Source organism: Engystomops pustulosus, chromosome 3 (assembly GCF_040894005.1).
Source record: "Engystomops pustulosus chromosome 3, aEngPut4.maternal, whole genome shotgun sequence".
Classification (NCBI taxonomy): domain Eukaryota; kingdom Metazoa; phylum Chordata; class Amphibia; order Anura; family Leptodactylidae; genus Engystomops; species Engystomops pustulosus.
Genome location: NC_092413.1, coordinates 29349349 through 29619550, shown reverse-complemented (window position 1 = coordinate 29619550; position 270202 = coordinate 29349349). Strand labels below are relative to the sequence as shown.

Below are 270202 nucleotides of genomic sequence, written 5' to 3'. Positions count from 1 at the left end.
CACAGGAACGGACTGGCACATGTATCAGGAACACAAGAACAGACTGGCACACGGATCCGTGACATGGATCGCTGGAGTGCACATGACACGCGGGGACCGTAGCATCGCGGAGAAGACAGACGAGGAGCCACACCGAACATCGGGGAGCTGTGCTGAGCATCAGGAGCGCCAGAAGGTGAGTATGTAAGCACATTTTTTGTGCTAAAAAACTCGGCTTATACACAAGTATATACGGTATTTATTATTACTATTAAGGAGTTTTTATGCTTGGTTCATCTTTTAAGCCATACTGGAAGTTCTATGCAAATCATTGAACCACAGGACTTCTTTATCCCAATGATTTCTATGGGACTTTCAGGATGGCTTTTAGGATGAGCAGATCTTGGATGTCCTTAGTAGTATAAACATAGCAAAATAGGGGAAAATATACCTTTAAAAAATGATAAGGTCTGGTTAAAGTAGAGCATAGATACTACAGTGATCAGCTTCAGGGTGTATCCTGATTGACGTAACTTCCATGGCCATGACCATTTTCCCGTCCCTTCCAGGACCTTAACATTGTCTTCATGAATACAGTCTTAAGGTTTCGGTAGTGAGATTGGTCATGGTCAGTTTAGAACACATGACCCTCCAGCTCCACCTGTTTTATGGACAGAAACGGCAGCTGATGAGGTAAAAGACATTTCTGAACCAGCTGCTTCACATAACATTTTAAGAAAGACGTGCAGAACTATTATTGTATATTGGTAAATTGCCTCATATCCTATTCCCAACACTATACAGAAAATTTTAAGTGGTCATCCCCTTTAAGACAGAAGACATCATGTCCAATCATTTACCAAATCCAAGTAGTCCTAAACCTGCAGATTTCTGTACACATCTTTGTTTTTTTATTGCAAAATAAACATTTGTGCACAGATGTAGCTGCTGGTCATGTAGATCATGTTGCCCGTAGGATGCCAAAGTTGGCCTATAAACTGGTCGCATAAATGCTGGACTGGTAAAACTGGCATCTGAGCAGACCAAGGATGTCTTGCAGTCTGGCACGTGCTACTCCTGCCTACGAACCCATGTTGTCCAACCTGAGTTTTGGATTGTCTTGTTATCCAGGCATGTACTCCTCAAGACCCAACCTTGGATTACTCCGGAGAACTCTCTGCCTGACATCTCTTAAAAATCTGATGTAAATACTTTTGTGTAAAAACTACAAAAGTGCTTAAGGAATGATACCTTTATTGGCTAACCAGAAAAATTATATTTGGTGCGAGCTTTCAGGGCACACAGGCCCCTTCTTCAGGCATGGATACAAATGAAGCACTGAGAGAAAAACACAATATTTGAGGGATGTTACAACAAAATAATAATACATATGGTGAGACTCAATTAAGATAAGCTGGGGCAATAAAACTAGAGGTTATGTTACACAGAGAAGGGTGATGGGCAGGGGGTGGGGGGCTAGGATGGCAGGGGTCTGGAGTTAGTCTCTTGTGGGGATTGAAGCGAGTCCATGTAATGAGCCATAAACCCAGGTGCAATATTGAGGCCTTGTGTCAGTGACTGGAAGGCAGGGCAGCCATCAGGAAATTCGGGGCCCCATACAGCAAAAGTGTCTGGGCCCCAACACACCCCAAAACCGAACAAGCCTCCTGCCCCCCGCAGTGACCTTTCACAAACAGGGTTTGAGGCCTGTTGCTACGACAAGGCACACTCTTCTGGTAGATTGCCAATAGGAGTCATACTTTTGGTCAAGTATATTTATTATAGTGCAAATATGGCATCAAAAACTAAAGCATGGTGAACAGTAAACATATAAAAGTGTTTAACAGACAACATATAACAAATATAACATTATAAAGTGCAATTGCTAGGGCCGCCACTATCTTTTAATGTTTTAATAAAGAATTGTGTTAATTACCAGTGGGGGTGCTCCAGTGCACCTAAGGGCTCTTTACGTCACCCTGCCACCAGTCCTGAGGTAATCTGAAGTCCTGGTACCTGTGCCTGCTCAGCAACCTCTGTGAATCACTGCATAAGGGTCAGGACTTCATATTTCCTCAGAACCAATGGGAAGGAAAAGAAGGAGCGTTCATTGCATGCCCCAAGGAAACCTAAAGTCCCTGCACCTGCACACTGATTCACAGAGGCTGCTGAGCAGGCACAGGTATCGGGATTTCGGATCACCGCAGGACTGGCCGCTGGGTGACATAAGGAGCCCTTAGGTGCACTGGAGCACTCCCACTGCTCCTAAGCTGGTAATTAACATAATTCTTTATAAAAGCATTAAAGGATAACCATAGAGGCCATTTTGATGGAACTTACAGTGCTGAAGTCAGGGTCATCAGGTGCATAGCATGATACCTTCAGGTACTATGCTGTGCACCTGGTGCTCGATTCCCTTTAAACAAGGGATATATATAAAGACAAAATACTCATGTACCACACTATAAAAATAACTTTATTAGATGCATGCATCTATAAGTGTGTAGTCACAAGAATGCCAATAAATAAGCATCAGCATTCAATGGATAAAGTAAATGCAACAATGTTTATAAATATATGTAAACTTCACCATAGGTGTAAACAAAAAATTAAACCAACTCAAATCACTTTGAGCCTCTATTGCAACAAACAGTTGGTCCCAGCAGCTCCAAAAAAGTGTACAGTTGGTGCAACATGGTCCTTGTGCTGACTGCATCACAAGGACTGCACTTCTCACATCATAACCCATATATGATGCAGGGAGCTCTGAGCACTTGGAGCTGCAGTGAACTGTAATGACATCGTTTGTCTTTACAGTGCACTGCCACTCCAAGCACTGTGGAATTCCTTGCATTATAACTGGCTTAGGGTGCAGTCCTTGTGACGCGGTCAGCAAGGACCATGTTCTACAAACTATACTCTGGCCTGAAGCCACATCAGCTAGATCTTGGCAAAGTAACCGCAAATTCAGATTCACGGAGCAATCAGTCTTCTTACTTTCAGATTTGCAAAATCTTTTATCAAATTCCGCTACCTGTTCAGAAAATGCTGAAAACTTTACTAACAATTAACATCCCTACAGACAGCTCCCTGACACTGTGTGACTGACTACAGGATCTGGGAGTCATTAGTGGCATCTAGTACCTTATAGATGACAATCTCTTCCATCAGGAGGACTTTATTCCGGGATCTCCAATCCATGACGTATCACAGGTGAATTCATGGCCGGATATCTTCAGCTCCGTGCAGCATCTCCACCCGGCGTCCCTAAAAATACCACAGTCACTTACAGTATGAAGTCTCCTGGAAAACAACACTGCGCTCCTAAATAACCCTCACAACACAAGTGACCGCACGCTACCCCACATAGAACACATCCCCTCATTATTGATATGCTGCCCCCCCCCACAATGATTTATTTGATATGCTGCCCCCCACAAGGAATGAAATGATATGCTGCCCCCCCACAATGAATAAAATGATATGCCGCCCCCTCCCCCACAAGGAATGAAATGATATGCCGCCCCCCACAATAAATTAAATGATATGCCGCCCCCCACAATGAATTAATTGATATGCCGTCCCCCCCCACAATGGATTAAATGATATGCTGCCCCCCCACAATGGAATAAATGATATGCTGCCCCCCCACAATGGAATAAATATGCTGCCCCCCACAATGAATTAAATGATATGCCGCCCCCCCCCCCACAATGGATTAAATAATATGCTGCCCCCCCCCCCCACAATGGATTAAATAATATGCTGCCCCCCCCACAATGGATTAAATGATATGCTGCCCCCCACAATGAATTAAATGATATGCTGCCCCCCCCACAATGAATTAAATGATATGCTGCCCCCCCCCACAATGAATTAAATGATATGCTGCCCCCCCCCCCCACAATGGATTAAATGATATGCTGGAATAAATATGCTGCCCCCCACAATGAATTAAATGATATGCCGCCCCCCCCCACAATGGATTAAATAATATGCTGCCCCCCCCCCCCACAATGGATTAAATAATATGCTGCCCCCCACAATGGATTAAATGATGTGCTGCCCCCCCACAATGGAATAAATGATATGCCGCCCCCCCCCCACAATGGATTAAATAATATGCTGCCCCCCCCCACAATGGATTAAATAATATGCTGCCCCCCCCCACAATGGATTAAATGATATGCTGCCCCCCACAATGAATTAAATGATATGCTGCCCCCCCCACAATGAATTAAATGATATGCTGCCCCCCACAATGAATTAAATGATATGCTGCCCCCCCCACAATGAATTAAATGATATGCTGCCCCCCACAATGAATTAAATGATATGCTGCCCCCCCCACAATGAATTAAATGATATGCTGCCCCCCCCCACAATGGATTAAATGATATGCTGCCCCCCCACAATGAATTAAATGATATGCTGCCCCCCCCACAATGGATTAAATGATATGCTGCCCCCCCCCACAATGGATTAAATGATATGCTGCCCCCCCCCACAATGAATTAAATGATATGCTGCCCCCCCACAATGGAATAAATGATATGCTGCCCCCCCCACAATGGAATAAATGATATGCTGCCCCCCCCCCCCACAATAGAATAAATGATATGCTGCCCCCCCCCAATGGAATAAATGATGTGCTGCCCCCCCACAAGGAATTAAATGATGTGCTGCCCCTCCACACTGAATTATTTAATATGCTGCCTCCTCCCCCACCATGAATTATATAATGTTCTGCCCCCATATTTTAATAAGCCCCCACCATGTTTTTACTGCTATTTGATTTAAAAAAAAAAAAAACTCGTACTCACCTCAGGCTCCCACATCTTCTTTCTTCAGCCCGCGGCCAGGCAGGAAAGGGTGCGCGGCCGCGTGATGACGTCATCGCGCGGCCGCGCATCCTAATTCATGGAGCGATGTGGCCGGAAGACAACCCCGGCGCACATCGCTCCAGTAATAGTGCTCGAGCGGCCGTTTCCGGCCGCATCGAGCACTATACAGTGACGGGCAGGAGCTTCCGGTCCGGACGGACGGAGGTCCCTGCCCGTCTACCGTGGAGAGTGTCGGGGCCTGCCGGCGCCCCAGCAGGAGCATGAATATCGGCGCTATTGGAGCGCCAGGCCGGGGGCCCCCAACCAATAAATCCGGATCCGGGGGCCCGGCGCTAGCGCTCCAATAGCGCCAATGATGATCCGGCTCTGCTCATGGCAGATGCGGCCCTGCGGGCCCCCCCCTAGTGTCTTAGAGTCCGGGCCCCATAGGGCAGTACCAGTTGTACTGCCCTATCGGCGGCCCTGCTGGAAGGTCATCATCAGTTTGAACTCCCAGGTTTTCCTTTCTCTGCTGTCCTTAAAGTCACCTTTCAGTATTAGGACTTTTAAATCCTCCACGCTGTGGCCTGGTCCAGAAAAGTGTTTTCCCACAGGTGTGTCCATCCCCTCACTTATGGTGTGTCTGTGAGAATTCATCCTGCTCTGAAGTTTTTGTTGGGTCTCCCCAATGTATATATTATTTGTGTGACACCTCATGCACAGTATCATGTACACAACATTGGAGGATCTACAGGAGAATGTGCCTGGGATTTTATACTCCTGTTGTGTGTTAGGGATGTGGACTGTGCTTGATGGTAGAACATGGGCACAAGTCTTGCATCTTTTGTTATGGCAGGGAAAAGTGCCCGTCTGTGTTGGTGGTGAGAGGGCACTTCTTACCAGGAGATTCCTCATGTTTGGTGGCTGTTTGTAAGCAAGGAGGGGTAGGTCCGGGAATATGTCCTTTAGCCTTCTTCATTCCTTATGAAGAATGGCTTGGAGATCTTCTGCAATTTTCTTTAAAATCTTCATTTGTGGGTTGTACATGACCACCAGGGGCACTCTGCACTTGTCCTCTTTCTGTTGGTATTCCAGCAGGCTGCTCCTTGGAATCCTTCTAGCTCTGTGGATCTGTCTATCTATAACCAGGGGGTGATACCCCTGTTGTAAGAATGTTCTTCTTAGTGATAGAAGGTGTTGTTCTCTATTCTCACTCTCTGAGCAGATCAGGATGTATCTCAGAGCTTGGCTGCAGACAATAGATTTCTTGATATGTTTTGGATGAAAACTGTTCCACTTTAGGTACGCTGGACGACCTGTAGGTTTTTGATAAATTGTAGTTTGTATGCTGTTGTCCTTAATGTATATGGTTGTATCCAGGAAATGTACCTTAGATTTTGAGTAGCCTGACATCTCTTGATCTTCTTGAGTCAGCTGTCTCCCATGCAGGAACTACTTTGAGAGGTAGCAAGTACATGGACCCAGGGTCTGCGCTCCAGGTTTCAGTAGGACCTTGGGTAACAGAGCCTCAGTAGGCCCCTTTGCAATGAACTCACGTGGCAGCATTAAAAATTCAGAAGCTAAAACAGTCTCCTGTTCCCTAAAATATTCCCCAGTTTACCAAACAGCCACTTCATGGTTATTTTATATAAACCCCACTTATCCCCATGGCTTCCTTATGTAGAGCCTTATGTGGGCCCCCCAGCAGCTCTGGGCTCTTGCACTTGCCTGGGTATGCCCTGTGCTGGGTGGTACCATTGGAACTAAGGGTCACACTTTCGTCTGATTATCCGATGTATTCGGGATTTGCACCGCTGTGACAGATATTTAACTGGGGATTGTGTCGCACATGATCGGATTTTGGCGCAGCTGTGCTGTGCTGCCGGATGATCCGACGGATTCGGACTGAGTGCGGGATTTAACTTTCAAATTGTTTCGCAAGACAATGCACTTACATGCACCAGGGGAAGAAGGTGAACTCCGGCGGACCTGAGTGGGGATCGACACATGCAGGATATCGGGCGCACAATCGTACTGAATCCCGGCAGAATGCATGATCGCTGGAGAATCCACTTTCGGGGAACTTGCTGGATCGGGTAAGTAAATGTGTCCCATTGTAGTGAACCATTAACTGTGCACTTACAAGACAATGGGGCAGATTTACTTACCCGGTCCATTCACTGTCCAGCCGCGGAGGATTCTGCGGTCTCTGCGGAGGATTCGGGTTCTGCCGGGATTCACTAAGGTAGTTCCTCCGACGTCCACCAGGTGTCGCTGCTGCGCTGAAGTTCATCGGAATGCACTGAAGTTCACCAAGCCAGGCCGGGTGCAGGTAAGCGCATGTCAAGCAACACTTTTTTTTTTTTTTAAATGCGGCGGTTTTTCTGAATCCGCCGGGTTTTCGTACGCCCCCCCCCCCCAATTTCCTTCGCGTGCATGTCGACACCGATGCGCCACAATCCGATCGCGTGTGCCAAAATCCCAGGGCAAGTCAGTGAAAATCGGTCCAAATCGGAAATTTTCGGATAACCCGTCGGAAAAATGCGATTCGGGCCCTTAGTAAATGACCCCCAAAGGTTTTTGCTAAAGACATTACTGATGTAGCCCCACATGAAGGTCTATACTACTACTACTACTTCTAAGTTTGTGTAATCAACTGCAATCCGGGCTGCTGCTTTGAAATACACTTGTGAAACTGCTGATGTCAGACTTATTTCAGTTTTTCTTATTTCGTATCCACTAAAACCATTTATGAAGAAGCTTCCTTTTTTACCTACATTGAGTTGCACAAGTATTCATGCCCATGAACTTTTCCTCATTTCTTAACATTACAGCCACACATTGAATCCTATTCTAGTGATATTTTATGTGATAGAGCAACACAAAGTATAAATTATTTGTGAGATGTAATGAAAATTATGAAAATTAGAAAAAAATTAAAACTGTGGTGTGCATATACACTCACCAGCCACTTTATTAGGTACACCTGTCCAACTGCTCGTTAACACTTAATTTCTAATCAGCCAATCACATGGCGGCAACTCAGTGCATTTAGGCATGTAGACATGGTCAAGACAATCTCCTGCAGTTCAAACCGAGCATCAGTATGGGGAACAAAGGTGATTTGAGGCCTTTGAACGTGGCATGGTTGTTGGTGCCAGAAGGGCTGGTTTGAGTATTTCAGTAACTGCTGATCTACTGGGATTTTCACGCACAACCATCTCTAGGGTTTACAGAGAATGGTCCGAAAAAGAAAAAACATCCAGTGAGCGGAAGTTCTGTGGGCGGAAATGCCTTGTTGATGCCAGAGGTCAGAGGAGAATTAGCAGACTGGTTCGAGCTGATAGAAAGGCAACAGTGACTCAAATCGCCACCCGTTACAACCAAGGTAGGCAGAAGAGCATCTCTGAACGCACAGTACATCGAACTTTGAGGCAGATGGGCTACAGCAGCAGAAGACCACACCGGGTGCCACTGAGCAATGGGCTGAATACTTATTACCAGGTGATACTTCAGGTTTTTTTATTTAATAAATTTCAGGTTTTTTTCTGTCAAGATGGGGGCAGACATTTGACGTACTATTACTGCATGGCGGGAGGTGCGTTCCCGCAAAATGCAGTAATAGTACGTCAAGCTTCTGGCGCAGGCTCCTGAACGGAGCCGGCGCCAGAAGCTGCGGGTGTCGGCTATATATTATAGCCGACACCTGCCTCTAACACCCGCGATCGGAGATTTCTCCGATCGCGGGTGTTTAACCCCTAACACGCCGCGGTCACATTGAATCCTATTCTAGTGATATTTTATGTGATAGAGCAACACAAAGTATAAATTATTTGTGAGATGTAATGAAAATTATGAAAATTAGAAAAAAATTAAAACTGTGGTGTGCATATACACTCACCAGCCACTTTATTAGGTACACCTTAATTTCTAATCAGCCAATCACATGGCGGCAACTCAGTGCATTTAGGCATGTAGACATGGTCAAGACAATCTCCTGCAGTTCAAACCGAGCATCAGTATGGGGAACAAAGGTGATTTGAGGCCTTTGAACGTGGCATGGTTGTTGGTGCCAGAAGGGCTGGTTTGAGTATTTCAGTAACTGCTGATCTACTGGGATTTTCACGCACAACCATCTCTAGGGTTTACAGAGAATGGTCCGAAAAAGAAAAAACATCCAGTGAGCGGAAGTTCTGTGGGCGGAAATGCCTTGTTGATGCCAGAGGTCAGAGGAGAATTAGCAGACTGGTTCGAGCTGATAGAAAGGCAACAGTGACTCAAATCGCCACCCGTTACAACCAAGGTAGGCAGAAGAGCATCTCTGAACGCACAGTACATCGAACTTTGAGGCAGATGGGCTACAGCAGCAGAAGACCACACCGGGTGCCACTGAGCAATGGGCTGAATACTTATTACCAGGTGATACTTCAGGTTTTTTTATTTAATAAATTTCAGGTTTTTTTCTGTCAAGATGGGGGCAGACATTTGACGTACTATTACTGCATGGCGGGAGGTGCGTTCCCGCAAAATGCAGTAATAGTACGTCAAGCTTCTGGCGCAGGCTCCTGAACGGAGCCGGCGCCAGAAGCTGCGGGTGTCGGCTATATATTATAGCCGACACCTGCCTCTAACACCCGCGATCGGAGATTTCTCCGATCGCGGGTGTTTAACCCCTAACACGCCGCGGTCACATTGAATCCTATTCTAGTGATATTTTATGTGATAGAGCAACACAAAGTATAAATTATTTGTGAGATGTAATGAAAATTATGAAAATTAGAAAAAAATTAAAACTGTGGTGTGCATATACACTCACCAGCCACTTTATTAGGTACACCTGTCCAACTGCTCGTTAACACTTAATTTCTAATCAGCCAATCACATGGCGGCAACTCAGTGCATTTAGGCATGTAGACATGGTCAAGACAATCTCCTGCAGTTCAAACCGAGCATCAGTATGGGGAACAAAGGTGATTTGAGGCCTTTGAACGTGGCATGGTTGTTGGTGCCAGAAGGGCTGGTTTGAGTATTTCAGTAACTGCTGATCTACTGGGATTTTCACGCACAACCATCTCTAGGGTTTACAGAGAATGGTCCGAAAAAGAAAAAACATCCAGTGAGCGGAAGTTCTGTGGGCGGAAATGCCTTGTTGATGCCAGAGGTCAGAGGAGAATTAGCAGACTGGTTCGAGCTGATAGAAAGGCAACAGTGACTCAAATCGCCACCCGTTACAACCAAGGTAGGCAGAAGAGCATCTCTGAACGCACAGTACATCGAACTTTGAGGCAGATGGGCTACAGCAGCAGAAGACCACACCGGGTGCCACTGAGCAATGGGCTGAATACTTATTACCAGGTGATACTTCAGGTTTTTTTATTTAATAAATTTCAGGTTTTTTTCTGTCAAGATGGGGGCAGACATTTGACGTACTATTACTGCATGGCGGGAGGTGCGTTCCCGCAAAATGCAGTAATAGTACGTCAAGCTTCTGGCGCAGGCTCCTGAACGGAGCCGGCGCCAGAAGCTGCGGGTGTCGGCTATATATTATAGCCGACACCTGCCTCTAACACCCGCGATCGGAGATTTCTCCGATCGCGGGTGTTTAACCCCTAACACGCCGCGGTCACATTGAATCCTATTCTAGTGATATTTTATGTGATAGAGCAACACAAAGTATAAATTATTTGTGAGATGTAATGAAAATTATGAAAATTAGAAAAAAATTAAAACTGTGGTGTGCATATACACTCACCAGCCACTTTATTAGGTACACCTGTCCAACTGCTCGTTAACACTTAATTTCTAATCAGCCAATCACATGGCGGCAACTCAGTGCATTTAGGCATGTAGACATGGTCAAGACAATCTCCTGCAGTTCAAACCGAGCATCAGTATGGGGAACAAAGGTGATTTGAGGCCTTTGAACGTGGCATGGTTGTTGGTGCCAGAAGGGCTGGTTTGAGTATTTCAGTAACTGCTGATCTACTGGGATTTTCACGCACAACCATCTCTAGGGTTTACAGAGAATGGTCCGAAAAAGAAAAAACATCCAGTGAGCGGAAGTTCTGTGGGCGGAAATGCCTTGTTGATGCCAGAGGTCAGAGGAGAATTAGCAGACTGGTTCGAGCTGATAGAAAGGCAACAGTGACTCAAATCGCCACCCGTTACAACCAAGGTAGGCAGAAGAGCATCTCTGAACGCACAGTACATCGAACTTTGAGGCAGATGGGCTACAGCAGCAGAAGACCACACCGGGTGCCACTGAGCAATGGGCTGAATACTTATTACCAGGTGATACTTCAGGTTTTTTTATTTAATAAATTTCAGGTTTTTTTCTGTCAAGATGGGGGCAGACATTTGACGTACTATTACTGCATGGCGGGAGGTGCGTTCCCGCAAAATGCAGTAATAGTACGTCAAGCTTCTGGCGCAGGCTCCTGAACGGAGCCGGCGCCAGAAGCTGCGGGTGTCGGCTATATATTATAGCCGACACCTGCCTCTAACACCCGCGATCGGAGATTTCTCCGATCGCGGGTGTTTAACCCCTAACACGCCGCGGTCACATTGAATCCTATTCTAGTGATATTTTATGTGATAGAGCAACACAAAGTATAAATTATTTGTGAGATGTAATGAAAATTATGAAAATTAGAAAAAAATTAAAACTGTGGTGTGCATATACACTCACCAGCCACTTTATTAGGTACACCTGTCCAACTGCTCGTTAACACTTAATTTCTAATCAGCCAATCACATGGCGGCAACTCAGTGCATTTAGGCATGTAGACATGGTCAAGACAATCTCCTGCAGTTCAAACCGAGCATCAGTATGGGGAACAAAGGTGATTTGAGGCCTTTGAACGTGGCATGGTTGTTGGTGCCAGAAGGGCTGGTTTGAGTATTTCAGTAACTGCTGATCTACTGGGATTTTCACGCACAACCATCTCTAGGGTTTACAGAGAATGGTCCGAAAAAGAAAAAACATCCAGTGAGCGGAAGTTCTGTGGGCGGAAATGCCTTGTTGATGCCAGAGGTCAGAGGAGAATTAGCAGACTGGTTCGAGCTGATAGAAAGGCAACAGTGACTCAAATCGCCACCCGTTACAACCAAGGTAGGCAGAAGAGCATCTCTGAACGCACAGTACATCGAACTTTGAGGCAGATGGGCTACAGCAGCAGAAGACCACACCGGGTGCCACTGAGCAATGGGCTGAATACTTATTACCAGGTGATACTTCAGGTTTTTTTATTTAATAAATTTCAGGTTTTTTTCTGTCAAGATGGGGGCAGACATTTGACGTACTATTACTGCATGGCGGGAGGTGCGTTCCCGCAAAATGCAGTAATAGTACGTCAAGCTTCTGGCGCAGGCTCCTGAACGGAGCCGGCGCCAGAAGCTGCGGGTGTCGGCTATATATTATAGCCGACACCTGCCTCTAACACCCGCGATCGGAGATTTCTCCGATCGCGGGTGTTTAACCCCTAACACGCCGCGGTCACATTGAATCCTATCCTTCTGGCAGGACCCGGCTGTGACACACTGAGCATGCGCAGTATTACACTGTATTAGGTGAAGAATAGCTTGAACAAGTGATCAGGGGATCACTTGTTCAAGCTAACCTGTAAAAGTAAAGAAAAAAAGTAAAAAACACTAATAACACACTTTTTGAATATAAATAATTAATTAAATAAAGTTAAAGTCCCCTAAACAGAAACATTCCCTATACACATCTAATAAAGTGAAAAAACTGAAAATCACCAAAATACCCCACATATTTGGTATCGCCGCGTATTGGACCCGTACGGTGAACGTCGTAAAAACTAAACGCAAAAAACTTGCCAAAAATGTAAATTTTCATAAAATCCCTTCACAAAAATATTCCAACAAGTGATCAAAAAAAAGTTATGTGCACCAAAATGGTACCACTGAAAAGAACAACTCAACTCGTAAAAAATAAGCTCTAAACTAGCACTGTCAACCAAAAAATATTAAAGTTATATCTCCGAAAAATGGCGATGCAAAAACAAATGAGATTTTCTTTATATTCGTTTTTTTCCTGTAAAATATAAAAAACTATACAAATGAGGTATCACCGTAATCGTAGTGATCTAGAGAATAAAAATATTATAGTATTTTTAGTGTATGGTGTACGACCCCCAAAATATACAAAAAAAAGGACCCAAAATTGACAAATATATGTCCAAATTGCCAAAAAAATAAAGATTGTATAGCCATTATAAAGTGACAATGCATAATCTGCTCTGAATGGCGCAGCTCCCCTCCATGCCCTGGCGTGTGCCCATACAGCAGGTTACCACCACATATGGGGTATGGTTATACACGGGAGGGATTGGGTATCAAATTTTGTGGAGCATTTTGGTATTTTATCCACTGAGAATTTGTACATTTTATGAAAAACACATTAATTTAGTAAAAAAAATAATAAATTTCAAAATTGCATCTGATTTTGTTTTAGCCCCTGTAAACCAATTAAAGGGTTAACAAACTTCATAAAAGTTGTTTTACGTACGTTGAGGGGTGTAGTTTCTATAATGGGGTAATTTATGGGGTTTTACTTTTATTTAGGCCTCTCAAAGTGACTTCAAACCTGAGAGGATCCCTCAATAGCAGGATTTAGCTTTTTTTATGAAAATGTGAAAAATTGCACCTAACGTTCAAAGCCCCATAACAGCTTACAAAAATGAGAGTATGTATAAAAAAACATGGAGGCATAAAGTAGACATTTGGTGAATGTTAGTTATTACATTTTCTGGTGTTATGACTCATGTGTGGAAAAAGTAGAACATTTTGAATTGCAAAAATTGAGAATTTTTCCACATTTTCACCAAATATCTGATTTTCTCATAAATAAATTCAAAACATACCACCAAAATTCTGTAACTAACATGAAGTACAATGTGTCACGAGAAAACAATTTCAAAATCACTTGGATATGTTAAAGCGTTCCAAAGCTATAACCACTTATAGTGACACAGGGCAGATTTGAAAAAATGGGCCGTGTCAGGAAGGTGAAAAGTGGCTTCAGCGTTAAGGGGTTAATAAAAAAAAAGAACTTTTTTGATTTTACCAATTGGCTGCAATGAAACAAAGTGAACAATTTAAAGGGGTCTGAATACTTTCTGTATCTACTGTAAGTAAAAATGTACAGGAACCTGAATGGTACAAAACAGATTCATCATAGACGTCATGGTCTTAGAGATAACAGGAGCCATGATGGCGGCGTGTACCTTATTATTTGCTTAATAGATTATGCTGCTGACAATTATATATTCCTGAGGTGATGATTCACTTTCACTACGTGTGCATATTCACCGTGGCGGTAGAGGGGTGTTACAACATCACCATGAATCACTTTTATTTGGACTTAATACTTGTTTCAACATGAATGAGTCTTGTGTCTGTGCCAGGTATAGATAGGCACCTTCCTGTACATACTGCACACACTTTATATGGCCGCTGTTGAAAGACAAAAGTTTACCCATTTCCTTAATCTTTTAAAACAATTGTGATGTTGTACTTACTTTCAGCTCTGCTTTTCGCTAAACTCATCCCTGGTAGTGATACAGAATGCTCACCCAGACCTTTCCCAGAGTTTTTTGAAAGTGTAAGTAACCCTTTTATATTGAAATGAATAGATGATGATTAAACTTTGTAATATAAAACATTACATATCAAGTATTTGTCCCTTTTTTCTGATTCTTTCTCCTACTATGAGCAGTGTATCTGAAAGTCTTCTAAGGTCCGCCCACTTCAGACAGATAAGGAGGCTAATGACTAACTCTTTTTTCATACCTAGAGCATATTTCCCTTGATGATTTAGCTCCCTTAGGACATTAGGTAATCCAGGGAATGTCCGTAAAGAGATAAGTCATTATCAAACTGCTTAAATAAGGAGGAAGCAATCAGAGGGAAAAGAAGGAACTCAGGAACAGATTTCTTCAATAAATTATTTTACAGAGTTTATTACTATGATCCGCACAATTCATTTCTGCAATTCTGTTGAAAGTTTAGTTATGCTTTACAGGGGTTGGCCACTTGACCTCATGTTTTTTGCAATGTGTGTGTCAGTGTGATGGGGCTTCATATTAGGCAACTTACCAATACTAGAGATGAGCGAACACTAAAATGCTCGGGTACTCGTTATTCGAGACAAACTTTTCCCGATGCTCGAGTGCTCGTCTCGAATAACGAGCCCCATTGAAGTCAATGGGAGACTCGAGCATTTTTCAAGGGGACCAAGGCTCTGCACAGGGAAGCTTGGCCAAACACCTGGGAACCTCAGAAAAGGATGGAAACACCACGGAAATGGACAGGAAACAGCAGGGGCAGCATGCATGGATGCCTCTGAGGCTGCTTAATCGCACCATTATGCCAAAATTATGGGCAACAGCATGGCCATGACAGAGTGACCGAATGAAGCTAGATAGCATCTAAAACATCCAATAATTGACCCTGACACTATAGGGGACGGCATGCAGAGGCAGCGGCAGCAGGCTAGAGAGTGGCATGGCGACATACCCTAAATGGACTCAGGCTTCAAACCAATGGGTGGCAGAGAGGAACCAAAGGAGGTGAGCAAGAAGCGCTGAAATTATTTCCTCTGTGAACAAAAGGTTGACGGTATATTTAGTCGATAACACAGCATGGTGGCGACATAGTGACCAAGTTCCATAACGTATCTGGTGAAACACCCGAAAAATGAGCCTGACACAGCTCGTTTGATAAGGGGACGACATTTGGAGGCAGCCATGGAGAGGACTTCCATGATTAAGAGCGACAGTATGGGGCATCCATATTGCGCTTCTATGATTGCAACTGCAGGTCTCCAGCATGGCGGCGACAGACGCGCCGAGTTCCACTATGTATGTGGTGAAACACCTGAAAATTCTGCCTGACACAGCTCGTTTGATAAGGGGACCATGTATGGAGGCAGTGAACTAGTAGTAGATTAAAGGTGCTGCAGTTAAAACTATGTTAGTTGGATCTTGGGATGGAGCTGGCGCTCCGCTGCCAGGCGAGCTTTCGCCAATCCAAGCCCCTGTCTCTAGGCTACTCCCCAAACAGCACTTCTAAGAACCTTTTGTATAAGATCAAGTGTAGTAGTGTTCTTATAAGTTTGGGTTATGGCGGGTCAGGGGTATGTAAACAGATGCGCAAGAAGCGCTGAAATAATATCGGTTAATCATAAAAGTTTGCCAGTATATTTTGTGGATTACACAGCAGGGTGGCGACAAAGTTAACAACTTTCATGTGGAATCCATGAAAACAACCCAAATTTCTGCCTGACACACCTCGTTTGATAAGGGGACGATGTATGGAGGCAGCTATATGGACGACTTTTGGAGGTAGCAATGGAGACAACGTGTGGAGGCTGCTATGGAGACAATTTAATTTGGATAGTGCCTGTATGTGGCAGTCCAAAAAAGTTTTCAAACCAGAGGAGCAGGTAGGTGGCCCTCCAGAAAAATGGAATAGATTGAGTGCCTGTATGTGGCAGTCCAAAAAAGTTTTCAAACCAGAGGAGCAGGTAGGTGGCCCTCCAGAAAAATTTAATAGATTGAGTGCCTGTATGTGGCAGTCCCAAAAATTGTTTAAAACAGAGGACCGGGTAGGTGGCCCTCCAGAAAAATTAAATGCATAGAGTACTATAGCTAGAGCCAGTGGGCCCTGTCAAAAAATAGCCAGTTTCCTCTGCTTTAGTGTACAAAGAGGAGGAGAAGGAGGAAAATGAGGAGGAGGAGTGCATAAATTATTAAGGTTGAGCTTCCTTCACCTGGTGGAGATTGGAAATTATGAGAAATCCAGGCTTTATTCATCTTAATAAGCGTCAGCCTGTCAGCGCTGTCAGTCGACAGGCGTATACGCTTATCGGTGATGATGCCACCAGCTGCACTGAAAACCCGCTCGGACAACACGCTAGCGGCAGGGCAGGCAAGAACCTCCAAGGCGTACAGCGCCAGTTCATGCCACATGTCCAGCTTTGAAACCCAGTAGTTGTAGGGAGCTGTGTGATCATTTAGGACGATGGTATGGTCAGCTACGTACTCCCTCACCATCTTTCTGTAAAGATCAGCCCTACTCTGCCGAGACTGGGGACAGGTGACAGTGTCTTGCTGGGGTGACATAAAGCTGGCAAAAGCCTTGTAAAGCGTACCCTTGCCAGTGCTGGACAAGCTGCCTGCTCGCCTACTCTCCCTCGCTACTTGTCCCGCAGAACTACGCACTCTGCCGCTAGCGCTGTCAGAAGGGAAATACTGTTTCAGCTTGTGCACCAGGGCCTGCTGGTATTTATGCATTCTCACACTCCTTTCCTCTCCAGGGATGAGAGTGGAAAGATTTTGCTTGTACCGTGGGTCCAGGAGAGTGAATACCCAGTAATCGGTGCTGGAATAAATTCTTTGAACGCGAGGGTCACGGGATAGGCAGCCTAGCATGAAATCTGCCATATGTGCCAGAGTCCCAACGCGCAAGAATTCACTCCCCTCACTGGCCTGACTGTCCATTTCCTCCTCCTCCAACTCCTCTTCTTCTGCCCATACACGCTGAACAGTGAAGGACTGAACAATGGTCCCCTCTTCTGTCTCGCCAACATTCTCCTCCTCTTCCTCCTCCACCTCCTCCGATATGCGCTGAGAAACAGACCTGAGGGTGCTTTGGCTATCAACAAGGGAATCTTCTTCCCCCGTCTCTTGTGACGAGCGCAAAGCTTCCGACTTCATGCTGATCAGAGAGTTTTTCAACAGGCCAAGCAGCAGGATGGTGAGGCTGATGATGGCGGCATCGCCACTGACCATCTGTGTTGACTCCTCGAAGTTACTCAGCACCTGACAGATATCAGACATCCACGTCCAGTCCTCATTGTAGACTTGAGGAAGCTGACTGACCTGACTACCAGTTCTGGTGCAAGTTGACATCTGGCAGTCTACAATCGCTCTGCGCTGCTGGTAAACTCTGGATAACATGGTTAATGTTGAATTCCACCTCGTGGGCACGTCGCACAACAGTCGTGCGCTGCCCTGAGAGTGGCAGCATCTGTGCTGGACTTCCTTAAATGCGCACAGATGCGGCGCACCTTCGTGAGCAAATCAGACAGATTGGGGTATGTCTTGAGGAAACGCTGAACTATCAGATTTAACACATGGGCCAGGTATGGCACATGTGTCAGTCTGCCGAGTTGCAGAGCCGCCACCAGGTTACGGCCGTTGTCACACACAACCATGCCTGGCTTCAGGTTCAGTGGTGCCAGCCACAGATCAGTCTGCGCCGTGATGCCCTGTAATAGTTCTTGGGCGGTGTGCCTTTTATCGCCTAGGCTCAGCAGTTTGAGCACCGCCTGCTGTCGCTTAGCGACGGCACTGCTGCTGTGCCTAGAGCTAGCGACTGATGGCGCCATGCCCACGGATGGTAGTTCGGAGGAGGAGGTGGAGGAGGGGTGGGAGGAGGAGGAGGCATAGTAGGCCTGAAAGACCTGGACCGAGGTAGGCCCCGCAATCCTCGGCGTCGGCAGTATATGACCAGCCGCAGGGTCAGACTCGGTCCCAGCCTCCACCAAGTTAACCCAATGTGCCGTCAGCGATATATAGTGGCCCTGCCCGGCAGCACTCGTCCACGTGTCCGTGGTCAGGTGGACCTTGTCAGAAACGGCGTTGGTCAGGGCACGGATGATGTTGTCTGACACATGCTGGTGCAGGGCTGGGACGGCACATCGGGAAAAGTAGTGGCGGCTGGGGACCGAATACCGAGGGGCGGCCGCCGCCATGAGGTTGCGAAAGGCCTCGGTCTCTACCAGCCTATAGGGCAGCATCTCCAGGCTAAGCAATCTGGAGATGTGGACATTGAGGGCTTGGGCGTGCGGGTGGGTTGCACTATATTTCCTATTCCGCTCCAGCGTCTGGGGTATGGAGAGCTGAACGCTGGTGGATGCTGTGGAGGATCGTGGAGGCGACAATGGGGTTTTTGGGCCAGGGTCCTGGGCAGGGGGCTGACTATCAGCTGACACAGGGGAAGGAGCAGTGGTGTGCACTTGGCGCTGATGCACCAGCTCTGGCCCTGCCTCTCCGTCTGGCCCCACCACTGCCTCTTCCAACCTGTTCTGGTCGAGGACTCTCCTCCGTCTCAGAAGCACTGTGTTCACCCGGCCTCTAAACCCAGCTTGGGTTTGTCACCTCATCATCCTCCGATCCCTCAGTCTGCTCCCCCCTCGGACTTCCTGCCCTGACAACAACTTCACCACTGTCTGACAACCGTGTCTCCTCATCGCCGGACACCTCTTTACACACTTCTTCCACTACGTCAAGAAGGTCATCATCACCCACAGACTGCGACTGGTGGAAAACCTGGGCATCGGAAAATTGCTCAGCAGCAACCGGACAAGTGGTTTGTGACTGTGGGAAGGGTCCAGAAAACAGTTCCTCAGAGTATGCCGGTTCAAATGCCAAATTTTCCTGGGAGGGGGCAGACTGGGGGGGAGGAGGCTGAGGTGCAGGAGCTGGAGGAGTGCCGATTTCGGTGACATGGGTGGACTGCGTGGAAGACTGACTGGTGGACAAATTGCTCGAAGCATTGTCGGCAATCCACGACATCACCTGTTCGCACTGTTCTGGCCTCAACAGTGCTCTACCGCGAGTCCCAGTAACTTCAGACATGAACCTAGGGAGTGTAGCTCTGCGGTGTTCCCCTGCTCCCTCATCAGCAGGTGGTGTCTCACCCCGCCCAGGACCACGGCCTCTGACCCCTGCAGTAGTTGGACGCCCACGTCCCGCCCTCGTCCTCTACCCCTAGCCCTCGGGTTAAACATTTTGAAAATGAAAGTTATAACTTTAATTTTTTTTTTACTTTTTGTTTGTGTTTTTTTTTTTGTGTTTTTTTTGTGTTTTTTAGTTTTTAAAACCAAACGATGCTATCCTATTGCTATGGCTATTTTCTAGCCAAGTATGAAAGCACACTACTATGCCAGATGAGATGACGCTGAGTTATGAAAAAATAAACGTAAAATAAAAAGAAACTGGCAGACTGTGCCTAATTGAAATCAAACTCCTAATAAATTGTCCCACTTTGGTGTTTGAGGTGGATGTGTGTGTCACTAAGAGCTAAACACAACGGTAGCAAGTCCCCCTGCAAATTCCTCACAATATGGTACTAGCTGCAAATAAAAAAAAAAAAAAGTATAACGTTATTGTAGCCCTAAGAAGGGCTGTTGGGTTCTTGGAGAATCACTCCTGCCTAACACTATTCTAATAGAACAGCCTAACGCTTTCCCTGACCAGCAGCAGCTCTCTCCCTAGCGGCATCCAGACACAGAATGATCCGAGCAGCGCGGGCAGCGGCTAGTCTATTCCAGGGTCACCTGATCTGGCCAGCCAACCACTGCTATCGACGTGTAAGGGTACCACGTCATGCTGGGTGGAGTGCAGAGTCTCCTGGCTTGTGATTGGCTCTGTTTCTGGCCGCCAAAAAGCAAAACGGCGGGAGATGCCATTTTCTCGAGCGGGCGAAGTATTCGTCCGAGCAACAAGCAGTTTCGAGTACGCTAAGCATCAAGCTCGGACGAGTATGTTCGCTCATCTCTAACCAATACACATCTATTAAAAGTTCTGCACCGTTTTATTGATAGTCTCCTGTCTTTTACCTCATCAGCCAGACATTCCTGACCATAAAAATGTGATCTCTATCTGTCCATAAAAAAAATCAGGGAAATTGTTCATGGACAGAGATCACATGGCCCTCCATCTGCGGTCATTTTATGGTCAGGAATGTCTGGCTTAATAGATGTATATGGGTAAATTACCTAATATCAACCCCTTTAAGGTATTGTTCCTCATGGAAATAAAGTTCTTAGGCTACTTACTACTGTAAAATGTGTACATACTATATGCTACTATTTACCCCTGTTTGACCTCTGTCTGTTTTACCCAATTTTGCACTTTACAGTTTTTCTTACTATCGTCATAAATGTTTGCCACCTATTCATACTTATTTCCAGTCTACCATTATATTCAAAGACTGTGTGCCCCAACCTGAGTCTGTCCACTAACAATGACACTGAATGTAATGTCTCATACAGAGACCCAAGGCTGTCTTGTTTTACCTGATCTATTACAATGTGCAAAGTACTGTAGTATGGCAGTATATGGTAGGATTAATCAGACAACCTAGGGTTAAAGTAGCCTAAGGGGTCTGAAAAATAGTAAAAAAAAAAAAAAAAAATGTAAGTAAAAATAAACAAGTTAAATCAGAAACATGTAAGTTATCACCTAGTCCCAAAATGTCCAGTCTATCAAAATATAATAAAAAATATAAAAAATGAAACAAAAAGATTAAGTAGTCTTCAAAATGGTAGCAATGAAAATGTAATCTCGCAAAAAATGACACCTTACACGTTCAGTACACTGAAGTATGAAAAAGTTAATGTCAGAAGATGGCAAAACTATTTTTTTTTTTGGTTAACATTGGGGCACATTTACTTACCCGGTCCCTCGGAGTTCCGGAAAGTGCATTGTACGACAACAATGCACTGTGCCGTGATTCACTAACATCGTGCGCCCAATTTCCTGCATTTGTCGCTTCCCTGCTCAGGTCCGACGGAGTTCACCTTCTTCTTCCTGGTGCATGTAAGTGCATTGGACGTGACACAATTTGATTATTTAATCCCGCATTCAGTCTAAATTAGTTGGTTCGTCCCAAGGCCTGCCCCTTGATTTCTCTTGCATGAAAGCCGGCGCCGCTGCGCTAAAATCTGATCGAGTCGAGAAGTCCGACGGAAATGCGGTCCGCGGACCCTTAGTAAATAAGCCCCATTGTTTACATTTTTTAAAAAAATGTATTAAAACACATTAAAACCGGTATAAATTTTGTATCCCTGTGATCGTATCGAACCAAAGAATAAAGTAGAGGTGTTATTTGAGGAGCACAATGAAAGTCGTAAAAACCAAGCCCACGAAAAAATGGTGCTAGTGCGTTTTTTCACAGCATTTAGCATTTTTTCCTGCTTTCCAGTACAAGTCATGGAATAATAAATACCTTCACGTCCAATCTGTTACACAGAAATAAGCCCTCATACAGCTCTGAAAAAGTTAGAGAAGGTGGGGAGCAAAAAATGAACGAAAAAAGGCTGCGCCCTTCCGGGTTTAAAGTGACTGAAATATTATGGAATGCATTTGGCCTGGCTAAAATGATTGGGTTTTAGGACACATTTATAACTTGGGTAGTTAAATCTTATAGGATTTTTATACTTCTACTATAAATGAGATATAAAGTTTTGACCCTAAACCGCACTTAATGAAGGGTTCCTCATACAGTGTTGTTAAGTCAGACAAGGTCCATTAAAAGTGATGGAAAGTGAAATTAAAAGTGGAATTTGGAACACGAAAATTCCATCAGAGTTCCATATGACTGTTTGTACTCTGTAATGTAATATTATATTTGTATGTATCCTCTATGATTTGTAAAGCGCTACAGACTATGATGGCGCTATATAAATAAAGATTATTATTACATCAGGAAACCATAAATTAGCCTTCCATTCAACAGTTAGAGTTGCGCAGTGGAATTTGGAACACGAAAAAATCCATCAGAGTTCCATATGACTGTACTCTGTAATGTAATATTATATTTGTATATGCCGTCTATGATTTGTAAAGCGCTACGGAATATGATGGTGCTATATGGATAAAGATTATTATTATATCAGGAAACCATAAATTAGCCTTCCATTCAACAGGAATTGTGCAGTTGGAAGAGTTGTGCAGTGGAATTGTGCAGTTGGAAGAGTTGTGCAGTTGGAAGAGTTGTGCAGTGGAATTGTGCAGTTGGAAGAGTTGTGCAGTGGAATTGTGCAGTTGGAAGAGTTGTGCAGTGGAATTGTGCAGTTGGAAGAGTTGTGCAGTGGAATTGTGCAGTTGGAAGAGTTGTGCAGTTGGAAGAGTTGTGCAGTGGAATTGTGCAGTTGGAAGAGTTGTGCAGTGGAATTGTGCAGTTGGAAGAGTTGTGCAGTGGAATTGTGCAGTTGGAAGAGTTGTGCAGTGGAATTGCTGTGGGGTTTAGGTGTTTTTTTTTCTTACCAAATAAAAATACATAAGACACAGATTTTTCAGTTGGAAAATTTGTGGCAGAACCTGCTTTTTTTATTGGCCGTCATAGTGGATATGCATATAATAGACCCCTTTCCCATAAAGAGGCCTATGGACAATTGGACAGGTTTTGTAATGTAGATGTCTTATACAATGCCAGTTGCATGGCCAAACATGGTGTGAATAGAGCCTTAAAGGATACCTTATCCACTTCTATTGTGGAAAAGCATTGGATAAGGGGATTTTCTTGCTAGACAGGTACTTTATATGTTCATGTAAACAGTCCCGGGCGCATCTAAACAGGTTTTACACGAATGTGATTCACTCCAAGCCCCAAAACATCACTACAGGTGATTAGAGGGGGTCATCCTGCAAGCTCATCAGTATAATAAAAGGTGGTCGTGTTTGACCCTACTCATCTTACTTCTTCCTACAGACCTTTAACCTCTTTACAACCGACCAACATATGCGCCATCCGGTCGTGAAGGACTATATGGTGAGGGAGCCCTCTCCATACCCAATGGGTATCTGCAGTATTACAAAACCTGACCGCGGCACCAGTGAGACACATGGGCGCTGCCATATTTAAACGAACCCACATCCCGCAAACAATTACACCGCGCCCAACTCTGTACACTGAAGAATAAAAAAAGTTACCGGTGTCAGAATATGGCAATGCAAAGCGTTTTTTTTTATGTGAGGTTTTTCCAAAATTTTATAGCTAAGAAAGATGTAAAAAAAAAAGCTCATTAGAATTTAGCACAGCTGTGTTTTTTTTCTTTGCCAATTCCATCACATTTGGATGTTTTTTTTCAGCTTCCCAGTACATTGGGGCTCATTGGGGCAGATTTACTTACCCGGTCCGTTCGCGATCCAGCGGCGCGTTCTCTGCACTGGATTCGGGGCCGGCCGAGATTCATCAAAGCAGTTCCTCCGCCGTCCACCAGGTGGCGCTGCTGCGCTGAAGTCCGCTGGAATGCCTCGAAATACACCGGCCTATCCAGGATGAAGGTGAGTGAAATTTTCGCGACACAATTTTTTTTTTAAATGCGGCGGTTTTTCCGAATACGTCGGGTTTTCGTTCGGCCACGCCCCCCGATTTCTGTCGCGCGCATGCCGGCGCCGATGCGCCACAATTCGATCGCGTGCGCCAAAAACCCGGGGCAATTCAGGTACAATCGGCGCAAATCGGAAATATTCGGGTAACACGTCGAGAAAACGCGAATCTGGCCTTTAGTAAATGACCCCCATTTACTTACCCGGCCGCCGGAGTTCACAGAAAGTGCATTGTCCGACGATGATGCACTCTACCACGATTCACTAAGATCGTGCTCCCCAATATCCTGCATGTGTCGCTTCCCCACTCAGGGAGTTCACCTTCTTCTTCCTGGTGCATGCTAGGGCTTGGGCTTGTGACACAATTTGAAAGTTAAATCCTGCGCTCAGTCCGAATCAGTCAGATCGTCCCCAATTCGTGTTGCATGGAAGCCAGCGCAACTACGCCACAATCCAATCATGTGCGCCACAATCCCAGCGCAAACCCCTGTTAAATACCTGTACAAGCCGTGCAATCCAAGAAACTGTTGGAAAGTCGAACCAAAGTGCGATCCCCGACCCTTAGTAAATGTATAGAAAAGTAAATGCTGCCAGTAGACGGTACAATTTCTCTCACATATAATAAGCCATCATATATAGCTTTGTAAAAATAAAAAAAGATATGGCTTGTAGAAGAAATGGAAAGAGACACAGAAAAGCAAAAACACGAAATATAATTGTCTGGAAGGAGATAGTAAGAAAAGGGGCAGAATGGGTTAAAAAATAAAAGCAGATTAAACACGGCTTTCAATGTGTGATAGGAACATTACTTGCAAACTCATTAAAAATCTTTAGTATGTTATTATCAAATTTCTACACAAAAATCTAAGCAAAGCAAAATCTCATTCCGTTTTTTTCGCTATATAAAAACATCCCCAAGGTCGGATCATCATCTGCTGTAGGAATCATTATTTTTGCAGCACTTGAATGGGCATTATACAGTATACAGGAGGTCCTGACTTAAGGACACCCGACTTACAGACGGACCCCTCTGCCCACTGTGACCTCTGGTGAATCTCTGGATGCTTTACTTTAGTCCCAGACTGCAATGATCAGCTGTCAGGTGACTGTAATGAAGCTTTATTGATAATCCTTGGCTCCATTATAGCAAAAAAATGTAAAACTCCAATAGTCACTGGGGCAAAAATATTTTTTATCTGGAGCTACAAAATATACAGTTTCGATTTACATACAAATTCAACTTAAGAACAAACCTATGGACCCCATCTTGTATGTAACCCGGGGACTGCCTGTATATGAATATAAATCAGTGAGGATCCCGTGTACTTTACATAAGACGCATACAATGGATCAGTGGTCTGTTTTTGAGACCCTTGTATGGTCAGTGTGTAACCCGTTGCTGAGCCATATCTCCTCATACAGCACCCGTTTTCATAGATCCGCAAAAAAATGGGAGGCTGGTGTATGATGTCATTAAGTTGTCCCAACTCCTTGAAGTGTCACATGATTCTGTTTCCTATAACCTGATCTACAAATACGGACCGCACACGGTTGACACCCATTTGGCATCCGTATTTTCCAGATCCCCATAGACTTATATGAAAGGGCCGAGATGAAACGCAGGAATAGGACCTGTCCGGAATTTTCTACAGCTTTCACACGGATCCGTAAAAACAGGTTAATGTGTATGGGCCCAGGGAAATGAATATGTCATTGTACGTTCACATATAACAAATAACCTTAGGCCTGATGCACACAGCCGTATGGGGGCCTGTGATACGGCTGTACAATTTGTGCCCATATAACGGCCCCCATAGAGGTCAGATGGCACCAAGCCCGGCAGCCGAGACAAAATATAGCACATTTCTTCCTATGGAGAGGGGAAGGGTGAGGACCACTCACTACCCCTCCCTTCTCCAGACGGCCGTGTGGTATGCCCGAGATCCAGACCCGGGAAATACACTCCTGTCTGCATGAGGGTTTAGGGCCAGTTCACATCTGCATTTTGGTTTCCATTTAATAAGAAAAAATCAGATTGAAATTTAAACAGATGTCTGGATGTACATTATATACACATTAATAGCAAAATATCCGCTTATTTAAAAATGCTTTCCATTAGTGTCAGTTAGATTCCATATTTCATTATTATATAGCCATCCGCTTTTTTTTCCCCTACTTATAAATTAACGGAAAGTCTAATGGAATTTGTAAAAACAGATACTAACGGACGGCATGCATGTAGCCTGGCACAGAGGACATGAGCAGTCCATGTAGCCTGGCACAGAGGACATGAGCAGTCCATGTAGCCTGGCACAGAGGACATGTGCAGTGCATGTAGCCTGGCACAGAAAACATGTGCAGTGCATGTAGCCTGGCACAGAGAACATGTGCAGTGCATGTAGCCTGGCACAGATGACATGTGCAGTGCATGTAGCCTGGCACAGATGACATGTGCACTGCATGTAGCCTGGCACAGATGACATGTGCACTGCATGTAGCCTGGCACAGATGACATGTGCAGTGCATGTAGCCTGGCACAGATGACATGTGCAGTGCTTGTAGCCTGGCACAGATGACATGTGCACTGAATGTAGCCTGGCACAGATGACATGTGCACTGCATGTAGCCTGGCACAGATGACATGTGCAGTGCATGTAGCCTGGCACAGATGACATGTGCAGTGCATGTAGCCTGGCACAGATGACATGTGCTCTGCATGTAGCCTGGCATAGATGACATGTGCAATGCATGTAGCCTGGCACAGATGACATGTGCAGTGCATGTAGCCTGGCACAGAGGACATGTGCACTGCATGTAGCCTGGCACAGAGGACATGTGCACTGCATGTAGCCTGGCACAGAGGACATGTGCAGTGCATGTAGCCTGGCACAGAAAACATGTGCAGTGCATGTAGCCTGGCACAGAGAACATGTGCAGTGCATGTAGCCTGGCACAGATGACATGTGCACTGCATGTAGCCTGGCACAGATGACATGTGCACTGCATGTAGCCTGGCACAGATGACATGTGCAGTGCATGTAGCCTGGCACAGATGACATGTGCAGTGCTTGTAGCCTGGCACAGATGACATGTGCACTGAATGTAGCCTGGCACAGATGACATGTGCACTGCATGTAGCCTGGCACAGATGACATGTGCAGTGCATGTAGCCTGGCACAGATGACATGTGCAGTGCATGTAGCCTGGCACAGATGACATGTGCTCTGCATGTAGCCTGGCATAGATGACATGTGCAATGCATGTAGCCTGGCACAGATGACATGTGCAGTGCATGTAGCCTGGCACAGAGGACATGTGCACTGCATGTAGCCTGGCACAGAGGACATGTGCACTGCATGTAGCCTGGCACAGAGGACATGTGCACTGCATGTAGCCTGGCACAGAGGACATGTGCACTGCATGTAGCCTGGCACAGATGGCATGTGCACTGCATGTAGCCTGGCACAGAGGACATGTGCACTGCATGTAGCCTGGCACAGATGACATGTGCACTGCATGTAGCCTGGCACAGATGACATGTGCAGTGCATGTAGCCTGGCACAGAAGACATGTGCATTGCATGTAGCCTGGCATAGAGGACACGTGCACTGCATGTAGCCTGCCACAGATGACATGTGCAGTGCTTGTAGCCTGGCACAGATGACATGTGCACTGAATGTAGCCTGGCACAGATGACATGTGCACTGCATGTAGCCTTGCACAGATGACATGTGCAGTGCACGTAGCCTGGCACAGATGACATGTGCACTGCATGTAGCCTGGCACAGATGACATGTGCACTGCATGTAGCCTGGCACAGATGACATGTGCACTGCATGTAGCCTGGCACAGATGACATGTGCACTGCATGTAGCCTGGCACAGAGGACATGTGCACTGCATGTAGCCTGGCACAGATGACATGTGCACTGCATGTAGCCTGGCACAGATGACATGTGCAGTGCATGTAGCCTGGCACAGATGACATGTGCACTGCATGTAGCCTGGCACAGATGACATGTGCACTGCATGTAGCCTGGCACAGATGACATGTGCACTGCCTGTAGCCTGGCACAGAGGACATGTGCAGTGCATGTAGCCTGGCATAGATGACGTGTGCAGTGCATGTAGCCTGCCACAGATGACGTGTGCACTGCATGTAGCCTGGCACAGATGACGTGTGCACTGCATGTAGCCTGGCACAGATGACATGTGCACTGCATGTAGCCTGGCACAGATGACATGTGCACTGCATGTAGCCTGGCACAGATGACATGTGCACTGCATGTAGCCTGGCACAGATGACATGTGCACTGCATGTAGCCTGGCACAGATGACATGTGCAGTGCTTGTAGCCTGGCACAGATGACATGTGCACTGAATGTAGCCTGGCACAGATGACATGTGCACTGCATGTAGCCTGGCACAGATGACATGTGCAGTGCATGTAGCCTGGCACAGATGACATGTGCAGTGCATGTAGCCTGGCACAGATGACATGTGCAGTGCATGTAGCCTGGCAAAGATGACATGTGCACTGCATGTAGCCTGGCACAGATGACATGTGCAGTGCATGTAGCCTGGCACAGAGGACATGTGCACTGCATGTAGCCTGGCACAGAGGACATGTGCACTGCATGTAGCCTGGCACAGAGGACATGTGCAGTGCATGTAGCCTGGCACAGAGGACATGTGCACTGCATGTAGCCTGGCACAGATGGCATGTGCACTGCATGTAGCCTGGCACAGAGGACATGTGCACTGCATGTAGCCTGGCACAGATGACATGTGCACTGCATGTAGCCTGGCACAGATGACATGTGCAGTGCATGTAGCCTGGCACAGAAGACATGTGCAGTGCATGTAGCCTGGCACAGATGACATGTGCACTGCATGTAGCCTGGCATAGAGGACACGTGCACTGCATGTAGCCTGCCACAGATGACATGTGCAGTGCTTGTAGCCTGGCATAGATGACATGTACACTACATGTAGCCTGGCACTGCATGTAGCCTGGTACAGATGGCATGTGCACTGCATGTAGCCTGGCACAGATGATATGTGTACTGAATGTAGCCTGGCACAGATGGCATGTGCACTGCATGTAGCTTGGTACAGATGACATGTGCAGTGCATGTAGCCTGGCACAGATGACATGTGCAGTGCATGTAGCCTGGCACAGATGACATGTGCAGTGCACGTAGCCTGGCACAGATGACATGTGCAGTGCACGTAGCCTGGCACAGAAGACATGTGCAGTGCATGTAGCCTGGCACAGATGACATGTGCACTGCATGTAGCCTGGCATAGAGGACACGTGCACTGCATGTAGCCTGCCACAGATGACATGTGCAGTGCTTGTAGCCTGGCATAGATGACATGTACACTACATGTAGCCTGGCACTGCATGTAGCCTGGTACAGATGGCATGTGCACTGCATGTAGCCTGGCACAGATGACATGTGTACTGAATGTAGCCTGGCACAGATGGCATGTGCACTGCATGTAGCTTGGTACAGATGACATGTGCAGTGCATGTAGCCTGGCACAGATGACATGTGCAGTGCATGTAGCCTGGCACAGATGACATGTGCAGTGCACGTAGCCTGGCACAGATGACATGTGCAGTGCACATAGCCTGGCACAGATGACATGTGCACTGCATGTAGCCTGGCACAGATGACATGTGCACTGCATGTAGCCTGGCACAGATGACATGTGCAGTGCTTGTAGCCTGGCACAGATGACATGTGCAGTGCATGTAGCCTGGCACAGATGACATGTGCAGTGCATGTAGCCTGGCACAGATGACATGTGCAGTGCACGTAGCCTGGCACAGATGACATGTGCACTGCATGTAGCCTGGCACAGATGACATGTGCACTGCATGTAGCCTGGCACAGATGACATGTGCACTGCATGTAGCCTGGCACAGATGACATGTGCACTGCATGTAGCCTGGCACAGATGACATGTGCACTGCATGTAGCCTGGCACAGATGACATGTGCACTGCATGTAGCCTGGCACAGATGACATGTGCACTGCATGTAGCCTGGCACAGATGACATGTGCACTGCATGTAGCCTGGCACAGAGGACATGTGCAGTGCATGTAGCCTGGCATAGATGACATGTGCACTGCATGTAGCCTGGCACAGATGACATGTGCACTGCATGTAGCCTGGCACAGATGACATGTGCACTGCATGTAGCCTGGCACAGATGACATGTGCACTGCATGTAGTCTGGCACAGATGACATGTGCACTGCATGTAGCCTGGCACAGATGACATGTGCACTGCCTGTAGCCTGGCACAGATGACATGTGCACTGCATGTAGCCTGGCACAGATGACATGTGCACTGCATGTAGCCTGGCACAGATGACATGTGCACTGCATGTAGCCTGGCACAGATGACATGTGCACTGCATGTAGCCTGGCACAGATGACATGTGCACTGCATGTAGCCTGGCACAGATGACATGTGCAGTGCATGTAGCCTGGCACAGAAGACATGTGCAGTGCATGTAGCCTGGCACAGATGACATGTGCACTGCATGTAGCCTGGCACAGATGACATGTGCACTGCATGTAGCCTGGCACAGATGACATGTGCAGTGCATGTAGCCTGGCACAGAAGACATGTGCAGTGCATGTAGCCTGGCACAGATGACATGTGCACTGCATGTAGCCTGGCACAGATGACATGTGCACTGCATGTAGCCTGGCACAGATGACATGTGCACTGCATGTAGCCTGGCACAGAGGACATGTGCAGTGCATGTAGCCTGGCACAGAGGACATGTGCAGTGCATGTAGCCTGGCACAGATGATGTACAGTGCATGTAGCACAGATGACATGTAGCCTGGCACAGATGACATGTGCACTGCATGTAGCCTGGCACAGATGACATGTGCACTGCATGTAGCCTGGCACAGATGACATGTGCAGTGCATGTAGCCTGGCATAGATAAAATGTGCACTGCATGTAGCCTGGCATAGATGACATGTGCAGTTCATGTAGCCTGGCATAGATGACATGTGCACTTTATGTAGCCTGGCACAGATGACATGTGCAGTGCATGTAGCCTGGCACAGAGGACATGTGCAGTGCATGTAGCCTGGCACAGAGGACATGTGCAGTGCATGTAGCCTGGCACAGAGGACATGTGCAGTGCATGTAGCCTGGCACAGAGGACATGTGCAGTGCATGTAGCCTGGCACAGAGGACATGTGCAGTGCATGTAGCCTGGCACAGAGGACATGTGCAGTGCATGTAGCCTGGCATAGATGACATGTGCAGTGCATGTAGCCTGGCACAGATGACATGTGCAGTGCATGTAGCCTGGCATAGATGACATGTGCAGTGCATGTAGCCTGGCACAGAGGACATGTGCAGTGCATGTAGCCTGGCATAGATGACATGTGCAGTGCATGTAGCCTGGCACAGAGGACATGTGCAGTGCATGTAGCCTGGCACAGATGATGTACAGTGCATGTAGCACAGATGACATGTAGCCTGGCACAGATGACATGGAGCCCCCCATACCCTGCACACAGCTGGTTGTGCCCCTCCTCCTCTTCCCGTGACTGGTCCGGCTTATCCCTGGACCTGCCCGGCAGCTGCCACGTTTCAGTGGTGACGTCAGCCCAATCATGCAGATCCGCTAGGGGGAGCCGGAGCTTCCTCCAGGAACCAGGACAAGGAGCGGGGAGGGGCCCGGCGGACAGCAGAGGGAGGAGGTCGGGGGGCGAGCCCGAGCTGTGCGCACGCGCGGCCTGCCGCGCGGGCTCCTGGGAGATGCAGTTCAATCCCCGCCCATCGCCCCGGCTAATGACTAGAGTGTGCGTGCGCCGCGGGACTGCATTTCCCGGCAGGCAGCGCGGGGCCGGCCTTTCAGTCAGCAGTGCGAAGCCTTCCTGAGTTGGAGGATTCACTATTTCCTGGTTTCGGCTGGCAGCCATTTTGGGGTTACAGAGAGAGCTCGGGCTTGCGGTGTCTCTGCTGTGGTTTTTTTTTTCTTCTGGGGGGTTCATCCCGGGACGCTGGGGGGATTCTTGTCCGCGTGAAGAGGTTTTTTTTTACCCTCTAGTCTTTTTGTAGACGTTTCGGTTTCTTTGCGGTTTTTTTTCCTCCTGTGGCGCCTTCCGCTCTAGGACCCGGTTGTGCTTTGGCAGGCGGCGGGTCTCCGGTGCGAGTGTTTGTGCAGAAGCGGCGGGGAGCTCAGTGACATGTCCAGCATGAATCCCGAGTAGTAAGTATGTGCAGGGCTGGCATCAGGTGGGCATCACCCCCCGGTGCCCTCACTGCTGTCTGCTCTGTCATGGCTGCGGCCTAACACCCTGCACCCCTCACCTCCCCCTGAGATCTATGACCCCAGGGGGTCGGGGGAGGCCCTCACCCTCCTCACATACTGCACAGCTCCCACACCTCAGTACCCGACATATACACCTCATAGTAATATACAGCACAAGCCTGTTATACTCCATGTGATGTGTATACACTGGCGCCACACCTGTCTGCAGGCCGTGACTAGAACAGCAGCTAGACTACACTGAAATGGGAAGCCATAGCTGATACGTCCTGTAAGCCGGGGGTGCTGTGTTTAGAAAAAGTAGATTTTTTTCCTTGTGTATTATTTGTCTTTTTAACTTGATATGTCTTACACCCCCCCCCCCCCCTCCCTTACAGAATTGTATGTGGGGCCCTGGGTGGAGGGGATAGGAATTTGTGAATTTATCACATTTTTATATATGTAGGAGTTACATTATGATTGCATGAGGAGGGGGCAGGGAATGGTCAAGATCATTGAAAGCAGGAGACGGCCTCTCCCCTGCCTAAGGTGGCTGATAACAGGGAACAAAGGAGTGTATTCAGCTCCATCACCCGGTGAACCTTTATCCCATAGACATACTCCATATTTGATGGATGGGCACATGATTGTCTATGGGATACAGGGTCAATGGTGGTTGGACTCTGGGCACAGTTGTTGGCATCTCCTCAAGCCAATTGTAGGCCTGTATCTTCATTTAAATGGGGGGACAGAACACCTCCATTTCTATGATACTGGGGGATTTGGTGATCAAATACTTATCCTCCTAAATCATTGCTATTCTAGGGAATCCTCTGTGCTCCATGATTGACTTTTTTTCTATCTTTTCTTTTACCTCATATACAGGAAAAGTCAAACACCCCCAATTTATTATGGGCATCTGGGTTTCTCTCATCTGCTTTTTGGCTGGTTAGACTGTCACATGTTCTCCCTCTAGTCGGTGTATGGGACAGAGGGATAGAAGGGTGCTGCGCTCAGATCTTTAGACGACCCCTTTAAGACAGGATCTGGGTGCGTTGCATCCTGAAATTGATTCCCATTGCCCAACATTTGTCAAAATCTTTATTTCTATAGCGCCTTTCCCGCACGTTTATTCATTTATTTATAATTACAAAGCAATAACATGAAACTATGGGAATAAGAGCTCACAAGAGCTTGCAATCTATTATAATATAGTGTTTATGTAGTCCGTCATCTGGTCATTTCTCTGACCTCTGCCCGGTCAGCTCGGGGAGAATATGGGGGGGGGGGGGTGTTGGGTTTAAAGAAACTTTTGACGTAAAGTTGATGTAAAATGCTTGTAGTTAATAGCGTTCATGTTGATACATCCTCCCCGGCCGCCTCCACTGCCCTGATTCTGGTTTCCAGGTTAAATATGGTAATAACCATCTGGAGAGGACCTGGTAGATTGTTACCATGTAACGGCAGTGCCACTGTGACCTGAGCGCGTCACCGTGGACTCTGCCCTTAATGGTTCCGGTTAACAGAAAGTAAGAATAATAGGGAAACAGAAAGCTGGGCCTAGAGGTGTACAGGATGTGGCCTGTCCCTGGGAGAAGGATGGGGCACCCGCTATTGGGAGATCTCCGGCAGAGTAACCTCTGTGGCTGCCGCCGGCCTCGGCTTTAGCAGCGAGTCATATGTGTGTCACATGGTTCTTGCAAAACACTTATTACATGTTCTGCAGATTTAGCAATCCTCTGCCAAGAGCCGCCGTTAACACTTCCTGTCCAGATCAAGTGATTGTTCAGGATGACTACGGCTTACGTCCTTGCTTTAATTTTATGCTTTTTTTTTTTTTTTTTTCTTTTCTCCCCCTCTCCCTTAATGACCCTCCGGCACTTTGTACCACTCAGCAGATTCCCTTTCTATAGAGCAAGGGTTAGTTCAGTTACTAATACATCCAACCATTCATGTAACTACTATAGGCCTCTGGCTGTGGGTATACACTGCAGTGTGATTTATGTGAAGAATTATTTAGCATATTATAAAATCATTACTAGTGATCACGTGCAATCACCTCAAATATTACTAGGATGTGAGGGTATTTCAGGAAATATTGCTGATTGTAAGCTCCTATGGGCAGTACTGCCTTTTGTTCTACTTCATTCCTGCTACATTTGTAGCAGCTTTTGTTATATTGATATGTTTACATGTTATGTTGTGTTACCCGGCTTTGTGCTGCTTTACAGAGCAATTGGATCAATAGATAGCGGTAATTATCTATGTAACCAATCTACAGGCAGTCACCGACTTAGACGACCCCTAGTTACAGACGACCTCTCTGGCCACTGTGACCTCTGGTGAAGTCTTTATTCCCAGACTGCAATGATCAGCTGTAAGGTGTATGTCATGACGTTTTATTGATGATCCTTGTTCCCATGACAGCACAAAATTTTGAAAATCCAATTGTTACAGGGACTAAAACATATTTTTTTCTCTGGAATTATAATTTTATAATATAGCAGTTCTGACTTGCATACAAATTCAACTTATGTACAAACCTAAAGAACCTATCTGTATGTACCCTGGGGACGGTCTGTATATCTAATCTATCCAACCGTATCGCTCTATGACCAATATTTTAGCTATGTGTTTTAATTTTTGCATTCCTATGAAGTACAATTAAGCTTGTGGGCTTCCTGTTTTCTGGACAGTGATACACTTTGTTCCTACATGTTATCTATGTCCCATAGAGGTCAGTATTTTCTTGCTGATAATCTATAATCTAGACAGGACAGAGGTAGCAAATGTACATAGCCATATTATTCTATTGTACGATCAGGAACACTTGCATCGATTGTGTTTACAAAAATCCACAACAAATACTCGATTTTGTAGATCTGCAGGTCAATCTCAGGTCTTGTCTTTTAGGGGGGTTTTGGCAGGGCCATGGACACTTGGTAGTATAGCATAGAGGCCCGGCCTGGAGAACAAATTTTGTAATTGTTGGGTTCTTAAGAAAATGTAGAAAGTTGCATTAATTATATACATTATTTCTCTTATTTGATATTGATTATACTGCACTAATTTATGTAAGAAACGTTCCCACTCCAGGGTCCCAGCCTTTTTTAGAAGATTGTGTTAGTAACTGGCCAGGTCCGAAAGTCCAAATTTCCTGAGAAGATCTCATTGGCCCTTGCATCCAGCAAAGTACTACAACTTCTGCCTTTTGATTATTCCCCCTCTGATCAGTCCAGGGAGCAAACTCCAGCATCCCTGAGCATGCAACTGTGCCAAGATCCCAATGCTCAAGGCCCAACACGTATAGGGCTTGCCCTGTAGAGTGCAATTCCCTGTCCGGAAATTCTAACGGATAGGACTGACGTGAATCTTGGACCCCTCTACTGTAACACGAGGGGGTTTGGTAGCATCATGTGAGCATCCTGTAAGACAGACCTTGTGTGTTTATGTACAATATCCCCTTCTTTTTTCAGTTTAGTGTATGTATTGCATAATGTAGCTTTTATACATAATATTAGGAGAGGAAACGTTACTGTGGATTCCTTGTTTGTGTTGTCAGAAAACTCAGAATTCATAAACCTTAGTAGACAGATGCAGATGGCAGAACAATTATACCAGTGCGCTGGTAGCTTTAGAGGATTGGACTGCTTGGCTATGTGGCATTGTCACAGTGTTTGCTTACAACACGTTATTAGTTTGAGGGGGGCTACATTGTCCCCTTCTTCTGCTGTAGTATGACAGCGTCTTCCTTCAGTGCTCTCTACTTTGGCTTGTGTTCGTCGGATGACCTTTCTCCAAAATGTCATCTCCGGGATACTCTGCTGTGGTCGCCATTCTGCAAACATAACTATTGGCATGTTTTTATTTGCCTGTAGATTAAATATCCAGGGTTTCGCTCGGGGGAGTTTTGCTCAGCGGCAGGAGGCTTTACGTTGTTCCAGGATACTGCGGCGGAGCACAAGAGGAGAATCCTTCATCAGGATCTGAGCCTCCGCTGCAGTCGGCCGTCACGCTTTGCTTCAGAGTAGGGTTGGGTCACCTCTTGCTGACGTTTTGGACCTGTCATTGTTCCACGTCCTATAGTCTGCCCTTTATTTTGTTCCTGTAGGCGTTTTTTTTTTTTTACTGTGAAAATTCTTGCGTTATCGGGCATGTACACAAGGTAAACATCAATGACTCTCGCCTGTTGCTGTAGAGGCAAATGACACATCCAGGCCCGGCCTCATGTAAAATCGGATACATTATATTGTGGATTCAGCAACTGTGTCATATAGACTTTTATTACTCCTCTCCACAGTTTTAAAGTTTTCATCCGCTCTTGGTACTTGACTGTCCTGACTCCTATGCTGAATGGTCTTAAGGGACATTTTTAAGAAATTTTGCTATGGTTTAGTGCTCTCTTGCAGCCGAGCAGATAAAGTGCATTGGGTTAGCATACAAACAAGCTCATTGTTGGAGGCAGAAGGTGCCGGGTGGTAAGTGATCCTGCCTTTGAATAATTTCTAATAGAAATGTACAGGGGCAGCCTGGCCTGTTGCCTAGCACTGCTCCTCTCCGCCGCTAATACTCGCTCCTTGTCTTCCAGCCTTAGTACTTAGTATTTAGGGGCAAGATTCCCAGGTTCATTGGACCTGAAATGTTATTGACAAGGAAAGGCGGTGACAGCTTTTACATGATTTTCCAGGAGTTATACAATGGTGTGAATCAGCAGCTGCTGTCCTCTCTATGACCTGCAGCCTTATGTTAGGGGCACACACATCTGTATATCACATCGGGGCATATTTGGGACTACTGATGTAATATAATTGCATACATGTATTATTTTAGGATGTATTGACTTGTGTCTAGCTTGGTTCCCCTTATGCTGTCTGTGCTGAACTTGCTTGTACCCTAAATTGTGAGGAAGGAGTAAGCCGCCTGCAGTCACATCTATCGCTTTATCAGCGGGAGAGTAAAATGACTGAATTCTGCTGCTTCAACCTCAACATTTGTCAGGAAGCTCCCATACGTTTAATATTGTCTGGGTCTAATGTTTGGTTTACACTCTTCTAGATACCATTTTGGCACAGTATTTTCTCCGGCAAGGGCATGAGGACATGAGTTGAGCTAGATTGATCTAAATAGATGTTGTGTCTATAACAAACTCAAGAATGGATGTATCCACTATATGAATTGGACAAATGACTAAAGGAGGGGGGTCATACACCCCTGTCAGTTCATGGCACGGTCTATACAGCTGCATTAAGAAGTATAGGTCTTATTAAGGAATAGCTAAGTGACTGCTTACACAGGCTTTGTACATATTCCGTGTGATCTGTGATGCTGACCTGGATGTGGGAAGGATCAGATAATAATGAGGGTATAGGGGGTTTTTATATTCAGCCCCACGCTTGCTATTTATCGACGTCCCATGGTTGTGGTATAAGCTGAATCCAGGCCGGGCTTATTCTGCTAATGGATTTCCAGGGGAACGGAGGAGAATTTCCCAGCTGCTGCCCTCTTCTATTATTGGATCAAGATGATTGATTCTTATAATAGTTATCTTCAGGAACTGCAATTCCTCTTATATAAATTGTGTATGTTAATATGCTGAATAAGGAGGACACTAGTCGAAGAGTCATCCTTTCCTTTACGTTGACCCTTTACATCCTGGATGTGTTAAGGACCCCATGTGCACTTTCGGGGGATTTATATATTCATTCTGCTCATATACAACGTCCAGTAAAAGCAAATTGAGCTTTTAGGACATTGCAAATGGGGCACATGGAAATAGGGGCCCGCTCTTGTGTTGTGGCAGTACAGTAGTATGGCAGGAGGCAGCCACACAGTATATGCATACTACTCACTGTGACTTCCTGAAAGGCAGAAGTGAAGCACGTGGTTTATACAACCATCCTGTGTCCACAACCAGAGGCTTAGTATGGTCGTAGCCTAAAGCAGTGTCGCTTGTGGTAAGACTCCAACACGTCAGGCATTTTTATAAAGGCTTGTATTGGATACTTTCAGTGCAAACAACTTTATTTCACGACAAGTGTGCAAATATCAAAGGCCTGGTGATCAAACCCCTCCCCAGGCCGGTTGTTCAAGCAGAACAGGTTGGAGTTTAATGTAGGAGGTTTCTCCGCGGCCGACTTTTCCAGTCTCTCCTGATGTATGTTTGTTCTTGTCTAATAGTAGGATCAGGGGAACTGATAACCTGCTGCTTCTAACCTGCAGCCATGTTAATGTATTTAGTACCTGTTATTAGGAAAGGCAGGCAGTGCTTGGTGATAGTTGAACAAATGTATAGACATTGAATGAAATGGTGCTCGTGCGAACACTACCCTATCATGCATAGCATATTCACTGGTTGTCTGGATTGGGATTGCATTTACAAATACAGGTAGTCCCCCGGGTTACATACAAGATAGGGTCTGTAGGTTTGTTCTTAAGTTGCATTTGTTTGTAAGTCGGAACTGTATATTTTATCATTGTAATCCCAGCCAGAACTTTTTTGGTCTCTGTGAAAACTGTTATGGCTGTGTATTGTAGCCTAAGGCTAAAGTACATTAAATTACCTACATCCAGAGGGCCGTTTGTAACTAGGGGTCTTATGTAAGTTGAGTGTTCTTAAGGACTGCCTGTATATAGATAGATTTAGACCCATATCAATCTATCCTCCTAGTCTCACTGTTTCCAAGTATTGAGCCATTTATGGTTATTAATGGTGGTTTTGGCATGTATTCAATGTTTCCACTTATAGGGGAATTTCAAGTTTTTTCCTTTTCCCTATAATTGATCAATCACTTATTGGTGAGGTTCTGATACAACTTTGAGTAACTTTTTTAAGCTCTTTGATCCCCTTTTCCCATTGGTGGAGTGGTGTGTTTTATACCCTGCAGTACCAGGCATAGCCACTATTCAGTGTACAGCACAGACCGTGGTGACCATTGAAGAGACTAAGACCAGTTTCACACCTGCGTTCGGACTTCTGATATCTTCGGTCATTAAACAGAAGACGTTAAAATGTCTGTCATTTTCAATGGAGATTTTATTACCTCCATCAATGTCCATTTCTGCCTTTTGAGCTGAAAACTTGACCGGAGCTGCTGCGCTACTTTTTTTTTCTGCCTCGAGTAGCGGAAACTGTTAAAATTTAATCAAAATCAAGATCCTGTACACTTGTTATAATCATTTAAGTGTCATAGGATAATGGCGGAGGTCCTAATGCAGGTGTAAACTGGGCTTAAAGGACACCTGTCATCAGGTCTCTGTCACTTGTCCTGTCACCTCTACCTGTTGGAGCAGCTCACAAGGATCCCATCCCAGCCTTTATCTAGTTATTTCATACATTATTCATTGTAAAATCATCTATTTTTTATCATGTAAATGAGGCTGGTCACATGGTCAGAGGCAGTGATGTCACTCCTGTTACCCCTCCCCTCTCCTCCCCCTGCTCATGTCTGTGTGTAATGTATAGTAAAGTATTGCTGGTATCTGTGCTGCATCTGCTGACATGCTGCATCCTCCTAATATACAGGTGAGAGACACAGACATCAGCTACACATGAATCTGACATGTTCTGCTGTAACATGGCTGCCTGGAGCTGCTGTATCTCTCCTATACATACACACACATGCACACACAGGCTGCAGGGGGCGTGGCCGCCAGCACCAGGAAGCACATCATTATACAGCCTCACATCATTATACAGGCTGTCAGTCAAGCACTGGGGGTGTGGCTGTGCCTCCCACTCATGAATAGAGTGGACAGCTTGAATATGCTAATGCTTCATTGGACATTTCACAGGTCATTTGCATACAGCTTTAGGACCTCATTGCTTAGGGTTACAGACATGTAGAGGGACAATGAAGGGATAGAGGCAATGCTCTCTAATGGCAGTGTATGAAAATCTATTTAGTTTAGGGGGGTTATTTTGCATGACGGGTTCTCTTTAAGAAGTCATCCTTGGTCACAGTAAGCCGTAGTTTTATAGACCCTCCGTAGTGGCCTACCCGCATCCCCTTGTGTTTCTAGGCAGCAGCCCCCATTTGGTTGTGTTTTGCCTCTCCGGCCGTGTTTGCTGGATGATTAATTGATAAGTCTGGAGGACTCCCTAATAAATAATTCTGGAGGAAGCAAAGTTCATGACAGATGGGAAGATTGTGTTGCATTATGCAGCGTACGATCGCTGATCTGTTGTTGGTTGTGCGTCCAGCTGGGTGTGGAAATCAGCGGAAATTTCCTCGCAGCGAGGTAAACGGCTACACTAAAACAGTTCAGCGAGGGGGAGCGTGAATTATTTAGGACCAAGAAGGTAGCGGAAGAAAAGGCAGAAGCTCCCTTCTCCCCCCCTTCCTTTGTGTCGCTGGCAGGTCTTCAATATCTCGTTGCCTTGTAGAAGGTTTGGCTATTGTCCATCTGTCCTGATGTTGTCGGCATCGAGCTGTTTTCCATCTGAAGACCTTTTCCTGTAACGTTGTAACCTGGTATTGGTCTTATAAGTGCAGGTGACGTCACTCATCTCATAGGCTGAGGTGTAAGCCATGTCTTTCGATACTCTTTCACATTGATGGAGATTTACACCTGAATTTGTCACTTTGTCACTGCGCTAAATGTGGAGTATTTTGAGACTGTACAGTCTGAATCTGACTATAAAATCACATAGTAAGGTCCCTGTTCCTCCTCGTGACCTGCTGTTGGTATAGCCAGGCCTCGGTAATACTATGGAGGTTGGGAAGATGTAGTCACAGGATACCATAGAACTAGAGTAAGGGTTGGCTGTCAGATTTAGTGGTGTTTGCAGGTTGTGCTGACAGATATGTCTATGCTGATTTTTATCACTGTGTCTTGAGACGTAGAGGTAGAATTTGTCATGTTTTACACTACAAATGGTTGTCCCTGTGTTAGAATTAGCAGTTCATATATATTCATTTTATTTTTTTTTTATTTATAGACCTCCATTGATTGATTGTTAGATAAACCTGATGCGTCTCTGGCAGATTATAATACAGGACATTAGTCCCATAGGGTGTACGGACTCCTAGTATCATAGATGGGTCTGTGGTCCAACCTTATGGTCATACAATCTGTATATTACAGGCTGGACATGGCCAAACGAAATATGCCTTAGTCCCCAAATAACTGATTTGATGTACCCTTGCCCTTTTTATTTAAGCTGGCTGTGTGCTATTCCTCCCAAACCTCTTACACAGGAACATTGGGCCTATTATGCTTAAGTTCTTAATTGGAAAGAACAGTCCCTGTCAGACTTTACTAGTGAAAGTTTCCTAACTCAGTCTTTTTACCCTCAACATCCTTTGTTGCCTCTGTCCATCTGACTCAGATGGAGAATTGATATCTGAATTCTTTAGGGTTTGTGTGAATTTTTGTTTTTATCGTAAATCTACCAACAAAATTGAGCATGATCTGAGCACCGTGACTGTGGTAATCTTATTTATCCATGGCCTCCTTTCTTCTAAAATCAACTTTTAAAATTATGCTAATGAGCCGGAAGGTTTGGAGGGTGTTATTTGAGGCCTCCGTCTTCACAGGCTGTTATGCTCTTTCTCTCCCCCTGCCCCCTCAGTACTTTCCTCCTCTTTCTGACTGTTGTAATCTCACACAGTGAGGGAAGTGTAACAGTCCGTGAAGCTACAGCACAGAGGGACTCTGGTAATGAGGGGGGGGGGGAGCCTAATGGCCTGTGAATACAGAACCCTTCTGGATCATTAGCATAATTTTAATAGTTGATTTTAGAAGAAAGGAAGAAACCGATAACAAATATAAGAACATTACCTCTGTCTTTGTTCTTGGATCTATGATTTTATGTATCACTATTTTCATTTTTGATTTTAATGTTAGATTTGCTCTTAGTTTAAAAGATTAAAGGGGTGGTCCGACATATAACTTGCCTCTTTCTCTCTCATCTCAGACAAACCCTTTAATTCTTCTAAAAGGTTCCACTCAAGACTTATACAAACCCAAATCCCTTGCCCTATGGCAGGTCCAATTGCCCATGACACACATGGCTGGTAGTTTGGATCAGTAGTCCAAGGTTTCAGATTGGGCGCAGTAAAAGGCCAAAAATCTAGTGTAAAAGTTTCCCTAAGTGAAGGCTCTCACCGAGGGGGGCCCCCTAACCATTGTGCCCTGTGTTTGCATCTATGAGGCCAGATGTTTAGTAGCTGTGTGATTTCACTGTTCACCTTCTATGTCTATACTGTGTATTACATGTAAATGTTTAGCTATGTGAGCGATGCCGCCTGTGTGCAGCTCCCCGCACCCGACTGCTGAGGAATGTCAGGAATATACTGATGCAATGTCATATTTCACACTGAACTTTTGTTGTACCTGTTTTTCTCCAGTGCTGTACAACTTTACTCTTCCCTACCCATAAAACAGATGTTTCTGATCACTCGTCCCCTCCTGTTACAGTACATAGAAATCTGGTGGTGTTGGAATCGCTTATTATGTCTGTTCTGATTGCAATAAAAACATCATCTTTATTGTATTCATTCTAATGAAACAGAACCAAATCCGCAATGCCAGGGTATGTTGTTTGTAAAATCCCCTTCAAGCATTGCAGAAAATATCCACAGATTAGAAAGTTTGGCAGATCTTGTAGAGGATTTCGCCCCTGTCCTTACAAAGAGCCTTTACTTCCTGGGTGAGGTTGTAGGAGGTCAGGTGTATTAAAGGGACACTATTGCTAGATTTCAGATTTTACCCCATCAAGCATTACTCTGCTAATGTCCTCTATTCAATTCCCTCTTTTATGTCAAAGTTTATCAATATCTGCAGGTGAGCAGAGAAGTGCCTGAGATGAGTCAATTTAGAGTCTACAGGTGGAGTGTCACTATAGACGGCTCTCTTAGATCCTCTAGTACCTAGAAACCTGTTTCTTTATCATATTAAAGATAAGGATCTCCTCTTTCAGATCACATCCGGCTTGTGGTTCTGGGATGTACAGAACTGGATACAGTATACAATTAAAGACCTAGTTGGAAATGTAAATTTCAGATAAAGATCTGGTTCCCACCTGTGTCTCTGCCTGTATCTACGGTTCTGTAATGACAGGTCCAGGATCCTGGTACAGTTGGAAAGATGAGATTCTTCTCTTTAAGACCCCATATGATATGTGTTTTGTAGGTACTATAAAACCCACAGATCTGTGCTTCTTATATTAATTCTTCCTGCAGCCTCTAAACTTCACTCGTCTCAAGTAAAATACGGCTCTGCTCATTTTCACTTTACTTTGGAGGATATTTTTTTTGTATAGGTTAACAGGTAAGATGACAAATTAGAGGGAATTCTAGAAAGGACATTTTCATCCCCTACCTGAGGAGGCTGATAGTTTAATGGGGTGAAATCTGCTACCGGGTTCTGTTTAAGGTCTCGTACAAATTGCGTTGGATAGTACCATGATTTAAAAATGGATCCTGAGGTTCGTTGATCAGTATCTGGTTAGTAGTGCTCCCCCCACACCTTACAGTAGGTAGTGGGGTCGTAGTGTCAGAATACATGTATATAGGACTACTAGGTGTCTTGTGCTGATACATAATGGCCGCTTCTCCTCGGGAACATCTGTGACTGTCATAGGAAGAAGCACTTGTGTTGTGGAGAGGCTTTGTGTGTGCTCCCTCCCGGAGACTGCGGCCTCCTGTGTCCTATCCCATTATTCCAGGGAGCTCCCAGCTGTCAGGACATGGACATTGTTACATTGTTGTGGGTTTGGGGGTTCCAATACCTTGTATACATTGCTTGTTTCATTTGAAGCTTTGATAGTTTGTATATCTTAAAAAAATCTTTTTTGTTTTTTAATCTGCGTTTTTTCAGCAGTTTTTTTTCTTTCCCATCGCGTATATGTAGGGATAGTAGCTTCACTGTTTCTGGAATGATTGAAGTGTAGTTTGAGGTAGTGTCTCTATATTCTACCCCTTCCTGTTTGGCTTTGGCAGAGTAGGGGGATGGGGTCTCGGTTTCCCATTGCCATAGCAACGTCGAGTGCAAAATCTAAACAATCTGCGAGGATAATAAGCCGGTGTGCCCTTTCCCTTAGTGCCCAGATGTAATTGTACGGCGTGAGGGACGGGCACTCTACTCCTGTGCCCCCGGCACAAATCAAGTCATTGCCGTCAGGAAAATGAATGTTATGTAAAGGCAGTCATCGTGTTTATGCTGCGAGGGGAAATATGGCTGATAACACAGAACAGTAGCTGCACAGTAAATATAGATGAAGTCCAATCAGGATTGTAGTGGTATAAATAAAGAACATTGTGTGTTTGCTCTGGTCCGTGACTACAGTATACTGTGCAGTGTAACTTCTTCTTTTGAAAAGGCCCTATTCCTAAAAGACCATTCCCTATTGCATATAACAAGGCCATCAGGGGGGCTGGGGGGTGGGGGCCGACACTTGGACAGATCATGTGATTGTGACGTAGAGAATGTGACAGACTTTTATAATGTGTGTTTTTTGTTTTTCCTTGTTTTGCAGTGACTATTTATTCAAATTGCTTCTCATTGGAGACTCTGGTGTGGGGAAATCTTGCCTGCTGCTTAGGTTTGCAGTAAGTACAATTCTTTCTTTATATTCAGGCACTTCTTGTTTATGAATGGGAGCTCAGTTCATGGGGAAAATTCCTTTAAATTTGAAATGCATTTTACGTTTGCATTGGTACGATAAAGACCGTGATCCCTCAAGGGGCTCTCCGCGAAATCTGGATAATCGGTGAACTCGGCAGGCTCGGAGATGTCACTGGGACTAAGAGGCCACAAATTGGCTGCATCGGTCACGTGACCGCTGGCAGTGGTGTTGGTGAGCTGGTGGCGGAACTAAAATTGGATTTCAGAGCCATAAGTAAACAAAACTCTTTCAAATGGTTTTCTGGAGAATGTTAATGACCTTTCAGGGCGTTTTTTAGCTTTTATATACTGTCATCAACATGAAATTGTTGAGAGGCTGAGGGACTCCAATGTCAGAATCCAAACTGAGAAAAGAGCCAATAGAACAGCTCCATCTGCTACTGCAGCTCTACTTATTCTTTTAAAAATGTCATCGGTATTGAGAAACTAGAAAACCCCCTGAAGGCCCCTTTTCCATTGGGTGATCTTTGGGATTCTCCAGATAACAGCCCTTATTTGAAAGGAAATCTGTTAATAGATTATAGATCCAGGCACAGTGACTGAAGTAACCATATATTTATCCATAGCTTCCTTCTTTCTAAAATCAACTTTTAAAATTATGCTAATTAGTCAGCAAGACTCTGGAGGGCATTACCAGAGCCCCTCTGTGCAGTAGCCACTCCCTCTTCCTGCTTTATTCTAAAGGTAACATAACACCAATGCTTCTCAGTTTAACCAAATATAGGAAGATTAGGTCTTTTTGAGGCAAGTTTTTTTTTTTTTTTTCACTGAACCCATTTTGGCTTATGGACACATACAGGCTGGTTTTCTTTTTTACTGATGTCTTCCTGATCCATTCTTTTTAATAGGTTTTTTCACTGAGTCAGTTTAGAACAGGTTCTTTTTGAGTTCAATGACAACAACTAATCAGTGGGGGAAAAAAAAATCTGAAGTGTCAAAAAGCCCATTGAAAATGGTTCAGTAAGACATCCGTAAAAGAGAAAAACAATCTGTATGTGCCCATAAGCCACAATGGGTTCAGTGAAAAAAAAAGTGCCCATGTGAAGCCACCCGAAGTGTCCCTTCCTTTTAAAAATGGGAACTGCCTCTTTTTTGCTGTAAGTCCTGCACAAGTGGATCCTTTTTCCATTTTGACAGTCCATATGTAATCCAATGCTGAGCAGTGCGTCATCCATATGTTGCCCGGCCACTGAAGGCCGACATGATTGTGGATAATTTGTTATGCAACACAAATACAGATGGCACAAAGTGATACAAGTGTGGAAAAGACAGCAATACTATTAATAGAGTGAAAGGTTCCCATTGTTCATCTTTTCCTTCCCATTCATAGACATAGCTGTACATGGAGCCGCATGTAAAATTCATTTCATTTAGTACTATGTACAGCTCCCTGTATGGAAGAGGAGGCCCCTTTCGTCTCTCACCAGGAGACCCATTTTTAGCACCCCTAAGTCCCCACATAGCATAGTACATACATTGCCAGAGTTTTTGTATATAAAAAAAAAAAAAAAAAAAAGGGTTTTACAGAAAAAATATATATGTGATGTTACCTTACAATGCCTGTGCTCTGGGACGAGCTGTCATACATTCTTTTACTGCAGCATTTATACAGTCCCTTTCAGTTTAAGAATCAGCCTCTCATCTTTTTCTATGACTTCTTTAGATGCAATTATTGAAATTATAAAGAGGTCGCCGAACGTTAACAATTGCCAAAAGGCTTATGAAATAGTAACTTTGGCCTTTCTCTATAGTCGTGTTTGATTCAAGACTTTTTAAGCTAAGATCAAAGTAAGTAGCGGAAACCTGAGTAACCTAGGCTGACATACTGTGACCCTAAGATACGGAGGAAAGTCCATGGCAGTCCTTGGGTTCTCAAGTACTCATAAAGGTCCTGTGTTATTATACTTCTGGCTCCTTTGAATTATTTGAAGGGTTTGACCACAATTGATTACATATCCCTATTGTTGGTAAATGACCTAATACCCTGCACCCTATACTTAAACCTTACAAAAAACCATGAGGTAAAACAGCCAACCCCTTTAATAGCTGCTTTGCAGAATGTAATTACTACTGACCCAATATTAATGACCTATTCAAGGAATATATCCATCTAAATAAGCAGCTGGTGGAGAAAGAGGTGCTGATAGGGGAAGCTGGCTAGGAAACATGGGACCAGGACTTGTAGAGGTGACATTGAGCTGGGTTTTGACCTGTGACCCGGACTATAGTGATTACACCGGTTTTAGTGATTGGTGAAGACTTGATGGCGATTATCACATCACTAAGTTCCTGCAAAGTCTGAAACTAGTTCTGGGGTTGGGAGAGTTCCCCTTAATCCATAATCATTATCCATGTTTGTAGCTCATTCTTATAACATTCATCTCTACCTGTTTCCATACTCATTAGAGCGTCCTCGCTCCCTGTGTATTTCCATACTCCAGTTTTATCTGGGACACTGGGAAGGAAGCGCAGGTCTATTTATCCTATAAAACGAGGGGAATAAGGTTACAGCCGAGTAGACGGGAGCCAGGATCAGATTATATTCCAGGTAGATCAGGTACCAGAACACCGATACATAATTTATCAGGCCAAAAGAAAAAGAACCTTAAAATGCAGCAATTTTCAGTAGGGAATGTACATACATTTTTTTTGTTGATCAGAGTTGCTGTAAAGCTCGGTACACATTATAACACTGCTTTTATTATATTGAAGCTCAAGCTGCTTCCCCCTTTTACTACACAGATACAGCAATTCCCATTAAGTTTTATAGGGCATCTGTGAGATCTGGAAACCCGCAGGACTGTTTCTGTCACTGCCCATAGATTTCATTGGAGTCCTTCCTTCTGTGTTTACCAGGGGGATATGTTTAGGAGGGATGGCACATGGGCAAGCGAGTGAGGGGGTTTATGGGGCTTCCTGAAGCGGTCACATGGGTCCTAGTATGTGTGGCATCCGTTTCATAGGCCTGTGATGTCATTTCGATTGCATCTGAATGGGGCTGAGCTGTAATACCAAACACGGCCTCTGTACAATGTAGAGCACTGTGCATGGTGGACTGGGACACAGCTCTCATCCAATTTTGAAAAATAAAAATTGTGGGATGCTGGGTGTCTATCCGATTGTAATCGCCTATTCTAAGAAAAGGTAATTGATTAAAAAAAATACCCCTTTAAGGTCACGGAGTCCCTATAAAGATCAGGTTATTCAGCTGATTTTTTTTTTTTTCTCCATTGCAATAATCATTAACTACTACAAAAGAGCCGGTTTACAAAATGCGTATGTTTTGGTTTTGCGTGTCCATTGCGTTTTGAAGCAAGTGACAAACGCAACAAATACACAGCCTGAGGTCGGCCTCAGATTACAGCTGTGGTCTCTGGTTTCTCAACCTTGGATATGACCGCACCCCAAGGCTGAGTTGAGAACAGACATTGCACTGCAAATAATTTCTATCTGTAGTTGGTGCCTCCACCTGTGTTATACAGAGATGGATGCAGATAATCCTCCATGTTTTCCAGATTGCGTCGCTTTTGCATTCAGGAATGGGAGCAAATGCACAATTGACTCGATACTGACATCACATGACAAGTTAATGCGTTAATGATTGTTATGCTAATGATCTCTTTCTTGTTCCCCGCAGGATGACACATACACGGAAAGTTACATCAGTACAATCGGTGTGGATTTTAAAATCAGGACTATAGAATTAGATGGAAAAACGATTAAACTTCAAATAGTAAGTAATTGACGGAGCTAAGCCGCGGGAAACGCCGCTGATTACCGCATTGTTACCATCCCGGGCGGACAATATTGTATCAGTAATAAGCCGGAAATGTGAAGGCATCATAACTTAGAAAGTCTTAGATCAGACATAATGTACAGGAGAATGTAGGGATTTCTACATGTTCGTAGAAGCAATGAGTATATAATGCAACAGAATTATTTCAGATTTCTGCTATGCAAAATCCATTCCTGGCATCCATTGTCTGCAGAAATTTCCATCGTGTGAAGAGAAAATTTCAGACCATTGTAGCTGGAACTGCATGCTGGGGGATATTTTTAAGAGTGAGTTTCCAGGAATTTGGAAAACCCCCATGGGGACAGATGATAAGAGTTGCACATTTACCCAAATCAGAGGGTAGTCACTGGACTTGCACCATCCAATGAGTGGCCTCATTGGACAAGGTGACCAGACAAAGTGAAATCCCCTGGAAACAAACTCTCACCATAGTGTAAGGAAGCCCCTCAGTGGATGAAGGGGGTAGCGTGACCCCCTTGGAGCTACCTGCTGGGCGCAGACCCATAAACAGAAGTACCAGAGTATTTCGGAGGGGGGGATAAATATGCTTATCCGTGCAGAAAACTTGCTGAATTTGCGCCCCAAGTGTTGTGGCTAGAGCTGAGCTTGACTGATGGATGGGTTCGGCTGCCTTAGCTGGAAATATTGCCAGATTGGAGACTGAACTTGCAGCTAGCCATGGCTTGGTGGTGGTGTAACCATGGATAGTAGCTAGGGACGTCAATTTACCGGGTTATTTGGCCCATGTCAGGCAGCAGAACCCGAACCGGACTGTCGGGTCCAATCATCTCTAGCTGTAGCTTGTACACTGTCCTATAATGAACCTGAATTCCTCTGTTCAGACCCATTTAAAGATTTGAGTTAAGCAGAAGTCACCACCTCCCAGTTCCCCCAGACACATGTATCCCTGGCCGAGCTGCTACCCCCACCTGACAGCAGATCATCTCCAGTGCGAACAAATAATTGGGCGTTTTCTCACCCTGCCACGCGCAGTCTGTCCACTAGGTGGCGATGTTGCAACATTATATACTTGATGTATTTTACTGAAGTTTTGTTTTTGAGTTTTCATTCCTTTCAACTTTCATTCCTGAACTTTCCTTCAACTTTGAAGTTTTACTTTTACAATTACAGCTGCTATAGCGAGGGTTACACTGAAAGCCGCTTATACATCCTGTAGTGATGTAGATCTGTCCTAACAACTGCTTGATTGTTTCTATGTATTAAATGTCTTTCTTTGCCCCATCCCCCCTCTTCTCCCCCCCAAACAGTGGGATACAGCCGGCCAGGAAAGGTTCCGAACCATCACATCCAGTTACTACAGAGGAGCGCACGGTATCATTGTGGTGTACGATGTTACAGACCAGGTAAGGAGATTGTAGTACATCTTTCTAAACACTAAATAGTTAAATGGGGCAGCATGGTGGTTTAGTGGTTAGCATTACAGCCTTGTAGCGATGGGGACCTGGGTTCAAGTCCCAGGGTCAACATCTGCAAAGAGTTTATATGTTCTCTCCGTGTTTGCGTGGGTTTCCTCCCATACTCCAAAACATACTGGTAGGTTGATTAAATTGTGAGCCCCATTAGGGACAGGAACAGATTTGGCAAGTTCTGTGCAGCGCTGCATAATCTGTGTGCGCTATATAAAATTATTATTTATTATTATTATTTAGGGTGCTTCCACTTGTACTGAAATCTAACTTTTTCTACCGTGGTTAAGTTAGAAGCTGACGCCAGGCCTCCTATTGCTCTGTAATGCCACTAGAGGGCACTGTTGTGTATATCCAGTCTATCCATTACATAAAGCTACAATGGAGACCTGCAGCTTTGCCTGTGAGAATAGAAAATGCATCTAATAATTTTTTTCTTCCTCTTAGGAATCCTTCAACAATGTAAAGCAGTGGCTTCAGGAGATAGACCGTTATGCCAGTGAAAATGTTAACAAGTTGTTGGTAGGGAACAAATGTGACCTGACTACAAAGAAAGTAGTCGACTACACAACAGCAAAGGTGGGTAATGGATTCTATGGCGGCTCGTTGTAAACTTACTTGTTCCAGTTCAGCATGTGAATGATGAGGTTTCTTTCTATCATGTACGCTGTGGCTGGGGCTGCCTGCTTTTGGTCAAGGTTTTCTAACCTTACTGACAGTAAATTATGAAGACGGCCCCCAGGGAAAGCGATTGATGGGACTGTTAGCTATAAGCAGAATGGATTCCTGCGTGTGTTATATATTGATCTGTGTGCACCCGTACCCTATACTGTGCACTATAAGATTTGCTTTATGCACTTGGAGTCAATATATGGTTACATTTACTGTGGGGAAAATTCCCACACACCATAGCTTTGGTGTTTAACCGAGACTGACAGTAGGTTATATATGCTTAATACTGTGTCCTGACTTAAGTTTTAGAACAGTCTCCATTGTTTAGTGGTTAGTCTGTAGTTTTCAACATTAATTGTAATCCACAACTCGCAGTACTGTGTCATAGAAAGAGCTGTGATTTTACGACCCACTAATATCTGTAAGCCAAAAAAAGTAATGTAAAATACTGGCCACATGAAAGTGGCTGAAAGATTTTACACTACAGATGGGCTGTGGTTGGTTGTAGGAGCAGCATTTTTTTTTAATCCAGGCAGTCCCCACACACATAAAGTTGAAGGTCCCTGAACACGCTCTACAGTGAGATACTCTGCAGCCTTCGCTTCTGTTCTTAGTGATGGCTGTGGGGGGTCACTAGCATTGTGGTTTTTGGGGAACAGGCTTGAGAGCATTTTCAGGAGCATTGTCTGCTGTACTAAAATTCTAAAATTGCTACGATATCAGTGACATTAGCCCTGATCGTGCCACGTAAAATGTACTTGCTTTGGCTATGTTTCACTGGACTGGACTCCATGCATCATAGTGATGTGATACAAGGTGCAACTTCCCTACATATCGTATAACACTGATAGATGGAATCCCATCCCCAGCAGTGTGGGTGGATGTTTTCCCATTGACTGTCCATGGTTAGGTGCACACGACTAGGCAATAAGGGTGTGTGCTAGCCGTATGTTCTGCTACTAGCACACGTCCTCATTTGCTTGGATAGGCTCACACACGGATGCAGGCAAAGTCATATGGTTGTTAATTTCCATTATGAACTATAGATACTTTCAATATCTCATACATGTTGTTGTTTTCTTTTCTTCCCCTTATAGGAATTTGCAGACTCCCTGGGAATTCCATTCTTGGAAACGAGTGCAAAGAACGCGACAAACGTAGAGCAGGCCTTCATGACAATGGCTGCCGAGATCAAAAAGCGAATGGGCCCTGGAGCCACAGCCGGCGGTCCAGACAAGCCCAACGTCAAACTCAACTCCAGCACTCCAGTCAAGCAGTCCGGCGGAGGTTGCTGCTAAAAATGGCCTGCACCCCCTTATCTCTCTCGACCACCCTGTTCCCTCCTCACAGCAGTGAAATCTCAATCTGAACCTAAGTGACAAAATGAAAAAAAAATAAATAAATTGCCTGAATTGTACTGTATGTAGCCGCACTACAACAGAATCTTACCGTCTCCCCAAAGGTCAGCGATTGTAAACGCTCAATACTGACTTGTTTATTTTTTCTTTTTTATGCCCTCGACTCAAGACAGCGAACTTCATTTTCAGAACTTTTTAAAACCTCCCTGTCCCCCTCTCCCGTGTGTATGCGTAACCAATGTTGCTTTACTAATGGCAGGCTGTCCCCTTCACCCCACCCCTGTGATTAAGCGATCTATTCACCACCTCTCCCTCCGTTATATTATTATTTTTTGTTTGGTTTTTAGTTCAATTTTTCCCCTGCGTCCCCATCGGGCCTGTTTAGGAGTCGGGTTTAGTCTTCTGAAGATGAAGTTCAGCCAAATTTGTATCAAACAGCACAACAAAAGGTGTCTGTCGGTTTCCACCCATCAATAAAGTTTAGTGAGATGTTATATGTAAGCTAGTTTTTTTTTTTTTTTTTTTCGAAGTAGAGCTGTAAATGGAAAAGATTGCACACTATGATCAGCCCCCAGAACTCCCCTCTTCCCCACCCCAAGGAGCCTGCAGCACATCGCGCTGCCTGCCCCCCTTTCCAAGCGCGACCTAGTATCTTCATCTTATAATTTGTGGCTGCAGAACATTGTGATTTGTTGCACAAAACTAAAAAAAAAAAAAATGTAACGAGAACCGAAGGAAAAAAAAGTTTAATAAATATTGTACTTATTGGAAGTAATATCAAACTGTACGGTGATAAGTATTGTCTTAATTTTTGTCTTTAGTCATCGGGGGAATATGAAGGTATTTTTGTTTTGGCCAAAACTTTGCCCAGCATGTATTGGAAAGTTTAAATAAGGGGGGGGGGGGGGGGTAGGTAACTCGTATATGAGACTAACAAGTTGCTTAACTAACACAATGATTTTGCAACCACTATTATTGCTTCAAATGTTCTATATGGTAATATAAGAAAATAAAGTAGGTGAATTTAGTCCATTTTGTACCAGAGGGAGAAGTGTTAGTGAATGTGCAGTGTTTGCCCCTGTTTTTCTCTTCATTCAGGCATATACAGTCTCCTCCTCCCGGTTTTTTTAAAAATAAATTTTAGATTCTGCAGAGGCGTACAGCAGTGCAAGTGTGACGGTGATGTGGTTTTTTTTTTTCCTTTGCCATTCGGTCTATGCTGTTTTTTGTTTTTTTCATTGAAAGTGTACCCCTTTTATCTACTTCTATATAAATCTATATAACCGCACGACGACGGCCATTTATTTATAAGAATAATCACCTCCGCGCGGCGAGGACACTTTACTGTACGTCCAAGTCCTGTCCTAAGCTTCATCTGTAAAGGATACGTTGTAGACCATAGCGAGCTCGCAGGATATGTAGACGGGGGAGAAGGAGAACTCGTAACTTGACAGTGGTTTTAACTATTGGATAATCAGTCCTGTCTTCTGTATATAGGAGTCTGGTATCTAAATCTGCTAACTTATGCTACCTATACAGGTTGGAAATCCATGTGTTTTGTCTTACTGAAAAATAAAACATGTTAACACTGAACGTGTAGTCGGACGTGGTCATGGCGTACAGGGTCATGGATGTGCCGCCGAAAAACCTTCCATGGGGTGTAATTTGAACAGGTTTTCCTAGAAGGGGTAAGGGAGGATAAACAAAAGACTATGTAGTTTGTGGTAATACTACAAGGTGGCATGGATGAGTGGGGGGCTCATAGACCGCCAGAAGGGGAAGCGTGACATGTAGCGGAGGTGAAGCTATATTCACCCTTTATGTGACTGCCCTATACTTATAATCAGCAGTCCCATAGAGGTGAATGAAGCAGCACTTCTTTTTCCTTTGGATCAGGATTAATGCTTGTTCTTTCTGGTGCCTGTGACCTTGCCCTGATGAGGAATAAAGGAGATTTATTATGCGTTTCTGAGGTAAAAACTGTTGTAGTTGCAAATGGTAACCAATCAGAGCTCAGCTTTCATTTTATAAATAGCTGTGGGAAAGTGAAAGCTTTGCTCTGATTGGTTGACATTGGCAACCAAAACTGTTTTACCTCTGACACTTATGATAAATTTCTGCCGGTGTACATCCCCCTTATCCGATGTGTCTGGGTACAATTGGCAACTAGTACAGTTTTACCTCAGACACTCCGGATAAGGGGGGTGTACACATGCGCAGATATCAGGAGTGTCTGAGGTAAAACTGCACTAGTTGCTCATGGTAACCAGACACTTTTGATAAATCTCCCCCATTTGTGTACAACCCCCTTAACATATATTTTACAGCTTAACGTTAGAGGGACACTAAGGGTGGGGCTAAAAGGTCATACTATGCATAGTGTATGGGCAGAAGGGGCGTTGTATGACTTGTGCCCCTCACCTAGGCATGATATGGTAACAGGAGTGTCCCTTTTACATAGTGACAACATTAATCTCTCCTGACATGGCTGGTTCAGTGAGTATAGTATTCCCAGGAGGAATAAGAGGGATCAGATAATGTAAGCTGCCTGGCAGGAGAGAGGACAGATCCTTACTAAGGGGGGTTGGAAAGAACAATATGGACTCTACTAATTGTCTGATCTATAAGAACCGACATCTACCACCAGGATTAGACTGTATTGCAAAAGAGCCTGAGGGACTCCAAGCTACTTCAACAACTATGGAGCCCCTCAGGCTTATTTGCATACAGTCCCTCATCCAGATGCCCTTTACTAGAATATTATGTATTACACTGTGTGAACCTTGTGGACTGAACTTGTTTGCAAATATTGTTTTATTTTATTTTTTTTTTTTCAACCAAATCTATACATTCCTTTTCCATCTAGTATGTTGTCGCCAATAAAAAAAACAAAAAGACACTAGGTATTCAAGTGTGCAACTTTTTATGGCTGCTATAAAAACAGACGAATCACATACAATAAGGTAGTTTAGGAAAAAAAAACAATCCATAGAAACATGGAACAATAGAAAATAACATTCTGTGTTCAGGCCTCTGGTGGAATATCCAGCATATGAATAAGTAGTATATGGAGGAGATGGACACATAGGTGACTACTTCAAGGCAGAAGTAGCCGATCATTCATGTAGATTCTAGATGTAGGCTGCACATTTTCCAAAGCTGTAGTTAATGACTCTGGTGTGAATATGGTTCTACAGTAACAACATTGCCCAGAGCTTGGATCTCACTGTATACTCTGAACAGGTAAAACATTGACTTTGTTAGGGGATGATGATATGGATTGGTGTAGAGACCCCCTCTTGCTCTGAGCACGGCTTGTGACATCTTCACGCTGGACGGGTCTCCTCTTCACTTGTCGGAGATATTGCACTTTAAGTCCACTAAAGTGTTGTCTCTAAAAGGAGTACAAAAAAATTTAGAAATGTTAGTCGCCACTAGGGGGAAGCAAACTGTATACTGCTGATGTATGGAAGTTTATCAGGGCATACTGGGGGTGTGGGTGGGAAGAGGGGCGCATCGCTTCTTTGATGGGAAGGCTTTGTTGAGGAAACTATGGTGTCGTTATGTAAAGCCAGAACCCTATACTTTAACAATGTCACATGATAAATGCTTTTTTTTTTTTCTCTATCCTATTAAAACCGAGGAACAAAGGACCCCACTGCTGGTCTGAAAAGTGGTGTTGGTGGAACATCCCTCTAATTCATTAATGATGATACATTACAGAATGTGCTGACCATATTGTTATATATGGAGACTGTAGTGGTGTTACTATCCCTGTATAAGATGCTGAGAGGAGCAGACCCCCTGATTACATAGGTGGGTGTCCCATTCCCTTTAGTGTATGTACACCGCTATCTGCAGCCACAGGATCCATAGGGATGATATTATACCTGAATCTGATTTCAGTACTGAGCCGCCTACTACTACCCCTATTATCAACCATACAAAGCTGATCCCTATTAGAAATTGTTAGTCTAAAACTTTTCTTTGGTGTGCAGTTTTCTTGAAGTTAGGAAACTTTTACATAACTTTTCAGAGATGAGTCCAGGACGTGATATATGATTGTGTATACAACCAATGGGTTGTGATTGTGTCTTAGGGGCAAGACATTTATGGGTTTGTTACTAAACTTGGGTCATTTTACCCCAAAGTTAAATGATGTAATCTTTTGTTGTAGTCTATGGGGAACAATTTCCACTTCATCTCTCCTGTATCCTGATATTGTATCCTGGGGGGGGAGGACCATGAGGATATCCCCTCTAGGACTGCACGGACCTTTCCTAGTTCATTATAAGCTTGAGAAAGCACTTTATAAATATTGTATCATATCCCAAATTACTGGCGCATTTTGCATGAGTCTCCAGGGTTTTTGAGTATTTTGCCCGCACTTAATAGTAATGACAGGAAATGTCCCCATGGGGGCGTTGCATTGAACTTGCCACTATGTTGACCCTCCATGCTGTCTACCATAACTGTGCGTCCTGCTTCACTATCTGTAGCCTGTAAGTGTTTGAGTAGGGACTCTCCATGAAAATGAATGTGCTTGTAAAATCTTATCTATTGTTCCGTGTATTGTTCCATCTCTGTGTACAAGCTGTCATACAATAAAAGATCGAAACTGGGAAATCTCCAGGTTCCATATAATACAACGAGACTCCAATTTATTTTCTATACATGATGTGGCCGAAGCTATGATTTTACATAGGTTTTCCATTAAAAAAGGGGGTGGGGGGGGGGGGCTTGCAATAAATACCCCAATATGCAGAATTACAATATCATTCAGGGCACAGGCCAAATGTTGGTTGTGTTATATACCTCCTGTATAACCCACTGGCAAATTTAGATTTAGAAGAGGACAGAACCAGAACATTAACCCCCTTGCATGTCATGGTTGCTATAGACCGTGACATCTAAGGGGTTATGATTGAAGAAGTGGGTTCTCTCTGGTCCCAGACCTTGCAGAGTGGGGGGTATTGCAAGAGTCATCAAGACATCAGACTTCCAATTCACCTTGTAGGTTGCAAAAAGGAACATTGTTTTTGGACTCATGGTAGCCGTTGTTTCAGCACCAAATCATAGAGCAGATCCTAATTCCTCTATGAACTTGTGGGTCGGGTCTAATTTTATTGGTGGCAATCTATCGCTCTCAAGTGTTCCAATTCAGAACATCACGTGGTGCCATTAAAAATACAAGTCACCCAGCAAAAAAAAAACAAAAAAAAAAAAAAAACAAGCCCCCATGCAGCCATGGTGTTGGCAGAATAAAGTAAGGGGACCTGGAAGTAAAGTTAAAGATGAAACATGAGTCTTGTAATGCTCTGGCCGTTCCCTCCGTTTTGGACAATTTATCCTGGAAAACCCATTTAAAGCTCCGGGCCGCACCCTATTCGGATTCTTCATCACCAGGTCTGTTTGGACCATACGTTGGCCCTATTTTTTTGGACTGTTGAGACCAGGACTTCCAGGATCTCAGTCATCTAGGATATCTAGGCCTGAACCTGGAACGGCCAATTCCCCCTTACTGTTGTGGTACCAGTATTAAAGGGATTTCCCAGGCTATGCGGTTAAATCTAAGGCTGGAGTGACACTTACCTGGCTCGTATCCCCCCCCCCCCCCCATCTATTTCATTGAGCTGCTTAAGTTGTACCTAGTGACTAACTATTAACTAGAATGAGCTGGTACCGATCCAATCACCCGCCCCCTTCCTCTGTAGCACAGACTGCTCGCGGGAGGGTCTATTACAGATCCTGGGAGCCTTAGGAGAGATCTCCACCCCCCGATAAGGTCACAAAGAGCATTGATCACATCCTATATGAGACATGTGACATTGGCTAGCTGGGGGTAGATCTCCTTGGATATGACCTGCATAGATGCACCTACGACCCCCAACATGTCTAGGAGTGACAATGCGGCTCTGTTCACACTACTCATTAGCTGCACTTATGTGACAGTAGGTCACAGAGCTGACACTCCTTCCCTGAGCATCTACCAGGAGAGATCACGTTACTATGTTTTCCTCGGCGCGTGTCAGACCACATTCCTCCTCTGCTTCTGCCGTCCTCTTTCTTACCTAACTTGACTCCATCTCCAGGGAAACCCGTTGTTTTAGGTTACCGTTCCTGGCCAAGCTCTCCTCAGTGATGGTATCCATAGCTTCAAGGACAGAGGCGTACAGACGCTCCGCATGTCTCTCCAGCTCTCCGGACTGCTTGGAGATTAGTGTCAGCGTGTCCTTCAAAACTGAAGAAAAGGTCACAAAAAAGGTCACTGTGTGGAAATAAATGTATTGGTGTATGGCTTTTCTGGAGACATTATGCTGTGAGGGAATTATACTGCCAACTCCAAGGCGGAAGATTATATTCAACGCACTGAACCTGCAGACGCTCCCTATACTCACCAATGCATTAACATAGCTGCAGACAGTGTACTGTATTGTCCCACGAGATCTGCGTAACCTTTGTTTCTTTTTAGTAGTCACAGGATTGTGAAAAATACATTTATGTTCCAGGATTGTAGCCGGACTCGGCAATAGAGAGTGAGACCCCTTCCCCGTACTGCTGCACAGCTCCTCCCATTCTGCTTTAGCAGCTTCTTTTTAAATTGTACAACAGTTACTCAGAAGAGAGGGATCTCACACTCCAGTGCTACAAGTCCAGCTACAATCCTGGAATAAAAATTGTAATTATTGGTATTTAAATAAAATGCAATCACTTATATGACAATCATAAGTGCTGCAGTATTCCATTCTGCCCATAGTGGTGTGTTCCCAGCAGTCAGACCAAGCATTTACACCCTTGTGATCACAGTTTTATGTATACATTCATTTTAACATATACATACATGTTACAAAGTGCAAACAACACAACTTTAGTGAAACTAAAATTGATCTTATTTAAAGTCATTATCACATCACATATTTAGGATTATATTATCATGAGGTCTAAGGAACTGCCCAAGGAGCTCAAGAGACAGAATTGTGGAAAGGCACAGATCTGGCCAAGGTTACAAAAGGATTTCTGCAGCACTCAAGGTTCCTAACAGCACAGTGTTCTCTTTAATCCTTAGATTATTGATCATAAGCACACAACTAAAATAACAAAGTGGTGGCTCCAGAACTCTGTGACCATTCCTGACTGGCCCAGCCAGAGCCCAGACCTAAACCCAACCAAGCATCTCCGGAGAGACCTGAAAATGGCTTCCAGCAACATTCACCATCCAACCTGTACACTAGCTCCAGAGCCGCTTCTACTCAACACTGAGCAAAGGGGCTGAATACTTACCACCACGTGATACGTCAGTCATGATGGGGGCAGGGTGTAACATGAATGAGCAAAAAGAAAAACTTTTTTGATCTTATCAATTGGCAGCAATGAAAATTGTATAGGGGGTCTGAATATTTTCCGTACCTGCTGTATGGTGGGAAATAGCGCACTCCTATATTTATGTGTGTAAGTGGAGAGATGAATATTTACTGCTATGATCAGACAAAGTTTTCCTATTTTGAACATCCGTCCCCCTACTGTTACCTTGTAATCCTACGCCAGACCCTGAACAAGCAGGGCACAGTATAGCTTGTCACAATGTCACATTGATACATGCCAGGCCATGGGAGCCCAGGACTGATGATAAAGACACACAAATCATTCTGACAATGGCTCCATGTGGCAACTCACCGGAGGAATTGACGGACAAACATCTCACCAGCGACTCTCCGTCCTTCATGACGGTGTTGGCAAGGACTTGCTGCTCCGCAACATCTTTCTTTAGTTTCTAGTACAAGAAGAAAGCGGATACTGATTGGGATTGATCGAGGAGCTAAAATCTAAGACCTATGTAACATATACTTATATATACAAAAACATATTCCAAGCACAATGTAGCAGCACCTCAGCGAGTAAATTACTACAGTGTCCTTAATGGCTAGCCCCAGTAAACTAGCAGCCCCCCTCAGGTAGGGGATGAAACTTCCTTTATAGAATTCCCTGTTATGTGAAATCTCAAAAAATATCATCCACATCCATAAAAAAAATTAACAGAGAAGAGTTATATTTTACCGGAGATGAGTCAAGTTTTCAACTTCTTAAGTTCTATAGCGACAAGAATATAGAAACATGCTGGTGTCATATTAAAGATAATAATCTCATCTTTCAGTTCATGTCAGTCTGAGGTACAGAATCAGAGATACAAGCAGCTAAAGACATAGTTGGAAATGCAAGCTGCAGATAACGGTCCCGTTCCTGCCTGTATCTCTGTAGATCACTGAACCGCAAGCCTGGTGTGATCTGAAAGATGAGATTCTCATCTATAATATGACAACAAACCATGTTTCTAGATACTACAGGAACGAAGATACCGACACTACATCAAACTTATCTCATCTCAGGAAAAAAAGTGACTCTTCTCAGCTTATTAACACAGGACTTGAAATTTTATTTATAGGTAAATGGGTGAATTTCACGAAAGAGAGGGGTTCTAGACATCTCATACCCTACATGAAGGGGCGGAAGTTGAATGAGAAAATCAGGAGTCTCGTAAAAGAGCTTATGTGATGTGGGAGCTACTGAGCCATGACCAGAAGACCCGATGGAGGTGTCCTGTGGTATCTACTACCAGAACCTTAGCACCAGATGTCAGGGATAGAGAAGACCTCCCATTTTTTGGTTTTACTAGACAAAGAAGGGGGACGTGAGGACATTTGTAAAAATAATGTATTTTCCTTTTTGGGTAAAGCCATTGTCTTACCGCTTCCTGTATTTCCTGTGCGTCTTGTTTATTATTCCTGACTGTGTAACTATCATCTAGTGCAGTATTAATATAGGGGTCAAGAACATTTTTTAAAAAAAGTGAAAAATAAAATAAATTTAAAACATGATTGTGAAGTCCCATAGTAGTCATTGGTGCTCAGCTGCAATACCTAGCACAGCCACTATACAATGTAGGGCAGTGTTTGATAGGATGTGAAGACACCACAGCATTTGTCTGAGTTATGCAGATCTAGGACAACCCCTTTAAAACAGAACTCTATTTAAAGGGTTAATATTTAGTTTCCTGCAGGGAATAACCTATGACAAGTATTTGGGGCCAGAGATGTGGATATAGATGAACACTGATGGGAAGGGGGAAGACGTTCCTCTTACCAGGTACAGGCTGAGGGCTAGCTGGATGCTCTCCACATTGGGCTTTGGAGCCGCCCAGTTGTCCGTTACGTCTGCGACACTGTATAACCATCCGATGAGCTTGTCCAGGTGCTGACAGAACCTCTGCTTGTAATACAGAACCAGAGATTATACATCAGTCATTGCTCATCACAAATTAGTCTTTATTCACATGTTACCAGAACCTGTCTGTAGAATTTGGGTCTTATAAACCGCCTTATGCCTTAACAGAGCCGAGGTTACGAGACCCAGATATATTCACATTACATCTGCCCGCTGCTTCAATGCAGAGAAAGTAGTCAATGTTCTGATGAGTCCGTTTGAGCCAACGGCGCATGCGCAGTGCCCCGGGGTGTAGCGGAGGTAAGTAAACCTGACCTCATGCCCTGGATATTGACCAACTGGACTGTAAAGTACGTGTACTGTCCGCAGCTCCTCCTGGTGCACTGCGAATGGAAGCTACTCTCCATCCAGATTACTCTGCATAATTGCAACGTGCAAAGTAGCCAGGGATCCGACAAGATGGTGTTGCATGAGACGCATGCGCAGTGTGCTGGAAGTCGCCCAATATCCAAGGCATGAAGGATCTTTACTACCCTCTGCTTGACCTGGTGGACTGCGCATGTGCGAGGAAACTCTTGTGCAGTCTGGGACTGTATCTGTGTGGTAAGTAGTTGCGGGTTTGCATGAGCCTTCTGTGCATGCGCAGTGCCCTGGGTGAAGCAGAGGGTAGCATACATTGTTACATGCCCTGGATATTGTGCGCCAACGCAGGCCAAGGTATATTGCCTGTAGCTCCTCTTGGTGCACTGTATTGGTGGCTCATAGAGACTCATATCATGGGACAAAGGCTTCTTTTAATCCTGATTTCAAGCCTTGGATCCGATCAGATAGGTTCCTATGAGATACCGGCGCATGCGCAATGTGCTGGGAAGAGCCATGGGCAGTAAACCATGTTTCGCCGTGCAGTCGCCCAATATCTAAGGGAGGTGTATACTGCACCCCGCTTCACCTGGGGAACTGCGCATGCGCCGAAGACTCACATAAACCCACAGCTACTTACCACCCAGATATGGCTCAGGCATGAGAGTTTCATTTTTAAGTAAAAAGGGATTATTCCTCAAACTCAGATGCCCTGTAGATGGCAGATGTGTCTGGATCGCACCATAGGGGGCATCCAAGAGCAGCTCCTTACATAGACAATCAGTGTTCATATTGGCCAGAAAACCTCCTAATAAGTAAAATTCTACAAAACCCAAAACTAATGACAAAGTGATCTTTTACCTGGATTCTTTGGACCAAAGAACTATTATCTTTGCCTGAAGAAAATCCAGAAGTCTCCAAGATCTCTGAGGACATCTTCCCATCCAGCATATCCCTCAGAGAGGAAAACCTCGTCATCCGAGATTCGTCCAGGTTATACGAGTCAGATGTACGTTTCCGGTCTTTGGGGTCATGATCGTGGATTCTGCTTTTCGATTTGGCACCAGACACTTGGTTATTGTCACCCGCAGTTAGAGACAGGTCCTTCAAGTGTGTGGCCAGGGTCTCCAGCTCCTTCAGAGTCGGCGGCAAGGAAAGATATTCCTCATCAATGTCCAAATCCTTATGGAGTGGGAGGACGCTGGTTGTAGGTAGATATTGTCCAGAACTGTGATGTCCAGAGGACGGATCTTCAGCAGACAATCTATCTACAAGACTGTATTTGGCCGGGGAAAGACTAGACCTACACCCCTTGGCAATATCAACCTTACTGGCACAGGGCGAGAAGTCTCCACAAAAAGTCGCACTTGAAGACCCCGTTGGGTTTTGTAAACCATGATAACCAGTTCTTTTAAGTAGTGGGGTCGAAAACGCGCAAGGTAACCCCCGATTATCTGCAGGTAAGTATCTAGGAGCCTTGGATTTCCGCTCTTCTCCATATGTCGGGGTAAAAGAGCCAAATTTACTGTCGCAAGAAGCGTTGTAACTATCGAGGTCAACGCCCGAGTCATGTAAAAAAGCATCAGCCTCGTCCTCCTCACTATCCTTAGTAATAAAATATTTGGGGTTTAGAGGATAAGTATAATCTAGAAGGTCCTGGTACTCTTTATTAGGATCCCAGTGCGGAGAGGTCCGGTCAGGGCGAGGGGGGAGAGAGTTTGGGATTGCACAGGCCCAGTATTGCTCCGTGAACGTCTGGAATTTACTCGAATATTTCTCAGAGCAATTGATATCATTACAATGAGGTTGTAAGGATCTACAAGGCCCGGTATGAGGCCTATACTTAGATCGGGCCATAGATATATCACATGTAGAGCACGAAGAGTCTAAAATAGTCCTCAATTTTGGTGCTTCATGGTGAAGATCATCACTGACATCAGACATGGCCCCGGTAGGTTCGGCACCAAAAGATTTAGGTTCTGGGCTGTAGATGTTCTGATAACTTGAGGCACTGGATGAGAAGTTGTCCTCTCGACAGGAATCCATGGTCTTCAGTATGTGAAATCTTCACCAGGCATAATACAAACTCCCCCCTCCTAAAAAATTAAAAGAGAAAAAAAAAATTAGATACTCGCTAAAAAAAACTATTTGTAGATGCATTAACGGCTCTCAGCAATTACTTCTGCAGCATAGTAATAGCACTTTCCTTATAGGAGCCGCTATTGTCCGTGTAGCTTCTGGTAACTCATTGCTTCTGACAGCTTCCTCCCCTCGAGCCGCCGCCCCATTTAAAAATTACCTAGGTGGGGGGGTCCTGGTTCGACCAAACCCAAATCTTGACAGTTCCGCTCACCACTGAATAACTTCTGACCTCTGCACTGAGATACACAGTGCAATTTTGATGATGAGAATCTCTACTTTAATATTGCACCATGATTGTGTTTCTAGGTACCACAGAACCAGTGATAGCCACTGTGTGAAATAAATGTAATAGTGAAAATCTCTGCTTCCCTGGCACCTAGATAGACACCTAGTGTTATTAAAAGGTAGATTCTTCTTTTTAAAATGACACCAGAACTGCGTTTCTCGGTTCCACAATACAGAAGTTAAAGCAGTAAAGGGGGAACCCTACGGCATCTAGCTCTAACCCGATACAACACTAGTATAAATCACATAATGCACACAAATCACTAAGCTTGACCTTTCTACCTCCCTCAGAGAACTACAAGGAGGTCATCCTGTTCTGTGCGTCCTTGTCAGACAAGTCCTAACATGACACAACTATGTCACCGGCTAAAACATCACGTATCAGTAGCCAAAGCTGAGGATCACCCAACCAACAACACACACGGGCACACCCAGGTCATTGTGGTGTTATTCAGAGGCAAGGGATCTGTATACAGAGGCTTATCACCTCCGCCACGAACGCCGGGCCCCCAACCAGAGCGCGCTGCGGCCGACGCCGGGCCCCCAACCAGAGCGCACTGCGGCCGACGCCGGGCCCCCAACCAGAGCGCACTGCGGCCGACGCCGGGCCCCCAACCAGAGCGCGCTGCCGCCGACGCCGGGCCCCCAACCAGAGCGCGCCGCCGCCGGGCCCCCAACCAGAGCGCGCTGCCGCCGACGCCGGAACCCCAACCAGAGCGCGCTGCCGCCGACGCCGGGCCCCCAACCAGAGCGCGCTGCGGCCGACGCCGTACCCCCACCACGCCGGGCAACTTCTGGTCTTCATATTGTTTCAGACTCTGCAAATAATTGTAAACAGATAAGGGAACACAGCGGCGCCCGATCTCTGGTGTCGCTATCCTTGAGATAACGCGCTGTGAGTAAACACAACCTCCAGGATTAGCCACATGATGTGGACAATCCTATATCCATGTAATACATAGTATCTGTGCACTCACACATCAGGCCACAAGAAATCATTGTTCTAGGACTTGTGACCTCCACCTGCCCCTCCATTTCGGAGCTTCGGAAATTATAGAGCGCAGCGATCTCCAAACACTCTCGCAGAAAATGAATGGAAATAGCGGAGGCACCGGAGTGCTGCATCGGATAACAATATAACATATGCTCCCAAAATTTCTGACAGTCTCATATTATCTAATGTATCAATTAGAGAGAACAGGACCCACATTCTCATGCTTAGTGAGGGTCCTAGCAGCTGGACCCCCACTGATCAGATTGTTATCCCCTCTCCTATGGATAAGAGATACCCAAGCGCTGTGTTCATCAATTTCGAACACTCTCATAGTACTGAATGGAGCGGCAGTATTTATGCTCGACCTGTCACTCCATCACTAAGTGACAACGGGACCCTTAGAAAAATATAAAGGGGGACGAATCATCCTGAACTATTCTCTGAGTTTACCGTACAGACTGGGCCCTAATACCAGGTGCTGGGATATGGTCTCCTGAAGGGTGCTGCTCCCCCGGTCACAACGGTCTCTACATGAGAATGTAAAGAAATAATTCATTAAGAAGACTACAGAAATCCTTGGGGGACAAATGACAATTTCTTTCTGTAATTTTGACTCGTTTCTGCTCATCTATTATTCATTGTCACATAGTCGGCGCACCGAGGCGGAGTGACCCTAACAATAGAGTCATTATATCAGCGGCTTCCTGATGCTAATAGGTCCCAGTCATGTACTACAGTAACAGACCAAGTCCCTATATAAGTGACCGGCTACTATAGCAGACTGGAGAGAGTAGGACCTTGAACCGATCCATAAGTCAACAATGTCCCAAAGTATAAATGTTATGTAGGAATATAACTACACACACCCAGGACACCCAGGCATAGCTGAGCGCATACCACAGCACATAACTATGGATTACATTACAGTCACACACTGCGCTCCTGACCGATATATACTGACACAGATTTATCCGATTTACTACCAGACTCCAAGACAACATTGTTTATATATCACCGAGTTATACTCCATATACAGGCGGTCCCCTACTTAAGGACACCTGACTTACAGACAACCCATAGTTACAGACAGACCCCTCTGCCCACTGTGACCTCTGGTGAAGCTCTCTGGATGCTTTAAAATAGTCCCAGACTGCAATAATCAGCTTAAAATTGTCTGCAATGAAGCTTTATTGATAATTCTTGGTCCTATTACAGCAAAAAAATTTGAAACTCCAATTGTCACTGGGGCAAAAAAAAAATTGTCGGGAACTACAATGATAAAATATACAGTTTCGACTTACATACAAATTCAACTTAAGAACAAACCTACAGTCCCTATCTTGTATGTAACCTGGGGACTGCCTGTACTATTCAGACACTACAGTCACACACTGCGCTCCTGACCGATATATACTGACACAGATTTATGCGATTTACTACCAGACCCCAAGACAACATTGTTTATATATCACAGAGTTATACTCCATATACTACTAAGACATGACTTCAGGGAGACATTACAGTCACACACTGCGCTCCTGACCGATATATACAGACACACACGGATTTAGTCTATTTAATACCAGTCTGTGTTTATATCACTCAGTTATACTCCATATACCACACTGAGCACCTGACCGATATATATACAGGCGGTCCCCTACTTAAGGACACCCGACTTACAGACAACCCATAGTTACAGACAGACCCCTCTGACCTCTGGTGAAGCTCTCTGGATGTTACTATAGTCCCAGACTGCAATAATCAGCTGTAAGGTGTCTGTAATGAAGATTTATTGATAATCCTTGGTCCCATTACAGCAAAAAATGTTTAAACTCCAAATGTCACTGGGGCCAAAGTTTTTTGTCTGGATCTACAATTATAAAATATACAGTTTCGACTTACATACAAATTCAACTTATGAACAAACCTCCGGACCCCATCTTGTACGTAACCCGGGGACCGCCTGTACTCACTGTAACAAGGGTACTATATTTACTACCCGTCTACAACATTCTTCATATATGACCCTGCTATAACTGATATATACACTATGAAGACATTACTTCAGGGAAATATTAATCACACACTGCGCTCCTGACTGATATATACTGACACACACAGATTTATCCTATTCACTACCAGTCTCCAAGACAGCATGGCTAATGTATTACCCCGTTATACTCCATATACTACTAAGATATTAAATCAGGGAGACATTACAGTCACACACTGCGCTCCTAACCAATATATAAGCACAAATGCAGATTTATCCTATTTACTATTAGATTCCATTACAGCATTGTGTATATATTCCGCTGTTATACACCATATACTACAAAGACATGACTTCAGGGAGACATCACAGGTCACAGATCCAAACAACCCTGCAATCGTGTCTGAACAGAACCATAAACTCAAATCTAAGCCTTGAGTAACGCCGCAGCCAATCAGATCACATCTTTAATATTTTAACCCCCACCTGAACAGTGTAAGCCGCAATCTGATTAGTCCTCCTTTCTCCGTCTTATTACAGTACAAAATGAGCCTAAAACTACATCGCAAAGTGACAAAAGGCTAGCGGGTGACTGTATACATCAGCAGTGCATTACCTTATCACCGCTCCGGGCTGATAAGAGAGAACAACAGAGCATCGGCTCACCCTGACATGACAAGCCCTCTCTCTTCAAAAGCGACGCCTCTTCCTGTGTGCAGTGACGTCACGCCCCGCCATTCCCTCTAGTGCCAATCACAAGATGGCGGCCGCCCTCCGCTGCGGGTCTGGCGCTAGAGGCTGCCCCCCTGTGGTGATCAGAGCATATAACATCACTAACAGCAATGTATAACATGTTTGAAATTTGCAGACGCAATAAAGTTCAGCCGTATCTTCGCCGCTTCACTCTCATCCACTGATGACACAAGACTCTTCACCGGGCAGCAGGTGATCAAAAATCCTTATATATGATTTTAATCCATTTTTTTTTAGATTTTTTTTTCTACAATAGTTTAATACACAAACTTAAAGAAATTTAAAGGGGATCTAGCACCAGGATGAAGGATTGTAAAGCAAGCACACTTCCATGGCGGTGTATGCCTGCTGCCGGCAGGATGTGCTTATCTTTTAGTTCCTTATGCCCCGGTCTTTACAAAAATAAACATTTAAAATTATGCAAATGGGCCCCAGGGGCTCCCAGCTCTTATGCCTGTTATTTACACACACTTCCCTACCCTTCCCAGCCAAAAAAATGAGGGAATAAGGATCTAAAAGAAGAGCTGTCATGTGCTATGCCCTGCTATGGTGATCACCAACTGTGTGGGAGCCAGCACCATAGATATTGGTACTAACGGTTGCGTATCGCACAGCTGTGATAGGTATGTAACAGGTGCCTGCGCTGGGATTGTGTCGCACGTGATCGGTTTTTGGCGCTGCTGCTCTGCTTCCATGTGACGAAAACCGGGGGAGGGCGTGTTGTCGGACGATCTGACTGATTCGGACTGAGCGCGGGATTTAACTTTCAAATTGTGTCACAAGACAATGCACTTACATGCACCAGGAAGAAGAAGGGGAACTCTGTCGGACCTGAGCGGGGAAGCGACACATGCAGGATATCGGGGGCACAGTGCATTATCATCGGACTATGCACTTTCGGGGAACTCCGCGGACCAGGTAAGTAAATGGGCCCCATTGTATTTTGCAGAGCCAAGGCTGAGAGCCATAGCAGCAGAGCAGGACACTGATAGTAGAGAGGATCCAGGCTGAAGATCACAATCCCCTGATACTGTGATTTTGTAAAGTTATAATTCTGAAGTTCTGCCCTTCAATTCCATTGTTCTCATGAAACTGTGTGTATAATATAAGGGTTTCTGTAGAAATAACTATAATGCTGCTGTATAACTGGCCTAACCTGCTGTAACTTTCTAATATCCACACCTATGGCAGGTTTCCTGCAGACACAGTGCTCCCCCTGCAGGGCAGATCCAGAGATCAGGGCTCAGGGACAGCAGTGTGAGGCTGGGATCACATGTTCAGGGTTTTGGCACAGATTATGTATTTAATCCTGATCATATTATACTATATTCTGCATCCAGCAATGAAGAGGAGATTTTATACCTCATTCACATGTAGCAGATAAAATACATAAATATCACAATGTGGATTGTACATCTGTGTGTGAATCCACAGATACATCCCTGGAGGAAATCTAAGCATCGCTGCGGATTCCTGGTGTCGTTTCTTTAAAAATGCACAAGTTAATCGCTGTCAGAACCCAGTATTATCCAATGAGTATGACATTTTTCAATCATATGACTGTTTCATCTGTGGGAAGAGCATATTATATAGAGGATAGGAGTAGTAGTACCGTGCCATGGACATATATACAGAATAGGAGTCGTAGTACTGTGCCATGGACATATATACAGAATAAGAGTCGTAGTACTGTGCCATGGACATATATACAGGATAGGAGTCGTAGTACTGTGCCATGGACATATATACAGGATAGGAGTAGTAGTACTGTGCCATGGACATATATACAGGATAGGAGTCGTAGTACTGTGCCATGGACATATATACAGGATAGGAGTAGTAGTACTGTGCCATGGACATATATACAGGATAGGAGTAGTAGTACTGTGCCATGGACATACATACAGGATAGGAGAAGTATTACTGTGCCATGGACATATCTACAGGATAGGAGTAGTAGTACTGTGCCATGGACATATATACAGGATAGGGGAAGTAGTACTGTGCCATGGACATATATACAGGATAGGAGTAGTAGTAGTACTGTGCCATGAACATATATACAGGATAGGAGTAGTAGTAATGTACTTTGCCCATATATACATAAAAGAAGTGCCGTTTTGTGCCCATATATAAAGGATAGGAGGAGTAGTTCTTTGCCATGTTCATATATACAGAATAGGAGAAGCAGAAGTGTGCCATGGCCATATATAAAGGATAGGAGTAGTAGTACTGTGCCAAGGCCATATAAAGAGGATGGGAGTAGTTGTACTGTGCCATGTTATGATATGGACTATTGAATATACAGTCATTGGCTATTGAGCTCTTTGTCTTCAATGCCGCGGTCAATATTAAAAGCCGCATGTGAGGAGTTAAAGGGGTTTTCCCACGAAGACAAGTTAGGCCCTATCCACCTTACATGTGCAACACCCCTGCCAACACATAGGCAAGGTGGTTGTTGCGAATAGCGCCCTCCCCATGTCAGGAGCTGTTAGAGAGACTGATAACCTCTCTAGGAGGTCTCTAAGTACTGAAGAACTTAGTAATTGTTCTGGTCCAATGATGTTTCTTGTGATACTGTGAGGTAAGCTGGAAGCTGATTGGAGAGTGCTACGACCTGACCACCTGATCAAGCACATGATCTTAAGTCATGGTCTTCTGAGATAATCAGACATGGTGGTCTGTCTGAGGAGTGAGCAAGTCAGGAGACTTAAGCCTAGAACTGAGCTCCACCACCCAGACTCAGCTCCATTTCTATCAGCCCAGCCTGAAGCTACTACCAGGCTGCGTGTAACCTTCCTGTGGACCGGCTCTCCATGACTCTTCTAGCTTGAGAATCTGCTGTTATCGTTTGGCCGTTGCCTGCTGTTGAATAAAGAACTGTAAGTTGATTTGCACAACGTTGCCTCTGTCTGATCCCTGGTACGGCTTTTACCACCACGGGCTTCCCCATCCATCACCCAGGGACTCATCCTACAGACACCTCAAGGTTTGCCCCAGGGAGAAACCATGTTATCTGTCCATGATGAATCTCCCTGCCAGGACCTTATGAGGACAATTGATTATGGACAGTTCGAGACCACATGACCTTCCATTTGTGGCCATTTTATTCACAGCAATGTCTGATGAGGTAAAAGACAAGAGGATTCACTTTGCATATCAAGAAAGTTGAACAGAAATTTTAATAGTTGTATATTGGTAATTTACCTTATATCCTGCCCACATTTTCACAAAACATGAGGAAAAGTGGCCAAACATTATGATACTTGCAGGAGGGTTTTACAATTTGCTTGTATGGTCTCCACCAAAACTATTACCTGTTTCCCATCAACCATCTGTCTCTAGGTATTTACTTAGGGGTTTACTTACCCCTCCCATTGACGCCGCCGAGCCAGACTGTCCGACGAGGATTTGGGTCTGCCGCCATTAACTAAGATCGTGCGTCCAATTTCCTGCATCCGTCGCTTCCCTGCTGAGATCCGCCGGAGTTCTCCTTCTTCTTCCCGGTGCATGTAAGTGCTGATCTTGCGACACAATTTGATTTTTAAATTCTGCGGTTTGTCCGAATCAGTCAGGTTGTTCGACGGCCACGCCCCCCCATTTGTGTTGCATGCATGCCGGCGCCAATGCGCCACAATACGTTTGCGTACGCAAAAACCCGTGGCAATTCAGCGCAAAACAAAAAAAATTGGTAAACCCGACGGAAATGTGTCCGATGGACCCTTAGTAAATGTGCCCCATAGTGTAGGCAGCAGCCACACAGAGGTGTACAGACCTGCCCTATATATAATATAATCACATTGCTCCACAGTCACACAACGTCATACTGTGCTCTGACAGATGGGGATATGTAATGGAGACACAAGCTACACCTCATATCTCCTCTTCTACAGATCTAGTCTTAGTGTTAGGAACCCATCTGAATGAGGTCGCCCTGATGGGGCAGATGGAATCGCACAATGTAAATAAAATCTGCGCTAAGAACCTCACATTATTCTTATAGTCAGTGATAATCATGAGATAAGGAAGACAACACTAAATACATTCAGTCTTTAGATGAGAATGCAGAGGGAATGTGACATCTCTATAAAAATGTTACAGTGTCACAGTTAGGAGAACTGAAAAAGTCACAAAGCTTGTAATTCTTACTGTCAGTGCTGTAAAATGATAGTCATTGGGGCTCATTTACTTACTCGGTCCTGTCGCGATCCAGCGGCACGTTGAGGATTCGGGTCTTCCGGCGATTCACCAAGGTAGTGCGCTTGATGTCCACCAGGTGTCCCTGCTGCGCTGAAGTCCGCCGGAGTTCATCATCCTATGCTGGGTGCAGGTAAGTGCGTGTCAAGCGACACTTTTTTAAAAAAAAATACAGCTTTTTTTCCAAATCCGTTGGGTTTTCCGACGGCCACGCCCCCCGATTTCCACTGCGTGCATGCGCCACAATCCGATCGCGTGCACCAAAAACCCGGGGCAATTCAGGGAAAAATGGAGCAAATCGGTAATATTCAGGAAACCCGACGAAAAATAGCTATTCGGGCCCTTAGTAAATGACCCCCATTGTGCGGCAGCAGGTAATATAATGGTTACTTGTGGGACAACCACTTTGTACTATATATTTTAGATTTGCAGGGTCCAGGACCTATGACCTCCCATCATCCCGATGTCCTTGATCAGGATGTGTCTCTCTCCCCCCAGAAATGTGTCTTTGTGCACAGAAGTCATCCATACACAGTAAAGACTCCTTCACATGATGTGATGCAGAACATTGCGTCCTATACCATCAGCCCTTGCTTGATGACTGTAGTAAAACCTAATGTCCCTCTGTATGGACGTCACAGGAAGGATTGTTCATGGTCAGCGATGCTTCAATACTGTAGAATTGCTGTGAGAAGAGCGATGTGTGACCCCTACATGCTGTGTGATGTTTGGGTTACCACTATCTACAGCCTTGAAGAAGAGATATTACGTATAACTCAGCTTCCAGTGAGAAAGGACATAACACCAGATCCACAGATGTTCTGTCAGACAGACATTACAAAACATTACAATATTGATCTGGTGCAGTAAGGTGCACAGGGAGGATTGTACTGGAAGTGCTTAAAGGGTTAAAGCACCTGGTGTTTTCCCCCTCCACAAACCTTGGACCAATTTTCCACACTCATTTTTGATAAAAATTCTTCTGGAGATAGGCCTTTGAGACATTAAATCTACTTCAATATAAACACCCCATCCCACAAATAATCTGCACATGGTATATAATTGGGACCATGGCTGCCATTAGGGAAATTTACTGTGACTGCATTCAGATGCCTGAAATCACAGATCCACCCACCCCTACTTCCCAAATGGAGACACCACTATATACCAAAGTCCACATCATAAGTGCAGCTCACTCCTCCTCCTTCCTTCTCACTGCTCACTCCTGTCCTCAAGAGTTATAATCATTATCAGTGCAGCTCACTCCTCCTCCTTCCCTCTCACTGCTCACTCCTGTCCTCAAGAGTTATAATCATCATCAGTGCAGCTCACTCCTCCTCCTTTCTCTCTGCTCACTCCTGTCCTCAAGAGTTATAACCATCATCAGTACAGCTCACTCCTCCTCCTTCTTTCTCTCTGCTCACTCCTGTCCTCAAGAGTTATAATCATCATCAATGCAGCTCACTCCTCCTCCTTGCTTCTCTCTGTTCACTCCTGTCCTCAAGAGTTATAACCATCATCAGTACAGCTCACTCCTCCTCCTTCTTTCTCTCTGCTCACTCCTGTCCTCAAGAGTTATAATCATCATCAGTGCAGCTCACTCCTCCTCCTTCCCTCTCACTGCTCACTCTTATCCTCAACAGTTATTATCATCAGTGCAGCTCACTCCTCCTACCCAATCCTTCTCACTGCTTACTCCTGTCCTCAACAATTATTATCATCATCAGTGCAGCTCACTCCTCCTCCCCAATCCTTCTCACTGCTCACTCCTTTCCTCAATAGTTATAATCATCAGTGCAGCTCACTCCTTCTCCTTCCTTCTCACTGCTCACTCCTGTCCTCAAGAGTTATAATCATCTTCAGTGCAGCTCACTCCTCCTTCCCTCTCCCTGATCTCTCCTGTACTCCACCGTTATTATCATCATCAGTGCAACTCACTCCTCCTCCCCAATCCTTCTCACTGCTCACTCCTGTCTTCAAGAGTTATAATTATCATCAGCGCAGATCACTCCTCCTCCTCCTTCTCACTGCTCACTCCTGTCTTCAAGAGTTATAATCATCAGTGCAGCTCACTCCTCCTCCTTCCTTCTCACTGTTTGCTCCTGAACTGGATTGCACTTGACCCCCCTCAGCTAGTCACACACTTTAAAATAAGTAAATAGTTAAAATGTAGAAGTGCGTACACTTGAGCGTATTGTGTAAATGAGACATCTAGGCTGTACAAAAAAACATGGTTTTATTTGAAATGCAACACTTGTTTCAATTTATGATGTCTACAATGTACATTACATATTAAAAAGAGGACACCGAATGGACAGAACAATCCGGGACATGCATTCCCACCATCAAACAATGAATTTAAGGTCACTTTATTATCGGTGACATTTCCTTGACACACAGCCAGGTCAAATGTTATTTCCAAATGAGCTAAGGTCCAGTCTGACGGTGGCAAAACAATTCAGAACTTTAACTTGTGTAGGAATATTTATTACAGGGGGAAGTAGACAAGCAGATGATCATAGTACACCATGTTCATCACTATATAAGATTTTAGGGCAAGTACTTTTTATAAATGTACCCGCACCCCAAATCATTAAAGAGACCCCCTGGCGCCCCTTATTAAAGGGTTGAGGTGAGCTCGTGGTAGACTTGTGTTTATACACAGCAGCGAATCAGAGCAGCCGATGCTGCAGAGAGAAGAGAGAGTATCAATCAGGAGGCAAGGGGCGTGTCTCAGACCACCACAAACTTACACCAGGGTCTGTAGCTGAGCTGTAGTCAAGATTACAGCCCTGTCCTAACAGAGTATAGGCAAAAGTAGTAAAGAGGCAAGAAGTAAAGAAAAGAAGTAGTAATTCAACATCCCCTTTAGTTGCGGACTGAATTTTTGAGGTCCTGAAAGGGCATTGTCTTTAAGGTGTTTTTCTAAACTGGAATATCCCCTTTCATCTAAACATTGGGGCTCATTTACTAAGGGCCCGAATCGCAAATTTTTGTCGGGTTCCCTGAAAATTACCGAATTGCCTCAGGTTTTTGGCGCATACGATTGGAATGAGTCGCATTGGCGCCGGGTTGTATGCAACGGAAATCGGGGGCGTGGCCGTTGGAAAACCCAACAGATTTGGAAAAACCGAGGTATTTTTTTAAAAAGATGTGTTGCTTGACCTCCGGTGGACCTCGGCACAGCAGCGACACCTAGTGGAAATCGGGCGCACACGACCTTAGTGAATCACCGGAAGACCGGAATCCTCGTTGGAGAACGCGCTGCTGGATCGCAACAGGACCGGGTAAGTAAATGAGCCCCATTAGATTTGCCTTTAGAATGGCATTACTTTATTTTACAGAAGTGTGGTATATCATTGTGTTCACTCAAATAAATAGCCTACAATGTAATCCACAAGTACACAGCCCTGGGGGATGTCACTCATTGTTAGTGGATTTTGATGCTGGATCTTAGAAAGTACAGAGTGGAGAACCCCCTCTTTGATGTCTGTGTTGTGGGCAGTGGGGCATCAGTGGTCATGGGTCAACATATCACACAAGTGAACAAGAGGTGTCACCAAGGTTGACATGAGATTGGAAGGGTTACTATCGCTCCTATTTTGTCTTTCATTTCCTGATCCTGTAGGATGACTATTTAATGGGAATGGAAAAAAGCCTTTAAGAAAAATCTGATTAATAACGTATGCTGAGATGAGGGAAACCATAACTGCTCCAAAGCTGCCTTTCTTCTCACTGTTTCCCAATGTGAAATGAAAAATCAGTCGTTTAAGGGATATTCCATGGACTTACCTGGTGAGTGTTTATCTGGAACCCATACTTTCAACTTGATTTCAACACATGTGCAAGAAATATTTGATTCCCCCACCCCCCCCCTTCCCATCTAAGTCTATGATATGACAGTAGGGGGATTGCAACCAACTAGTTGTAACATCTGACCCAGCATCATCCTCAGTCCAAAAGGTGCAGTACAGGGTGAGCTGACAAATATTGTTCTGTCTGAACTCTGGTCTATTTCTTTCTAGTAGGTGTGATTAATTATACACCACACCCAGTAGTCTCCTTTGTGGTTCACTAACTGTTAACCTTCTGTGATAGACAGAATCCATATACTATCAGTGTAAGAACCAGATTTCTGACATCACATGAAAGGTCCTGGCAACCTATTCTTGGTGCTTCTTATAGTTCACACGTGACCAAGCTTGCGTTTATTCTGTCTGGCTTATATCTGGTATCTTCTGACTCCTTGGCTTCCTGGTAATCCTATTTTCTATTGATTTGGTACTCCGTTGCCCTTTAGGTTTTTTACTTGGGTCTGGAGACTTTACCTTATTGATTTGTTTGCCTTTTCCTCATCTGTTGTTATCACTCAGAATTAAGCAGGGACTTCCGCCAAGTTACTTTCCACATCCTAGGATGGTTTCAAGTAAGTAGGTAGGGAAAGTCTGATGGGTTCAGTTCTTGGGCTCACAGTACGTGTCTTTCTTTCTGTTCCCAGTCCACTGGATTACAGACTGGAACAGGAGTTGAGAAGCAACTACACATGTTACCCGGCTATTAGTATGGGTTCCCAGATAAACAATTACCATGTAATTCCTAAGTATCAGCTGAACCACTTTAATGGCTTCATTTCCTGTTTAGACTGTTGATAAAAATTTTGAGGGGAAATCTTCTTTAAAAGGTTGTACAGAAAAACCAGGGATAAAGTAACCCCACAATGGGGGATGCAGTTCTCTGACGGAAGGAGCTTAAAAAATAACCGTCTATCTTGCTACATCTACAAAAACACAATATAACAACAATTCTCTTTTCACAGAGCACAAATTCCAAGTACAAGCATTCATTGTTGGATACAGAAGATGACTACTCTGGTACTACTGCCGAGGCACTGCCCTGGCTGCAACACTAAATGTAGGAGTCACTGGTAGAAAGTAACACGAGCTGTGGAGACACAGAATGCAGACTACAGTAATACACTTCAATATTAAACACATGAAGACAAAATTCCCATGAGCGGGTCCTATAGTCTGTTTCTACTGACCTCATCCTCAAGGTCAGATAATGGTGGATTATCAATGTGTGGCTTAATCCTGGCAATAGGAATCGAGTAAATATCACATAGAATTATGGAGACTTAGCCCTTGGAAAACCATGGTCCTTAACATTTAAAGGGATCATACGTCATGCAGAAACTTTGATGCAAAATCAGTATAAAGACCCCCCCCCCCCCCCTATTATGTATCAGTCTTAATACTGGTGTCTTCTCCAGCAGAAAGGCCTTCTGAGATACCTCATCTACCTGGGCCTTGGTGCAATGACTCTAACACTGGGGTTGTAGTTGCCCTAGAGAGATTAGAGGATTTTTGATCTACTTTTTGCCTTATTTATCAAAAGTGTCTATGAAATAGTAGGTTTAGGGAGTCGAAGCTGAGCTCTGATGATTCTCTATGGACAAGAAGTCCATTGTTCATTATGGACATCATCCAGTCATAGTAAAGTTAATTAGTGGTTAAGATGAAACCGACTGGGAAACTGTGGAGAATTTGGGAAGGAGTCACTATTCTAGACTCTAGCAGCTCTTACTAACAGCGAGCAACGTCTGGCCTTAAGGACCGACCAGCAGTCTAACCAAGAAACTTAGCACAACATGGCACATCACAGAACTGATTCCTTAGATTCGGGTACAGATATGTTTTGAGGATTTGAGATCTGGTCCCTGTGCATTACGAGGGGTGAGGTTTCCTCTTCAGACTTGCAGTTTGGCACTGCTTCTACGTAAACATCATTCAGCTCCTGTTGGTTCTTCTCAGCGTCTTTTTGGTTGAGGTGATGGAGGATTCCTGCTCCGAGAGCATCACCTTCAACATTGACCACGGTAGTGGTCCGATCCCTTTAAATAAAACAATAAAGGAATGTATCAGACAACGTAAATCATTGTGTGTTTTTCATGTTTTTATTTTAAAGGGGCCTTCTAGACAGAAAGTCTGTGATGGAGGACCAACTCCATAGACGGTTCCAGGCATTTTCTAGAGCAGAAGCTAGAAATGGAAGTCCCATCCACTGTAAAGCTTCCATCTAATGTAACTATAGAGCAGCTCCAGTTTACTTAAAGGGAACCTGTCACCACATTTTTCACAAATACAGCTATTACCCTAGAGCCCCATTAACTAAATGCCACTCTCATTTTTAGCTAAAAATAATTTCCTTCAAAACCCCATAGAATCAACTTTGTTGTCTTTCCTGGCATACAGCTAGATGTGTGTATGTGTGAGTCATGTGTGAGTCATGTGTGAGTTGGCATGTCCTCCCGTCCTTACTAATTTCTACTCTGCACCATGCGCCATGCCTCATTCTTATCATTCAGCATTTCATGTCATATGACCAGAGTGATGTCATCTAAGGTCATTTATCCACTAACATTAGAACAATCTACCCCATGTATGTATCTGATCAGATGAAATCACAGCATGCCTCCATGAAGGCATGGGGAAAAGTAGATGTCCATTAACCCCTTCCCGACGCGCGCCGTACTAGTACGGAGCGCGCCGGGTCCCGGTGCATGGAGAGGGCACGCGGGCCGAGCCCTCTCCATAGCCGGTAAGTCTTTGCTGCATATTGCAGCAAAGGCTTACCGGTAACACCCGCGATCGGTGCTAGCACCGATCGCGGGTGCTTTCACCGCGATCGTCGCCGGCAATGGCGCGGATCTTCGCTCCCCGATGACGTCACGGGGAGCGGTGATCCGTTGCCATGACAGCATCGGGCCTCACGAAGGCCCGAAGCTGTCTCGTTTTAACCCATTCATTACAATGTGCTATCAGCACATTGTAATGAATGAGGAGTAAAATCCCCATATACTGCCATATTGCAGTTTGGCAGTATATGGTAGGATCGATCAGACAACCTAGGGTTAAAGTACCCTAGGGAGTCTGAAAAATAGTTAAAGTAAAAGTAAAAAAAAGTTTAAAAAAAAAAAATTATATTAAAAAAACCTAAAAATTCAAATCACCCCCCTTTCCCTAGAACTGATATTAATATTAATAAACAGTAAAAATCATAAACACATTAGGTATCACCGCGTCCGAAAATGTCCGATCTATCAAAATATAATAACGTTTTTTCACTGCGTTTAACCCCGTAACGGAAAATAGCGTCCAAAGTCAAAAATGACATTTTTTTGCCATTTTGGAAAATATAAAAAAATTAATAAAAAGTGATCAAAAGGTAGCAAAGTCCTAACAATGATAGCAATGAAAACGCCATCAAAAGTCGCAAAAAATGACACCACCCACAGCTCCGTACACCAAAGTATGAAAAAGTTATTAGCGCCAGAAGATGGCAAAATAAAAAAAAAAATTTTTGTACAGGAGGTTTTAATTTTTTTAAATGTATGAAAACATTATAAAACCTGTACAAATGTGGTATCCCTGTGATCGTAGCAACCCAAAGAATAAAGTAGACCTGTCATTTGGGGCACACAATGAAAGCTGTAAAATCCAAGCCCACAAGAAAACGTCGCAAATGTGTTTTTTCACCATTTTCACTGCATTTGGAATTTTTTTCCCGCTTCCCAGTACGCGCCATGGAATATTGAATACCGTCACTACGAAGTGCAATTTGTTACGCAGAAAATAAGCCATAACACAGCTCTTTATGTGGAAAAATAAAAAAGTTATAGATTTTTGAAGGTGGGGTGTGAAAAATGGAAGTGAAAAAACTAAAAAAGGCCAAGTCGTTAAGGGGTTAAGGCATACTGGGATTTTTATGTAAACAGATGCATACATATGGTAGATTTTACAAACATTAGTGGGTAAAGGACCTTAAATTACATCTCCCCCGGTCACATGACATGAAGTGATGAATGGTTAAAAGGAAGCATGAGGAGGAGTAGAAATTAATGATGACAGGAGAACTTGGCTCAGGATATGGCTGTAGGACAGGTAAGATAACAAAGTTGATTTTATGAGGATGTGAGGGAAACAATTTTTAGCTAAAGCAATAGTGGCATTTAGTTAATAGGGTTCTATGGGAACTTGTCACCAGCTGTATTGTGAAACAAGTGGTGGCAGAATCCCTTTAAACGGAACCAAAGAGGCCAATAAACTGCTAGCATAAAGGGTGCCAAAAGGAACCAGAGCGGCAACAAACACTAATATATAAAAATAGTATTCTTTATTGAAAATAAATACATAGATTCGACATATATAACCCACAAATGGGAAGAGAATATAAATACAATGTATGGGGGACACAAGTAGCCCAAGGTGGAAAAAAGGGTCCTGACGAAGCATTTGTGCGAAACGCGCGTCGGGGTGTATCCTTTGGCTTTCCCCTGACCTGCCCAGCGTCTGTCCATTATGTTTTCGGGTGAGTGTGCAATAGTAATATGATATTTTTTCTAACACTGGATGGTAGCTCCAGTCTTGTGTATGGTTTACCTTTACTGCACTGTTGCCACTTTTCCCCTATTTATTTGAGTCTAATATTTTGACTATATTACTATCATCATCAATTATATTATTTGGACTCTGGGCTAACAGGGGTAGCCACTGGTCTCCTGTGTTGCCCTTTTTTCCACCTTGGGCTACTTGTGTCCCCCATACATTGTATTTATATTCTCTTCCCATTTGAGGGTTATATATGTCGAATCTATGTATTTATTTTCAATAAAGAATACTATTTTTATATATTAGTGTTTGTTGCCGCTCTGGTTCCTTTTGGTATTTTGATTATACAGTTGGAGAGGCGTTGATGATCTGTGGAGGAGTGTAGGGGTAGGTTTGGTTTTGTAGCATAAAGGGTGGCCTGAGTCCGCCTTATCTTTTGGCGCATGGTGAAGCATAGGTCCTTACATCTTACTTTATGCTGCATGTCCACAGTGTTTAGATGCACAGTAAGGGGTGATATACAGAGTGATTGGAACCTTCTGCGCTGATTACTTCAGCCGTATAGCATGTTCATATTGTGGGCGACACAGGCTTGGATACCTTTGTAGACAGTTGTCCCTGATGGTCTCCAGGTTGATCTCCTCTTTGGACATCCATAATTTATGAAATATTGCACATTTTATGTATGTGTGCCCATGTGTATCTAGCCTTTGCCCTTTGTTACTATAAATACATGGACTATAAGTAGATGGACATTTCTTTCATTTTGATTATAGGGACTGACGCGGCTATATGTTAATACCTTCTATCACTAGGAGTAGTCATACTGTAGTAATATTATTCATCTCTTTTTTTCCAATACTGTCTGTAGGTTAGAAACAGCTAGTGCTGAAATAGGTGATTGGAGGATTAGACCAAAAATGTTTGTAACTGTGGAGACACATAGTTCTAGAAAGGGCTTGTATACTTAAAGGGAACCTACCACCCCGATTATACCTATAAAGGTAGAAGGGGTGGTAGGTGGATGGATGGGACGTGAGGATTAGCCCTTTTTGGGGCTAATCCTCACGTCCCGGGTGTCTTTTACAAAACTTTATTACATGTATATGCAAATTTTTTTATGCGGCTACTGGGGCGTGGAGTAGCCGGACATGAGGCTACTAGTCGCGGCTACTCCACGCCCCAGTAGCCGCATTACTCCGCCTACCAGGTAATCTTCGGTGCGCAGCTCCTGGTAGCTGCGCGCCCTCGTCCGGGTCCCCTGCGTTCTGCGCATGCACAGGCTACCAGGAGCTGCGCGTCGAAGATTACCTGGTAGGCGGAGTAACGCGGCTACTGGGGCATGGAGTAGTCGCGACTTGTAACCTCATGTCCGGCTACTCCACGCCCCAGTAGCCGCATTAAAAAATTAGCATATACATGTAATGAAGTTTTGTAACAGACACCCGGGACGTGAGGATTAGCCCAAAAAAGGGCTATCCTCACGTCCCATCCATCCACCTACCACCCCGTCTACCTTTATAGGTAGAATCGGGGTGGTAGGTTCCCTTTAAAGGGGTATTCTCATCTGGGCACTCACATTCAGTTTCATTAATCTGCCATATGTAAACATTTCTTCAATTAGATGTTATTAAAAAAATGTTCCTGTGTTAAGATAATTTCTCATAAATGTAGTCATATGGTCCCTTAGAAACGAGATGGCTTCCTCGGATACGACCACCTCTAATGGATTGAGTGCACAAAGAAACAAAAGGTTATTTTATATAAAATGTCCGGGAATTACTGCAGGTTCCACAGCCGTCCTGTGGTAATGATCGCTGAATCCAGGTGGTCCGGCAGGACCCTATAGCGCAAGTCTGGCCACCGCTGCCAGAGTGTGACGTGGTCGTATCCGAGGAAGCTATCTGGTTTCTAAGGGACAACATGACTACATTAATGAGAAATTATCTTCACACAGGAACATTTTTTTAATTAACATCCAATTGAAGAAATGTTTACATAAGGCAAATTAATTTAATTAAATGTAAATGCCCAGATGGGAATACCCCTTTAAAATGACAGGATAGACTTCTCACAAAGTTTCTAAAACATTTTCACTGTTGATTGATGATTTGTTGTAGAGTTAGCCATTTTTTAGTTCCATAAAATACTTACACTATCCAGTCTACAGCCAGGATCAATGACAGGTCATTAGTAGGAAGCCCAATGGCTTCTAGAATAATTGCTATAGTGAGAACACCCCCTGCAGGGATTCCAGCAGCACCCACACTTGAGGCAGTGGCAGTCACACTATGAATAAATCAAAAATAGCACAAATTAAAAAGGTATAAAGGAGTTTTTGATTTTATAATGAAAAAAAATAGCCTTCAAAACAAACAAAACGATGCCCATAATGGGGCACATTTACTTCCTGTATTTGCCCTAAAGCTGAGTCAATTATAAGATGCTCTCACTTCCTGTAAAGTAGCTCCAGTGAGAGATAGCTCAGAATTAACTAAAGTAACTCAGCATATCCAGTGTGATTTCTACAAATAAATCCACTTGACACTGCATAATGTATAGATACAGGATCTATACAGTGACCAGCCCAGTAGCTTTATCCACATGGAGGAGAATGGAGCATGCAATAAGTAGTAGAAAGATGCAGCCCAATAGTAACATACAGTATAGCCTGTGCTGTGTGGGTTAACAGCTTCCCTGCTGTCTAGATAGTGTCCATAGAGCAGAGGCTGTGGGGAAGGTTGCTGCAGTGGAGTATATAACACTATTTCAGGTGCAGACAGAGACTTAAAAAGGTCTCTAGAATCACAGACTGGAATTGAAGGACTGATATGGAAATGTTCCTCCATCCTTCACTATTCTGTATAGGAGACTTCTGCACACACAGATATGCACAGATCCAGCTTCCATGCTAGCTACACACAGAGAGCATCACATGACCTCCCCCTCTGTCCAGAGTGAGCAGGGAGCAGCCGCCCCTCCCCTCCAGAACCCATAGAAAATCAGTGAAGATAGGACAGTTTCACATAAACAGCACAGTCAGAGGAGAGATCTTATGTTGGGACAGGCTAAATATGTTGCGCTTTAAAAATTCTAAAGGATCACATGATCCTTTCTTCATTGTTCAGACTTCTTAGAGAGAATTCTAGAGAGAACACACGTGACTCTTATACTTTGCATTAGAACTTTTTTTGATTCATTCACTTAGAATGAGTGGTATCTTACAGAATGGTGAAGATCTCTCCAGCATTGAGTTCATGGTTATTCATCTGGGCAATAAATACAGCTGCCATGCACTGGAATATCGCTGCACCATCCATATTCACTGTGGCCCCGATGGGAAGGATAAACCTGCTGATCCTTTTGTCAATCCCGTTATTTTCCTCGATGCATTTAATCATAGTTGGTAGAGTTGCAGAACTAAAAACAAAGATAAAAATGGTTAAAAAAGATAAAATGTGGCAAACGTCCAGAAGACATGGACAGCTCTCTGGATTTAGGCCATAATGTTTGTTTTCAATAACATAGGCATCAAATAGGTCTAATATGTTATCTGTCAATCAACCCAGAAAATATGAGCCTTAAAGTACAACTGTAAAGTATAACAACTTTTGCATAATACTGCACTAAGCAAAAATACGCAATTCTCTAATTTACTCTAATTAGCTATCTGCGGGTGTTGAACAGGTAGCGTCATCAGGCTAATTTTCTTTTGTCATGCTTCCTGGTAAACATGGGAAACATGGGAAATGAGAGGAGACAAGGCTTGTTAAAAGGGCAGTAGTAGAGGAGTGCAAGAAAACAGGACCTGGAGTGATGTTACAAGCACATGACTCATCTCATGCTTCTGGTTGTCCAATTACAAACCTGCTGTCCTGATTCATGTGACAGCCCTCAGTGCTCTGGCCTCAGTGCCCTTAGCTGATGTCACAACCAGGAAGTGCCGCCCACTTCAGGAATAGCTGAATGTAATTTTATAAGTAGGGATGATAGATATACCAGACTGTATCTAAGGCTAGGAAGATGCCAGAAGCAGGATACAAGTATCATTGGATTTGTTGTCAAAGGCTCCCTCCAGCTGTGCTAAAACTATTTTTTGTCAGAAACTTTACAGTTGACTACTTCTAGCCCATCATTGTATTAGGGTTTTGGGACACTGCCTGCTTGATTGGTACACATGAGGTCTAGTGAATAATGGGCCATGTTTCTGCCATGGTATAATCCTGGTACAACAAAATATAGTGCTGGAAGTGAGAAGCCTTCAAATGAGATCCTTAGAGTATTGATGTCTCATGAATATGGGCCAATCCCCTACATATTAGCAAAATTAAGAGACAGCATATGGTACTAAGATGCAGCACCGGGCACAGCTGCTATGTGGGCTCAAGCTACAGGCACTTTAGCAAATATCCCAGTTGGTTACTACCATTCAATGGTTACGGTGAATGGAGAAATAACTGAGCATGTGCAAATTTTCAATTTCAACTTTTTTCAGTATTCCCACAGAAGTGAATGGAACTAGCCATGCGTGCATAGCCACCATGGAGATTCCTTACCCTCATTTTTGAGACATGTGAGGGTCCTAGAGATGAAACCCTAATTTTTAAGGCATTTGTGGCATATCCCGAGAACAAGTAATAAATGTTTGATGGGCAATACTGATTTAAGTCTCCAAAACACCCTTTGACAAAAAGTTTTCTAGCAAAGTATACATAATGTGCTTACCTTGAAGATGTCGCAAATGCTGTTGCAAAGGGAGTTATCAGTCCTAACAGGAATGTAAAAGGATTCTTTCGCGTAAAAGCAAAATAAATAAGCGGAAGAACGATTCCTCCATGGATAATGTGTCCCAAAATAGAGGCCATGATGTACTTTCCGAGACTGGTCACCAAGAGTACAATATTTCCCATCTCAACAATCTTGCTTCCGACAAGAAACATAATTCCAATAGGGACATACCTGAATCACAATAATACAATGTATATATAAGTAACAAAAATTATATCATATTTATAAAAAATCTGGGGCTCAAATCATCTGATTTCATATTTGGATGAACTGAAGATCTGATAAAATGTTGAATGAATGTATGAATTACTTTTCTTACCCGGTCCGTTCGCGATCCAGTGGCGCGTTCTCTGCGGTGGATTCGGGTCCGGCCGGGATTCATCAAGGTAGTTCCTCCGCCGTCCACCAGGTGGCGCTGCTGCGCTGAAAAGCATCTGAACGTGCTGGAGTTCACCGGGCCGGACCAAGTGAAGGTAAGCGCGTCCCAAGCGACACATTTCTTTTTTTAAATGCGACAGTTTTTCCGAATACGTCGGGTTTCCGCTCGGCCATGCCCCCCGATTTCCGTCGCGTGCATGCCAGCGCCGATGCGCCACAATCCGATCGTGTGCTCCAAAATCCCGGGGCAATTCAGGGAAAATCGGCGCAAATCGGAAATATTCAGGTAACACATCGGGAAAACGCGAATCGGGCCCTTATTAAATGACCCCCATATAGTTCCCCTACACCAGTGATGGCGAACCTTTTAGTGGCTGAGTGCCCAAAATGCAACCCAAAACCACTCTTATTTAGGTGAGGTGCCAACCAAAAATGAAAGATGTAACTTATTGCTCCCTGTTCTTCAAAAACTTTTGATATTGGTTATATTGCCCTCCTAAGGACAAGATGGAAAATTTGCATCATTTAAGCTTCTTTCCAATGTCCCTCTGAACACACAGAATTGTGGGACCAGCTGAAGGTCCTCCAAAGATAATTCGGCTCTGTCTACTCCTTCTCCCTCTTCCTACAGTCCGAAGTGGCAAAGTAAGTATCACTTTAATATATCACTGAAAGCAGCATCTTTTAAGTTGCTTGAAACTGCAGGAAGCAGTCCTGTGTCCAGTCTGGTGTGCTAGGGCGATGGCCTGGGTGCCCACAGAAAGGGCTCCGAGTGCCGCCTCTGGCACCAGTGCCATAGGTTCGCCACCACTGCCCTACACAATAGAGTTGACAATAGGAGAGAAATTAGTCCTTCTTCATATAGCTATGGCTTGTAGACAAACCATAAAACATTATCCACTTCTATCATTATGTCCAGGGCCGGTTCTAGACAAAGTGGGGCCCTGGGCAAAACTAAAAATGGGGCCCCAAAATTTAACTATTTTATGACCAGTCACAGTCAGCAAGAGGCTCCCTTTAGTATGGTAAAACAAACTGTAATTTTGGAGAATTTTATTGGAGATAGATAGCTGACAGGAAGATTGATGGGCAGCACGGTGGCTCAGTGGTTAGCACTACAGCCTTGCAGCCCTGGTCAACATCTGCAAAGAGTTTGTATGTTCTCTCTGTGTCTGCGTGGGTTTCCTCCCACACTCCAAAAAATTACTGGTAGGTTGATTAGACTTGTGAGGCCCATTGGGAAGAGGGACCGATATTTTCTGAAAGCAGACACTTGCCCCATTTTCAAAATAGCATCAAAGAGTTTATAGACACCTTCATGCAACTTTGATTCGAAATAAAACATTTTACAAAAAAATACTTAAAATTTCCCTTTGATGGCAAAAAATGTGCTCCAAACAGAAACTATTTACCTTCACATCTCCTAAATGTAATAGATGGACATGTGTAGAGTTCACAAATGTCCCATAATGATATGTTCACATAAATAAATCATCATAATATCACTAACACTGTAATAACTAGATATCTGCTTTTCAGCTAGAAAATTCACACAAATCTATCATTGTATGTTCCTTACACAATGGTCACCCAAATAAATAACTATATATCCATAAACCTCTCTAATGAGATAATAAAGTCACTTTTAGATGTGCACCATTGTATTAGCCACACAATAACAGAACCCTCCGTGCTTCATAAGAATGAGAGTGAAAACATCATAACATAGGTGTAAATTATGGAGGATAATGGGAAATAAAAACTTTATTCCAGAACATGTGTGTGTTTTTGGTGTTACATATAACTTTATGGACATGTTCTGGGTTTGAATGTTCATTGTATCAGTCAATTTTCCCAACAACAAAAAACTAGCACAAAATAAAAGGGAATAGGAGAGAAATCGTGTTCTTAGATAGTTCTGCATAGAGAAGGGTTAAAAACATGAATATTAGTTGATATTATCCCTTCTCAGAATGTAGTAACATATAAAGTGAATATTTCCATTATCTGTGAGGAGCAGCAGCTCCTGTGTGCTGCTAATGCTCCCTGCAGCCTGATTGCTAAGAATCCGGAGGAGGGGTACACTTCAGGGGGCTGTATCTCTGGCTCTGTGACACATAGAGCCTCACTTCTTTTTTCCTATGAAAGAAGAGAGTCTCCTATTTTATATGAATCTAAAATTGTGTTTCTAAGTTTTAGGAAAATGGAGATATTAACTGTTGAACTGCCGTTGGGAGTGATTTTTATATATAAAAATGGCACCTGATATTCTCACTTTAAACCTGAATATCTCTGGATCCAGAGCACCTAGAAACAAAATTCAAGATTCATTTGAAAGAAGAGATTCTCCCCTTTCAGGTTTCAGGGGGCCCTGGGCAATTGCCACCTTTGCCTACCCATAGCGCCGGCCCTGATTATGTCCGACAGAGAATCTGCTAGGTTGTAATAAGTGTAAGTATATCTTCCCAATGGGTTTTATGAATAGCCCTATAGCCCCTCCATTGGGCTTCTAGTTTTGTATTTGTCACTTTGTTGAACTTACCACATAATCCAAGAGACAATAACCATTGTGGCTTCATTGAATGCATTAAAAAATCTTATCAGCTCTTCCCCTTCTGGACCCAACTTTTTCAAGGCTACTCCAAGTATAAGTGAAAAGAGGACCAGTCCCAGGATGTTCATTCCTTCAACTTCCAACCCCACAGGTACCTAAAAATAATAAAATATTATTAGACGCGTATGGAGCCATAAAAGGAATATATAATCGTATACCCTTGCATGTCCGTAAAACTGTATCAATGCCCAATAAGCAGAGAAAGCTTCCACAAAGATCAAGGTATCCTATTTTCCCAATAAATAAGGGTCTAAGACATGGACATATAAGGGCAGATTTACTTACCCGGTCCATTCGCGATCCAGCAGCGCGCTCTCTGCGGAGGATTCAGTTCCGGCCGGGATTCACTAAGGTAGTTCCTCCAAAGACCACCAGGTGGCGCTGCTGCGCTGAAGTTCATCGGATTGCACTGAATTTCACCGTCCTCCGCTGAGTGCAGGTAAGCGAGTGTCGAGCGACACTTTTTAAAAAAAATGCGGCAGTTTTTCCGAATCCGTTGGGTTTTTTACGGCCACGCCTCCCGATTTCCTTTGCGTGCATGCCGGCGCCGATGCGCCACAATTCGATTGCGTGCGCCAAAATCCCGGGGCAATTCAGGAAAAATCGGCGCAAATCAGAAATATAACACGTCGGGAAAACGTGAATCGGGCCCTTAGTAAGTGACCCCCACAATGTCATCTGCCCAGCTTGTGGATCCCATTTTTCCCAGGAGTGTATATACTATAAATATCTATTCCATGGTGCTCAAACATGAATTATGATACAGTTGACGACAAATTCATTCAGCATGAGAAATCAGGTTTAATAGCAAAAATGTAATAAATAAATCATTCTAATACAATAACAAGTAACTTTTATTTTAAATTTTTCTTTACGGGTATTCCCACAAAGACAAGATTTTTAAATATACATAGGAGAACAAAATAACACATTCTCTAATTCACTGTTATTAACAAAAAATACAGAATTTATACCAAATTTGGTTGCCCCTGGATACGTCTGTAAATCTTTTGACTATGGTCGAATTCTTCTTATGAATAGCTTCTCTTGTCTGCACACTGTAGTGCTCTTTGCCTCCTGCCATCCCCCTCTGCATTACAAGACCAGCACAGACACAGATACTTCCTGCCGGTAAGCAGCAATGTGCAGAGACTTACTCTACAAGCTACAGACAGATAAGGTCCTTATCAAACGGGAGGGAGGCATATAGCAGGGCTGGCTTTATGGGGCTCATTTACTTACCCGGTCCAGTAGTGATCCAGCGGTGTGTTCTCCGACGAGGATTCAGGTTCTGTTGGGATTCACTAAGGTCGTGTGCTCGATGTGCACAGGTGTCGCTGCTGTGCTGAGATCCGCCAGAGTTCACCTTCTTCTCTTCGGTGCATGTAAGTGCGTGTCAAGCAACACAAATTTTTTTTTTTAAATACTGCGGTTTTTCCGAAACCGTCGGGTTTTCCGACAGCCACACCCCCCGATTTCTGTTGCGTGCAAGCCGGCGCGGATGCGACACAATCCGATTGCGTGCGCCAAAAACCTGGGGCAATTCAGGGACAAAATGGAGCAAATCGGTAATATTCGGGAAACCCAGCGATTCGGCCCCTTAGTACATGAGCCCCTCTGTGTTATAGGTGAGTTAGCAGTGCGTCATTGTGTGTTATATCTCATGGATCTCATGGATCTCTCATCTTTGATCTGTTTTTCTTTCTTTGTCAAACACCAGTAGAATGTTCAGAAGCTAAAAAAGTGTATACAAACCTGTATCCTGATAATCTAAGCACATTGTCAGTAAACAACATCTCATAGCACAGAGAAACCATGAAGAGTCATAGGAGCTAAAACAGCTATAAAACTTTTTTGTTTGTAAAGTAAGGTGTTAAAATGATCTTTATGGTGTAAACATTACTAGGGGATTAAAATTTGAACACTTTTTTTCATGGGTGAATATATTAAAGGGGTTCTCCGATCACTATATGTATTTTTTGACATCGCTAAGCAGGAGGGAGCAGAATGGAACCATGTAGCTTGCTATGTCCTTCCATCTGACCTTTTTTGCAGGATACCATGTACACTTGTCAAACAGAGGCAACAACTAAGCATCTGTCTGCCAGTATATGTCAATGCGTACGCTCAGCGTATACGAAAAGTGTACCCAGCCTGATAACAAAGCCTGGGCACCAGGACACCAGAAGAACGAATTATGGTAATAAAGTCTGCAAATTCCTTGAACTGTTCACTAATCACAAATATAAGAATGACTAATCTCGAATGATGGAAAAACAAGAACATCACTAAACGGTATCGAGTGCGTAATAATTCCCAGCATCCTGTGCTACGCCAGACACTGGCTCATTACAGGGGCTTATAATGAGGGATTTGTGATGTCCGTCTGCACTTTTAAGTAGTCATCAGTATGCAGATATGAGGAGACCACTGGGATCAGGAGGTGAATTATGGGACTGATGAGCTGTAATATTGTTTTATTGGAGGATAAGTGTTATACATGTTCTGTTCTGGAAATGAATGAAGAAGAATTATTATAAATAATGAAAAGAATGAACCGATTCTATGTTAGATATTAAGTATCATCCAAGGGTAATACAGTATCATTTGCTGTAATATGAAGAAGTTGGAATAACTTTATTTCTTTCGGAACAACTTGTACATAAAGAAAATCGACCATCAAAATTCATCATGATAAACCAGGGACACTTACTCATAGATCCAGGCGCCGTGCTTATATTCGTTATCCATGATCACCAATCAATGTTCAAAATTATGCTAATGAGCCAGCATAGTTACCCTAGCACCTCTTTGTTGTATATACACTTGCGTGTTTAATTGAAGAAGCACTTCCCCCTCCCATTGAGTGATTACTGCTGCTGAGATTACAGGAAGTGCAGGGTGGAGGGTGAGACTGTGATGTGCTGCTTTGCAGTGAAATAATGGTTTGTAAAACCAGAACACAGAGGGGCTAGGGTAGGCCTTCAGACTTAATAGCATAAATATAAAAGTGTAGCAGCCTGTGCAGACAGGTGGGGCTCTGGTTACACCCCCCCCCCCCCAGAGCCCATGCAGGCTCTTTATCATAAGTTTAAAAGTTGGTTTTAGAAGGAAGGAGGCCATATATAATAAATATAGTAAGATTACCACAGTCACGGTGCCTGGATCCTTGGTTTATCACGATGGATTTTGATGGTAGATTTGCTTAAAGGAAAATCTGAATTGGATTCATCAGTGAAAACATTAAGTATAGCACACTAGATCCCCTCCAAAATCAGCCATTACCCTCTACACTACAATTGGTGTTATATTTCTGAAAATCTGCTACACTACCCAAAGTAAAATTTGGCCGTCAAATATTTATGGAGTGTCCTGGGTTAGCTTGCCCTGTAAATATTGTTGAGTCATGTGAGATTCCGTACGATCCAGCATTTATCGCTTATCTTAGAGATGTTATAGGTAAATTACAGGAAAATCTCCCGCCGGGGCCTAGCCTTTTCTTGGGCCCTGGAGGCAGCCAGGGCCCAGAATACCAGGGTGGCTGGCTAGTGCGGCCATGGGCACGCTGTGGTCACGGTGCTTGGTATGGAGGACTGTCCTACAGCCTGGCAGGTCTCCAGCAGGCAGAGTGTGCAAAATAAAGGAGGGAGAGACTGATGTACTGGTTCTCCTTGGGGCAACCCCTGAGTGTCTGTAGGATAAATCCTTGGGTGATGGATGGGGAAGCCCGTGGTGGTAGGCAGCCATATCCAGGGATCCGACAGAGTCAACGTTGTGCAAATCAACTAACAGTTCTTTATTGAACAGCAGGCAACGGCCAAATACGATAACAACAGCAGATTCTTAAGGTGGAAGAGTCACGGAGAACCAGTCCACAGGAAAGGTACACACAGCCTGATAGTAGATGCAGGCTGGGTTGGGGCAGGTGAGTCCGGATGGGGCAGGTGAGTCCGGATGGTGGAGCTGCAGTTCTGGGCTTAAGTCTCCGGACTTGCCCTAGGCAGTAGGCCTGAGGCATTAGAAGTTCCTGGGATTAGTGGCTGTGGTAGCACTGACATGTGCTGCTCATTCTGGCTGGACTGACTGAACTGAACCATGTGCTTCCACCCAGCAGGGTTTTATATACTCCCCTGGTTAGGTAGTAGTACCTCTTAAATCACCTTCCAGCTTTTGTTACGGAAACATCATTGGACAATTACACCTCAATTAAAGCTGCAATTAAACAAGAGGGTTCATGACTCCCCCTAACAGCTCCTGACCTGGAGAGGGCGCTATTCGCAACTATCAGTCTGCCTCTGCATTGGCAGGGGTGTTGCACATTGATCATCTTTGGCAGTCAGTGTCACTCTGTCCAACTGTCCACTTTGGCTCATAGAGGGGGTTCCTAAACCCTTTCCCCTCAGTCTATGATATCAATATCCCTTAGGCCAAAGAATTGTTTTCTTTGGCCGTGTGCTGCCCGCACACAAAGAGAGCAGCCGTAGAATGTATTGTGTATGGGAAAGGTGCATGCATCATGACTCATCGCAACGCATCTGTGCCGAACAACCAAGCGCCAAAATACAGAGCTGAACCTATTCTTGCCCCAGTGTCCACCGGCCAATACGGCCACAAAGACGGCCTTTTGAGGTCGGTGTGCATGAGGCCATTGCAGGCCATGTGATGCTAATTGTCCTGTTGGGATGGATACTCTAAGAAACACTTAATTATTTTCCAATAGTATATATATATCATATATCATATATTATCTGTGCATATTGATGTGTCTCTACGTATGTACATTACACTATCCATCCGCTTTTTTAACTCTATTAACCCACCAAAGAAGCTGCACAGACTTACCCGCTCCATGGTGACGTTTCCATCAGTCGTGTTCTTTGTGTATGTGACGTAGTCAGTTACGTACTAGAATAAAATGAGAAAAAAACAGACATTTTTTAAAGGAACCTAATAAAGAATTACATCAGAGGAGGAGAAATTGAATAAAATGTATACTGTTTGAAATACACAATTCACATCAATGTCAGCAAAAAAGAAAGTCGGGAAATGTTAGTGCAAGTGAATTGGGTATTAGAAACCCCACTAAGGCTATGTTCACATGCAGTTTTTTGTATACACTTAGCATATGTGCTGGGAAAGCTCTATACATATACACTGAGCATATCCATAGACATTTACTGGCAAACAGAGGTGTACATTTTGCCTCCGTCTGCAAAGTATAGTTCGTAAACTGTGTCTTTCCATCTAGCTCCTTCCTGCAATGTATGCGCTCAGCAGAAGCCGTTGAAGTCTATAGGGGCGGATGCAGCAGTAATGTGCTCCTCCCCTGCCCTCCGCTGAGAGTATCCGCAGTGATGTCACTGTCCATATCACTGGCTTCTGTTGTCCTGATGTTCACTCCCCTCCCTACATTTTGGGGGGAGGAGGAGAAACTGGAGGAAGATCCAAATTTAAGACCATAGAGTGGGATACATCCCAGCCATACATTGGGGCAGATTTACTTACCCGGTCCATTCGCGATCCAGCGGCGCGTTCTCTGCGGTGGATTCGTGTCCGGCCGGGATTCATTAAGGTAGTTCCTCCGACGTCCACCAGGTGGCGCTGCTGCGCTGAAGAGCATCAGAACGCACTCAAATACACCGGCCTATCCTGGATGAAGGTAAGTGCAATTTTCGCGACACTTTTGGTTTTTTAAATGCGGCGGTTTTTCCGAATCCGTCGGGTTTTCGTTCGGCCACGCCCCCGATTTCAGTCGTGTGCATGCCAGCGCGGATGCGCCAAAATCCGATCGCGTGCGTCAAAATCCCAGGGCAATTCAGGGAAAAATGGCGGAAATATTCGGGTAACACGTCGGGAAAACGCGAATCGGGCCCTTAGTATCCTTACAACGAATTTCAGAAACACCATGTGAACTCGGCCTTACTCCTATAAGAGGTGGACCTGATTAATTGCGGCATTATCCACTTTGGAAATCGTTTGATTGCGTCTTGTTCCAGATGCATCTGGAATGGCTGCAGGATTACGGCTGCTGTGAACCACCCAGCCATTCCATTCCATGAGCGGGTGCAGATACCCTTAGGTTCCTGTTCCTTCTTATTAAGCATGCAGACACTGGGGCTTATTTACTAAGGGTCCCATGGATGCATTTCCGTCGGGTTTTCCGAATTTTCGGGGATCACGCCGCCGGGACAGGGATTTAGAAGGGGATTGTGTCGCAGGCATTCAGATTTTGGCGCATCGGCGCCGGCTTTCGTGCAACAGAAATGGGGGGGTGGCCCGCCGGGCAATCCGACGGATTCGGACTGAGCGCGGGATTTAACATTTAAATTGTGTCGCAATACAATGCACTTACATACACTGGGAGGAAGATGGTGAACTCCGGCGGACCTGAGTGGGGAAGCGACACAAGCAGGGAATCGGGTGCACAATCTTAGTGAATAGCGTCGGAGTCCATGATCGTCGGACAACTCACAGCGAGGATTGCAACAGGACCGGGTAAGTAAATGTGCCCCACTGTATTATTTGTCATTTAGGTCCTTCTTTACTGCTTGTTTTCCACCATGTGACCTAGTGAATAAACTTCCTGAGGTGTCTACACTTCATAGAGCTCAAATCACTCACCGGTCAGGAGGAGAAGACAATGTCCTTATTATAGTCTCAAGATTTCTTATATCTTGATTGTCCCAGCATTGGATGAACTATACACTTTTAATCTGGTTACATAACCACAATTCACTATTTGTCTTACCGATCGGAAGGCGGCAGCCACGAGATTTGCAGGCATCAGGTTTCTGAAAATGAAAAAAACTGATCTTTTAGTACTTGTGAAAATCATCTGGTGGAAATACTGTAAAAGTCTTACAATTTCATGTAACAGTGTAGGAGGAGCTGAGCAGATAGGACATAGTGTCCTATCTGCAGGCAGCATGTTATAGAGCAGGAGGAGCCGAGCAGATTGTACATAGTGTCCTATTTGCAGGCAGCATGTTATAGAGCAGGAGGAGCTGAGAAGATAGTACATAGTGTCCTATCTGCAAGCAGCATTTTATATAGCAGGAGGAGCTGAGCAGATTATACATAGTGTCCTATCTGCAGCTAGCATGTTCTATAGCATGAGTAGCTGAGCAGATTGTACATAGTGTCCTATCTGCAGGCAGCATGTTATATAGCAGGAGGAGCTGAGTATACTGTACATAGTGTCCTATCTGCTAACAGAATTTTACAGAGCAAGAGGGATTGAGCAGATCTGTAGTTTTGTGCAAAAACAATCAGTATTATTTCAGAATTATTAAAAATTTTAACCACAGTTCCTAAACTGCAATAAAAGTGGCACTATTCTACAAGAAAATTTACACAAAGTGGTAAGTCTGCAGGTCAGCATAACCCAAATGATAATCCCAGATTATCAGATAAGATAAGGTTTTGCTACATATCTATTTATTACTCAAAATAAGTATTTTTAGGTCTAAAATTCGACACAAAGCTATGTATCTCCCTCCTGTGGGAGAAATGAACTAATCAGAGGCTCAGATAAGCTGCAGCCTCTTCAGTGTTTATATTGGTCCAGGACACTTCTTGCACTTTTAGTAGCTGTTCTGGGTGTTGAAGTCTTGTCCTATTCACTTGTGGGAGTGGACCACGCATTTTTGATTCTGAGATCCTATGATTAAGCTGAAGTCTGCATAACCCCTTAAATAGTAAACGATTTGGACAAGAACTTTAGCTGAAGAGAGTGCCTCAAGCTATCTATAAAGGCCATCATCTGTAAAATGGTTCTGGTGGATCAGGAATAGGTGAATTCAGTGAGACATGAACATGAATTACCCACAGAGCAAGTCCCAAAGGCAAATGTTGTTTTAAGTAGAAAGCAGATGTCTCTCCAAACCCTGGTAAAGCTGGGGATACAATGTCTGAGGTTTACTACATGGGCGTAGAGTAGAGGAGCCCCGGCCGGTGGCTCGACTCCAATACACTCTGGGGTTCTTTTACTAAGGGTCCGCGGTCCGCACTATCGTTGGAATACCTGCTGATTTCCGCTTTGCGCCGCATTTAGAAACGTTTTTTACGCATGACGATCGGATTTTGGCACATCGGCGCCGGCTTTCACACGACACAAATCTGGGGGTGGCCGTCGGACGATCCAACGGATTCGGACAACGTGCGGGATTTAACAAAGCAATTTGTGTCGCAAGACAATGCACTTACAAGCACCGGGAAGAAGAAGGTGAACTCCGGCGGACTTCAGCGAGGAAGCGTCAGATGCAGGAAATCGGGTACACGAGCTATGTGAATTGCGCCGGACGTCATCTTCATCGGACCGTCCGGATCGGGGATCGCGACAGGACCGGGTAAGTAAATTTGCCCCTCTGTAAATGTGCCCCGAATGTATAAGATTCACGCCACCGGCCGGGGCTCCTCCGATCTACTGGATTCATAGTATTCCTCAGATATTGGACATCAGATACCCAACTTTACAAAGACTCGGAGAGACATCTGTTTTCTACTTAACATAGTAAGAACATTAGCATTTTTTTGGGACTTGTTCTGTGGGATATTCATGCTCATGTTAGCATAGGTCTTTCACTGCCCTGACCAGCATCATCTTACAGAAGAAGACCTTTATAGATGGCCTGAGGTATTCTGTTCAGCTAAAGTTGTCAGCGCAATTATAATTGTAAACACATATCATAGGTCGTTTTGGATGCAATTGGTTGGATTTTCTCCTATGTGGATAAGAAATAGACATGAAACTGAATTGACCATGTGTGAACAACACCAGATGTAGAACTTATTAGCCAATCTTCTATGTACATTTGTCTCAGACATTTGGTTTATCATTGACTTATAACCTTGGACAACAACCTGAAGAAAACATTGGCATCTCTCAAAGTCATACAAGTAAATGCATAAAATATTGTAATGATGTATGTCGCTCTACATATAAATCACAGAGGGTGTAGCCCAAAAACCAGGTACTCAAATTTGGGGATATCACCTTGGGCCAACCAAAGAAAAGGGGTCTGTACTCTATATACAATGCTGAGGATGCGGATACAGCTCAGGCATGCACGGAGAGATGTGGCCGGCATCCAAAAGCCGTACAGTACCCTAAACAAGATGTCTGAAAGACCCTGCATCATAACGCAGTGTGGGGCCTCCCAAAAAAGGACAAACATTACTTACCCTGCACCAGCTTTTAGTTTCTGTGTTGTGCCGGTACTTCTGGCATTGTAATTCCCCATCCCTGTGGAAGTTCCAAGGGGATCATAGGACCCGCTTCAGCCTATACTTGGTCTATTGGACGCTTTCTTTGAAAATCCATGGTGTAGGAAGACTATGAAGTGAGTTCTGCGACTTCTGCCTCAAAACAGCAGGCAAAGATATAAGTGCCCATGTCCTGGCCCACAAGGGGTTTTCCAGAATTACTGTATGCTGAATGGTAGTAATCCATTCCCTAACTTCTGGGGTGCACCAGCCTTGATTGAGTGAACTGAACCTCTTGCGTCAGGCAACAACATATGCAGCAAGATGGGGCAGCATCGGGGGAACAGTCACCTAATCAGAACTTGACACTTGAAAATAGCGTTTCTCCACAACAGATGCCAGCAAGGGTATCCATGGAGAACCCACATACTAAAAAAAATAACCTGATATATTACTATTGGATGGGGTCTAAGGGGCGCAATTGTATAGCTCATCTCAGGCAGTAGAAAGTATAGGTTGCTAAAGAGTGCCATAAAATGATGTGTATGTACATGAAAACATCTGTGTGGAACAGCACCCAATAGAGCCCAAAGTTGGGTAAACTAACATATAGGAGGGGGGGGAGGCACCCATCAAGAAGATTCTGGTTGAAAAAAATCCTCTTACATTCAGTAGTAGAAAATAGCAGCGCTCCATAGTAAACCAGTAAATATGATGCAACATTTCGACCCTGAGGGTCCTAATGTAGCATCATACTTTGATGAATAAAGTACACTTCTGATTTACATGATGTATGTATGATGATGATGTGTATGTATTACATTTTAGAGCATCATAATGAGATTTCCACTACAACCTGTCTCTCCTCCATTATGTAAAAGTTTGGCCATTCCCAGCGCTGCTCTGGGCGTCTATTCATACAGTAGAACTTTGCTTTCTAGTGAACAAAGAGTGAGGACTCGGGAGAAATCTGGCAAGCTTCCCGTTCTTTGAAAGGCTCTTTATGAGCAGCCGGGCTCTTGCCGAGTTATAACTTGGAAGAGTTTGTCTTCCTGTGCAGTAGTTGTCCAGAGTCCTTTATACAAAGTTTTTCCTTTCCTAACATATCCCAAAACCTACACATCCCTGTCCATTCCCTTACACAAATATCCAGACAGCCCAAGACACTGTAATATAATAAAGTATGATGGTGTTGGGGGTGTCCGATCCACATTAGCGAATCCATGCATGTCACAGAAGTAGCGAGTATGGTTGCTATGGAGGCAATTGAATCTGACTAGACATTTATTTTTTCCTATAGGCCCTGAAATCCTACACAGGGCCCCATCTCCACAATAACAGCTACATCAGCAAAGAAGGGAGAAACAAGCACATACTCTTATAGAAGGGATGGGAAGGAGAAAAAACAAGATGGAGATGATGACATGAACAAGCAAAATATGGGGTAGGGGTTTTATAGGACCTCTTGTAGGATTTAATAAGAGAGGCCTGGATGCCTTTTGGAGAACAAAAATATCACAGGTTATGGGGAAAAAACATTTGTTTAATTCTTAAATACTGGACTTGATGGACTTGCGTCTTTTTCCGGCCTTATATACTATGATACTATGATCATGGACAGCTTTATAACATGAAATTGATGGCTTTCACCAAATATATCTTGTTGTAAACTTAAAGGAAACCTGTCAGGTGGATTTGGGTCACTAAACCACATACTCATACTCTCATTGCTGTGTGATGCTGCTAGCGAAGCCGGAGTAGTACATCCTGGCTGCACTGCACGAGTGCTGTAGGTACACAATGTGCACTCTGAAGTCGGGATGTTATTCCAGGATTGAAAGTGGAAATGCCCCATAAGGACCTGTGGGCTGTTCAGTGTCCCAAATCTGCCTGACAGGTTCTCTTTAACAAACCCAAGATCCTGCTGGTAGAAGTCAGAGGAGCGCTGGTCATAAGGAAGAGACAGGAAATGTATATAGACAGAGATGTCTCCTATATGTCACTACATGGCTATATACCATGATTATTAATAAGGAGGTCTGAGGAGAACCAGTATCTACCACTATATGGTCAGTGTATGGTGGAATAACGTAGTGATGTTTAGTTCGCAAACAAGCCGTCTCTAAGAGCTGGCTCTTTCGTATAAACAACAGGAGATGGCTTACTTAACCCCGCCCCTAATCGTGTAAACATGCCCAATAAAATCAGGTAAAAAGTGGTGTGGAAAGGGGCGATTAACTGGACATAAGTTTTATGGAAAGGAAAAAGGTAGAAATCGCAATATACCAAGAGTAACAACAAAGTCTTTTTTGTTTGTATGCAATAATGTTCTACAGACAAACGACTCCAAATTTAGATATATTCCCCCCAAATACGGTTAGCAGGTGTATATAAGTGTTGGCAATGTGGGCAACCCCAAGAGAGGATTTTAGTCCTGAGCCTAAGGCATTGGAAAGACACTGGAAAGACGCAATTACTAGATACATCAGATATTCAGGGGTGCACCTGGCAGGAGGAACGTAAGAGGGGTTTTCCCATGTAGACTATATATGTCATATCACAGGATATACCAGAAATAGATGATAGATGAGGGTCCTACCTCTGGGGCTCATATTTCAAGAATGGAGCCCACTGACCTTCTTCCCACAGATGGGCTGAATGGAGCTTGTGCCATTGATGTGCCTGTGAGCTTGTCACTCCCATAGAACTGATTGGAGAATGGACATGTTTATGTGGCACACTCTCTGTTCAAGAAGGGACAACGTACCCCTATTCCCAGTACCCCTATTCCCAGTATAGACATGGGTCCCAGGTTGGACCCACATCGATCATCTGTATATGACATTTGCACAAGATAGTCTAGATGGGAAAATGCATTTAAAGAGGCCTGTCAGAGCCATTTGGGACACTTAACCACCCACAGGTCCTTATGGACCGGTAGTTTGGTATCCCAAATTTAGCCATTTAGCCTCTGTGCCCAATATCAATAGAAAAAACCTTTATACTTACCTAGAGATGGATCCGATGAGGACCCATTAGACTTATCTGTTGTGCTCCCCACACCTGCGCAGTAATTCAGTGAATCCTGATCCCTACACCACTGCTTAATTTTACAAGTGCTATACGCAGGGCACATGCACAGTGAAGCCGGGGTGTAGTACGGAGGCCACATTGTGTGTCTGCTCCAGATTGTGATAAGTATAAGGGTTTTTTATGTTAACAGCAGGCACAGAGGACTAGCTAAAGGGCGATTTGGGACACTAAACCAGCGGTCCGTAAGGTTTAATGTCCCAAATCGCCCTGAAAAGTGTCCTTTAAGCATCATGCCACAGACAGCACTTCCATTCATCTGTTGTCAAGATATTCTCTATGTAAATTAGCACAGAATAGACAAGGGGGTGGTAACCTTTTTTTTATGCAACACACAAAGACATGCCCCCCGATAAAATAGGTTACCGCCCCCTTGGCTAATATCCACTAACTGACATAAAGTCCCAGGAACCTTATCTTTTGAGTAAGATAAAACTAGCATAAGCACATGAGGTAAGTTATTTAGCATTTTCCGCTTGGTTTCAGGTCCTCTTCAGGCAGAAATTGCTGAGCTATGAACAAAAATATTTGTGCAGTATTTGGGACAGGAAGACAAGCACCCGAGGACTGTGCCGTCATATGGATCTAATATCTGGAGAACCATGTGTGGTCCTACAAAACAAACATTTCAGAAAGAATTTATCACATTCCAGAAGTGGAATCCCCATAAGCCATGGGATATTTTTGTAACTACACTGCTTTTTTTTTCTTACTTATATTGTATTTGCCCTTTTATTCAGTTGTATGTTGGTATAGGGAACATCAGAGATCAGTTCTTCCACTATAGTGCACTGGCGGAAAGTGATAAAGAGAAAGTAAAAAGTCCCAGGACTCCCTTTTATTTCAGAAACAAAGAGACATATCTGAATACCCAAAAAGGAATAAGTGAGGAGTTTAATCTTTTAGGCCAGGTTCAGGACATGGCCGCCATCTTTAAAGCCGCCATATTGGATCATAGGCACGTTTTTTTTTTCCAATGGGAAGGTGGTCGTGTAGTAAATCAAAGAAGATCTCTTCTGGTTTAAATGAACACAGAGATTCTCCTTAGATTTACAGTTGGGTTCATAACGATTGGATCCAGCACCATCAGCACACTGTTTAGCACGTCACATTTGTTACTGCAAATTCCTTTGTTGATTACTTTTTGCAAATCTGATTACGGCAATCAATTTCTGAGACAATAGAAATAGGTTACATGACCACCATCTCATTGTCAAAACTTTCCCTTGATCCAATATGTCGGCTTTCAAGATGGCAGCCATGTTTTGTACATAGCGTAAACGAGAGACCTCCTTATCTATTACTTTCTGGGGTTTTTTTTAAGATATGAATTACCGTATATTCCAGCGTATAAGATGACCGGGTGTATAAGACGACCCCCCTACTTTCCTGTTAAAATATAGAGTTTAAGATATATTCGCCGTATAAGACTACCCCTTTTCCAACGCATACAAAACACCGGTAAAAATTAAAATTATGCCCCCCTCCCAGAAGTCATAATTAATGTCCTGCCCCCCCTCAGTAGCTATAATTAATGTCCTGCCCCCCCAGTAGCCATAATTAATGTCCTGCCCCCCCCCCCCAGTAGCTATAATTACTGTCCTGCCCCCCAGTAGCTATAATTACTGTCCTGCCCCCCCGTAGCTATAATTACTGTCCTGCCCCCCAGTAGCCCTAATTAATGCCCCCCCCAGTAGCTATAATTACTGTCCTGCACCCCCAGTAGCCATAAATAATGTCCCCCACCACCAAACAGGGCCCTATATATTTAAGCTAAATAAAAAACATAATTCTTACCTTATCCCGCTCCTCTTCGTGCTGATGACGCGTCTGCAGGTCAGGTGCCGGGTCATAGACCTCAGCAGACCCGGCGCAGGCAGACGCGTCACATAGCCTGCGTCAGCGAAAGTGATGGGTGTCCACGGCGGGTAAGTAGTGTGAGGTAGGTGGGACGGGGGCGGATCGGGGGCCCGTTCTAATTTTGAATTATGACAGCTCCGGGCCCTCCCTGATCCAGCGCACGGACCCGATGTAGAACAGTGCGCTGTAACAGGCAGGCCCGCGGCTGTCACAATTCAAAACATCTGCCCGCTGTGCTGCGCCGAGTTATCAGCGCAGCGCAGGGGTCAGGTGCGGGCCTCTGACTGACCGGCAGCGGAGCTTCGGTGGATCGCGGGAAAGGTGAGAAACATTACCGGCGTATAAGACGACCCCAGACCAGACAGAAGATTTTTCAGTCTTCAAAAGTCGTCTTATACGCCGGAATATATGGTATTCCGTATGTCTGAAATAAAATGGTGTTCTAGGATTTTTGACTCACCCTGTATGTCCTGTTGGGTAATCTACTGAGTTTGCAGCAGTAAGCAGCAATTGACAGGATATGATTGCCTGGTGACTGCAGGACGCTGATAAATAATGAAATACTATTGAATACGACAATGGTCCTGAGATTCCTGCAGCCCTTCCAGGAGCTTGGTTCTAGTCCACAGAGCAAATCAATTACTGCACATTATAGCACACAGGGTTCTGTCAATGAACAAAAACCCATCGTCATTACTCTTCCCGCATCCCGCCAGTCATTATGAGAATGTGCAGGAAACCGTAAGACCCATAGATGAGGACGTGCAGAATGTAAATGATGAGATGATGGAAGTCGTAATGTGGTATTGTCTGGAATGGAAAACGTTATTCAAAAGTTATAGGTTCATATGGAAAACACACAGAAAGGCAGCTGTGGCCTAACCCATAATTATTACTGAGCTTTCTGTATAACATTATAAGGTTTTCAATAAGGTATTGAATATTGGTATTCCTAAAGTTGGACATAACCAGGTAATCTTACAGCTTATAAAACTAACAAATTCCCTAACAAATCTCAAAATATTCAGACCCCAGAAAACACCCCTAATCTACATAGAAACCAGGGAAGACACCTACATGAATGTTGACTGCAGAACATATCCTAAAATGAATCAAAGACACTCTAAACAGATCACCAACCACATTCCTAAAATAAAAACAGACAATGGGGGTCATTTACTGAGGGCCCGAATCGCGTTTTTACGGGGGTTTACCCGAATTTTTTCGTTTTGCGCCGATCTTCCCTGAATTGCCCCGGGATTTTGGCGGGATCGGATTGTGGTGCATCGGCGCCGGCATGCACGTGACGGAAATAAGGGGGGCGTGGCCGCAAGAAAACCCAACGGATTCGGAAAAACCACCGCATTTTAAAAAAAAAAGTGTTGCTGGACACACACTTACTTGCACCCACAATAGGACGGTGAAGTTCATTGCATTACGATGAACTACAGCGCAGCAGCGACACCTGGTGGATGTTGGAGGAACTACCTTAGTGAATCCTGGAAGAACCCGAATCCACCGCAGAGAGCGCGCAGCTGGATCGCGAATGGACCGGATAAGTAAATGTGCCCCAATAGATGAGACCCCCTACAGATCCACAACTATATATAAAAATAGTTGTATAGACTTGTTTTAATGTTGAAAAATATTGGGGCATATTTACTTACACAGTCCTGCGCGATCCCCGCTGTGCGTTGTCCGATGAGAATGAACTGTGCCGCGATTTGCAAAGATTGTGCGCCTGATTTCCTGCATGTGTTGTTTCCCCGCTCAGGTCCGCCGGAGTTCCCCTTCTTCCTGGTGTATGTAAGTGCATTGTCTTGCGACACAATTTTAAAGTTAAATCCCGCGCTCAGTCCGAATCAGTTGGATCGCCCCTGATTTCTGTGGCATGAAAGCCAGCGCGATTGCGCCAAAATCCGATCACGTGTGACGCAATCCCCTTCTAAATAGCTGTCACAGAGGCGCAAATCCCGAAAATTTCCAAAAGACAACGAAAGTGCGATCCGCAGGACCCTTAGTAAATAAGCCCCATTGTGCTAATCACCGAATGAGCCCAAAAAGATAAATATGCCCCATTGTGTTTCACATGACATGTCATTCACCCTATTTTAGATGAGGTTAGAAGACCAAAATGCTGAAACGTAAAAAAATAAAACAAAATACTAAATGAAAATATCAACAATGTTTCCCCAAACTATAAATACCAAGAAATATGCAATCATCTATTCTAGGGGTATTTGGCAGCAGCTTAAGGTCTGGATGATGCAATGATGAACCCTCTGCCCACGCTTCATTGGGTGGAGGGCACACTGATACTTTAATTGTACATAGATATATAGAATCACATATATAATTATATAATAGTCAATCAGATGCAGCAGACTGAGCTTGTGTTTTGCATCAGAAACATCTTGTTATACCCCATTGTGATGTGAGTCTCGTTCAATGGGGTTCATTAAAAAAGAGCACAAGATGTGCTCTACTAATGCCTTGTTCTTTACACTGAAGTCTCTAAGCTCTTATCCCGTGGACGTCAGCTATCCCGGGGACGTTGGCACTTTACATATGTCTCATCTGTGGCCAACAAGCACACACATGGATCTGATATCCTGTCCATGGAGAGAGAATAGCGACAAAAGACTTTTGCAGAAACAAGACCATGGACAGGTTTCTATCCATTGGAGTAAACATAGACGCTTCCTACAGAACGACAACAAGCAGAGATCTAGAAGACCGTGAGGAATTGATACAGAAAGTATATTGGCAAATTGGAAAACTTTTCCTTACACAAACAATATCAATTATTTGCTGAAAGTGGACAAGCCCTTTAACTTTTGCCCCGACTTTATGCCACCTTTACACTTCAACCCTGAATTCTTAGATTATAATTGATTGATACAAGTGTACAGGTGGTCCCCTACTTAAGAACACTCGACTTACAGACGACCCCTATTTACAAACGGACCTCTGGATGTTGGTAATTTACTGTACTTTAGCATTAGGCTGCAATTAACAGTAATAACAGTTATCAAATATGTCTCCAACTAAGCTTTATTGCTAGTCCTGGTTCTTATGACAACCCATTTTTTTTAATATCCAATTGTCACATAGACCAAAAAAAATTCTGGCTGGGTTTACAGTTATAAAATATACAGTTCCGAATTGCATACAAATTCAACTTAAGAACAAAACTACAGACCCTATCTTGTAATTAACCCGGGGACTGCCTGTAGTTTTTTTTGGCACCGGAAAATTGGAACCAAATCCAGTATTTATTTGCACAGATTGCAGTGTTAGACATAACGACTTTTGTATCACGGTCATTAACAGCTGTCATGCTGGTTTCAAGTCTCTGCTTCTCTGCTTTTTATACTATCTACATTATCTTAGAGACATTCCGATTCCTCAATGTTTCGTCTAGAATACAGAAGAGGATGTGTGCAAACAGATGCCTCATCATGAGGTACCCGTGAGGCAGTGCCCACACAATGGGCATGTAAATCCGCAGCGTGGTTGCATCAGATGAGAGAGACTACACATGCCGGCTCAGATAATGTTCTTTATATAGCAGCACTACATGCTGGAGAGCGCAGCACCATGTGGCCGGCTGTGCTGCTGTATAAGGTAATTCTGTATATGTCAACTGCTAACTAGAGGGATTTCATCTAGTAACTCCTTATGTATTGGATTATATGTTACAGGGTTGAATTGTAAAATTATAAAACTTATACAATGCATAAAAAAAATCTGCAACAATGAGACTTGAGAAATGGTGTGATTTATTGTGAAGAATAGGCTCAGAACTGAGAGTCTGGAGTTAAAGGGGTTGTCCACATTCAGCAAATAATTGATATGATTTGTGTAAAAGAAAAGTTATACAATTTACTTTCTAAACCAATTCCTCATGGTGTTCAACAAATCTGCTTGCTGTGCTTCTAAAGAAAGCTATTATTATCACTGAGAGTAATAGGAGATACAGTATTTGATAATAATGGCTCGTGCACCTGTGTGACATCACACACCATGGACAGATTTCTATCCACTGGAAATAGACAAAAGATTCCTATACAAGGACAGCAAGCAGAGATGTTGAAAACTGCCAGGAAGTGATACAGAAAGCAAATTGTATAACTTTTCATTACACAAACCATGTAAATTTTTTGCTGAAAGTGGACAACCCCTTTAAGTTTTTCATAAACCATTCAGCTATTTTCATACAGTTATCACCATGTAGATAAAATGTAATTTCAAATATTGCATTGGTCAAGGAATTGCTGAACTATAAAGTCCAGAATACCCCCATAATAGTTACCCCATAGCTTAGAAGTACTTAGAGAGTTACCTGGCGAGGTCCAGGAATGAGTCCACAGTCTCTTTGTTGGTAGTGATGGTAGTTTCTATGCCCAGCGCATTGGAGTTCAGGGCACCTGCCCCAGCTCCTGGTTTAATGATGAATCCCAAGGCAATGGCTAAGCCGGATGCCATAAGAGTGGTCACCAGAAAGTAGGCTACAGCAATACCACCCAGCTTGCCCAATGATCTGGTGTCCAAACTGGCAGCACCAGAGATCAAGCTGCACACCACCAAGGGGAGGATGATCATCTTCAGCATCCTCAGGAGCAGTTCACCAGGGAAGGCGAAATAAGTCATTTGGGCTTTGGTCAAGTTCATGCTCCTCACCGCCGTGCCCAGGCCAACGCCTACCAGCACCCCAGACACCGTGAGGATCACTATGGCATTCTTTCTCAGGAATTGGGCACAATTTTTTCCTGCCTTAGTCTTATTCTTGGCATCTTCTACCTGGCACACAGTGTGGTCAGGGTACTTGTCAATGTGGCCGTTGGTCTCGCAGGTTTTCTCCATGATTAGTTGTTGGAGTTGGTTTCGGCAGGTCCAGCTGTTGGGTGTGTGAGGTTTCGTATAATGGCAGTAGACGCGCCTCTCAGGGCTTTGTGATGTCTCCAGCTCCAGATACTCAATGTTCAACTCATGAGCCTCTCACGACCACTAAAAGAGCTGCAGCTAAAGCTGATGCAACAGAGCTTCCTCCTCTCCCTCCCATCTCTATCTGAATATCCCTCCCTCCTGCTCCGTATTGGAGCTTAGTCCTCCCCATCAGTCCTCTATTCTCCGAGCACTGTCTGGCTAGAATAAACCAAGTAACAGGATGGATGAGCACGGCAAATCCAACCCAAACAAAGAATAGGATGTGTACTGCAAATATAGACGTAAAAAACAGAAAAGATAGATAATAATAACCACAAGACCTTAGTATTAGATATGCACCAACAGCGCAAAAAGAAAAATATATACACACAGCTGATAAGTAAATGCACTTACTACACACAACGCAGACACCAATATCGTTCTATTCTGAATAATAGGAGACTACTATATCGTAAAGCGTTCTTGCTTTCTCTGCAGAAATTCAGTTTTTAAGGGAAACCTTTTATGTTATAAATTCAATGTACAGGCAGTCCCCAGCTTAAGGACACCTGACTTACAGACAACCGCTAGTAACAGACAGACAGACCACTGTGACCCCTGGTGAGGCTCTCTGGATGCTGGCAATTTAGTGAGCTTTGTTGCCATGTCAACCCAAAATTTTGAAAATTCAATTGATACAGGGACTTATATTTTCTGTTCTATGACATGCTGCCTATAGATAGGACATAATATACATGCTACTCAGTTCCTCGTGCTCTATAACATCTTGCCTGAATATAAGATACCATATACAATCTGCTCAGCTCCTCCTGCTGTATAACATCCTGCCTGCATATAGGATACCATATACAATCTGCTCGGCTCCTCCTGCTCTATTAAATGCTGCCTGCAGATATGACTATGCCCAATCTGCTCAGCTCCTCCTGCTCCATAACATACTGGGGGTCATTTACCAAGGGCTCGAATCGCGTTTTTACGGCGGGCTACCCGAATTTTTCAGTTTTGCGCCGATTTTCCCGGCTTGGTGTACTTCAGTGCATTCCGATGAACTTCAGCGCAGCAGCGACACCTGGTGGACGTCGGAGGAACTGCCTTAGTGAATCGCCAGAGGACCCGAATCCTCCGCAGAGAACGCGCGGCTGGATCGCGAATGGACCGGGTAAGTAAATCTGCCCCACTGCCTGCTGATTGGAAACTATGTACAATCTGCTCAGCTCCTCCTGCTCTATAACATGCTGCCTGCAGATAGGACACTATGGGGGGCTATTCCGACACTCATGACTTGTTCTTTTTTGTGAATCCACTTTTATTTTCCCGACTTGTTTTGCGGTGCAATTTTCGGCACACAGTTAGAGCAGCTAAAAACTGTAGTTCTTTAGGTTTGTTGAATTTGTATGTAAGACAGAACAGGTATATGTTGTCTCCGTGACAATTGGATTTTCAAAACTTAATGCTGTAATAGGAACAAGAATTATCAATAAAACTTCATTACAGACACTTGACTAGAATAACATCCAGAGAGGTCACCAGAGGTCACAGGGGGCAGAGAAGTTTGTCTGTAACTAGGGGTCGTCTGTAAGTCGAGTGTCCTTAAGTCGGGGATCGCCTGTATTTGGAAATTCCAGATGAGAAACATTTGCATTATAAACAATGGCCAAATAAAAGGTCACATATAAAAATAAAGTGCTTTGGACTTTGTCCATTACCTTGCTTGTGAAAAACAAAAAAGTCGGGAAGTTCCCACTGAACGTACATGTTAGTTGTTCTGTTGTCCGAGTCAGTTTGGAGCTTTACGCCTTGGAATATTGTTCTCCTTTTTTTTTTTAACCAGTTGTTTGCTCATCTATTTGTGCTGCAATAAATGTGCCCAAAATTGGCATACAAAAAGATAAAAAAGGCTCAGCAGTTAGGAAAACGAAGCATTGCCCCTTTTTTGAAAAATTTTTTTTTTGAGAGGAGCGCAGTACTTAGAGCTAGGGTCCAGCAAGTTAATAAATATGGCGCACGGTCTAAAAGCAAAAAATGGCAAAAATGGCAAAAAAAGTAGGACATATTTCTGATGCAAACACTATAATGAATGCCCCCCCCCCCCCGCCATTATGTCTGATTGTACTGTCTTGCTGAAGTGACGGTTTACATAGATCTATCGTTGCTACATTTCCTCTGTGTGTACACAGTCTACTGGTCAAGATAAGGAATTTATTTTCATTTAAGATCTCAAGTAGCGATTAGTCTGAGGATAAGTATATGGATGCATAATATATGTAGTGATGGATGTAGGACACACTTGCCTAATACACTGGGTCACATTTATAAAACTGGTGCCGTGTGCGCCATGTGCAGTTTGCCTGTAATGTGTGTTTCATCGAAACTGGTGCAGATTCTTGAATCTGACGTCCCCTGCACTGCTTGGGAAGTGCACACTGTTTGGTTTTTGGTGCACTTTGTTCATGCACTTGTCGGACACAGTTCAGCGCGAGACAAAACTGACCCAGACACTGTAAAAATACATGTGCAAGCCCCTGCCGATGTATAGGCAGAGGAGTAATTGCAAATAAGCCCCTTTGTCTGTATGTCCCCAGTAGGTGAGCCTGTACAATTCACTTCAGGGTCATATAGTTAGATTAGTTAGAGGCAATTATGCAGTGGTAGATACTGCCTGGATAGACAAGGGTTAACCTCATAGCTCCCAACCGTCCCAATTTTGATGGGACTTTCCCGTTTTTCTTACCTCTGCCCTGCGTCACGGGCAGCTATGAGATTGTCACGGATTTTCTCCCCAGGTCCCGCTGTGTCCCGGCGCTGTGTCCGCAGAGTAAATACTTTGAAAGCCTGAACTCACAGTACAGAATGGCTTCTACAGACATCGGGAGGGAATCCTTTTCAGAGAAGTGTCGGGCTTAGCGGAGAGCAGGGACCACGTCATCAGGTTCAGATCAGCATCTGTCCATATATGGTCACTGCATCTCCTAGGGTTCCCCAGAGCAGACATCGGGAGGGAATCCTTTTCAGAGAAGTGTCGGGTTAGCGGAGAGCAGGGACCACGTCATCAGCTTCAGATCAGCATCTGTCCATATATGGTCACTGCTTCTCCTAGGGTTCCCCAGAGCAGACATCGGGCAGGGAATCTTTTTCAGAGAAGTGTCGGCTTAGCAGAGAGAGCAGGGACCACGTCATCAGGTCAGATCAGTATCTGTCCATATATGGTCTCCAGGGCTTCCCCAGACACAAGCTATTTATTTAATTAAATAAAGTTTTGGCCAGGCTGAGATTCAAACCTGGGACCCTGTGCACTGTAGACAGAAGCTTAACTAACTGAGCTATAAGCCCAGTGATACAGCTGAGGATTTCTGGTAACTAAGAAGTGTTATCTGCCATTTACACTGTGACACAGACTAATGCACTGATATATAGAGAGGGATCTTCTCAGAGATTATTATTGTAATTATTGAGACTATTATTATTATTATTATAAATTTTATTATTTTTATTATTATGGAGATGATTATTAATAATAGTAAAAATAATAATAATCATCTCAATAATAATAATAATAATAATCACCTCCATAATAATAATAATAGTCTCAATAATTACAATAACCTCTGAGAAGATCCCTCCCTATATACCAAGGCAATAAATCTGTGTCACAGTGTAACAGTAGTCATAGTTCTTAGTTACCAAAATTCTACACCCAGTTAATTGCTGAGATTATAGCTCAGTTGCTTGGGGCACTGTGTCATTATTGTACATGGACACTGCAGGTTCTGGGTTCAAATCCCAATGAGGATTATTTTTTTTTTTTTTTTTTATTAAGATGATTTTTATTATTATAATATGGCTAAAATTTGGGGCGTGGCCAGGGAGTGATTGGGGGTGTGGCTTAGGGGGATCGCTACGTGTGCCGCCATTTTGTTCCTCTTTCCCTTTCACAAATGTTGGGAGGTATGGTTAACCTGATTTACTAATGTTTATTATCCAATGATGTCCCACCTTTGTAACTGGAGTGTGAGCACCACCTGACCAGAGACTAACAAAACCCCTGGACAGAAAGTGACAAGTCCTCTTGGTGCTGAGCTCTCACCTCATGAGCAGCTCTGGGGATCCAGTTCTCTAGGAGAGCACACCTAGCAGATGATCCACCCAAGCATATAGAGAGAGACAGTGTGTGTCGCACACCTCTAGTGCCTCACACAGAATACCCAGGATTAAAGCTGCAGCTTCCATACCTGGGCAACGTTGCCTCCATCTGGTCCCCAAGTACGGCTGTTACACCAAGGGTGCCCCATGACCTACCCAGGGGCATATACTATGAACACTAAGGGGCTGCCCCAGGGAGATTCAGTACATCAGCCTCTCCCTCATTTCATTTCTTGCACACACCACATGCTGGAGACCTGCCAGGCTGTAGGACAGCCCTCCGGTCCCCATACCAAGCACCGTGACACTAGCGTGCCTAGGCCGCAACCGCCAGCCACTCCGGTATTCTGGGCCCGGCTGCCTCCAGGCCACAAGAAAAAAGGCCAGACCCTGGTGGGGGATGTTGCATAAGCAGTTTGCACTTTCTTTCTAGTGTAAAATAAGACATAAAACTGGCGCAGACACTTTAATAAATGTGGTCCAGAGTGTCCTAAGTTTTTGATTCTGTGAAAACATTAGCATGGAGCATTAGAGATTTTCAAAAACATCTGTAAATGCTTCAGGATAACAAAATCCGTCACGGTTATGTGTATTACACTCAGGGGCGTAAATTGAGGGGGTGCAGAGGTTGCAGGCGCACCAGAGCCTAAGAGGTTTAGGGGGCCCTTATGGTGTCACTTTCCCATATGAGAAGACTAGTACTATAAACCATACATTATAGTCGGGGGCCTGGCACAGACTTTGCACTGGGGCCCATCAGCTTCTAGTTACGCCACTGATTACACTGTATGTAATTGTGTTGCACACTCTGGGGCACATTTACTTAGAAAGTCAGAAACTTTACTAAAAGTGCTCTTTCCCTGTATAATACTGGGTGCGACTGATTCATTAAGATGGTGTTCTAGAAATCATGAATCTGTCCCTTCCCCACACTGGCCCGACAGAGTTCACTGCTTATTGGTGTTAAGTTTCAAGTTCTCTCTATATTTGTGGTAAGTGGGTTATTTGATCACAGTGCTACACTGTGTGCTCTGGGCCTATCAAAAATCATTCCCTTCTTTTCTTATCCTGTTAGATCTCTCTATCCATCTTGCAGCATATCCCATCTCCATACAGAAAAAAATAAAATTTTAAGAATTTTGACCATAATTTCTACTAGGTCCCTTTACATGTCCCTTACAATCAATGAGATAGTAAGATAATTGTCACTCATTTACAGGAATTATCAATGTGAAATTATTGGGAGTATTTTAAAACAAGATCGAATGTGACATCATTTGTAATTGGTTCATTGGGAGCCATTACAATGCACAATGATCATAAACAAATGTGACATGTGCACCTGTAACATGCAAAGCTGTGCTATTGACTGCACAGTACTTAAAGGGAACCTACCACCAAAAATCTACCTATGGAAGGTGGAAGGTGGATCAATGGGACATGAGGATAGCCCTTTTAAGGGCTAATCCTCACGTCCCCACACTTTTTTGTTAACTTTTATTAAACTTGTATGCAAATTTACTTATGCGGCTACTGGGGCGTGGAGTAGCCGCATCTGAGGTTACACGAGGCGGCTACTCCACGCCCCGGTAGCCTCTTTTCCCCTCCTACTCACCATCTTCGGCACGCAGCTCCGCGTAGCTGTGCGTCCTTGTCCGGCGATCCTGCCATCCGCGCATGCGCAGAAGAGCAGGCCCGTGCCTGCGCGGTCACTGCTCCGAAACAAGCGCGGGCCTGCTCTTCTGCGCATGCCGAAGATGGTGAGTAGGAGGGGAAAAGAGGCTTCCGGGGCATGGAGTAGCCGCCTCGTGTAACCTCAGATGCGGCTACTCCACGCCCCAGTAGCCGCATAAGTAAATTTGCATACAAGTTTAATAAAAGTTAACAAAAAAGTGTGGGGACGTGAGGATTAGCTCTTAAAAGGGCTATCCTCACGTCCTATTGATCCACCTACCGCCCGATCTACCTTTATAGGTAGATTTGTGGTGGTAGGTTCCCTTTAAGCCTAAAATTTGCGTCCCTATAGATGGCTGCATATACGTCCGCATGAATTTGTCATAGACAGCGATGACGGCCTGACGTTGGTATGGGCCACACATGTGTGGTACTGATCTGCGCCGTACACGGGGAAAAGATAGAGCATACTGCTGTGTGAATATACCCTTAGTCTGTATTCTGTTCTGCAATAGTCTGAACTTCTGTGTGTCTCCTGTTGACTTTGTTCTGGGCTAAAGGTGGTTAAGAAGATATCAGGCTTTCATCATGATATATAACACGAAGGAGTCCGAATCACGGTTTTCTGCCGGGATTTCCGAATTTTACCGTTTTGCGCCGAATTGCCCCGGGTTGTTGGCACACGCGATCGGATTGTATCGCATCGGCGCCGGCTTGCATGTGGAGAAAAATGGGGGGCGTGGCCGTTGGAAAACCTGATGGATTCAGAAAAAACGCAGAATTTAAAGAAAAAAAAGTGTCGCTTGACACGCACTTACATGCACCAGGAAGAGGATGGTGAACTCTGGCGGACCTCGGTGCAGCAGCGATATCGGGCGCACGACCTTAGTGAATCCTGGCAAGTTCCGAATCCTCGTCGGAGAATGCGCCATAAAATAATGAGAGGAGAAGGCTCAAAAATTTTTAGTGATGCACATTTATAAAATTCCGGTGAATATTAATTATAGTTGAAACCAGAAGTTTGAGGTTGATTAGGACTATAAAAATTGTTTGTATTTGCCAAATTACCGTATTTGTATTTGCTAAAAACAGAACCTAATGACAGGGACCTATAGAATGGTAATGACGATTAGTTCTAAATGACTTTAGAAATAAGTTTCTTGTATCCATATGGATTTCTAAAGATAAAATGGAAAATTTTTAAAATACTAGTTGTTTAATAGACTTTGCAGGAATCAGCAGTCTGGTGTATCAAAATAACGTGTAACACTGTATTCTAGTCATTAACATGTATTTACATTCGGTTAGCCAAAGTTTGATGAAATGTTATGGACCATCTAAGACTTGTCTTTACTGTAGTTAAAAATCCCTCTCACCACACCCTATAATCCGAAATTAGAACTTTAAATGGTCCCATGAGTTTTATGTTGATTGTATTTGCACAATTGCAATGTTAAATTTCTCCTATTCGCTACAATTTACAGTTAACCCTCTCTGAATAATTAATAATAATAATTAATAATAATTTCCTTTATTTATATAGCGCACACAGATTACACAGCGCAGCACAAAGCTTGCCAATCAGTCCCTGTCCCCATGGGGCTCACAATCTAATCAACCTAACAATATGTTTTTTTGGAGTGTGGGAGGAAACTGGAGGACACGGAGGAAACACAGAGGGGCAGATTTACTTACCCGGTCCATTTGCGATCCAGCGGCGCGTTCTCTGCGGTGGATTCGGGTCCGGCCGGGATTCATTAAGGTAGTTCCTCCGCCGTCCACCAGGTGGCGCTGCTGCGCTGAAGTTCCCCGGAATGCACTCAAATTCACCGGCCTATTCCTAGTGAAGGTAAGTGTAAGCTCCGTGACACTTTTTTTTTGTTTTTAAATGCGGCGGTTTTTCCGAATTCGTCGGGTTTTCATTAGGCCACGCCCCCCGATTTCCGTCGCGTGCATGCCAGCGCCGATGCGCCACAATCCAATCTCGTGTGCCAAAATCCCGGGGCAATACAGGGAAAATCGGCGCAAATCGGAAATATTCGGGTAACACGTCGGGAAAACTCGAATCGGGCCCTTAGTAAATGACCCCCAGAGAGAACAAACAAACTCTTTGCAGATGTTGACTCTGGGACTTGAACCCAGGGGTCCCCAGCGCTACCAATGGCAAATCCCAGCGCTGCAAGGCTGTAGTGCTAACCACTGAGCCACCATGCTGGTTCTGGTGCTTCATGTACTACAGTGTGTTGCATTCAGTATGGCTTACCAAGGCTACCATTGGCACATCCTGGCTAATATTGCTCGCTCTGATGTTACTGAATTCTTCCTTTCCTTCCTCCAGGCATAGTCCATCAGTCTGTGACCACCACCGCCTCATGTGACCACCACCGCCTCATGTGACCACAGTTTAATTGGATGTCAGTGAAGATTTATTGTTCTGAGGTTGTAATACCTTCTGTAGGAGAAATCTCTGATCTTAATCTGGGTTTAACTTTGTATATCTCTGTGTTGCTTGGCACACATTTCAGGCATGATTTGCTGATAGCTGATAATGCAGCGTGTAGACCACAGCCAGGTATTGAGGTCCATTACCCCCACAGAGCTTTTGGCAGCAATGCTATGTACAACTCTTTCTGTATACATTGGCATTGATGTTTGTGTACTTAGAAAACATTCATGAAAATGAATCCGGAACATTGCATGATCTCGTGGTACGACCTGTGTGTGTGAATGGGACAGCTGCCTGCATTGGATTCAGTGAAGCTCTACCCCCAGTGAATATAAACCCTGTCAGATATCTGTATTGGTTAGTTTTATATACTATTTTAATAGATCACTGTGTTAACTTTTTAGACAGAGTTCAAGGACGACCAATGACCACATTTTTGATGGGAAACTGATCTGGGTAACGGAGGGGTCTTGGTAAAAGTGAAACCTGGTAGACTTTGAGAACTTGTTGTAGGTTGCATGCTACAAGGATTGTCCTGATAAAAAAGTGGGCGAATCAAGTCCTGAACATAAGGTAAAAATTACAGAATCCAAAGCTTCAGTGATGTAGAATCCAGTCGCGCCTGATACTATTACACGTAGTTGTTGGGCTGGAATGGTGTAATGCATAAGGCAAAAGTCATACAGTCTCTCGTTACGATGACGCCCATCCTTAATGCGATCATTGAGGCACTGTAGACTAATTGGAGAGTTTTGTCTGCAAAGGCAATGTCATGCAATTTCTTTGTCAATGGGGGTCATTTACTAAGGACCCGAATCGCGTTTTTACGTCGAGTTACACAAATTTTACCGTTTTGCGCCGATTTTCCCTGAATTGCCCCGGGATTTTGGTGCAAGTGATCGGATTGTGGCGCATCGGCGCCGGCATGCACGCAACGGAAATCGGGGGCGTGGCCGATCAAAAACCCGTCGGATTCGGAAAAATTGCCGTATTATTTTTTAAAAAAAATGTGTCGCTGGACACGCGCTTACCTGCACCCGGCCTGGCTTGGTGAACTTCAGTGCACTCCGACGAAATTCAGCGCAGCAGCGACACCTGGTGAACGTCGGAAGAACTACCTTAGTGAATCGCCGGAAGACCCGAATCCTCCGCAGAAAACGCGCCGCTGGATCGCGAATGGACCGGGTAAGTAAATCTGCCCCTATGGGTTTTGTTCTATGCAATATCGCAGCTTCAGAAAACTAGGGTATAGAGTCCAAGATAGGCACTGGGCTCCTTGAAAAAGTTCCCTGACGCATACCCTAATGCTTGAGCGAGGATTCTTGCAGTTTATTATTATTATTATTTAATTATAGAGAACCATTTGTTCCATGGTGCTTTACAATCAATAAGGGGTTCACATACATTACATAAAGACAAGAAAGAATGTACATACAAAATACAAAAACCACAGAGAACTGGAGCAAGGGCAAGGAGGGCGCTGCTCATTGGAGATCACAATCTATATGGAAGAGTAGATGGAGATAAGAGGTGAGGGAGCAGAGTGGTTATGCCATGTTGTAGGTGATCCTGATGGTTTGGAAGGGAGGGGACAGTCTGACACAGTTTGGTAGAGAGTTTCAGAGAATTGGAGATGCACGGGAGATCGTAATAGAGAGAAGATGAAGGTCCTGTAAGGAACAGAGATTACACGTGGGACGGAATTGATTGATGAGTTCAGAGATATATGGAGGGGACAGGTTATAGACGGCGTTGTAAGTGGTGCAGTTGCAGTACCATCTTCCATAGCCATGCTGGTGATCCATACTACATCCACCTATAGAAAAAAGGAAAAAGTTCTTTTCAGCTCACCTCTGATGTCCCGCTTTACCTGTGCACGGAGTATCTGAGTCGGAGTCAGTTCGTAACATGGATAGGAAAAGGGGTTTTTCAGCACTCAACCAAATCCATATGGAAATCCAGTTAAAAACAGATCTAAACGTTCTTATTGATCTAAATTTGATAAATACATTAACATTAATATTACAACTATATATAATATATACATTATATATAATGTTAGTACTTCACATGGTTCGCATGAACTACGGCTAAGGATCGTTTTTTCTATTTTTGTCATGGCATAGGCTTTTAGCAGTATGGAATAAAATTTTTTTTTAACTGCATTTCCGTATGGAGTGCTGGAAAACCTCTTTCCCTATCCATACATCCACCAATGTCTTGATTTTGACCAACACAATTTGACCTGATTTCTTGGAAAGATAATCCACAGTCTGAACAAGCCCCCATCCTTCAGACTATGTAAATGTACTTGTATGACTGCGGTATGTGTAGATAAGACATGCAACTGACCAACAAAAAAACCACAACCTCAGTACAGGCAGTCCCCTGGTTATGTACAAGATCGGTTCTGTAGGTTTGTTAATAAGTTGAATTTGTATGAAAGTTGGAACTGTTTATATTTTATATCTGTAGCGCTGGACAAAAAATTTTTATTCTCTGACAATTGGATTTTAAAATGTTAGATTTTCATAAGAACCTGAATTAACAATAAAACTTATTTGCAGACACCTGTAATAACTGTTATAGCTGATCATTGTAGCCTTGGGTTAAAGTACAGTAAATTACCAACATACCTGTTTGTAACTAGGGGTCGTCTGTAAGTCGGGTGTTCTTCTGTAGGTTATTGAAACCAGTTCTTTGTTCTCTATTTTTCTACTGCTTATGGGGGCATTATTGGTGCACATGATTTGCTTGTACATTACAGAGCTAGTCATTTGCATATCCTTACAAGATTTTACAAATTTTTTAAGTGCACTTTTAAGTGCTTCCTACATGGTGGGGTTGAATTTTTTAAAAGTCAGCAGTGTATATTATGCTGCCAAAAGCATAGGATAGAGAGGGGAAACTAAGTTCAAGGCTGTGTAGTTCTGCATAGTTCAGCTATGATTCAGTAGAGAAAGGCACAGGTGAAGAACCCTCATAGTACTGCCAGGTTCATAGCTGGAATGAGCCAGTCCCAGTACAATATGTCTAAAATGTCCATGTGAACGGCTTCATCTGTTGTAAGACGTTTGGGACAGGTGAAGGCAGATCTGTATTCTCAGGATACCAAATGAGCAGGTGATATAGCGTGTATATGGCGCAATATGTTCATAACTCACTCAAGATGATATCAGGCTTGCATCATGACATATAACATAATAATTCTTTATTTATATAGCGCACACATTACGCTGCACAGAGCTTGCCAAATCAGCCCCTGTCCCCAATGGGGCTAACAATCTGATCAACCTATCAGTATGTTTTTGGAGTGTGGGAGGAAACCGGAGGACCCAGAGGAAATCCATGCAAACATGGAGAGAACATACAAACTCTTGAACCCAAGTCCTCAGCGCTAACATTTATATCCGAAATATAACATATATATATATATATATATATATATATATATATATATATATATATTAATATATGTATGTATATGTATATATATATTAATATATGTATGTATATGTATATATATATTAATATATGTATGTATATGTATATATATATTAATATATGTATGTATATATATATGTATATATATATATATATATATATATATATATATATATGTATATATATATCTATATCACCATATATAATGCTTTTTGTGTCCTTAGTTCAATCCATATAATAATAAGAGACAAAGACCAAAACATTTTCAGTGATACACATTCATAAAATTCAGGTGAATATCAATTATAATTGAAACCAGAAGTTTACATACAAGTTTTAGGTCGATTAGGACTATAAAAATTATTTATACTTACCAATTGCCAAAATAATAAGAGAGAGGGAGAATTTAAGGCATTTTTATTACTTTCTGCAACGTCAAAAGATTTAATACATTTCATTGATATTTGGTACCATCGCCTTTAAACTGTATGACTAGGTGAAACATTTTGGATCTCCTTCCACAAGCTTCCTACTATAGTTGGTATGAATTTGTGTCTATTCCTCCTGATAGAACTGGTGTAACTGAGCCATTTTTATAGCTGCCTTGCTCGCTCCTGCCTTTTCAGCGTGGCCCATAAATTTTCAGTAGGATTGAGATCAGGGTTTTGTTATGGTCTCTCCAAACATGACTTTGTATTTCCTCAAGCCACTTTGTAACCCTTTTGTTAGCAGCTTCAGGTCATCGTCCATTTGGTAGACCCATTTGTGCCCAAGCTTTAACTTCTTGGCGGATGTCTTGAGATGTTCTTCAGTATTTGCCACCTCATTTTCTTTCCACACGATGTAAAGTGCACCATGCACAACATGGTGCTGCTCCCCGTGTAATAGTAACGATGATGTTCTCAGGTTTTCAAGCTTCTCCCTTTTTCCTCCAAACGTAACAATGGTCATGATCTAAAAATCATTTGAGTTTTAGTTTCATCAGACCACAAAATATGTCTCCAAAAATTAAGCTCTTTGTTCCTCTGCATTTGCAAACATTAATCTGACTTTTTCATGTTTATTTTTGAGAAATGGCTTCTTCCTGGCAGTGCATTAAAGAATTTGTTGTAGTCGGCTACCCATAGACCCTTGTTTCTAATTGGACATTGCTCATCTTATTGATCTGAACATCCAGAATGGGCAGTGTGTTACTGTGTACCACAAAACAAAATCTGAGGCCCGGGTGATTATTGTTAAGCTTGGATATAAATCTTCGAAATAGTTGGTCAGTACCATTCCAGATGATGAATATGTTGTCTATGTACCTGACAACATTACAACACCTCCCTATGTACTCACAGAGAACATCCCCAAATACCATGTTCTCCTCCCACCAGCCCAGGAGCAAGTTGGCGTAAGTGGGTGCGCACGGCCATCCCATTGGTGTGGCCCTGAGCTGGTGGTAAATCTTCCAATCCAAGAGGAAGAAATTGTGGGTGGGAAAAAACTGTAGCAATTGTAGAAGAAAATTGTTGTGGGCCAGTTAGTGACGACCCCAGGATTTGAGAAAATGTGCCACTGCTTGTGTACCTGACTTGTAAAGCATTGAGGTGTGAAGTGCCTCTACTTAAAGCAAATTTAATTCATGTTTATAATTGTCAAGGCTCTGGGTTAGTGAACCCCGTGGACCACCGCGGGAGATGACACAAGCCGACACCTAGGACCGGAAGTGGCCCTTGGTCTTCACCAGAGCCCGTAGCAAAGCAGGATGGTCTTGCTGCGGCGTGATGCCACCAGGTCATTCCACAGGTGCAACTTGCCTGTGGTGGCAGCCGAGGTCGAGGTACAGAATCACTGGGCAGTTTTGTGGTCAGGAACAGGCAGATGGTCAAGGCAGGCGGCAATGATGCAAGGTCGGGAACGGAGCAGGAGGTCAAGGCTGGCAGCGAAGGTGTAAAGTCAGGGTCAAATCCAGGATCACAACAGGAGGTCAGTAGGCAGGGATCAAATGCTAAGGGAAGCTTTCTCATAGGCATAGAGCACTAACATCCAGCGGGTGTTGCTGGGAAAAGCCAGCTTTTAAGGAAAGCCTTCCATGTTAAATTCCCAGCCCCTTCCTGTGTTCCCTGCCAGATCTTTGTGCTCTATGCCTTTGAGAAAGCGTTTCTACTGTGCCTGTGTGATTCCCGTTGTGACCTCCTGCTACGCTCCTGACTCTGATCCTTTGCCGCCTGCCCTGACCTTACCCTACGTCTCCAACTTCCCGCCTGTCCACAACCATGTTTCTGTTCTACAATTTTGTACTATGCTTTGGCTGCCACCGCGAGCAGAGTCGCGCCTGTGGAGCGACCTGGTGGTATCCTGTCAGATCAAGTCCAACCCGCTTTGCGGCGGGCTCTGGTGAATACCAGGCGCCACTTAGACTCTGCTCCCAGGTGGCGGCTTATGTCATCGCTCGCAGTGGGTCTCCTGAATCATGACAGCGCTTCTGTTAGATATACACCAAATGTAAATAAAAGAAAAAAATTAGGAAAATTTGTATATCACCTTATCAAGATTTCCAATTATTAATAATTTGGGAAGCTGTAAACAAAGATGATTGGTAGCCCTTATAAATGTATGTCTAAAGAATGGATTTAAAAACAATAAATAATAAATAGTGCTGAAAATTCAGGTTAGGGCGGGTTCAGCCGCACCTATATTTTCCGGCACCGATCATGGGTGTCAACTGCTTAAATTTACATCACCTTGCCGGCAGCGCCGTCCTTGGGGAGCTATGATCCTCCTCAAAATGACGTAATCAATGATGCCGATGCGCAGGGTTTGGACATTTAAATGTCGCTGGAAACTTTACATTGTCAGTAAACTATGAAAGTTCATTATGCATTTACAAAATGTCAAAACCAGGGCAAGTCCAAATGTTACTGTCAGAAAATTTTAAATAGGGTCCATTCACACCTCCGTGTCATAGGGAGCTGGGCAGCAGTGCCACAAAATATGAACTGCTCTATTTTATGCAATACGGCAGCTCGTCTCAGGCATGAACAATGGTGGTCATGAACTACCTGCTGTTTTTGGGGCTGGATCATTTGCAGTGTGCATGGAGCCTTACTCTTCTATTCCTCACTCCTATGCAGAATTTCTTGTAGTAAAGTAGTGGAGAGATTACATCAGCCCTAGTATTATTTATAGGGCTGATACTGTACACGTTTAGACCAATATTCTAAAATACATTCAGAGGGCTCCATACTGTTGAGTCAGAGCATCTAAGAATGTCTTGTCTTCGAAACCTAAATAGATTGGAGATATATTTAAAGGTCGCTGTCCACGGAAGGATCACTTTTACATAATGAAAAAATAGTTTGGTTCACCTCTGATGCCGTTGGTATCTTACCTTACATCTTTCCTAACTATAAGATGCAATAATTTGTAATGCTGATGTAAGACACCCCTTAAGGGATCATTGCCCCAACACATGGCTGCAATAAATCCAATGGCGCACATTTGCTAAGTTTTCTGTTGGACTTTGCACATTCATTTAAGTGCAAACAAGTATTGAAGAAGTGTCTGACCACATATGTGTTGCACCCAATCCTTTTGTGGCCCAGCTGCACTAGAAACACAAATTTCTGCACTGAAGGGGGAGTTCCCAGTCGAACCGCACGCCAGATTTATGATGCAAAGTCAGATAGAAATGTGTCGCACGCCCCATGTTAAAGTTGCAACAAAAAAAAAAATTAGTGTACAGGCAGTCCCCGGATTACGTACACGATAGGGTCTGTAGGTTTGTTCTTAAGTTGAATTTGTATGTAAGTCGGAACTGTATATTTTATAATTGTAGCCCCAGCCAGAATTTCTTGGTCTCTGTGACAATTGGATTTTAAAAATGTTGGGTTGTCATAAGAACCAGGACTAACACCAAATCTTCATTACAGACACCATTAATAACTGTCATAGCAGTATATTGTAGCTTAAGGCTAAAGTACAGTAAATTACTAATATCCAGTGGTCCGTTTGTAACTAGGGGTCATCTGTAAGTCTGGTGTTCTTAAGTTGGGGACCGCCTGTACTCTATCAGGGGAGTGCAGGGAGTGCCCCCTGTACTACACAGGCAAACTGATAAACAGACTGCACTGTTTTTAGTAAATGTGCCCCAATTTAATGGATCAATACACATGGCTGTTTTTAAACAGAAGGTATGTTCATACTGTTAAAAATTAGAGTATGTCCTAGTGTGAGACATAGAAGTCAATGGAGTAAAAGGGGCAGAATTATTATGTACGCCAATATATAGTAGCAATTTGTGACCTATTCACCCCTTACAAATCTAAAAAATAAGAATAAGGTGGGATACTTACCAAGGAGTCGGCAAACCGGACATGTGATTCACCTCACACTGTTTTTTGTCCGGGGATGTGGCTTAGACATAGGGGAAAGAGACGATTGGTTCCACAATGAACGAATACCTTAGATTACAAGCAGAATTTGAGGTTGTAATCAGAATCAAAGAAAGTTGTCCCGGTATCAATCGGAATCATTGATACCTGGACAATTTGTTCCATCCACCAAAAAATATTTATGGTAGTCGTGTCTAGTACATCATCTACAGGCGGTCCCCTACTTAAGAACACCTGACTTACATACGACCCCTAGTTACAAAAGGATATTGGTAACTTACTGTACATTAGCCCTAGGCTACAATAAACAGCTATAACAGTTATCACAGGTGTCTGTAGTGAAGCTTTATTGATAATCCTGGTTCTTATGACAACCCAACATTTTTAAAATCCAATTGTCACAGAGACCAAAAAAAATTTGGCTAGGGTTACATTTATAAAATATACAGTTCTGACTTACATACAAATTCAATTTAAGAACAAACCTTCAGAACCTTTCTTGTACATAACCCTGGGACTGCCTGTATTGTGTTTTACAATTGCGTGAGAGAGGGAGGTACAGTACAGTAGAGGGTGGGGAGGGCTCACATAAATTATTAAATTCAAATTATAACATTTTGCTTGTAAACCAAGTTGCAAATTGTGTAAAATACAAGCTTGTCTGGTAAGACTGGTGTCAACTAGAGATGAGTGAGTATTATGCTCGTTCGAGTATTAGCGTACTCGAAACGGCTCGTTGCTTGGACGAGTATTTCGCCTGCTTGATAATGAGCTTTCACTTAAGGAAACACAGTGAAGAACAGTGAAATTTAAGGATCATTAAGGATCATTTAAGTGAAGAACACAGTGAAGAACACATTGCAGATGTTTCCATACATCTTCTAACTTATCAGAAGACATTAGTGCAGAAAGGTGTTCTTTACAATAGTATGTGAAGAACAATATGTTTGAAGAACACATTGCAGATGTTTAACATTGCTCATTCTCCTTTTTGAAGTTCCACGAATATTCCATTGAATAAAAAAAACGAAGAAACAGGACTGACTTCCTTATTTCTCAATAAAATGACACATTTTATTGCAGAGCCTTGGTCCCCTTGAAAAATGCTCGAGTCTCCCATTGACTTCGATGGGGTTTGTTATTCGATACGAGCACTCGAGCATCGGGAAAAGTTCGACTCGAGTAACGAGCACCCGAGCATTTTAGTGCTCGCTCATCTCTAGTGTCAACCAACTAGCAGACCAAGTTATTGGTAGTCCAAAGTTCCACTGTAGAAAGAATAGAACTTGAATATTTTATCCAAACTGAAAATTCCGAACGAATCGACCAATTAATAAGGTCCCGTGACTTGTGCAGCATGAGATCAGTGCAATTTCAATCAAACAAGGAAAAGAAGGAGGAGTTTTAAGGTGGAGATGAAAATGGTGACTGTGACTTCACCTCTACCTTATCTATAACATGGCAAACTATTAGGGCCACCGCTCCTCCAATGCTTTTTTGTCCTGTAATGATGACCACAGAGGCCAATTACTTCCATCCTTTACTTCCTCTTTGCTAAAGGATATAGAAAGATATAAAAAAAAGACCTGTAATTTCCTGCTTGGGTAAGATATTAAAAATTAACCAATTAATAAAGTCCTGTGATCACAGCAGCATAAGGTCGGCACGTTTTCAAGCAAATGAGTTAAGGAAGGAGGAGAGTCAAGTTGGCTCTTAGGTTTGTAAAACCGGTAACCAGCTCTACCATATCTATAATATGATAGACATTAAGGTCAGCATTAGGGCAGATTATCACATTCCAGCATTCTACATTACTATAACCTCTGCCCATCAATTCCTATAACCCATTTTCTGAACAATGTTGCAATGGGTTATGAGGACTCCAGAGGGTAACAGCAAGCTATAGGGTTAACTCTCTAGGAAACAGTGACAAACCTTTAGATTGGCAGAGAAAACATAGATAAGACTTTGTTGGGGAGAACTGGCAGAACATTGTGACTACAACACAATATTATTATGGAAATAAATGGAAATGTCCCAGGGCAGAGATCTGTTCCTGATTCACTGTATGAGTATTGTCCTTCTGTTTCTATCCAAACTTTAGGAATGCGTAACAAAATTAAGATTTACAGACCTAGAGGGGAAGAGAAGTATGAGAAATATATAAATTAGGGGTACATACCCATATGTAGGTAGGTTGATGTCCAGAAGACTGAGTACAGATGATTGTCTTTTGCTATCCCCAATTTCAATACAAATATCACCTCTGAAGCCCACAAGGAGGTCTTAGAAGCAAGACTGGTTTTGTGGATGAGACACTATTATATATTTAAAGGGGTTTTCCAGAAATTTGGGGAAATTCTGTGTGTAGGGTAGGGGTTGTCACAAAAGCAAAAAAAAAATACTTACACTTCAGTAATTTCAGTTTCCAGCATCTCCACTTAACTGGAGGGTCAATTTGTGGCCTCTCGAACTATGGGACATAAGAGGAAGTGACATTCAGGGTCCGAGGAAGACACTGATTGGTGAATTGGATTATTGGGGCAGGAATCATAAATTTTTAAGAATTCTTGGAAAACCGCTTTAGTTTTGGCGACACTATTCAGGATAAGTTAAATGTAGTTTTAATATCTGGCTAAAGATGCACTTGATACATCAATATGAGAAGATTATTATGTGTCTGGTCAGTATTAATCATCGGGGGAATGACTTTACACTCGTAGACGCTTCGTGTTTGCCATGTTGTTAGCGTACGCTCGGCTGTACTTTGTTTCTTTAGTTTAAGCCCAACAGAAAGCAAACACATTTTCCCAAGCGTTCTGCCAGACTGAAAATGTGCTGACGTCGTGAAAATCCCAGCGAGGGGTTTATCTTGGCAGGAAAGTGTTATTGCAGAGGGGAAAAGATTCTGTGTCGCCGAATACATTTTTTTATTAATATCAGATACATATTATATAATAGGGATTATTAAAGTAAGACAATTCGGTGGTTCTCTTACACTGCTGAATGAAGTGCAAGTTGTGGCCATTACTGATCACAGATCCCATAGAATATTACCCCATCTTAGTGCAACATCCCCCACTGGGGCCTAGCCTTTTCTCGGGGCCTGGAGTCAGCCGGGGCCCGCAGTACCTGAGTGGCTGGCGGTTGCGGCCTAGGCATGCTAGTGTCACGGTGCTTGGTATGGGGAACCGGAGGGCTGTCCTACAGCCTGGCAGGTCTCCAGTAGGGTGGTGTTGGCAAGAAATGATGAGGGAGAGGCTGCTATAGCGGATCTCCCTGGGGCAACCCTTTGGTGTCTAGAGTATGAGTCTCTGTGTGGTGGACAGGGTGCCCGTGATGGTGACAGCCGGAGTAGCAGGGACCAGACGGAGGCAGAGGTTGAACGAAAACAACTTACAGTTCTTTATTGGAACCGACAGGAACCGCAGCAACGTGCCTTTAACAGAGTAGTGGAGTGCTGAGATGCAGTTGGAGGGAGCCACAGGATGTAGAGCGCCAGCCTGGATGCAGAGGGCAGGCTGGGAGGTAGCTGTGTCCTGGAAGGATGCTTCAGCTTGTCCTGGGTTGCTTCAGGTATCACCCTTGAAGGTAGGATGATACCCCTTTCCTCACTAAACTAGCTATTAGTTCCACTCTTCAGGCAGGGGCTAGGCTCTTCCTGCTCTGGTCTGGTATGCTAGCTGTACAGAGTCTGTACTGGAGTAAATCCAGTCTGCTTCTGCAGACTCCTAGGTCTGACTGCTCTCTACTCTCTTCTTAAGAGAACTCAGCTCTAGAACATTCCTGGCCAGGGGTTTTGTTACTCCCACTGGTCAGGTGCTGGCTACTCCTCCAATTACATCTCAGCTTACAATACATTAGGATAATACATGTGATTGGAGGACACATCTTACATCACATAAAGCAATTAACTCCTGCCTTACCAGGCAGGATCTACTACTGGAGTGTTCCCCTGTGTCCTATAAGGACTATGTAGTGAGATGTAGTGACATGCTGTGGGGCTGACTAGACCCTACACAGGCTGCAAGCTACATGGTGGGACGTATTCGCAACCACTCCTCCGCCTTGCATCGGCGAGGGTGTTGCATTAGTATAACCAGAGGCGAGCACCGTCTGAAATCTCCGCTAGAGATTTTAGATGTAGTCTCCGTCTGTTTTCCGATGGATAGTAAACACGGTCGACCTGGGCGGTCACACTGCTGCTTGCCCCAGTCCCCAACCTGTCACAACTAAAGTGTCATGCAGGTGGAAAATCGACAAACTTTACAGTAAAGGAGCTTTACACATGTCTTCCCTTGTTGCTCCGTCAGAGTAATGGAGCAGAAGGCCGCGCATGACTGTTCTGCTCTATTAATCTCTACGGAGCTTAGGTAAATTGCAGAGCGAAATTGTATTATTCTGACGGAGGTACTTGGGACCCCATTGGGTCCCTCGTTTTCATGATCTGTGGGGGTCTCTTCACTGAGACGACCACGTATCAGCAAGTTAGGGCATGTCCTGTGGATAGGGCCTAACTTCTGTTCATGAGAAAACCCCTTTAAGCACATTAATTGGAGTAAGTACAGGCGGTCCCCTGCTTAACACCCGACTTACAGACGACCCCTAGTTACAAATGGACCTCAGGAGGTTAGTAATTTACTGTAATTTAGCCCTAGGCTACACTAAACAGCAATAACAGTTATCACAGATGTCTGTAATGAAGATTTATTGTTTATCCCGGTTCTTATGAGATTCCAGAATTTTAAAATCCAATTGTCACAGAGACCAAAAATTCATCAAAGCAGTTCCTCCGACGTCCACCAGGTGGCGCTGCTGCGCTGAAGTCCGCTGGAATGCCTCGAAATACACCGGCCTATCCAGGATGAAGGTGAGTGAAATTTTCGCGACACAATTTTTTTAAAAAAATGAGGCGGTTTTTCCGAATACGTCGGGTTTTCGTTCGGCCACTACCCCCGATTTCCGTCGCGCGCATGCCGGCGCCGATGCGCCACAATCCGATCACGTGCGCCAAAAACCCGGGGCGATTCAGGTACAATCGGCGCAAATCGGAAATATTCGGGTAACACGTCGGGAAAACCCGAATCGGGCCCTTAGTAAATGACCCCCATTGTTCTTCACATACTACTGTGAAGAACACCGTTCGGCACTCATGTCTTCTGATAAGTTAGCAGATGTACGTAACATCTGCATTGTGTTCTTCACTGTGTTCTTCAGTGTGTTCTTTCAGTGAAAACATCTGCAAACATCTGCAATGTGTTCTTCTTTAGTGTTCTTTCAATGTGTTCTTTCAATGAAAAATGCTCGGGTCTCCCATTGACTTCAATGGGGTTCGTTATTCGAAACGAGCACTCGAGCATCAGGAAAAGTTCGACTCGAGTAACGAGCAATCGAGCATTTTAGTGCTCGCTCATCTCTAGTTTTTAACAATTTTAGGGAAGTATGAATTTTTGATAACTAATTTGGGATTCCAGTTTAATATGTTCCCATTGATCAGTTTTCGGAATAGATTTGCGTCCCAGATGTCAAAGGTCAAAGTGTTTGTTGTCATTTTCTATTTTCAGGGACAGGTGGAATCTACCTGTGATGTCAACATCATTTTTTTTTGTCAATAATTGTTACCTCTGATTCCTGTCTATCCTATGAAAACATTCCCACACAGCGCTGTCTTATCGCTTCTAATACTAGACCTACAAAAACAATCACATACTCAAGACTGATTTGAAAAACTTGCTGCCTTAATGCTCTGTGTTCTATCATCTGATCCATGGTGGTAACCTCAGCAAGGGTCCTATTCTTACTAATTGATGGACTGTCGTAACTTGTCGTAACTTCCGTACAGTTCCTGAAAATTCAATTTACAGGCGGTCCCCTACTTAAGAACACTCGACTTACATACGACCCCTAGTTACAAACGGACCACTGGATATTGGTAATTTATTGTACTTTAGTCCTAGGCTACAATAAACAGCTGTAACAGTTATCACAGGTGTCTGTAATGAAGCTTTAGTGTTAATATTCATTCTTATGACAACCCAAAATTTTTAAAATCCAATTGTCGCAGAGACCAAAAAAATTCTGGCTGGGATTACAATGATAAAATATACAGTTCCGACTTACATACAAATTCAACTTAAGAACAAACCTACAGACCCTATCTTGTATGTAACCCGGGGACTGCCTGTACTGTGTTTGAGAATCCTGGAGATAGCCCAGCGCTGTGCTCAACAATTTCCAATGATCCTATAGTATTTAATTGGAGCGTCAGAGAATGCTGAATCTACAGCTTCATCAGTAAGTGAAAATTGGAACAGCAGCCTGCCAGCCCCCTGTAATATACAACCAGCCTGCCAGCCCCCTGTAATATACAACCAGCCTGCCAGCCCCTGTAATATACAACCAGCCTGCCAGCCCTCTGTAATATACAACCAGCCTGCCAGCCCCTGTAATATATAGCCTGCCAGCCCTGTGTAGTATATAGCCAACCTGCCAGCCCCCTGTAATATATAACCAGGCTGCCAGCCCCCAGTAATATATAACCAGCCAGCCCCCTGTAATATATAGCCAGCCAGCCCCTGTAGTATATAGCAAGCCTGCCCCCTGTAGTATATAGCCAGCCTGCTAGAATCCTGCAGTATATAGCCAGCCTGTAACATATAGCCAGCCTTCCCCTCTATAATATATAGCCTGCCTCCTATCCCTATGTAGTTTATAGCCAGACAGCACCTTTTAGTATATAGACAGCCTCCTGTAGTATATAGCCAGCCTGCTATCCCCCTGTAGTATATAGCCTGCCACTCCCCTGTAGTATATAGCCAGCCTGCCCTAATTGTAGTATATAGCCAGCCAGCCCCATATAGTATATAGCTTGCCAGCCCACTGTAGTATATAGTCATCCAGCCCCCCTTGTAGTATATAGCCAGACTGCCCCCTTGTAGTATATAGCCAGGCTGCCCCCTTGTAATATATAGCCAGCCAGCCCCCTGTAGTATATAGCCAGCCTACTAGCCCCTGTAGTATATAACCTGCCTCCTATCCCTCTGTAGTATATAGCTAACCTGCCCCCTTTAACATACAGCCAGCCTGCCCCCCCCCCCCATGTAGTAGCCTGTTTGCCTGAAAATAAGACACCCCCCAAAAATAAGACCTAGAACAATTTTTTCAAGCTTAGAAATATAAGGCCTCCCCTGAAAATAAGACCTGCCGGCAGTCATTGAATTGCTACTACGTTGCAAGAGGCTGCAACATAGGTTATAATTTCTTTGGATAAATAAATAACTTTTGCAGTGCAAATGCGCTACAAGAGGCTACTTGGACAAGAAGGGTTAATTTAAGGAAATTTTTCTGCTAAACATGAGAGATTGGGACCAATTATTCCAATAGAAATGGAGTACCATAGATTGTTGTATATGGAAATAGAGTCACAAGAAATTCTTGATGGAATTTCCATTTGTTCATGGAAAAATAGGACATCCCCTGAAAATAAGACCTGGTGCATATTTTGGAGCAAAAATTAATATAAGACACTATCTTATTTTTGGGGAAACAGGGTATATAACCAGACTGCCCCTGTAGTATATAGACTGCTAGCCCCTGTAGTATATAGCCAACCTGCACCCTGTAGTATATAGCGTAGCAGCCCCCTGTAGTATATAGCTAGCCTGCCAGCCCCCTGTAGTATATAGCTAGCCTGCCAGCCCCCTGTAGTATATAGCCAGCCTGCTAGCTCCTGTAGTATATAGCCTGCCAGCCCCCTGTAGTATATAGCCAGCCAGCCCCCTGTAGTATATAGCCAGCCTGCTAGCACCCTGTAGTATATAGCCAGCCAGCCCCCTGTAGTATATAGCCAGCCTGCCCCACTTGCATTATATATCCAGCTTGCCCCCTTGTAGTATATAGCGAGCCAGCCCCCTTTAGTATATAGCCAGCCTGTCCCCTTGTAGTATATATCCAGCCAGCCCCATGTAGTATATAGCCTGCCTCCTATACCTCTGTAGTATATAGCCAGCCTGCCCCCTTTACCTTATAGCCAGCCTGCCCCCCTATAGTATATAGCCTGCCTCCTATCCCTCTGTAGTATATAGCCAGCCTTCTATCCCTCTGTAGTGTATAGCAAGTCTGCTAGCATCCTGTAGTATATAGCCAGCCTGCCTCCTGTAGTATATAGCCAGCCTGCCCCCTGTGGTATATAGCCTGCCAGACCCCTGTAGTATATAGCCAGCCTGCACCCTGTAGTATATAGCCTGAGAGCCCCCTGTAGTATATAGCCAACAGTCCCCAGTAGTATATAGACTGCCAGCCCCTGTAGTATATAGCCTGCTATCTCCTGTAGTATATAGCCTGCCAGCCCCTGTAGTATATAGCCTGCTAGCCCCCTGTAGTATATAGCCAGACAGCCCCCTGTAGTATAAAGCCAGCGAGCTGCATGTAGTATATAGCCTGCCAGCCCGTGCAGCATATAGCCTGCCAGCCCACTTTAGTATATAGCCAGCCAGTCCCCTGTAGTATATAGCCTGCCAGCCCCTGTAGTACGTAGCCAGCCTACTAGTCCACTCTAGTATATAGCCAACCTACTAGCCCCCTGTAGTATATAGCCAACCTACTAGCCCCCTGTAATATATAGCCAGCCCCTAGTATGCCCAGCATATAAAATTAAATAAACTCAGCACTCTGCGAAGCCCCCAAGGTCCTCTTCTTGCTTCCTATGTGCTGGCAGCGACAGGTCCGATGGAAAGGTGAGTACTGAGTTTATTTTTTTATATTTACCAGAGTATAAGCTGAGTTGGGCTTTTTCCGCACAAAAATTCGGCCAAAAAACTTGTTTTATACTCGAATATATTAGGTATTTTATTATATTATATAATAATGCAATTGCAGAAAGCAATTGCAAATACTGACTATACATTGACTCCCTAAATGGTTTTTACTTTTACAGCCAAAATTCTACCATTCAGATTTTTCTGTTCATAAACAACTATTTTTTTTAACAGATCTTCAAAGTTTGACTCTGGTAACCAGAAACAACTGTGGATAGGATCAGAATGTTCAATATTTGACCTTGGAGAATAAGGACGTCTTTTGATAAATGTGACGTACAGTCCAATAAAGCTGAAACGTAGCAGCTTGGGAATATAGACCACTTGAATTTGTCCCACTGATTTGCAGTGCCGCCTATTTTCTATTTTTTATTATTGGAGGATGTGCCCGGGTCTTATGTGCTGGCACCCGACTATATTTTTAGCAGTGCCGTTCCTAAACTTTTTTCTATCTACCGTATATACTCGTATATACTTGAGTATAAGCCGAGACCCCCAATTTTTTCCACCAAAAACTGGGAAAACCTATTGAGTATAAGCCGAGGGTGGTAAATGCATTGGTCACAGGCCCCCCAATATATATCCAGCAAGCCCCCAGTAGTATACAGCCAGCCCATTCTGCCCCCTGTAGTATACAGCCAGCCCAGCCTGCCACCTGTAGTATACAGCCAGCCCAGCCTGCCCCAGTAGTATACAGCCAGCCCATTCTGCCCCCGAAGTACACAGCCAGCCCAGCCTGCCCCAGTAGTATACAGCCAGCCCAGCCTGCCCCCAGTAGTATACAGCCAGCCCAGCCTGCCCCAGTAGTATACAGCCAGCCCATTCTGCCCCCGAAGTACACAGCCAGCCCAGCCTGCCCCAGTAGTATACAGCCAGCCCAGCCTGCCCCCAGTAGTATACAGCCAGCCCATTCTGCCCCCGAAGTATACAGCCAGCCCAGCCTGCCCCCAGTAGTATACAGCCAGCCCAGCCTGCCCCACGTAGTATACAGCCAGCCCAGTCTGCCACCAGTAGTATACAGCCAGCCCAGCCTGCCCCCTGTAGTATACAGCCAGCCCATTCTGCCACCGAAGTATACAGCCAGACCAGCATGCCCCCTGTAGTATACGGCCAGCCCATTCTGCCCCCGAAGTATACAGCCAGCCCAGCCTGCCCCCTGTAGTATACAGCTAGCCCAGCCTGCCCCTGAAGTATATAGCAAGCCCAGCCTGCCCATAGTAGTATACAGCCAGCCCAGCCTGCCCCCAGTAGTATACAGCCAGCCCAGCCTGCCCCCAGTAGTATACAGCACAGCCCAGCATGCCCCCGAAGTATACAGCCAGCCCAGCCTGCCCCCTGTAGTATACAGCCAGCCCAGCCTGCCCCGTGTAGTATACAGCACTGCCCAACCTGCCACCAGTAATATACAGCCAGCCAAGCCTGCCACAAGTAGTATACAGCCAGCCCAGCCTGCCCCAGTAGTATACAGCCAACCCAGCCTGCCACCAGTAGTAAACAGCCAGCCCAGCCTGCCCCCAGTAGTATACAGCCAGCCCAGCCTGCCACCAGTAGTATACATCCAGCCCAGCCTTCCCCCTATAGTATACAGCCAGCCCAGCCTGCCCCCAGTAGTATACAGCCAGCCCAGCCTGCCCCCCAGTAGTATACAGCCAGCCCAGCCTGCCCCCAGTAGTATACAGCACAGCCCAGCCTGCCCCCTGTAGTATACAGCCCAGCCCAGCCTGCCCCCTGTAGCATACAGCACAGCCCAGCCTGCCCCCTGTAGTATACAGCTAGCCCAGCCTGCCCCTGAAGTATATAGCAAGCCCAGCCTGCCCCCAGTAGTATACAGCCAGCCCAGCCTGCCCCCAGTAGTATACAGCCAGCCCAGCCTGCCCCCAGTAGTATACAGCACAGCCCAGCCTGCCCCCGAAGTATACAGCCAGCCCAGCCTGCCCCCTGTAGTATACAGCCAGCCCAGCCTGCCCCGTGTAGTATACAGCACTGCCCAGCCTGCCACCAGTAGTATACAGACAGCCAAGCCTGCCCCCAGTAGTATACAGCCAGCCCAGCCTGCCCCCAGTAGTATACAGCCAACCCAGCCTGCCACCAGTAGTAAACAGCCAGCCCAGCCTGCCCCCAGTAGTATACAGCCAACCCAGCCTGCCACCAGTAGCAAACAGCCAGCCCAGCCTGCCACCAGTAGTAAACAGCCAGCCCAGCCTGCCACCAGTAGTATACAGCCAGCCCAGCCTTCCCCCTGTAGTATACAGCCAGCCCAGCCTGCCCCCAGTAGTATACAGCCAGCCCAGCCTGCCCCCCAGTAGTATACAGCCAGCCCAGCCTGCCCCCCAGTATTATACAGCACAGCCCAGCCTGCCCCCAGTAGTATACAGCACAGCCCAGCCTGCCCCCTGTAGCATACAGCACAGCCCAGCCTGCCCCCAGTAGTATACAGCACAGCCCAGCCTGCCCCCTGTAGTATACAGCACAGCCCAGCCTGCCCTCAGTAGTATACAGCACAGCCCAGCCTGCCCCCTGTAGCATACAGCACAGCCCAGCCTGCCCTCAGTAGTATACAGCACAGCCCAGCCTGCCCCCAGCAGTATACAGCACAGCCCAGCCTGCCCCCTGCAGCATACAGCACAGCCCAGCCTGCCCCCAGTAGTATACAGCACAGCCCAGCCTGCCCCCTGTAGTATACAGCACAGCCCAGCCTGCCCTCAGTAGTATACAGCACAGCCCAACCTGCCCCCAGCAGTATACAGCACTGCCCAGCCAACCCCCAGCAGTATACAGCACTGCCCAGCCTGCCCCCAGTAGTATACAGCACTGCCCAGCCTGCCCCCAAAGTATACAGCACAGCACAGCCAGCCCCCAGCAGTATACAGCACAGCCCAGCCTGCCCCCGAAGTATACAGCCAGCTCAGCACTTAAAAAACAAAAAAATCTTACATACTCACCCTCCGGTGGCCCCGATGCGCAACGCTGCTCCCCCAATGTCATCGCGGCAACTCTTCTGGCTTCCCGGCTCCTCTTCTATCTTCTGTAACAGGCGGCAGGACGCGGCCATGTTATCTGCCGGCAGGCGCATAGTATGACGCGGCCGCTGCCATATAAGGGCACTGATCTCATTGGGAAACAGCCAAATACAATGGGAACAGCCAATCACTATCTTTTGCCGAGATTGACTCCTCCCCCTGCTTTCAGGGGGAGGATCAGGCAACGTATCGCCCTCTAAACGCCCCCAGTGATGCGTCAGTGATACCGTGTAAGGACACGTTGCTGAGCCCCACAAGTTCTCCTTATAATATATGTGATAACGGAGCAGTGACTGCGGCTGCATCATGTAGAGGACACACAGGACACATAGGACATTTCTGTATACGAAGCTAAAACAGTATTACAAGCAGTCCCCAGGTTACATACAAGATAGGGCCTGTAGGTTTGTTCTTAAGTTGAGTTTGTATGTAAGTCGGAACTGTATATTTTATCATTGTAATCCCAGTCAAAACTTTTTTTGGTCTCTGTGACAATTGGATTTTAAAAATGTTGGATTGTCATAAGAATCAGGAGCTTCATTACAGACACCTGTGATAACTGTTACAGCTGATCATTGTAGCCTAGGACTAAAGCACAATAAATTACCAATATCCAGGGGTCCCTTTGTAACTGGGGGTCGCATGTAATTCGAGTGTTCTTAAGTAGGGGACCGCCTGTATTATCATTAAAACATAAAATTATATCCATTTTTTGATTTCTATCTAAAATCCTCCCAAAAAAGAACTATTAGTCTGAAGAATATTCCTAAATGGTGAATGATTGGATGTTGCCAGCAGAATGCCGTCGGCTGAAGCTGATTCATACATTTTTTTTCTCATTGAGACTTTTTACAAAAAGTCGCAAATATTTAAAAAAAAGTCTCAAAAACAAGTCGCGAGAACGATCACATCTATCTAAGCAAATTTTGACATTAGAGAAATATGTTGCAAAATAGAGACATTTTAGGTGCAAAAAACTATGAAAAAATTGAACAACTTAAGATAAATCTGGCCCAAAGAATCTTTAATAAATGGACGCAACCCAAAAGACAGCTTGTAGTGGTTGCCAGGGGAATGTGTCATTAACATAAGTATGCAAAAACTGAATACTAGCCTCAAGCTGATTTCCAAGAATACCATTTGGATGAATAAGGGCCCTCGCCTGGATCCTCCACTGCCTCTCCCTCCATCTTCATGTTAATGATGCACTGTCATATGTGCCTAAGCTATGATATAATGTGGGTTAACCTGGATTAAATCTCCCAGAAGTAATTCTCTACACTCATTGACAAATTCTGTCCAAACTTCGTTTTTTTGCTTCCAATAGTCACACATTTTTCCATTTACTGAGCCATATGAGGACTTGTTTTCTATGGGATAAATTGTACTTTCTGGTGGAACCATTTAATATTACATGCAATATACTGGGAACCTGGAAAAAATTCCAAATGCTTTGGAATTGATATAAAAATATACCCAGTTGCATCATATACTTACAGGGTTTTTTGGAGCTTTTACAGTGCCGTGCAGATGACACATCCCATTTATTCTTTGGGTCAGGATGGGCCAGTGAGATAAAGAAAATCTTGCAGCAAAATCCAGCATGATAAACCCGGGACACATGATGAGATGATAGAACTTTCTATAGACAAACGTCTGTCTCCATCTAGTGGTAAATATATAGTAGTACAGCCCTATTGCGTTTGTCATTTATAAATCCTATTTAGTGCTATATGGTAAGATCATAACTAATCATTAGAGATGAGCGAGCACTAAAATGCTCGGGTGCTCGTTACTCGAGTCGAACTTTTCCCGATGCTCGAGTGCTCGTATCGAATAACGAGCCCCATTGAAGTCAATGGGAGACTCGAGCATTTTTCAAGGGGACCAAGGCTCTGCAATAAAATGTGTCATTTTATTGAGAAATAAGGAAGTCAGTCCTGTTTCTTCGTTTTTTTTATTCAATGGAATATTCGTGGAACTTCAAAAAGGATAATGACCCGTGTTAAACATCTGCAATGTGTTCTTCACACATATTGGGGCAGAGTTACTGACCCGGTCCATTCGCGATCCAGCGGCGCGTTCTCTGCGGTGGATTCGGGTCTTCCGGCGATCCACTAAGGCAGCTCCTCCGACGTCCACCAGGTGCCGCTGCTGCACTGAAGTCCTCCGAGGTCCGCCAGAGTCCACGATCCATTGCTGGGTGAAGGTAAGCAGTGTCCAGCAACACTTTTTTTTTTTAAATGCGGCGTTTTTTCCGAATCCGTCGGGTTTTCGTTCGGCTACACCACCCGATTTCCATCGCTTGCATGCCGGCGCCGATGCGCCACAATCTGATCACGTGCGCCAAAATCCCGGGGCAATTCAGGGAAAATCGGCGCAAATCGGAAATATTCGGGTAACACGTCGGTAAAACGCGAATCAGGCCCTTAGTAAATGACCCCCATTGTTCTTCACATACTATTGTGAAGAACACTGTTCTGCACTAATGTCTTCTGATCACTTAGCAGATGTATGGAAACATCTGCAATGTGTTCTGCAATGATTCTTAAGTGAAAGCTCGTTCTCGAGCAGGCGAAATACTCGTCTGAGCAACGAGCTGTTTCGAGTAAGCTAATACTCAAACGAGCATCAAGCTCGGACGAGTATTCTTGCTCATCTCTACTAATCATATAATACGTTAATATTAAACACCCAGATTTCATTATATGCAGCACCCCATATTTAATTGTACTCAGCCCCCAATTTTTATACAATCATTTATACAGCCCCTAAATTTTAATATATCCAACCCCCTAATTTATTTATTTGATAACAGCCCCATATATTCAGAAGCTCCTATTAATGAACAGCCCTCCATATACACTAACACTCCAAATGAAGCTGATTCTCCTCATAATTTGTTTATAAGCCTCAAAATACACAGACCTTCCTTACACACTGTCAATAAAAACCCTATAAGCCCAATACGAAAATAAAAAGATGAACTTATACGAATTGCGACTTTTTAGGTGCCAGTCCAAGCCTCCAAAGATCTATGGAAGGCTTACGTAGGTGGGGCAAACTTTAGACCTAGAAACATGAACATGAAAGGACATCTACCACCAGATGCTGTCATGCTCGTTACCTTAGGGGTTCTTCTGCATCGTTTTTGTGCTCCTTTCTAACGTCCGTTTATCCAACAAAACAACTTTATAAAAATATGCATAATATTATAAATTAGTAATATAATGATATCACTTTTCTTGCGCAGCGGGCAGGAGACCAGTGCGGCTGCGCAAGGAACCCCGATGGGTCTCCCGCCGGCTGCACAAGAAAAGTGCTGACACGCATGCGCAAGACTTGCAGAAAGCCAGGTGACGTCACCGGCTGTCTGCTGCGCTTGCAGGAGGGACATTCTATGAATTTCTATTACAGGAGCATACATAAATTATTAACGCCCGGAGCCAGGAGATGCTCAGCTTCCGTATGCCTGAGCGCCTCCGGTTTATTACCATATTTTTTTAAAGTTGTTTTTTTGGATAAAGGGAACATAGAAAGGAGCGCAAAAACAATGCATAAGTACCCTAAGGTAACGAGTATAACAGTGGGGCAGTCTACAACCAGTAAATCTGGTGGTAGATGTCCTTTAAGTTCCCTTTTGCTTGCATGCCCATTCACTCCCACATCCAAATGTTCCCTTCCCCTTTTTTAGGCTGCTACGCCTGCTATCCAACCGCTAACCCCTTTCCCAGAAGACAAAAAAAACAAGGTTGGATAAATATTGGCCACAGCTGCCATTTTATTACAAACAACATATGACTAATAATTTTCAGCACCTTTATAAATTAACATTTTATATTAAATTCACTTACTATATATTAATCTCCAAAAACCCAAGTCTCAAAAGGAGGAGGTCCTTGTAGCTACAAAAAAGAGAGTATGCCATTGTACCCACTACCAGATATTTTTACTACTGTCACTTCTGGTTTGAGGGCACCAGACCCCCACTTCAGGGTCGGCGCTGTGGGTAGGCAAAGTGGGAAATTCCCCAAGGCCCCATGAAAAAGGAGAATCTTTTCTTTCAAATGAATCTTGAATTTTGTTTCTAGGTGCCATGGATCCAAAGATATTCAGGTTCAAAGTGAGAATTTCAGGTGCCATTTTTATATATAAAAATCACTCCCAACAGCGGTTTAACAATTAATATCTCCGTTTTCCTGACACTTAGAAACACAAATTTAGATAAAAGATATAAAAGAGGAGACTCTCGTCTTTCATAGGAAAAAAGAAGTGAGGTTCTATGTGTCACAGAGCCAAAAATACAGCCCCCTGAAGTGTGCGCCCCCCCCCCAATCCAGATTCTCAGCCGGCAGCTGCAGGGAGAATTTGCTGCACACAGGAGCTGCTGCACCTCACAGATAATGGAAATATTCACTTTATATGTTACTACATTTTGAGAAGGGATAATATCAACTAATATTCATGTTTTTAGCCCTTCTCTATACAGAACTATCTAAGAACACACTTTCTCTCTTATTGCCTTTTATTTTCTGGACTGATACGATGAACATTCGATCCTCTTTGCCTAATGTCGCTACATATTATTACCGCAAACCAGAACGTAAAGTTATATGTAACACCAAAAACACACCCATCTTCTGAATGAAAGTTTTTATTTCACACCATCCTCCATTATTTACACCCATGTTATGACGTTCTCACTCAGATTCTTATGAAGCGCGGAGGGTTCTGTTATTGTGCAGATAATACAATGACGACATCTAAAAGTGACTTTTATTATCTCATTAGCTGGGTTTATAGATATTTAGTTATTTATTTGGGTTACCATTTTGTAAGGAAGCATACAATGCTAGATCTGTGTGACGCTCAGTGCAATTTTCTGCAAAAATTGTTTGGTGTCCCCTGTGGGTTTAACGTTCCCTTTGCTGCATATTTTGGTGAATATCCACATGTGGGGTCTGTGTGATCTCCTCACATCTTACTGTTTTAGGAAAGTATATTTTCTTTATACAGGCAGTCCCCGGGTTACGTACAAGATAGGGTCTGTAGGTTTGTTCTTAAGTTGAATTTGTATGTAAGTCAGAATTGTATATTTTATAATTGTAGCTCCAGACAATTTTTTTTTTTTGCCCAAGTGACAATTGGAGTTAAAAATTTTTTGATGTAATTGGACCAATGGATTATCAATAAAACTTCATTACAGACACCTTACAGCTGATCATTGCAGTCTGGGACTATAGTAAAGCCTCCAGAGAGCTTCACCAGAGGTCACAGTGGGCAGAGGGGTCCGTCTGTAACTATGAGTCGTCTGTAAGTCGGGTGTCCTTAAGTAGGGGACCGCCTGTATAAGTATTCTGGATTTATACATATTTTAGAGGAAATTTTGAATGTTAATTGCCAAATGCATCGCCTGGTTGTCTGCTTTCAAAATTATATAGGTTTTATGGCGCATTTATTTTTTTGTTTTATTAAAATTTTAAATTTTAGTGATATTATGTGGATTTACTTATGTGAACATATCAATATCAATTTGTGAACTCTACAAGTGTCCATCTATTACATTTTGGAGATGTGAAGGTAAACATTTTCTGTTTGGAGCACATTTTTTGCCATCAAAGTCAAATTTTAATAAAATGTTTCAGTTTGAATCAAAATTGCATGAAGGTACCTATGTCTATAAACTCTAAAATGCAATTTTGAAAATGGGGGCAAGTGTCTGCTTTCAGAAAATATTTGGTTTGTTGGGTTTACTTTAATTCTTTTTGCTGTCATTTCAATTTTATTTTTAAACATCAAAATTATGAAAATTGCTCTGGTCAATAACGCAAGAAAATATCCAGAAATGCTGTGTGGTGAAAAGGTTAATACCCCTTGGTTGAATTCCCGGGTGAAGATGCTGATCATCCATCTCCTGTCTATGGGGCACATTTATTTACCTGATCCAGTCGCGATCCAGGGGTGCGTTCTCCGACGAGGATTCGGGTCTGCCGGGATTTACTAAGGTCCGTGCTGTGCACCCGATATCCACCAGGTGTTGCTGCTGCGCAGAGGTCCACCAGAGTTCACCTTCCTCGTCCCAGTGCATGTAAGTGCTGATCTTGCGACACAAATTCTTTTTTAAATTCCGTGTTTTTTCTGAATTTCACGCGAAAGCCGGACCGATGCGCCAAAATCCCATCACGTGCACCAAAATCCCAGGGAAACCCGACAAAAGTGCGCGATTCGAACCCTTAGTAAATGAGCCCCTATATATCTATCTGTCTAGTTATCTATCTCCTATAATCTGACAATTTATATACCTCGCTTTTTCTATATCTATTTTTCAATCAATCTTCTATTTCTCTGTATTTATCTCTCATATCTATCTTCTGTATATATAATCTACTTTATAGTTCTGCATTTAGAAATCTCTATCATCTTTCATATTTATCTTCTATCATTATAATTAATAATTCCTTTATTTATATAGCGCACACATATTACGCAGTGCTGCACGGAGCTTGTCAGATCAGTCCCTGTCCCCATGTGGCTCACAATCTATTCAACCTACCAGTAAGTTTTTTGAGTGTGGGAGGAAACCGGAGAACCCAGAGGAAACCCATGCAAACATAGAGAGAACATACAAACTCTTTGCAGATGTTGACCAGCTCTGCAAGGCTGTAGTGCTAACCACTAAGCCACCATGCTGTCCATCAATCTCCCTATCATCTATCTATCTCCTATAAAATTCTCCCATATTACAGTTTGTTTTACCATACTAAAGGAGCCTCTTACTGACTGTGATTGGTCATAAAATAGTTTTACTTTGGGGTCCCACTTTTACTTTTGCCCAGGGCCCCACTTTGTCTAGAACCGGCCTTGCCCCACTTGTAGTTTTGGCAAACCCCCCTCCCCCCCATCCATTTTAAACCACTCCCTGGGACACTGCCCATCAGGAAACCAACAAACGCCACAGTATTTCCAAGAAACAATGTTTTCCATCACCTGAAATTTCCACCAACTCAAAGGACCTCTCACCCTGCCCTCCCCTAGTTGCCATGACAAAATAGAATCACCTACCTAATCCAACAATACACTTTTCCCTGCTCCTCACCAAATGGCTAGCGGTCGTTTCCTGTGGCGACCGAAAACCCCTCCTCTTGACTACTCCTGCTCACTCTAAATCCACCCCCTTGCAATAGTCCCCTCCCAACAGGCCCTATCATCCCAGCATCCCCTTCATTGGGGCCACAGTCCTGCCTCTCCTCGCCCAGCTCCATAATGGAGGCCGTCCTCCCTGTGCTCCCAATATATATCATAATGTCCTGAGTTAACATCTGTGGATGTGGCGTTCTGTCCTTTCTCACTGGAAGCTGAGTTATAAGTAATATCTCTTCTTCAAGGCTGTAGATAGTGGTAACCCAAACGCAACACCCCTGCCGATGCAAGGCACAGCGGTTGTTGCGAATACCTCCCAATATGTAGCTCGCAACCTGTGTGGAGTCTGATCAACCCCACAGCAGGTCACTACACAACACGGGGAACATTGCAGCGGTAGATACTTCCTGTTAAGGCAGGAGATAATTGTTTAATGTGATGTCTTTCCATCAGCCAATCACATCGGTTCTAATATTGGATTGTAAGCTGGGATGCAATAGGAGGAGTAACCACCACCTGACCAGTGGGAGCAATAAAACCTCTGGTCAGGAAAGTTCTAGACTCAGAAGGAGACCCAGCTCCCCACACAGAGAGAAAGGGAGACTAGTCAGTCTAGTGAGGTGAGGCAGAGTAGTCAGACCAAGCAGTCAGACAGAGTAGAGCAAGAGAGCCAGCTCACTACCTAAGCAGCTCTGAGGAGTTAGTGAGAGTAAAGGGGTATCATCCTACTTTCAAGGGTGATATCTGAAGTAACCCAGGGCAAGCTGAAACATCCTACTAGGACACAGCTATCTCCCAGCCTGCCCTTGCATCCAGGCTGGTGATCAATCCCTGTGGTTCCCTCTCCAAGTGCATCCCCAGCCTTCTACCATTGTCAAGATTCGTTTGGCACGTTATCTATTGTTCCTGTCGGTTCCAATAAAGAATTATAAGTTACTTTTGTACAACATCTGCCTCCGTCTGATCCCTGCTACTACGGCTGTCACCATCACGGGCTCCCTATCCACTACACAGGGACTCATACTCCAGACCCCAAAGGGTTGCCCCAGGGAGAACTACTATAACAGCCTCTCCGTCATCATTTCTTGCCAACACCACCTGCTGGAGGACAGCCCTTCGATCCCCATACCAAGCACCGTGACACTAGCGTGCCTAGGCCGCAACTCCGGTATCCCGGGCCCCGGCTGTCTCCAGGCCCCAAGACAAGGCTAGGCCCCGGTGGGGGATGTTGCAAGTGGCGTCACGAACAGGATTTCTACTTCTGTGCCTTATTCTGGCACTAGAGACTATCCTTTATTGAAAATTTACAATGTAAACGCTGGACTGCTCGCAAAGCGGTCCGACGTATTCATGAAGGGGCGCTCGCCCCTAGGCCGCATCATGTTTCAGTCACAGCCCACAATCCCGCCCCCTCATGAATACATCGGACTGCTTTGAGAGTGGTCCGGCGTTTACATTGTACTCCGCCGCAGTGTTAGATAGTGTTATCGGAGGTTTTTGATAACACTATCATTCTAACACTGCAGCGTTTATTTAAGCACTAGGAGCTGCTTACTTTAGTAAACAGCTCCTAGTGCCGAATTTATGGGTGACAGGTCCTCTTTAAGAGAAGTTTGTTTATTCCCTGGGTATGTGGGCTATGTAACTGGGGGTGGGCTACAGGCATGGGTGGCATCAAGGGGCGGGCTAAAACTGTTAAAAGCAGGTTGATGGGGAGAGCTTACACTATTTCCTGCAAATCTTCCTACCCACCCTTCCCTCTTTTGCAATTCTACCTAATGTCACAGCTGTGGGTCTTTTATCAGCATGACCTACATGCCCTCAGGCTGGCATACAGGTGCCCGGGTTTATCTTCTAGATTTAACAGTGCTACTCTATGAGTAGAAGTTATTTGTTATACAGTTTAATAAAGCTGTGGCTGACTTCCTAGTCATCATGCCACAAAGTTTAAAGGTTAAATGGTGTCTGTGGTCATTTCTGGTTGGAGTTAAAGGGGCAGTAGGGTGGGCCAATTGGGGTTCTGGAGAGAGTTATGCAGGCAGTCTTCCCGCCAGTAAACTTTTGCGGACTGTAACTTCTTGCTGCGTAGCACAGTCTTTCTGAAGGTTAACACTTGCAGTGTTAGAGCAGCGGTCTCACAGCACAGCAGAGCAGACACAGTTCTTTGCTGGGGGTTAACACGGTGCTGGAGCAGCGCTCTGCAGCACAAGGAAGCAGCATAACATAGTCTGAATTGAAAGTTCAATCACAACATTGGCCTTAACCCCATGAAGCAGCAGGGTTAGGTAACACAGTTCAATAAAACACAGATAAATATGCCACTATAAGGCACAGAAGTAGATCCTGTTCGTGACGCCACTTGTGACTTCCCCCATCGGGGCCTGGTGGTGAATGGGGCATCCTTGGTGGTAACAGCCTTACACAGGGATCACTCAGAGGCAGAGAATGTGAAGCACACAACTTACAGTTCATTTATTTGGAACTCTGCAACTGCCACAATAGCAGTAACATCAAGTTTGTGGTTCCAGCCTCCTGATTTATATGTGTAACAGTTGTGTCTATCAACAATTCTACTGCAGAATTGCCTTGACCCACTATAGGTAGGGCACAAGGTGAACAACCCCCCCCCCCCCCCCGCACTGGGCAAGCCCCCTTCACACCTCTCTATGCCTATGTGGAGTATGAGGATACATAATTGCAATTCTTGACATTGCACCATAAATTGTGATTACTTTTGAAGGTGTATGCCAAAAAACTGGTGTGCAAGCCCTGTTAAGTATCCCCCAAATAATTTGTATGCTACAGAAATTACTATTATGGTTCAACAATGGATTTTATTAAATGTTGCATTATAATATAACATTTTACACAACTTTTTCAAAAATATATCCATCTAGGATTTCTTTAGGAATATGTTTTTGTGTAAGCGATATGCATCCAGCTTAGCAAAGATAAACAGTAACAGAATAATGGTGTAACCTGCCAAAAATATACAGGGCCACATTTATCACTTTTGTGCGCCGAAGTGTAGTAGTTGCGCCTAAATTCTGGCGCACTGTTTTCCAGAATAATCACAAGCTACAACCATCTGTGATAAGTATATTTTCTGCCTCTTATTAATCACTTTACTTTAACACAGTTTAGGCGCAATTTTGGCGCAGTTTAGGCGCAATGTTAGATTCGGGCACTTACATGTGATCCTGCTACAAGCTCCTCTCTGCTTCTCCCACATCCCAGAATGAAGATAACACTCACAGCAGCACCCAGGTGTGTGACACCCTGCACCCAGTGACCTCCTCAGCAGGGGCTTCTCCTGGAGGGGATCCCCCAGTGCTGGTCTCCTGCTGCACCCCTGTAATTCTGCACAATATCCCCCTCAGACACTGTGCAGAATTACATGGGGGACACTTGTTTGTAGTATCTGCAAACTTCTGCAAGCTTCTGCAAACTTGTGCAAAGTTCTGTCTTGCTCTTGCTGTGAGCTCAGCGTTTTGCAGAATATTTTGTGATGAACTGTAAATAGTCTGCAGCTCCTGTCTGTAATGTATCTAATGTATCTATTATATGTTCCAGTGTTTGGCTGAGCTTTGCTGCTAGAAATGAGCTCTTCTGCAAAGGGACTCAGTGCTTACTTCTCAGATAACGCCACCTTCGGGCTGGAGTGTTTTTGCGCCCGTTTTTGCGCCTAAATGAAGACGTTGCAAGTGATGAATATCATTAGGCGCAGCATAACATCTGGATTGGTAAGATAGATGAGGGAAAGCTGGTTATTTGTGTTGCGTGGCTAGTTTGGCGTTTAATCGCAAAACTGGCGCAAAAACGGTGCGCCTGAATGAAAATGCGCAAAAACAACAGAAAAAACGAGTGATAAATGTGGCCCACAGTATACTTTGAGTTTTTCTACAAACAAAAGAACAAGACAGGTAAGGAATGGGAAGTAGGAGTTTGGTAAGGAGAAGAAGGTGGGGGGCATTGGGGGTAGGAGACCTATATGGCCCTAGTCTTGCGCCTACATTCTCGGCTCATGTGGGTTGCCGCCTGCGGTCAACCAGTCATGGAGAGCGGCAGTAGGTTGAATCGAGCTGGACCAGGTTGTGTGGAACTGCTCATATCTGCCATCGTCGCTTGTCCTCAGTTACTCCATATGTCTAATTGAGTCTCTATAGCGCCTCTATCCATTGCAGTCTGGTGGGAGCTTCAGTGGATGTCCATAGCCTGGGAATTATTTGTCGCATGGCCATGAAAAAGTGGCGCAGCAGGCTTTTTTTGTATTTTGTAATAGTTCCAGGAACCATGAACAGAAGTGCCAACTCTTGGGTTGGTATGACACTTTGCAGGCGGACCTGTTGTACAGATGGAAGAGTGCTGGCCAGAGGTCCTGTACAGACTCACACTCCCACCACAAGTGGAGCATAGAGCCCCCTGCGTTGCCACATCGCCAACAAGTATCTGGGACAGTGGAGAACATCCTATGCAACCTTATTGGTGTTCTATACCATTGGGTCAGTATCTTATAGTTTAATTCTTGCAAGCGACTGGAGTTCAACGACTTATGCGTCAAGATCAGCACCTTTTGCCATTGTGTAGGGGTGAATGATTTATTGAGATACCTTTCCTAGATACTTGCACATTTGGGTGGAGAGTCCACTGTGTCCACTCTCATTAACATAGAGTACACCTAGGAGATTGCGTGAGATGGTGCAGAGGGGGAGAGGCAAGGGTCCTCGATAGAGAAGTGGGTTACTAAGTGTTCTGATGATTCCAGGGTAGAAACATAGTTACGGATTTGAAAATATAGGAGCCACCTGGACGTAGGTACGCCCAGCAGGGTTGTCACCTCAGTCCAAAAATTACTATTATTACTTGATCTATTTATTTCTGAAATGTAAAAAATATTAGATTTTGTTAATTTTTATTTGTTTGGCAAACTTAAAGGGGTTTTCCCACGAACACAAGTTAGGCGCATAACTTGATGCTCAGTAGGTGTCTCAGTGCTGAGACCCCCACAGATCACGAAAACAAGGGGTCCAATGGTGTCCTCCGTTGCACCCCTCGTTGCTTCGTCAGACTAATGGAACAGACAGCCGCGCATGACCGTTCTGCTTCATGAATCTCTATGGAGCTGACGGAAATTGGTGAGCGGCCGCCTGCTCCATTAGTCTGACGGAGCGATCAGGGGTCTGACGGACTCCTCGTTTTCGTGATCTAACTTGCGTTTGTATTAAAACCCCTCTAACTGTTCATTACCCAGAAAGCTCTGACTCTGCTCGATCAGCTACTTGATCAATGTCACGAACAAGAAAATTTCCATTCTCTGAAATTTCCAGTTTACCACAAGAGGGCAGCGCAGCCTATACAATATAACATTATCCACACCGTGATCGACACACATAATAGGAAGAAAAAGAAATGCTATAGAATAAAACAAAAATCTTCTTGTTGGCTTGTAGATTAAATCTTGTTCTGTTTCCATCTTTACCATCTGTGGCCTGTGAAATGTTTGGTTTATTTTAATTACTTAAAGGGTCATTAAAGGGCTTGTCTGAGATTTTTCTAAAAGTTGAACACTTACCTCTTATACTTATCACCTAGTTCCAGAACTCTGGATCCCACAACTAAAATTCTCTTAGATCTTGTAATAATTGTGCATACAGGAAAATCTCATTTTCTTTCCAGGTGCCGGCTTTTACTTTGAATGTATTCTGTGACTGGAGAAATAAGCGGATTTTAAGATTTTCACAAAAACTGTGCCCAAATTAATAGTATAAGTTAAATTCAAGCAAATTACTTCTTTCTCCACTTCTGCTCTTTCCATTCCCTTTCCTTATTCTCCATCCCCTCCTTTTAACTCTTTATTCTTTACTGAATTCTGCCTTGCTATCAGGATGGACAGAAGTTTAGTTCGGTGTCAGATTACAGAAGAGCCCTGGAGGAGGAGCAAAGAGTCACAGCAGACTCCTGATTGGCAGACAGAGCCTGCGGATGGGAAAGGAATGACCAGAACCTGTGTTTGTCCTCAAGTACACCCACTGGACTGCTGATGACTATTGCAGACAACTGTAGAGTAGGTTATAACAAATTTATGTAACCTCTCCTATATACTGAATTTTGCATAATATTAGACACAAAAAAAGTTTTGCTAAACAGTTCCTGCATTTTATAGTCCAGCACCACCCAACCCGCCTGACCGCTGTCCTGGAGATCGTCACTAAAAGGTCACTGCACTTCCTCTCCTAACATGTGTATTACATTAAATTTTCATGCTGCCGGCTATAGGATGGAGGGAGGGGATGAGAGAGTAAATTATCTTCATACTTTCACTGGTTATATAGCAGAGCTGTGTATCTAAGTGAATGGATGTAGCAAAGCTGTGTGTGTAGGTGCATGGATGTAACTGACCTGAGTATGTGACTGAATGGATGTAGCTGTGCTGTGTAAGTAAATGAATGTATTAGTGCTGAGTGAGTGAACGTAACAGTGGTTGTCTTTGTGTGAATGGGTGTAGCAGAGCTGTGTGTGTGGGTGCATGGATGTAACCAACCTGAGTATGTGACTGAATGGATGTAGCAGTGCTATGTAAGTGAATGGATGAAGTAGGCTGAGTGAGTGTAACAATAGTTGTCTTTGTGTGAATGGGTGTAGCAGAGCTGTGTGTGAGTCAATGGATGTAGCACAGCTGTGTCTCTGAGTGAATAGATGGATATTGCAGCACTCTGTGTGTGTGTGAGTGAATGCATTTAGCAGAGCTATGTCTGTTAGTGAGTTAGTGAATGGATGGATGTAGCAGCACTGTGTGTGAATGGATGGATGTATGAACAGAGCTGTGCTTGTGTGTGACCAGATGGATCTTTTAAGTTGATGTTATATATATTTTTTATAGATGAATAAATCTGATTTAGTACTGTCCATGTTACAGTCCAAAAAAATATAGTAATCATGTGACCGCATTTGAAAGGAATATTATTTTGTAGGAATTGGGGTGGGTAACAGATGTCAATGCTGCAATATGTATGGGGAGGAGGATTATATGCTAATAATTTGCACCTGATTTTCAGAACATCTGGACATGGACATCATTTTCTCTACACGTTATATATATATATATATATTTGTGTCATACACTGAGTTGGCAAATACTTCAAATGATTGAAAGCGTTTCCAGCTGTTGGCCCGGTCAGCGAGGGGTTAATAAATAATTGTTTCTCAAAGTGTTTTGCTGTTGACATCAATTAGCAGCAACATTTCTAACAAGAATTATTTAATTAAACCCAAATGACTGCTTTTTGTAAATAAGAGCGCCTATTAATTGATGTACGGAGCCCTTGTGAGACTGCACGCTTGAAAGATACTGATCCTCTCTAATTTAGTGTCTGAGTGTGGAAGCTGTTTAAAAATTGCTATTTTTTATGACATTTTTTTTTTTACTCATGCCGTCAATAATTACATAGCAGAAGTGTATATAATTATCATCAGCTGGACAAGAATTTCACCAGTTATTGAGACAGCACCACTCTTGTCCATGGCCATGTCTGGTATTGCACCAAACATACAGCTGTGTATATGCAGCCTGGACTCTGAACATAATAGTGATATATGATGCAAGGAATCCCTGCTTCCCCACAAAATAGCAGTGCCAAACTGTGATTATGATTATACTTAAGCTCTGCTGTTCTGTGGGGAAGCAGGGACTTCTTGCATCATATTTCATTTGGAGACCCATCTTGGTTAGTTACTTCTGATCAACAATCCTTACACTGAGTAAGTCTACAGAAAGTGGACCAAACACAAAGGGACATACAGACAAGCAGAGTCAGACAGAACCAGGCAGGGGCATAACTGGGAGAGGCAGGACCCCACAGCAGACTTTTGAATGGGGCCCTTCTATGCCCATGTACACTCTTATACTTATATACACAGACAGCAAAAACATACATATAGTATACACACACCACATATACATACATACAAACAGAATATACACACGTACATGTAGTCCAATAAAGACCATTGCAGCATATACACATCATATATACATACACATACAACAAATGCACACTTAAATACAATACCATATACAGACACATAGCATATATACACACCACACACACACACATACAGCATATACATACCCATTACCCCAGATGCCGGGCCCCCTAACACTGTGGGTTCCCTGTAGTTACGCCCCTGGAACCAGGTCAAACCCAAGAAGCTCAGAATGGAATAACAAGAAGAATAGTCAAATAACAAAGCAGAGGTTAGATACACATTATAGCAAAGCGATATCAGGCAGAAATAAGGAAAGGTATAAGGAGACTAGTAAAACCAGCAAGGTGTAATGGAACTAGGCAGAGATATAAAGGGAGTTCCTGGACGCCTCCCCCAGCAGCTGAATGAACTGGCCACCCATCCCTCAAGTAACAGGTGAAACACAACTGAGCTCTAAATGACAGCACCCAGCTTTATCAGGCAAAAGGCAACTGCAAGGCAGTTGTCAATCAACTCCGAATGAGCCAGCAAGCTAAGTGTGCGTTCACACGGGCAATTGACAAGTAAAACAAAAAGAGAAAATGATAGCCACCTAAACAGAGGAAGACTTTAGCATGGATGTTACGGTGTGTATATAAATCTTCATATAAGAGTGTGTGTAATGTGTGAATATCTGGGTGTGCAGCACCACCAGGCTACATTATACACACTTGAAAAAGAAATAATTTCGTATTTATGTATAATAGAAAAATGGGTGTGGTTAGGGGTGTGGACAGGGGCGTGGCATGGGGGGAAATCACCATTTTCTACGCTGTGACCATCAAATCATGCAGCTTTATATGTTACTTTTACATCGCGCTGCATACAAGTCCTTTGTACTTTTGGGCACACACAGAGCCGACACACATCAGAGTTCATTGTTCAGATAGAAAAAAAATTTTAAGCTGTGGGATAAACATTTTCTTACTGGAAATATATAATAGCAGCCTCTCGACCCATAGAACATATTCCGGTAATTCTCACACTTAGTATAAACCCTGGAGGCCTCCGATAGCTCTTTATTTCCATAGGAAAATAAATTTGGCCTCCATGAGAAGATTACTGGTGATAAATGAGATCTAAGGATGGATATTACATGCTTCACTGCTTCCCAAATATTACATTATTACTCAATGAGTTTTACTATCGCAGCAGAAAACGCTTTGCAGCCTGTTGCAGGTTTAAGATAAAATATATAAGATGCTCCCTATTCCTACATCTCAAATTCTATTCTGTCTCCCTATTGTTCCGGACCAAACATAAGTGCTGGTCATCACATGATCACTGCCACCAATCACTGGACAGTAATCTTCATAGTCATGTGACCCCCAAGGATAATGACTTAGTACTCACAGTCTGACCGTTACTTAGTATGAACACCATTTGCCATCAAAACTGCATTCATTGTTCTCGTTGCACAGTTCTTGAAGGAATTCAGCAGGGAAGTTGTTCCAAACATTTTGAACCAATCGGCAAGTTTGATACTGGCCTGTAGAGAAAATAAAGAGAAATTCTCAATCTCTCATGCATATACATAAACCTATAAAACACATACAGTACATATACAAGGGTTCCCCCATGACCTACGAAGGTCCTCCAAACTGCAGAACTAAAAGTGGACAGAAGAGACCCCCACCTACTTTCACAATTAGCTTCATTCTAGTACCATAAGGAAGAAGTAAATGTTATTAAAAAATTAGACTTGAAATCATCCACAATTTTCATACCGCTCAAGGCACTTGGCTGTTTTAATCTGCCAGTAGAGGATTATAATATGGGCAGTATAGGCGGTAGCCCAGGCCCAAGCCTTCTAGGGGCCCATGGCCAACCAAACCACCTACAATTTTATACAGTAATAACAGAAGGATCTTCAGCCATGAAATCCTCGCACATCTGCTTCTGCTCTAAATACATATGCTCTAAAAACACAATAAGGCCCTTTAAAGGTCCTGAAACCACAGACTGAAGCAGGCAGAAGGGGCGCATCCTCTATTTTCCAAGATGCTTTATTCTAGTACCAGATGTAGGAAGTGACTTGTAAGGGATACAATATTCATACAGCCTAGGGCCTATGGCAGCCTTAATTGTCCCCTTCATACCCAGCGGCAGGTGACAGGTCTACAGAAGGAACTACAGCCCTTTTAGACTTTTCCTAATGTGTTCCATCTTTTAATGGGCACAAAAATTATATTTTAAATTTGATTGTGCCCTAATAAAACTGTTCCCCATCACATTGAGCTGCTAGGTTCCTTTTACAGTAGCTTCTCTGGGTCATAGAAATCCAATTTATCAGATAGCAGAACCTTTACAGAATAAAGAGGGCGCATCCTAAATTTGTGTGAAGTGTAAAAACTGCAGGATATAGTTCTTTATTAAATATAGTTTTAAACATGGAAACAATGTACAGGGAACCTAGAACAAATGCCAAATGCTGAGGAATTGCTAAAAAAAAATTCCACTAGCACCATATTCTTACAGGCTTTGTTTTTGCAGCTTTCACAGTGAAATGTCATCAGAAATTGACCTAATTAACCATTACTAGTATGTTGTGAAGAAGATTAACACCTTCCAGGTGGTGGCTTCATCCAGAAAATCCACTTTGAAGTGAGATGTAAATTGGTTGTATGAAGTCATGGAGGCGGAGCTCAGCATTGAAGTCAAGCTCTCCCCACCTCATAACAAAGGAAATCTGGTTAATGATGTGTCTGGATGCAGGACCATCATTTTCAGTGAAGGGGGCATTCTGAAGTGAGGAAAGCTTTACTTCAGTGTTAAACTCTCCTCCTCCTTGACTTTATACAACCATTGCATATCACTTCAAAGTTGTTTCTGGACGATGCCACCGCACTGGGCCATGAAACAGACAAGATTTAGAGGGTGTTCAGCTGCTTTATGACATACTAGTAGTGCTTTATTAGGTCTATTTCGGCTGACAGATTCCCTTTAATTCTTTGGGTCCTATGGACAGATTTATATAGGTTTATTAAAGAAAAACCAACAGCAAAATCCACCAGGGACATTACTCATAGATCCAGGTCCGTTGTTCATTGGTGTCTGGCATAATTTTGCTCCCTGTATGGCTTGAATAAAAAGATATTCCCAGTTTGTGAGTTAATAGTTTCCTGGGACTTATGGTGCTCCAGAAGTCTGTTTTTTCATCTCCAGTGACGGCAGTGCCAGTTTTATATACATTTTTTGTGTTGTTGCTAACAGCCTTTGAGCTTTTCTGTCTCATTAGCATAATTTTAAAAGTTGATATCAGACGGAAGGAGGGCATGGATAAGAAATATAAGGAGATTACCACAGTCACGGTGCCTGGATCTATGCGTGAGTGTCCCTGGTTTATCATAATGGATTTTGTTGGTAGATTTCCTTTAATTATAATTAACATTTAGTTTCCAAAACAGTTGACTTCCTGGTGACACATTCCCTTTAGAGTAACTCTGTACTGTTCACCTCTCGCTTTCCATGTGATTTCACTCGCTTGCAGCTGACGCGGTGATGTCATCTGTTGGCAAGAGAAGTTTTTCGACCTGTTGTTCCCTCGCTCTTTCCTCCTGCCAGCATTACAGAACACAATGCACGGATCATAATTCTGCCCAGTAAGACCCAGTCCTGAAAACCCAGTGACTCAACGTGTTATTGAGGTTGGGTACAGCGCATACATATCTCTGCTGGCTTTCTATCATGGAGCGTTCCCTTCTACCTTTCCTCCTGGCTCCTCCATGGAGACTGCAGCCGCTTTTCATTGAATGGCCCCTTGTGATTTTACGAGTCGTATGTTCTCCGGCAACCTGGCAGAGGCAGGACGCTCTTTTTCCTCTCCGCTCCGACTCCCCCCCTTATATTACTCTTTCCCTCCTCCCCTATATGGGTAATTTGAGGATAAAGTCGCGGCTCGTTCTTTAGCTACGTCTCCGCTTATTGGTGAAAAGGAAAGAATTTCTGTAAACATAGAACATGTGAGCGAGGATCAGCTCCAAAGCTACTTTAGGGGAAGATTTATTCTTTGTAGGAATTAATATTTCATATTTCTATATACAGATGGATAGATCTATAAGGGTCACTTTTGATTTGGTTCCGCTCTCATTTTTAATACTTTTCAGTTTCAGACATTTGTGTAGAGAACATTTCCTTGTGTTCAGTCCATAGTGAAGAAATAAGGCTGAAGTCACACATGCAGTTTTTGTCATGTCTTCGCGTCATAAGCAGCAAATCCACAGTGAATCAGCATAAAACGCCAGATGCACGGTCACCACGATCGTTCATGCAGATTTAGAATGAAATTCAAGGCTACCTGTACATGATGGTTTGCGGTTCTTGGACCGTAAATCATGGATCCGTGGTCCGTTTTTGCAGCCTGTATGTCATCTGTGTGTAATCCGTTGTTGAGCCAACAAAAACGGTCCACAAGTCATCTCTGTATGTCATCTGTTATTTGCTGATCCCCCAAAAAACGAAAAGCTGGTAAGTGCTTAGGGTCATATAATTGTGTTAAATAGCAACTAATATGCAAATATAGACCACATTTGGTCACACTGTAAAATCCGTATTTTACACGTTACCGTACACATCTACGGGCAACGGGCAGGAATATGACCTTCTCTGAGTTTTCTGAAGCCTCTATATGTGAAAAGCAGGTTTCACCCATGTGTCCTTTATAATATTGGCAACTGGTATGGCAAAGGATCTCTTAGGTCCCACAACTTAAAGGAAATATGTCAGCAGTTTTTACCACACAAAGCTGCAGACAGAGATCTTGATATCACTGATTTGCTGCAAGGCCCTCCATTTTGTTCTGATTAAGAGCAGTAGCAGACTTCCATTTTCGTTCCACAGCAGTTACTCAGAGCAGAGAGGAGGGGCACTCCTGTGTGAGATCTCGCACAGGAGTGCACTATAATGCACAGACGTAGAGAAAAATAGGAAAAAATATCTCACATACCCATATATGCAGAAACTTGCTTTGAGGATAGTGGAGGCTTGTTTGGAGTGCTCACGTGTTGCTGGCTTGTTTGTTCAAAAATAGTCCAAGTAAGAAAGAGTTTAAACTTTATTCTTCAGTTTTATGGGATGTGCCACGTATACTCTTTCTTACTTGGACTATAATGCACAGAATCCAGCTACATTTCTGGAATATAATCAAGGGCAGCACGTGGCTGAGTGGTTAGCACTACAGCCTTGTAGTACTGGGGTCCTGGGTTCAAGTCCCACCCAGGTCAACATCTGCAAAGAGTTTGCATGTTCTCTCCATGTTTGCGTGGGTGTCCTCCAGTTTCCTCCCACACGCCAACATACTAGTAGGTTGATTAGATTGTGAGCCCCATGGGGACAGGGACCAATTCAGCTAACCTAATGCAGCACTGTGTAATCTGAAGGCGCTATATAAATAAAGAATTATTATTAAATTTATATCTCACAGTGCGGCTGCTACTTTTAACACTGAGAAGGTTACACAGATCTCCAGGATCAATACCTAACACAGTCTGCAGCTTTGTATTAAAAAAATTAATTAAAGGACCTGGGTGCAATAGTCATATCACCTATCCATGTTGCCTAGATCCATATTATTGCACTAACAACCATATATAATCTTATAATTTACTAGATACAATTTTTTTTTCATAGAATCTTGTGGAAATAGAAAAAGACATATACCAAAATGGAGGTATTCTACTGTGGAGGTATTCTTATAAATCAGAGACACCTCGTAACATGCAAAGTGCGTACAGGATGGTAATATGGACTATGAACTTGTATATTACATTTATCCAATACACCAAGAAGTACTAGAGTTCTACATATTCTATATGGAATGTATACACCCTTTAGTCCAATTACAATAGAACCCCCCGAAGTGTACACCTGAGAAATATCTACAGTCAGGTGAAAGTTTAGTGTGGTCCCACCAATGATAGTGTCCTAACGTTAACATGTGGGTTCAGATTTCCCCACTCAGTTGGGATCGTTCTTGCTTTAGAACATTTGGGATCTTGGATAGTATAATAGTGATATAATAGACAAGGCATTTTATACAGAGGAACAGAACAAACAGGGCACTTCAGGCCAAGGCACAGCGTGAGGGACTGGGCACAACAGAACTAATTTGGATAGAAACTTGACAACTCAGAGTAATGGTCACAGAATGGCAGACACATGTGGTCTCTGGCGAAAGACGCCTAAAGAGGGTTTCAGATTGCTGCTAATTCACAACACCTGGCTGTTTAGAAGGAGGCAAATGGCAGAAGAAAGAGTTTTAAGATGTGGAGGCGACCACCTGTTCCCATAGCTTCGGGCCAATAGAGCCGGGACCACAGCTGAGTACTGGATAATAAGCAAAGTAAGAAGATCTATGGATGATCTGGTACTAAGTCCATGGGAAGATTTACCCATAACGTAACCCTGGGGGCACCATGACAAACGCCTCTAAAAGGGCAGAATGTCATTTTATTACTGTATAAATCTTCTTAAGATGTCACATGTATACAACTTTACCATTACCATCAGCCATTTGCTGAATCATGGCCAGTTTGTGCCACTACACCATCATGGCCAGTTTGTGCCACTACAACACAACACCCACACACGGTAGTGCTTAAAGTGCCCTCACAAGGTAGCCAGTGGTCACACTGCCCTGATATGGTAACAAGTACTTAAAGGTCCCCCACATGGTAGCCAGTAGTCACAGTATGCCGACATGATAGCCAGTAATGACAATACCCCAATATGCAAACAGTGAAAGGAAAAAAAACAGAAAAACAGAGGACGGCGCCTCGAGTGATATCTTCCAGCAAAGAAGAAGAGTAAACCCAACCCCTATGTGCGGTGCTTACCTGTCGGAAGTCTTGTTTCAAGCAAAATGCTCCAATGTTGGGGTCAGGAGGTAGATGGTGTTCCTCTTGTCTAAAAAAGTTGGATCCCAGAGTAGAGGAAAGCAGCCACTAGCCAATGATAGGTTTCTCACAGGTCCCAAAAATAGGGAACTCGGGATTAATTGAACAGAAAAGTAGAAAAAAGTAATGGCAGAAATTGTGGCGCTAGTTGTCCAGGATATTTACCAACTCTCAAAAACGAGGATGATAGTAATAATAACAATTTTATTTATATACACGGTAAACCAAATAATTAAAACATAAGTGAATTAGTTGAAGTCCTCACTGACGCGTTTTTCGGGCAGAACCCTTTCTCAAAGTGTAGGACAAAAGTGTCACTTGTCAACTGCCAGGTAGCACCTGTACCAGTGACCCTAAAGCTTCTCACCAACAACTGATTGGATAATATCCAGCTTTTTAACATTATACCATTGTGTACAGGGAAGATGATAGAGTGGATCCAAGGGTACGTATAGCCAGTACTCGTCAATGTGTGTCATGACTCTTGTTCTTCCACAGGTGAACACATCGGGGCTCATTTACTAAGGGTCCGTCGGACGCATTTTCGGCGGGTTTCCCGATGATTTCCGCTTTGCCCCGAATTGGCCTGGGATTTTGGCGCATGCAATCGGATTTTGGTGCACCAGCGCCGGCTTGCACGCGACAGAAATCGGGTGGCGTGCCGTCGGACAACCCGACGGATTCAGACAATCGGCAGAATCAAAAAAAAGGATTTGTGTCACCAGATAAAGCACTTACATGCACCAGGAAGAAGAAGGTGAACTCCGGCGGAGCTCAGCGCAGCAGCGACACATGCAGGAACACGGGCGCACGATCTTAGTGAATCACACAGGACCCGTATCCTCGTTGGACAACGCACCGTGGGATCGCGATGGTAAGTAACTCTGCCCCAGTATTTGGCTTTTTATTTTATTTTATAGCTCTTCCTTCAGAGCAAAATCTCAAATATTGCATAAAATACAGACGGACCCTAACTTAAGGACAACCGGCTTACAGATGACCCCTAGTTAGACAGACCTCTGGATGTTAGTAAATTACTGTACTCTAGCTCTAGGCTGCAATGATCAGCAGTTATCAAAGGTGTCTGCAATGAAACTTTATTGTCAATCCTGGTTTTTATGACAACCCATAAGTTTTAAAATCCAATTGGCACAGAAACCAAAAAAATGTTGGCTGAGGTTACAATTATAAAATATACATTTCCGACATACAAATTCAACTTAAGAACAAACCCACAGAACCCATTTTGTACTTAACTCGGGGACTGCCTGTATAATGGTTCTCCCATGGAACACTATGAGCATTATTGGGCTCTTGAGAAAATCTTTCATCTATATACAAAAAAGGTCTATTTTTACACGGAATGATGGGAAGAAATATCATATCTTTCCACAGCTATTTATTTTTGGTAAATGTAAACCTTCTTAGATTTGAAGTAAAATAATCAAGATCAGTACAACTAATTATTGTTCAACATTATGCAAAGTAGTGCAATTTATAACTGTCACTCGGCCTACCCTTCTCTTCTCTTCCACCCATTTGGACATGTGTTGTCAATTCCAGCAGATTCCTTTTTTGACTCTCTATTAGCCTGACATCTGTAAGAGTTGAAACTCCCGGATACACATTTCACGGTAGACCAGCCCTGCTAAAATAGGACGGTGCAACTGACATTAACCTAAAGTGGTGGCATAAAGAGTAGATTTGGCTCTGATAGACTATGTTCTACCAAGTATTACAGGCCACAGCCATGCTTCCTCTGGTCCGTGGATCTACTTTCGACGGAACAATCAATATTGGTGATTGGGGCCATCATATTACATCACCTGTGACCTTTAAATCTCACCACTGGCCCATGACATGACTGACCCAATAATGATTAGTGGATAAATCCTCCACCTTGTTTATACAGATGCCACTCGTTGCATACAGGTCCCTTGACACCGAAACCTCGAACTAGGTGCAGACATAAAGATTGGAAACACTATTGCAACCCAGGAACTTGCAGCAGGGGTAGGGTAAAACTCCCTTTTTAATTTTAGTCACCCCAGCCAGAGATGGAACGAAACTCTATGCAGCCTGAGGCGAGCTATAGAATGGTACCCCTATCCACCATATCAGGTTATTTTTATTTTTAGTAAGTGGGTTCTCCATGCAGTGTCTCACTATTTTTAAGTTTCAGGTCCTGCTTTATAGCAGTTGACACTTGTGCTGCCCCCAATCTTACTGCAGTTGGTGCTGCCTGAGGTAAGAGGCTCAACTCGCCTCATGGATGGTGCTCCCCTGACCCCAACTCCTTACTGGGTTTTCCAAAGTTGCTGCAAAACCCCTTCAATAAAATATATTTATATGTAAATTCACGAATTGGGTGTGTTTGTCATCATCCTATTAATTGAAATTTAACCTAAACGCACAAGTATGACACCCAGACTTAGGGTTAACCATATACAGAATCTTTGTTTGCTGTCATATATGTCTGTCGCTGACCTTACAAATGAAACATTGCACACCCATCATCCAAAACTTGTAACGCTGCAACCTGCGAGCTGACATTTGTTAGGGACCGTTAATGAGGTGTCACTTTAGCAGCTTTCCTCACTTGGTGTCTCCATAGACTAAGCCCCTGCTAAGCTGCCTTGATATTCTCACTCCTCAGCGCTCCCGGACGAGATCCTCCTGAGATAACCTATTCCTTTTCCAATCTAGGGATCGAAGACCTTATGTAATGTCCTGCAAAATACAACCTCTGACATTATTAATATGTATTTATAGAGCAGCATTAATTCCTTGTTGCTGTACAATCTGTAAGGAGACTCCAGAAATTACAATAAGACAGGAACAAATGCAAGTACGAAATAGAAAACTACAGAGATCTGGAAACAAGTGAAAGTGTCCATGAGGGCTCACAATCTATACGGGAGGGTAGATGGAGACACAAGGTGAGGGAGCAGTGCAGTTATTGTGTGTTATGGGTGATCCGGGTTTTCAGGTTATGTTTGAATGTTTGGAAGGAGGGGGACAGTCTGACATATTTTGGTAGAGAATTCCAGAATATGCGGGAAGCACAGGAGAAGTCCTGGATACAGCTATGAGAAGAGCAGATAGTAGAAGAGTAAAGTTGAAGGTCCTGTGAGGAACGGAGATTACGTGTGGTATGGTAATGGCTTATTAGTTCAGAGATATATGGAGGGGACAAGTTGCGGACGGTTTGTAAGTCATTGTTAGTATTTTAAATTGAATTTGTTGTATAATGGGCATTGTAACCAGTGGAGAGACTGGCAGAGAGGAGAGGCAGAGGAGAAGCGTGGAGACAGATGGATTAGCCGGGTGGCAGAGTTTAGGATAGATTGGGGGGGTTAACTGGGAGACCACAGAGAAGAGTGTTGCAGTAGTCCAAGTGGGAGATGATGAGGGCATAGACTAGTGATTTTGTATGTACACTCTGCTAGAGATGTTCTTAAGATGGAGGTAGCAGTGTGTAGTAAGAAGCTGTATATAAGGCTTAAAGCATAAGACAGAGTCAGTGGCGTAACTAGAAGCTGATGGGCCCCAGTGCAAAGTCTGTGCCAGGCCCCCGACTGTAATGGGGCAGATTTACTTACCCGGCCCATTCGCGATCCAGCGGCGCGTTCTCTGCGCTGGATTCGGGTTCGGCAAGGATTCATTAAGGTAGTTCCTCCGCCGTCCACCAGGTGGCGCTGCTGCGCTGAAAAGCATCGGAACGCACTGGAGTTCACCGAGCCGGGCTGAGTGAAAGTAAGTGCAAGCTCCGTGACAGATTTTTTTTTAAAATGCGGCGGTTTTTCCTTTTACGGGTTTTCGTTCGGCCACGCCCCCCGATTTTCGTCGCGTGCATGCCAGCGCCGATGCGCCACAATCCGATCGCGTGCGCCAAAATCCCGGGGCAATTTAGGGGAAATCGCTGCAAATCGGAAATATTCGGGTAACACGTCGGGAAAACGCGAATCGTGCCCTTAGTAAATGACCCCCAATGTATGGTTTATAGTAATAGTCTTCTCATATGGGAAAGTGACACCATAAGGGCCCCCTAAACCTCTTGGGCCCGGGTGCAACCGCAAGCTCTGCATCCCATTAAGTTACGCCCCTGGGCAGAGTCAAAGATGACTCCAAGGCAGCAGACATTATGGAGCGGGGAGAGTGTGAAGCCAAGAATTGTGATGGATAGATGTGGAGGGAGGGATGTCTTAGGTGGAGGAAAGATTATGGGCCACATTTATCAAATCTAGGCCATTTGTGGTGCAAACTCTGACTTAGCGCTAACACGCTCCTTTAGGTGCACATTATTGTGTGTAAGTGCACCCCGACACAAAACGCAGACACTTTATAAATACATGTACAAGCAGTTTGCACATTCTTACTAGTGCAAAGTCAGATAGAAAACTGGGGAAGACACTTTGATAAACGGGGGTCTGTGAGTTTTGTTTTGTCCGTGTTAAGTTTTAGAAAACGAGAAGAGAAGAAGGAGGATATGGCTGATAGACATTCAGGAATTCTGGCTAGAAGAGAGGAAATATCTGGAGCAGAAATGTACTGTACATCTACAGTATGGGATATAATGAGCTGTTTTAGGCCAGAGGTGGAGATCGAGAAAAGTAGGGACCCCAGGACAGAACCAACTAGTGATATGTCTGTGTTGGTAAATACATGTATTTCCCAAGAAAGAACAATTCTTGATTATCTTTTCCTACGTCTGTGTTCTGCCTTTGCTCTATTAATTCTAAATGTCTAAATTAATAAAAAGCATTACAGTTAACGAGAGAAACCATATTCTCATCATGAATGAATTGACTGCAGCTGTCAAGTGTGGCCCACTCCACAACAGAGACCAATGGCCCTGCAAGTTGCTGCAGCACTAGATCGTCAGGGGAAAATTTTGCTTAATATGATTTATTTGATTATCGTGGCTCCTAAATAATGCAGCCCCTTGAAAACAGCAACACGATACATGGAATACATATTCTCATAATTGGTATAAAGCCCAGATTCCTCTACTGAATATAGAAGGCATTATGGCAACCTGCAGCCACCACTAGGGGGAGCTTAAGAGCTTCACACATACAAACTAGAGCTGGAAGACAATGTTTACATAGCAGTATTCTCCTCAATAGTAGGCAAGACTATCTATAAAACAAAACCATCATTGAAGCATAAATAGAATAAAATATAATGGAAAGATATGGTTTAGAAATTGTTTTAGAAAATACCATTGGTAAATGATCGAAAAACAATTTGATTTTCACATCATGATAAAGATATATGATAAAATATTATTTGACTTTATAATAAAAAACTGTTAGAGCTGTTATATGTTATACATGTTCATGACATTTGCAGTACGTTGTACTTTTTATGTCTTATCTACTTGCGTCATTGGTCTTTTGTTTGCACTTTTTCCTCATTAGATGTCTTATCTTGTAGATTTCTGTTACACTTCCCCTTCCATGGTGTGAAATCTCTTCTACCTGGTTGCTATTGCCCAGGACTTTCCTTTAAACCGCACCTGTAGGCACCTAGGAAAGTACCCAGATTCCTTCTACATCTCTAAAGCAGTTACTTATTGTTTTTTTATGTTCTGATACTTTGGGATTTGCACAAGTTTTCACCAGTAAATTCATATACAGTTTAGGAAAAAATTTCATATACATAGAATGTGTACAATATAAACAATAATTATATACAATGTAGAACATTCTGAGGGATTCAGCAAATGATCTTTTCTTTGAAGATTTTGTGACTGTCATTAATTTTTTTTAGGAATCATTGATGTTTATTTTTATTTTCCATGGCCCTTGCCCTTTGGCCTTATTATAGCTTTACGTGTAAAAAAATTCTATTTTTACATCATACTTCCCATTCTACTATTTGAGCTAAATGTTCATTAATGGGGCTCATTTACTAAGGGTCCGAATGCCGCACTTTTGTCGGGTTTCCCGAATATTTCCGTTTAGCGCCGCATTGCCCGGGGATTTTGGTGCACACAATTAGATTGTGGCGCAGCGGCGCCGGCTTGCACGGGACAGAAATGTGGGGGGGGGGCTGGTCGTCGGACAACCCAACGGATTCGGACAAACCGTGCAATTTAAAAAAGGTTTTGTGCAAGATCAGCACTCAAATGCACCAGGAAGAAGAAGGTGAACTCCGGCGGACTCAGCAGGGAAGCGACACATGCAGGAACTCGGACGCACAATCTTAGTGAATCGCGGGTAAGTAAATCTGCCCCTATGTGTTTCCTTGATGCCATGATTATGGATTAGTTACCTTGATTATCTTCCACACCATCAGTTCCTCAGAGCCTGGGCTCATCTATATCTTCATGACTTACTTATATCCTCATCTTTTCTATACCATCAGCACCTTAGTGCGCTGGATTACATACATTCCCATGGCCTAATACGCTGATGGCTAAGTCATGGACCTTTTTGGGATTTCTACAAACTTTACAGTTCTTTCAGTGGACACTCAGTGTTGCCCACAGGTCAGAGTTCACCAGACAGGAATTAAGGGATCCTCCGACACTCCCAGGTAGCCCAGGATGTGCTACCCTTAGTTTTATTTTAAAATGACTCAACATGGTCTACCGACACTGCAGGAAGCGAGAGACTGTGCAGCAAGGGTCATGTTTGTCATTGGAGCCATTTGAGCACCTTCTTTGGGACCCTCAAATCTTCCGGTTCAGGTGGCTGTCAATGGAAGCTCCCATGGAAGTCCAAATTTTACCCTCTTCTGACAAAGATATTGGTGTCCGCAGGACCATTGAAAGCTGTGGTAGAGCATGGAGCAAGAAGATTGCCATAAGTTACTGCTACTCAGCCTCTAAAAGATTCACCATCACTGCTCTATGGGGTATCAACGCTTTATTTTTATATGCAAAATTAATCGACGTTACAGTCACCACGACATAAAATCAACCCATAAAAACATCCCAAAGAACATACAAGTACATCACTGAAAGACATAATGTGGCACATTTACTAAGGGTCCGAATCGCGTTTTTCCATCAGGTTTTCCGAATTTTTTCATTTTGCGCCAAATTGTCCCGGGTTTTTGGCGCACGCGACGGCTTTCGACGGAAATGGGGGGGGGCGTGGCCGTCAGAAAACCCGACGGTTTCGGAAAAATCGTGCTATTTTTTTTTTTTTTTTTAAAGTGTCGCTTGACCTACACTTACATGCACCAGGAAGAGGATGGTGAACTCCGGCGGACCTCGGCACAGCAGCGACACCTCAGTGAATCGTCGGAAGACCCGAATCCTCGTCGGAGAATGGGCCGCTGTCCCAATATAGTCAAAACTGTAATGGCCACACGACACTTGGTACAAAAATTTTTATATATAGAGAGCTAGTGCATATTTCTATATAATAGAACAAACGAAAAAAGTTCTATGTGCACTTTTTTCATTTGTTCTATTATATTATATATATTATATTATTATATTGTGTAACTCTTTTTGATTATAGTTTTGTTATTTTTTCTGGGGAACAATAGAATATTATAGTATTTGATACTCAAGATGACTGACCACTTGACTGTGTTTTACATACCATCCTTCTGCCTGACTTTTGCCTCAGCCTATTTGACTATTTTCAGGCATATTATTGTTATGGACCCCTTGATGGCTTTCTTAGCCCCCCCCCCCCTCTCCCCGATTTTCCCTGTGTTTTATTTGCAGCTTTTATTTATTTATTTTTTTATACATTTCATCTCATATATTAATTTGTAATAGAATAGTTTTATTAACCCTTTTGGTGTTAGTTGAAAATAGATCCAGGCAAATGAAACTATGGTATTTTATAGCGGCAGGGTACAAACACATTGGAGCACCTTTACTCACCCGTCTCGTCGCGATCTCCGCTGTGCATTGTCCGACGAGGATTCGGAGTTGCCACGATTCACTAAGATCGTGCGTCCAATTTCCTGCATGTGTTGCTTCCCCTGCTGAAGTCCGCCAGAGTTCACCGTCTTCTTCCCGGTGCATGTAAGTGCATGGCTTGTGACACAATTCCGCGGTTTGCCCGAATCAGTCGGGTTGCCCGACGTCCACGTCCCCCGATTTGTGTTGCATGCAAGCTGGCGCCGATGCAACACAATACGATCACATGTGCCAAAAACCTGGGCCAATTCAGGGCCAAACGGAAAAAAAACGCAAAACATGACAAAAATACGGCGTTCGGACCCTTAGTAAATGTGCCCCATCGTGTGGCGTTTCGGCTCAACACCATGAGCCTTTGTCAAACTTGCTGGGCGCTGCAGGAAGGAGGAGGAGATGGATTGCGGGTCACAGCTTTTGGTATCAGATATGTATACAATGACATAGGTAGCCCAATTGTTTGTTCATATTATTTATTCATTTCATGTTGAGTGTGAATCACCACGTTTAAGACATTTAGTTTTTGTCAAAATCTAACTTTTTGCACTTTTTCTAGTCTTAATTTGTTCTTTGTGTTCTTTTGTAAGTCCAAGTATGTAGGCATTCACTTTCCGTTATAATGCACTTATGACTTACTGCTGCGTTGTTGTAACAAAACTGCTGATATTCTTCTTGTTTTGTACTACTGCGCATGCGCACGGTGGGGTACACTCGCTTACGAATGGTTTGATCGATGCTTAACAAGCGTTAGGGAAGTTTCGTCACGGCAATGTAATCCTCGGCACAGCATTGATAATAATGGTATCAATACCGACTAGTAGCTGTATTTGCAGTGACGACTTGACAGACTTTTATAATGTAGACCAGTTGCCTTGGACCTTGATTACTGTCAGCCTGATTCATCTTTGTTATTGTATCATACTTTGTTTTCACAGTTCACACTCAAGGAGTATGGGGTCCATTAGGAACTATAAGACCACTAGTCCTGATCACAATTGAAATTTGCAATAAATTTGATTCGCATCCAGTGGCGTAACTTGACGTTGATGGTCCCCTGTGCAAAGTCTGTGCCAGGGCCCAGACTATAATGTATGGTTCATAGTACTAATCTCCTCGTATGGGAAAGTGAGACCTTATGGGCCCCTAAAGCCTCTTGGGCCCGGTTTTGACCGCATCCTCTGCACTCCCTCAAGTTACGCCCTTGTTTGCATCCTCTTCTTCGTTTGTTTGGATAGCGCAGCCTCACCTGTCACAAAAAAGGTGGGTTTTGTTGTAGATCGGGTCGGCTGCATGTTTCCGTAGACCCCTGAGCTACAGAACCTTAGTTGACCCCTTTGCAGTGAACTTATGTGGCAGCATTAAAAATGCAGAAACATAAACAGTCTCCTGTTCCCTAAAATATTCCCTAGTTTATCATCCCAAAGAGCCCCCTCACTATACAGGTTAGTTCATATAAGCCCCCCTCACACCCAATGGATTAATTAGATACAGCACTCATCATCCCCATGGATTCATTATGTACAGCTTTATGTGGGCCCCCCAGCAGCTCTGGGCCCTGGCACTTGCCCAGGTTTGCCCATTGCTGGTGCCGGCCCTGTGTTGTAGGCCTCTTCCTCACCTGCCTGGGCTGGCAGGTTAGAAGTAAGAAGAGGTGTAGAAGTTATCCCCTTGGGGCATAAGATGATATGTGGGAGGCCTGTGATGATAGCAGCAGGCCAGGCACACACAATGAAGCAGTGTTTAAAAACACTCACTGTCCCTTTAATTGGGAGGCTTGTAACAGCGGCAAAACAGCAGCCTGGTGATGATTCCTTTTATTTGGGGGCAAGCAGAACTGAAGATTGGCCGTCTATACAATAATGAGCGCCAGTAGCTTGCAGCAAAGTCAGCGTCGACCAGTGGTCAGCTTCTCTGGCAAGAATCTCCATTGTGAATAAGGAGCTGCAATGGAAATTACAAACAGATGATATTTTTTTATTTCCTCCTGAATTTTCCACATGAAATCTACCAGAACCCAATAACATAAGTTGATATTTATTTAACATGAGATTATTTTCTTTATGTTATAGAGACTTAACGGCATGTGAGACACTGAAAGAACTCCCTTCTGATTCTTTCTATATTGCTCTTGCATTAGGAGAAGATCTGTGCTCCGCTCTATCTATAAATAGCAGCTGAAGTGTTCTAATAACATTACAATGCGTCACGCCGTCCCCTCCTGCACATCACTTACACGGGGTGCAATAGAATGGATTCATTTTAGTATTTTCTCCTTCCTCCTCACGACATGTGGATTAGGAAATGTGTTCTTTAATGATGGAGATCCATCACGGTCCTAGAACTGGCACGTCACAATAAGACACGAGATACATTAATCATTGATAACTATATTAGTTTCATATTTTATAAGATGGAAGCTACTTCTTATCTATCTCTCATATCTATCTATCTATCTATCTATCTATCTATCTTCTATTTATCTATCTATTTATCTATCTATCTATCTCCTATCTATCTATCCATCTATCGTATCTATCCATCTATCGTATCTATCTCCTATCTATCTATCTCATATCTATCTATCTCATATCTATCTATCTATCTATCTATCTATCTATCTATCTATCTATCTATCTATCTCATATCCATCTATCTATCTTTCTATCTATCTCATATCTATCTATCTATCTATCTATCTATCTATCTATCTATCTATCCCTCCTATCTATCATCTATCTATCTATCTATCTATCTATCTATCTATCTATCTATCTATCTATCTATCTATCTATAGGAAAAAAAGAGAAGTCCGGAGCAGCACTACTGGTTAAGTGATAAAGTGGTGCAAAGCCGTAAGTTCCGTGGCAAGCGGTCTTTTGTAGATAAGTCCAAAAAATAGGCAGCACTCCAAGGTTGTAGTCAAAAATGTGAGGGTGAAGCTTTATTCCATGGCAACGTTTCGGTGGATTAATCCACCTTTATCAAGCATGCTTGATAAAGGTGGATTAATCCACCGAAACGTTGCCATGGAATAAAGCTTCACCCTCACATTTTTGACTACAACCTTGGAGTGCTGCCTATTTTTTGGACCTATCTATCTATCTATCTATCTATCTATCTATCTATCTATCTATCCATCCATCCATCCGTGGTTCTTGAAGTGAAACCATTATATTTACCCCTGATTAGCTACTTGTGGATTTATCTCCCCCTGATTAATATAGACAATTTCTTAGGTTATGGATTACTGAATAAATAACCTTTGCAGTCATGTGTTATACTACTCCTACTAAAATACCCTTATGGACTTTAGAGAGTAGGGAGAAGCATCTGATCACTGAGGGTTTGAAATCTGGGACCACTAGTAATTGTGCATATCGGGGACTGAAAGTCATTTTAAAGGGGTCGTCCACTTTCAGCATAAAATTGATATTGTTTGTGTAATAAAAAAGTTCTTCAATTTTACAATATACTTTCTATATCCATTACCTGTGGTTTTCTAGATCTCTGCTTTCTGTCGTTCTATGGGAAGCTTCATAGTTTAATTTCTGTAGTTTACGACCAGTTCCTGTGCATGTGATGTCACACAGGTGCACGGCACTTTATATCCCTGGTCATGTGATGTCACACAGGTGCACAGTTAGTTATATCCCTGGTCATGTGATGTCACACAGGTGCACAGCTCGTTATATCCCTGATCATGTGATGTCACAAAGGTGCATGGTTAGTTATATCCCTGGTCATGTCATGTCACACAGATACATGGTTAGTTATATCCCTGGTCATGTGATGTCACACAGGTGCACGGTTAGTTATATCCCTGGTCATGTGATGTCACACAGGTGCACGGTTAGTTATATTCCTGGTCATGTGATGTCACACAGGTGCACGGCTCGTTGTATCCCTGGTCATGTGATGTCACCCAGGTGCACGGCTCGTTATATCCCTGGTCATGTGATGTCACACAGGTGCACGGCTTGTTATATCCCTGGTCATGTGATGTCACACAGGTGCACGGCTCGTTGTATCCCTGGTCATGTGATGTCACACACATGCACGGCTCTTTATATCTCTGGTCATGTGATGTCACACAGGTGCACGGCTTGTTATATCCCTGGTCATGTGATGTCACACAGGTGCACGGCTCGTTGTATCCCTGGTCATGTGATGTCACACACATGCACGGCTCTTTATATCTCTGGTCATGTGATGTCACACAGGTGCACGACTTGTTATATCCCTGGTCATGTGATGTCACACAGGTGGACTGCTCGTTATATCCCTGGTCATGTGATGTCACACAGGTGCACGGCTCGTTATATCCCTGGTCATGTAATGTCACACAGGTGCATGGCTCGTTATATCCCTGGTCATGTGATGCCACACAGGTGCACGGTTTGTTAAATCACTAAGCTCTTATTACTCTCTATGATAGAATAACATCACATGACCAGGTATATACCGAGTTGTGCACCCGTGTGACATCACACAACCTGGGATATAACGAGCCGTGCACCCGTGTGACATCACATGACCAGGGACTGTTTTTTATCCACAGGAAGTAAACAATGAAGCTTCCTAGAGAATGACAGCAAGCAGTGGACTAGGAAAGGAATTGATACAGAAAGTATATTGTAAAATTGTATAATTTTAAGGAACTCTCCTGTTCACATGTGCTCTGTAGGTCCTAGAGGTTGGATCTCCAGGAAACAGAATCTCCTATACTGTGGAAAAGGGAATAAATTACTTTTATAGTACAACATTTTAATTTTATCAACTCTTAGCATCTCATATAGTCTGGACTATAAGTCCGAAAAATACGGTATATCTTTAACTGTTTGTATCTCTTTTTTGTAGCTCACAAAGCCATAAGTCTAATTTAATCTGAAAGATAGAATGCTTACATTTATTATGACACGAGGGGGCACATTTACATACCTGTACTGATGTGTTCTCCAAAAGTGCATTGTCCGAAGATAATGCACTGGGCCGCTATTCACTAAGATCATGCACCCGATATCCTGCATGTGTGGCTTCCCCGCTCAGGTCCGACAGAGTTCACCTTCTTCTTCCTGGTGCATGTAAGTGCATTGTCTTGTGACACAATTTGAAAGTTAAATCCCGCGCTCAGTCCGAATCTGTCAGATCGTCGGACGGCACGCCCCTCGACTTCTGTCGCACTAAAGCCGGCGCAGCTGCGTCACAATTTAATCAAGTATGACACAATCCCCAGTTAAATACCTGTCAAAGTGGCGCAAATCCTGAAAACGTTGGAAAAACCGACAAAAGTGCGGCCGCAGACCCTTAGTAAATTAGCCCCAAAATCTTGTTTCTAGGTGCTATAGCACAAAGGATAGGGGTTTCTAAAGGGACACTGCCCCGGCAACCACTAAACTTGACACATCTCGTGTGAACATAGGATGAGACGAGTCATATTTGTCTGACTTTGAGGACATTTTTTAATAGGTAAACAGGTGAGATTTCACATGAAAGAGAAATTCTAGAAAGGACATTTCATCCCCGACCTGAGGGGTAGTTAAATGGGGTAAAACCTGGTGACTGGTTCTTTTTATATTCATGTTATATAATAGGGAGCCGGGCCAGCTTAAAGCTTTGTGAGAAAAATGGAGCCTTCAACACAAAATGTACAATGCGACTCGTTGTTCAGCTATTTCCTGATCAATATATTATTTTTTCTCTAGTCTTGCAGATAAAAGTGAAGGCAATTGGACATAATTTACAAAAATTTAGTGCCGAAACAGGACATATGACCTTGTGTCCTGTCATTTGCAGGCTGCATACATCACTATGGGAACAGATGGTCTGTTGTTAAGTGAATTTGTCTTCATGTTCTGAATTGTTCTCTACGGTTCGCACCCGGTTTTATACGTGTCACTTCTTTATAGTCATATAACCCATCCTGCATAAGTCCGTATATCATTGTAGATAAAAATATCAGTAAAGCAAAATTAGAAACCAAGGATAATTATTGTGGGCTGGGAGAAACATATCCTGAATAGTGGGCTGAGGTTTTAGGCCATTAAAAAGAAATTTATATACATAAGCCATCCACCGGGTAGGTACAGGATAGCTTCTGAAGGTTTGTACTCTTAGGGGGTTTCCAGTCATAGCAAGTTAGGCCCTATCCACTGTTATTAACAAAAATGCAGCTTTTCACAGATATAATTCCAATCTTTCTCTATCAGTCATGGTGTAATCAATCTTGGTTGTCCTTAGATACAACCATAAATCTTCTGACTATGGTCGGATTCTTCTCATAAATAGCTTCTCATGTCTGCACGATGCAGGGCGCTCTGCCTCTTACCCCTCCCCCCTGCATTACAAGACCAGCTCAGACATAGGCACTTCCTGTCAGCAAGCAGCATTGTGCAGAGACTTACTCTACAAACAGAGAGACAGATAAGCCGAGCTGACAGTGTATTTTATTAATTAGGTGAGGGAGCATAGCTGAGAGTCTCACTGGGGTTTATTTACTAAGGGTCCGTGGCTGTGCTTTCGTCTGATTTTCCGACGTTTTCGGGGATTGCGCGGCTGTGACAGGTATTTAACAGGGGATTGTGTCGCACACGATCGGATTTGGGCCATCGGATGATCCGATTAATGTGGACTGAGCGTGGGATTTAACTTTCAATTGTGTCGCAAGACCAAGCACTCACATGCACCAGGAAGAAGAAGGTGAACTCTGTTGGACCTGAGCGGGGAAGCGACACATGCAGGATACTGGGCGCACAATCTTAGTGAATCACGGCATAGTGCATTCTTGCCGGACAATGCACTTTGGGTGAACTTTGGGTAAGTAAATGTGCCCCACTGTGTTTTATATCCATTTTATGGATCTCATCCTCTCTCATCTGTCTCCTCTCTCTATCTATGTGTCAGATACTAATAGAATGTTCAGAAGGTAAATAAAAGTGTAGATAAACCCTGTACCCTGATAATCTAAGCACAGCATTTCATAGCACAGAGAGATCATTTTTAGAGAGTCCCCGCCCACACTCTGGAATCTTACACTGACCTGTCTAGGGAGTGATAGGACCAAAAACAGCCTAAAATTAAGGTGTTAAAATTAAGGTAAAGTAAGGTGTTAAAAATGATCTGTATTGGGTAAACATTACTAGGGGATTCAATTTTGATAACTTTATTTTATGGGATAACCCCTTTAATGTGAAGATTCTACTTATATTGAAGTAATGGGTGCCCATATGTTAAGAGGGGTAACAAGTCTTCTGCTCGATAAGCAACAGTAGGTGTACGCTGTATGTAAATTAGTACATCTGTTTCTCCTGGCCGGTCCGCCAACATCGTCTTGTCAGGCAGTTTGTGAACTGGTCAGGTAACTTTCTACAGCAAATAGGCAAAGGAGAGAATTTCGGAGGGGGTTGTATACCGAGGTCTGTCGGGCCTAATATACAAAGGTTTTATATGCTATAAATAACACTGAATATTCATCGAAAAAACAAGATCTAAACAAGGTCAGAGAGGGCACATTCCTGTTGTAGTTAATTCAAGCATGTCCGGATTCTGCGAACAGCCAAACCTGTATCTGACAGTGTCAGGTGATTGCCAAATCCTTTTATTATTTAAGTTTTGATTTCATCTACAGAATAAAACCCAGAACTAGAAGTTTATTTCCAAAAAAAGACACAAATTATTCTGTAATTAAATAAAATTCACAATTATGATACCATATATACGTGAGTATTAGCCGAATTTTTCATCATCATTTTTAATCATCAAAATGTGCTGAAAATCTCAAAGTCAGCTTATACTCAAGTCAAAAAAAAAAAAATCACTGACACTGATGTCAGCGGTGGTGGCTGACGTCACAACTGTGTGCTGCATGAACCTGCTGCTGACGGACAGATCGCACTGAAGACCTGCGGGGGGCACCAGAAAGGTGACGTTTTTTTTGTTTTTTTTTATCAACTGGCTGCATGACGAGACGGGGAGAGGGCTGCTGCATACTGGGCCAGGGACTGGCAGGCTATATACACTGGGGCAGGGGCTGGCAGGCTATATACACTGGGGCAGGGGCTGTCTGGCTATATACACTGGGGCAGGGTCTGGCAGGCTATATACACTGGGGCAGGGTCTGGCAGGCTATATACACTGGGGCAGGGGCTGGCAGGCTATATACACTGGGGCAGGGGCTGGCAGGCTATATACACTGGGGCAGGGGCTGGCAGGCTATATACACTGGGGCAGGGGCTGGCAGGCTATATACACTGGGGCAGGGGCTGTCTGGCTATATACACTGGAGCAGGGGATGGAAGGCTATATACACTAGGGCAGGGGCTGTCTGGCTATATACACTGGGGCAGGGGCTGGAAGGTTATATACACTGGGGCAGGAGCTGTCTGGCTATATACACTGGGGCAGGGGCTGTCTGGCTATATACACTGGGGCAGGGGCTTTCTGGCTATATACACTGGGGCAGGGGCTGTCTGGCTATATACACTGGGGCAGGGGCTGGAAGGTTATATACACTGGGGCAGGGGCTGTCTGGCTATATACACTGGGGCAGGGGCTGGAAGGTTATATACACTGGGGCAGGGGCTGGCAGGCTATATACACTGGGGCAGGGGCTGGCAGGCTATATACACTGGGGCAGGGGCTGTCTGGCTATATACACCGGGGCAGGGGCTGGCAGGCTATATACACTGGGGCAGGGGCTGCCAGGCTATATACTAGGGCAGGCTATATACACTGCGGCAGGGGCTGGCAGGCTATATACACTGGGGCAGGGGCTGGCAGGCTATATACACTGGGGCAGGGGCTGTCTGGCTATATACACTGGGGCAGGGGCTGACAGGCTATATACACTGGGGCAGGGGCTGGCAGGCTATATACACTGGGGCAGGGGCTGGCAGGCTATATACACTGGGGCAGGGGCTGGCAGGCTATATACACTGGGGCAGGGGCTGGCTGGCTATATACACAGGGGCAGGGGCTGGCAGGCTATATACACTGGGGCAGGGGCTGGCAGGCTATATACACTGGGGCAGGGGCTGGCTGGCTATATACACTGGGGCAGGGGCTGTCTGGCTATATACACTGGGGCAGGGGCTGGCAGGCTATATACACTGGGGCAGGGGCTGGCAGGCTATATACACTGGGGCAGGGGCTGGCAGGCTATATACACTGGGGCAGGGGCTGGCAGGCTATATACACTGGGGCAGGGGCTGGCAGGCTATATACACTGGGGCAGGGGCTGTCTGGCTATATACACTGGAGCAGGAGATGGAAGGCTATATACACTGGGGCAGGGGCTGTCTGGCTATATACACTGGGGCAGGGGCTGGAAGGTTATATACACTGGGGCAGGAGCTGTCTGGCTATATACACTGGGGCAGGGGCTGTCTGGCTATATACACTGGGGCAGGGGCTGTCTTGCTATATACACTGGGGCAGGGGCTGTCTGGCTATATACACTGGGGCAGGGGCTGGAAGGTTATATACACTGGGGCAGGGGCTGTCTGGCTATATACACTGGGGCAGGGGCTGGAAGGTTATATACACTGGGGCAGGGGCTGGCAGGCTATATACACTGGGGCAGGGGCTGTCTGGCTATATACACCGGGGCAGGGGCTGGCAGGCTATATACACTGGGGCAGGGGCTGGCAGGCTATATACACTGGGGCAGGGGCTGTCTGGCTATATACACTGGGGCAGGGGCTGGCAGGCTATATACACTGGGGCAGGGGCTGGCAGGCTATATACACTGGGGCAGGGGCTGGCAGGCTATATACACTGGGACAGGGGCTGGCAGGCTATATACACTGGGGCAGGGGCTGGCTGGCTATATACACAGGGGCAGGGGCTGGAAGGCTATATACACTGGGGCAGGGGCTGTCTGGCTATATACACTGGGGCAGGGGCTGGCTGGCTATATACACAGGGGCAGGGGCTGGCTGGCTATATACACAGGGGCAGGGGCTGGCAGGCTATATACACCGGGGCAGGGGCTGGCTGGCTATATACACCGGGGCAGGCTGGCTATATACACTGGGGCAGGGCCTGGAAGGCTATATACACTGGGGCAGGGGCTGTCTGGCTATATACACTGGGGCAGGGGCTGTCTGGCTATATACACTGGGGCAGGGGCTGGAAGGCTATATACACTGGGGCAGGGGCTGTCTGGCTATATACACTGGGGCAGGGGCTGGCAGGCTTTATACACTGGGGCAGGGCCTGGAAGGCTATATACACTGGGGCAGGGCCTGGAAGGCTATATACACTGGGGTAGGGGCTGTCTGGCTATATACACTGGGGCAGGGGCTGGAAGGCTATATACACTGGGGCAGGGGCTGTCTGGCTATATACACTGGGGCAGGGGCTGGCAGGCTTTATACACTGGGGCAGGGCCTGGAAGGCTATATACACTGGGGCAGGGCCTGGAAGGCTATATACACTGGGGTAGGGGCTGTCTGGCTATATACACTGGGGCAGGGGCTGTCTGGCTATATACACCGGGGCAGGAGCTGGCTGGCTATATACACCGGGGCAGGAGCTGGCTGGCTATATGCACCGGGGCAGGGGCTGGCAGGCTATATACACTGGGGCAGGGCCTGGACGGCTATATACACTGGGGCAGGGGCTGGCTGGCTATGTACACTGGGGCAGGGGCTGGCTGGCTATATACACTGGGGCAGGGGCTGGCTGGCTATATACACTGGGGCAGGGGCTGGAAGGCTATATACACTGGGGCAGGGCCTGGAAGGCTATATACACTGGGGTAGGGGCTGGCTGGCTATGTACACTGGGGCAGGGGCTGGCTATATAGTACAGGGGACTGGCTATATTCTCCAGTGGGCTGGCTGGCTATATACTCCTGTGGGCTGGCAGGCTATATACTGGGGCAGGGGCTGTGACCTATGCATTTCCAACCCTCGACTTATACTCAAATCAATAGGTTTTCCCAGTTTTTTATGGTAAAATTAGGGGCCTCGTATGGTAATGACTTTTTTAAGACATGTAATTTTTTTTTTTTTAAAGCCACTAAATATTCTGTAATTAAACAAAATTCACAATTAGTTACTTGTTTAAGACATTAAAAAATGTACATTATAGACTCCTTTACTGTGGTTAAAGAATTGTCTGCAAGAATTTCTACAACTGAATATCAGTTCCTTTTTTTTTAATTTAAGTTTTATTTCTGGGTTTTATTCTGTAGCAGAAATCAAAAGTTTACTTCCCAAAGAAGCCACTAATTATTCTATAATGAAATAAAATTCACTTTTTTAAGACGTTACAAAATTTTTTTTACCAAAAAAATATACTCAATGGGGGTCATTTACTAAGGGCCCGATTCGCGTTTTCCCGAAGTGTCACCCGAATATTTCCGATTTGCGCCGATTGTACCTGAATTGCCCCAGGATTGTGGCGCACGCGATCGGATTGTGGCGCATCGGCGCCGGCATGCGCGCGACGGAAATCGGGGGCGTGGTCGAACGAAAACCAGACGTATTCGGAAAAACCGCCGCATTTAAAAACCGAAAAAGTGTCGCTTGGGAAGCGCTTACCTTCACCTGGTCCGAGGTGGTGCATTCCGGCGCGTTCAGATGATTTTCAGCGCAGCAGCGCCACCTGGTGGACGGCGGAGGAACTACCTTCATAAATCCCGACCGGACCCGAATCCAGAGCAGAGAACGCGCCGCTGGATCGCGAATGGGCCGGGTAAGTAAATCTGCCCCAATATTCTATAATTAAATAAAATTCACAATGGTGGACATGTATCTTAGTTTTTTTTCCTTTGGTGTATGTTTGAGACATTTGGCGGCTCTTTTTTGCGCCTTTTGTATGATCATGTCTTTTTTTCTTGTGACACATGTTCTCCTGTCCCGGCAGGCGCAACTTTTGGCTTTTATTTGAGACTTTTTGTTGCTAATGTCATGTGAGGGGGTTATATACAGAAATGGACACTACTGTAAATTTTGGATTTGAGGCCGTGTCCGGCATTTTTAAGTACTCCAGTCACATCCGTAGGGAGATGACGACATATGAGGCTGCGGTCACACGTGGTGTTAACACATGCATTTTCCAAAGCATGACAACAGCTGAGAAGAGGAGATTTACAGGAGATTAACATTGCTGTCAACATGGCGCCAAAATGCATCTGTTAACACCCATGTTAACATGGAAATAATGCATGCATGTGTTAACACGGTGTTAATATATGTGTTAACATTGTGTTAATGTCATGCGTTTGGAAGACACCAAGTTGACAGCAATGTAATAGGGCGATTCTGCATTTCTCAAATGTTGTGATGCATTAAAAAACGCATGCGTTAACACCACATGTGACCTCACCCTTAGAAGCAACCAATAAATTTCATTAAAATGTGAATTAAATTAAATTTAAAAAGAAAACAGTACAAACTTTCAATCCCCAGCAGGTTTATATGTTAAAATTTTAAATGTTTAAGGCATGTAAAATAATCCCAATTTACATGTTAAAACTGGGTCCACGAAAAAAAATCCTTCCTCTGCCCCTGCCCTGGACCAAAAAAAGGAAAAAAAGTGAAACAAGTGTAAAGTCATACAGAACATCTGGAGAATAAAGATACATAAGGCAACACGCAAGGTGCAGACAAATATATGTACAATATATACACGAGTATAAACCTGCTGAAACCCCAAACTCAGCTTATACTCGAGTAAAAAAATATAGGTTTTACCAGGTTTTGTGGTAAAATTTGGGGCCTCGGCTTATACTCGAGTATATACGGTACTTGAAAAACGACAGCAAAAGTCTCAAAAACAAGGAATGTCACCAAAAATTAGACAATTAAACTAGCAGAAATAAAGATACATGTCCCCCAATGAATTATTTTTTTTAAGACATTACAAAATTGTACATTGTAGACTCCATCCCCATGTTTAAAGAATTTTCAGCAAGAATTTCTAAAACTGAATATCAGTTCCCTTTTTTTTAATTTAAGTTTTATTTCTGGGTTTTATATTTTGTAGTAGAAATCGAAAGCTTATTTCCCAAAAAAAGCCACTAAATATTCTATAGGCTACATTCACACGATGTGTGCCGTAGCGCACTGGGCACACGTTGGCGCCCCTCTCCGTAGTGATTTTCCGGCAGCGTATTCCGGGGAAAGATAGGACATGTCCCAGCTTTCTCCCGGCTACAGAACTGTACGGTGCCGTACGTGTGTGCTGCACTGTACTGCGCCCTTACAGCGCCGTGCGCCCATTGCTCTCTATGGGGGGCATATGTACAGTGTTTATACGTATACCATATACACGCCCCCCATACGGCAGTGTGCATATAGCCATAATTAAATAAAATTCACAATGACTTACCGTATATACTCGAGTATAAGCCGACCCGAGTATAAGCTGAGATCCCTAATTTCAACGCAAAAAACTGGGAAAACCTATTGACTCGAGTATAAGCCGAGGGTGGGAAATGCATTGGTTACAGCCTCCCAGTATATAGTCTGCAAGCCCCTGTAGCATACAGCCTGCCCAGCCCCTGTAGCATACAGCCTGCCCAGCCCCTGTAGCATACAGCCTGCCCAGCCCCTGTAGTAGGAAAAAAAATAACACTGTACTCATCTTTCCAATGTCCCCTGTAGGTCCTCGACTGTCTCAGACAGAAGAGGACCTACGGGTGACGTCAGAAAGGTGAGTTTTGTCTTCATGTTTTAGTTGACTCGAGTATAAGCCGAGTTAGGATTTTTGAGCACAAATTTTGTGCTGAAAAACTAGGCTTATACTCGAGTATATAAGGTACTTGTTTAAGAGAAAATTGTAGATTGTCTGCAAGAATTTCTTAAACTGAATATCAGTTCCCTTTTTTTAAAATGTATTGGGTTTTATTCTGTAGCAGAAATCGAAAGTTTATTTCCCAAAAAAAGCCACTAAATATTCTCTAAATAAAATTCACAATGACTGACATGTTTAAGACACAAAATACAAAATTATAGATGGTAGACTCCTTCCCTATGGTTAAAGGGGTTATCCGGGTTTTAAAAACTAGTGAGGGCCAGGCTGGGGAGGGCTATTTAAAAATAATTAACATCCACTTACCTCCTCCGGGGCCGCTGTTTGTTTACAGGGGCACGGAAGCCGCGCACAGGGAGCTTCCAGTCCGTGATGTGGCCGGGTCCTCCCATCCGTCCCTATCTCTTAGCGTTGTAAGCACTGGGAGATGGTGTCAGATGGGAGCTTCTGGTCGTCTGGAAGCTCCGTGTGCGCCCTTGTTATGAAACCGGCGCACAGAGAAGACCGGCCGCGGCGCGGGACATCGGCAGCGCCGGACGAGGTGAGTACATGTTTATTATGTTTAAATAGCCCGCCCCAGCACTGCCCTCAGTAATTTTTAAAACCTGGATAAACCCTTTAAAGAATTGTCTGCAAGAATGTCCACAACTGAATATGAGTTGCATATATTTGATATTCAGGTAATGTTTTTTTAACTAAATATTTGAAAATGCATTTTATCCAAAATGTATTATTTGAGGTTCTGTGAAAAAAAAAGTTTTTACTTTCCCAACTTGAATTAATTTTCCTAAGACAAAAGCATCCTGATCTTCTATTTGCTCCTATCCCTAATCTATCTATATCTATGTATGTGACCGGGCAGTATCCCTGGGCTCGGCGGAGCAGACATGGCTGTGCGCCGCACACTCACATGCTATTATGTGTGACATCTGCTGGTCCAGAGGAGGTTGGATTCTGCTGACCTCAGCTGTGTGTAGCTTGGCAGCGAACCATCTCCGATGAACAACACGCTGCCTTCACTTTCCTCTGTGCTCAACTTATTCAGTGTGTAAAATGGCCGGGCTGCTGAAAGCCTGTCACTGCCATTGATAAGGCTTGGCCGCACTTTAGAGGAGATGTGGATTGGCTCATGACAACGACTAATAGGACACTTCGTGATAACCTGCAACATGAATGAAGAAGTCAATGGAGCTGTTATCTGAGCATTGACTTTCCCTCTTTGGCAATTTAATACAGATTAAATTTAATATAGATGCTGAAATCTGTAGAGTTTTCTTAGAATTAAGATAACGCCTAAGAGACCCGTCCAGTGATTAGTCTGAGCTACTAAAGTATCATAAGTGATGTAGCTGTAAGCAGGATCATAGTGACTTGCGGACTACCGAATATTTATGATTAGGCTACTCACAAGTTATATGAAAAATCGTGTAATAAAACAATAATTCAATCTGCTCATTACATCCTGCTCTATGATATGCTGCCTGCCAATAGGACAATATGGCTAATCTGCTCAGCTCCTGCAGCTCTTATAACCTGCTGCCTGAAGATAGGACACTATATACAATCTGCTCAGCTACTGCTGCTCTATAATAATCCTGCCTCAAGACAGGACTGTATGCATAATCTGCTCAGCTCATCCGTCTTTGTAACAAGCTGCCCACAGATAGGACACTATGTACAATCTGCTCAGCTCCTCCTGCTCTATAACATGCTGCCTGCAGATAAGACACTGGGGCAGATTTACTTACCCGGTCCATTCACGATCCAGCGGCGCGTTCTCTGCGGTGGATTTGGTTCTTCCGGCGATTCACTAAGGCAGTTCCTCCGACGTCCACCAGGTGGACTGCGCTGAAGTCCACCGAGGTCCGCCGGAGTCCATGATCCATTGCTGGGTGAAGGTAAGCACGTGCCCAGCGACACTTTTTTTTTTTAAATGCGGCGGTTTTTCCGAATCCGTCGGGTTTTTGTTCGGCCACGCCCCCCCCCCCCGCGCGATTTCCGTCGCGTGCATGCCAGCGCCGATGCGCCACAATCCGATCGTGTGCGCCAAAATCCCGGGGCAATTCAGCAAAAATCGGCGCAAATCGGAAATATTCGTGTAACACGTCGGGAAACCGCAAATCGGGCCCTTAGTAAATGACCCCCACCATGTACAATCTGCTCAGGTTCTCCAGCTGTATAATATCATTGATATATAACATGCTGCTCTATAACAGGTGGAGGTCTGAGCGCTGATCACAGGATTGGGGGCTCTATTCCTCTTAACGAATGGAGCGGCAGGTTAAGTAAGTACCCTACCGCTTCTGTATGGGACTGCCGGAGATGGCTCAGGACATTACTGTGCCCTTAGACATGTTTGACCTGCTACTGAATTTATTAGGATCAAGGGGAACCTCAGACTCGGGATTAGGGACAGCATTTAAACATGTCCTTTAAGATTAAAAAACTTACACTTAACACTCTTGATATAAGAGTAGATTTTTAATTATGATGTAATTGTATCAATTAAATGTACTAATTGTTCAACTTTTATTTATTTATTTTTTTAAATTTCAGAGTGAATAACTTCAAATAATAATTTTCGAATAATGGCACAAGATCAGCTTATTATTCTGTCTCTCCCGTTATTTATCATGCGAAGATGTTTTTTCTTTTCTTTCCCCCCCTGACTCATAAAAATGACAAGTGCAAATTGAAGGAGTAGACTTCTCCGAAGACAAAGGCCGTTTTGATGTGAATAATAAACTGCAGGCAACGTAGACCACAACAAAGGAAGCATTCTGCCGCCTTTTCAGTTGACTTTTTTTCCCCCCCTGTTTCTTTTTTGCTTGTGACACAGTGAAAGCTGACGGACCAGCTGCTGCCCGGGGCCTTTAACTTTCTAGCTGCAGTCCAATCCTCAAAGGCAGAATCCTGCTGAGAGCCTCACAAACAGCGTGTGAAGCTTGCTAGACGGTAGGTGTGGCCTTTAGTGCTACAATGGAGTAGGAAGCTTTGTGTGCAGCACAGGAGATCATTAGCGAGCACTTGGCGCCTGATACATAAAGAATCCGAATGTGAAAATCAAAGCGGCCACTAGAGGGAGGAGCGGAATCCTGGGTATAATCCCAGGCAACGCGTCTACAAACCTGATGTCACCGTATCACCCATGTATCTAAAAATAGATCCAAAATAAGTGGCAAATGAGGCACGTTACTTACCTTCTCACGGCACAGATAGAGAGCCTGTCCTCATACCATTCCTTATTAACTCTGGAAAATATGTTTGGAAAATTAAAGATGTCAAAAAGAAAAATATTTTGTGAAAAAATAAAATTAAACACTCGTGGGAATTGCACTTATCATCATACTTTATTTATATACATTTAAAAGTTCCACAGATACGCACCTAAAACTTGGTCTAAGTTCATAGGATAAATGATTCTTTGCATTGCAAAATCAGACTACAACGGACATCATGGGGCTTATTTACTAAGGGTCCGCGGATGCACGTTTTTGGGATTTGCGCTGCTGTGACAGTTATTTAACTGGGGGTTGTGTCGCACGCGATTTGGATTGTGGCACGGCTGCGCTGGCTTTCATGCGACACAAATCGGGGGGCGGGCAGTCGGACTCATTCGGACTGAGTGCGGGATTTAACTTTCAAATTGTGTCGCAAGATCAAGCACCTACATGCACCAGGAAGAAGAAGGTGAACTCTGTCGACACATGCAGGATATCGGACGCACGATCGTAGTGAATCGCGGCACAGTGCATTATCGTTGGACAATACACTTCCGGGGAACGCGACCGCACAGGTAAGTAAATGTGTCCCTATATGTCACCTCCAGCGTGGATGGAATTGCATAAAGAGGCGCTTCAAATGTTCTTTTAACCCTTTATACCCATAAATTGTTAAAGTGTAACAAAACCTTTGACAAAATTGAATAAATGAATAGTGCAGATGATAATAGTAAACGTTGTTATATACTTTATAATAGAAATCTGTTTCTTCATCCTTCTTTTTCTTTGCGTTTCTTCCTTATTTCAAGGAAATCTACCATCAAAATGCATTATGATAACCCATGGACACTTAATCATAGTGGTAATCTTGTTATATTTGTCATCCATGGCCTCCTTCTTTCTAAAATCAACTTTTAAAATTATACTATTGAGCCTAAGGGGCTCTGGTGGCTGTTTCCCAGAGGTCCTCAGTGATATCTTTTCACAGGCTGTTACACTGAGCAGAACATGTCTCACCCTCCCCTTGCTCTCTCCTACCTCTGTCTGCCTGTGAACACTAGTAGCAGCAGGTAATGCAGGGGGTGGGGAGAGCTGCTCTGCTCATTGCCTCTGGAAACACTCACCAGAGCCTCTTAGGCTTATTAGCATAATTTTCAATGTTGATTTTAGAAAGAAGGAGGCCATTGATAAATAAAAGGAGATTACCACAGTTATGGTGCCTGGATCTATGAGTAATGTTCCTGGTTTATCATGATGGATTTTGATGGTAGATTTTGTCCAAATAAGCTTTCCATCCACTGTCAGCTGAAAGATAAAGAGATCCATAAAAAAGTGTTAGTCCTAAAAGTCTATTCATGGAAAAAGTTAATCAGTAGACTTCTTATCTGATTCAAGTGTACATACCTCAGAAGGCTTTTTGTCATACACTGCTCAGTACAAGAGAATGAAGCAGATAAAGAGAAGCTGTTTTTCTTAAAGGGAACCTGTCATAAGGAGCTTCCCTATTAAACCACTACAAGTATACTTTCAGGTAGTGTAATACCTTCAAGTGTTTTTTCTTTCATGGTCCAGTGTGGTGGCATCATCCAGAAAAACAACTTTAAGATGTAAATTGGTTGTATAAAGTCAAGGAGGTGGAGAGTTTAACACTGAAGTCAAGGCGGAGAACTCTGAATGCCCTTTCCACTGTGATTAACTTTGTTTATTGGACTTTAGGAGATCTGGTTAGTGATGTCTTTGGATGTTGGACTATCAATTACAGTGTAGGGGCATTCTGAGGAAGAGAGAGCTTTACTTCAGTCTTAAAATCTCCTCCTCCTTGACTTTATACAACCAATTTACAGCTCACTTCAAAGTAGATTTTCTGGATGATGCCACCACACTGGGTCATGAAAGAAACACGATTTGGAAGGTGTTCAGCTGCTTGGCAACATACTGGTAGTGGATTATTAGGTCAATTTCTGATGACAGGTTCCCTTTAATGAAATATATTTAAACGTTTACAATTATTCTCTGCTCTACTTAGTTCTGAAATTGATAAATAAATGCTTCATCAGGTTTAGATACTCTTTGAAGTCATGTCTCACTTGTTATATTGAGAAGGTTTTCAGCCAAGTCCAGTCCATGGCCTGACTCATAGTCACATGATAGACTGGCTAATGGCTGACACATGCAGTGTGTGAGTCATCCAGTGACCTGACCGAGCCAAAAAGTTGTGAAATAATGCAACATATAAGAACATGTAGAACATATAGATGTGACTTATAACTAACATAAAAGTGGGGAATAAAAATGTTAGGGATGCCACTTTGTTACAACTGTAACAGGTCAGTGCACGAGTAATGCACAGCTTTGGACTAGGTTTGCCTAGGGAATAAAATAAAATTCTGGGGGTTCACTCTTCAACATTCCCCAGAAAAATAAAACCTGACAAGCCTCTAAATTAGTTAGTTTTCTACCATAAATCTGGCATCAAGTATTAGGTAAGAGATTGGGTCCACCGGGGAATCCTCTTCTTCTCTGGTATGCCAGTCCAACACTAGTGGGAAAGGGGGTCAATGCTGGCAGTAGAATTTTACAAATACATTAGAGAAATTCAAATGCAAATGAGCCTTGGGTGCTCCAGGATCCATTGGAGTCTGGAGCCCCTTTAGGCTTGTTTGCATAATTTTAAAGAGAACCCGTCAAAATAACCCAGCTAAAATAAATATATTTTCATAAACTTCCATTAGAGAGCATTGCCTCTATCCCTTCATTGTCCCTCTACATGCCTGTAAACCCAAGCAATGAGGTCCTAAAGCTGTATGCAAATGAGCTGTGAAATGTCCAATGAGTCATTAGCATATTCAAGCTGTCCAGCTTATTCATGAGTGGGAGGTACAGCCACACCCCCAGTGCCTGACTGACAGCTGCTCCATGTAATGGCTGCTCCATGTGCTTGCTGGTGGCCACGCCTCCTGCAGCCTGTGTGTGCATGTGCTGTGTGTGTATGTGAAAGATACAACAGCTCCAGGCAGCCATGTTATAGCAGAACATGTCAGTTACTTGTGTAGCTGATGTCTGTGTCTCTGTGTATAGGAGGATGCAGCATGTCAGCAGATGCAGCACACACACTAGCAATGCTTTACTATACATTACACACAGACATGAGCAGGGAGAGAAGAGGGGAGGGGCAACAGGGGTGACATCACTGCCTCTGACCATGTGACCAGCCTCATTTACATAATAAAGAAAAGATTATTTTACTATGATTAATGTATGAATTACCTAGATAAAGGCGGGGATGGGATCCCTGTGAGCTGCTCTAACAGGTAGTAGTGACAGAAATAGTGACACAGACCTGATGACAGGTGTCCTTTAAAAGCCTTTTTTCTAAAAGTCGAGGCATAAGAAGCTAAAAGAAGAGCAGATCCTGCTAGAAGGGGCACACACCTGCATGGAAGTGTGCTTGGTTTACAATCCTTCATACTGGTGATAGATGTCCTTTAACTATTTTAAACTCATATATGTTCTATTTCATTATAAAGGTCCTCTCGCCAAAGGCTGGTCTATCACCAATCATCCTCCATTCTCAGCAGTGACTGTTCCAACAGAGAAGCGGGTTACTCATAAGATTATAAGGCATCTTCCTGGGCAATTACTAGCGGCACCTGCAGTCAATCATGTTTATTATACTACAAATCTTATTAGTTTACTTGATAAATGCCAACCCTCGGGAGATGACATTTCCATTGCACAAACCATTAGTTCTCTATTAACCTATTTATTCAATTCACGTTCTTCAGAAATATGTTTTTTTTGACACAAAAATATATATTTTCAAAGGTGGCGAAAATGTAATGTTTTGGGGAATTTGGCATAAAGGATTTCCTTATGTGGTCATACTAAAGAGCAGAGTAGGTACTCATTTATCAATTCAGTGATGGTTGGATAGGAACAGTTCCTTATCTAATGGCTTCCTTCAGTAGATGTTCAAACCATGTATATCACCCCCATATGGGGTTCTGGACTTCCCTGCAGGAGACCATCTGACCTTAAAGGGCTCTCCCCATTAATGAGAATGGCATCTCTGAATGGCTATGGGTCCATTTCTAGTAATTGGTTGGATGATAGTAGTCAGAACCTTTCCGGATCAAATTGTTATCCCCTATCCCTAATTTGGGGCAGCCCCTTTAATCTTTCGGACAATAGTCTCAAATTGTTGACAGCGAAACCAAGTGGGACAGGGAATGCCAGTACATGGTGTAGAGGGCACAAACAAAGAACATGACAAGAGCGTGAGCAAAGGACTAGTAAGAAGATACAGAATATCATACAGAGAAAATCAGAAGAGAGAAGACTCATGACGAGGCAGGTCACAGAGATCCAAGAACAGATCAAACCCATGAAAGACAAGCAGGTAACAAAGAAAATCACAGAAATCCAGGAATATAATAAAACCAGGGCAAACAGCAAGTACAAAATCATATAACAAGACAGATAGTAGCAGGGCCGGCGCTAGCACTGGGCATACCCAGGGAAGTGTCGTGGGCCCAGAGCTGCTTGAGGGGCCCGCATGAGTTGGTAGTGGTACATAAGGAATTTATAGGGGAGAGGGGGGCTGTATCTAAAGAATCCATAGGGGGTGAGGGGAATTATATAAAATAACCATGATAGGGCTGTTTTGGATGATAAACTAGGGAGTATTTTAGGGAACTGTTTTAGTTCCTAAATTTTTGATGCTGCCTTGATAGTTCACTGCAATGGGGCCCATAGAGGCTCTCTCACCCAGGGGCCTACTGAAACCTGGAGCTGACCCTGGATGGTAGAAAACATCATAGTAAGGAAACAAAGCTATTCACGGAAAGTTTACGACACTAGAGACACAGAAGTCATAGTCAGGAAGCAATACAAGATGTACCGTATTTTTCGGCCTATAAGGCGCACTGGAGTATAAGGCGCACCTCTAATAAATGCCTGCTAAGACATCTAGGTTCATATATAAGGCGCACTGGAGTATAAGGCGCAGGATCAAATGCAGTACCTAAAATGACCAGCAGGTGGCAGACCTGTGCACAGTTCAAGCCAGCTACACTTCCCGGGAAACTTGTCTTCAGCGTGTCAGAGAGCTCCGATCTTAGAGGTATGGGCTGCTGGGGGTTAATGCAGGGTGATGCAGCAGGGGTTAAGCGGTCTCCCTCTGCCCCTTCTCCTTCCCTCCTCAGCCAGGGTGTTATTCCTGTGGGGTTCCCTGTGGCTCCTTCTCTTTCCCCTGTTACAGGGCTGTCAGGTATGGGGGATTGTTTACTGATGATGATGATGATTGCCTAGTGGTCAGCACTATGGCGGCTCCGGTCTCTCCGTGCTAGGGGAGGGCAGGATGGGCACAATGTTAGTTGTGGTGCCAGGGCACTTTAGGAGCTAGGGACCATGTATACTGTGTGGGAAGGTGCATGAAATTTCTGGGGATGGAGCTATTAAACACTGGTAAATGTACAGTACATTTTGTCTGTAGTACATTTCTGTATAAGTTCATATATAAGGCGCACTGGCCTATAAGGCGCACCTTTGATTTCTGAGAAAATTAAAGGATTTTTTGGTGCACCTTATAGGCCGAAAAATACGGTAATAAGAGTAAAGCGGCTATTGCTTCTATGTAGTGTTACAGAAAACATCTGCATCAGTTACTTTTGTAATAGCTGGACCTTGCCTTCAAACTAATATCTGTACCTTAAAAGAAGACTTTTGTCACAGCTGATTTATTGAATTATACCTTGTGCAGGGCCTGAAGGGAGGAGCAGGACTCTTCCAGGTTCTAGAAATACAATGAAAATGAGTACGGCATTATTCAATGAATTAGATTTGACTGGAGTGTTCCTTTAAATTGCATTCTACATTGACAACCTCTCCAACATTTGCCTCTGGAGTATTCACTGTGAACGTAGACCAAAGCACAGCTCCACTCCTAGAGGGGCAGTTATTATCGACTTTCAGACAGAGCTTTATCTACCCCTTGCTGCGCCTGTGGCGCCTTTTTTTATGAAGTGTTGGTGCCACAATATTGGTCCTTTCCGAAAATCATAACTTTTAATTTTGGGCGCATCATTTTGGGAATCCAACACTTTTCCTGCACTTCTAGTTTTCCAACAGATTTTTTTGGTGCAGTTTTAGGGTGCAAATTTAGAGCAGCAAAAAGCCCTTATATGGAGTTCTGTTTCACCGTGATGAGTGGGGCGTTAGGTGAGACCATTTTTGGCGGTGTGCCAATTCATTAATCCCTAACTCACATCACATTGCTAACTCACCACCCTGCACAATTGATGTACGCCTGTCTTAATGTAGTGGCCAGGTTGGGTAACTACATCTTAGCTCGCTTTCAAGTGGGATTTGTTTATTGTCAAGTAATTTAAATACTTAGCGTTGGGTAGGCTGACGGAAACGTCAAGCTCAGCAAGCACAGCTCCTATCCCTTTGGCTTGCAAGATGTACCGGAGCTAACTCTGTATCCTACGTTCAAACTGTAGGAGCAGGATTTGGGCATGCCAGGCTTGACTTATACTGTAGTAGCTTCTTCAGAAATTGAACCAGCAAGGCTTGTTAAGACATTTGGGCTCTGAATCATGCAGAATTATGAATGCAGCTCTGGAGTATTATAAAATGTAATACAATGGGGGTCATTTACTTACCTGGTCCTGTCGCGATCCAGCAGCGCATTCTCCGATGAGGATTCGGGTCTTCCAGCGATTCTCTAAGGTTGTGCGCCCGATGTCCACCGACGAAAGTGCGGCCTCGGAGCCCTTAGTAAATGAGCCCCTTTGTATTAACAAAATGACTCTTTCTTTATGTAAATGGGGTAAATGGACATTCAATTTAGTAGTTTTGTTGCTTCCTTAGACGTCAAATAAAAGTATTTCTTTGTTAATAATTAGAGATGAGCGAACACTAAAATGCTCGGGTACTCGTTATTCGAGACGAACTTTTCCCGATGCTCGAGTGCTCGTCTCGAATAACGAACCCCATTGAAGTCAATGGGAGACTCGAGCATTTTTCAAGGGGACCAAGGCTCTGCACAGGGAAGCTTGGCCAAACACCTGGGAACCTCAGAAAAGGATGGAAACACCACGGAAATGGACAGGAAACAGCAGGGGCAGCATGCATGGATGCCTCTGAGGCTGCTTAAACGCACCATTATGCCAAAATTATGGGCAACAGCATGGCCATGACAGAGTGACAGAATGAAGCTAGATAGCATCTAAAACATGCAATAATTGACCCTGACACTATAGGGGACGGCATGCAGAGGCAGCGGCAGCAGGCTAGAGAGTGTCATGGCGACATACCCTAAATGGACTCAGGCTTCAAACCAATGGGTGGCAGAGAGGAACCAAAGGAGGTGAGCAAGAAGTGCTCAAATAATATCGGTACATGATAAAAGTTTGCCAGTATATTTTGTGGATTACACAGCAGGGTGGCGACAAAGTTAACATGGAAGCCATGAAAACAACCCAAAATTCTGCCTGACACAGCTCGTTTGATAAGGGGACCATGTATGGAGGCAGTGAACTAGTAGTAGATTAAAGGTGCTGCAGTTAAAACTATGTTAGTTGGATCTTGGCATGGAGCTGGCGCTCCGCTGCCAGGCGAGCTTTCGCCAATCCAAGCCCCTGTCTCTAGGCTACTCCCCAAACAGCACTTTTGTATAAGATCAAGTGTAGTAGCGTTCTTATAAGTTTAGGATATGCCGGGTGAGGGGAATGTAAACAGATACGCAAGAAGCGCATGATGCGCATGGAGCTGGCGCTCCGCTGCCAGGCGAGCTTTCGCCAATCCAAGACCCTGTCTCTAGGCTACTCCCCAAACAGCACTTTTGTATAAGATCAAGTGTAGTAGCGTTCTTATAAGTTTAGGATATGCCGGGTGAGGGGAATGTAAACAGATACGCAAGAAGCGCATGATGCGCATGGAGCAGGCGCTCCGCTGCCAGGCGAGCTTTCGCCAATCCAAGCCCCTGTCTCTAGGCTACTCCCCAAACAGCACTTTTGTATAAGATCAAGTGTAGTAGCGTTCTTATAAGTTTAGGATATGCCGGGTGAGGGGAATGTAAACAGATGCGCAAGAAGCGCATGATGCGCATGGAGCTGGCGCTCCGCTGCCAGGCGAGCTTTCGCAAATCCAAGCCCCTGTCTCTAGGCTACTCCCCAAACAGCACTTTTGTATAAGATCAAGTGTAGTAGCGTTCTTATAAGTTTAGGATATGCCGGGTGAGGGGAATGTAAACAGATGCGCAAGAAGCGCATGATGCGCATGGAGCTGGCGCTCCGCTGCCAGGCGAGCTTTCGCAAATCCAAGCCCCTGTCTCTAGGCTACTCCCCAAACAGCACTTTTGTATAAGATCAAGTGTAGTAGCGTTCTTATAAGTTTAGGATATGGCGGGTGAGGGGAATGTAAACAGATGCGCAAGAAGCGCTGAAATAATATCCCTAAATGGTAAAAGTTTGCAAGTATATTTTGTGGATTACACAGCAGGGTGGCGACAAAGTTAACAACTTTGATGTGGAATCCATGAAAACAACCCAAATTTCTGCCTGACACACCTCGTTTGATAAAGGGACGATGTATGGAGGCAGCTATATGGACGACTTTTGGAGGTAGCAATGGAGACAACGTGTGGAGGCTGCTATGGAGACAATTTAATTTGGATAGTGCCTGTATGTGGCAGTCCCAAACATTTTTCAAACCAGAGGAGCAGGTAGGTGGCCCTCCAGTAAAATGGGATAGATTGAGTGCCTGTATGTGGCAGTCCCAAAAATTGTTCAAACCAGAGGAGCAGGTAGGTGGCCCTCCAGTAAAATGGAATAGATTGAGTGCCTGTATGTGGCAGTCCCAAAAATTGTTCAAACCAGAGGAGCAGGTAGGTGGCCCTGCAGTAAAATGGAATAGATTGAGTGCCTGTATGTGGCAGTCCCAAAAATGTTTCAAACCAGAGGAGCAGGTAGGTGGCCCTCCAGTAAAATGGGATAGATTGAGTGCCTGTATGTGGCAGTCCCAAAAATGTTTCAAACCAGAGGAGCAGGTAGGTGGCCCTCCAGTAAAATGGAATAGATTGAGTGCCTGTATGTGGCAGTCCCAAAAATTGTTCAAACCAGAGGAGCAGGTAGGTGGCCCTGCAGTAAAATGGAATAGATTGAGTGCCTGTATGTGGCAGTCCCAAAAATTCTTCAAACCAGAGGAGCAGGTAGGTGGCCCTCCAGTAAAATGGAATAGATTGAGTGCCTGTATGTGGCAGTCCCAAAAATTCTTCAAACCAGAGGAGCAGGTAGGTGGCCCTGCAGTAAAATGGAATAGATTGAGTGCCTGTATGTGGCAGTCCCAAAAATGTTTCAAACCAGAGGAGCAGGTAGGTGGCCCTCCAGTAAAATGGAATAGATTGAGTGCCTGTATGTGGCAGTCCCAAAAATTCTTCAAACCAGAGGAGCAGGTAGGTGGCCCTCCAGTAAAATGGAATAGATTGAGTGCCTGTATGTGGCAGTCCCAAAAATTGTTCAAACCAGAGGACCGGGTAGGTGGCCCTCCAGAAAAATGGAATAGATTGAGTGCCTGTATGTGGCACTCACAAAAATTGTTTCAAACAGAGGACCGGGTAGGTGGCCCTCCAGAAAAATTAAATGCATGAAGTATAGCAAGAGCCAGTGGGCCCTGTCAAAAAATAGCCATTTTCCTCTGCTTTACTGTACAAAGAGGAGGAGAAGGAGGAAAATGAGGAGGAGGAGGAGGAGTGGATCAATTATTCAGGTTGAGCTTCCTTCACCTGGTGGAGATTGGAAATTCTGAGAAATCCAGCCTTTATTCATTTTAATAAGCGTCAGCCTGTCAGCGCTGTCAGTCGACAGGCGTGTACGCTTATCGGTGATGATGCCACCAGCTGCACTGAAAACCCGCTCGGACAAGACGCTAGCGGCAGGGCAGGCAAGAACCTCCAAGGCGTACAGCGCCAGTTCGTGCCACATGTCCAGCTTTGAAACCCAGTAGTTGTAGGGAGCTGTGTGATCATTTAGGACGATGGTATGGTCAGCTACGTACTCCCTCACCATCTTTCTGTAAAGATCAGCCCTACTCTGCCGAGACTGGGGACAGGTGACAGTGTCTTGCTGGGGTGACATAAAGCTGGCAAAAGCCTTGTAAAGCGTACCCTTGCCAGTGCTGGACAAGCTGCCTGCTCGCCTACTCTCCCTCGCTACTTGTCCCGCAGAACTACGCACTCTGCCGCTAGCGCTGTCAGAAGGGAAATACTGTTTCAGCTTGTGCACCAGGGCCTGCTGGTATTCATGCATTCTCACACTCCTTTCCTCTGCAGGGATGAGAGTGGCAAGATTTTGCTTGTACCGTGGGTCCAGGAGAGTGAACACCCAGTAATCGGTGCTGGAATAAATTCTTTGAACGCGAGGGTCACGGGATAGGCAGCCTAGCATGAAATCTGCCATATGCGCCAGAGTACCAACGCGTAAGAATTCACTCCCCTCACTGGCCTGACTGTCCATTTCCTCCTCCTCCAACTCCTCCAACTCCTCTTCTTCTGCCCATACACGCTGAACAGTGAAGGACTCAACAATGGTCCCCTCTTGTGTCTCGCCAACATTCTCCTCCTCTTCCTCCTCATCCTCCTCCACCTCCACCTCCTCCGATATGCGCTGAGAAACAGACCTCAGGGTGCTTTGGCTATCAACAAGGGAATATTCTTCCCCCGTCTCTTGTGACGAGCGCAAAGCTTCCGACTTCATGCTGACCAGAGAGTTTTTCAACAGGCCAAGCAGCGGGATGGTGAGGCTGATGATGGCGGCATCGCCACTGACCATCTGTGTTGACTCCTCAAAGTTACTCAGCACCTGACAGATATCAGACATCCACGTCCACTCCTCATTGTAGACTTGAGGAAGCTGACTGACCTGACTACCAGTTCTGGTGGAAGTTGACATCTGGCAGTCTACAATCGCTCTGCGCTGCTGGTAAACTCTGGATAACATGGTCAGTGTTGAATTCCACCTCGTGGGCACGTCGCACAACAGTCGGTGAGCGGGCAGTTGGAGGCGGCGCTGCGCTGCCCTGAGAGTGGCAGCATCTGGGCTGGACTTCCTGAAATGCGCACAGATGCGGCGCACCTTCGTGAGCAAATCAGACAGATTGGGGTATGTCTTGAGGAAACGCTGCACTATCAGATTTAACACATGGGCCAGGCATGGCACATGTGTCAGTCTGCCGAGTTGCAGAGCCGCCACCAGGTTACGGCCGTTGTCACACACAACCATTCCCGGCTTGAGGTTCAGCGGTGCCAGCCACAGATCAGTCTGCGCCGTGATGCCCTGTAATAGCTCTTGGGCGGTGTGCCTTTTGTCGCCTAGGCTCAGCAGTTTGAGCACCGCCTGCTGTCGCTTAGCGACGGCACTGCTGCTGTGCCTAGAGCTACCGACTGATGGCGCCGTGCCCACGGATGGTAGTTCGGAGGAGGAGGTGGAGGAGGGGTGGGAGGAGGAGGAGGCATAGTAGGCCTGAAACACCTGGACCGAGGTAGGCCCCGCAATCCTCGGCGTCGGCAGTATATGAGCAGCCCCAGGGTCAGTCTCGGTCCCAGCCTCCACCAAGTTAACCCAATGTGCCGTCAGCGATATATAGTGGCCCTGCCCGGCAGCACTCGTCCACGTGTCCGTGGTCAGGTGGACCTTGTCAGAAACGGCGTTGGTCAGGGCACGGATGATGTTGTCTGACACGTGCTGGTGCAGGGCTGGGACGGCACATCGGGAAAAGTAGTGGCGGCTGGGGACCGAATACCGAGGGGCGGCCGCCGCCATGAGGTTGCGAAAGGCCTCGGTCTCTACTAGCCTATAGGGCAGCATCTCCAGGCTAAGCAATCTGGAGATGTGCACATTAAGGGCTTGGGCGTGCGGGTGGGTTGCACTATATTTGCGTTTCCGCTCCAGCGTCTGGGGTATGGAGAGCTGAACGCTGGTGGATGCTGTGGAGGATCGTGGAGGCGACGATGGGGTTTTTGGGCCAGGGTCCTGGGCAGGGGGCTGACTAGCAGCTGACACAGGGGAAGGAGCAGTGGTGTGCACGGCCGGAGGTGAACGGGCTTGTTGCCACTGAGTGGGGTGCTTAGCATTCATATGCCTGCGCATACTGGTGGTAGTTAAGCTAGTAGTGGTGGAACCCCTGCTGAGCCTGGTTTGGCAAATGTTGCACACCACAGTCCGTCGGTCATCCGGTGTTTCCTTAAAGAACCTCCACACTTCTGAAGATCTAGCCCTCGCCGCAAGAGCCCTCACCACGGGAGCTTCACTAGTTGACAGTGGCGCTGATGCACCAGCTCTGGCCCTGCCTCTCCGTCTGGCCCCACCACTGCCTCTTCCAACCTGTTCAGGTCGAGGACTCTCCTCCGTCTCAGAAGCACTGTGTTCACCCGGCCTCTCAACCCAGCTTGGGTCTGTCACCTCATCATCCTCCGATCCCTCAGTCTGCTCCCCCCTCGGACTTCCTGCCCTGACAACAACTTCCCCACTGTCTGACAACCGTGTCTCCTCATCGTCGGACACCTCTTTACACACTTCCACTACGTCAAGAAGGTCATCATCACCCACAGACTGTGACTGGTGGAAAACCTGGGCATCGGAAAATTGCTCAGCAGCAACCGGACAAGTGGTTTGTGACTGTGGGAAGGGTCCAGAAAACAGTTCCTCAGAGTATGCCGGTTCAAATGGCAAATTTTCCTGGGAGGGGGCAGACTGGGGGGGAGGAGGCTGAGGTGCAGGAGCTGGAGGAGTGGGGATTTCGGTGACATGGGTGGACTGCGTGGAAGACTGACTGGTGGTGGACAAATTGCTCGAAGCATTGTCAGCAATCCACGACATCACCTGTTCGCACTGTTCTGGCCTCAACAGTGCTCTACCACGAGTCCCAGTAACTTCAGACATGAACCTAGGGAGTGTAGCTCTGCGGCGTTCCCCTGCTCCCTCATCAGCAGGTGGTGTCTCACCCCGCCCAGGACCACGGCCTCTGACCCCTGCAGTAGTTGGACGCCCACGTCCCCGCCCTCGTCCTCTACCCCTAGCCCTGGGGTTAAACATTTTTAAAATGAGAGTTATAACTTTTTTTTTTTTTTTACTTTTTTTTTTTTTTTTTGTGTGTTTTTTTGTGTTTTTTGTTTTTTTTTGTGTTTTTTGTTTTTTTTTGAGTTTTTAGAACCAAACAATCCTATCCTATTGCTATGGCTATTTTCTAGCCAAGTATCAAAGGAAGCACACTACTATGCCAGATGAGATGACACTGAGTTATTGCCTAATAGAAATCCAACCCCTACTGAATTTTGCCACTTCAGCCTTTGCTATGGATATGTGCGCCACTAAGCGCAGAACACAGCGGTCGCAAGTCTCACTACAAATTGCTCAGAATTGGCAAGTACATGCACTGCAGAAACTACAGCCACCAGCAGATCAACCAGAAATCAAATATATAGAACGCTACTGTAGGCTTCAAGAAGCTATTTGTATTCTCCTATGGCTATTTTCTAGCCAAGTATCAAAGGAAGCACACTACTATGCCAGATGAGATGACACTGAGTTATTGCCTAATAGAAATCCAACCCCTACTGAATTTTCCCACTTCAGCCTTTGCTATGGATATGTGCGCCACTAAGCGCAGAACACAGCGGTCGCAAGTCTCACTACAAATTGCTCAGAATTGGCAAGTACATGCACTGCAGAAACTACAGCCACCAGCAGATCAACCAGAAATCAAATATATAGAACGCTACTGTAGGCTTCAAGAAGCTATTTGTATTCTCCTATGGCTATTTTCTAGCCAAGTATCAAAGGAAGCACACTACTATGCCAGATGAGATGACACTGAGTTATTGCCTAATAGAAATCCAACCCCTACTGAATTTTGCCACTTCAGCCTTTGCTATGGATATGTGCGCCACTAAGCGCAGAACACAGCGGTCGCAAGTCTCACTACAAATTGCTCAGAATTGGCAAGTACATGCACTGCAGAAACTACAGCCACCAGCAGATCAACCAGAAATCAAATATATAGAACGCTACTGTAGGCTTCAAGAAGCTATTTGTATTCTCCTATGGCTATTTTCTAGCCAAGTATCAAAGGAAGCACACTACTATGCCAGATGAGATGACACTGAGTTATTGCCTAATAGAAATCCAACCCCTACTGAATTTTGCCACTTCAGCCTTTGCTATGGATATGTGTGCCACTAAGAGCTAAACACAACGGTAGCAAGTCCCCCTGCTAATTCCTCACAAAATGGTAAAAGATGCAAATTAAAATAAAAAAAGTAGAACGTTATTGTAGCCCTAAGAAGGGCTGTTGGGTTCTTTGAGAATCACTCCTGCCTAACAGTAAGCTAATAGAACACCCTAACGCTTTCCCTGACCAGCAGCAGCTCTCTCCCTAGCGGCATCCAGAGACAGAATGATCCGAGCAGCGCGGCCAGCGGCTAGTCTATCCCAGGGTCACCTGATCTGGCCAGCCAACCACTGCTATCGACGTGTAAGGGTACCACGTCATGCTGGGTGGAGTGCAGAGTCTCCTGGCTTGTGATTGGCTCTGTTTCTGGCCGCCAAAAAGCAAAACGGCGGGAGCTGCCATTTTCTCGAGCGGGCAAAGTATTCGTCCGAGCAACGAGCAGTTTCGAGTACCCTAATGCTCGACCGAGCATCAAGCTCGGACGAGCATGTTCGCTCATCTCTATTAATAATGTATAAATATACATATTTCTGTATAATACACAAAAATGCTCTGTCATCTCCATGATGAAGCATTAATTATAATAATCACAATATGAACCAGAGTTCTGAGCGCGTTGCACTTACACTGTAGAAATTTGCTTATTTGTTAACAAATCATGTATTGTCTGATGATAGGGATCTTTAGGGAAATCATGTAATGTCATGTCTGGGTTTTGTGATTGTGAGAAATTACAGTAGGTCAGTATAGTTAATAAATATGATGTAGGGGGCAACTTTGAAGCAAAAGTAATTGGTAAAAGTTGAAGTAGTTGATATCCAGCATGTCAGGGCAAAATCATGAAGAAGAAAATTGTCTACGTAAACTGGATGAAATGTGTAGAACTCGACTTCAGCAATCGATGGAACACTGGAATTAAAGGCGTATTCCAGGAATATAAACATCTGATATATAAACTCACAGTGCTATAAATAAATGAATATAGTGAAACTCAATGTTGTTGGTCAGCAAGTGGAGCTTCAAAATGTTATTGGCTTTCTAAGGTAGGCGGGGTTATTACCAAGATGGCCGCCACTGGAAACTACAAGTCCCATGGTCCTTTATTTCTCAGTAACTCCTCCTCCCTCTTATGTTCTGCTCCAAGTGATGATGTAACAGAGTGTTCTGCTCTATTTCCATAGAAATGATGTGTAACTGCCATCACTGCACATTACCAGGAATGTTATAACAGTTATGTAGCAAATCTGTGTCAGTCTCAAGTTGCTAGATAACCTACCTTCTTCTAAAGCCTCTTTCCCCCAACCAGTTCATGCAGCTAAAAAAACTCTGGCCACAATAGGGACAAGACTCAGAATCCAAGATGATCTCAGTGCTGCCTTATGCCAAGAAAATCTCCCCATTACTGCCAGTTTCCCTGCTTTTCCACCCACACACTTTGGGCGTGTTGGGGAGTGGCGCAGGTACTTACTAAAGCAGCAGAGACTATAGCAGAAATTGTGTCCATATCTAAGGTGGGAAGTTTAGTTAAGTGCTAGTCTTAATAAATTCTCCTCAATGTGATTGCCGTCCCATTGATAAAGAACTTGCACTTGATCCAATATGGTCGCCATGTTCACGAAAAGCCTAAAAGTTAGGCCTCCTCGTTACTTACTAGGGGATTCAGATCTGTAATTGCCCAGGACTTTTGACTCTCCCTACAGAACGGTTACATAAAATCATAAGACCGTAGTATGCTACTTGCCAAAATGTTTGGTGTCAAAAGATTCCAGCATATTGAGCCTTGGGTCCAATTGGTAAAGTCTAGGTAGTTCAGTACTTTCTAATCACATGGCTAGCAACCAAAAGGATGTGCACAGTGGGGTCCAAAAGATCTCATTGACTGTAATGAGATGAACTTTTCTTTAGGATGCCATCACTTCGATGGACAAAACATCTTGCAAGGATGACTATGTGGAATCTGCCACAAAGATTCTTAATGGAACATCCAACATGTAAACAGGTTTGACTGTTATCCCCTATCCTAACAATCTGGATTGTAGGGGGTCAAACTGCTTGGATCTCCACCAATGATTGATGAAGTGGTGGACTTTCATAGACAGTGAATGAGATTGCCAACACTGACAGTCTGAATGGAGCGGAAAGACTCATTCTCGAAAGACTCAGGACCCCCGTTCTCCTGATCATTAGGGGTCTGTTTTTGTGATTGGTGGGGATACCAGTAGTCGGAACCACAACAATCAGAGGGGATAACAATCAAACTTGGTACAACCCCTTTAAGACTTAGATTAGATAAGGAAATTAGGCATGAATAATCTAAAACAATGTGAATGCTGCCATTATGAAGTTGGAAAAAAAATGAATACAAGGCCATGGTGGGTAAAATCTCGGGAGACCGTAATGCTGTAGGCTCTGTGCTGGGGACAGGAAATGTAACAACAGGTGTTGGGTATACACTGAAATCAGGGTCAGGAAGCATGACAAGGTCAGGAAATGGAATCAGTTTGACAGCAGGAATACAGGAAACATTACAGGAAACAGAGGCATTGTACTGTACCAGGAACTGTTTGCTCCTAGCATGGCCGCACAGTAGCTGTGTATACTATTCTCTGACTTTTAGATCAGAATCAAATCCTTCGACATATATGCCATAGTGCCGGATATTAATGGATGGCATCCATATACTGTAACAACATCCAGAAATCAAATAGGTGAGTAGACTCTTAATTCTAGAATGTTCAGACATCCTGTACATTCTTTTGAAGCCTGCCCCCCCCCCCCCCCCCATCAGCAATTGTTTCGGCCATGTCCAACGTAAGCAGATGTAATAAAGTGGCAAAACCGCTGCCTTATAAAAGCCATAGGGGCTGTCAACACTGGAAAATCCCTTTTTAGAAGAAAGAGTAGATTATCACGCTACTGGTACAGCAAGCGTTCAATTACCCTGCAGCACCCCTAGAGTTAGACTCGGCATTACATAATGCCAACTGTAAGCCAATCCAATCCAAATAAAAATAATCATTAATAAAGACTACTTACCTCTACTTTATGGTGATGATCCAGAGCTCCAGCAGTCTCCTCAATCTATGATATCAATTGCCTACATAAGTAGTGGCGCCAATCATTGACTGATGAACGCCTCACAATAGGGCCATCATATCAGTACGTTTGCTACAGCACGGCTCAGCCAACTGCATTAGACAGTGAACAGAGACTGCAGCAAGGGAAGAAGCGGTAAGTAGTGAGTTTTGGTCAATTTCTTAAATCATTGATCAATAAACTGTTCCTATAATTTCGAGACCTGATGGGCAAGACATGGCCCTTGAAGATGTTCCTTGTTCATTGACAAAGATCATGAACGAGGGCCCAGTTTTTCTCAGGATGTCTAAATAAAGTTTCGAAAACTCAACATTATCTTTAATGCATAATAGTTTTACTTAATAAGCCTCTGTAATTGCCAATTATCAATTTTCCTGAATTTTACAAATAAATGGGGCTCAAAAGGAAGCGGCAAAGGGAGACGCACAGACGAGCAATTATTCTATTATATTTATTATAATCTACTTTTTTTAATATCATTATTATTATATTTTACAAGATAGTAATGCTGGATCCCTTTAAGATGTTCATCAAAGTTTAAAAGCGGATTCAAAATTTTATTTCTTGCATCTATCATCTATCTATATATAATCTATTTTATATTTATGCATCTGTAAATCTATCATCTATTTATAAATCTATATAATCTTTTATATGTATCTTCTATCATCAATCATCTGTCTCTCTCCTATGACATTCTCCTACAGCCCTATATTACAGATACTTGTCTACTACTGTGTGTAACCTACTAAGTGTTATTCTTGTACAGGGCTAAAGGAGCCTCTTACAGGATTTGACGGTTCATAAAATAGTTTTATTTTGGGACCCCACTTTTAGTTTTGTCCAGGGCCCCACTTTTTCTAAAACCGGCTCTGTTGGTCTGAATATATAGTAGCAAAGCATTCTCCGGCAGGCCTAAGCTCTAACCCGATACTGGAGCACAGAGGTCCAGCAGAAGACAACCTAATCTGAAGTCTACAAGGATCTATGATATAGGGGTTCATTGAGAGTGATCCCCCAGAATTGTTTGATCTTGTAGGCCCAAGTTATCACAGTTGCAAACTGTAGCAAATTATTAAAATTAAAATACAGCACTTGTTATTGTACTCCCTACATTCTGTAAAGAAGTCTGTTGTTTGAAGACTGAAGCAAAGTTGTCAAAATTATCTTTAAGGATTTCCTATGAATATGGACCCCCCCCCCCCCCCCCAAAGGGGTCAGGAGAGGAATGAAGGGAGCACATACTTACCTTGTTCTGTTGTTCTGGCTCCTGGTCCACTCTGCGCTCCGGTACAGAAGGTTCGGGGGAGGGTGGTCACAGGACCTACTTCATCGAATGAGTGGCCTCCAACCAGAAAACAACATAGAAAGTGAAGTCTCTAGGAAAACTGACATCAAGTGTCCGAAGAGTCTACTCATTGGAGGAAGTGGGTGCCATGTCCCCTCTGAATTTACAGTCAGATGGAGGTGCAAGAGTGAGGGTTAGTGTGCATTTTTTTTTCTTTTTTTGTATTTTTGTTTTGTCTTGACCAGATTTATCAGTCTAACGTTGCACCTTCTATTACGGTAATTGTCTTTTTTTATATCATAAAAATATGACACATTGGGGGTCATTTACTAAGGGCCCGATTCGCGTTTTCCCGACGTGTTACCCGGATATATCCGATTTGCGCCGATTGTATCTGAATTGCCCCGGGATTTTGGCGCACACGATCGGATTGTGGCGCATCGGCGACGGAAATTGGGGGGTGTGGCCAAACGAAAACCCGACGTATTCGGAAAAACCGCCGCATTTAAGAACGGAAAATGTGTCGCTCGGGACGCGCTTACCTTCACTCAGCCCGAGCCGGTGAACTCCAGCGCTTTCAGATGCTTTTCAGCGCAGCAGTGCCACCTGGTGGACGGCAGAGGAACTACCTTATTAAATCCCGGCCGGACCCGAATCCAGCTCAGAGAACGCGCCGTTGGATCGCGAATGGACCGGGTAAGTAAATCTTCCCCATTAGGTTCTTTTAGACAGTGCAAATTATGTCAGATTTATGTTGTAAACTATTGGATGAATTGGTGCCACTATTTCATTGGCGCATCATCTTTAGCGCATACACAACAGTTTATGATCTTAATTTGTGTTAATACGTGGTGTTTTACACTGTGTATTATGTGTGGAGTCATCTGCATTGAAGTGATTCTTACAAGTGTTTTCTGATTCTCCATTCATCAGAAAAGGGTTTCTTATGTCAAGTACTCTTAACAATTCAGTGAAGAGGCGATAATCGCTCTGGTGTTTAACACTACGCTACAATATCATAGCACGTAAGTCCTACCGCACAGAACACAAATGATGGCTGATTATACTTCCAGAAACATGAAAGTTACTTAAGATTTTACATAACACCGCTGTATAATGTACAAATGCGAAACAAAGAAGATTATTTTACTTATTCTAAAATTATTTTTCTAAGGGTTGAACAGGGGCAGATGCCACCAACAAAGCTCCAATAAATCATAAAACAGAAACAAATCAGAAGAAACGTTTTAAAAATTCATTGTATAAGGCATAAGAGTAAACTTTTTTGATGTGTTGTTTAAAAAAATATATAGGTGATCTGTAGGAGCTGAAAAAAAAAACTTATACTTACCTTTCCAACGCTTGCATTGGTGCTGTTGCCCCTCTTTGTTTACAGGGGCAAGCACACTCTGCTCCGACAATTTCCGTCTGCCAGGCATGTCCTCCTGTCCCCTGTCCCAGTGCCTGATACAGCATTAGTTTTGGCTTTAGTTTGGCAGGGGACAGGTGGGTGTGCCAGGAGGGGCGCACAACACCAATGGGAGTGCTGGAATATGAAAGTTTTTTTTTTTTACAGCGCCACTCCCTCCAGCCACCTATATATTTCTTTAAACTCTCAGACAATCCCTTTAAAGGGACACTCCAGACAACCCTAAGGTTTCCATGTGATCCGTTATGATATTCCAGTGTCAGTCTTTACCATTTTGTTTTTCCTTTGCTATTTCTATCTCTCTCTATATGTATCACATTTGGGTGACACTGGGGCAGATTTACTTACTCGGTCCTGTCACGATCCCGCGGTGTGTTGTCCGATCCCGCGGTGCGCCCGAGTTCCTGCATCCGTCGCTTCCGCGACGAGGTCTGCCGGAGTTCACCTGCTTCTTCCTGGTGCTTGAAAGTGGGTGTCTTGCGACACACTTCTAATTGTTGAATCCCGTGTGTTGTCCAAATCCATTGGGTTGTCCGGCGGACCCCCCCCATTTCTGTTGCGTGCAAGCCGATGCGCCAAAATCCTGGGGCAATTTGGCGCAAGGCAGAAATCCGACGAAAATGCGTCTGACGGACCCTTAGTAAATGAGCCCCACTATCTTACTATGGAGATCTAGGTGTAGCCTATCACAGGTATCAGGCCTACTTGTAAGATGTACTGTACCACACAGGCTCTACTGCTATCACAGTTAATGGAAGAAGACAAAGTATCAGTCAGATGCAATCACAATTTCCCTTTAATATTTAAAGTGTACCGTATTTTCCGGACTATAAGGCGCACATAAAAGCCTTGGAAATCCAAAGTGCGCCTTATAGTCCGGTGCGCCCTATGTATGGTGCAGGGCAGCGGACCATACTTACATAGGTCCCCGCTACCGGAGACCGGAGACAGCAGATCTCCAGCGGGAACTGCAGACCACGCGGCACGAACAACTTCTGCCACGTCGGTCTGCAGTTCCCGCTGGAGATCTGCTGTCTCCGGTAGTGGGGACCTATGTAAGTATGGTCCGCTGCCCTCCTCCACCTCCCCCTCACCTTCCCCGCTCACCTTCCCCGCGTCGCCGCGTCTCGTCGGGTCTCGTCTTCGTCTCGGCGTCGCGTCTCTTCTCCGCTGCGCCCCCGGACCTCCGCCACGCCCCCGGACCCTGCACCTTATAGTCCGATGAGCCTTATATATGGAATTATTACATATATAAGGCGCATCGGACTGATGCGCCTTATATTCCGGTGCGCCTAATGGCCCGGAAAATACGGTAACTAAACTTTCTCCAAAATTGCATAAAAAAATAGTGCAGAAGATAATAATAAACTCTATAATATGCTTTATAAATGAGTTTGTTACTGTGTCCTCCCCTTTTCCTATGCTTTTCTCCTTTCTTGTTGGTAAAAATCAACTTTCCTTCCTGTATCCACTGACAGCTGAGAAATAAAATAACATGATAAAGTGACTAATGACTTAACTCCTTACAGATATTTCTCCTCAATCATCAAGAAAAATATGCTGTAAGTATGGAAAAAAATTAACAATTAGCCTCCTTATCTGTCTAAGGTGGATGGACCTCAAAAGGTTTTCAGATACACTGCCTACTACAGGAGAAAGAAGCAGGAAAAAGGCACAGAGAATATGTTATAAAGTTTATGTCCTTTTAGAGTAACTTAACCATTAAAATTCTTCCAGTAGAAAAAGAAGCACATCTACAGACATTGCTGTTTCTAGTGTTTTCCTTCTCATTAGTGCAGAGCAGGGAAATCATTTGGTTAGGTGAGAGGCCACAAATTTAGGGCAAAAGGGGATAGTATGTCTCCTTGACATTTTCATCTAGAAGACATTTACTCATATCTCTAGTCCCAAGACCTATTGAAAGTTGGGTGACTTAAAGGTAACTGCTATCCAATAAGTGGCACTAGAAACACATGTTTTTTTTTCCCACCTAGCCAACCTTTTTCGCATATCCTTTACTAGAAGTACTAGTGAAACAATCATGGCCTTTGAGACTCCATTGTGGCGGATTTGCGCTGCCTTTCATGCGACACAAATCAGGGAGCGTGGCCGTCGGACAACCCGACTGATACAGACAAACAGCGGAATTTAAAAATCAAATTGTGTTGCAAGATCAGCACTCACATACACCGGGAAGAAGAAGGTGAACTCCGGTGGACCTCAGCGAGGGAAGTGACACAAGCAGGAAATTGGACGCACAATCTTAGTGAATTGCGGCAGCTCCGAATCCTCGGCGGACATTCCAGATCGGCGTCGTCAATGGGACGGGTAAGTAAATGTGCCCCATAGACTGCACTCCTAGCTGCAAGGCAAAAGCTATAAATCCGTGTCTGCATGGGTTTCCTCTGGGTCCTCCGGTTTCCTCCCACATTCCATAACATACTGGTAAGTTGATTAGATTGTGAGCCCCATGGGGACAGGGACTGATTTGGCAATCTCTGGGCAGTGCTAGGGAATCTGTGTGCACTTTATAAATAAAGGAATTATTATTAAATTAATTATGCTGCACCACAAAACCAATTTTTTTAGGTGTTTAAGACAAAGGCAACTTTTAGTTTGAAAAGCTGCAGAATTTCCCAGCAGTCATTTTTCTATCATATTTTTTCTTTAGCTGTGCTTATTTCTTACTATTCATTTAGCATTTTATGTTCCCTGCATTACATCTTTATTTAATTGTCATTATATTCCTCCCCTCGGATCTCCCAGTATTCCCAGACAAGATACATTTAACCCCCTGTGAATCTGTTATTTGGGGGATTAACATTTTCAGCACTAGCTAGTATTTGTGTTTTGTGTTGCAGCCATTTGGCTTCCCACAAGGGTCTGATAAAGTGGAGGAATAAATAAGACACAATGAGACAGTCAAGATAGAATACGGATCTATTTTCACAGATTTTGCACGGATTACTGTGAGCGATGAGGCCATGAAGATTGCCATAGCGGAAGAAGAATGGGCTCTGGATAACTATATTACTCCCCTGGCTGAGCCCTGAAAAGACAGTAGGTCAGGAGAGGAAGAAATGCACAACAGCTGAGCACACAAAATACAGTGAGAGAAGGGTCTTAAAGGGACATACACTCTAAAAAATGTCACATTATTCTGCATGTTTTTCTTAAGACATAGGTAGCATATATTTTTGACATTTACAGAATAAAATTAATAAATATACAAGCAGTCCCCGGGTTACATACAAGATAGGTTCCTTCGGTTTGTACTTAAGCTGAATTTGTATGTAGGTCGGAACTGTATATTTTATAATTGTAGCTCCAGACCAAAAAAAAATGTTTGTCCAGGTGATAATTGGATTTTCTACATTTTTTGCTGTAATGGGACCAAGGATTATCAATAAAACTTCATTACAGACTCCATATAGCTGATCATTGCAGCCTGGGAGTAAAGTAACATCCAGAGAGCTTCACCAGAGGTCACATAGGGCAGAAGGGTGTGTCTCTAACTAGGGGTCATCTGTAAGTCAGGTGTCCTTATTTAGGGGACTGCCTGTACTGCACAGTAGAGAGTGTCCTCGTCAGAACCATTTTAACCCTGTTTAAGCCAGTAGGTCGGTGTAAAAAAAACGGATAGGTGCCAGGACACATTCTTGAGAGCCAGGAACTTCATTGCAAAATTCTTTTGTTCAAACATAGGGGAACTCCGATTGCCACAACTTTTCTGTTAACAGTGGAAACAAGGATGCTTAACAGATATGTGAAACAGATGAAAATCAGGCATGAAAAACTTGGAGTAATAATCATTTTTCACAACCAGAAATCACCTCCGTCGTGGTCTGTTTTGGGGCAACTTGGTGCCATCTAGCACTAGTGCAGTGAACCGGTTAGGGGTAGCCCCAACGCTATGCTGGGTCCGCCAGGCACCATTGAGGTGTCCAAAGTTTAATGCTCCTCTGATCTAGGGCGCTCAATTAGGACTATATTTTAGTATGTTATTTCTCATTTTATATATTACTGTTCAACTGTTACACCGGGCGGTCATTAACCATTTGATGAGTAATTGTCTTCAGAAGGACAATTTTCCCTGATTTTCATACCCCGCATAACAATTTGGGTGTGATGGGGTGGAGACGAGGGTGGGGCCAGTAGGAGGCAGGCGACCCCCTCCAGTCATATTTACTATAATCTCAACCAGAAAACTGATGAAAACTATAGCTGAAATCTTTGCTAGGTCAGACCTGTTCTAAACTAGTCCTAAGTGGCTAGTAAAAGTCAGAGCTGATGGAGGGAGTTTTAAGACTGACATTTTGAACAGCAAATAGTAAATTCCTAATAAATTCCCCTTTATGTCATCTATGTTTATAAAAGCCATGTAACCATTATACTGATGCCTTCTGTCCATATTGGCTGGAACTCAGCGTGCCCAGAAACGTATACAACTAGGGTCCAGTTCACACCCATTTAAGAAGATCGTAACAGAAACGCCGTTTCTCGTAGATTTCAATCAGCCTTGCATTAAAATATGCGTCTATTAACAATATATGGATAAAAAAGAGGGCTGCTGTTCTATTTACTGTCGTGGCAAGACCTTCTGAACGAGGGTGTGAACTTGTCCTGAGTAATGCTAACCATATTGTATAGATACTTCCCGCTAAAAGATATTCCTGGTTCTCATATCTAAGGGATAGGACTTTAGCATGACCTATCCTGACACATAGGGGCACATTTACTTACCAGTCCCATTGACGCCGCCGTTTCGGAATGTCCGACCAGGATTTGGCGCTGCCGCGATACACTAAGATCATGCGTCCAATTTCCTGCAGGTGTCGATTCCCCACTCAGGTCCGCCAGAGTTCACCTTCTTCTTCCTGATGCTGATCTTGCGACACAATTTCATTTTTAAATTCGCGGTTTGTCCAAATCAGTCGGGTTGTCCGACGGCCACGACCCCCAATTTGTGTCGCATGAAAGCCAGCGCCGATGCACCACAATCCGATCGCGTGTGCCAAAAATTTGGGCCAATTCAGCGCAAAACCCGACGGAAATGAGTCTGACAAACCCTTAGTAAATGTGCCCCATAATCCTACTTATATATAGGGATTGTTATCCCAGCAAACAAACTCGAGGCGATGTGACCTGGTGGTCATTTGACAGGTTAAAAGGGATAATTCAATTTCTTTGTGGGGTAAATCATCGCACTAACCCTGTCCTATTGTATTATGATTGAATTTATTTCTATCTGGTCATCCCGGGCCAATGGAGGAGTAATGTGTTCCCATTCTCCTCTACCAGCTGAGCTACATTGAAATCTCAATCTACAGGGAATAAAGATGAATATGGTAATTTGTCAGGATCCCAAGATTTTCTTTTCACTCCCCACCAAGTAGTAAAAATCTCCTTTTATAATTTTACCTCAGAAATTGCTTGCACACAATAAGCCGTCCCCTCCAGCCTGTATTTTGATCCTTATTGTGCGGCGCACATGAAAACAGCTGAATTAGTCATGGATGTAAAAGATTTATTGTGGAGTATGAGGATGTGCGCACATGTGAATAAAGATGAGCCGGCCTGAGATTGGACGAACAAATGTGTCTCCTCACATACGTGGAGGTATTTCATCCTTGTAAATCTACAAATGCAGGATGTTGGAACCCGCAAATAATATCCCACAGTCTGATAACAAAGGATTGATGTATGGCAGACGGTATAGAGAAACACAGCAAGGGGAGGATTTATAGAGCTGAGCGTTACAGGAAGACATGAACACGTTTCTACCATTCTGCTGACACAAACAATAGTCTTATCGGAAAATTCAGGATTTCTCGTTAAAGACATATATTTATCTATCTATTCACCCATCCAACTCCTATCTAACCAATCTTCTTTATCTTCTATCAATCTATCTATCTATCTATCTATCTATCTCTCTATTTCATATCTATCTATCTATCTATCTATCTATCTCATATCTATCTATCTATCTATCTATCTATCTATCTATCTCTCATATCTATTATCTATCTATTATCTATCTATCATCTATCTATCTATTATCCATCCATCCATCTTCCATGTTTCTCCCACCATCTAACCATGTCGCCTCTGATTATCATATATTGTCCGGATATTATCTATTGGGGATATATTACCACTTGCACTTTATGTATATGAATATTGCTAATGTTGTATACTAATGAGGCTTATTCAGTCATGTGAACTTGTTTGTACCTATACCCTAGAGAAGGTCTCACACTAAGAACAAACTATTTATATGGATCTAGCTGTAGCCCCCGGCGTTGCCCGGGATTGTAAATAATTGCTCTTAGCTATAACAAAATAGAATGGGTTAACAAAAAATATTTTGCACATAAAAAACACAAATAAAATACATTTTATCATGAAAAATGAAAAAATAAGAGAAGCATTTCAAATCTTATATTCAGCTCCACAGATATGGAATGTGCTTATTGGTGGGAGTCTCATTGATAGAATCCCCCCCGCCCCCCCTTTTTACCTCACATATTTCCTCATATCTCCTCACATATGATCTTGCATGTGACCTCACAAATATATTACTTTACATATTACCTCAGACATAAGCTGTCATATACTCATTGCCTATAATAACTAATCAGAGCTCATATTAATGACCTGTGGCAAAATAGAAACTGAGAATACTCTGCAGTAGACCCTGGGCTCCTAGCCTGTGACCAGGGTATCAGCCATTTGAGAATGAGTGGGACACTGCATATGTTTTTCATGTATATCAATTAAATATCTTTGCATCTGCTTTAAATATACCCCATTAGGTCACCAAAGTATAGTAATGAATTCATTTAAAGGGTATTCCCATAGGATGTCATAACTACATGGTCGTATTAATCCCAGCCACCTCTGGAACCCACACTAATTGATCTCCCAAAAACTCCCTTTCTTGAATGGAGCAGTGGTTGAATTGAAAACAAACTCTCCATCAAGTCAATGGGAGCAACAAAAAGAGGCCACTTTCTGTGTGAAGTGTATGGAAGACAACACAGCAACTAGTCTCCAACACCAGCTCATAGTGCACTCAAAATTATAGATCCCTTAGAGGGGAAAACCAGAACCATGATGGCCAGATACCATGTTATTCTCTATGTGCACACATCTACTTATTAATCTAGCAAAGTTTGTTGAAATATGGATACACTTTACAAGGTCCCTTACATTTAAACAAACTTTCTATAAATCAATAGTAAAAGCAAATATAAAAGACTTTGTGACATAGTGGGGCACATTTACTAACGTTTTGCGCCACTTTGCAATGCATTTTTCACGGACTGTGCCCTTTTTTCAATGGGAAAAAGGCTTTCACAGGTAGTGCGCACGTGACCCTTTTTTTGGGCGAAGCTGCGGCGGCTTCCATGCGACACAAATTAGGGGGCGGGCCGTTGGACGATCCGACTGATTCGCACTGAACGCAGGGTTTAACTTTCAAATTGTGTCGCAAACCCTGGACCTAACATGCGCCACTAAAAAGATGGTGAACTCTGGCAGACCTGAGCAGGGAAGAGACACATGCAGGATATCAGGCGCACGATCTTAGTGAATCGCGGCACAGTGCATTGAAGTCGGACAATGCACTTTCGGTAAACTCCAGTGACGGGGTAAGTAAATTTGCCCCACTGTATCTTATCATAGAAAATGCCTGTTTTTCCACTAATCTGCCCCTCTTAACTGATGTTTACTGTAAATGTATTTTAAATTCTGTCTTGTTTTAGCAAGATGGACTGATGTTCATTTAAGTATCATATTATAAATATGTCTATGGAGTGAGGAAAATGAGTTAGAGCTAAGGGAGGATTTAGAGGATGTGACAAAGGCAGCTGGTGCCAAATACTGTATGTGCTTGAGAATAAGCTGACCCGATTATAAGCCGAGGTCCCTTATTTTACCACAAAACCCGGGAAAACGTATTGACTCAAGTATAAGCCTAGGGTGGGAAATTCAACTGCTACTCTATAATAAAATCTCCAGTAGTCTCCCCTCATAAATGAAATATCCACAGCAGCCCCTCCAATTAATAAAATCTCCAGCAGAGTGCCCCCATTAATAAAGTGTCTAGCAGAGTGTCTCCATTAATAGAATTTCCATCAGAGTATCCCCATTTATAGAATGTCCATCAGAGTGCCTCCATTAAAAGAATGTCCATCATAGTGCCCCCATTAATAGAATGTGCATCAGATTGCCATCATTAATAGAATGTCCATCAGAGAGCCCCCATTAATAGAATGTCCATCATAGTGCCCCCATTAATAGATGTCCATCATAGTGCCCCCATTAATAGGTGTCCATCATAGTGCCCCCATTAATAGAATGTCCATCATAGTGCCCCCATTAATAGAATGTCCATCATAGTGCCCCCATTAATAGAATGTGCATCAGATTGCCATCATTAATAGAATGTCCATCAGAGAGCCCCCATTAATAGATGTCCATCATAGTGCCCCCATTAATAGAATGTCCATCAGAGTGCCCCCTTAAAAAAATTAAGGGGAATAAAGTTTATTAAAAGTTAGCGGGGACGTGAGGATTAGCTCTAAAAAGAGCTATCCTCACGTCCCTTACATCCACCTACCACCTGATCTACCTTTATAGGTAGAATCGTGGTGGTAGGTGCCCTTTAATGGGTTAAAATAGCCACAGCTATATCCCTGGAATAAAACAGAGGAGGAGACAGGTGACATGCTAGGGGTGGAATTCATCAATACTCCAATACCTCACCATCCTACATCAATACTGGTACATAAAATAATGCGTTATAGGTGCCCCCTTACCACCGTCATGTGCAAAGTCCGACAGAAAAGTGACGCACGGCCCTTAGTAAATGTGCCCCAGTGCATAACAATATCTAAACAAGCATAATTCCCAAGATGGGGATCAAGCTGTTACAGGAGGTAAAATATAGATATCTAAGGCTAAATGCCTCATTTTTAAATATTGTTGGCCCTTTAAACTATTAGTCCATATTTGGTCAAAATAATGTGACTTATTATTCAGAGATCAGTCATCCTGGTAAATGTTCTTGTAGGAGAATGTATATCTGCTCGGCTTATAAATAGCAGCAGGGTATGCGTGCTGAAATTCCACTGATAGTCAGATGATGGCTGTGGGCAGGTTATGGTGGATAATGGTCATGTCATCCAGGGTATGACGGCTAAGCACAGGAGTGAGGGACAGCTGGGGATCACAAAGTGTTCATACAGTAAATAACAATGGCCCAGCACTTCACTAGTTTTTAAATCCTGGGATTTAAATAAAGCTTTGGCCATTTTGACACAACAAAATGGGAGTTTGTGCTTATTAAAGAAGGCGTGCCAATGAGGAATGTATTTTCATGCCTGATAATAGGTCCTCTTTAAAGGGGTTGGCCACTTTACCTCATGTATTTTGTAACATGTGTGTTAATGTGGGGGGTAGGATATTAGTTGATCTACCAGTATACATCTATTAAATGTTCTGCACCACTTTCTCAAAATGTAAAGTGAAGGCCATGATTCAGAAAAGTGTTTTACCTCATCAGCCAAACATTCCTGTCCATAAAATGGCTGGAGATGAAGGGTCATGTGACCTATAATTGTCCATGATCAATCTCCCTTCCAGGACCTTGTGATAGTATTCATGAATATAAGCTTATAGGGAATCTACCACCAGGATGAAAGACTCTATACAAATGAGCCTGAGGGGCTCCAGGCTCCATAAGTGTTAATGGGCCCTGGAGCCCCTCGGGCTCATTTGCATACAATCCTTCATCCAGGTGGTAGATGACCTATAAGATGCTGGCACAGAGATTGGTCATGGACAGTTAGAATCACATGACCCACTATCTGCAGCTATATTATAGACAAGAATGATGAGGTCAAAGACATTTGTGAACAAGGGACTTTTTTTTACATTTCAAGAAAAATAATGCAGAACTATTAATATATCTACATTGGTAAACTACCTAATATCCCGACCCTCTTTATTGTGGGGGTTCATCATATCCAAAAGTCATGTTCTTTGCTTTTTTGAACTTACATTTAAGTTGTGGGGAACAAACTGAGAAGGAAATGAGTACATGATCAGACTACACAGGGGTTGTTTGTAGTCTGTAACCATGGAGACATGTAAGCAAACAAATATCATTCTACATAGCAGGTGATATGGCAAATCATATTGGTTAGATCAAGTTCCTATGGAGCAAATTATAGTTTTTAGGAGCAACTCCCTTTTGATTTGCTAGAAAATGCAAATATCATCAGTTTAGCAGTGTTTTGTACCCAGCGTTACCAGTGAGATATTATAGCACATATTACCAATAATGTTATTTAACTCATTATTTCAGTGTTTTCCTCCTAGATGCTCTAAACTACAGCAGTCTTGCACCACACTGCTCTACATAAAGAGTTATTGTTTTCTTGGAGACCGTTTAGTATTACCTCTTAAATTTCCATATATGAACAAAAGCATAATTTTTATGACATGTATCTTGAATTTTGAACCAGTTTTTACTTCTGCACACTCTGTCTACAAGAGTCAATTTTCATTGAGCTCATCTCCGGATTGTGTATTTCTGATATGTCTGCCTTACAAAGCATACAGCAGCATAGTATGTAGCAGCAGCATAGAGAACATTACGAAGCAGTATTGAGCTGTAAATCCAGCACAAGACATTATACTGACTAGAAGTATTTGTCTCTCACTTGCTGCCTCCATGTCCTCATCCTTTATTTAATAATAATAATCCTTTATTTATATAGTGCACAGTGATTACGCAGCGCTGCACAGAGCTTGTCACATCAGTCCCAGTCCCCAATGGGGCTCACAATCTAATCAACCTACTGCTGACATCACAGTGTGCGCCGGCCGAGCCGTACGTTGATGTAGCGGTTCTGGCGCCGACCTGAAGAAAGAAGAGGAGCGGCAGACAGAGCTGTCGCGGACCTACCACAAACATGAAGATGGAAGCGGAGCTGCCACAGCTGTCGGAATGGTGAGTACTGAGTTTATTTTTGTTAGGGGCTGGCAGGCTATATACTACTGGGAGCCGCTCTATACTACAGAGGGCTGGCAGGCTATATATTACAGGGGGCTGGCAGGCTGTATACTACTGAGGGCTGGCTGTATACTACATGGGGGCTGGCTGGCTATATACTACGGGGGGCTGGCTGGCTATATACTACTGGGAGCTGACTGGCTGTATATTACAGAGGGCTGGCAGGATAAATACAACCGAGGGCTGGTAGGCTATATATTACAGGGGGCTGGCAGACTGTATACTACTGGGGGATGGCAGGCTGTATACTACAAGTGGTTGGCTAGCTGTATACTACAGGGAACTGGCTGTATACTACAGGGAACTGGCGGTGTACTACATGGGGGCTGGTTGGCTATATACTACAGGGGCTGGAAGTCTGTATACTACTGGGGGCTGGCTGGTTGTATACTTCTGGGGGCTGGCTATATACTACAGGGGGCTTGCTGGCTATTTACTGGGGAGGCTGTCACCAATGTACTTCCCGCCCTCGGCTTATACTCAAGTCAATAGGTTTTTCCAGTTTTTTTCTGTGTTAAAATTAGGGGTCTCGGCTTATACTCGGGTCGGCTTATACTCGAGTATATACGGTAAAAGTCGTACAGTCCTCAAAAAGGTGGCATTGAAAACATCATCAAAAGTCCCAAAAAATGAAACCAGACAAGCCCCCACACAGCTCTCTACATGGATAAAATAAAAAAGTTATGGCTTTTTGAAGGTTGGAAAAATGAAAACGCAACAACAAAAAGGGCCTGGCCGTTAAGGGGTTAATTAGGTAATATTCACTATAGTATTTTCACTAGAAATACAGAATTTCCTGAAGTCTTTGCATGAACATTCACGTAAGGAATGGGACATAGCAGAGCAAGACCCCATACAATACCATGCACATACACTATATACACACTTTAATAAGGACGAGCCCCATAGCCAGACTTCTATCCAGCTCTCAGAAGGTCTTTCAGAAGTCACAGCTCTGCCGCTGGTGTCAGATGGAACAATAGAAGAAGATGGACAGCTATGGAGAGAGGGAGGGGACACAGCGAATCGCAGAGAATAAACAGGGGAGGGGGAGATGACTAGGAACTGGATTGTGTGGATGATGGAAGGAACGTGGCAGATGATATTCCGGAGATACTTTTCTTGGTATCTGTTTGTCATCCTGTGACACAGCATAAAGTTAGCTTTCTGTATGCTCCCGCTTTACGTGACCATATGTATTCGCCCTCACTAGAGTAGGAGGATGAGGCACATACAGATGACTGAGCTATTCCTGAAGATAGTCAAAGCCCATTGTTACACACGGAGCAGCTTTTCTTGGGTACATGACTGTAACTCGCTGCTGAATCACAACCTTTTGAGGCAGACGTGTCATCGCGCACGTGGGCTAAAATGTCACCGCATGACATAGTCTCAAAAAGTTCTCGAACCCTTAAGTTCTGTGCTTTTGCTATCAACGAGAGCTGCTGAGCTACAGTTTGTCGTCTGTGTTTTATGCACATGATGTGGCACATTTACTTACCTGATTGCATTGTGCACAGTGCCATGATCATGCCCCCGATATCCTGAATGTGTCGCTCCCCGCTCAGGTCCGCCGGAGTTCACCTTCTTCTTCCTGGTGCATGTAGGTGCTTGGTCTTGCAATATAATTTGAAAGTTAAATCCAGCGCTCAGTCCGAATCTGACGGATCGTCCAACGACACGCCCTCCCAATTTGTGTTGCTTTGAAGCCAGCGCAGCTGCGCCAAAAACCGACACAATCCCAGCGCAGACACCTGTTAAATACCTGTCAAAGCCACACAATCCCCGAAAACGGTGCCAACGTCCGATGGAAGTGCGATCCGCGACCCTTAGTAAATAAGCCCCATGTTTTTGTTCTAGTGCGTCTGACAAGTCTATGATCACACCTCATTTAGGTGAAACGTTCAAAACTTGTAGCTCCATCACTCTTGATAGAAAAGAACAACACAGCATGTTTCCGTATCTCTGCCATCGAAATAAGGGAGCTCTGACAGAACCCTGACATCTCATAGAAATAAATATCATCGACCGAACGGATGACAATTATTTATTCTTCTTTTTTTTTAAAGCGATGGGAATTATGACATTAAAAAAAAACTTTTAAACCCATGGATGTTGTGGGATCGTGTGAATGATCTATTAAAAACTAGAGCCTGTCCTAGTCAGAGAGGTTTTCACCTATCACTTATAGACTAAAATTTTAAGGAACACTCCAGTCACACCTGATTCAGGACGGTGGCCCAGTGGTTAGCACGACAGCCTTGCAGCGCTGGGGTCCTGCATTCAAGTCTCATCCAGGTCAACTTCTGCAAAGTGTTTTCATGGGTTTCCTCCGGGTCCTCTAGTTTCCTCCCACACTCAAAAAACATACTGGTAGGTTGATAAGATTGTGAGCCCCATGAAGACAGGGACTGATTTGGCGAGCTCTGTGCAGCGCAACGTAATCTATGAAGCTATAAATAAAGGAATAATTATTATACCTTGTGCAGGAGCTGAAGGGAGGAGCAGGACACTAGATCCTAGGATATTTCTAGGAATACATAGATAATGAGTCGTGCTCCTCCCTTCATCCAGTCTGGGTGCCAGACTGAGATTTGGTTTCACTGTGAATAATTTCTTTACATGTCCCTATGGATGTTTGGTGAAGATTATGAACTAATAACTAGGCTTTTAAGATCACCTCATATCATAAAAAAAACTTTTGTTGAGCATTTTATAGATTTTGAAGTGTGATGTTTGGTAAAATACTTGTTTTAGGCAGGCTACTATTTGGATCGTTTCTCATACTTGCCAAATCGCAAAAAAATGTAGAAGACTGTAGAAGAATCTAGAACTCTTGTCTGATGAGTCTACATCTCCTTTCTACATTCTTGTTGATTTCCTTGCAAGCCCGGAGGCGTATAGCCGTTGGGCTAATGACTGCACAAAGGGGTCTTAGTTAGCGGGTTTATAAGTACAGGAATAGGCCCTCTTTAACTGAGGTGGTTTTTCCCTTTCCTTTCTGTCTCCCTGCGTATCCCAGGGAGGTGGGGGCTACGTGACTAGGGGCGGGCTTGTGTCGTGGGTGGTACAGGAAGTGGGCATAGCATAAATAGGGGCTGCAGACGTCACTCACCCTCTTTCCGGATTGCGTTTTCACCTGGCACCATGTCTGATGACGCTGTCCGGCAAAGGATTCGGGCCGAAGGGTCCTCCTGGCTTCAGGCCCTCCTGGAGGAGGCCTCCTCTGGGTCCTCTGAGATGCCCCCGCCTGCTCCCTCTCAGCAGCGACGGTCTGGTAGGCTGTCGCGGCCGCCCAGCCGGCTTTCTCCCTCTGCGGTGGCCATGCGTCCCCGCTCTGCCCCCTCTGTCCCCCGCTCAGCTCTGGGTGCCGCGGCGGCTCCGGCCGTGGTGGCAGTCGTCCAGGTGGCCGGTCGGGAGCCCTCCCCCGTGCTGCGGCCGGAGCTGTCGGCGAGTGGGGAGTCACAGCGCCGGTCAGTCCGGTCGCGGTCCACCGCGTCCCGGGCTTCGGCGGGATCGCGGCCTTCCTCTGCGGCTCGGCGTCTCCCTCCCCCTCCACCCCCGCCGCGCGTAGAGCCGGGTTTTTCAGCAGCGCGTGCTGCTGCTCGGCGCCCCCCTCCCCCTCCCCCTCTCCCTGTACCTGCGCTGCCGGGAGCAGCGCGCACTCCCCGTGCGCGCGCTGCTGGCGCTCGTTCCTCGTCCACCGGTCAGAGCAGGGGTTTGGCTGCAGAAGACATCATCCTCCAGCCCCCTGCTCCGTTCTCTGCCTCGTCCCGTTCCATGGTGTCGGTGTGGCTGCAGTGTCTCATGGTCCCCAGCCTCCCGTCCCGGAGCCTCTGGCCCCTCCCCCTCACACTGGGCCACTGGGCAGGGGTCAGGCTGCTGCTACCTTTGGCCCCCAGCCCCCTGCCCAGTCGAACACGATGCCTCCCCTCCACTTTCCTCCTCCTCTGATTTTGATAGTTGGTGGTTCCCGCCCCCTTGGTAGGGCCCATGCTCTCCGGGGACTTGGGCCCTGCGTACCTTGTCCCTGATGATGCGTCCCGGGCCTCGTCGTTTTTTTCTGGGGCTAGTTCCCGGCGCAGCGGCAGTTCGGGCGTCTCCAGGCGATGCACTGCCTCCCGTTCCCCATCCGTACGGCACAGGCGGCGGCGCTCTAGGGACAGGCGTGGCTCTTTGTCCTCCTTTTATTCCAGGTCCTGTGGCGCTTCGGCTTCCTCCATGGCATCGGCTGAGCCTCGCAGTTGCAGCAGTCGCCCGGTGCATCATCATCGCCGCAGCCAGCGAAGTCGCCGCTCTCGCGGCTCTACAGTTTCGTCTCGGGCGGCTGCTGTGTCGGCGCCTCCTGCCGCTTCTACTCCCTTGGTGACTCTGGTTCCTGCTGTTCCGGTGGCTCCGCCGTCATCTGCCGCTCCGCCTGGTGAGTCCGCCTGCCTGCAGGCTTGGGGGGGACGGTGTCTGATTCTGCCCTGTTTGCTTCTGTGCGTTCTCTCTTGGGGGGCGGCGCCCTCGGCTTCTGCTGGGGTGTTGTCGCCTCCAACGGGGAAGTCGGTGGCCGAGGCCTCCACTTCGACGTTTACTCCCTCCATTCCAGCTTTTAGGGATACCTATTTCTGTGGGGTCTCTCTTCTCGGCACTCGCCTGTCCGAGGATACCAGGGATAAGATTTTGCGTAATGATTATATTGATATTTGGTCCCTGGTGTCCGCGGATTCGGTGACTGTGGACAAGGAGCGCCGTTTTGAACGGGGGGTGGAAAGGAAACCCAGGGTGGCGAAGACCTTTAACAATTGGGTACAGGCTTTCGCCGTGCTGGGTTGTGTGCTGTCACAGAAGTTCCCTGATAGGTCTCCGCAGTTGTTTGTGTATTTAGACACGATTTTTAGTGCTTTCTGCACCCATGGGGTCCGCATGGTGGAAGTATGATGAGGAGTTCAGGAGGAGGTTGGCCCAGCGTCCTGATGTTGGTTGGGACTCTAAGGCAACCGATGTTTGGCTTCGGCTCATGACAACGCCGAGGCCCTTTCTTGGGGTCGCCTCCTCCTCCTCCTCTTCATCCACTCCTGGGGCTTCCCTTGGGGCGGGGGCGGCTCGCAGGTCCGGGACATGCTGGATGTTTAATGAGGGCCACTGCCGCTTCTACGGCGCATGTAAATTCCGGCATGAGTGCTCCAACTGCGGGGGTGGCCATTCCACGATCCGCTGTTCCCGTCCGGCGGCAGTCCCCTCGCGATCTCAAGGTGGTAGACGCGCAGAGGACTCCGGTGCGCGTGCTAGAGATGTTGCCGTGGCTAGAACTGTATCCCAGGAAGGCGGAAGCCGCCCTTCTTAGGACGGGTTTTTATTTTGGTTTTTTCATCCCCTTCGCGCCTCTGGATTTTCCGTCATTTTCCAGGAACTTGAAGTCTGTTCGGGAATTTCCAGATGTGGCTAGGGACAAAGTTAGGAAGGAGATGGAGTTGGGCCGCATGGCGGGCCCCTTTCACGTCCTCCCTTTTCCCAATTAGCGAGTTTCCCCTTTGGGAGTGGTTCCCAAGATGGAGCCTGGTAAATTTAGATTGATCCACCATCTGTCTTATCCCGCAGGGTCTTCGGTTAATGATGGAATCTCCAAGGATTTGATATCGGTGTCTTACGTGTCCTTTGACAGGGCTGTTGAGTTGGTTCGCAATGCCGGCTCCGGTGCCCTTATGGCTAAGTCCGATATTGAATCTGCATTTCGCTTGCTGCCGGTTCATGCTGATTGCTTCCACTTATTGGGTTGCCAATTGGATGACGCCTTTTATTACGACATGTGCCTTCCGATGGGGTGCTCTATCTCCTGTTATTATTTTGAGGTTTTTAGCACCTTTTTGAAATGGGTTCTTCGTCGTGAAACGTCCTCCTCATTGGTTACCCATTACTTGGACGATTTCTTATTTGTTGGTCCGGGTGGCTCCTCCCATTGCGATTTTCTGCTTAGCTCTTTTAAGTTTTTGGCGCAGCGCTTTGGGGTTCCCCTCTCGGCGGAAAAGACGGTGGGCCCCTGCACGGTTTTGTCCTTTTTGGGTATAGAAATCGATTCAGTGGCTATGGAGTTCCGTCTTCCTGAAGATAAATTGCAGAAATTGCGCATTGCTATTTCGGCGTGCTTGGGTGCCAAAAAATTGCTGCTACGTCAGGTGCAATCATTGTTAGGCCTGTTAGTTTTTCGCCTGTCGTATTATGCCCATGGGTCGAGTTTTTTCGAGGAGATTGTCGCTGGCGACGGTGGGGGCCAGTTCCCCCCATCACAGGGTCCGCATCACCAGGCAGATTAAAGACGATATGTGTGTGTGGGAGTTATTCCTTGCCGACTACAACGGGCACACTTGCTGGCGGTCAACTCCGGAGTCCAGCTCGGATCTCCAGCTGTTTACGGACGCCTCGGGAGGGCTGGGTTTCGGTGCTATTTTTGGTTCGGCCTGGTGCGCAGACGCGTGGCCTCCTTCCTGGCGCGATCGGGGCTGGTGCGGAAATCTCACCCTTCTCGAACTCTTCCCTATCGCAGTGGCAGTCGAATTGTGGGGGGCTTCCATGGCTGCTAAATCTATCGTGTTCTGGACTGATAATTTGAGTGTTGTGCATGCAATTAACAATCTTTCTTCTTCCTCCCTGCCAGTTTTGGTGCTGCTGCGTAGATTGGTGCTCCGCTGCCTTCAGCACAATATTTCTTTTAGGGCGCGCCATGTCCCCGGGGTGGAGAATACAGCGGCTGATGCTTTATCTCGTTTTCGTTGGCAGGTTTTTCGGGATCTGTGTCCGTCGGCAGAATTGCAGGGGACCCCTTGTCCGGGTTCTCTTTGGACCGTGATGGAGGCCAGCTGGTCCCGCTCGTGAGGTCGTCGGTGGCCCCTTCTACGTGGACGGCGTATGGTAAAGCATGGCAGGATTGGTGTGGGTTTGCGGGGGAACGGGTGTGTGGCGGTGATCCCGGCCAGATATTGACGGTGACGCTGCAGTATTTGGATAGCTTGCGCTTGCAAGGGGCTTCGGGGTTGGTAGCGCAGCGTCGCCTTACAGGTTTAGCTTTCTTTTTAAGTTGTTTGGGTGGCAGGACGTGACTAAGTGTTTTTTTGTTCGGCAGGTTTTGAAAGGTTGGAAGAAAGGTTCCAAGCGGTGCGATTCTCGTCGCCCGGTTTCTTTTTCTATTTTGCTTCGCTTGTTAGCCTCCCTTCCCTCGGTGTGTTCGGACGAGTTTGAAGTGTTGTTGTTTCAGGCAGCGTTTATCCTTGCGTTTTTTGGTGCCTTGCGTGTGTCGGAGTTAGTGGCGCCGAGTGCTACACGTCCTGGTGGTTTGCTTATGGAGGATGTGGTTTTGTCGAATACTGGTTTGCGCTTTAGGCTTCGTCGCTCTAAAACTGATATATGGAGGCGGGGTTGTTGGGTATCATTGCGTCCCTTTGACGGCGAGGCCTGCCCTGTGTCCGCTGTATCTGCGTATCTAGCTAGACGAGTTGGGGGTGAACAGTTCCTGGTTCACAGGGATTCTTCTCCTTTGACTCGGTTTCAATTTGCTTCTGTATTTAAGAAAGCCCTGGAGGCGGTGGGGCTTCCCTCGGCTGAGTATGGGACCCATTCCTTTCGTATTGGGGCGGCGACCACGGCTAGTGAGTTGGGTTTGTCCGATGGGGATGTGCAGCGCATTGGGAGATGGCGTTCCAACTGTTTTGCGGGATATGTACGCCCTGATTTGCTTTTGTGTTAAAGTTTTTTCTCTTCCAGGTCCTCGTCCGGCGGTGTGGCTGATCGGCCATTCATACGTGTATTGGGCTGAGCATCGGGCCCAGGTTCGCCCGGGTGGAAGAGCGTTGGGTTTCTATGACGTCTGGTCTTCTGGTCTCCGCGGCCTGCGCTGGTTGCAGGCTCTCCCAGAGGTCGTGGAGATCAACCGTCGTCCTCCGGTCCCGACGGTTTTGGTCATTCACCTCGGGGGCAACGATCTCTGCCACGTCCGTTTAAGTGAGCTTATCGCCCTCATCCAATCCGACCTGGAGCAGTTTGCTTCGTATTTTGGGCAGCTGGTGCGGTCGGAAATTATTCCGAGGGCTGTGTGGGAAGGTGCCCGGGATGTGGCGGCTATAGAGAGAGGGCGGAGGTTGCTGAATACCCGGGTGTCAAGGTTTGTTCGGGCCAGAGGTGGCGTTGTTATTCGCCACAGGCAGTTGGAAGGGGATAACAGCTGTTTGCTGTTGGCCGACGGGGTCCATCTTACGGACATCGGCCTGGATATATTTTTGTCCGGGTTGCAGGATGGCATCGAGAGGGCTCTGTTTTGGTTGGCTGGGGGTCGGAGGGTCGTGTAGGTGGTACACGACCTCCTTCTTGGCGTTTAGTTTGGTTATTTGGCCTACATGCCCATTGGCTGGCAGGCATACAGGTGGGAGGGGTTTTGTTGCTCTTTGTTTATTATTTAAATTTGTTACCTGTTCAGATTATGTTTTAAATAATACAAAAAAAATATATAAAAAAAATTAAGAAATGTTTATTACATTAATATATAAAGCTGTGGCCGACCCTCACGTCAACCCACATATGTTCAACTTTAATACAAGTCTCTGTGTGTTTATTTTTATCGGCGAATATTAGTTAGGGTTAAAGGGGCCTGAGCTCCCGGTGGGTATGGTTTTAATTTTATTTGGGCAGTCTTGCAAGCCCGGAGGCGTATAGCCGTTGGGCTAATGACTGCACAAAGGGGTCTTAGTTAGCGGGGTTATAAGTACAGGAATAGGCCCTCTTTAACTGAGGTGGTTTTTCCCTTTCCTTTCTGTCTCCCTGCGTATCCCAGGGAGGTGGGGGCTACGTGACTAGGGGCGGGCTTGTGTCGTGGGTGGTACAGGAAGTGGGCATAGCATAAATAGGGGCTGCAGACGTCACTCACCCTCTTTCCAGATTGCGTTTCCCACCCGCCCTCCCTTTGTTTCAGGTACTTTCGGCGTTGCTTTTGTCACAGCTGGCGGTTTATTTATTTGTTTATTATTTAAATTTGTTACCTGTTCAGATTATGTTTTAAATAATACAAAAAAAAAATATAAAAAAAATTAAGAAATGTTTATTACATTAATATATAAAGCTGTGGCCGACCCTCACGTCAACCCACATATGTTCAACTTTAATACAAGTCTCTGTGTGTTTATTTTTATCGGCGAATATTAGTTAGGGTTAAAGGGGCATGAGCTCCCGGTGGGTATGGTTTTAATTTTATTTGGGCAGTCATTGGCAACATCTTGACCCTTACATGCATGAGTTTGTACATTATATACTTTACAGCTGCACCTACTGTAGAAGGAATGGAGGACTGAAAAAATGGAGTATGAGTTGTGTATCTGCAGGTTGGTAGTCTGTATTATATAAGAGGGTCAGGTGTGGGTTTTGTAGTTGTGACCCTGGATCTGTATACATTTTGGGGTTTGAATTAAGACTGTCTATATTTGTAGAAACAACATAGTGTGGACTTGGCCATCCTCGGCAATCTCTGTCAACTCCAGAGAGATGAATGGGTCAACCCGGCCATGCGCGACAGCCTGCTCCGCTCATCTCGGGAAGCAACGACAGGTCCGACGGTGGTACATCAGACCCCCCCTTATGTGATCTTTGGGGGGGGGGGGAACCCTTTTAAGAGGTCTTGTCTATGGCCTTTTTTTATTAGACGGCTAATTTTTGGCAACTTTATGACCAAACAGCTCAATGGGAGCAGCCGAAGCCACTACTTGGCCTCCAGCACAAGATTGAATGGGCAGGTAATGTTAAAGGGGTTGTCCAGCTATGTACATTGTTTTCTATATGGCTGAGGGAGCTTTAAAATTAATTAACCACTTATACTCATGTCTTTTGACACTCCCGTTCAACCACAGTGCTACACTTCACTGCTTAAAGCGGTTGTCCAGGTATACAGCCTGAAACCTTGTTCTAGCATGTGCGTAGCAGTGTTGGGATGACACAATCGGCCTCAGTGTACTAGTAGAGACCCGACAGTGATGGACAGCGCCATGGATGAACGAGAGCAGGTAGAGAGGTGAGGCTGCTCCTGTTGAGCTGTTATTTGGGGTTCAGTGCAGGTCTCCGTCGTTGTCTCACTATATCACAGATTGACCTCAGCAGGAATGGATTCAGGCATTACAGTATATAGAGCTTGTTCAGCAGCACACAAGCAGAGACATAATTTTATTTAAAAGCATTCTCCTGCTTAAGTTCTAGACCACTTACCTATATATCACTCTACTGCTAGGTTAACTGCTTTTTTGGATGCAAAAGATTCAGGTCTCCTATTTATCACCACAGTTAGTGTCAGAATGGAATTCCTTTGGCACATAAGATACAATTATTCTGGGTCGACCCTCCATCAGCCCCCAGCAACGAGATCCTAGTAGCCTTTAAACTTGGCTGTCCTATGCTGTTCCTCTGAAGTATAGAATTAGGTTTGGCCTACCAAACAATTCTCTGATCCTCCGGTGGGCCACTCTGTTGCCGGCTTTATTAAGAACCATCTGCAAGAAAGCAGGTCTGTGGTGACCTGGTGGAACAAGACCATTACATTATTCTTCAGATGGAGCCCTCAATCTTATGTGTTCACCCTTGGTTGGACTGGAAGATGCAACTAAATTTATCTTGGTTACATTTAACACCAAGTTGCATTAAGGAAGCTGAACAATTTCATTTACAGGAGAAAGGTCTGGAGTCTGTACTTATTTAAAAATCTGGGGTCTGTAACACTTTTGACGTTGTGGTTTGAGTTATGCAATAATTTTAGGTCGGGATTGAGGAAGATTTGTTAATATTTGTTATTTGAATGATTTAGGATGAGGGCACGTTCTAGCTCCATAGCCGGGAATGAGGTCAAACAAATGTTTAAAAACAAAGTCTATCAGATATTTCTTCTAAAAAGTTTGATTTGCAATAATTATATATATATATATATATATATATATATATATATATATATATATATATATATACAATAATTAATGGTACAGGCGGTCCCCTTACTTAAGGACACCCGACTTACAGACGACCCCTATTTAAAGACGGACCCCTCTGCCCACTGTGACCTCTGGTGAAGCTCTCTGAATGCTTTAACGGAAAAAAGAGGGGAGGTCGGGGGCACTATTGAGAGAGGTCCTACGTCTTCGTGATAGTAGGGGCTCTGATCCGGAGCCGGTCAAGAGTAAAAACCGTAAGACTTGGGGTTTTTTGGCGTGGTGCTCTAACTATAGCAGACAGTCATGTACAAGAACTTCGTAGAAGAGAAGAAAAAGTTGGCACTCACCGCCTTTGTAAAACTTCAATTTCTTTATTCATCCATATTTAAAACATGGCGTACACAGCAGGGGAGGGTTATGCAAAGGGATGCGTTATTTCGTTCAGGGACGAGTCGTTTCGCGCACAGGTTAGCGCTTCATCTTGCCTGCAAGATCAGCTGTAAGGTGTCTGTAATGAAGCTTTATTCATAATCCTTGGTCCAATTACAGCAAAAAAATGTGAAACTCCAATTGGCACTGGGGCAAAAAAATTTTTTTTATCTGGAGCTACAATAATAAAAACAAAATACAAATTCAACTTAAGAACAAACCTTTGAAACCTATCTTGTACGTAACCCGGGGACTGCCTGTATTTAATACAGCATATTCAATAAAATAGGATATTAAATATATCCTATAGAATAATACAATATAAATAACCTGTATAATATTATGTAATCTATTATGTAATTATAGATGAATAAATAGTATCTGTAATATGAGAATCTATAGAATAACATATAGTACCATGAAGTAGCAGGGAGCCTAGGTGCAGGCGTATGATGTGGCTGGTTATTTCGGAGGCATCCATCATGTCCTGTCAGTAAATTATTCAGCAGTATTATACACTAATTACAGAACACTATATTATGACAGCCTTCAATGAAAATGTAATTGCTGATGATTGATATATGAGTGGCATATGCCCTGTGTATGACTGGCGGAGGAGCTGGAAGCCTCTGGGCCGCCATGTATTGTGCGTGCAGCTAGTGCTGGGCCTGATCAGCTGCAGTCAGCATAGGAACAGTGCACGCTACTCCTCCTTCCCACTCATCGCTGATAGGCTCAGGCCACAGCCGAGATCTTATAAAAAAATGTGACCAGATGCCAAGAACTGGCATCTGCAATCTTGAGGCCTTTCTTTCACTTTCATCTCACTGGAATACACACCAGCTGCGTTCAGACAATAGCAAGAGACGTTCTCCGACAGATTACTCACCAGTCACCGCAACGCTTAATACAATGTATCTAATGACTGCTCCGCTCCACGACGGGGTGAAGTTTTATTATTGTACTGCTGAATAGAGTAGTCGTATTTATAGGGGAGGTGCAGCAAAGTACAGATGTAGTGGGGCTTGGCACAAGACTGTAAGATTATTGGTCTTACATGGGACTGCAGGTAAACTTACTGCATTTTATTAACTAGTTATTAAAACCTAAGCAGTTCAGCTGAGCATGTTATCCCTTTCTGAAGAAATTAAAGTCTAGGAGTTAATGGGAAACTGAAGATAGGAGTGTAGCAGGGAAAAAGTAGGGGCTAGGGGGGCTGATCTAATGAATGGTGGAGGCTGAAGTCGCCTATACCAGTGGTGGCGAACCTATGGCACGGGTGCCAGAGGCGGCACTCAGAGCCCTTTCTGTGGGCACTTGGGCCATTGCCCCAGCACACAAGAATATTCCTGCAGTTCCAAGCAACTTAAAAGATGTAGGAAGAGGGAGAATTATACAGGGACAAATTATCTTTGGAGGACCTCCTGCTGGCCCCACGATTTTCTCTGTACCGAGGACACTGAAAAGACACTAAAATGATGAAAATTTTCCATCTTTCTACTGTGTTGCTGTCCTCAGGAGGCCAATATGATTGAAAGTTGTTGAACAGGGAGCAATAAGTTACTGCTTTAATTTTTGGTTGGAACCTCGCAATAAATAAGGGGGGTTTGAGTTGCAGTTTGAGCACTCGGCCGCTAAAAGGTTCACCATCACTGGCCTACAACACCGGGTGACCACGAGAGATGTTGTGCATGGAACCCACAGAAGGTGCACAGCTTTGAATCCACACTGTGCCCCCTTGATACTCAGATCCAAGATTGGTCCGAGATGTCAGGACCTAATAAGAATTCTACTTAAAGGTACACTCCAGTCAAAGCCAATGCATTGAATAACGCATGGTGCAGGTAGTAGTGGGTCATAATATAGGTGGTTGGGGTAGTATCCTGAGCCCAAGCCTTCTAGGGTGCCCTACGCCACCTAAACCACCCACAAAATTTTCCCCAAGAAGCTGATTCTAGTACCATATGCAGGAAGTGAATTCCAGACTTGTCGGGGCTATAATATTTATACTGTCCAGGGACTATGGCGGTCTTACTCCACCCCTGGGTGCAGGAACTGAGGGGAGGAGCATGACTCATTTGCATTGTATTCCTAGGACCTAGAGTCATTCTCCTTCCGTCAGGTCCTGCACAAGGTAGAATTCAATGAATTGGCTTTGACTGAAGTATTCCTTTTAGGAATATTTTTATAATCTGTCCTTATCATCTATCATTAAAGGGATTGTCAAGTCGTAACAAGTTACCCACGTTGTTCCCCAAATTATTGGAGTGGCAGGTCAGAAGGGCTGCTTTTTCTTTTGGGGTACAATGGACCCCCATTTTGGTGATTGGACCTTACCATTTTGTTAAAATAAAATTTTCCACTGCAATTTTTGCTGCAAGTTGCCACTGGAACCCCCAGAGATCATCAGGTTAACCCCTGTCCAGTGGTGAGGGGAAAAATTAAATTTATACTTTAGCAGCTGGACAACCCCTTTAATATCAGATCACTTAGGGTCTGAACCTGGGAACCCCTTCAATTATCAGCTATTCGAAAAGGCACTGTACCAAGCATTGCACCGTAACTTGTTAAGTGGCCTTCCATGGTATTGCACTTGCAAACAGGGCACATGACCGATTCGTGTGCTCCCTATTCCCATTGTGTATAACTTCCTGGGTGTCATCTGGTGCCACAGGAAGCTCTAGAAGAGGCAGCTTATCACTGGCTGGAGCTCAGACCCACCTCAGCCAGTTATTGGCTAAGCTGTCTTGCACATGCCCAGTGCCAAAAGCTTGATCCTACACTATAAAAGGGAATTGAAACATTGACGGTTATGTTATAATATAGAATTATTTCTCTTAAATCCCTTTCTTATCCAATCCCTTCCTTGGTTGAACTTGATGGACAAATGTCTTTTTTCAAAGACCGCTCCTATCACTTCTTCTGCATTCTGGTGGTTGCTACGTAACCCTCTTACATCATAAATGATGTCGCTGATTAAATTTGGGCAAAATCATACCTCTAATCCCATCATTTTGTACCAAAAAATTCTCCACTGATTTTTTTCTGCCAGCTCTGACAACCTTATCATCTAAATCTTTCTTTCCATAACTTTCACATCTTCTGACAGTCAACACTCGCTTTCATCCAACACTCAGCGCTCAGTCTACGATAAACTTTCGGAGTGCTGCACATTTCAGGAATCTCCAGCCTAATAACCTGAACGCCCCGACTGTCACCAGCCCTAAGAGGTGTCCTTAAACCTGCTACTTCGAGGAATGATTTCACTCATTAAATAGTTAGGTTTGTTGAGAGGGATATCTCAAGCACTTTGAGACTTCACCACCACGCCAACTGGAGGTTAATATGTCTACCTTGTGCTTGCATTACACTTGTAGGATCAGTCAATTTTTTCACTGAAGAATTTGTCCTTTGTACATGAGGCTGATAAAAGAACGTTCTATATATAACTTATATCTTCGGTCACCCAAAGATAATAATGTTTAAAAATTCAAGATCCATAACTAGTGGCAAAACATGGAAGAAGAGATTGAATTTTGACAAATTCCGTTGATTGTAATGTGATGATAGGTGATACTATCGTCAAGGGTTTTACCAATATGACACCCAGGGCCGGCTCCAAGTTTCAGTAGGCCCCTGGGCGACAGAGCCTCAGTGAGCCCCTTTGCAGTGAACTCAAGTGGCAGCGTTAAAAATTCAAAAACTGAAACAGTCTCCTGTTCCCTGAAATATTCCCTAGTTTATCATCCCAAACAGTCGTGTCATGGTCAGGGCACTTTTGAGGTCATTTAACCAGCAGGGCAAACCTAAAAATGTGTGCCTCTCCACTCTGCCAAGTAATAAAACTGAAACTTCAACCTCATAATACACACCTCAGCTGCTGCGGAACCTCATAATACACACCTCAGCTGCTGTGGAACCTCATAATACACATCACTGCTGCTGCCGAACCTCATAATACACACCTCAGCTGCTGTGGAACCTCATAATACACACCTCAGCTGCTGTGGAACCTCATAATACACATCACTGCTGCTGCAGAACCTCATAATACACACCGCAGCTGCTGCAGAACCTCATAATACACACCTCAGCTTCTGTAGAACCTCATAATACACACCTCAGCTGCTGCGGAACCTCATAATACACATCTCAGCTGCTGCGGAACCTCATAATACACATCTCAGCTGCTGTGGAACCTCATAATACACATCACTGCTGCTGCAGAACCTCATAATACACACCTCAGCTGCTGCGGAACCTCATAATACACACCTCAGCTTCTGCAGAACCTCATAATACACACCTCAGCTGCCTCAGAACCTCATAATACACACCTCAGCTGCTGCGGAACCTCATAATACACACCTCAGCTTCTGCAGAACCTCATAATACACACCTCAGCTGCCTCGGAACCTCATAATACACATAATCTACTGGGGATGCAATGGTGGGACACCTTCTGATTCTAGGGTCCTCTTCATTTTCAAACTACAAAAAGGTTCCATCATGATTGACTTCAGCATGATTCTGTAAGATTTTCATTTCTGTGAATCAATTATGTTAAGAGTGATGCTAAAAAATTTTATTACTCTTCTTGAAAGTCAGATACATGCAGGATCCCAGGGAATGCTGATTTACAACTTGTCACAAAGTCTACGTTAGGTTCATGTCAGGACTATGACTCATCTGTCTCACAAGTTCAATCATGCACCGTTATTCCCTGCCAGTCGCTGTTCCCTTGCCCTTTGGTAAGAACTTCATTTACATTAACCAAACCACCGCAGCCAATCTTTGGCCTTAATAGTCCTCGACAATTATTGAATAGTCTAAGACAAAAATGGGATTTTTGCATGGACTTGAAAATCTTAAAAGTAAAGTTTACTTACACATTGGAATTGCAGCGGCAGGGACAGATTATTCAGGGGCCACTGCTGATAATCTCACTTTTTTTTGCTTACCCCCTGCTTGGTTTACCAGGATTCTCTGAAAACCCTTTTTATTGCATTTCTCTTTGGCCATTTGTGTATGTTTATATTTTGGGTGATCCATGAAGAATATTTGCTTATTAGTTTTTATACTAAAGGGGTTGTCCGAGAGTTATGAAAAAAAACTAAAGGTGGCCGGAGGGGGCTGCTTAAAATAATAAAGATCTACTTACCTTCCGCCGCCCCCCGGTGTCCCGCGCTGCTGTCGCTCCGGTCCAGGCGCCATGTAAACAAACACGGGCGCCGGAGCAGCGCTGGACTCAGCTTACGGCCGGCCGTGGCCGGCCACGCCTACTCGTCCCTATTCACAGCACTGGAATGCGGGCTGGATGGTTGGCGGGTCCAGCTGGAAGCTGAGTCCAGCGCTTCTCCGGCGGCCATGTTTGTTTACATGGTGCCCGGACCGGAGCGACAGCAGCGCGGGACACCGGAGGGTGCCGGAAGGTAAGTAGATCTTTATTTTTTTAAGCAGCCCCCTTCCGCCACCTTTAGTTTTTTTCATAACTCTCAGACAACCCCTTTAAATGGTTTTAGACGATACAAAAATAGTTTTGGAGGGTGAATATAGCGTAAGCTGTCCAGGTGCTACATAGTACTGTTCAGTGTCTATATGCAATTTCATTCTCCCAGTGAAAGAAGATCCAGGTATGTCACTTCCCTTCTGCCGACAAGTAGGGATGAGCGAATCTGGACTTTAAAGGGGTTTTCGCCACAAAAGAAAATTCTCACATTTCAATCCCCTAGTGATGTTAACACAATAAATATATATTAACCCCCAATTTTACTCAGTTTTATTGCTGTTTTAGCTCCTATCACTCCCTCAGCTGCTCAGTGAAAATATTCAATTCTTGTGGTAACTGTATTATCGGATATCCCTTTAAGCTGCGATTATCCCATAGAATATACAAAATTTTGCATAAAATAAAATACATTTACAGTTTATCACTAGAAACACAGAATACTTTAGCACAACTACTCCTGTGGGAAATTTTAATAACACTATTAAAATTGTTTTTTTTACACTTTTTTTAATGTCTTATTTTTCTACGGCTTCAGCTCATGTTTTTACCAGGAAAATAAGCTGCTGTGTGTAGAATTTTGGATTTTACAAAAAGAAGTGGAATTTCTTGATGGAAATGGTGAGGGAATTCTCGAAACAGACACATTATCACACATCTAGACTTTTACACTGTTACACTGTGAGCTCTGCTACATCTCACAGACATGTGCCTGTCTCCCCCTTCCCCCTGATCACTTATCTCGTTGTAGTTTGTAGTTTCAGCCTCTCTCTCTCTGCTCACAATCTCCTGGCAGGAAGTAATTAGTGAGTATCTCTGAGCTCTGTGCAGGGGGCGGGCTACAGCCACACAGCAGAGACAGACAAAAACTCAGCTTCACAATCTCACATAGAAATCCAAGATGGCGGCCAGACCCTATGTCAGGAGTTACAGGGTCATACTGGACTGATAGAAACAGTTGGACTTATATCCGTGAAATGCTGTATTTTTGTTAATAACAGTGAATTACAAAATGTGTTATTTTGTTATCCTGAGTACATATAAGAAACTTGTCTTCATGGGAATACCCCTTCTTAAGTCCAGGTTCGGGCGCGTCTCGCGCCACCTATGCATTTTACTGGATTGGCGGCCGTGCAGCAAATCCGGAAAATTTACAACATTACTAACAAGCCATAGCTGTGACGACCCTGGTCAATCACAGCCATAGCTAGTGACTAGTAGTGTCAATTTACCGGATTGGATGGATGGTCACCAATTTGTCCATTTCATGTGGGATTCACCAGAACCCTGACCCATACTTAAAAAGCAATCACGCTTATATCTATAGACAAGTCTTCGTGTCCCAGAACAAACTTCCCACAAAGCCGCACAGTGGGGGTCATTTACTAAGGGCCCGATTCGCGTTTTCCCAACGTGTTACGTGTTTCCGATTTGCGCCGATTTCCCCTGAATTGCCCCGGGATTTTGGCACACGCGATCGGATTGTGGCGCATCGGCGCTGGCATGCACGCGACGGAAATCGGGGGCGTGGCCGAAAGAAAACCCGATGGATTCGGAAAAACCACTGCATTTTAAAAAAATAATCTGTCGCGGAGCTTGCACTTAACTTCACTCAACCTGGCTCGGTGTATTCCAGTGCGTTCCGATGCTCCTGGTGGACGGCGGAGGAACTGCCTTAGTGAATCCCGGCCAGACCCGAATCTAGCGCAGAGAACGCGCCGCTGGATCGCGAATGGACCGGGTAAGTAAATCTGCCCCAATGTACGTGGAGAGGTTCCCTTTAAGAACATTTACTCATGAAATAGGAAGGACACGTTTGTATCCTAACAGGTCTAGTCCACACAAATGTAATACTGTCCATATAATACACATCAGAGACATGAATACCATATATCTATTATAATTAGTTGTTTAGAAATTCTACCAAACTCCCGAGAGTTGTAGCCATTGTACCATGTAAAGAACTATCCAATACATCAATGTTGTTCCCAAGACCACCTCTTCAAATAATCTTTACTATATTACAATATGAAATTGCATATTTTCACCAAATAACATAATAGTGAGGTCAAGTGACTTCACTCTGAACATCACATCACTAGTCACATGCCTGCAAACTTCTGCAACCTCAGATTTTGCAACTTTACGAAAAGAAAGAAGATAATTTCAGTATTAGAGTACACAATTTAGTATTATTGTTATTACTATTTTACTATATTGTTTTGCTTCCCTTCACATGACCATGAATACTGATTTTGTTGGGTTCGTACTCACTTGTATGATACTGGCGTTTTTTTTAATGGAGAGTTCTTGTGATATCTTATAAGTCAGCATTGCTGTCATATGGCACAGTCTATACTAACTGTACAGTATATATGAAATAAACAGGTTGTCAGCCAGAAGAGTCAAATAGGAAATGTAGGCTATTCATGGGAGTAAAAAGGTTAGCCACATGGGTATTTCAGGTTATTTACATGGGAACCACAGGTTAGCTACATAGGAAACCCAGGATTGCACATTGGAACGGCAGGCTAACCAAGAGATAACCAAATGTCAGCGAGAAGAGTCAAATAGGAAATGTAGGCTAAACACATGGGAGTAACAGGCTAGCTACAGGGGAACCACAGGCTAGTTACATGGGAAACACGGGCCAGCTACATGGGAACCACAGACTAGCTACATGGGAACCACAGGCCAGCTACATGGGAACCACAGGCTAGATACATGGGAAACATGGGCCAGCTACATGGGAACCACAGACTAGCTACATGGGAACCACAGGCTAGCTACATGGGAACCACAGGCTAGCTACATGGGAACCACAGGCCAGCTACATGGGAACCACAGGATAGCTACATGGGAACCACAGGCTAGCTACATGGGAACCACAGGCTAGCTACATGGGAACCACAGGCCAGCTACATGGGAACCACAGGCCAGCTACATGGGAACCACAGGCCAGCTACATGGGAACCACAGGCCATCTACATGGGAACCACAGGATAGCTACATGGGGGCCACAGGCCAGCTACATGGGAACCACAGGCTAGCTACATGGGAACCACAGGATAGCTACATGGGAACCACAGGCTATGTACATGGGAACCACAGGATAGCTACATGGGAACCACAGGCTATGTACATGGGAACCACAGGATAGCTACATGGGAACCACAGGCTAGCTACATGGGAACCACAGGCCAGCTACATGGGAACCACAGGATAGCTACATGGGAACCACAGGATAGCTACATGGGAACCACAGAATAGCTACATGGAACCCAAGGCTATCTACATGGGAACCACAGGCTAGCTACATGGGAACCACAGGCCATCTACATGGGAACCACAGGCTAGCTACATGGGAACCCAAGGCTATCTACATGGGAACCACAGGCCATCTACATGGGAACCACAGGATAGCTACATGGGAACCACAGGATAGCTACATGGGAACCACAGGCCATCTACATGGGAACCACAGGCTAGCTACATGGGAACCACAGACTAGCTACATGGGAACCACAGGATAGCTACATGGGAACCACAGGATAGCTACATGGGAACCACATGATAGCTACATGGGAACCACAGGCCATCTACATGGGAACCACAGGATAGCTACATGGGAACCACAGGCCAGCTACATGGGAAGCACAGGCTAGCTACATGGGAACCACAGGATAGCTACGTGGGAACCACAGGCCAGCTACATGGGAACCACAGGCTAGCTACATGGGAACCACAGGCCATCTACATGGGAACCACAGGCTAGCTACATGGGAACCACAGGCTAGCTACATGGGAACCACAGGCCAGCTACATGGGAACCACAGGATAGCTACATGGGAACCACAGGATAGCTACATGGGAACCACAGGCCAGATACATGGAACCCAAGGCTATCTACATGGGAACCACAGAATAGCTACATGGGAACCACATGATAGCTACATGGGAACCACAGGCCATCTACATGGGAACCACAGCCCATCTACATGGGAACCACATGATAGCTACATGGGAACCACAGGCCATCTACATGGGAACCACAGCCCATCTACATGGGAACCACATGATAGCTACATGGGAACCAAAGGCCATCTACATGGGAACCAAAGGATAGCTACATGGGAACTACAGGCCATCTACATGGGAACCACAGGCTAGCTACATGGGAACCACAGGATAGCTACATGGGAACCACAGGCCAGCTACATGGGAACCACAGGCTAGCTACATGGGAACCACAGCCCAGCTACATGGGAACCACAGGCTAGCTACATGGGAACCACAGGCTAGCTACATGGGAACCACAGGCCATCTACATGGGAACCACAGGATAGCTATATGGGAACCACAGGCCAGCTACATGGGAACCACAGGCTAGCTACATGGGAACCACAGGATAGCTACATGGGAACCACAGGCCAGCTACATGGGAACCACAGGATAGCTACATGGGAACCACAGGCCATCTACATGGGAACCACAGGCTAGCTACATGGGAACCACAGGCTAGCTACATGGGAACCACAGGCCAGCTACATGGGAACCACAGGATAGCTACATGGGAACCACAGGATAGCTACATGGGAACCACAGGCCAGATACATGGAACCCAAGGCTATCCACATGGGAACCACAGGCCATCTACATGGGAACCACAGGATAGCTACATGGGAACCACATGATAGCTACATGGGAACCACAGGCCATCTACATGGGAACCACAGCCCATCTACATGGGAACCACATGATAGCTACATGGGAACCACAGGCCATCTACATGGGAACCACAGCCCATCTACATGGGAACCACATGATAGCTACATGGGAACCAAAGGCCATCTACATGGGAATCAAAGGATAGCTACATGGGAACTACTGGCCAGCTACATGGGAACCACAGGCCAGCTACATGGGAACCACAGGATAGCTACATGGGAACCACAGGCCAGCTACATGGGAACCACAGGCTAGCTACATGGGAACCACAGCCCAGCTACATGGGAACCACAGGCTAGCTACATGGGAACCACAGGCTAGCTACATGGGAACCACAGGCCAGCTACATGGGAACCACAGGATAGCTACATGGGAACCACAGGCCAGCTACATGGGAACCACAGGCTAGCTACATGGGAACCACGGGATAGCTACATGGGAACCACAGGCCAGCTACATGGGAACCACAGGCTAGCTACATGGGAACCACATGATAGCTACATGGGAACCAAAGGCCATCTACATGGGAACCAAAGGATAGCTACATGGGAACTACAGGCCAGCTACATGGGAACCACAGGCTAGCTACATGGGAACCACAGGATAGCTACATGGGAACCACAGGCCAGCTACATGGGAACCACAGGCTAGCTACATGGGAACCACAGCCCAGCTACATGGGAACCACAGGCCAGCTACATGGGAACCACAGGCTAGCTACATGGGAACCACAGGCCAGCTACATGGGAACCACAGGATAGCTACATGGGAACCACAGGCCAGCTACATGGGAACCACAGGCTAGCTACATGGGAACCACGGGATAGCTACATGGGAACCACAGGCCAGCTACATGGGAACCACAGGCTAGCTACATGGGAACCACAGGCCATCTACATGGGAACCACAGGCTAGCTACATGGGAACCACAGGCTAGCTACATGGGAACCACAGGCCAGCTACATGGGAACCACAGGATAGCTACATGGGAACCACAGGATAGCTACATGGAACCCAAGGCTATCTACATGGGAACCACAGGCCATCTACATGGGAACCACAGGATAGCTACATGGGAACCACATGGTAGCTACATGGGAACCACAGGCCATCTACATGGGAACCACAGCCCATCTACATGGGAACCACATGATAGCTACATGGGAACCACAGGCCATCTACATGGGAACCACAGCCCATCTACATGGGAACCACAGGATAGCTACATGGGAACCACAGGTCAGCTACATGGGAACCACAGGCTAGCTAAATGGGAACCACAGGCCAGCTACATGGGAACCACAGGCTAGCTACATGGGAACCACAGGCCAGCTACATGGGAACCACAGGATAGCTACATGGGAACCACAGGATAGCTACATGGGAACCACAGGCTATGTACATGGGAACCACAGAATAGCTACATGGAACCCAAGGCTATCTACATGGGAACCACAGGGCATCTACATGGGAACCACAGGATAGCTACATGGGAACCACATGATAGCTACATGGGAACCACAGGCCATCTACATGGAAACCACAGGATAGCTACATGGGAACCACAGGGCAGCTACATGGGAACCACAGGCCAGCTACATGGGAACCACAGGCTAGCTACATGGGAACCACAGGCTAGCTACATGGGAACCACAGGCCATCTACATGGGAACCACAGGAAATCTACATGGGAACCACAGGATAGCTACATGGGAACCACAGGTTAGCTACATGGGAACCACAACCCATCTACATGGGAACCACAGGCCATCTACATGGGAACCACAGGATAGCTACATGGGAATCACAGGATAGCTACATGGGAACCACAGGATAGCTACATGGGAACCACAGGCCAGCTACATGGGAACCACGGGATAGCTACATGGGTACCAAAGGCCATCTACATGAGAACCACAGGCCAGCTACATGGGAACCACGGGATAGCTACATGGGAACCACAGGGCATCTACATGGGAACTACGGGATAGCTACATGGGAACCACAGGCTAGCTACATGGGAACCACAACCCATCTACATGGGAACCACAGGCCATCTACATGGGAACCACAGGATAGCTACATGGGAATCACAGGATAGCTACATGGGAACCACAGGATAGCTACATGGGAACCACAGGGCAGCTACATGGGAACCACAGGCCAGCTACATGGGAACCACAGGCTAGCTACATGGGAACCACAGGCTAGCTACATGGGAACCACAGGCCATCTACATGGGAACCACAGGAAATCTACATGGGAACCACAGGATAGCTACATGGGAACCACAGGTTAGCTACATGGGAACCACAACCCATCTACATGGGAACCACAGGATAGCTACATGGGAATCACAGGATAGCTACATGGGAACCACAGGATAGCTATATGGGAACCACAGGCCAGCTACATGGGAACCACGGGATAGCTACATGGGTACCAAAGGCCATCTACATGGGAACCACAGGCCAGCTACATGGGAACCACGGGATAGCTACATGGGAACCACAGGGCATCTACATGGGAACTACGGGATAGCTACATGGGAACCACAGGCTAGCTACATGGGAACCACAACCCATCTACATGGGAACCACAGGCCATCTACATGGGAACCACAGGATAGCTACATGGGAATCACAGGATAGCTACATGGGAACCACAGGATAGCTACATGGGAACCACAGGCCAGCTACATGGGAACCACGGGATAGCTACATGGGTACCAAAGGCCATCTACATGGGAACCACAGGCCAGCTACATGGGAACCACGGGATAGCTACATGGGAACCACAGGGCATCTACATGGGAACTACGGGATAGCTACATGGGAACCACAGGGCATCTACATGGGAACCGTAGACCAACCACAAGAAAACCACAAGCTGTCCAGACCAGTCAAATGGGAATGGAAGGCCAAACACAGTGCCAGAGCCTATTTTTGCCCTTAATGTGTCACTACTTCTGCATCATAAACAAAATAGAATTCCCTCACCATTTCAAGAAATTCTTCTTTTTGTAAAATCCAAAATTCTATACTTTACACTCAGCAGCTTATTTTCCTGTTAAAAACATGAGCTGAAGCCGTAGAAAAGTAAGACATAAAAAAAGTGTAAAAAAACAACAATTTTAATAGTGTTATTAAAATATTCCCACAGGAGTAGTTGTGCTAAAGTATTCTGTGTTTCTTGTGATAAACTGTAAATGTATTTTATTTTATGCAAAATGTTGTATATTTTATTGGATAATTGAAGCTTAAAGGGATATCCGATAATACAGTTACTTTGAAGCGGTGGTCCAGTCACTTGCATAAAAAACAAGGTTCCTGTGGATTTGGGATAACTTGCTGATCTGTATGAGTCCAGTGCTTGGACCCCCAAAGATCTCAAGAACGAGTTTAGTTTTACCCCCCACGAACAAAGCAGCCGGCCGCACATGTGCCTTACTGGTCTCTTCATCTCTATGGCACTGATGGAGGGACAAGCGCTGCACTCGGCTATCTTCGTCAGCTCCATAGACAGTGAATTGAGCTGCAATATGCAAGTTGGAACTGCCACTCCAATTTTTTAAGGTGCAATGGGGTAACAACAGACCCCTATTCTCGTAAACCCACCACTGAGATCCCAACCGACCAGCAAGTTATCCGCTATCCTGTGGATAGGATATAACTTGTTGTAACTGCATACAACTTTAAGATAATGGGGCACATTTACTTACCCGGTCCATTCGCAATCCAACGGCACCTTCTCTGCGGTGGATTCAGGCGATTCACTAAGGCAGTTCCTCCGACGTCCACCAGGTGGCGCTGCTGCGCTGAAGTCCGCCAAGGCCCGCCGGAGTGAACGATCCTATACTTGGTGAAGGTAAGACCGGTTTACCTTCACCAATGCGGCGGTTTCTCCGAATCCATCGGGTTTTCGTTTGGCCACGCCCCCCGATTTCCGTCACGTGCATGCCGGCGCCAAATATCTGGGGCAATGCAGGGAAAATCGGCTCAAAACGGAAAAATTTGTGTAACCCGCCGTTAAAATGTGATTCGGGCCCTTAGTAAATGACCCCCAATGTTGAAGGGGCAGTCCGAGAATCTTGAAAACCCATACTAAGACCAGACAGGGGTGGACAAAATATAAGTAGACTGCTTTGGCTCCAATTTTTAGGCCTTTGTCTGGCCAAAAGTTTGGGGTGGGGTCATGAGACTTACTTCGGCCAATGAGTGGCAGCATCAGTCCATGGGACATCACTTCCATTTACCAGGGCTCATTAATTCCTTTGTTTTCCCCTGGAACGAGAACCACATTCATTGGCTGAAGTGGATTCTATGACTCCCAGAATTTCTGTCCGAAAAGGACGGTACACGGAGCCAAAGTAAGGTAAGTATGTATTCTCTTTTTTTAAGAAGCCTAATATATACAGGTGGTCCCCTACTTAAGGACTTACAGACGACCCCTAGTTACAAACGGACCTGTGGCCTGTGCTTTGGCCTTAGGCTTCAATGATCAGCTGTAACAGGTATCACAGGTGTCTGTAATGAAGCTTTAGTGTTAATATTGATTCTTATGACAACCCAACATTTTTAAAATCCAATTGTCACAGAGACCTAAAAAAATTTGTCTGGGGTTACAATTATAAAGTATACAGTTCTGACTTACATACAAATTTAACTTAAGAACAAACATACGTAACCTATCTTGTACGTAACCCGGGGACTGTCTGTATATATTAATCCACATCTGCACTGAGGTCTACCCTTCTTCTACTTTCTTGTAAATGTGGGATGTTTTATTCCAGAAAGAGCACCACTCTTCGCTGTGGACTCTGTGTTGTTTTGCAAATAAGCCTATTAACCCTTTAAAGCCCTCGCACTTTTTTGTTTTTTCATTTATCACTTCCCACAATCAAAAATCTATAACTTTTTTTTACACGTAAAGAACTCTGTGACGGCTTGTTTTCTGCATAACAAATAGCACTTCATAGTGATGGTATTTATTATTCCATGTCCTGTACTGGAAAGCGGGAAAAAATTTCCAAATACAGTGAAATTGGTGAAAAACGCATTTGCGACATTCTTCGGGTCATACATTTAACTCTTGTAGAATTTTTTGTTTTTATTTTGCAATCTTCTGGCGCTTATAACTTTTGTATATAGTGTACTGAGCTGTGGGTGGTATCTTTTTTTTGCGACTTTTGATGAAGTTTTCAATGCTATCATTTTTAGGACTGTATGACCTTTTGATCACTTTTTATAGATTTTTTTATATTTTTCAAAATGCCAAAAAAGTGCCATTTTCAACTTTCCGTTATGGGGTCAAACACAGTGAAAAAACATTTGGGGTCATTTACTAAGGGCCCGATTCGCGTTTCCCCGACGTGTTACCCGAATATTTCCGATTTACACCGATTTTCCCTAAATTGCCCCGGGATTTTGGCGCACGCGTTCGGATTGTGGCGCATCGGCACTGGCATGCATGCGACGGAAATCGGGGGGCGTGGCCGAGCGAAAACCCGACGGATTTGGAAAAACCGCCGCATTAAAAAAAAAAAAATTGGTCGCACGTGCCATATTCACATGCACCACGATGAAGACGATGAACTCCGGGGCACCTCGGCGGACTTCGGCGCAGCAGCGCCACCTGGTGGACATCGGGCGCAGGACCTTCATGAATCACCGGAAGACCCGAACGCTCGTCAAAGAAGCCGCCGCTGGAACGCGAATGGACCGGGTAAGTAAATGTGCCCCATTATATTTTGATAGATCGGGAATTTTCGAACGCCACGATACCTAATGTGTTTGTGTATTTTGCTGTTTATTTATATTTATATCAGTTCTAGGGAAAGGGGGGTGATTTAAAATGTAAGGTTTTTTTATTATAATTTTATTAAACTTTTTTTTATTTTTACTTTTACTATTTTTCAGACTCCCTAGGGTACTTTAACCTAGGTTGTCTTATTGATCCTATCATATACTGCCATACTGCAGTATGGCAGTATATGGGGATTTTCATCCTCATTCATTACAATGTGCAATTAGCACATAGTAATGCATGGGTTAAATCCAGACAGCCTTGCGTCTTCGGAAAACCCGAGGCTGTCATGGCAACCGACGGGCGCTCCCCGATGACCTCACGGAGGACGACGATCTCCAAGATGGAGGTGCCGTCAATTTTTCATCAACTTTTACAATTATTCTAATAAGCCTGGGAAGCTACCATAGTCCCTCTTTGATCTGGCTTTATAGACTGTCACACTGCCTCACTCTCCCACCCCTCCTGCTCCTAAGGCACTGCACAAGTGCTGTGGAAACAGAGAGAAAAGTGTAACAGTCTGTAAAGCCAGATCAGGGTCATTAGCATAATAGTAAAGGTTGATTTTAGAAGGTAGGAGGCCATGGATAACAAATATAACACAATAACTTAGTCGCAGGGCCTGGATTTTGATGGTAGATTTCCTTTAATGTGGTTATCTGTGATACAACACACAATCCATCTTTCAGGAATTAGCATAATAAGTTGATTTTTAGAAGGAAGGAGGCCATGGATAACAAATATAAGAAGATTACCACAGTGACGGTGCCTGGATCTATCAGTAAGTGTCCCTGGTTTATCATGATGAAACCATGTTTGATGATAGATTTCGGCCATACATACGTTCCCACCGGCGGCAAAAGGCACACGGCGGCGGTACAGTGCCACACACATGTGGCACCATACCGCACCATACACGATAAAACGATGGAACATGTTCTATCTTTTTCCGTCCATACGGCCATGTGCCACTATCTCCTATGGAGAGTGGATGGGTCACCCCTCCTCCTCTGCCGCGTGCTATAGCCCGGCGAGCTACAGTCATGTGAATGAGCCTTATAGTGAATGAGACTAAATTGCAATACCAAACACAGCCTAGAAACAAGAGTGGCGCTCTTTTAGAAAGTTTCTACACAGTCTCTTTATAAACTATGTTATTCTTTATACATAGTGGAAGGACACTGTTCCCATAGTCGGATCTAGAGACATAATGAAGTTATCCGGTAGACGGGCAGCTCGCCGGAGAGGCTGGAAGGCCATGAATAGGGTTAATCAGATGTACACTACTTTGATCCCCCGGCGGTGCGTGCGCAGAAGAAAAGACAACATATTTTTTTGTTCGGTGTGTACATTTTTCAAACAAGACAGGAGCAAGGGGAAAGCTCAGAGCGAGAGAATGTAGAACAAAAGCTGGTTGTGAGCTGCGTACAAGATTCGGTGAGAGTTTGTATTCTGCCCTTTTTTCTGTGGGAGTTACTTCCTGTTGTTGACTCGAGTTCTTTATTTAGAACCACCGAGTTGCAGGGCGACGGTTTCGCTTCCAGAATGCGAGGAGTCATTACAACTTTTCAAAGGCCGTTCAGAAGACGATCGCTTCAGCGCTTTTCACAGTTTTTATTGCGCTCGGACTCCTTCCAATGTCTTGTATTTTAATCACACAATAAAAAGGGAAAAAGCAAACTTCACAAACGCCTCTTACTGCAGAACGTCTTGTATTTGTCTTCAAGGAATAGACTAAGACTATAAATGATCCTGGGTAACAATGGTGGAAGACGTGCAGTGATGACGTAGCTCAGGACATCACATACATTCAGACTAGCTGCGCACGTTGTGGATTACGTTTTATGCGATTTGGAAAAAGTAATATAGACAATGCATTTTTTTCTATGCAGAAATGTTTGTGCGATGAGGAAAATGAATGACTGTCATTTTGCAAAAAAAAATAATTTTGTACCCCTTAAAGGGGTATATCCTACAAAGACAAGATTCTTAAATATATATAGAATAACAAAAAAAAAACACATTCTCTAATTTTCTGTTATTTCACAGATATAAGTCCAACCTGTCTCTAGAAGTCCTGGTGTACACAATTTTGGTTGCCTCTGGGATCCGACCGTAAATCTTCCGACTTTAGGGTCGGGCAGGATAGATTTTTCTCATGAATAGATTCTCCTGTCTCACACTGAAGTGTCTCTGCATCGCCCCTTCCCCTCTATTCCAAGACGACCTCAAACTCATATAGGAAACAATAGAAAGAAAGCCACCGCTCACTCACATAAGCTGCATCCTCAATATAGACGAGGTCCTATTCCTCCTTAGCTCTCGGTGCACGGAAAGGCAGTCCTGCCGGTTGACTGGATGATGCACAATGAAACGAAGGTATTCCAGCACTCAGAATCTTCTTTAAAAAAATATTTGAATTTTTATTTTGTAAATATTAAAATTGCAAGGTCACATCCTGGCATATCATCCAAAAAAGAAAAGATCTACGCATTTCGGACTAGTGTGCTTGCGTCCTTATTCATGATCATGAATAAGGACGCAAGCACACTAGTCCGAAACGCGTAGATCTTTTCTTTTTTGGATGATATGCCAGGATGTGACCTTGCAATTTTAATATTTACAAAACAAAAATTCAAATATTTTTTTAAAGAAGATTCTGAGTGCTGGAATACCTTTGTTTCATTGTGCATCAAACTCATATACACATACTCTCACACTTCCTGCCATGACTGTGGTAATCTTCTTGTAGTTGTTATATAAGAATGATCTCCTTCCATCTAAAATCAACTTTTAAGATTTTGCTAATGAGCCAGAAGGGCTCTGGAGGGCATTAAAAGAACCCCTCCATGCTCTGGATTAACTGGTTGCAGAACTGTGCAGGATCACTTCCCCCCTCCAGAGAAGTGCTCCTGCACAGTGTAACAGCCTGTAAAGCTACAGCATGGAGGGGCTCTGGAAATTCACCAAGAGCCCTTTTTGGCTTATTAGCATGCTTTTAGAAGGAGGCCATGGATAACAAATATAAGAAGGTTACCACAGTTATGGTGCCTGGATCTATCAGTAAGTGTCCCTGGTTTATCATGGTGGATTTTGATGGTAGATTAAAGGAAACCAACCACTTGAAGTGGCAGGTATAAGAGGGAACTACCGAGCACCAGCTGAGGGTGAGCTGGTGCCGGAGCTTGTTTTTGTTAGTGTTTTAAACCGCAGTATCACGGTTTAAAACACTTTTTAAACTTTATGGCCAAAGCTGCTTCGGCGCAGGGAGGTACGCGCTCGGCGCACCATGCCCGTGGCTACATAGGAAGTGAAGGAGAGCCGTGCGCACGGTCGCGCGCATGGTGCGCCGAGCGCGTACCTCCCTGCGCCGAAGCAGCTTCGGCCATGAAGTTTAAAAAGTGTTTTAAACCGCGATACTGCGGTTTAAAACACTAACAAAAATAAGCTCCAGCACCAGCTCACCCAGAGCCGGTGCTCGGTAGTTCCCTCTTATACCTGCCACTTCAAGTGGTAGGTTTCCTTTAAGTCTATGGGTATCAGTAGACATTGCAGATTGTCATGTGGAAAATGTGCATATAAATCTGCATCAAAAACTCTGTCCTCATTTCTATGCAGATTTGTATTATAAGTTGTGTATTATTGACAAATATTTAGATGCTTTTTTTGCCTTTTTTCACCTGATGTCATATCATTTCAAGCAACAATCCACATCTTCATCATGATGCGGATTAAATGCAGATTTCTACTCTCCCTTACACTACAATGAAAAATAAAACACATGCAAAATTCTGCGTGATGACATAATCATTATTTTATCTTCTGCATTGAGCAACAATTTCCATGCGGAAAAATCGTTTACAATTTAATGCTACCGTGTGATGCTGCACAACAAAATCTTCACGTAAAATTTGCACACAATAAGCAACACGTGCTTAAATTTATAGTGAATGTGATTGTCAAAAAGTAATGTACCTTATATACTTGAGTATAAGCCTAGTTTTTCAGCACAAAAAATGTGCTGAAAAACCCAAACTCGGCTTATACTCGAGTCAAAAAAATAAATATATCTAAATTCACCTTTCCGGTGACCCCTGTATATCTTCTGTGCGATCTGTCCGGCAACGGCGGCAGGCTATATACACTGGGGCAGGGTCTGGCAGGCTATATACACTGGGGCAGGGTCTGGCAGGCTATATACACTGGGGCAGGGGCTGGCAGGCTATATACACTGGGGCAGGCGCTGGCTGGCTATATACACTGGGGCAGGGGCTGGCTGGCTATATACACTGGGGTAGGGGCTGGCAGGCTATATACACTGGGGCAGGGGCTGGCAGGCTATATACACTGGGGCAGCGGCTGGCTGGCTATATACACTGGGGCAGGGGCTGTCTGGCTATATACACTGGGGCAGGGGCTGGCTGGCTATATACACTGGGGCAGGGGCTGGCTGGCTATATACACTGGGTCAGAGCCTGGCTGCCTATATACTGGGAGGCTGTGACCAATGCATTTCCCACCCTCGGCTTATACTCGAGTCAATAGGTTTTCCCAGTATTTTGTGGTAAAATTAGGGGCCTCGGCTTATACTCGAGTCGGCTTATACTCGAGTATATACGGTAAACAATATATGATAAAAAGATTGATAAGGACTTTTTTACCATGGCTTTGCATATTTACAGAACCTGCACAGTATTCTGTATTACTGTATTTTGCTGTGGAATTATCACAACAAAATCCATGTGTGCATTGGTGTGTTAGACCTTAGTTTTGTGCTACAAACGATACTGATATTCTTTTTCTAATATGTGTTTTCATTTTTTTTCTTACTTTTAGTTCACATTGCCAGTACAGGCAGTACCCCCGGGTTACGTACAAGATAGGTTCCATGGGTTTGTTCTTAAGTTGAATTTGTATGTAAGTCGAAACTGTATATTTTATAATTGTAGATTGTTTCAAAATTTTTTGCTTATAAATAAAGCTTCATTACAGACACATTACAGCTGATCATTACTGCCTGGGACTATAGTAACATCCAGAGAGCTACCCCAGAGGTCACAGTGGGCAGAGGGGTCCATTCGTAACTAGGGGTCGTCTGTAAGTTGGGTGTCCTTAAGTAGGGGGCCGCCTGTACTTTGTTATACAGGGCCCCATTTTCTTGAGATGTTATTAACAGCATTTAGAGATTTGCTTTACAGCACCCACATGGGTCAAGTGACAAAACTGTCTGGAAATGTTCATTGAGCTCGATGGTGGATTGTGTGCACTGTGACCTGTGGTCTAAGATCTATGGCAGATCATAGATAACATACACTCACCGGCCACTTTATTAGGTACACAACTTGCTAGTAACGGGTTGGACCCCCTTTTGCCTTCAGAACTGCCTCAATTCTTCGTGGCATAGATTCAACAAGGTGCTGGAAGCTCCTCAGAGATTTTGGTCCATATTGACATGATGGCATCACACAGTTGCCGCAGATTTGTCGGCTGCACATTCATGATGAGAATCTCCCGTTCCACCACATCCCAAAGATGCTCTATTGCAGTAATGGCTAACCTTTTAGAGCTGGAGTGCCCAAACTTCAACTAAAAGCCACTTATTTATTGCAAAGTGCCAGCGCAGCAATTTAAGCAGTAATGTATTTCTCCTTTTTCTTTGACAATTTTCAATCGTTCTGCCTCCTAAGGACACCAACACAGTTGAAAGGAGGAGTGCAAATTCGCCTATCATTGTAGGAATATTCTGTAGGAAAATTCTTTGAGTTCTGTCTGGTGAAATTCATGCTGGGGTGATGGCCTGGGTGCCCACAGAAAGGGCTCCGAGTGCCGCCTCTGGCACCAGTGCCATAGGTTCGCCACCACTGCTCTATTGGATTGAGATCTGGTGACTGTGGAGGCCATTTGAGTACAGGGACCTCATTGTCATGTTCAAGAAACCAGTCTGAGATGATTCCAGCTTTATGACATGGTGCATTATCCTGCTGAAAGTAGCCATCAGATGTTACAGGGTACATTGTTGATACAAGGCAGGATGGATCCATGATTTCATGTTGTTGACGCCAAATTATGACCCTACCATCCGAATGTCGCAGCAGAAATCGAGACTCATCAGACCAGGCAACGTTTTTCCAATCTTCTACTGTCCAATTTCGATGAGCTTGTGCAAATTGTAGCCTCAGTTTCCTGTTCTTAGCTGAAAGGAGTGGCACCTGGTGTGGTCTTCTGCTGCTGTAGCCCATCTGCCTCAAAGTTCGACGTACTGTGCGTTCAGAGATGCTCTTCTGCCTACCTTGGTTGTAACGGGTGGCAATTTGAGTCACTGTTGCCTTTCTATCAGCTCGAACCAGTCTGCCCATTCTCCTCTGACCTCTGGCATCAACAAGGCATTTCCGCCCACAGAACTGCCGCTCACTGGATGTTTTTTCTTTTTCGGACAATTCTCTGTAAACCCTAGAGATGGTTGTGCGTGAAAATCCCAGTAGATCAGCAGTTTCTGAAATACTCAGACCAACCCTTCTAGCACCAACAACCATGCCACGTTCAAAGGCACTCAAATCACCTTTCTTCCCCATACTGATGCTCGGTTTGAACTGCAGGAGATTGTCTTGACCATGTCTACATGCCTAAATGCACTGAGTTGCCGCCATGTGATTAGCTGATTAGAAATTAAGTGTTAATGAGCAGTTGGACAGGTGTACCTAATAAAGTGGCCGGTGAGTGTATATTGTATCTTCCATCTCATGGACCCTCCGAGACGCTATAATATTAAGAGATGAATGCCAGTTATGGCAAGAGAAGTCAATAGATTAAGACCACTGTGGGGAATGTGAAGGGGAGAACGCAGCAGCCATTTTGGGGTAAAGGAATATTAATGCTGCTAGTGTTGCGGATAGTTCTTTTTCGTGGTAAATTATAATGATTTTTTGTTCTCTTTTTAGTGGGTTGGCATGGATTCTGAGAATCATTTCCGGTAGGGCTACATTCCAGCTACAACAATTTATTTAATGCCATTATGGAATGCCTTATCTACACTGTGATATTTATGTGGCACTTGTGGAGAGGGATGTTATGGTACAATGTGATATTTGGTGCTTCTGGTGAGGTATTGTGTGCTGCATTGTGATGCTTTTCCTGCCTGAGGAGGCTTTTGCTGCTGCGTTGTGTTATTCAGTGCTTCTGGGCAGGTATTGTGTGATGTACTATGAAGTTTTGAGCTACTGAGGTGTCTTGTGCTGCTATGCCATGGAGCTTCTGGCGAGATATTGTGTGCTGCACTGTGGTGTTTGGTGCTACGGAATCTGTTGAGGGTAAGATGAGTGTTGCACTTGCGTAGTAGTATGTGAATAACTGGAATTACATAAAACATTACCTGTAATTGCACTTTGGTTGTGGTTATTATGAGGGCAAAGCCAGGGGTATAACTACCGTGGTAGCAGCCATAGCAGCCACTATTGGGCCCACAGTGTCAGGGGGCCACACCATCTGACACTAAAGAATGAAGGAAGAGCACCAATATGTATATTATACTGCTCATTGTGCAGCATTGTAAGGGAAGGCCGGACCCCAGTGCAATGAAGGGGAGGCCGGCATGACAGGGCCGGTTGGGGGCGGTTTGCAGGTTGAGCGGCAGTAGTGAAGGAGGAGGGGTTGTCGGTCGCCACAGAAGACAACCGTTAGCCAGTTTTTTAATAATGTTTGGTTTTGGTGGGGGGGGGGGGGGGTTATTTTGCCATGGTAGCTAAAGGGGGCAGGGTGAGAGGTCCTTGGAGTTGGTGATGGGAAACATAATGATTGGTTTCCTCCTGCTGGGTGGTGTCCTGGGAAGTTTTTAAAAGGGGAGGGGGAGTTTGCCATAGGGTGAGTGGGGTCCGGTGCCCTCGAACCAGAGGTGGAGTTTGGGGTTAAAATAACAGGTTGGGCAGATTGGCATGCTCCCTTTTGTAACTCCAAGGACCTCCTCCTGTTGAGACGGGGTTTTCAATTTAATAATAAATTGTTATTTATGAAGGTTATGTACAAACATTTGTTATATGTTGTTTGTAATAAAAATGGCTGCTGTGGCCAATATTTATCCAACATTGGTTGTTTGTGTGTTTATTGGAAAGGGGGTGAGGGGTTGGATTGCTGGCGATGAGGCCTAAATAAGGGGAAAGATATTTCGGGTTTGGGGGTAAAATTGGCTGATAAGCAAAAAGGGAACAAATTGGACAGTGCCAATGTCATGGGTACTGTGCACATACTGACCACATCATAGCAAGTGGGCAGAGCAGGTTTGTAGGCACAAAGGCCGCTAATAACATTTTTATCATTCAGTGTAAACAGCCATGGTTTGGTTGCATGAATACTAAGTGTAGTATCAGTCCTCCGAAATGATCCAGTGTTTTCCAGATTCTATCCTGATGTGTGTTTCCTGCTCTGTCCTGTGGGAACCTTCTGTATAGTAATGCTAGTAGTATCAGAGAGAGATAACAAGTACATAAATGTATTAGCTCCTGTTAGGTAACTGAATAATCCTACAACACACATTGGGGCTTATTTACTAAGGGTCGCAGATCACACTTTCGTTGGACTGTTCACGGTTTTCAGGATTTGCACAGCTTTGACAGGTATTTAATAGGTGCCTGCGCTGGGATTGTGTCGCACTCGATTGGATTGTGGCGTGGCTGTGCTAGCTTCCATGTGACAGAAATCGGTGGGCGGGCCGTCGGACGATCTGGCTGATCCGGACTGAGCGTGGGATTTAACTTTCAAATTGTGTTGCAAGACAATGCACTTACATACTCCAGGAAGAAGAAGGTGAACTCCGGTGGACCTGAGCGGGGAAGCGACACATGCAGGACATTGGGTGCACAATCTTAGTGAATCGTGGCACAGTGCATTATCGCCAACACCGTGGGACCGAGTAAGTAAATGTGCCCCAATATACGATGACTATTACTGCCACAATTCTGGCACACAGTCACGTCTCGACCCCTGCTTTTTTTCTGAGAAACTACACCCTTTTCCCGCTAAACCCTTCTAAAACAAGTTAAAAAAAATGTAATGTCATAGGTAAGTTATTGAGTGCAAATGTATCAAATTCACTTTTTCTTTTATCTTTATATATCCCCCCCCCCATTATATCTTCTACTCAACAAATTAATTCTAAAATAAAAAATAAAGCAATATGATCTGTAGTAAATGGTAAGCGATTGTTCTCTGGTGTTTCATTACTGTTCTTTTGTAATATATTTCCCTTTTTTTTTAAATACAAAAAAAAAAAAATGTCATTTTTACAGAAGGCATTTTAGACTAAAATTATACAATAGGAATATATTCAGGATCACTGAACCGAGACAAAAAGCAAATTACAATGCAAAGTGTAAAAAAAACAACATACAGAGCAGCCACTTACGTACACAGGATCGTAACATTTTGAATTGTCCACAAAATGTTACCATTAAAGTTTTCTAAAATTGCTGTTACTCAGTTTACGGTATCTGTGAGGGTTTTTTTTTTTTTTTAGTTTTTAAAGGGGTATTCCAGAAATTTTTTTTTCAATGATCCATAGGCAGCTTACTGCTGGGCTGTTTGAGCTACTCTACCAATCTGTATAATAAATTGTAGATATATAATTTCTTTCTTTGGTCCTACTATACCACTAAATTAAAGGGGTTTAATATTGATGATCCAGTCAACAATTTTAGATTGGTGGGATTCTGAAATCTACAACCAAAGTTCAGCTGCCTGGACTACTATACAGGATTGAAATAATCTCCAAGTTATAGGATGTGTAAAACTATAGCCACAGATTTTTTACGGGGTCGCACTATACCTCTCAATTACAGTGGATTTCTGGGGGTAAAACATTAACTATCTATCCTTAAAGGGGTATTCTCATTTCGACAAATTAATGTTGTATGATAAAAAAATATAACTTTTTTTCCAATGTACTTTCTCTATCAATTCCTCACAGTTTTCTAGATCTCTGCTTGCTGTCCTGCTACAGAAAGCTTCTATGTTCACTTCCAGTAGACAGAAATCTGACCATGGTCACACAGGTGCACGGCTCGTTACATCACAGAGAGTAATCAGAGCTGTGTGACATAACGAGCCGTGCACCTGTGTGACCATGGTCAGATTTCCGTCTACTGGAAGTGAACATAGAAGCTTCCTATAGAATGACAGCAAGCAGAGATCTAGAAAATTTTGAGGAATTGATACAGAAAACATATTGGAAAATTGTACTTGTGTATATTGGAAAACTTTTCATTATGCAGACAATAACATTTATTTGCTGAAATGGGAAAAACCCTTTTTTCTGGAATATGCTTTTACTTATGGATGCTATTTTTCCCAGGTTGAAGGACCTGTAATGTGATGTCATTGCAGGTCCTTCTACCGCAAGAAATACACATAGGTTTCATGGTGATTTTGCCTAGAAAAGAACTTACCATTGACGACACCGCATCCCAGTCCTGCATCTATCAGGCACATATCCTTCAAATGAATGGGGCTAATCTGCAATACCAATCACAAACACTGTAAAATGAATGGCGCTGTGCTTGACATAGAGTGAAGAGGCTGCATCACTTACCTGAATGCTGCAGCCCCTTCAGATTGCTGATCAGTGGTGTTGGATACTGCCAACCTGATATTGATTCCCTAAAGTAAGAATAGGGAGTCAATAAATATTATAGAATACCTCTTTATACTCTCATTCGTTAATCTAATGGAGTTTCCCTTTAACATTAATCTTTATAAGCCAAACCGATGTTGTTGAGTAACTGCTACGTTATGTGACCTACCTCTTGAGCATGAATATTACAACAGGCGCTCCCGTGTAGATTCCATGTACAGCCAAACTGCAACTACAAGGTAAAGAGCAGGCACGATGCAGTCGCAAGTTTCCATGACAACCTAATATCCATTCGAAAAAAAAAAAATCTGAGTTTATTCGTGTTTTTAAGGAGATATGGACCATTCAGTTGTATAGCTGGGAGAATCGTGTCATCTGTTTCACAGGAATAATCGACACTTAAAATACCTCCCTAGTTCAACATAGTAAAATTAATATTGTAAATTCTGACTCTTCGGGTTAACTTTTACTACAGTCTCCGGGGATGAGAACAGCCACAGGTTAGCAAATATCAAAGGCAAACACCTAGATAACATGACAGACTCTGCAAGTGAATATTCATGGAAGGATAGCTGTGGGATATAGGACGTCCGCCTTAAAATATCCCAATATACTGCACTTTGGGGGATAGCACATTATAAATATAGATGAAGGCACTTGGCTGCTTTTGGTTTTATTATAAGTTGTACTAAATATTATTTATAACCGCATTTAATGATGTGACTACCAGTTGTTACAGTATAATACAGTACAGCACTACAGAATGTAGAATTAAAGGGGTTGTCACACAAAGATGAGTTCATCCTAAAAAAAAGTCAACCCAGAGAACAACTGAATACTATGGGTCCGGTTATTTCTATCACTCAGTGGTCATTAAAGGAAACCTACCATTTGAGGTGATGCATTATGAAGCAAACATACCTTGAGAATGCTGTGGCCACACTGATGCAGGATCATATCTTGGTTAATCCTTGAGCTGAGTGGTTTTGCTGATAAAACAGATATCACATTATGATAACGAAGCTCTGTCTCTTCTATGGCTCCTTCAGCACTTGCTTCTCTTAGCAGGAGAGTTTTTCTCTGCAGGAGAAGATGATGCAATCAGTGTTCTCCCTGCCAGACAGAATAATCAATTACTGCACCATCCCCCGGCTGCTGTGTATGAGTGATCCAGCTCAGGTTGATTAGTTATGCTTGACTAACCTCCATTTGTAATTACAAGCTCAGTGTTGATCGAGGCAGCCATGCTGACCCAGCTTTCCCAAGATCCTGAACTGTTTCTTCAGCAAAACCACTCAGGGATTAACCAAGATATGATCATGCATCAGTGTAGCTACAGCAATCTGTAGTTTCATAATGCATCACATCAAATGGTAGGTTTCTTTTAAAGGGCTATTCCCATTACAACAAATTAATGTAATTCCTTTTATAATAAAAAGATAAACAATTTTTTCCTCTTGCTGTCATTCTATAGAAAGCTTCTATGTTTACTACTAGTAGACAGAAATCTGACCATGGTCACACAGGTGCGTTTTAACACACTGGGGGGGGATTCAAAAATGTGTCTCAGGTTCTGCCAGTTTCTAGCTGGAAAACACGTCTTTCCCTGCACCAGATTTATCACTGAAATAATGAATTCTGGTGCAGGATAAGACTGGCGGTTCCTACTTTAGACCTACTTTTAGTTGGTCTAAACTGTGCGACAGAATTTTGGGCACAAGGGTGATTTCCAGCAAGCGACACCACTTTCTCGTGAGGTCACGCCCATCTCACAGAAGCCACGCCCCCTTAATCGGAGAAGTCGGCACAGAATTGTGGCGCATGTGCGTTAATAAATTCCCCCAACTGTCTGTGATGTAACGAGCCGTGCACCTGTGTGACCATGGTCAGATTTCTGTCCACTAGTAGTAAACTAACAGGTTTTCCATAGAATGACAGCAAGCAGAGATCTAGAAATCTGTGAGAAATTGATAAAGAAAGTATATTAGAAAACTGTATAACTTTTTATCATACAAACAATAACAATAATTTGCTGAAATGGGAATACCCCCTTTAAAAAGCAATTAATGCAAGTGCCAAGGTCCCACACAGTTGTGGGAGGAAACCAATGCTCCTATTGGGAGTGGCAGCCATTTTATGGTACTGGGAAGAAGAGGGATACTAACCCAATTCATCTTTTATCTGTATCTGTAAGTCCAAAACTGTGGAAGAGCAGGGAGCAATAGACTCCCTGCACTGTAATTCACAGCAGATCTAGAAATGATTTCCCGGGGCTCCAGCAATACTAAATCCACCCTATGCTCATAATAACGACCTATCCCAATCCTGTTTACTTTTATTTATATCAGCATTCTCCGGATGCCAATACAGTTTAAAACTGGGGTAGAGCAGAGAGCAATAGACTCCCTGCTCTGCAATTCACACACACACATATATATATATATATATATATATATATTGTATACATATATCACCTGCCTTGAGGATAAACTATGAAAACCCATTTAATACCTGTCCTTCTGTCAGGCAGGGAGGATTCTGCTCCAGCCAGTTGTGTTTCAGCCAGAAGTAGGATACTAAGGCATTAAGCACTAATAAAAATGTTATCTCAAATGTTAAAGGGACCATGGCAGAAATTGTCTGCAGACTGCATACAATCCTGATTGGCTCCTTAATAAACTCCATTATAAGTTGGCTTCATGTGCACAATAAAATGGCCTAACATTGTGCAATACATTATTTATGTGTTTTAGACAATTTTTTACTCTTTGGCTGACAAAGGGTGGGGCCTGTTGGAAATGGGTGTGACTTGTGACAAAGGGGTGTGGCTTAATGTATGATTATATATATTAGAATTGACACAAGATGTTCTATAATATTTTACATAATAATATAATATATAAACTTATATAATATTTAAACTTAGGTAAATTGGATTGACATACCTTGCCTAAAATAGAATATAGAAAATGTTAAGCTTTATATGTACATGTGCGTAAAACCTAAGAGCAGCTGAATTTCCAAAGCTGGACACAATGAGGCACATTTACTTACTTGGTCCTGTCGCGATCCAGCGGTGCGTTCTCCGTCGAGGATTCGGGTCTTCCGGCGATTCACCAAGGTAGTGCACCCGATGTCCACCAGGTGTCGCTGCTGCACTGAAGTCCACTGGAGTTCATCATCCTATGCTGGGTGCAGGTAAGCGCGTGTCAAGCGACCCTTTTTTTTAAAAAAAATACCGCAGTTTTTCTGAATCCATTGGGGTTTCCGACGGCCACGCCCCCGATTTCCACCACGTGCGTGCCCGCGCCGATTCCCCATAATCCAATTGCATGCGCCAAAAACCCGGGGCAATTCAGGGAAAAACGGCACAAATCGGTAATATTTGGGAAACCCGACGAAAAATAGCGATTCGGGCCCTTAGTAAATGACCCCCAATGGTCCCTGCAGGTCCTCCAAAGCTCCTGAAACTGCAACCTTCATCACCCAAGAAGCTGTTTCTAGTATCATATGTAGTGAATTCCAGACTTGAAAGGGCTTTAATATTTATACAGCCCAGGGCCCATTGCAGTCCTCATCCGCCCCTAGTGTGTAGTGTGTGTAGCATACAAAGTAATGGACGATACAATGTTTAATATGTAAATGTCTTGTATTGTAGCTGCTTCACACATCGCGATAGCTAACGTGCAGATAATGTTTAAAGGTAAAGTTCAAAGTCCTAGCGCAGGTGAGGCACGGGGGAAGGATTGTGTCACGTCATGTTATGCTGCGTTTCATTATTGTATCCTCTCTAATCTTTGTCCTGTAACTTTCTGAACTTAAGAGGACAAGAAGCGACTTGCTCATACACGGTTGCCTGCAACTTATTTGTATATCCGCAAGTGATCAATTAAAACCATGAAATATTCTGCTGCCAAATCATACAGGCAGTACGGTCTTAAAACATAAAAATAAATTTGAATAAAGAAAAAACACACAATTTTCCACTTTCTTCATGGTGGTGTCACACGTTAGCAATTTGATTCCGTTTTGTAACAGAATCAAAGCGCACTGGTGCGGCCCGCGGACATATGCAAACGCATACGTGATGGTCTGCGGACTGCACCAGTGCGTTTTGATTCCGTTACAAAACGGAATCAAAGCGTTAACGTGTGACACCACAGGTTTTCAAGATCTCTGCTTGCTGCCAATTAATTGCAACCTTCATTTAGAGAGAGTTTCCTCTCTTGGATAAAAATCACTGGTCATTTGATGAAAACAGGTGTGACTCTAATTACTGCCGTGTCCCTGAGTTCATCACATGATTTATGCATTTATGTGTCTTTTTCAATATCAGCAATGAAATGAAAAGTCTGATATTACGACTTTCATTTTTTAGCGGTTTTCCCCTCTGCATGCTCTATCTTTGAATAGAAGCTCATATGTGGAGAATAGCTTTTATTATGTCTCCCATATACAGCACATGGTGAAAACAGGATATTCGGCTATTTTAATCCCTTAGCCAACAAGGCTGTCCAGGGTGGGGACTTTATCCTGTGCCAAAAAACTGGTGCAGGTTATGGCTGAAATCAATGCCAGGCCAGACTTGGTATACATCAGTGCTGTGCCGCTATTGCCAAGAGGTCAAGACCTCTCATTAATCCTTCTATGTCACGAAGTGGGTGCATCACAATGCTCCAGTCTTAGGTCCCTTTCACACATGTGTTATTCATGCGCTAATTCATGTTCTATCTTTTACCCTTGTATGGAGTGGTACCATATCGCTCCATATGCCCAATTCAAGATGGCGGGCATACATACGTCCCCCATACATTCGTGTAAATGCAACCTTACTCAGATGTCTAAGTTTATCATCATTGCTTACACTTGGACTGCTCTCTCTCAACCCAGTTTCCTCTGTTCCCTCTGTGACACCAAATTAGAAGCCGAGCGCTATCCTTCATACGAGCAATATAATGTAACGAAAATAATAATCTTCCTCCTGCTGAAGCACAATGCGCCAGTACATCCTGGATACAGTTCAGAATATAAGAATTACATCTACCTGGCAGCGTCAGCAAATCTTGAGATATCCATTAATTCTCTCCTTAACAATACTGAGCGTCTCGTCTAAGAAGGATCCCAGATAAATAATATGTCATTATAGGAAGGTTTCTATTGCACATTAACCTAAAACTCCTGTTCACACTTCTATGTGAAATAAAAGCGACAATATGATTAGAGCATTAAACATCCTAGCTCACCGAATGATCTGTACTTGGTCTGTAGGCTCATGACTAATGGTCACTTTTATGTGCCGTCTTCAAGTGTTATTATACTAGGGAACAGTCGCTTTAGTGGATCATTAAAGACAAAATGATATGGAGATGCGCTTGAGGTTATGACCAACATTAAGGGACTTCAATTGTGTTTTATATCTCCACTGCATTTCCTATGTTAACATTTATCAGCTATTAGCAGAGGTGTTAACCATTTAACATAGTAAATTATCATGAAAATATCATCATTTAAATGCTAGGACTTGCTTTTAAATTGGAAAGTCATACAGAGATGGCATTGAATTAAGGTATTGCCAGAAATAAAATCACTTTTAAACTGTGGGGACTGTTGATCACAACACAACTCTCTGGGTTATCTGTCACTAAAATCTCAATGAGATTTCTCCACTCATGCACAAGCCTCAGCTACAGCAAGCCAGGTGCTTAGCCACACCCCTTTACCTCCTATCTCACAGCAGACAGCTTAGTCTGATAAAGATCAATCCTGCTGCTCCCCTTCCTCAGCCTCCTATCTCACAGCAGACAGCTCAGTCTGATAAAGATCAATCCTGCTGCTCCCCTTCCTCAGCCTCATATCTCACAGCAGACAGCTCAGTCTGATAAAGATCAATCCTGCTGCTCCCCTTCCTCAGCCTATCTCACAGCAGACAGCTCAGTCTGATAAAGATCAATCCTGCTGCTCCCCTTCCTCAGCCTCATATCTCACAGCAGACAGCTCAGTCTGATAAAGATCAATCCTGCTGCTCCCCTTCTTCAGCCTCGTATCTCACAGCAGACAGCACAGTCTGATAAAGATCAATCCTGCTGCTCCCCTTCCTCAGCCTCCTATCTTACAGCAGACAGCTCAGTCTGATAAAGATCAATCCTGCTGCTCCCCTTCTTCAGCCTCCTATCTCACAGCAGACAGCACAGTCTGATAAAGATCAATCCTGCTGCTCCCCTTCTTCAGCCTCCTATCTCACAGCAGACAGCACAGTCTGATAAAGATCAATCCTGCTGCTCCCCTTCCTCAGCCTCCTATCTTACAGCAGACAGCTCAGTCTGATAAAGATCAATCCTGCTGCTCCCCTTCCTCAGCCTCCTATCTCACAGCAGACAGCTCAGACTTGATACTTTCCTCCATCAGCCACACCTTCTGCCATCTCACAGCAGATAGCCTTGACTAATAAAGATCAATCCTGCTGCTCCCCTCAGCCTCACCCTCCTATCTCACAGCAGAAAGCTCAATCTCATAAAGCTAAATCCTGATTATCCCTCCATCAGTCCTCTCCCAACTCACAGCAGGCAGCTCCTTCTGATAAAGCTCAATCCTGATTCTTCCCTCTTAGGGTACATTCAGATGCTCGTCTATGGGGACATATATGAGTCACGCCCCCTCCCATCTCACAGCAGACAGTTCAGACAAATACTGTTCATTCCTCCCTTAGCCAGCCCCCCTGCTTTTCATGTCTAAAACTTACTCACTGCTCTGTATTTCCTCTCCCAAGTTTTGCAGCATCAGTTGTTAAAATTCAAGATCTTCAGATAAATCTCTCTCTGTCTCTGTATGTCAATCTAACACAGGGTAGAGGGTAGAGAAGGGAGAGTGAGCAGAGCAATGATTTTTCATGTTTGATATGCACAGACCGCAGATAACATGTGGCTAATACTAAGAAACACCTCACAGCCAGAAGTCTGAATGTATAAGAAGCTGTGACTCGAAATAAATTATTTATGAATGCACAACAAAGTAAAGTATCTACTTTTACTACAGGAACCTATCATGGGGCACATTTACTTACATTCCCAGGCGAGTTCACCGAAAGTGCATTGTCCTAAGATAATGCACTGTGCTGCAATTCACTACGATCGTGCCCCCGATATCTTGCATGTGTGGCTTCCCCGCTCAGGTCCGCTGGAGTACACCTTTTTGTTCCTGGTGCATGTAAGTGCTTGGGCTTACGACACAATTTGTTAAATCCCGCGCTCAGTCCGAATCAGTCCGATCGTCAGGCAGCCAGCCCCCGATTCCCGACGCATGAAAGTCAGCGCAGCTGCGCCAAAAACCGATCGCATGCGGCACAATCTCAGTGCAAACCCCTGTTTAAATACCTGTCCAAGCCAAGCAATCCCCAAAAACGATGAACAGTCGGACAAAAGTGCGATCCGCTACCCTTAATAAATGAGCCCCCATATGTGTGTATTGATTTATCTTGCCCAAGGGTGTAAATAAACTTTAAGCAAAACCCACCTTCAAGCTGCTAAGAGGACTGAATGGGACGTTTACGAGGATCCGTTACCACCTACACAACTTCCGGGGCTATCAGTGTCATTCGTTTCAGTACCATATATGCTAATGAGGCTCTATTCCATGTTGGTATTGTAGGTCTAGCAAAACCCACCTGACAGTACAGAGCCTTATTTGCGTATCAGCACTGATAAATCAGGACCAATAGGTGCTACACAACTGGAATCAGTGGATCGTGCCTGAAAAGTTGAAGTAGGTGGTGCAAAGTCCTCTTTAAACTTGCAACATGTCAATTATTTTTATGGACTTAGCTGCCACATATCCAAACTTTATAATCTGAAAAGGTTTTTTTCTGGATTTTTAATATTCAGACAATACAAGTTAGAAGCCACATGCGGGGGTGGCAGAAAATTGTACACCCACCTTGATTACGTCCCAAGAGACTCCTTGTATCCCTGGCCTTAAGAATGCACTTATCTTTTACTCTATTGGTAATAACAATCCAGTGAATAGTGGTGTTAATGCTTTTTTAATGATTACTTTCCTCCTGAATTATCAGCCTCCGTTCTGCGCCTTCACTTGTACCATGTGATCTCAGACTGAATCACACAGACTCCTCGCTGTAGACTGGATGTCAGCCTCTCCAGGCATCGGATATATACATTGAGAACAGCTGCTGCACAGTGAAGAGGCTGTATGATTCAACGAGTCAGAGTGGGATCACGTAGTACGAAGGCACAGAATCGGGAAGAAAGCTACCACCTGCAGGAGGACACTGTGTAAGTTGAAGTCTATTCTGGAGAATAGCTCCCATCCCTTGCATGAGACTGTGGTGGCATTGGGGAGCACATTCAGTGACCGACTGCTTCACCCCAAGTGTGAGAGGGAGCGTTATCGTAAGTCATTCCTCCCCGCTGCCATCAGGTTTTCAACAAACAAGGCCCAAACAGAAGTAACCTGCGCCCCCCACCTAACCAGTCCCTGCAGGTCCCATCCACAGACTAAACATCAAACTGCCGATCATTGCTTGTCTCTTTTTTTGTCTTTTTATCCCCCTTTTCTTTTTGTTCATTTATCCCTAATATTATTGTTGTCATAGTTTGTACTTCACTCTCTGTACCCTCTCTGCTGCTGTAACGCTGTGAATTTCCCCACTGTGGGACTAATAAAGGATTATCTTATCTTATCTTAAAGTCCTCGTTATAAAGCATAAAACTGCACAGCTATTAACTGGGTGGTCTTTACAAAAATTCCAATGCAAATGAAAAGCCTTTACCATAAAAAAATATATAAACAGTAAATATATATATATATATATATATATATCATATACATTGATTGTCTACGGGTTAGGTAGTTGATAGGTTCTGTAAGTTTGTTCTTAGAATACATTCACATGGCCGTGTGCTGACCCGAATCTGATCCTAGGCGAGCACAGGGCAGGGAGGAGGAGGGGGGAGCGCTCGTCACCTTCATGAGCAAATTTGCGGCCGTACTCGCTCATGGTGCAATGGCACATCATGTGCTCACCCCACCGTTACCGGGACCCACAGTCAGGGCCGGCGCCAGCACCCGGCAAACCCGGGCAAGTGCCAGGGCCCACAGCTGGGAGGGCCCACTCGTGGCAAGATCTCATCCCCCAGCAGCCAGGCCGTGCCGTGTGCTGGCACAGTAAAGCGGCGCTCCGTTTACCGCTGCCGGTGCCGTGCAGCAAAACCCCCGTCCCAAGCAGAAGTGCCGTGCCGGGTTCTAGCGCCGTAAAGTGGCGCTCCATCTGCAGCAGGATGCTGCGCGTGAAGCACTGTGAGGCCGCCGGCAGGAGGAGGAAGTCGGCGAAGGGGAAGCTCCGGACCGGACCAGAAGACTGAGGTGAGTATTATTCTTTTATTTTTAATGGTCACATTCACTAGTGCATGGGGGGTGAGGAGGCCGCTGTATATAATGAATGGGGTGGGAGGTTGAGGGGGCTGCATATACGGAATAGGGGGATGAGGAGGGGACTGTATATAATGAATGGGGGGATGAGGAGGGGGCTGTACATAATGAATGGGGGGATGAGGAGGGGGCTGTATATAATGAATGGGGGGATGAGGAGGGGGCTGTATATAATGAATGGGGGGGGTGAGGAGGGGGCTGTATATAATGAATGGGGGGATGAGGAGAGGGCTGTACATAATGAATGGGGGGATGAGGAGGGGGCTGTATATAATGAATTGGGGAGATGAGGAGGGGGCTGTATATAATGAATTGGGGAGATGAGGAGGGGGCTGTATATAATGAATTGGGGAGATGAGGAGGGGGCTGTATATAATGAATTGGGGAGATGAGGAGGGGGCTGTATATAATGAATTGGGGAGATGAGGAGGGGGCTGTATATAATGAATTGGGGAGATGAGGAGAGGGCTGTATATGATGAATGGGGAGATGAGGGGCTGTATATAATGAATGGGGGGATGAGGAAGGGGCTGTATATAATGAATCGGGGGTGCGTCCAGGGGGCTGCATATAATGGGCGGTGAGGGGGATGCATATAATCCATGGGGGGGAGAGGGGCTGCATATAATTAAACTATGGGTGGTGAGGGGGGCCTGGGCTGTATATAATTAATCCATGGGGGGGGCTGCTTATAATTAATTTATGGGGGTGAGGAGGCTGTATATAATGAATCCATGCCGCTACGCCAGTTTACTGCAAAGGGGCCCACTGAGGCTCTGTCGCCCAAGGGCCCACTGAAACCTGGAGCCGGCCCTGATAGAAGTCTATGGGGGCGTGATCTGGATGCAAATCATGTGAGCATATCACTGCCCCCATAATGGCCATGAGAATGAGCCCTTAAGTTGAATTTGTATTCAAGTTGGAACAGGTATAATTTGGAAGTGTAATTGCAGAATAAAACATGGCCCATGTGACAATAGATTTTTAAAGATGCTGTGTTGTCATGGGAAGAGGATTAAAGGGGTTGGCCACTTTTCAATTAAACTGTTCCTTTAGACATGTCTGTGTTTTTGCCTCCTTTGACAGCTTCAGCCTTTCCCAGTCCTCACCAACCTGATGGTGTCAACCACTGTGTCTCTCTTTTCACTGTCCGTCATCACTTACAGAGACAGGAAAAGCGCAGGGAGCAGGATAAGTCGTAATCTCCTGCTGCTACAGCTCCTACTATACAGAGCTCAGACATGCAAACAAAGAAGGATGGAGAGTCTGCACATGGCTCAAAAGTAAGCAGCAGGACTGCTGAATCACATGATGAACATTCAGGTATTATCTACATCGCAGTAAAGACACATTGGCAACTTATGTAAAAGAGTGGCCGACCTCTTAAACAATAAAGCTTTATGGACGACACATTTGATAACTCCTACAGTTCTTCATTTCAGCCTAGGGGTAAGGTACAGTAAATTTCCAGCATTCAGAGAGTTTCACCAGAGGTCAATAGAAAGATCTGTCAGTAACTAGAAGTCGTTCTCAGGTGTCCTTAAGTCATGCATATGGCGAAAGAGTGCCATAAAATTATCATTGTTATATTTATCCCCCATAGTAAGAGCCTCAATAAAACCTTTGGACAAATCAGTTGCTGAATTTTTTTTATTCCCCTACCCAAAAAAATAATATGCAAGTTTTGGATCCCTCAGGCTTAGAACCAGCAACATGGTAATTAGAGGGTAATAAGGGGATATAGAGGGTGCAGTCTTACCAAAGCCCAGGAGCAATGCACTAGGTCGGCTGCCGATGTTGGCTCTAAAGACTGTAGCCAAATATGCACCAAAAAAGCCAAAAAAAAAACCTCCATAACTTTAGGGGGCCCATACATAATGACTAGAATTTGTGTCCTATACCATGAGTCCTATACTAGCCTATGAAAAGAAAAGCCCCAAACCTATCCATCTAACATCCTAAGATCTAGTGTATATGTTCATGCAGCACAGAATGCATTGTTGCTGCGCTTCATCTGAACTTTGGACAAACCTCTGCTCGTGGCTGTATACTGATATAGATAATACAGCGACACTATGGTTTATTATACCCCATAAAAGAGCATTTTACCACGTAGAAGATTCATATTTCTTCATTGTATAGTGCATATATTGCAAGTTCTGGCCATGCATGACAACCATTAAACCAAATGTCTCCAGACTACAGTACCTAACTGTATATGCATTTTAACTGTGCCAACAAAACTGAGACATTGGGGCTTATTTACTAAGGGTCCCACGGCCGCATTTTCTTCGGATTTCCTGACTTTTCAGGGATCGCGCCGGGGATTGTGTCACACGCGATCGTTTTGTGTCGCAATCCCGCCGTCTTTCACGTGACACCAATCAGGGGGTGGGCTGTCGGACGATCCGACGGATTCACAGAATTTAACATTTCAATTTGTGTTGCAAGCCAAGCACTTACATGCACCAGGAAGAAGAAGGTGAACTCTGGCGGACCTGAGCGGGGAAGCGACACATGCAGGATATCGGGCAGTCCGGATTGGGGATCGTGCAGGGACCGGGTAGGTAAATGTGCCCCATTCTTTTTTAGGGGAACCATTTGTGTAAAACATACATCTGTTCCGAAGTTTTCGGTCCAAAGAGAATCCATAATGACAACAGGGAGAAGCAATGGAATTAAGATTGGATTAGGGTGAAGTATTCTGAAAAAAGTAATGGGGCATTGTAAACAATAGTTCTGATATGGGACTTGGGAGCGGCAATATCACAGCAGCATTATGCTGGCAGGGAGGGTCCTCAAAGTTTGCCACAGTGAGAATAGTGGACTGGTAGATGGAGGTCCTTCACTACAATTTACTCACTCAAACTTACTGCTATGTTTTGAAGGACTATGCCCACACATGCCACATGCAACTTTGTATTGATTTCCCAGCAGCTCCTAAACTTCCTTACCTTACTACCTTAGAAATATTTAAATTAGAGTGAAGTGCTTTGGCAGAGCACCTCAGGGCTCCGGCTCCACATTTTGTTGGACTCAGGAGTGACGTAGATGAAGAAGAAAGATTGAGAGAAGGTAAATCTCAGTGACAGATTCCCCTTAGGTTTATTTGGCAGGTGTAGAAGACCCCTGGAATCTGAAGATCTGAGGATCTGGAAGGTGGTTACAATATGAAAGGAATAATATCTAATTGTCTCTAGGTTAGTGCTTATTATTAAGGGTAAATGTAAACCAATGAGATCATTTTTGATGCCAGATTTTGGTTTCAAGTACTTCTCTTCAGGATTTAGAAGTTTGGGGTCATGGAGTTTTACTTTTCTGTAACTTAAGGGGAGATTAAGGGGTCCAGTTCAAGGTCTCACATCTTCCGGTTGGTCTACAGAAGTGGACCACTCATAGTTCTGTCACTAATGGGGAAATGACCAAAACTTTCACAAAACAAGGGAAATAGCCAATTGTGACAGCCATGTAATCTTCTTTTATCTTATTTCCGCCATAGTTATATTTCCTATTGTATGGGTTGCTAAAAGAGATGAGCGGAGCCAACGTTTGCCATAGGGCTTGGCACGCGGGACTCGAATATATTGCCAGATTGGTGGCCAATCTGGGAATTTGATGCCCTAACCACTAGCCATGGCTATGGTTGGCCAAGGGCATTGCTAGGGGTGTCAATTTGACAAATTAGCCGTTCGGCCGGCAATATGTCCGGGTTGCGCAGGCTGCACCCAACCTTGAACCCGAACGCAACCCTCAGGCCTACTCATCTCCAGTTGCTATTGGTAATAACTTTGTCTGTTCTTATGAATTCTAGGTCTTCAGTAAAGATGATGATAAGATTGTAGTATGTGTCACCCTCTGTCTATTCGTATGTGACTCTCTTTATACACCGCACCTCTTCAGCATTGCTCACATTCATCCAGACTTGGTTATCTCCTATTGGACCGCTGCTTTCACTTCTAAGCCCCCTGGTTACACCAGTGATGGAGAGAAGGGGCACAATCCTTAGTTTAACACTTCACTCTCCATGCCCTGCACCTGCTCTTGATACTTGAGAGGACTGTTGAAGAAAACAGCTGCACTGAGCATCTAAAATAGAGCCCAATGAAGCACCAGTATACAAAGTACCATGTCAACGGGTTATAGAAGTGATTTAAAACATAATCTTAAGAATCTTTACTAAAGTGGGACATCCCCTTAGCTAAATACACACTACATGTGAAAGCTTATATGGCAAATCGCTTATACAGAGTCTGAATTTAAAGGAAATCTACCATTAAAATTCAAGCCTGATGAACCAGGGGCACTTACTCATAGATCCATGGCCTCCTTCCTTCTGAAATCAACTTGCAAAATAATGGCATTGAGCCATATGGCATATACTTGGTGCAGACAAGGCCTATAGACACGCCAGGAGTAGATCGAGACAAATTTTTTTTTTTGCCCAGTGACAATTGGAGTTTAAACATTTTTTGTTGTAATGGGACCAGGGATTATCAATAAAGCTTCATTACAGACACATTACAGCTGATCATTGCAGTCTGGGACTATAGTATAGCGTCCAGAATGATTCACCAGAGGTTAGAGGGGTCCTCCTCCATTTACTTTTGGGTGTCTTGGTCTATTTATTGATTCAATGTTTCATGATTGTTCTTACTAGGGACTTTTTTGGCGTACCGCATTTCCCCTGATGAGCCCAGGAAGGGTGAAACAGGTCCTGTCGGGATTTGGTTGCCTTGACCCCTATGATGTGTATTAGTGTCTATAGGACGAGTTTCTGTCCATAACTTGCTACTAGACGCTTATTTTCTCTCTTACTGGGACCACTCTGGTTGATTAGGCTTTTTGATAGGGTTATTCAGCCAGGGATAGGTTCCTGTCGGGGTTGTTGCCAACTAGGACCACGGCTCCGAGGTTAGGTTTTCAGGGTATCAGAGAAGTTGGACTTAGGGTGTATCAGGGAGAGTGACATTGTCATCTTGACCCCATCTTTGACATCCACAAGTCCCATCTTACCCTGCTCATATTCACCTATCCTTTTCACTCTATATGGACACGGTGTGTCCTTCCTCCTTGGACGAGCACTCTGACATACCTCGCCTGAGATAACACTAATAGACGCACATCGCGTTTGATGAATACGGATAGTGTGTTTGGTGACATATGCTGCTGAGCCCGGAAGGTGAGCCACGTACTAGTTCCTTAGTTTCTTTATCTGTATACTAGGATGAATACATTAGGCCACCCAGCTCATGTTCTGCATATGTCTATTTCTCTCCTAGATGGGGTTCATGCACAGAGGATTCTGCTTGGAAGCAGCATTTTTGTATTGTATTTTATATTTGTAAGTATCTTGAGACCTTAGTAAAAGTTATGTTTTAGATCACTTTTTTGCATTTTCAAAAATTAAAACAATGCGTAAGAAAAAAACATTTTTCATTTCGCCATCTTCTGACGCTAATAACTTTGGTGTATGGAGCTCTGTAAGACGTAATTTTTTGCAAAATGAGCTGACGTTTTCATTGCTACCATTATGAAGAATGTGTGACCTTTTGATAACTTTTTATACATTTTTTATGTGATACATAAAATGGCATTAAAGTAGCGTTTTGGACATTTGGTGTTATTTTCTGTTATGGGGTTCACTGCCGGGCATAACCAATTTTATATTTTGGTAGATCGGAAATTTTGGGATGTGGCGATAGCTAATATGTTTGTGATTTTTACTGTTTATTTCTTTTTATATCAGTTCTGGATAAAAGCAGGGTAATTAGCATTGTTAGGCTTTTTAAAACTTTTTTTTTTTTACATTTTACTAATTTTTAGATCCTCTAGGGCAGTGTTCCCCAACCACCAGTCCATGGACCAAGACCAGGCCGCAGAACGCCTGGTTTCGGTCTGCTGCCCGACCTCTGTAAAAACAAAAAAAATATTCACCTTCTTTGTTCCCCTGCAGTAATCTTCTCTTCCTTTACTTAATTTCCACACTAATGCACTGCTCTATTGAAGGAAAGCTTCATTATTAGAGATGAGCGAGCACTAAAATGCTCGGGTACTCGTTATTCGAGACAAACTTTTCCCGATGCTCGAGTGCTCGTCTCAAATAACGAGCCCCATTGAAGTCAATGGGAGACTCGAGCATTTTTCAAGGGGACCAAGGATCTGCACAGGGAAGCTTGGCCAAGCACCTGGGAACCTCAGAAAAGGATGGAAACACCACGGAAATGGACAGGAAACAGCAGGGGCAGCATGCATGGATGCCTCTGAGGCTGCTTAATCGCACCATTATGCCAAAAGTATGGGCAACAGCATGGCAATGACAGAGTGACCGAATGAGGCTAGATAGCATCTAAAACATCCCTGACCCTGACACTATAGGGGACTATGCAGAGGCAGCGGCAGCAGCCGCAAGCTAGAGAGTGTCTTGGCAACATACCCCAAATGGACTCAGGCTTAAAACCAATGGGTGGCAGAGAGGAACCAAAGGAGGTGAGCAAGAAGCGCTCAAATAATATCGGTAAATGATAAAAGTTTGCCAGTATATTTTGTGGATTAAACAGCAGGGTGGAGACAAAGTTAACAAGTTTGATGAGGAAGCCATGAAAACAACCCAAAATTCTGCCTGACACAGCTCGTTTGATAAGGGGACCATGTATGGAGGCAGTGAACTAGCAGTAGATTAAAGGTGCTGCAGTTAAAACTATGTTAGTTGGATCTTGGGATGGAGCTGGCGCTCCGCTGCCAGGCGAGCTTTCGCCAATCCAAGCCCCTGTCTCTAGGCTACTCCCCAAACAGCACTTCTAAGAACCTTTTGAATAAGATCAAGTGTAGTAGCGTTCTTATAAGTTTGGGTTCTGGCGGGTGAGGGGAATGTAAACAGATGCGCAAGAAGCGCTGAAATAATATCGGTAAATGATAAAAGTTTGCCAGTATATTTTGTGGATTACACAGCAGGGTGGTGACAAAGTTAACATGGAAGCCATGAAAACAATCCAATATTCTGCCTGACACAGCTCGTTTGATAAGGGGACCATGTATGGAGGCAGCTATATGGACTACTTCTGGAGGCAGCTATGGCGATGACGTGTGGAGGTAGCAATGGAGACAACATGTGAAGGCAGCTAAAAAGACGAAGTGTGGAGGCTGCTATGGAGACAATTTAATTTGGATAGTGCCTGTATGTGGCAGTCCAAAAAAGTTTTCAAACCAGAGGAGCAGGTAGCTGGTCCTCCAGAAAAATTACATAGATTGAGTGCCTGTATGTGGCAGTCCAAAAAAGTTTTCAAAGCAGAGGAGCAGGTAGCTGGTCCTCCAAAAAGATTAAATAAATTGAGTGCCTATATGTGGCAGTCCAAAAAAGTTTTCAAACCAGAGGAGCAGGTAGCTGGTCCTCCAGAAAAATTACATAGATTGAGTGCCTGTATGTGGCACTCCCAAAAATTGTTTAAAACAGAGGACAGGGTAGTTGGCCCTCCAGAAAAATTAAATACATAGAGTACTATAGCCAGAGCCAGTTGGCCCTGGCAAAAAAATAGCCAGTTTCCTCTGCTTTAGTGTACAAAGAGGAGGAGAAGGAGGACAATGAGGAGGAGGAGTGCATACATTATTCAGGTTCAGCTTCTTTCACCTGGTGGAGAATGGAAATGCGGAGAAATCCAGGCTTTATTCATCTTGATAAGCGTCAGCCTGTCAGAGCTGTCAGTCGACAGGCGTGTACGCTTATCGGTGATGATGCCACCAGCTGCACTGAAAACCCGCTCGGATAACACGCTAGCGGCAGGGCAGGCAAGAACCTCCAAGGCGTACAGCGCCAGTTCGTGCCACATGTCCAGCTTTGAAACCCATTAGTTGTAGGGAGCTGTGTGATCATTTAGGACGATGGTATGGTCAGCTACGTACTCCCTCACCATCCTTCTGTAAAGATCAGCCCTACTCTGCCGAGACTGGGGACAGGTGACAGTGTCTTGCTGGGGTGACATAAAACTGGCAAAGGCCTTGTAAAGCGTACCCCTGCCAGTGCTGGACAAGCAGCCTGCTCGCCTACTCTCCCTCGCTACTTGTCCCGCAGAACTACGCACTCTGCCGCTAGTGCTGTCAGAAGGGAAATACTGTTTCAACTTGTGCACCAGGGCCTGCTGGTATTCATGCATTCTCACACTCCTTTCCTCTCCAGCGATGAGAGTGGAAAGATTTTGCTTGTACCGTGGGTCCAGGAGAGTGAATACCCAGTAATCGGTGCTGGAATAAATTCTTTGAACGCGAGGGTCACGGGATAGGCAGCCTAGCATGAAATCTGCCATATGCGCCAGAGTCCCAACGCGCAAGAATTCACTCCCCTCACTGGCCTGACTGTCCATTTCCTCCTCCTCCAACTCCTCCAACTCCTCTTCTTCTGCCCATACACGCTGAACAGTGAAGGACTGAACAATGGTCCCCTCTTCTGTCTCGCCAACATTCTCCTCCTCTTCCTCCTCATCCTCCTCCACCTCCTCCGATATGCGCTGAGAAACAGACCTAAGGGTGCTTTGGCTATCAACAAGGGAATCTTCTTCCCCCGTCTCTTGTGACGAGCGCAAAGCTTCCGACTTCATGCTGACCAGAGAGTTTTTCAACAGGCCAAGCAGCGGGATGGTGAGGCTGATGATGGCGGCATCACCACTGACCATCTGTGTTGACTCCTCAAAGTTACTCAGCACCTGACAGATATCAGACATCCACGTCCACTCCTCATTGTAGACTTGAGGAAGCTGACTGACCTGACTACCAGTTCTGGTGGAAGTTGACATCTGGCAGTCTACAATCGCTCTGCGCTGCTGGTAAACTCTGGATAACATGGTTAGTGTTGAATTCCACCTCGTGGGCACGTCGCACAACAGTTGGTGAGCGGGCAGTTGGAGGCGGTGCTGCGCTGCCCTGAGAGTGGCAGCATCTGTGCTGGACTTCCTGAAATGCGCACAGATGCGGCGCACCTTCGTGAGCAAATTAGACAGATTGGGGTATGTCTTGAGGAAACGCTGAACTATGAGATTTAACACATGGGCCAGGCATGGCACATGTGTCAGTCTGCCGAGTTGCAGAGCTGCCACCAGGTTACGGCCGTTGTCACACACAACCATGCCTGGCTTCAGGTTCAGCGGTGCCAGCCACAGATCAGTCTGCGCCGTGATGCCCTGTAATAACTCTTGGGCGGTGTGCCTTTTATCGCCTAGGCTCAGCAGTTTGAGCACCGCCTGCTGTCGCTTAGCGATGGCACTGCTGCTGTGCCTACAGCTACCGACTGATGGCGCCATGCCCACGGATGGTAATTCAGAGGAGGAGGTGGAGGAGGGGTGGGAGGAGGAGGAGGCATAGTAGGCCTTTGAGACCTGGACCGAGGTAGGCCCCGCAATCCTCGGCGTCGGCAGTATATGACCAGCCCCAGGGTCAGAC

General features: G+C 44.4%; 3 protein-coding genes and 2 long non-coding RNA genes across 8 annotated transcripts; 2 read left to right on the top strand and 3 right to left on the bottom strand.

Moving 5' to 3' along the window:
* Nucleotides 1-31766: 31766 nt before the first annotated feature.
* On the top strand, nucleotides 31767-53716 carry RAB1A (RAB1A, member RAS oncogene family). Its single transcript, XM_072140403.1, has 6 exons — nucleotides 31767-32204; nucleotides 44722-44794; nucleotides 48508-48603; nucleotides 49935-50030; nucleotides 50541-50672; nucleotides 51863-53716. Exons 1-6 carry the CDS (start codon nucleotides 32182-32184, stop codon nucleotides 52061-52063), a joined length of 621 nt encoding a protein of 206 aa, XP_071996504.1. The 5' UTR covers nucleotides 31767-32181; the 3' UTR covers nucleotides 52064-53716.
* Nucleotides 53717-54226: 510 nt separating this feature from the next.
* CEP68 (centrosomal protein 68) lies at nucleotides 54227-67876 on the bottom strand. 2 transcript variants are annotated; one of them, XM_072140401.1, is made up of 6 exons: nucleotides 67736-67876; nucleotides 62564-63798; nucleotides 61262-61384; nucleotides 59798-59894; nucleotides 58195-58364; nucleotides 54227-55517 (listed from the first exon to the last, which is right to left on the bottom strand). In XM_072140401.1, exons 2-5 carry the CDS (start codon nucleotides 63746-63748, stop codon nucleotides 58195-58197), a joined length of 1575 nt encoding a protein of 524 aa, XP_071996502.1. In that variant the 5' UTR covers nucleotides 63749-63798; nucleotides 67736-67876; the 3' UTR covers nucleotides 54227-55517. The 2 variants fall into 2 exon arrangements, with proteins under 2 accessions (XP_071996502.1, XP_071996503.1); XM_072140402.1 differs by having other exon boundaries at nucleotides 67786-67868.
* LOC140121140 (uncharacterized) lies at nucleotides 67545-77261 on the top strand. The gene is made up of 2 exons (XR_011854036.1): nucleotides 67545-68064; nucleotides 76886-77261. It is a non-coding gene; the product is annotated as an uncharacterized lncRNA (long non-coding RNA).
* Nucleotides 74287-107420, bottom strand: SLC1A4 (solute carrier family 1 member 4). Its single transcript, XM_072140400.1, has 8 exons — nucleotides 106736-107420; nucleotides 94985-95027; nucleotides 93079-93141; nucleotides 88165-88331; nucleotides 85182-85415; nucleotides 83682-83876; nucleotides 82611-82745; nucleotides 74287-77959 (listed from the first exon to the last, which is right to left on the bottom strand). Exons 1-8 carry the CDS (start codon nucleotides 107254-107256, stop codon nucleotides 77725-77727), a joined length of 1593 nt encoding a protein of 530 aa, XP_071996501.1. The 5' UTR covers nucleotides 107257-107420; the 3' UTR covers nucleotides 74287-77724.
* Nucleotides 107421-116865: 9445 nt separating this feature from the next.
* LOC140121135 (uncharacterized) lies at nucleotides 116866-252409 on the bottom strand. Of its 3 annotated transcripts, none has more exons than XR_011854034.1 (7): nucleotides 252257-252409; nucleotides 251505-251616; nucleotides 251294-251361; nucleotides 251151-251217; nucleotides 151778-151913; nucleotides 147972-148107; nucleotides 116866-117416 (listed from the first exon to the last, which is right to left on the bottom strand). It is a non-coding gene; the product is annotated as an uncharacterized lncRNA (long non-coding RNA). The 3 variants fall into 3 exon arrangements; XR_011854033.1 differs by lacking the exon at nucleotides 116866-117416 and adding an exon at nucleotides 145268-147888; XR_011854035.1 differs by lacking the exons at nucleotides 116866-117416; nucleotides 147972-148107; nucleotides 151778-151913 and adding exons at nucleotides 182164-182214; nucleotides 187894-187978; nucleotides 225096-225165.
* Between the last annotated feature and the right edge of the window lie 17793 nt (nucleotides 252410-270202).

What these genes read in the sequence shown, in the direction of transcription:
- SLC1A4 (XM_072140400.1), bottom strand. Translation starts at nt 107,256, where the DNA reads ATGGAGAAAACCTGCGAGACCAACGGCCACATTGACAAGTACCCTGAC. An exon ending in TCATTCCTGGACCTCGCCAG is followed by an intron (nt 95,028 to 106,735) that starts GTAACTCTCTAA and finishes TTTCATTTTCAG; the next exon opens with AAACCTGATGCCTGCAAATC. An exon ending in TGGCTGCCGCCTTCCGATCG is followed by an intron (nt 93,142 to 94,984) that starts GTAAGACAAATA and finishes ATTTTATTCTAG; the next exon opens with TACGTAACTGACTACGTCAC.
- RAB1A (XM_072140403.1), top strand. Translation starts at nt 32,182, where the DNA reads ATGTCCAGCATGAATCCCGAGTA. An exon ending in GCCTGCTGCTTAGGTTTGCA is followed by an intron (nt 44,795 to 48,507) that starts GTAAGTACAATT and finishes TGTTCCCCGCAG; the next exon opens with GATGACACATACACGGAAAG. An exon ending in AAACGATTAAACTTCAAATA is followed by an intron (nt 48,604 to 49,934) that starts GTAAGTAATTGA and finishes CCCCCCAAACAG; the next exon opens with TGGGATACAGCCGGCCAGGA.
- CEP68 (XM_072140401.1), bottom strand. Translation starts at nt 63,748, where the DNA reads ATGGATTCCTGTCGAGAGGACAACTTCTCATCCAGTGCCTCAAGTTAT. An exon ending in CTTTGGTCCAAAGAATCCAG is followed by an intron (nt 61,385 to 62,563) that starts GTAAAAGATCAC and finishes TATTACAAGCAG; the next exon opens with AGGTTCTGTCAGCACCTGGA. An exon ending in TAGCCCTCAGCCTGTACCTG is followed by an intron (nt 59,895 to 61,261) that starts GTAAGAGGAACG and finishes TTCTTGTACTAG; the next exon opens with AAACTAAAGAAAGATGTTGC.